The following is a 288,358-nucleotide window of genomic DNA, read 5'->3' as shown; positions in this document are numbered from 1 at the left end:
CTTCCTTGGATTTAGATGGAAAGGAGATATAAGAGTTGGGTGTTGTCAGCATACTGGTAGCACCGAACCTCAAAACTCTGAACAATCCCTCCTAGCAGTTTCATGTAGGGATGTACGAAAGTCACTTACCTTTTCGCGGATGTGATTCACGGTGGGGGGGAGGCGCTCCGTCCCTCCCCCCAGAATCCTCAACGGGGGGGAGGCAATCCAGTCCTCCCCCCCGGAATCCTGCCCGGCTGGCTCTGCTCCGCGGCGGCTCTGCGGAGGAGCCGGCTAGGGCCATCCGTAGCCAGAGTTCCAGCCGCGGACTGACTGCTGCGGACGCAAATGGCTGCTGCCATTGTGGCCGCCATTTGCATCTAGCCAGGCTGCAGTGATAGGCTACGTAAGTATTTATGTAGCCTATCAGGGCAGGCAAAAAAACAACAACAGCATACGCAAATGGCAGCGGCTGCCATTTGCATTCCCTATTTTTCACCATTTTAGCCTATGTAAATATTTATTACATTATTATTTATTTAATATTTATTACAGTGAAAAAAAGGGGAACGCAAATAGCATAGTGGGCGTTATTTACATTCCTTTCCCCCCCCGCTGTTTTAGCCTACGTAAATATTTACGTAAGCTATTACGGGAAAAAAAAAAAGGAACGCAAATAGTACCCACTACACTATTTGCGTTCCCCCTTTTTTTCACCGTAATAAAATGGCGAAAAATAGGGAACGCAAATGGCGGCCACCGTAGCCGCTGCCATTTGCGTACGCTGTTTTGGGGTTTTTTTACTTGCCGTGATAGGCTACGTAAATACTTACGTAGCCTATCATGGCAAACAGCAGACGCAAATGGCAGCCGCAGCAGCCGGTCGAAAGACCAGCCGCTGGAGCCGCTGCCACCAGAACATCCGCCCCAGGTAAGCTTCGTCCTGGGGGGAATCAGCGGGGGCGGGGGGCGGGGGGGAAGCTGTTCTGCCACGGATTTCGGGGGGCCGAATGCCAGTGCATTCGGCCTCACTGAAATCCGTGGCGGAATTCTCCACCATCCCTAGTTTCATGTTTATGTTAAATAGCATGGGGATAAGATGGAACCCTGAGGGGCATCAAAGGCCAATGGCCTGTGGAATTCCCAGCACTACCTTCTGAGATTTCCCCTCAATGGAGAACAGGAGTATAACGGTGCCTTCCAGTCCCATCTCAGGCAGATGGCTCAGAAGGAAGCCATGGTCAATGGTACTGAAAGTGGCTGAAAGGTCCAGCAGAGCCCACAGGGACACACTCCCCCTGTCCAGTTCCTGGTGTAGATTGTTCACCAAGGTGACCAAAGCAGTCTTTGTCCCATAACCAGGCCTAAAAACAGATTGAAATGGATCTAGATAATCCGCCTCATCCAGAAATCCCTGGAGTTGAGAAGCCACCACACACTCCAGCACCTTGCCCAAGAATGGAATACTGGACACCCACCAGAAATTATTCAATACAGTGGGGTTCGGGGAGGGTTTTTTTAAAAAACAAACTTACAACCACCTCTTTTAGCAAGATGGAATCACACCTTTCTATAAAGAGGTGCTCACCACTGCCCTTACCCACTCAGCCAGTTCCCCCCTGGCTGCTTTTATAAGCCAGGAAGGTCAAGTGTCCAGCACATAAATGGTAGGCCTCACCTCTCCAAGGATCTTGTCCACATCCTTGGGCTGTACAAGTTGAAAACCCATTTTACTGGACAAGCAAGAGCCAAAGTTACATTCACCAGACCTGTGTTAACTATGGCATCCAAGTCGGTATAGACACAATCGATTTCATCTGCAAAGTGTTGTGCAATTTAGAAACTAAACCAAGAATTTGGCATAATTCTAACTATGGTACTCTGGTTCCAAATACATATGATGATAGCTTTGCTAAGCTAGAATGTAATACTTAGAATTAAATACTTAGATTCTTACAAGGCTTTTTGTTGTTGTTTATTCGGTCAGTCGCTTCTGACTCTTCGTGACTTCATGGGCCAGCCCACGACAGAGCTTCCTGTCAGCCGTTGCCACCCCCAGCTCCCCCAAGGTCGAGTCCATCACCTCCAGAATATCATCCATCCACCTTGCCCTTGGTCGGCCCCTCTTCCTTTTGCCTTCCACTTTCCCTAGCATCAGCATCTTCTCCAGGGTATCCTGTCTTCTCATGATATGGCCAAAGTACTTCAGTTTTGCCTTTAAGATCATTCCCTCAAGTGAGCAGTCTGGCTTGATTTCCTGGAGTATGGACTGGTTTGATCTTCTTGCAGTCCAAGGCACTCTCAGAATTTTCCTCCAGCACCACAGTTCAAAAGCATCTATCTTCCTTCGCTCAGCCTTCCTTATGGTCCAGCTCTCGCAGCCATAGGTTACTACAGGGAATACCATTGCTTTAACATTGCGGACCTTTGTTGTCAGTGTGATGTCTCTGCTCTTAACTATTTTATCAAGATTTGTCATTGCTGTCCTCCCAAGAAGTAAATGTCTTCTGATTTCCTGGCTGCAGTCAGCGTCTGCAGTAATCTTTGCGCCTAGAAAGACAAAGTCTATCACTGCCTCCATGTTTTCTCCCCGTTATCAGTCAAGCTGGTTGCCATAATCTTGGTTTCTTTGAGGTTTAACTGCAACCCAGCTTTTGCACTTTCTTCTTTCACCTTCGTCATGAGGTTCCTCAGCTCCTCCTCACTTTCAGTCATCAAAGTGGTATCATCTGCATATCTGAGCTTGTTAATGTTTCTTCCAGCAATTTTAACTCTAGCCTTGGCTTCATCAAGCCCAGCATGTCGCATGATGTGTTCTGCATACAGGTTGAATAGGTAGGGTGAGAGTATACAACCCTGCCGTACTCCTTTCCCAATCTTAAACCAGTCTGGTGTTCCCTGGTCTGTTCTTACCGTTGCTACTTGGTCGTTATACAGATTCCTCAGGAGGCAGACAAGATGACTTTGTATCCCCATACCACCAAGAACTTGCCACAATTTGTGATGATCCACACAGTCAAAGGCTTTAGAATAGTCAATAAAACAGAAATAGATGTTTTTCTGGAACTCCCTGGCTTTCTCCATTATCCAGTGGATACTGGCAATTTGGTCTCTAGTTCCTCTGCCTTTTCTAAACCCAGCTTGTACATCTAGCAATTCTCGTTCCATGAATTGCTGGAGTCTACCTTGCAAGATCTTGAGCATTACCTTACTGGCATGTGAAATGAGTGCCACTGTTCGATAGTTTGAACATTCTTTAGTGCTTCCCTTTTTTGGTATGGGGATATAGGTTGATTTTTTCCAATCTGTTGGCCATTCTTGTTTTCCAAATTTGCTGGCATATGGCATGCATCACCTTGACAGCATCATCTTGCAAGATTTTAAACAGTTCAGCTGGGATACCGTCATCTCCTGCTGCCTTGTTATTAGCAATGCTTCTTAAGGCCCATTCAACCTCACTCTTCAGGATGAGCTCTAGCTCACTGACCACACCATCAAATCTATCCCCAATATTATTATCCTTCCTATACAGATCTTCCGTATATTCTTGCCACCTTTTCTTGATCTATTCTGCTTCTGTTAGGTCCTTGCCATCTTTGTTTTTGATCATACCCATTTTTGCCTGGAATTTACCTCCGATGTTTCTAATTTTCTGGAAGAGATCTCTTGTCGTTCCTATTCTATTATCTTCTTCCGCTTCCACGCATTGCTTGTTTAAAAATAATTCCTTATCTCTTCTGGCTAACCTCTGGAATTTGGCATTTAATTGGGCATATCTCCCCCTATCACTGTTGCCTTTTGCTTTCCTTCTTTCTTGGGCTGCTTCCAGTGTCTCAGCAGACAGCCATCTTGCCTTCTTGGTTTTCTTTTTCTTTGGGATGTTTTTTGTTGCCGCCTCCTGAACAATGTTGCGAACTTCTGTCCATAGTTCTTCTGGGACCCTATCTACTAAATCTAGTCCCTTAAATCTATTCTTCACCTCCACTGCGTATTCATTAGGAATATTAGTGAGCTCATATCTAACTGATCTGTGGGTCTTCCCTATTCTCTTTAGTCTGATCCTAAATTGTGCAATAAGAAGTTTGTGATCTGAACTACAATCAGCTCCAGGTCTTGTTTTTATCGACTGCATAGATGTCCACCACCTTTGGCTACAAAGGATGTAGTCAATCTGATTTCGGTGTCAACCGTCTGGTGAAGTCTATGTATAAAGTCGTCTCTTAGGTTGTTGGAAGAGAGTGTTTGTTATGCACAGTGAGTTGTCTTGGCAAAATTCTATCAGCCTATGTCCTGCTTCATTTTGTTCTCCCAGACCATGCTTGCCTGTAATTCCAGGTGTTGTTTGACTACCCACCTTAGCATTCCAGTCTCCTGTAATGAAAATAACATCTTTGTTTGGCGTACTATCCAGTAGGTGCTGCAGATCCTCATAGAACTGATCTACTTCTGCTTCTTCAGCATCTGTGGTTGGGGTGTATATTTGGATCACTGTGATGTTAAATGGCTTACCCTGAATTCGAATTGAGATCATTCTGTCATTTTTTGGATTGTATCCAAGCACTGCTTTAGCCACTTTATGATTAATTATGAAGGCTACTCCATTTCTTCTGTGGTCCTCTTGTCCACAGTAGTAGATCTGGTGGTCATTTGATGTGAAGTGGCCCACTCCAGTCCATTTCAGTTCACTGACATTTTGCTCGTGCACCATCCACCCTGCTGCACGACTGACTCCCTGGCTGAGGTGCTGGAGGTGGTCTCTGATGTGCGTGTACAGTCCCCTAACTTATTGGTGTTGGGGGACTTCAACGTACATTCGGAGGCCATCCTCACAGGAGCACCTCGGGACTTCATGGAGACCATGGCTTCCTGGGAGCTGCACCATATTCTAACTGGGCCCACCCATGTAGCCGGTCATGCACTAGACCTTGTGTTTGTTTCTGGAGAAGCGGGGAGTGATCTGGAAGTCGGGGGTATATCCACCACCCCCTTGTCATGGTCAGATCACTATCTGGTGACGTTGGACTTCTCGGTTCCACAACCCCCGTACAGATTACCCACAAGGGAATATGGCCCATGACAGAAAAAAAGGTTGAAGACTCCTGCCCTAAAGGCAAACACAGCAAGAAAGGATTAACTATCTATTGCAGGGGTAAGCAACCAGGTACCTTCCAGCTGATTTGGGCAACTCCCATGAGCCCCAGTCAACGTGTCCAATATTAAGGGATTATGGGAGCTGTAGTTCAAAACATCAGGTTGCCAACTATTGGAACAGAGATCATCACGTAACAATCATCACTTAGCTGGGCACCTATGATCCTGGGAGGATGTTTTTTGTGTTTGAAGAGAGAAAACGTGTTCTTTGACCATTCCTGGACACCTCTGCTGTTTTCTGGTATGTGATTAGTCATGATGCTCTCTTGGTAATCTTGGGGCCAATTTTTAATTTATAGATTACTGAGGTATCATACTGTAACTGAAAAGAGTTTCTCCATCGCTCATGGCAATTACTGTCATCCTGAAATGTGTTTTACATTTTAACTGTCAAAGTTGTTTATGTGGGTCTGTCATTTCTAATAACGTTGATATGAAACTACCAGTAATGATGTTCCTTTTCCCTTGCTGTGTGTAGCAGCCTTATCATTTCATCTGCAATTCCAAACTTAGTAACACATTATGTTGCTAATTATCTCTATTATTCTATCCTATTAATAACATGATTGACATCTGGATGCTCATCCTAAGTACAATGAGTAAGTGCATTTAAGTTCAGCCTTGAGCAGAAAAATCCTCAAGTTTCCTACATAGGCCACCCACGTTTTAGTCAGGCTAGCCACCCTAGGATGTAAACTTTTCATATGGGCTGGAGCTGATGAGCCTTTCAAGAATAGGCTCATCAGATAGGCATATGGTCAAGGAACACCTAATTACTTTGAATGAGTTCACATCTCCAGGGCCAGAACTGCATCCTAGAGTAATAAAGGAACTGGCAGAAGAACTCTCAGAACCACTGTCTATTCTCTTTGAGAAATCATGGAGGACAGGGGAAGTGCCAGATGACTGGAGGAGGGCTAATGTTGTCCCTATCTTCGAAAAGGGTAAAAAGGGGGAACCTGGGAACTACAGACCAGTCAGTGTGACATCAATCCCTGGGAAAATTCTGGAGCAGATGATAAAGCAATCCACCTGTAAGCACCTTGAAAATGATGCAGTGATGATTACTCGAGGCCAAAATGTATTTGTCAAGAACAAATCCTGCCAGACGAATCTGATCTAATTTTTTGATCAAGTAACCTCCTTTGTGGACTGTGGGAATGCTGTAGACATAATATACCTTGACCTCAGCAAAGCTTTCGACAAAGTGCCCCATGATATCCTGATGAGCTCAAAGTGGGTTAGATGAAACAACAATCCAGTGGATCCACAGTTGGCTACAGAATCGGACTCAGTAAGAAAGAGTGCTTATCAATGGGATCTTCTCAAACTGGGGAGAGGTAACGAGCGGGGTACCACAGGGCTGAGTCCTGGGCCCAGGGCTCTTCAACATTTTTATAAATTACTTGCAGGAGGAGGTGCAGGGAATGCTGATCAAATTTGCAGATGACACAAAATTGGGCAGGATAGCTAATACTTTGGAAGACAGAAACAAAATTCAAAGTGATCTTGATTAGGGATGTAAGAAACACTTACCTTATTCCGCACCGGGGCATCTGCGGTGGGGGGGAGGTGCTCCGTCCCTCCCCCCCGGAATCCTCCCTGGCTGGCTCCGCTCCTCGGCAGCTCTGCAGAGCCGCTGGTCGGGGCTGGCCGCAGCCGGAGTTCTGGCCACAGCCGGGCTGCTGTGGCCGCAAATAGCGGCCGTTGTAGTGGCTGCCATTTGCGTCCTTGCAGGCAGCCATGATAGGCTACTTAAGTATTTACGTAGCCTATCACAGCAAATAGCAGGGATGCAAATGGTGGCCGCTACGCCATTTGCGCCCCTACTCTTTGCCGTGATAGGCTACGTAAGTATTTACATAGCCTATCAAGGTAAAGGTAGCCACGCAAATGGCTATTATGGAGTAGCGGCCGCCATTTGTGTCCCTGCTCTTTGCCGTGATAGGCTACATAAATACTTACGTAGCCTATCATGGCTGCCTGCAAGGATGCAAATGGCGGCCACTACGACGGCCGCCATTTGCGGCCACAGCAGCCCGGCAGCGGCTGGTTGGGAGACCAGCCAGAGCCGCTACCAGAGACGCATCCACCCCAGGTAAGCTCCATCCCAGGGGGATTCCGCAGGGTGGCAGGGGGTGGAAGGCCATTCTGCCACGGATTCCGGGGGGCAGGATTCTTTAGAATTCTGCCACGGACTCCAGTGAGGCCGGATTCTAAAGAATCCGGCCTCACTGGTGTCCGTGGCAGAATTCTCTGACATCCCTAATCTTGATAGACTGGAGCGCTGGGCTGAAAACAACAGAATGAAATTTAATAGGGATAAATGCTAAGTTCTGCAGCTAGGAAAAAGAAACCAAAGGAACAGTTATAAGATGGGGGATACATGGCTCAACAGCACTACAAGCGAGAAGGATCTTGGAATTGTTGTAGATCACAAGCTGAGTATGAGCCAACAATGTGATGTGGCTGGAAAAAAGGGCAAATGCTATTTTGGGCTGCATTCATAGATTTGCATTCATAGATTTGCTATTTGCATTGCCCTTATTTTCGCCGTAGTCTACGTAAATCTTTACGTAGACTACCCGTGCCCAAATAAGGAACGCAAATGGCGGCACCCATGGGCGCCTCCGTTTGCGTACGTGCTTTTTTTTTTTTCCAAAGTCAGCCGTGATAGGCTACGTAAATCTTTACGTAGCCTATCACGGCTGACTTTGAAAATCTAGCCGTGATAGGCTACGTAAATCTTTTTTGTGGAGAAATTCTCCAACATCCCTAGCATAGTTTGTTCTCATTTTCACTGAATAGTAATTTTCAGTACAATTCTGTGAAGGCATGTGTGTTTATGGAGATTTTGTTGGGGAAAAGTGAAAGCTTAATACCTTCATTTTCAAGGTGTTTTTTGGTGAGTCCTGAGGTTGCTCTGTATGAAGATCTAGAACAGAGCCAAAATTTCTGAGAAGACTCTTTTCCCCTCACAAAATGTCCAAGATTTTTCCTTTTCTCACCTCATCCCCTAGAAAAAGAAGGCCGAATTTTTTTTCTTTGCAGAATTGTCTTTGAATATTCTGCCCCATTTTTGGTTGACGGCATTTTCCTCACCTAGTGTTGCTTCAGGGCATTGTGGAGGATGCAAAATGATGGCCAGGCTGCCAACACAATTGCTGCTGCTGCTCCCACTTTCGATAGCAGCAAAACAAACAAACAAACCTCAGGGAAAAGGAAAGAAGCTGTGCTACTGCTGATGGTGAGCCCCACCTCTGAGAAACTGTTGGAGAATCTCTTCTCCCCCTTGAGCAATTCAGTGAAATTATCTCCCCAAATTTTCTGCACAAAAACAGGATGGAGACCTTTAAAAAAAACCATTACAATGACAAACACATTGATTTTAAATCTAATTGTTGACAGTGAGTAGTACATATAATGTTTTCCCCTTTAGGTTACAGAAGAAATATGGGTGAAATCCATTGGCTGTATGGAGGTTTTTGTTATGGTTCTTCCTAAGAACAAATTATGTTTCGTCTCTTTTCCATAATCTGAGGAAAGGCTTTGACAAATATTGCTGTATATGTTCCTGATTTCTGTAAACAATTAAATCATGCCATGTTTTATAAAAATCAGAGGGTAGAGATTTTTGAGATGCCATTTGTGCATGCAAACAAACTTGCCCATCCCTATAGAGAGAGGATGGGTGTTTGAGGCTGCCCTCTCTGTTGATGCATGGGGGTGGGGAGGCCCATATGAACAAATATGGGAGCATGCCCCGGAATCTTATACAATGCCCCAAACTTTTTGGGTAACCAAATCAACATGGAGAGAATTCCTTATTTATTACATTTCTGTTCCGCCCAATAGCCGAAGCTCTCTGGGCAGTTCACAACAATTAAAATGACAAAGTACAGAATAAAAACAGTATAAAATATAAAAGCTTAAAACTACAGTATAAAAATACAACCAGAATAAAACCTAGCAGCAATGCAGCCATTTAAAATACAGTTACAGATTTAAAACAGCAAAGTTAAAAACTATAATGCTAAAATGCTGGGAAAATACAAGGTCTTTACCTGGCGCCTGAAAGAGTATAGAGCAGGCGCCTGGTGAACCTCTCTACTAGGAAGCTCATATTACAGCTGGGGTGCCACAGCAGAAAAGGCCCTCTTCCTGGTAGCCATCTGTCTCACTTTTTGGCAGGGGCTCCTGGAGGACTGCTGAAGATGTTCTTAGGGTCTGGGCAGGTACATATAGGAGGAGGTGATCCTTTAGATAACCTGGCCCCAAGCTGTTTAGGGCTTTGGATGTTAATACCAGCACTGACATGAATGTATTGGACTTGGGTTGTAGTGACACTTACTAAATTAAGTGAATGCACTTCAGAACTACTGAATTGGAGTTCATATTTCTTATCTACTGTAAAGAAAAGGTTTTTAAAAATTATATAAACAACACAAAGACAATTCAGACACTCTGTTCCCAGAACCATATCCAGAGTCAGTGAGTTTGAAAGATCAGTTAGGTGATGTGTGACAAACTATTTCTTTGGTAGTCTATTTTTGTCATGTTCATCTAATGAGGCTCTATTACTGGATGAAACAGAAAACAGCTTCTTATACACTTTTCCTGAAGCTACTGATGGCTGTGTGTGTGTGTGTGTGTATATATATATATATATATATATATATATATATATGGGCTGAGTCTTATTTTACAGGAGTAGCATGGTTTCTGCTCCCACTGAGTCCCACATGGCTCCAGCCCACACTACTCTGGCTATGTTAGAACATCAAGATCATGTGGGAGACATGAACAATGTGGAAACTGTCCATGGCAGTTTTTTTTCACCCCTTCCCAGATAATGGTGATGTTTGTCAGGGAAATAACACATTGTCAGCTCATCTCACATGATTTTGCTCTCCTGACATCACCAGGGGAGCATGGGAAGTTACCACAGAGAAGTGGCAGCCATGCTGTTTCTGTGATGTAATAAAAAATTTTTTTTTGCTGAGAAAGCTATTTTTAGTTAGTTGCTCTTTCTTTTAAAAGCTGAAGTTTCAGTCAAAACAAGAGTTGCTGACTGCTTCCATAAATATGTCTCATACCAGGCTTGCCCTAAAAAGGGGAACATCAGGAATGATATTCCCTGGTCTTCTATATTCTGTACTCCCATGGGAGCCTGCAGTGCCAAGAACTCTTTCATCTACATCATCCTTGAAACAAAGGACCAATGGCTCAGTCTTGCTCTGAAAACCACTGAATCCTTGTTCTGCATCCTCCTATGAATTCTCCTAATGCAGTAATCACCGAAGTGTCCCCTAGGGAGGCTGCATTTTCCCATGATGTACTCCTCTAGCCTTACCTCCTTCCAATTGGCTTCCACTTAGAGGCTCCCCCCCCCCGCCCCAATCTCTGCAAGGCATCAGGTGTGATTGGATTAGACAATTACTCCTGGGACAGACACAAAGCAGAATTGGCTACCGGGGTTGCATTTCTGCATGAGTCCCCAATCTGGGTGTGCCTGCTCCCAATCAGAAGATATACTTAACACTAACTCCCCCTAAAACATAGCGGGTGGCTCTTCTGTAGGTGGGCAGTTCTTATATTTACACACTCTAAAAGTAAGTCTTTTGGGAAGCCAGAGTGAGGGGTAAGTGTGAGGAGGCATCAGGGGGTCACTGTACAATCCCCTAGGTATTCATGGTTGCCTGGCAGCAGTAGCCAGCTACAGTTAGGGGTGGTGAAACAGAAGAAAAGGGAATCAGGGCAGGGGCTTTTTAGATGGAACCAGGACTCTGAGGGAGGAGGAAGAGGTGGGGCTGAAGCTCAGGATAAAAGCCTGAAGGCTAGAAGCTCAGGGGAGGAGTAAAGAGGGGGGCTGGAGTAATGAGGTTCAGGAGGAGGGGCTGAAAAGAGCAACTAGAAGGAACAAAAATGGGAAGGTAAAGAAGGGGATAAGAGCAGCTGGGCTTCCTTGAAGATGAGGACCTAAAGCAGAGGAGGGGCTGCTAGCAAACACAGAGGAGACCTACCTGTGCAGTCAGCAGCCTATAGGAACAGGTGGATGAGAAGAGACTGGCTTCATTCCCCAGCAAGCTCAGAAACAGGTCATCCTGACTCTGCAACTACACAACAACCTCAAGCAGCGGTATGTAAGCAGTCCTTCAGATCCTACCACTATTGCTCTAGGGTTATGGACTCCAAACCCACAGCTACCTGCACTGTACACCTTCAACCTGCTCCAGCAGATACTTACCAGTATTGCCCTGAGTGTCCATCCCAGTCCTGCAGCTACTTACCTCATGCTGTGATCTTGTATCCAGGACCCTGCAGATACTTACAGCTATTGATTGAGACACTCCTGGAACTTCTTACCTCAGGTACAGGGAGGAGATCCTGATCCTGCAGCTACTGATTTGACTTATCCTGTGCTGTAACAGGAATTAATAAAATCTATAATTGCTGCATGCATGTGGCCCCCATAGTAATTTGGGATGGAAAGAGGACAGAGGAATATGTTCCCCTGGGCAGAGAGGGCACATGTTGTGAGAGGAAGTTTCTGAAATTTCTTCTTTAAATGATCCAGTTTTGACTCCTTAGCTTTCTCAAGATTAAGGTGCTTTCTGGCCCCATAAGGAATGGCTTCTATAGACATGCTAGCAGCAATCATCATGTGTGTGTTTTCCTTCTTAAATTTGGCTGCCTTGAATCCTTTCACCATTTTTTTCTGCATACCCCAATAAAATGAGTGTGTGTGTGGGGGTAAGAGATAATGGGAAGACTGAAGCCCTATTACAAGCTTCCTCCATGCATAGACTAAAAGCATGGAGGAGATCTGGGACTGCAGCTGCAAGCCCTCCCTCTGATGTTGTGCACCATCACACCAACACTTGCAACATACTACACCTGTATGCATGTAGTACCTCCGCATACCCTGTGTGTGTGTGTGTCTATCTCCTGGATCCTAAGATTGCCCAAATGATGTGAGGCAGGTGGCTACTAAGGAGAGGGCCTTTTCAGTGGTGGCACCCCAGGGAGGCTTGCCTGGCACCTATGTTGTCCTTTTGGTTCCAGGTGTAGACCTTCTTATTCTCACAGGTCTTTTAGTTCTTCAGTTTTTGTTGTTTTTAAATATGGTATTGTATGTTTTAAATCTTTACACTACTGCTGATTTTTACTGTGGTTCTATACTGTAGTTGTAAACTTTCAAAAGTTGTAGGTTGTTAATTGTAGTTGTAGATTCTTGTTGTGTTTTAAATCTATCACTGTATTTTAAATCTTTGCATTGCTGCTAGGTTTTATCCTGGTTTTTACACTTATTTTATACTGTAGTTTTAAACTTTTAAATTTTTATAATGTATCTTAGGTAGCATTTTATGGTTTTAATTGTTGTGAACTGCCCAGAGAGCTTCCACTATTGGGGGGGGGTATAGAAATGTAAGAAATAAATAAATTTAATTATTTTCTGATTTTAAGTCTATGGTTGTAAGAGCTTTGGCTATTGGGCAGTACAGAAATGTAAAGAATAAATAAATAATAAATAATATATTTTTCATTCTAATTGATTTATATATCACTTGGCATAATATAAAAATAAAATCTCTAAGGGAGCAATCCTACTGGGACAGGCAGCAGCCTCTGAACTCGGAGGCGACCGCCTATCCAATGCAGGGCAGGGAAAGCATAGAGGGGATCGTCCCCTCTGCGCTTCAACTGCCCTGCATTTGATTTGTGGCTAGCTAGACAGCAGATTTCAGCTGTCTAGCTGTGGAAAGGCGGAGCAGGGGAAGCGGCTGCTGGACGACACGGTGGATGTGTTTGCACCAGCATTTCTGCCTTCCCTGCCCAGGAATACCCCCCCCCCCGGAATGTCCCATTTTCACCGCTCTGCACTCCTCTTCTGAGCGCTGACCATGGGGCTGTTCTGAGCTGCCTGCGAGGCAGCGCGGGGCGGGGATCAGTTCTCAGGGAACTGACATATCCTATGGCCGTCTAGCTGCTGATTAGCAGCCATAGGATTGCTCCCTTAGTGGCTTACAAACCAAAGACTAAAGACACATTAAAATACAGCATAATAATTACAAAGACATTTATATGAAACATTTATAAAAACATTAAATGCAAATACTCAAACTGTCCAGCACAATCAGGGTAAAGTACAGGTCTTTAACAGGTGCCTACAACATGCCACACTTTTCACTTTCCAAATACTAGTGCGGGGAGGACATTCCACAGGCTCCCCTTTTAGAGTTGTGCTGAACACGTAGCAGTTGGGGGTGGGTGAGCAGAGAGGTTGATTTCATGGGCAGAATCAGCAGGCATGGTCCTGCTGTCTGTTCACATGTTTAGTCTGTGCATGGAGGCAGCTTTTGAAGAGGGCTTCAGGGGAGGCACTGGCCAGTGGTGATTGGAAAGGCATCTTGCACCCTCAGAGTTCTTATTTCCAGTTTTCCTCCAACAGAGGGTGATGGCAGTAAAACCCCATTCATGAGGAAGGAAGGATTGTATGAAAATGAGTCCAAAACCCAATCCTGTAAAGTGTTTCCTAGCTATCAGAAGTTTGGGGAACACTATCCTAAACATTTTGAAAATTTACTTCTCCTTTAGAGATGCAAGAAAAATTTGTTTCCGTTCATTTTTGATGAGGATTTACCAGTTGGCACCTTCTGGAGTGAACAGGGACTCGGTCACAATCTGTGATTGATGTCCGCACATTTCAGAGCTTGCAATGTAATTTGTGGATCAAAAAAATGTGTTAGATAGCATGTGTACATTTGAAAAGTGCACATAAAAAGTTTGTACTTCTGAAAAATGCTTTAATCAATGGGAAAAGAATGCATGTATTTCAAGAATGCACACAATTGATATGTGCATTTGGGGGGAAATGCATGAAAATACACACAGATTTTCATGCAAAAAGGAAAAAAAACAAAGCTTGTAATCTGATATGGACTCAAGTTGGAACAAGCTTCGAGATGAAATTCAGAGAACTTTGGCGAGGTTGAGTTTTGCTGATTCGCACATCCTTATTTTCCTTACATTACTAACCAGATTTAGTTATTACTTCTGGACCCACCTTCCTTCACCTTTACCAAGTTTCCTGCTTATAATATTCCTTTCTGATTGTGCTTGATCTTGAAATGTAACCCATCTTTTCAATCATGCTTATGTAGTGTGAATCTACTGAATATTTGTACCAGAGTCATTCTTTTTATTGTACTAAGTCTGCTATTAAGTTTCTCCTTTATATCATAAAAATGCCATTAGTCTACACACCCATGGGGAAAGAAAACATATTCAGTTGCTGACTTGTAGTGTTGTAATCAGATCCTGAGGAGTGCAAAATCTCTCACAAAGAGCTATGTACAGAATTATCAAATATGTATGAAACAGAGCTATATGACATTCACAAAAAAATGAAAGAAAAATACTGGTGGATGGGTACCATAATTGAGGGCAGGGTTCAGGAATCAGGATCCAAGACAGGCCTCTGGAATGCCAAATGGAAGCCTGCTCCAAGTCTTCGCAAAGTACAAGTGGCAAGAAATAATTATTAGAAACTGTAAAAGGACTCTTTCTGCCCCCCCCCCCATATCCATCTTCTGAGTTCCATTAGACTATGATCTAAGGGACCACCTGTCTCATTATGAAGCTGCCCAAATATTAAGATCTGCAGGAGAGGCCCTCTTGAGGACACATTACCTGCAGTGGCCCATTGATCAGGCATGCATGAAAGGGCTTTTCCTGTTTTGCTCCCAAATTGTAGAATGCGCTCAAGAACTATGATTGGCTCCCACTCTCTCAGCTTTTAGAAAGGGTGTAAAGACACATATTTTTAATTTAGACTTTTAAAGTATGGAGTGGTTTTAATAATGTCTTATGGTTTTTAGTGTTCTTTTTATTTTGTTAAGGTTTGATCACTTTGTTATTCATTGTCTTGATTACTTTTTAGCAAATAAAGTGGTATACAAATGTTAATAAATAAGATGAAATCAACACAACATATATTCTTAATTCCAAAAGAGTGAGGCTGACCTATATTAGGTGTCCTATCCCAGTCCTAGCAAGGAACCCCCAAGGCAATTAGTCTGGTGGTGGCAGCAGCACAGATCTAGCTCTGAGTGAGCAACTTGCTCCAAGAGGGCTGGAGATGAACTGAGGCCTTTTGAGCCTCTGCCTCAAGTCTACCACCCATGTGCTCCACCACCTTTGTTAGAGACTTGCAGACTAAAAGGCCCAACTCTCCAGCCTAAAGATGGGTGCCTCTCCTTTGCTCTGTGGCTTCTTGCCTGGCATGTTCCCTGCAACATTGGACCAATGAGGTACTCAGTTCATGAGGCCCAGGGGAAGGCACCTATAATGGTCCTGGTTCTGTTCTCCCAGTCCTGGTGTTGTGGGATCTTGTTCAGTGGCTTCTGCCTACCAGCATCAAGGTCAGTGGGATTCTGATCACCGTGCTCAGACTCAGAGCCAGGAACCTTGTCTAGCTTCTAGCCAGTGACACTGCAGCCTCTGACTCAACTGGCTCATGCTACTCCTCCAACTCCAAGGCCAGGGCCATGACGTTAGGTAGTAAGTACAATATCTCAAGAATATCCTCCCCCCCTCCCCATATAAGAGATTTTTTTAAAAATATGATAAGTGGTATATAAATCTGTTTAATAATAATAATCCTGCTCAAGAACTTAGTTCCAGTTCTGAAGCCAGAGTGGGTGGGCACTAGGGATAGACCCTTTTTGGTTGTGTCACCCAGAATCTGGAATACCCTCCTAAGAGAGAGAGGTGCCTGGCCCTATCACTGCTCACTTTTGTACGAGTGCTGAAGATGGTTTTATTTCATTGGGACTTACCAAGATATCTATTTTCATAAGACTATTGGTTGTTTACTATTTTACTATTTTAATGTATTTATTGTGGGACAATGGTTTAGTGTGGCATGTCACCCAGTAAAAAAGGTGAGTGGTGTGGCACTCCTGATGTGTGCATAGTCTGGGACGTCAGCAGTCTGGGACGTGATGTAGGGTGGCCATGTATCCTCGTTTACAGAGGAACATCCTGTATTTGAAGGGCTGCTAGAGGACTGTCCTCTGAAGGCATCCTCTATCCGAAGGGCTGTCCTGTCCACAACTGGTTTACATCATTCTTCACCATCTTTTTCTTCAGGTTCCTGTTTTCTTCAAGTTCAGGTTTCCAATTCATTGCACCCTTCCTTTAGCTATCTGGTCTTTGGGTTCCATACTGATTAGCTTCCCTACCTCCTAGGACCTTTTCCCAGTCTGTCCGTGAAATATATCTTCAGTCTGTCTCTTAAATATATCCCTGTCCCTAAGGTCTATGTAAAGTTTTTATCCCAGTCTGACATAACTGTCTATTTTCTTGACAGCTTTGTTCCTAAGTAGTTTGAATGCTCATGAACAACTTTCTGTCTCACACAGCTCAGCCAGTCAATGTGGCTGGCTTCAACTCTACAAATATAATATAATATTTATGTACCAAACTGGATCCTCATACAACTATGCATACTCAAATTTCAACTTTTGAAGATTTTAGAGCTGTTGAGGAAATATGCCAGCAAGGGAAAAGAGGTAAGGTTTATATAGTCCCTATTTCATATGAAATAAGGGCCATATACGGTCAGGGCCAGAAATATTGGAACAAGGATAACCGTTTTGGCAGTTGTCATCTGTACACCACTACATTGAAGTTCAAAGGAAACACACCCAGATGAGAGCGAAGTCAGGACTTTCAGCTGTAATTCAAGGGGTCTGACAAAAGTGGGGCGCTAGCCATTCAGGAAGTACAGCAAGTGGCATAGACACACACCCATCGTTGGTGGCTCATAAGTAATGGAACAAACCAACATCATTTCAAACTGAAGGATTGCCTTTAATACCTGGATGAAAATCCTTTGCAGCCAGCGACTGCCTGAAGTCTGCAACCCATGGACATGACCAAATGGTGCGTTTCCTCCCTCGAGATGCTTTGCCAGGCCTTTACTGCAGCTGCCTTCAGCTGCTGCTTGTTTGTGGGTCTTTCTGCCTTCAGTCTTGTCTTCAGGAAGTGAAAAGCATGCTCTATTGGGTTGAGATCAGGTGACTGACTTGGCCATTGAAGAACATCCCACTTCTTTGCCTTCAGAAATTCTTCGGTAGCTTTTGCTGTATGTTTTGGGTCATTATCCATCTGCAATATGAAGCGGCGTCCTATCGGTTTGGCAGCATTCGGCTGAAGATGAGCAGAAAGTATAGCCCTATACACTTCAGAATGCATCCTGCTGCTTTTATCAGCAGTCAGGTCATCAAGAAACACCAGTGACCCGGTTCCATTGGCAGCCATACATGCCCATGCCATAACTCTGCCTCCACCATGTTCGACAGACGATGTGGTATGCTTTGGATCATGAGCTGTTCCTTTCCTTCTCTATACTCTTCTCTTCCCATCATTCTGGTACAAGTTAATCTTGGTTTCATCAGTCCAAAGAATCTTATTCCAGAATTGGGCAGGCTTTTTTAGGTGTTTGCTAGCAAAGGCTAATCTGGCCTTTCAGTTCTTGAGCATTACCAGTGGTTTGCACCTTGTTGTGAAGCCTCTGTATTTACATTCATAAAGCTGTGTCTTGACTGTAGATGTTGACAATGACATGCATACCTCCTCAAGCGCGTTCTTGACCTGGCTAGATGTTGTGAAAGGGTTCCTCTTCACCATGAGCAGAATTCTGCGGTCATCCACTTTAGTTGTCTTTCGTGGTCTTCCAGGCCTTTTGCTGTTGCTGAGCTTGCCAGTTAATTCCTTCTTTTTCAGGATGTTCCAAACTGTTGTTTTGGCCACTCCCACTGTTTTTGCTATCTCTCTGATGGGTTTATTTTGTTTCCTCAGCCTAATGATGGCCTCCTTCACTCGCATGGACACCTGTTTGGACCTCATGTTGGGAGTTCCAGTGAACAGCTGCAAATGTAACACTCAGAACCATCTCCAGGCCTTTTATCTGCTTGATTGGTCAAGGGGCACCCAGGAAACAGGCCACCCCTGGCCATGCAGCTGCTTGTCAGCCATTTGTTCCATTACTTATGAGCCACCAGCGATGGGTGTGTGTGTATGCCACGGGCTGTCCTTCCTGAATGGTTAGTGCCCCACTTTTGTCAGACCCCTTGAATTACAGCTGAAAGTCCTGACTTCGCTCCCATCTGGGTGTGTTTCCTTTCAACTTCAATGTGGTAGTGTACAGAGGCCAACTGCCAAAACAGTTATCCTTGTTCCAATATTTCTGGCCCTGACTGTAAATATATATGCCCATAATAATGGACAAATGTCTTCAAAAATTAGGTACAGGACATTTCAGGATACTCTGACAGATTTGGGAGAAATGTGACATGCATATGGCATCAGATCTCTGCTATTTATGGAGTTTTCTATCCTTTCATTAATTGTACTCATCATGGGCCCTTAAACCATTTCGCCTCCTGACTTCATGGCAAGAAATGGTATTCCTTTTGATCATTTTGGCTGGATAATAGCCTTTTGAGGATGTTCATTTGGCCTTCCATTAAAAAAAAATTAAACAGAAGTGAACATCTTACTTTATATTAACAGAGAAGCGACAGCTGTTTTCCAAGAGAAAAAAGAAAGCAGTATCAAGACCATTCCCGTAATAATTGATGTTATTGCTTTCTTGTGCTAGATAAGTGATACGCTTCTAGCTCTGATTACTCCAATCACGCCTCCTTAAATTAACTAAAAATGCTTAATTGGATGAGCATAACAAGCTGTCTCTCTCTCTCTCGCATGCACACACACACACACACACACACTTAAAAAATGAAGGTATGAGGAAGTTGTTGCTATAAATTGTAACTAGACCACTCTGTCTAGGCTATCACACCATCTTACACCAATCTGTTGCCTTTTGACAGGGCTTTCTTTGAGCTCTACCTGCATCTAAGCCCGTAAAAGGCAAATCACAGCCAGTTATTAAAATACCATCTGCCACAGAATAAGGGACAGTAATTACTTTGAATTTTTATTACCCTGCCAGAATATACAAGAAAATGTCTGTATTCTCATTCAAGGGGGAAAAATCAGAAAAAGAAAATATGCTAATAGGTTTGGAAGAGCCATGAACGTAATATAGTTATATAGCACATGTTGGCAATTCCTGCATAAACAACATCATCTGTCACTATTTGGAGTGTTTTAATGACTTGGAAGCAAAATTACTAATAACAGGACACTAGTTATCACAATGAAAGGAAGAAGCACAGCAATTGGGGACTGGGACAAACCCAACATTCCCTCTCCGTTCTAGAAATATCGCTTTAAAAGGACATGCACCTATAGCCACCAAAATCTGCATTGCTACACATCCCAGACTGACCCTCCTCCTTCAGTACCACCCATGACTCAGCATTAAGTTAAATAGGTACATACAGAAATCATGTGGTGGACACATGATCAGGTTACAGATTGTTCAGTTTGAGTTTCCAGTCTGTCTCTGGAAGTTGCCAAGCTCCCAGAGAAATACATTCATTTGTAAAATCCTCCTTTGTCTTCGAGTGGCTGGCAAAGAGTCAAGACAAGACCAAGCCATGCTGCAGAGTCCCAAGTAGGCCTCCTCACTCCCTCACCGCTTTACTGCTTTGGTGAGTTAAAGTTAGATAGTCTTTGTTTCATTTTATTTTAGAAGCAGCTGACTATTTCTGAACTTCTCTATGTTTGGTTCTTGAATGCATGTGCTCAGTTGGAAAGTGGAGTTGATTTAGTTATTTTGATTAGCCTGATGTTGGCTTTACCCAGTTTGAGAGCCAGCGTGGTGTAGAGGTTAGAGTGTTGGATTGGGACTTGGGAGATCCTAGTCCCCAGTCAGCCATGAAGCTCACTGGGTTACTTTGGGCCAGTCACTGACCCTCAGTCTAATCAACATCACAGCATTGCTGTGAGGATAAAATGGGGAGGAGGCGCCTTAGAGGAAAGGCAGGTTATGTAATGAATAAATACCCAGCCTGCCTAGATCATATGGTACATTCTGCTACAGTTTTAAAGAGTCTAAAGGAAGCGCTGGAAAAGCGGCCCATCCTTCTCCATAAATACAAGCCATAAGATTAGATTATAATGTGTGCAGGCTACGAATTATTATTAAGCATGTGAGGGGTGACAGTCTACCTCTGCAAGATGCAACAAAGGGTGTCTTGCCGCCTGTCTTACATCACAAGGTGGAAGAACAAAGTCCTGTTTGTCTCAGGGACATTTTACAATGGGTGTTAATAAGAACCAAGATTATTTTTTAAATACCAATGAGATAAAAGGGGAAAAAAGAAGAAAAAAATACAATACTGTCATGCCTTACATTTTGGGTGCAGTCTAGTGGTTATTAAATTCAGTGGGTTTCTTTCAATTGACTTTAATAAGATAAGAGTGTTCAAAGTGTTCACATTATCAACAGAAACACTTGTGAGGTAGATGGGTTTGATTGTCCCTATATTGCATAAATGGACTGAGATTGATATGGAGGTTTGGTGAAGACCCACTCTGGATCTGGTTCCGAGGATCATGGCTGGGAGCCCTGAACAAAACAATCACCTGCTCCAAAAGGCCTTGTCAGCTGTAATCCCCAAAGCACACCATCAAATAAATGTTTGGAGGATCTTCTCTGGGTCCCACCACCCACAATGGGGCAACGGGTGGCTACCAGAGGAAGAACCTTCTCTGTAGTGGCTGTGGAACGTCCTTTCCAGGGTGACCGGCCTGGCATCTTCACTGTATACGTTTAGATACCAGGTTTAATCTTTACTCTGTTGCTCTGATAATTAACTTTATTGCTGGATCTTTAATATTTTTATGGTTGGTGGCAACATATTCATAAATAATAGGCACTTCCCAGCCTATTGTCCCACATCAGGTGGTAGATGTTGAGTGCATTTTGGATTGTCACACCCCTCTGTTGATTTAAAATCTTCCATTTCTGAATTTTGGAGGCAGAATTTTTATTCCCAGTATAACAATAATTCTCTGTTCATTTGCTTCGAAGGCCAAAGCCATCTGATTCTGCCTTAAAGAATTAAGGAGTTCAGATGCCACCTATGTACAATAGGAGAGCTTATTTGATCCCATAGCCATAATTCAAATTAAAAATGGCCTCCAGTGTCAAAAGAGGAGAATACATAATCTAAGGTCCCATTAAGTTCTACACTTTCCCTCTCAGTAGGCTCTCCATACTGGCTAATTAACACAAAGGTCATTGTTCCCATTTCAGAATACCAACAGATCATTAAAACAGCACATCTCTGATTATGTTGATAGATGTTGGATCTGCGGTTGGGATAGAATTTTCAATTTCTTCACAAAGACTGAAAACAATCTTCATAAATATAACAAGAGGGTAATTTATGGCACAATGTGTTCTCTTCAAAGTATGTTTACTTTCACTCTCTAAAGGACAAAGAGGAAGTATTAAGATATAAATGTAACTAATCAGACAGACTGGATCTGAGTCTGCAATGATATTTTAAAGCTGGGCCTTTTAAACTGTGGCCCAGGGAATGTTGGGGTTCCACAGAGTTTTGTCAGGGATTCCTCAACAAGTAGATCAGTCAAAGTGGACAGCTTGCCTACTGCTGTTGGCCTTACTGTGCAGTGAGCTGTTGAAAGGCAATGTTGTTTAGGTTCTAGGGCAGCCTTTTCCAACCTGATGCTCTCCAGATGTTTTGGACTGCAACTCCCAGCATTCCAGATCATTGGCCATGCTGGCTGGGTTTGATGGGAGGTTACGTCCAAAATATCTCGAGGGCACCAGGTTGTGGTATGGTTACAATTTAGGATGTATGACTCAGCAAAACTCAACAAGATTTTCTGATTTCTATCATTCCGACTTGGGTCTTGCAAGCTTTCGTTGTTTTCCCATGAAAATGCATGTATGCAGTTTCCCAAATGTACACATCAGTGGTGCATATTCTTAAATGCAATAATGCATTCATTTTTCTTCCATTGACTAAAGTGTGTTTGTGTGCATTTCCCAAACGTAGTCATTTTTTCATGCACACTTGTCAAATGTACACATTTTTTGAACACGTTTTTGTTGTTGAGTGAATCACATCGGGAGCTTGGAAATGTGCGGACATCAGACCGCAGATCGTGTTCAAGTCACAGTTCAGGTCTGGGCAGTGCAAATTGGATAAATTCTGGTCAAAACAAACTGAAACTACTTTTCACCCATTCTTTCTCACAGTTCACACAGGGCGATAGTGAGAGCCAACAGGCCTGGCCAGCGTTCTATGTGAATTTTGTGTGCAAATGCCCCAGAATCCTCTATAATGCACAGGAGTTCCATTTCAACAAGTTTACATAGAAAGGTTATGTGCAAACAGAATGTTTGCAAGCTACAGATTTAAAAGAAATGTGAGGGTATTTTGTCTGAAGTATTCTATTCAATGATGTCAGTAGTCTACAGAGAATTATTATTGCTAATTTTGCTGATTTTTAAAAACAAATTATCTTAAAATAACCTACCGATAGTTCATCTAAGCAGGGCCCTTCAAATTTGCCTCAGATTCTGCTTTAGGTTAGACTAAATGGCAATTGTACTTGTCACCCAATAATTTTATGCTCCTACACAGAGTTTTGGAATTGCCACAGCAATATAAAAAGCTAGTTCAGGCATGACACTTAAAGCATTATGTTTAGCATTATGATAATAAGCCTAGCCTCCCCCTGGGCTCACATGCTGCCCCTCCCTCTCCAGCATAGTTACAGGGAGGAGGTAGGAAGCATTTGCTTTATTTTTCGAATAAATGCAGCTTGCTCTGTCATCTAAACCCAGACAAACTGTGGTTAATCTTAACTACAGTTTGTGGAAATAAGCCAATTTCAAGCCATAGTTTATGAAGCTGGCCTGCTTTCACTAGCCATAGGTAAGATTTACCACTGTTTAGAGTTCTGATGACAGTTCTGAACTGTGGCTAAATGTCTGATCTCCTCATAGCCATGGCAGATGCGGAGGGGAGAGAATGTGTTCATTCTTGTAACACTAAACTATGGTTTAGCAATAAATCCAAATGTAGCCATAGACTAAGAGTGCTATCCTCTAAACTCTTATCTGGAAGTAAATCTCATTGAATTCAATGGTAAAGTGAATTTTCGATTTTTCTTATCATTGTCGTTCTATAGTTCCAGTATTTAGCAAGCCTTTGGCTTGCCAGTTAACGATTTATAAATTAATACATTTCAAACAAATGTTATACTCAAAATTGTTTTAAGGTTCAATCTTTTGGTTTTGTTTTAACAAGAATGAGTAAGGGAAACATTGTTCATTTAAAAATAGACTTCTTATAACATTACATCAAAATGTAACATATTGCATAAAATCAAATTTAAAAATTCTTGTCATTAAAAATAGAGCACAGCTAAATATTCTTAGTTCTTAATAGTTTCAGAGGAAATTAGCACTGAGAGGAAAGCAATTTCACTTTTTTAGAGGACATGTATGTGTGGGGCTGGGATTCTGAAAATGCACACTGGGTCATCCTAAGAAAGACTGAAAGGCTACTTGGAAAGGCATTTGAGTACTTATGCATACTTTATAATTTTGAATACGTCAAAATTGGGCAAGAAGCTAGAGCAATGATGACACTTCCTCCTTCCTGGCACTGATGTCCGAATTATCTAACCTCATTTAAAGCCCAGTAGAGAAGAATCCCATGGAGGCGGGGGGTGCCCTTTACTGTCCTTCCTATATAGAAACTAGGTCCATGTGACTGTACTTTGTTATTTTTGTTTCTTTATCAATAACAACATGTACTAGTTGGCTTTGTTCATTAATTACAATGGAAAAGAAGCCAACACACCTTTAGTTAAATTAAGGAAGTCTTGAACCATTTTTCTTGAGTCCAGGAGGCTTAATGACAAAGTGTGAAAGCGCTTGCTGTAAGGTATGTTACACACCTTTATTTTTATACAAGTTATAACACATTTTGTCAACTTCTGTCAAAATATAAAATATGACAGCTTTTTCTCCTCTACATGAATGTGCCCATGGCCTTATGTTCCTACTGCTTCATGTTCCCTATTCCTCAAGCAGTTGGAAGTTCAAGGCATGTATTACAAAGTAATGTTTTGTAAAAGGAGAGAGTAGGGATGTCGTGGGAGTCCGGGAATGGGATGGAGTCCGGACTCCAATCTACAGACCGCCGCGCTTGCCGGACTCGGTGTGCCAGGCAAATGCGGCGGTCCCCACTGGTCTGCCAAGCTGCCATTTTGTATAAAAATTGCAGCTCAGCCTTTTCTGTAAATGCCCATTTACGCAAATGGTGGCCATAAATGGGCCTGTTACACAAGAGTGCAGGTGTAAATGGACCATTTTCACACAACATGTCGGCTTGGCAAGGGATTGGGTGGCCAGTGAGGGTGCAGCGAGGGCAGGCAGTTTCACTTCCAAAGCATCATAAGCAGCAAAGAAAATAAAGCCAAACTTCTTCTACCCCTAAAACCTCTTAGCAACTCTAATAGAATAGGCCAGAGGTCCCAAAACTTTTTGGATCTGTGGGCACATTCAGGAATTTGAGAAACTGCCGTAGGCACCTTCACTAAATGCCTAATCAGTGGATCGCTGCTTTGGCGTCTACGTATGGATCTTAGGTAGCGTCTTAATCAGCAAAAAGATTTGTTTCATGTCTATTGAACACCACAATATCTATTTAATAAGGGATTGTCTAATTTGGCTAATTGCTGGCGGTGCAATGCAGCTAATGCTTCTTTTAAGCATATGTTTCAGCAGTGTCCGGTAGCTGCTTCTTTTGGGGAGGAGGTTATTACACAGATAAATTTTGTACTGGAACAGTCTTTAATATTCAGTGATGTACACACTTGTTTAATTTAATTACCTGCTTCATGGAAATTAACAAGTGGTAAGCATGAATGGATTCTCCATGCCCCTTTGACAGTTAAAAGACTGATATTACAACATAGGAAGGATAAATACTCACCTCCTATAATGCAATGGATTGAGGACCTTACAGTGCTTTCAGTATTGAAGGGATGGCATATAGATGCCACCTTCAAATGAATATTTATTTGAATATTTTGTCCACTTTTGTTGAACCCTATGTATAATTGCTAGAAAATTGTATACAATTCATATGTATTCACTGCTTGGGATATATACAAATCCATGTACAGTATATATGTTAAAAATGGTCTGGGTAGCAGCAAATACTTGCATCTATTATCCAGGTTAGTTTTTCCTACTCATGTTCTTCTTAAGAAGTGTGGAGGCAATGTGTTTGGAATATGACCAAAGGCTGATATTTTGGTATTGTGTAATTAAATGTCTTTCTAAGTGACGAGTGATGCCAAGAGAGTGATATCTCATGAGTGATACTAAGAGAGTCAGTATGCTATTGTGGCTAGGTTTGCAATGGAGAGATCTGAGTTCAAATCTCCATTAAGCTATAAAGCTTGCCAGATAACTTTGGATCAGACACTACCTCTCAGTCTAGCCTTCTTCACAGGATTCTTGTAGGGATAAAATGGTAATGGTGGGCAATGATGTAAAGTGTCCAAGTTCTTCAGAGGATTAAAAAAAAAAAAAAGCCATGTAAAATGGACATTGTAAATCAAACAAATCATGTGATATTTGATATAATCCTCCTTACCATTTGCCAACTCTTAACCTAACCCTGTGAGGTAGATTAGATGACTAAGCTAGTATGAAATTACTTATGGCAAATTCCATGTGCTACTTAAGTAACTTAGTGGTAATGCTCTGTTTGCTATTATGGAGTTATTTATGGTAGTTTGGTTGTTTTTATGGACTCTCTGCCCTATCCTCATTCTGCTGGAAAGAACAGAACAGAGTTTACCCTTCAGAAAAAGGGCTGTTCACTTGGCATGGGATAATGTGTACATTTTAGCTTTTATTTTGCTATGGACATAAGAAGATAAGTGCAGCCCTGCTGGATCAGGCTGAATCTAATCCAGCATCATATTCCCACTGTAGCCGATCAGATGTTCCTGAGAAGCCACAAGTAGGGATGTCAGAGAATTAGGGATGTACGAAAGTCACTTACCTTTTCGAAGGGTGACATTCGTGGTGAGGGGGAGGTGCTTCGTCCCTCCCCCTGAAATTCTGGCCTGGGGGGAGGCGCTCCGTCCCTCCCCCCCGAAATTCTGGCCGGCCGGCTCCGCTCCGCAGGGATACTGCGGAGCCGCTGGCCGGCTCCACCAGCGGCCAGACATCCGGCCGCTGGCTAAAAGGGATGCAAATGCGTTTGCGTCCCTGCAGTCAGCCGTGATAGGCTATGTAAATGTTTACGTAACCTATCACGGCTGATTTAAAAGAAAAAAAATGCGCGTACGCAAATGGCGGCGCCCATGGGCGCCGCCATTTGCGTTCCTTATTTTGGCACATCTTAGTCTACGTAAACATTTATGTAGACTAAGATGGCGAAAATAAGGGGAACGCAAACAGCGTAGACGCTACGCTATTTGCGTTCCCCTTATTTTCGCCGTCTTAGTCTACGTAAATGTTTACATAGACTAAGACGTGCCAAAATAAGGACGCAAATGGCGGCGCCCATGGGCGCCGCCATTTGCGTACGCGCATTTTTTTTCTTTTAAATCAGCCGTGATAGGCTACATAAACATTTACGTAGCCTATCACGGTGTTTTTTAAAAATCTAGCCGTGAGAGGCTACGTAAATCTTTACATAGCCTATCACGTTTTTTTGTTTTTTTTTAACTGGAAATGGCGGCGGCGGCAGTCAGTCGGAAGACTGGCCGCCGCAGCTGCCGCTGCCGAACCTCCACTGGAGATGCCGCCGCCAGGAAGATCCGCCCAAGGTAAGTCCCATCCCGGGGGTGGCGGGGGGGGTGGCAGACCATTCTGCCACCGATTTGGGGGGGCTGAATGCACTGGCATTCGGCCTCCCCAGGATTCGTGGCGGAATTCTCTGACATCCCTACAATTCCGCCACGGATCTCGATGAGGCCAAATACCAATGCATTCAGCCCCCCGAAATCCGTGGCGGAACAGCCTGCTACCCCCCCGCCCCCCGCGGATCCCCCCCAGGATGAGACTTACCAGGGGCGGATGTTCCGGACGGCGGCGGCTCCAGCGGTGGCTTTGGTGGCAGCGGCGGCTGGTCTTCCAAACGGCTGCCGCCGCCACCATTTGCAGTCTGTTCCCCCCCCCATTCGTGATAGGCTATGTAAAGACTTACGTAGCCTATCACGTCTGGGTTTTTAAAAAAACAACACGTATGCAAATGGCGGCTACGGCCACCGCCATTTGCGTTCCTTATTTTTGGCCATCTTAGTCTACGTAAATATTTACGTAGACTAAGACAGCGAAAATAAAGATGAATGCAAATAGCGCCCGCTATGCTATTTGCGTTCCCCCTTATTTTTGCTGTCTTAGTCTACGTAAATATTTACATAGACTAAGATGGCCAAAAATAAGGAATGCAAATGGTGCCGGCTTATGCGTACATATTGAACTAGTGGGACTGAACATAGTGGGACTTACTTCCAAATACATATGCGTGGGATTGCACTGCAAACCACTGTCCCATGAGCACATCTTGTGGCGCTGAATTCCGTGACTGGCCATGTGAATTATTCCCCTACTGTTCCTTGCGTTGCTTTGGGTCTCGGATCACAGCTTCTGAACCTGCTCAGAAAACATGTTAAATGTTGTGTTCACCCCTCCCCACCTTGCTTCACAAGAAAGGGCACCATCGTGTGTGTCGGCATAGTGCAGCCATTTCTGCATATGTATATGTGCATATATATGCATGGCTCACACCCTGCCTGCTACATGCACACTAATGCATCATGGTGGGAAGGGGGTAGGGTGGGGTAAGCTGTATGTTGTCGGGAGTGAACCCATAGGTGTAGCTCTGCAGCCCCTTTCTACCTGCATTGCCTCTTCATATGAGTAATGCGCAAAGAGGGCTAATGTTGGAGGAATCTTTTGAGAATCCTCCCCTTTTCTCTTCTCATCCCAAATACTATGCTCTGCATAAGTACAGGTGATTGCCTCGTCCATTCAGATCCTGTCTATGCAATAAAATGCCTTTAATAATGTTTACCCCTCCGGGTTACTCTTTATTTTGTTCAAATAAAGGAAACTTCTTAAACACCCATATTGACATTTAATACCCTTTTCTATAGCATTTTAATCTGAAAACAAAGCTTGTTAGTCAGATATTTAGTTAACTATAATGTTCATTACATGAACATCAACTTTGCTTCAGGGCTTTTGTCTTGGAATCCTACATTTTCCAAATATTTGTATAGTGGTAAAGAGTGGTATTTTGTTGCCATGGCAACTCAGGCCACTGTACTCTCATTGAGAGACAATAATAGCTCTATTCAGGACCACATTAGCTCTGACCCCCCCCCCCCCCATGCCATTCTGGTTGACCTTTTTTCCAGGGCTCTGAATCATGCAGGAGCCTCCACAGATAGAAAAGTCTCCTCACTGCAGGCATTTGTCCTCAACATATGAAGGGGAACAAGAATGGAGACAGACGGAGGTGGAGCTGACCTGTTTGTTCTCCTCATCACATGTTCTTCGTACCCACAACCAGAAGGCCTGAATAGGGCCTTGTGTTCTAAATTGTGTGTGGGGCCTCTACAGATAGAAAAGGCTCCCCGCTGCAAAGTTTGCCCTTAACACCCGTTTAGTGCTACTATTATATCAGCTAACATTTTCATACTTCTGTGGATATTTCCTGAGGTGTGCATTTCTTGTGCATGTTCCATAACTGGGAACTATTTGTATAACAGGATTTATTTTTGTATTCTGCTTAGTTTTGATGTTCAATGTTACCAATGTCTTCTTTTTTACCAGTGCATTGTTACTCTTAATTTCTGTTCCTTAAATGTATAACTTTTCTAGGATAATGGCAAACAACAGTTCTGGAGTCCCGAAACTGCCTTTAGACTGAGGAATATGTAATGGAAAAGCCCAGTGAATCTTAACTGTGTTTTTCCACTACTTTATGCAAAGCATTTATGTTCTTTACACAAACACAAACACACTCCTATACAGAATAGTGGATATTAATTAATTCAGTTCTGCCACCTCCAGTTTATTTTAAACTAAATTCTGTTCGTGTTTTACTTCACAAAACTGGCATTTCCCAAGTAATGAACTAATCTGGAGTTTTAAGTAATAGAACCACTTTGCTTAGCATCCTGGGGCAGAAATGTGGAGTAAAGTGTCACGCACCAAGGGGAGGGGGGGATTTAGCAAGTTGAGGCACAATAAGGATTCTGTGCAGGTAAAAATGGGGGAAAGCATGAAAAAGAGTTAGGTCAAAAAGGGCCTTGAAAAGTATACAATATTCTATTCGTTGAGGCTAGCCTCTTGTTTCATAAACCAAATTTCTTCTCACTTCAGATTTGCTATGGTCGACATCCTTTAAAAAAATAATAATGAAGGATTTATATCTCAGAATTTCTTGGGGAATTGGGATACATCTTTGTGAACATGATCTCTGCACTGTGCTCTGGTGTGACCATGATCTGTGCACTGAGAATAATTGTATTAAGGACAGCTCAGCCATTCTGTTTCACAAAGTAGCGAGTATAATGAAAAATATCTGAGACCCCCTATGTTTCAATATATTTGATTTTTAAAAAAATATTGTAAACATTCTTCCACCATTTGGGAGAAATAAGAGTGTGAATGATTAATAACACTGGCGAAGTTGAAATCCTTTTGTAGAGTCTCCCCTCCCCCACTCTCTTGAGTCTAGATGCCTCATTGATTAACCATATACAAAAATTGGAATATGATCATGATAGCAATATTTCCCTAGAAGACTGGAAGTGGATATGGAACAATGGCCCAATCTACATAGAGGCATCTTCCAATGCTGATGCAGTTTAAAAATGCATTTTCTTGAATTTGCATCTACTCCTCCCATGGCACATGTAGCCAATTAATGTGGTGTAGACTCAATATAAATCTTGCCTTTGAGAGGCAAACGTAATCTTAAACCACATTAATTTGGCTATGTAGGCAGAATCTTGGGACATCATCAAGTTTCCTTCCTTTGTATTTATATCCATTAAGCTTATACTCAGGTGTGCTAGTGCGAAAGGATGGAGTTTTATTTTTTAAGTAATCCTAAAAGCAACGTGCTGACTTTCTCAGGAGTAAGCCTCATTGAAGAGAATGTGATTTACATTCTGAGCAGACATGTATATCGGCACGTATTTTCATTTTCAGCTAGTTGTTCCTTGACACAAAGGAATAAAAAGGACAAAGAGAATTGGGAAGACATTCCAAACTTTATTTTTTTCAAAGGAGTAGAGAGGGGAAGCAGCATTGCATTCACTTGTCAGTTCACTGGGTAGAGCAGAGGGAGAGGGAGAGGGGGAGGGAAGGAGAGAAGCCGGAAGAAATGTGTGTGGTATTTGCAGATTCTCACCTCTGGAGGAACGCATTAGCAAACACTATTACCCCCACCCCCAATCTTGGTTAGCAGAGAGTGAAGCCAACAAGAATGGGTTAACCTCTCCTCCATGAGAGGAGTTAAGCCATTCCTGGCAGATCCACCCTTCACCAGTGAAGGAATCTTCCATTCTTCCTGGCCGTGCCACTCCTCTTCCCCCTGGCGGGCTACCACAAGTTTAGGACACACTGAGTCCCCAAATGCAGGAAAGTCACAGTAAAGGGAAAATCCGTCACAAAAAGACTTTGCAAAAATGCAGTTTTTATGGCAAGAAAACCTGGGACTGATACAGATTGGGGGTAATGTCATGTGTCATGTCTGTGTGTGAGATGTGGTAGCACTATAGTAAATTTCCTGTGTAGACTGGGCCAATGTCATTACTTGTGCGATGATTAGAACTAATTTGGGAAGTGGGATAAATTTGCACTTCTTAAACAGAAATGATGAATATGCACTTTGTTAGGACAGGATAAGTGATGAGGTGGAATGGTATTCCAGACATCATTATAATATTTGTATCAAGGGGTGTATGAGAATTTTGTTTCTGTTTGCAAATCATGCGAACATGTCCTATTTGCAATCCCAAATATGAACAGGAGTAGGAGTGCTTTTAAAAAAAAAAAGTTGAGAAATGCGTATTTTTTAAAATTGCGCACTTTGAAATGCACCTTATTTTAAAAATACATATTTCCATGCTTAGTCAAGGTTGGACAAGTGTGCGCTTTTGAAAAATATGCACAGAAATGTGCACTTTCCCTTTTTGAAATGTGCACTTTTCCTGTTCAAATAGCCAAATAACAGGTCAAAAATGGGAGGGAGCTTCGAAGTGATTTTTGGAGAATTTAGGCTTGAAAATCGCTGGCTCCTCCATCCCTATTTGTATTCCTTTTGACTATATAATAGCGATGTTGTCCGTACCAAATTCATATCGGAGTGGGCAGTATCAAAAATCATGAGAAATCATGATTTCCAGGGATGCAGCGGCATGATTTGTTGAGAAAGGAGTTGCTACATTTGTAAGAACTACTGGAATCTTATGTTCCTCTGGTTGTGTATGTGGACATTTGGCCATATGGGTACATATGAGCTAGTCCTATCTTTTCTACGTATTTAGGTGTATATTACTCCATCTAATAGGGATCTCAGCTGGTGTGTACTGGCAGGTTTACAGTTAAAGCAGGCCCACTGAGAAAGAAAAGGAAAGGTATCAATATGATCAGCAGAAGTACAAAAAATACTTAGGAAAAAACCCAAGGGCGCAATCTCACCCCCGCCCCCAGCAATAAGGAGTGAACATGCTCAGTGGCCATGGAATGCTAAGGACTTTTCTACATGACACTTTTAACCCACCACTTTACTGAGGCTTCTGCTTCTGGATTCTTTGTGGGATAAAAATCTGATCCTCTACGCATGTTTTTTTTTTCCTTCTATGCCTTTATGTATGTTCTGTTACATAACCTCTAGGTGGCATTGTGATATAGCGGGATTTTGAAACGTTCATTCCACCTTTCCCGAATATGCCAGACTTTCCCCAATTAACACTGCCCCCCCCATGCTAAAATGGTTGTAAAGCATGGGAGAGGTTCTGGAGGATGACATCATATAAAGCACTTACAAACTACCGTGAGTGAAAAATCATGAGTGCACAATAAATGCTTTGTGTGGAAAGGATCTGAGTGTCTGTTGTGAACGGAATGGAAAACTGGGGGGGGGGAGGAATAGAATGGAATATCCTGGAAGAGAGTGTGACTGACCAGGACACTGAACAGAAGCATTTCATACTGCAACATTTGCCGTTGATAAAGTCCATGGGAGAGAAAGTGTGTGTGTGTGTATGGGATTCTTCTTTCTTTTCTCTCCCCCACCCCAACCTTGTGCTCTGAGGAATCCAGGAAATGGTTTGAGGCTGTGCATCAGAAGACAGAGTCTTTTTTGTCAAAGAGGAAATTTTATCTTTATTATTCTGGTCTGCCATTTCTTTTATGCGCCACGATTCATCAGCCAGCTGTTATTTGTACAGCATCCTTCAGCGCCTCAATAGGATGATGGCACTACAATCAGCCTTCATTATCTTCCTGTGCTCTTATATTAGAACCAAGCACAGAGGAAACACTTTGTAATTACTCTAGGCATAGTTCCTACATGTTAGAGATGCCATCGATGGGATTAATGAGTATCGCTTGGAGAGAACAGAAAAGAGAATAGGCAGTGGTAATCGCGCCCTACAGATGGGTTGGAATGCTTGTGGGGAAAAATCCCATCAGCAATTAAGCTTGTTTCTTGTAACAGCAGATGTGCAGCATCTGAGCCTCTTGCTGAATATTGAGCACACTTAAAAGGCACTTGGAGAGAGAAGGAGTGGGAAAATAGATAAGATTTGTTTCAGAGTAGATATGAGTAGGACAGCCCTGGGAGTAACGATTTTAGGAGGGTTCATTGTAATAGCTGTTGAGTGACCACTTTTTGTACACTTGACTTCTGGTGCTCAGACTCAGGGCAGGCAGATTTGTTGGGCAACAGGCTGTGTCAGTGAGGCTGGCTGGAGGCAAGCAATGTAATGGCAAAAAGGGAGGGGTCTGAGAGCTTTTCCCCAGTGACAAGTAATTTAGGCTACACAAAGGGAGGAGCTGACTGTTTCCCCCTAGTGACAAGTAATTTAGGCTGCAATCCTATATACACACTTATCTGGGAACAAGTCCTGTTGAAGTTATTGGGACTTCCTTCTGAGTAGACATGTATAGGATTGTACTATTTATTTCAGTGTATCTGAATTTTGCTTTTCTGTCTGAACATACTCATAGTGGCTAACACAACCCAGTTACAAGAATGTACCAGTTTAAAATAAATGAAGATAACACATTAATATATCATAACAGAACCAGATAACATCATCAGTAAATCGTGGGAAACTTAAAATGCCAGAGGAAATCAAAAGCCTGCTGGAACAAATAGGTCTTAACTAACCATCTGAATGCAACCAACTAGGAAGAAACAGGTCTCAGTTTTGCAGCAAGCCATAGAGAGGGAGATTGTAAGGGGATGCTGCTTGGTTTTTTTTATTCAGAATGTGTGCCTCAAGATGCTTATCTGTATAGTAGGGATGGCGGAGAATTTCTCCCCGAAACTTTGGGGGGCCGAGCGCCAACGTGTTCGGCCCCCCGAACAAGTTTCAGGGAGAAATCCTCCGCACCCCCCCGCACCCCCCCCACGGGATGGGACTTAGCTTCGCCGAATGTCCCTCCCGGCGGCGGGTCCGGCCGGCGGTTCGGTGGGTGTTCGTGCGGGGCGGGAGCGGCAGCCAGTCTTTCGACCGGCTGCCGCCGCCGCCATTCCAATAAAAGAAAAAAAAAATGCCCCCGTGATAGGCTACGTGATGATTAACGTAGCCTATCATGGCTAGATTTGCAAAGTCAGCCGTGATAGGCTACGTAAATCGTCACGTAGCCTATCACAGGAGACTTTAAAAAAAAAAAAAGCTCGTACGGATAATGGGGGCCCCCATAGGGAGCCACCATTCGCGTTCCTTATTTGGTCGCTGTAGTCTACGTAAAGATTTACGTAGACTACAGCGACCAAATAAGGAACGCGAATGGCGACTCCCTATGGGGACCGCCATTAGCGTACGCGCTTTTTTTTTTTTAAAGTCACCCGTGATAGGCTACGTGACGATTAACGTAGCCTATCACGGCTGACTTTGCAAATCTAGCCATGATAGGCTACGTTAATCGTCACGTAGCCTATCACGGGGGCGTTTAAAAAAAAAAAAAAAACTTTCGAGTTCGCGGCCGGGCGAGGCGGTAAGCCTCCTCCCCGGCCTGAATTTCGGCCGGGGCGAGGCAGGAAGCCTCCCCCCCCCCGGCCTGAACTTCGCGGGGGAAGCAGCGAAGCGCCTCCCCCCCGCCACGAACAAGCTTCGACGAAAGGTAAGTGACTTTCGTCCACCCCTACTGTATAGTGATATCAACTCTATATCATCATGCAGAGATAAGCATCATGAGCCACACATTCTGAATTAAAATTAAAATTCTGAATTAAACTTAAAAACACTTCATTTTTAAGTTCAAAAAATTGTAAGGGTAAGTATTCCTACCTTTGGTGGAGTCTATTGCCTATTTTCTTGTTTTTGCTGTTTTGGACGTTCTTCCTCATTTGAAAGAGCCATCCTTAAGCAGTGAATTATGCACAGGTTTATTGCAGGAAATTGAGTAGGAGTGCTCATGAAGTCGAGCAAACCTGTTTGAATCGAGCATCTCCACCTTCAACAGCTCCAAGGGACCAGTTGCTTACCTTGGGATGTGAGAGGGAGTCAGGCAGCCATGGTGGGTGCTCAGGAGGGAGTAAGAGAAACTCCTAGTCCACTGCAGAACATTCCTACTGGGCCTGAAATTATATGTAGCAGCATTCCCTGGCAACAATGCTATTTCTGTCCATTTCCTCCTGAGATACTGGGACATGTAATTCTGTAAATATTTATAAGCCTTCTTTCTGGACTAAGTCCACCAGAGGTGGCAAACAAAATACAAATATAAAAATACAATATAATAATATAACTAGTCCATGGACCTGGCTTTGCACGGGCTGGATTAGACCTTAGTTTGATACAGTGAAGCCTTCAGGCAAACTTACGCTGCTGCCAGAGTTGGACACATGATGCCTGCCTTGGCCCCTGGCACAGCCCCTGTGTGGTGACCCCCTAGCCCCTTGAGGGAGGGGTCTGTCCACTTCATTCCCTTGAGGGGTGGGCGGAGGGGCTGCCCAGCAGAAGACAGGAGGGGGCAGCCGCAGAATGCTTTCCCTCTGACAGCTTCCTCCTGGCTTCAAACTGTATGAACTGCAAAACTGTCTCCTGGTTAAGAAAGTCTGCCGTGTAGTGACTGCATATGGTACTGCAGGCTCCAACCCCACAGACACATTTAAAGTAATTATAATTAATGTGTCTTGTTCTTTGTCTCCTGAAGACTGTCGTGAGCTTCCTTGTCTGTCAGCCATGACTCCCTTCTTCTCTGCTTTTCCTTCTCCCTCCCACCACATCAACTGCCAACGTTCCTCTTCTTCCATTACCTGGGCAACTTGCTCCCTTCCCTCGCCCCCTGCTGTATCTGTATGATACTTTCAGCTCCTTCTGTACTGCTGCCCTTCTTAATGGGATGCGCCCTTGCATTCGTTGGTACCCTAAACAGAATAATCGTGCAACCATTTTGGAAACCTACATATCCACTGTGGTGTACCTGGTCCTGCAGATTTTGAAGAAGGGGTATGATTTTGCCCTTGCAAATTTGTAGGTTGAGTATCTGAAGACAGACAAAATGTCTAAGACCATCCTAGATAAAGGTACAACAAATCCTGAACGTTTCATAATTGGATGTATGATTTTCCCTTCAAAGACATACAAACAAACACTTCCCTTTATATCTATAGATAGATATAACTTTAAAATTCAAAAGTACAGAAGACCAACCATACATTAAAATATAATTCATGGGTGGTCTGTGGATTCCTAATTGTGCAGAAATGCAATGAGTAGGGATGGGCCAACCCACCCCCGCCTGGTATCAGAGGGCATCCACTGAAGCGCCACCCCTGCTCGAGCACCCCCCTGGACCTCGCTCAAGCCCCCACAAGTTCGGCAAGCCACCCGCACTCACCCTGGGTCCCTTCCATGAGCACCTGCCATTTTGCTGAGGTTTTTTTTTTTTTTTTACAGAAAAAAGGAGGTAATTAAAAATGCGCATATTTAAATATGCATACATGAAGGCTGGGAAAGATTGATCTACACAATATTAGAGGCATAATGCCTCTAGATCAAGCTTTGCCGTCCCGCGTGTGAGCATATTTAAATATGCATATTTTTAATTATCTCCTTTTTTTCCATAAAAAAACCACACTTGGCAAAATGGCAGGAACTCGTGGATGGGTCCGGGTCAGTGCAGGGAGTGTCCAGGAGGGGGCGAGCGAGGCCAGGGGCTCGGCAGGTGCAGTCCGAGGGTGCAGGCAGGAGGGAGCCCAATGGACTCCCGGACCCAGTTGGGCGTCCGCACCATCTCTAGCAATGAGCTGCCACCTCATTGTAGATCTGTTGCATTTTTACAGCAGGCGTGATAGTGTTATCCAATAAACAGATGAGACCTACTACGTCTCTCTGTGGTCCCAGTCCAACATTATCCACTATGCCACACTGATTCCTGTTTTTACAGTGAGAATGTTGTGATGGTTGCTAGATGGAACATATGGAGGAGGAGAGAAGGGTGTCAGGCTGTGCCCCTCACCTACCTGCACTTTTGAGAATACACGTGGGGGCTGACTTCCGACTTTCTGACCAATGCACATAAATCAAAGGCAGAGCCAGGGGACTTATCTCAAAAAGCCCCTGGCACAGCCTCTGTTTCTTATTCTATTCTGGTCGTTGCTGCAAACGTCTATGATTTTTTCTCTCTCTCATGTGTTTTAGAACCGTTGATCTGATGTTGCTTGATAAGCATGATCAGCTTGTCTTCTCCATTATGTTGCATTGTGACATGACAGAATTCCCTGGCATCAGAATGCATTAGAGAATTGATACAGAAATGAGCAGGCCCTGAACTGATCTAGACAGGCAACCCTGTGGGGCGCTTTTAATCATTGTGAGGCATGCATGGTAACATTACATTCCTCAACAGCTTAGTACATCAAGTTCAGAAAACTGCCATATGTGTTCAAAAACTTCAATGTATTTTTTAGTCAGCCAGAATGTAATTAGCTGAGTAAATGTTTCCTTAAAGGCTAAAACAACAGTCAGACAGAGTAATCCGTTTCAATAATTGGATTCAAGTGGGTAATGCTTCAACTCAATAGACTTTTTTGTAGAAGAAATGCCCCCAGTATATCCCTGCCTTCATCTAGCTTGTTCATTGCCACAGCACTTGGATAAGAGTTATAAGCCTGATTAAGTTACTGTTCTGCTGGGCTGTCCTATTTAGGTTTGGGGGTAGGTTGTAGTTCAGAATATGTACTTCATTCTAGGTTAACATTTAATAAGGGACAGAATTACCAGGTTTCCAAAAACTTCTGTAGTAGCAGCAGCAGACATTTCTATTTCCCACAGAAATGTTTCAGATGGGGAATTCAGATTCTCTGGACTGGTCTTTGGAAAACTCTGGTTACCTTGGAATTGCATGGAAACATTGCTGTCTTTATCTTTCTGGGATCTCTGAACAAGATAATCTCCGAGTGTCCTTGTCAGAAGTTGTGCACCCTCTGCCAAGGGGGACATGTGCCTTTCTCCTATTCTCATCCCAAATGGACAATGTGACCATGTGAATGCAACAACCATAGATATTTTAAAATCCTTACAGGACAGGATTGTTTGAGGCAGTAGCTGCAGGATCAAGATCACTTCTTGGGAATTATAGTAAGTAGCTGCAGGATAAGGCAAAAAGTATCTGGAGCAATACCAATAAGTGTCTGTAGGGCCAGGATAAGTGTTCATGGAGCAAGGTAAGTGTCTGCAGGATCAGGCTGCATGCCTATAGTGCAATACAGGTAAGTATTGACAGAATCAGGATGAAGGCCTATGGTGCAGGTAAATAGCTTCAGGGCTAGAGCAATAATGTTTGGAGAGCAATAAAGTCAAACAACTGTGCTAGATGTAGATAAGTAGTTGAAAAGTCAGGATGATGTGTTATTGAGCTTGCTGTGGAATTGAGCAAGTCTTTGCTTGTCTGCTTGTTCTTTTGTGTTCTTGATAGGGATTTCGCGAGCATCTGTGTAGGGGGTGGAGTCCAACAGACTCCCCCCTGCTCAGCCCCCTGGATGTGGCTCGCCAAGCCCTTGCCTGCTGAGCTAACTGCCAGGACTTACTGGTCCCGCCTGCAAGTGCCCGCAGCCGTCTGTCCTCGAGTTGCCATTATACGTAAAAATGGCAACTTGCTATTTTCCATAAATTAAATCTTGCGCACAATGGCCGACACTTTCTGGCTGGCCATTGTGCGCAAGATTTTATTGATAAAAAATAGTGAGTTGCCTTTTCTATGGCAGCTGTGGGTGTATGGCTCGGGGGGGGGCACGATCCTTTCTCCCCCTCCCATCCCAGCTTCTGTGAAGGCAGCACCTTGACAGGAGGAGGAGGAGGAGAGGGAAGCCCCTCTTGCTGTCCTCCTGTCAAGCTGCTGCACAGTGTAACTGGCCCAGGATGGGAAGGGGAGAAAGGAGCAGTGCTTTCTCCCCCTCCCATCCCAGCTACCGATATATGACAATATAGAGCCTCTTTTATGCAAGATGGGGCTCTATATTTTTGTATATTTACTGCTGCACACAACGGTGGCTGGAAAGGGCCATTTCCACAACATCAGAGGCCTGTAATGTTGCGGAAATGGCCCTTTCCGGCCACCATTGTGCGCCACAATAAATATAAGAAAATGTAGAGCCCTATCTTCTGTAAAAGATGGCGGCTCACAGGGAGGAGCAGGCAGCTCCTAGACAGCATGCCGAGATCTCCAGGGGCTTGCGCAGGCGGCAGCAGCAGCTGCTCGAGCACCTGCCAAGCATGGACTCCAGTAGTCCCTCCATCCTTAGTTCTTGACTGCTGCTGACTGCACTGGAAGTCTCCTGCGTTTCCTAGCAGCCACCTCTGCTTCAGCTCTTTGGCCTTCTGAGGATCCAGCTACTCTTTTCCCCTTCTTTCGATTCTGCTATTTGTGCCTTCTTAGTTGTTCTTTCCGGCTACTCCTCCTGAGCCTCTTTGCTCCAGCTCTGTCTTCCTTCTCTGAGCTTCAAGCATTCAGGCTTTTATCCTGTGCTTCTGCCCACCTCTTCTTCCCCCCTTGAGCCATTTAAAAGAGCCCCTGCCCTGATTCCCTATTCTTTTGTTTACCCAGTCCTAACTGTCGCTGGGCAACAAAGAATATCTGGGGGATTGTACGGTGACTCCCACTGGCTCCTCGCAGTCCTCTTCACAAACTAGAGGTGGGCCATGCAAACCGATAATTCTCTTCTGTTGTTTTTGACCGCTGTGTCTGTGTTGTGCAAAGTGAGAATCGTGGTGCCGTTGGGGCTCTGAGGGCGTACTGCTCATCTTGGGTCCCTGGCAAAAGCCTAGTCTCACATATCTCCGGAATCATTCAAACTGACCACCTCATTTACTGTTTCTTCAAGAAGTTTTCAGTCACCGGTAAAAAGTCCCTGGCCAAGAGAAATAGATGGCTGCTGTTACTGTTTTTTATGAAATGAGGGGTATAATAAGCATAGCCGCCAGTGAGAGCTACGCAGTAATTTATTTATTTATTTACAACATTTGTGTACCGCTCCACATCTAAACAGATTCCAGAGTTGTGTATAAGAGCTAAAATGAACAAAAGATAAAAAGAAGAATGAAACATGATATTAAAATTATTGTTTTAAAAACAGAGTGCCCATAAAACCCAAGGTTGGTTAACCAAGGAAGGCTTCCTGGAAAAGAGCTGTTTTCAGGAGATGCCTAAAAGAACCCAGCGTTGGTACTTGCCTGACCTCCAGAGGGAGGGAGTTCCATAGGAAGGGATCCACAACACTGAAGGCTGTTCTCCGGGAGGACTCCAGTCAGGCCATAGGTCCACATGGACCCACCAGGAGCATGCCCTCTGATGACCTCAGTGATTGGGCAGGTTGGTAAGGGGGAGGGCGCTGTCTCAGTTATCCTGGTCCCAAATTGGTTAGGGCTTTGTACACTAGTACCAAAACAGCCCTATCAGGCTAGCCAGTATCCCTGTATTGAGGATATGGGGCTGAGGTTGAACAAATAGTAGCTACTGACTGAGTTTATGGCTGAGATGAGATTGGAGCAGAGAGAGAGAGAAGGGATGGACAGACCTATCTCTGTCCAGGGCGGGGGAGCTCGACAAGCTGCCCCACCCTCAGCTCGCATGGCACAGACCCACTCAGCGAGCTTCCTTGCTCGCCCTGCCCACCGAGCCACGCAAGCTGCTCCTCCTCTCCTCTCTAAGGAATTTGGCAGTCAAGCCCTTGTGCAAGATGGGTCCCAGCGCGGCCAGCCCCAAGCGCTCTCCTCTCGAGGAGGCAGGGCAAGAGTGTTGGGGTGCCGTGGCATTCCCAGCCGCTCACCAAGCTCCAGAGCACTTGGCGTCCGGGACTGTCAGCACCCCAGGGTTCGGTGAGCAGGGTCCAGGAGGCCAGACAGGGGGAAGTCCATCAGACTCCACCACCTTTCTGGACTCCTGCACCATCCCTAAGGGAGAGAGTTTGACTGTAGGCTAGAGGGGCAGATGATGGCACATATTTCAGCTTAGAGGTGACCTACAAAATGCAGGGAGAAAAGGGTAGCTTATTGGAAGGGATTTTTAAACCCCCATTGCACAATTGGCATTTTGCAGCTTCTCCCCTTCTCATCAGATGGGCACCCACTGCAAGGCAGAGGATGGCAACTGGAAAGGTAAACGGGGCTGCTGATGGCCTCTTGCTCATGGTTGTACAAAAAGGAGGATCTGCCCCCACTCTCAAGAGTTATTTTGCTGGCAGAGATTGTTATTGAGTAGGCTTGTTATACACATCACACCAGTGGGATGTTCAAATCAGTGATGTGGAAAAAAAAGTTTCTAGCTTTGTTTTGCCAGCCCTTAAATGCCACTGGGCAATCGGTTCAACCTCTGTGTGAGGCTTATCTCTTTTATCTCGACTGTTAAAGAGAAAAGGTCAAGTCCCTTTTCCCAAGTCCTCTTACTCTGGTCCTGTCAGTTTTGCAAGTGTCATCGCTTTGGCCTTTAATATTCCTATGTATTTAGCCTTTTCTGTTGTCTATCTGTCTAAATCTTTTGTTTTTGCTCCAGTATATTTCTTTTTCTTGATATCCGCCTGAAGGAGTCTATAAAGGCTGTTCCAAAAACCATACTTGGTATGCCAAGAGGAAAAATATGATGCCAAAATGTTCATTTGGAGTAGTATCTGTAAGTTATTAATAAGGTTTTTGTTCAAGAATGTAAGGAGATGGTTTAACATGAGATTTGGGGTTATATATTCTGCATGGGACACATTAATTTATATTAACTTCATTCATAATTACACTGGTCTGCCCTGTTACATATTAATTGAAAAAGGCGGCAAAATGATTATCATATTTGCCAAGATGTCTTTTATTTTATTTTTCCTTTGTTATTTAAATAACAGAATCATGCTAGTACTAAACTATATTGCACTTATTGAGTTGGAAGAGTCCCACCATCAGCAGCAACAGTGAGCCGATCTACATTGTGCCCACCATCACAATGAATTTGGTGTCCCGTTGGGTTAAACGCTCTCGTATTAAAACGTGATTATTCACACTCACCCATTTTCCCCGTTGCAGTGCTTCATCGATTGCGCGAGCTTGGTTCACACTTGAGTGTTGTGCTGTTTTCCTGCATGCACTTGTCTGATCTTGGATGCTTGTCTGATCTCAGATCTTCGAAGATCATGCCTGAATTAGGGGGAAAAAATAGTGGAGAAGCCCCGATTCTGCGAGGATAACGCCTTAATTTTTTAAAAAACATCTAGAGCGGGGGATAGAAGGGGGTAAAACTGAATCTCATTTGAAGGGATAGAACAACCCGCTGCTCAGTGCAGGAAGCCTGATTCCCAGGCGGTCTCCCATCCAACTACTGACCGGGGCCAACCCCACTTAGCTTCCGAGATCAGACAAGCGCGCACACATCCAGCCCTTTGCTTGTTGCTGAGGAAACAGGGGCTGCTGAGGAAGCTATGTGATCAGTAGCTGGAAGAAGACATGGGGCCGTCAAGAGCTGTGATTAGACAGGAGGGAAATACAAACACTGCCGTATATGGACAGGCAGGGGAGGGGACTACGAACGGATACGGTGGCGAAGGCAGAAAATCAGAGCACATTAAGGAGAAATACCGGGATATTAGGGTATTGAAAGTGGGAGCACGGAAGTGGGAAATTCTGGTTCCAATTCGAGGCGGGTACTGCATAGTGCGAAAGGCGGGTGGTGAAACCTCATTGGAAGTGAAAAAAGGCGGTAAGTGTAGATCCAGCCAGTGTGTAAGGCCAGGGAAATGGATGTTTTCCATCATGGTTTCTTCAGAGCCTTCATAAGTAGGGATGGCGGAGAATTTCTCCCCAAATCTTCGGGAGGCCGAGCGCCGAGGCATTCAGCCCCCAGAAAGTGTTGGGGAAATTCTCTGCCAGGCCCCCCCCCCCCAGGATGGGGCTTACCTTCAGCGAATGTCCCTCTCGGCGGCGGGTCCTGGTGGCGGTTCAGTGACGTTTCGTGGGGGGCGGGGGTGGCGGCCAGTCTCCTGACCGGCTGCCGCTGCCACCATTACAAAATAAAGTAAGTAAAAAAACAACAACACACGCCCGTGATAGGCTATGTGACAATTTACGTAGCCTATCATGGCTAGATTTCCAAAGTCAGCTGTGATAGGCTATGTAAATCATCACGTAGCCTATCACGGGTGACTTCGGGGGAAAAAAAAAAAAAGCGCGTACGCAAATGGCGGCGGCCCATGGGTGCCGCCGTTTGCATTCCTTATTTTGGCACGTCTAGTCTACGTAAAGATTTACGTAGACTCCGGTGAAAATAAGGGAACGCTATTTGCGTTGCCCTTATTTTCTCCGTAGTCTTCATAAATCTTTACGTAGACTAGACATGCCAAAATAAGGAACGCAAATGGCGGCGCCCATGGGCCGCCACCATTTGTGTACGCGCTTTTTTTTTTGTCCCCAAAGTCACCCGTGATAGGCTACGTGGCGATTAACGTAGCCTATCACGGCTGAGTTTGGAAATCTAGCCGTGATAGGCTATGTAAATTGTTACGTAGCCTATCACGGGTTTTTCGTTTTTTTTTTACTTTTTCTTTTGTGGCCGGGGTGACAGGCGCTTCTTCCCGGCCTGAATTTCGGCCGGGCGAGGCGGGACGCCTCCCCCCCCTCGCCTGAACTTCGGGGGGAGAAGCGAAGCGCCTCCCCCCCACCGCGAATCACCCCTGCGAAAATGTAAGTGACTTTCGTACATCCCTATTCATAAGTCACTACTCCCTTTAAAATGTATTATTTTAAAATGTGTGTTGATGAATTAATTTTTCACTTATGGACAGACATCTTGGAGGTCTGTTGTCCTGCAGAAAGGCAGGATAGATATATTTTAAAGAAGGAAATGATGTAGCATTTTTAATAGTTGTACCATTTCCCTTACTTTAATAATTCTATTCCAGTATACAATAAATGGCTTCCATCTTTCCAGTAAAATAGCTACATTTATCCTACCTGTCCATATTTATTTAAATCAAGTTTCCTGCTTACCGGGGAGCTGCCATTGTGGAGGCGCACGGGTCCGGTGGCGAGAAAGGAAGGGAGCCAGCAGGAGCCTGTGCAGCAGCAGCAGCAGCGCCACCCTGCACCCTGATAGCAATGAGCCAATAGAAAAGCTGATTGGCTCGGCTGGGGTGTGGCTGTGAGGAGCCAAGCTAAATGGGAGCAGTGGCAGGCAGGTCCCTCTCTGGCCCACCTGTCTCACAAAAGAGCGGGGCCTCATGTGTTGGTTGGCTGCCGTTGCCGGCTTCCACACCCACCTACACCTGGTAATAGTAGATCTTGCAATGGACAAAAGTCAAGAGGGCTGGGAAAGAATTTTACCTGCCTTCTAATTGGCAAGAAAGAGGGGCAGGGTTTTTGTCTTCCTCATTGCAAGATTAGTCCGTGTGTCAATAAGTTGATAGGGATGTATGAATCCCTTACCTTGTTCCGGTGGCGGTGTCCGCTGGAGGGGGGCAGGCGCTTTGTCCCTCCCCCTGGAATACTCCCCGGCTGGCTGCGCTCTGCGGCAACTCCGCGGAGCCGCTGGCTGGGGCCGCCTGCAGCCGGACATCCAGCCACTGGGCTGCACAGAGACGCAAATGAAGGCTGCTGTACCTGCCGCCATTTGTGTCTGTGTCTTTTGCCGTGATAGGCTACGTAAATATATACATAGCCTATCACGGCTAAAGACACGGACGCCAATGGTGGCGGCTACGGCGGCCGCCATTTGTGTTCCTTCCTATTGCCGTGATAGGCTACGTATTTATTTACGTAGCCTATCACAGCAAAAGACAGGGGCGGAAATGGTGGCCACTTCACCATGATAGGCTACATAAATATATACGTAGCCCATCACGGCTAAAGACACGGATGCAAATGGCGGTGGCTACGCCATTTGCGTCCCTGCCCTGAGCCGTGATAGGCTACATAAGTATCTACGTAGCCTATCACAGCTTGCCAGGGACGCAAATGGCGGCTGGCATAGCAGCCGCAGCCTGGCAGCGGCTGGAGCTGTCGGAGCTGCTGCCACTGCCAGAGATGCTGCTGCCGCCGCCAGATCCGCCGCCAGGTAGGCTCTGTTTCGTGGGGCTTTCGCAGGGTGGTAGGGCAGGTTGCTCCATTCCACCACAGATTCCGGGGGGCCGAATTCACTGGAAATCGGCCTCCCTGGGATCTGTGGCGGAATTCTCTAACATCCCTATAAGTTGAACTATTTATTTGTGTGCTCTCTTGGTGGAATTGTATGGTTAATGTCGCAACTTTGTGGGGCGTGATAGGCATTGGGCTGGATCAAGTTGGGAGGGAGAGCAGGATTGGGCTCCCTGCTTCCCTGTGGTGGGATCCCCTTAAGGGATCTGGGTGGGTGTGACACCAAGACCAGGCTGGTGTGGTGGCTGCAAGTAGGGATGTACGAAAGTGATTTACCTTTCCACAGATTATGTTGATGGTGGGGGGGAGGCGTTCCGTCCCTCCCCCCAGAATCCTCGCCGGGGGGGAGGCGCTCCATTCCTCCCCGCCCCAGAATCCTGGCCGGCCAGCTGTGCTCCGCAGCGATTCTGCGGAGCCGCCAGCCGGCTCTGCCAGCAGCCGGACATCCGGCCGCTGGCTAGGAGGGATGCAAATGGCGGCGGCCATAGCTGCTGCCGTTTGCATTCCTGCAGTCAGCCGTGATAGGCTACGTAAATGTTTATGTAGCCTATCACGGCTGAGTAAGAAAACAAAACAAAACACGCGCGTACACAAATGGCGGCACCCATGGGCGCCGCCATTTGCGTTCCTTATTTTGGCACGTCTTAGTCTATGTAAACATTTATACAGACTAAGACGGCGAAAATAAGGGGAATGCAAATAGCATAGTGTCTACGCTATTTGCGTTCCCCTTATTTTTGCCGTCTTAGTCTACGTAAATGTTTACGTAGACTAAGACGTGCCAAAATAAGGAACGCAAATGGCGGCACCCATGGCCGCCACCATTTGCGTATGCGCATTTTTTTTTTAAAGTCAGCCGTGATAGGCTACGTAAAGATTTACGTAGCCTATCACGGTGTTTTTTAAAAATCTAGCCATGATAGGCTACGTAAATCTTTACGTAGCCTATCACGTTTTTGTTGTTGTTGTTTGTTTTAACCTGGAAATGGCGGCGGCGGCAGCCAGTCAGAAGACCGGCCGCCGGAGCCGCCGCTGCCGCCAGGAAGATTCGCCCAAGTTATGTCCCATCCCGGGGGGGGGCCCAGGGGGCCATTCCGCCACCGATTTCGGGGGGCCGAATGCGCTGGCATTCGGCCTCCCCGAGATCTGTGGCAGAACGTGCGTACATCCCTAGCTGCAAGCATGCCACATCCAGGGTGGAGGGAAAGGGTTCATGTTTGCTATCTGCGCCATGGTGGGCTTCTGACCCTTCCACTCCCCGCCAACACTCCTGGTAGGTGGGCCAGGAAGGAAAATTGGGCAGCAGTCAGGCTGCTCAATGGCAGGATCCACACCCTATGCCTCTGCCAATCCTATTCAAAAAATTAAAGTTGTGGCCAATTTAATAACCTATTTAAGTGGGTGTCTCTGGTTTGTTCCTTTCATCCACCATATGGACAGAATTAGATGCTGTGCCACACAATTCCATTAAAACATTAACATTATATGCTATTAGGGTTGGCGGAGAATTTCTCCCTGAAACTTTGGGGGGCCGAGCGCCAACGTGTTCGGCCCCCCGAACAAGTTTCGGGGAGAAATTCTCTGCCCCCCCTGCCCCCCGCACCCCTCCCCCGGGACGGGACTTACCTTTGGCGAATGTCCCTCCCGGCGGCGGGTCCGGCCAGCGGTTCGGCGGGTGTTTGTCCGGGGCGGGAGCGGCAGCCGGTCTTTCGACTGGCTGCCGCCGCCGCCATTCCAATAAAAGAAAAACAAACAAAACGCCCCCTGATAGGCTACGTGACGATTCACGTAGCCTATCACGGCTAGATTTGCAAAGTCAGCCGTGATAGGCTACGTAAATCGTCACGTAGCCTATCACGGGTGACTTTAAAAAAAAAAAAAAAGCGCGTACGGATATTATAATGGCGGCCCCCATAGGGAGCCGCCATTCCCGTTCCTTATTTGGTCGCTGTAGTCTACGTAAAGATTTACGTAGACTACAGCGACCAAATAAGGAACGCGAATGGCGGCTCCCTATGGGGGCCGCCATTAGCGTACGTGCTTTTTTTTTTTTTTAAGTCACCCGTGATAGGCTACGTGAGGATTTACGTAGCCTATCACGGCTGACTTTGCAGATCTAGCCGTGATAGGCTACGTTAATCGTCACGTAGCCTATCATGGGGGCGTGTTGTTTTTTTTTTAAAAAACTTTTTAGTTCGCGGCCGGGCGAGGCGAGGCACCTCCTCCCCGGCCTGAATTTCAGCCGGGCAAGGCGGGAAGCCTCCCCCCCCCGGCCTGAACTTCGCGGGGGGAGCAGCGAAGCGCCTCCCCCCCAACGCGAAAAGCTTCGAGGACAGGAAGATACCTTCCCAATCTATTCTTCAAAAGGTCAGACAACCCCTCCTTGCATTGAAAGAACATGTGTGTGGGTTTGTGGGGCTGTGTGGGCTAGCCCCACCACTGATGCATATTACAGCCATGCCCCTGGCAGACATGCTTCTCCGCTGTCTGCATGTTTGGATGGCATGGGAAAGGGCTGTCCACATATACAGACGTACAGACATGGCCCAACCAGGTTCCCTCCTTTAATGGAGGAGCTCTTCATGCATTCATCAATACTCAAGGAGAAACCTTTCCCATGCCATCCAAGCATGCAGATGGTGGGGAAGGTATCAGCCACAGCACACATCATCAGTGGGGAGTGGGGCTAGGTCATGTCACCCCACAATCCCTTCATGCATTCTTTCAAGTCTGGGAGTGGGTGTCTGAACCTTCCTCCTTTCAGTTTTCTCCTTGTTTTTCCACTTCTTTGCCACTATTATATTAAGGGTGCAATTCTATGCAGGTTTAGGCAGAAAACAGTCCTACATCTCCTAGCATTCCCCAGCCAGCCATGTGCATAGGATTGTGCCCTGGGAGTATTTAATAAGTGTCCCACTTAGGTTGCAGTCCTGTGTATACTTACGTAATCATTCATGGGCTGCTTTACCACCAGACAGCCTTCAAAATAGCTTACAGTATTAAACAAAAATCTAATTATCACTAGATTAAAAGATCAAAAGAAAACTGAGAACAAACAGAGCAGCAGAATAATACTGAAAATCCAGCACAACAAAATAAAATGGCCTCCTTCAGTGTAAGCCCAATCTAACTCAGTGGGGCTTAGCTCCTATTATACATGCTTAGCATAGGGCTGTTATTCTGTCTGCCTTAATGCAGTCTCTCGTGTAATTTGGCAGAATAATTTGTGGAGTCAAAATGGTAATGGGGAGAGCAATCCAGCACCCACCAGACAATATCTGGGGGGAGCATAGGATAGTTCGGTTTCCTGGCTCTGAGCTCAGAGACAGGAAACCATGCTCCCCACCCCTTTCCCAGCCCACTCGTAGGTGGTGTGGACAGAACTGTGTTGGCTACCTTGGAGATGGGGGAAAGGGGGCGTTTCTGGGGCGGGGAAGGGAGGAGACTGGAGTGGCTGTGTTACGCCGTTTCCTATGTCTGTCCCAGCCTCCTTCCCTCCTCCTCTGAGGCACTGCTGCTAGACAGGCAAAATCACCTGTCTAGCAGATATGCAGGACTGCTGGAGCGCAGAGCTGATGTTCTCCTCCTGCCCTGCACTGGATACTCAGCAGCCTCCAAATTTGGAGGTTGCAGACTATCTGGATAGGTTAGTGCTCTTAGTTGCTATAATCACTTTAATAATCACGAGCACCTCTTTCTAGAATAGCTACCATAAACACTGCCACAGGCTATGGGAAAAAGGCAACTTTTGCATTATGCCATTACCAATAGTTCCCTATTGTATTAGAGCCAAACGAGATATGCAGACAGGAAGCCTGTTTCTTTAAACTTGGCTCTATGTGGATTACATGTAGGGCATAAGGAGCATGACAGTGAAAGCTGTGCAGCCTTTGCCTGCTTACCTGCCTTCATTCCATCCCCTCCCCAACAAGCACTTTTCATCTCAGTCATGTCTGATACCAGCAGGGTGAAAAGGGCTTGGGAAGTGAGTCCATGGAGGTAGGGATTACAATCAGCAGAAGAAGGGTTCAATTCCCCTCGCCTGCACTCTTCTACTAAATTTGGGCCCAGCTTTAGACAAATGGCTCTGTTGAGTTTGGACCTTTGTAAACATGTTCTTTCTCCTTTCTGGGATTAGGGGTGTTAGAGAATTCTGCCACGGACTGCAGTGAAACTGGATTCTTTAGAATCTGCCCCCCCACCCCGGAGTCCATGGTGGAACAGAGCAATCCCCCCCGCCACCCCGCGAAATGTCCCTGGGACAGACCCTACCTACCTGTCCGGTCCATCTGCCGCCCCGATCTGTGGCCGCCATTTGCCTCCCTACTTTAGCCATGATAGGTTATGTAAGTATTTACATAGCCTATCACAGCAAAGAGCAGGGATGCAAATAGTGTCCTCTATGCCATTAGCCTCCATGCCTTTTGTCGTGATAGGCTATGTAAATATATACGTAGCCTATCACGGCTAATGCAGGGACGCAAATGGCTGCCGCAGCCCGGCAGTGGACGGAAATCCGGCGGGGGCCGGCCCTGTCTGGTGGCTCCGCGGACTTGCCGCAGAGGATTCCGGGGGGATGGATTGATTGCCTGCCCCCCCTCAGCGTACGAACCCACCAGAACAGGGTGAGTAATCCGTACACCCCTATCTGGGATAGGAAATCCGCATCCACTTCAGATGAAGCCAGGATACCGAACTGAAGCAGTAGTCAAACCCTCTCCAGTATGAAGTGGGCCTTTGCTGAGGTGGTCTGAAGCAAAAGGCTGTTCATGGACCTTGGGCTCACTTTTGAGCTTTAGAAGGAAGTTTTCTGGCTAACTGATACATTTCTGAACCTTCTCCAAGCTCTCCATAAAATGAGAACACCAGGGAGAGTGAGGGTGCGTGTGTGGGAGGGGTGTAGTTTTGTGACTGAGAGCACTGGCTCCCAACCAGGGAATTACTTTATCAGGGTCTCCTTTTTACTTCCAGTAATGCTTTTGGAAGGGATGTCGAAGGAATTTATAAGAAGCTGTTGCAAAGTATCCGCTGCATTTTGTGGCTCTGTGTCTGTGGTGGCAGCTGCAGCAGTACTCAGGGCTTCCAAGAATAGCTGGAGAGCCAGCACTAACTGGGAAGATGTTTGTAGCCACTGCTGTCTATTCAAGAGGTAGCTGCTGCTGCTGCTGCTGACACCAATTCCTCTATCAGGTATGTGAATTTACCTAGTCCCCTCAACCTGAGTCAAGCTCCCCCAGCACTTTCTCCCTGGCTGCCAAAGGGCAAGGAACCTGTTTCCTGAAAAAGGGTGCCTGCTAGCAACATATAATAGGGATTATATTACACATATATACACGACCTCCAGGCAGCCAGGGAGTGTAGCTTGCAGGCAGTGGGAGAACTGGTCTTGCCACCTCTGCTGTCTCATCTCCCCCTGCTTAATATAAAGCCACAGAGATGAGCTAGGCTTTTCGCTCTGAAACAAAGAGTGAGAAAGAAACCCCTTTCCTGTCTGAAAGTCACAATACAGCAAATTGCCCACAATGAGGGAGTGGGGGGAATCCTTTTTAAAACAGCCCCATAGTTAAAGGCTCCCCTTGTACTATATAGTGTGCACAAGCACTGTAGCACACACTTGTACGTATATAGTTTCTTAATAAAGTGCCATCCATTCACTCCACCAAGGCTGAAACACTTTGAGCTTCACCACATGAGGCTAAAATCTCACATCCTTACTGGGGCTTCTGCTTCCAGATTCTTTGTGGGATTAAGATCAGCTCCTTTACATGGGCGGACATGTGCTTTAAATTTGGGAATTCCTTTCTTCGCAAGTTCTATATGTTTCATTTTACAGCCACTAGATGGCACTGTGATTATAGCGGAACTGCGCAATTACACACAGCTGATATATTAGATTAACGTTCATTACCAGGTTATCGCCAATCTTTTAAAAAGAGGGATAAAGGTCAGAAAGTGCAGGAGGGGCCTGGAGGTTGATGTCATGTAAAGGACCTGCAAACCTCTGTGAGTGACCAATCACAAGCGTGCAATAAAAGCCTCATGTAGAAATGCTCTATATGTGGCTTTGGTGCCCACTGAGCACAAAAGAAGACAAAAAGCTTTGAACTGTTTCTCATTCACCATAATTCACTAACACCTGCACCTATCCTTCAGGGAACTTACCTAGCAGCACCTTTACAATATACAGTAGGTCATGTTCATACGTATTCCCAAAAACAACAAGGGGGAAAGCAAACCCTCTTTTAAAACCCCCAGACTTTAAAGTCTGCCCTTTTCACAAAAACACCTGCACATATCTGTCTGAAATTTGGCAGGCTTCATCCACTTGAAGGAGGCTACTAAGCCTGCAACTTTCATCCAATTCTGCACAAAAAAAAGCAGGGAGGGAGCTATAGCCATTTGTTGATTTCCCAATTATAGTCAATAGGGAGGGAGACATCCAAAGGTTGGGAAAACTGAAGCGAGGCTCTTCCTCAGATCTAAAGAGACATGGGTCTTGCCCAAAGCAGTCCAAAGTGACGTGCCCCTTATCCAAAGTGATTTTCCCCCTGTACACACCCCTAATATGACACCACTGAGGTCCAAACTAGAGTGTCTGCTGTGTTTACATATAAAGACAATAGTGTCAATTTAAAATTTAGTAGTGTATACTTTGTTTATGTATTTCCACCCAGTGTGATCTGGATTTTAGGCACACATGCAGAAAATCTGCCTACAGTGCATTATGTCTCCAGCATTGATCATAGCATGTCAGAAATCTCTCTCTGCCTCTCTCCCCACTTTCTTCAGTTTTGTTGGTAGGAAATATTATTCAATGAACATTTTATAAATCTTTTCCTGACAATTGTTAAAAACTCTGTGCTTCCTGTTAAGATTGATGTTGCTCTGTGTTGCATTTATTCAGCTGATCAAGTGTTTTCGCTGATAGTGTTCAGCAACTAATCGGCTAGCTGATGAGAATAAAATATGATAATATGATAATAAAGTGATTAGGGAGCATAACTATGGTGGAGGTTTAGAAACACTGAGGCTCTATCTTGCCATCAAAGATACACCTTCTGACTCAGACATTTGTTATGGAAACAAATTTAAATAGGGTCAAACTAGACATGAGGATATGTAAGTTCTGTGATTGGAACTCCTCCCAACACCTTTTTTCTTTTACAAAAATCAGCTATCGGGGACTCTGATCCAGATGAAGACTGTGGCATAGGGTAGGGAGTTTAACCCTTTGCACATATGCTGTTTTCTGGCTGAAAATCTTCCCCAAAGTTATTTGTCAACCAGTGGAAAAATTATGAACACAGGACCAGCCCTACCATTAGGCAGAGTGAGGCAGCTGCTTCAGGCAGTGGATGCTGTGAGATATGGGGTTGGTGGGGGCAGAGGCTCCCAGTTGTTCTTCTCTGTTGGAGGATAAGAATTGCATCTCCCACATGGCCTGCCCCCTCCTGTCCCCACCAAACCAGTCTGCTGCCCTCAGGTGCACTGGAAGATACTGTCCAGTCACCATTATTAAAGAACGATTCAGCTACCAACCCACTCAGTTTAGGTATGTGGAATGTAAGAGGCTACCACCTTTGGCAGAAAAATATGATGGGTTGATCCTATATGTCCATTAGGGATATGCGAAACACTTACCCTGTTCCGGCCGGCAGTCCGCAGTGTGTGTGGGGGAGGCAATCCATCCCTCCCCCCGAGAATCCTTCCTGGCCGGCTCCACTCCGCAGCAAGGCTGCGGAGACGCCAGCCAGGGCCAGCCACAGCCGGACTTCCAGCCACTGCTGGGCTGCGGCCACAAATGGCAGCCGCTATGCCTGCCACCATTTGCGTCCCTGCCAAGCCGTGATAGGCTACATAAGTATCTACTTAGCCTATCATGGCAAAAGGCAGGGACACAAATGGTGGCTGCTACGCCATTTGTGCCCCTGCTCTTTGCCGTAATAGGCTACGTAAGTAATAGGCTTCGTAGTGGCCGCCATTTGTGTCCCTGACTTTTGCCGTGATAGGCTACGTAGATACATAGCTTGGCAGGGATGCAAATGGCGGCTGGCGTAGCGGCTGCCATTTGCGGCCGCAGCCCGGCAGCAGCCGGAAGATGACCTGGAGCTGCCGCCGCTGCCAGGTAGGTCTCTTCCAGGGGGGATTTCGGGGGGGGGGGTAATCCGTTCTGCCACGGACTCTGTGGGGCCGGATTCTAAAGAATCCGGCCTCACTGGAGTCCGTGGCGGAATTCTCCAACATCCCTAATGTCCATATGTTTTACAAAAGGGGGAAAACAGCAGATTTGGTATGGGGCAGTTGATTTTCAGTGAGAAAACAGTACAGGAGGAAATACTTGAACCTCCTTGCGACTGTCATGAGCTGGATCAGTACCCCCTATATCTCCTTTTTTGTGAAATAAAAGATGTCAGATGTTCCAGTCACTGAATCTCAATGTCAAGTCTAATTGAACCCTCTATGACAGAAGAAAACTAGTTATGTATATGATTAGAAACAGTTTTTAAGGATCTACATTCCATTGCTGAATCTTAGCATTGAAAATAGTTAACTGATTGAATTATGAGGCAAACTGAGCTCTAAAATCAGTCTTGCACTAGGTAGCTGCCTCCAGCCTTTCATTGGAGAAATGGCTGTGGGTGAAGTAAAGGAAATCATGGGGCTTTAAGTGATGAATCAGTGGGGGACTAATTTTAATCAGTGAAGGCTATTTTGTTTCTGGTATGTTACTGTAACAGAAAATGAAAAAAGAAACTTAGAGGTGGCTAAATTTGAGTTGAGTCTTCACAGGTATCTTAGATATACTAACATGGTTCATCAGCTCTTAAAGAAAATGCTAACATTCAAAGAAAAGGAAAAAAAACAAATTGAAAGAAAGAAAAGAAAATAATAACAGCACCTTTTGAGTGTCCATACTGCTTCACATATATTCTCAGTCATTCTTATAACAACCCTGTAAGATGTTAGCAATTGTGATTATCATATTGCAGATGAGGTGGTGGGCCTAAGTGATGGCATATGTGTCCCAAAGGTAATCTAGCTGATTTATGGCCGAGGCATGATGCAAAATGATTTTTTTATTGTTACTGGGGATGTTGTTGAAGTAGCTGTGTATAATTGAAGTTAGATTTTAAAATTTATCACATAAGTGCCATTCTTCAGGGTAACATTTATAGGGATGTACGAAACACTTACCTGGCTCCGTTCCGGGGCATCCGCGGTGGGGGGAGGCGCTCCGTCCCTCCCTCTGGAATCCTCCCCAGCCGGCTCTGCTCCGCAGCGACTCCATGGAGCTGCCAGCCAGAGCCAGCCACAGACAGAATTCCAGCCACTGCCAGGCTGCTGTGGCTGCAAATGGCGGCCGTTCTGCCGGCCGCCATTTGCATGGCTGCCAAGCCGTGATAGGCTATGTAAGTATTTATGCAGCCACGCAAATGCTGGCCGCGACGCTATTTGCGTGGCTGCCAAGCAGTGATAGGTTATGTAAATACTTATGTGTCCTATTACGGCAAAGAGCAGGGGCGCAAATGGCGTAGCGGCCGCCATTTGCGCCCCTGCTCTTTGCCGTGATAGGCTATGTAAGTATTTACGTAGCCTATCACGAAGAAAGGCAGCCACACAAATGGCGGCCACTATATGACAGCCGCCATTTGTGGCTGCAGCAGCCCGGCAGTGGCCGGGAGACCAGCCAGAGCCACCGCCAGAGCCACTGGAGCAGCCGCATCCGCCGCCAGGTATGCTCCATCCCAGGGGGATTCCGCAAGGTGGTGGTGGGGGAGGCCATTCCGCCACAGATTCCAGATTCTTTAGAATCCAGCCTCACTGGAGTCCGTGGCGGAATTCTCTGACATCCCTACATTTATATGATGATTTCCAGAAGGGAGCCGTGTTAGTCTGTTGCAGTGAAAACAGTGAAGAGACTTGTGGTACCTTAAAGACTAACACATTTATTCTGGCACAAGATTTTGTGGACTACAGCCCACAAATGCATTTATATGATGGACACTTATTTCATGATCCAGTTATTTCTTTGTTCTAAGCTCCACATGACCTGACTGCATTTTTTTTAAATTGGTTTTAGGCCAGATTGATTTTAAAATGTGGCACCCTTTAGAGAATAATGGAAATGTGTTGGCAAGGTGACAGCAGATGTACAGCATGCTCTGAAGCTGTCAGCCTAGATGCAACAATGTGGTTGCTGCATGTAATAGAAAAAGGTCAAGAGATGCCACAAAGCACTCACCAGAGAATTCAAAAGAAGAGCATAGAATGCTTACGAAGAAATATAAAAGGGATACAAAAGAACTTTAAAAAAATCTTTTGACTCATAACAATAACGTCAATCAAAGTTCATGTCTCATTGATGCTTGACTCTCTCCCACTGAAATCAGTGACACTTAAAAGTGCATACACTTGAGTGGATCATGCCCAGTGACATCCCTTCTTGTAAGGTCAATTAGGACTTCATATGGCAAACATTTTTAAATAGTTTTATTTAACAGAATATTCAAATCCATGACTACCACAGCCCTGCTGGCCACAGTAGGAGATGGGGTAAGGTTTTCCAGAAAACAGGCCCATCAGATGTTTATTATTTGAATCCTCCCACTGTCCTTCATGGAAGCCAGAATGCCAGACCAACTCCAGTCTGACATAGCTGATGGACCTGACTTTGGCACCTCTTTAGAGGGATGAATGGGCTTTGGATCCAATGGATCCAAGGCTGCTGATGACACATCCCTGACCTCACTATTTGGGGGCTTATCACCACTGGAAGAAACACTGCTCGTGGTAGATCTATGCCTTCAAAATCTGTCCCTTGGAGGTTACTCAAAACCACAATAATAAAGCTCAGCTAGAATGTATACTTTTGTTGTTGTTGTTCAGTTGTTAAGTCGTGTCCGACTCTTCATGACCCCATGGACCATAGCATGCCAGGCCTTCTTGTCCTCCGCTCTCTCCCGCAGTGTGCTCAAGTTCATATTCATTGCATCGGTGATGCTATCTAGCCATCTCATCCTCTGCCGTCCCCTTCTGCTTTTGCCTTCAATCCCAGCATCAGGGTCTTTTCCAGGGAATTTTCTCTTCTCATTAGGTGGCCAAAATATTTGAGCTTCAGCTTCAGTATCTGTAGAATGTATACGACAGGTTAGGAAAAGTAGCACCAAGTCCAAGAGGTCACCAGCATGGTTAACGAGCAGCGTCAAGGAAGCTATTAGAGAAAAGAAGTCTTGCTCAAATGAGGAGAACAAAAAGGAGCACAAACTTGCACAGAAGAGATGCAAGCAGACAATAAGAGATGCAAAAAAGCATTTTGAGGAGCATTTGCTAACAACATCAAGGCCAACAATAAATATACATCAGAAGCAGGAAATGAGCTAGGGAGAAAATTGGACTGTTGGATGGCAACAGAGTTTGAGTACTCCTTTGAGTACTAAAGAAGGATGAGGAGATTTCAGAGAAGCTGAATGAATTATTTTAATCAGTCTTCACTGCAGAAGATATAGGGCAGATGCCTATTCCTGAACTGATATTTTCAGGAATTCTGTCAATGGAGTGATGTAAACAGTGGGGTCCCACAGGGATCTGTACTGGGACGAATTCTTTTCAACTTGTTCATAAATGATCTGGAATTAGGAGTGAGAAGTGAAGTGCCCATGTTTGCTGATGACTCCAAATCATTTAGGGTGGTTAAAGCAAAAAGCAATTGCAAAAATTTTAGAATACTCTGTACAGTTCTGGTCACTGCACCCCAAAAAAGGATACTGTAGAGTTGAGAAAAGGGCAATGGAAAGAGTAATCCTGGGCCCCCTAGACAGTGTCTGGGGGATATAGGATTGTTTGATTTCCTGGCTTTGAGGTCAGCAATGTCAGAGCCAGGAAACTGCACTCCCTTCCCTCTCGTAGCCAGCACAGAGAGAACTGAACCAGCTACCTCTTCACACTTGGAAAACAGAGTGTGGAGACAGGTAAAAGGGGGCATTCCCCAGGGTGGGGAGGGGAGGAGACCAGGACATATCCTATGGCTGCCCCAGCCTCCTTCCATCCCTGAAGCCCCCGCTAGATGGGTGAAAATGCCTGTTTAGCTAAAATGCAGAGTGATGGGCATGACACGCCTCCCATTCTGCATTGGATACTTGTAAACCTCCCAGTTTGGAGGGTTACAAGTACCCAGGGTGAATCAGATAGGGTTGCACCCTAAAATGATCAAGGGGGTAGAGCAACTCCCCTTTGAAGAAAGGTTACAACATCTGTGACTATTTAGCTTAGAAAAAAGGCGAGTAATGGGAGACATGACAGAGGTGTATACAATTATGCATGGTGTGGAGGTAGTGGATAGGGAGCCTTTTTTCTCCCTCAGAGAAAACTAGAACCCAGGGTCATCCCATGAAGCTGACTGGTACAAGATTCAGTGCAGTTAAAAGGAAGTACTTCTTTACACAGCACATAATTAAACTATGGAATTAACTAGGGATGGGGGAGAATTTCTCCCCGAAACTTCAGGGGGCCGAGTGCCAACGTGTTCGGCCCCCCGAAGTAGTTTCGGGGAGAAATTCTCTGCACCCCCCCGCCCCCCCCCCGGGACGGGACTTACCTTTCCCGAATGTCCCTCCTGGTGGTGGGTCCCGGCGGCGGTTCGTCAAGTCTTCGACAGGGGCAGAGGCAGCAGCCAGTCTTTTGGCCGGCTGCCGCCGCCGCCATTCCAATAAAAGTAAAAAAAACCAAAACGCCCCCGTGATAGGCTACGTGACGATTAACGTAGCCTATCATGACTAGATTTGCAAAGTCAGCTGTGATAGGCTACGTAAATCGTCACGTAGCCTATCACGGGTGACTTAAAAAAGAAAAAAAGCGCGTACAGCTAATGGTGGCCTCCATAGGGAGCCACCATTCGCGTTCCTTATTTGGTTGCTGTAGTCTACGTAAATCTTTACGTAGACTACGGCGAAAATAAGGGCAACGCAAATAGCCCTCAGAGCTTTCTCTGGGTGTACTGTGGTGGACAGGTCCATCCACCCCACGAATGGAGGAGCACTTCTACTCCAGCTGGTGGATCTGCACGTTAGGCTTGCGCAAAGGATAACTGTTTTAAGAAAGTAAACAGTGAACACATTTTGACATTGTTTCCGTGTTTGTCATTCAAATTCACCACAAAAGTGTCAATTTTTTTCACATCAATTGTGCAATACTACTACACACATCAATTCAGAAGGAAGCCCCATTGAGTTTAGGCCTTAATCCCTACTAGATGTTTTAGAATTGCAGCTTGATGGATATTCTTCATTTGCTCTCACATAATGTGTTATGGTCACCATTAAAGCTATGTCCCCTACTTCAAAAACAACAATTCAGATATTAGTGTGTGTGTGTGTGTGTGTGTGTGTATGAGAGAGAGAGAGAGTTTTTCCAGTTGGAAACTATTGTTATAAGTTGTAAGTAATAAAGCCAGCATTAACTCTAGATCTGAATTTTTCATTGCTTCTTTTAGATATTCCAGTAGGACATTTTGGGGATCATAACAGACATCTGGACTAGAGCAGTCATGCCCTTAAGAATTTTTTCAGATTTTTTTTAAAAAAACTTTAGACAGTTCTAAATTGAAGTAGAGAGACGTATTTGTAAAACATAAAATCAAATACGACATCGACTATGGAGACACAGCCAGTCAAGCATATCCACTTCACGCTTTAAAATACACACTGTATATGTTGTGGATGATAATGAGGAATCAGTTTTGAATGCGTGCTGCAAAAGTGCAAAATGTGCACAAACTGATATAGTATGAACTTAGAACTTTGTGCATTGCTAATCAATAAGCGAATCAAAATGCAATTTTACTTCAATATTCACACTTTCCTGAATTTTGTGATGCAGTTCTAGGGATGTACGAATCCCTTACCTGGCTCTGCGCAGGGGCATCCGCGGTGGGGGGGAGGCGCTCCGTCCCTCCCCCCGGAATCCTGCCCGGCTGGCTCCGCTCCGTGGCCAAGCCGTGGAGCCACCAACCAGCTCCAGCCGCCCGCAGCCGGACATCTGGCCGCTGGGCAGCCCTGCAGGGATGCAAATGGCGGCTGTCGTAGCCGCCGCCATTTGTGTCCCTGTATTGAGCCATGATAGGCTATGTAAATATTTATGTAGCCTATCACAGCAGGGGGGAAAACCCCAGCGTACGCAAACGGCGGTAGCCGCTGCCATTTGCGTACACTGGGTTTTTTTCACCCCTGCCGTGATAGGCTACATAAATACTTGAGTAGCCTATCACGGCCTCTGCAGGGACGCAAATGGCGTCCCTGTTTTAGCCGTGATAGGCTACATAAGTATTTACATAGCCTATCACGGCCAGGAAGAGGAGGAAGCGAATGGTGGCCAGGACAGCCGCCATTCGCAAAGCAGCACGGATGGCAGCAGGTAAGTGCTCCGTTTCACACGCCTTTTGTGGGGTGGGGGCAGTGGGGACTTCGTTCTGCAACAGATTTCAGGGGGCCGAATGCACTGGCATTCGGCCTCACCAAGATCCGTCATGGAATTCTCTGACATCCCTGTGCAGTTCTCCAATCCAAAAATGTGTACAAAAATCAGTTATCGGTATGCTGATGACACCCAAATCTATTTCTCCTTAGCATCTTTATCCAAAGAAGGTATGACTCCTCTGAATGACTGCTTGAAGTCGGTAATTGGCTGGATGAGGGAGAACAAGCTGAAGTTGAATCTGGGCAAGACAGAGGTGCTCATCGTAAAGGGCCCTAATTCAGGTATTGAGGTATGTCAACCAGTTCTGGAGGGGTTGCACTCCCCCTGAAGGAGCAAGTTCGTAGCTTGGGGGTGCTTCTTGACCAAACCCTACTCCTGGCACCCCAGGTGGAGGCAACAGTGAGAAGTGCCTGTTATCAACTTCGGCTGATACACCAGCTGCGCCCATTCCTGGAACATGTGGACCTGGTAACAGTGGTGCACGCGCTGATAACCTCTAGGCTTGATTTCTGCAATGCGCTGTACTTGGGGCTGCCTTTATATTTAGTTTGGAAACTTCAGTTGGTACAAATATGACAGCCAGGTGGACATCCCGTGGAGACCATATTACACCGGTTTTAAAATCTTTGCATCGGCTGCCAATTTGTTTCCGAGCAAAATATAAAGTGCTGGTTCTTACCTTTAAAGTCTTGCATGGTCTAGGTCCAAGGTACCATAGGGAGTGCATTCTCCCCTACATCCCAGTCCACTACCTAAGGCCCTGTGAGGGCTATCTGCTGCGGCTGCCTATTGTGAGATTGGCAGCCACACGCAAGAGGACCTTTTCCTTTGCTGCCCCTCAGCTGTGGAATGACGTGCCGGTTGAAATGCGCCTGCTGACCTCGTTGAAGGTTTTTAAGCAGGCATTAAAGATGCTGTTATTCTGGCAGGCCTTTCCTTTTTAGAACTCTTGTTCTTTCTGCTGACTTTTGTATACTGTTTTAAGCAGTGCTCTTTAAGCTGTGTTTTATTATTGGATTTTTTAAAAAAATTGTTTTTAGTTCAAAGTTGCTTTTAGTTGTCCATATATATTGTCTGTATGTTTTTATGTAAATGGTTTTTAAACTTTGAGATATTGTATTTTAATGTTTTAACTTTTGTAAACCACCCAGAGAGCTTTGGCTATGGGGCGGTATAGAGATAACAACAACAAAACAAAACTGGGCATGGATTTGAAACATCTCTGAACAATTTGAATTTGTAGCCATCCATTAGTGAGTGTACATAACCTGAGCAATGTGCAAAATCTCCTGATGACACTCAATTTGTGCAGATTCTCCATGCCTCTAAGCTCGTGTTCCTGTGATCAATATCTACAATGTGAACTGGTCCTTTGTTAACATCAAGCGCAGTCCCATTAAAATATATAGGACATAAGCTGGGGATTCAGATTAGTTGTAATGATTTTATCTGCAAGAGCAGATAAATGATTGCTATACACATTGCCTTGTAAATTGGCTGTTCATCTGCGGCAGATGATTGATCAGAGTTTTCTTCTTGTCTTCTGACTGGTGCTCAAAATGCCAACAAAGGCTGTGGATTCCAAGCAGCGTGCTTTTGATGACCGACTGCTGTTGAAAGCATGATGGAGAGGAACAGGGGTTGGGGTGGACTAATACCTTCTTTTTTTGGAGTAAAAAACATTCACTCAAGTAACCTGCTTGTACACATCAAATGTATCCTTTAGCTAATTCTGCAGAAAAGTAGCACTCATTTCTTCTGGCTCCTTTACTGCAGTGGTGGCCTCTCTGAACCAAAATGTATCTCCCAGAGGTATAGTACAATTCTCTATGCAGTGAGCACCTGAGATCTGAAAGCCTCAGAGTCAGAAATTCAGTGACAGCAAGAAAAGCACGCCCTAGCAGTTAAAGGTTCCCACTGCTTACCGAATGCAAACCAATGCGGCAATCAGATTCCCATGAGCAATACTAGATGAACATCTGCTCCCCTTAGTTTACAGCCTACATTCTCAAAGACAAAATCTCCCTCTTAAAAAGCCCAAACTGCAGTACTGCAGAACTCAGTCAATTATATCCCTCTGTGTCATTCTAGATGTATGGGATGCACCATGACCTCTGCTTATTGCCACTGTAGCCTGTTAGTATTTTTTAAAAGATCTATCTATCTATCTATCTATCTATCTATCTATCTATCTAAAATTCATGTTCATATTCTATGTACAAGGAGCTCAGGGCAATATATTTGATGCTAATGTTGGACATGGAGAGAGAGATTCGAATTGCCACTCAACCACTAAGTTTGTTAGCTGACATATGACTGTTGCCAATGTTAGTCTGACTTAAGTTTCATTCATTCAGTGTGTTTACTTTAAGTAGAACTGACATTGATTATAATCCCTGGAACAGTCACTCTGGTGTTTCGTGGCACCAAGTCTACCTGTGCCTCTAGTGATGATGCTGGATCCAAGAGCACCCCTAAACTACAAACCTGATCCTTTAGGGAGAGTGTAGCCCCCTCCAGAACAGGTTGAACATCACATAGCTGGGCAGATGAACAACCCACTTACTGCCTTGTAGATCCAAATACAGCTTCACACCCTGGAAAGCACCCATTATTGCATTTAGGCAATGTCCATTTCACTAGTACTGTCCAAGCACACTAGGACCTCAGCTCAGTTACTTGTCCATGAGCAGTCAAGGGAACTTACACTCTGTATACATAGCCTATGAAGGTCTGAGGCCTACAGAGGCAAGGGAAAAAAGATCAGGCTTAGAAGTCTGGAGTTTTCTTTTGGGAGGAGGTAACCCTGAGAGGAGTAGTTTCATTTCTCCAGTTAAGTGTCACTTTCATTTTCACTGAAAGTTTCATTTCTTCAGGTTTGAAGCAGTACTTTAGGTATGGAGGGAGGAGGGTATATAAGGAGAGCAAGTCAGCCAGTAAGAGCAGAGACAGCCAGAGCCTGAAATGAGAGCAGAGTCTGAAGAGTGAGCAGGAAGAAGCAGCCTAGAGAAATCTAAGGACAGCTAGGGTAAAGGAACTTGCATTTTGCAACTTTTATTTTCTTTTAATGCCTTTTGTATCACTCAGCTCTATTGTGTATATTCCTTTAGTTGTGATCTGCTAGCTTTAAATTTTCCAGTAAACTGTTGGGATTGAAACCTGTATCTAGAGTGTCAGTCACCCCACATCTACAGCCTAAACCCCACATTACTGGGAAGGGGAAGTTTAAAAGAAGGAAGGTGTGACTCTTAAGGAGGCAAGAGATCCTTAAGGGGTTGTTCAGGGGGTTCAGGTCATAAGGGGAAGCTTGACATAACCACATTAGCAGGGCTACATATATTGTGGTGGGTGTAAGTAGTGCAGCTGCTAAGGATAGTTGGCTTTAACCTCAGTGGTTTACCATTCCTGTGGCCAAGTTAAGATCAAGGGCATTTTATTAGGGCTCCATGGAGTCCCAAGCCAGGCATTCTCCAACACTTAGCTAGCTTTCCTCCCTTGCCTCCTTCTCCCAGTTCCCTTGCCCCTCCCCATGTTTGTTCTTTTTTCAGATTTTCTTCAGGGGCATAGGAGAGGCTTAACTTTACTGCTAGAATTTCTGAGGAAACTCACTAAGATTTATTTTTATTTTCTTTTTTTTAAATTTATCCTACTGTCTCCTCCTTAGGGAGACGTTCAAAGCAGCTTGCAAAATCCAACAGTCAGAATTAAAATAACAGTAACGCACATAATTAAACTAATAAAATAAGTAACACAACAATAACTAGGAACTTCATTAAAATTATAGATAATACTTAACCACCTAAACAGCAACAGAGTTAAAAGCTTTCTGAATGAGCTTTTAACTGAGCTTCAGCTGATGGGGAAATACTAGGAGAGACAAAAATAATCTTAAATTCTTGGGCCAGGGACTTCCAGACATGAGGTGGTGCCACAGAAAAGACCCTCAGAAGCAGGGCCAGCATCAAGGGCAGGCATAGTCGGGCACCTGCTGACGGCCCACACTCCAGCAGGGGCCCATTGACAACAGTCCCCTGGACTTGTTCCTCCTCTTCACCATTTTATTTATTTATTTAAAACATTTCTATCCCACCCTATGTCATTAAGATCTCAGGGTGGCATACAGATAAAATCAATTTAAACAGTATAAAACAATAAATAATTTAAACACATAAAAACATATTAAACTGTCAAAGAAGCTAAAACCAGTTAAAATCTAGAACATTGCATTGCACCCTGCTTCTTTTCCTGCCTCTTGCTCTGGCCCAGACAACACTGATGGTGAGAAGGGGGAGCAGGAGATGCCACTACTAAATTGCTCCCTGGCTCTCTGCCTGTCAAGCAAGCAAGTGGTAGCCATGATGAGAGAGAAGATGAGGAGGAGTAGCAGCTGGTGACAATGGTGATGAGAAGGGAGGCTCACTGAAAGTGGGGGCCCATTCAGGGTGTCTTGCCCAAGGACCCTCAAAAATGTGGAGCTGGCACTGCTCAGAACGCCTTGTTACATGTTAGAAGGCTGTGTCTGCTGATCTTAAGGGTTGGGAAGATTCACATGGGAGGAGAGGATCCTTCAAGTAGCCAAGTCCCAAGTCATTTAGGGCTTTAAAAGTAATAACCAGTACTATGAATTGCACCCAGAAATGAATTGGTAGCCAGTACAGTTGATCCAATCAAGGGGTCATATGATGAGACCACTTGGCTCTCAATTGGTGCAGCATTCTGCACCAATTGGAGTCCCCAAGCAGTTTTCAAGGGCAACCCCATACGAGTGCATTACAGTTGTCCAGTCATTCTGTAACTCATGCATGTAGCTGTATGGCCAGGTCCACCTGTACCAGGAGTGGGCACAGCTGGCACAACATTCTAAGCTGGGCAAAAGCACTCCTGGCCACAGTCGCCACCTCCTCATCTAGTAGCAAAGCTGGGTCCAGCAGTGCCCAGAAGCTGCAAACCTGATCTTCCAAGTGGAGTGTAGTCCCATCAAGAATAGGTTGACATCATTTCCCTTGACCAATACATCTTCTGACCAATAGTACCTCTGTCTTTTATAGATTAAATTGCAGTTCTTGTTTACCCTCATCACTGACTCCAAAAACTGATTCAGGACCTCAGTGTGGTCCTACCCACAGTGCAATACAACAAAATGTCCCCATCATATTTGGTTGACAGCTATCATGGCCAAGTCTGTGGCAGCTAATTGAGGATATGGTTTGTGTAGAATGAGATGAATGTTTATGAATTATGCTTACACAACAATTCCCAAATTGTGGCCTTGAGAATACCAGTGTGCCATCAGAGAAATAAATTCATGGAACAGGGAAAAGAACCTCAAAAGTCACCCATTCCATAGAGTAGATGGCTTATGTTCATAGCAAAACAAAAGCTAAAATGTACACATTATTCCATGTCATGTGAACAACCCTGTTTCTGAAAGGTAAACTCTGTTCTAGTCTTCTTTACAGCAGAATAAAGATAAGGCAGCGAGACCATGGAAACAACCAAACCACCATAAATAACTCCATATTGGCATAAGTAGCATTCCCATTACGAGTGCAATTTTATGCATGCTTAGATAGAAAAAAGTCCTACAATTCCCAGCATTCCCCAGCCATCGATTGTGCCTTAAGTGTGCCTCCAATTTTAATTCAGATAAAAATCTGCCTCAACTATCAGACGTTTGGCAAACAAACAATGTGCTAATACTAGGTGCATGACAAATAGACTGAGGTTGAAAAATACCTGAAGCCTGCTTTAAAACATTTTTACAGATAGTTTAAAAGCTGCTAAAATAGGTATGTCCCATCTATCACCCAACTGGTGTTTATATTTTCTGTACTCAGTGAAACGTATTTGAATCCCTCGAGTCAGACAGAACATTCTTAATACTCTCTCAAAGAGTGATATTCTTCTCATGAACTTCAAATATATCAAATCAACAACACCAGTCTGAAGGCAGATATCATTCTTGGGGTTGTTTCTGTTTTGCAGTAAAAGCCCACAAGGGATTGTGACTGGATAAATTATACTAACTTGGAGCTGTGTGCTGATGTATTCTTTCCACAGCTACATTTTTCCTGCAAGCACAGGGGTTCCCTCCACCCACAGTTGTTTGTTAAGAGTTCTACATTGCCAGAAAATTGTGGTCAGATTTCCCATTAGATAATTTAAATTCCATGTCCACATTGAGATGTGGGGACTCTATTGTGTGTTTTGTTTGGATGCTCATCAGACCCAGTTGTATAATCTCTGATTGTTCCATATCACCAAAGTGGGAGGCAGGAATTACAGATAACTCAAACAAAAATGTAGCTGTTGGGAACGTCAATGGAAGAAGTAAATAGAAAAAGTTAGGTTCATGCTAGATGTTTGGTAGACTCAGGAAAAATGAAACTTTAGAAGGTAAGTACATATATCCAAAATCATGTATAGCTTTTTGTAGAAAGTCTAGATGAAGAGTCCTTCTTAACACGTGAAATGAATGAATACCATTAGGGATGACTGAACTCATCCCTGTCCACCCAGCATGCTGCTCATCGGACCCTTGCCAGCGGCCCAATCCCGTTTGCTGCGTGTGGCAATTCCTGAGTCCTGATACGTGGCTTGAATAGTCTCTGATGATGTTTAAGAAAATGTGTTCACTCTGCTGCTCCATGATTACATGGTTCTTTTTGTTTGTTTGTTGTTGTTTGTAAAACATGAGAAAAAATTCAATAAAAATATAGATTAAAAAAAAAAAACACGCACACAATTCCCTGCTCCAATGAAAACCAGCAGATTATACCAAGTGGTTCTAGGCTAGTTTCACCCTTTACGGTCACCATTTGTGTAAATGGGGATTTATGAAGACGTCTGAGCCACCATTTTTACGCAAAATGGCGGCTCAGCAAGGGATCAGGCAGTTGCACACCACTCACTGGATGCCTGCGAACCGCCTGATGGCTCGCCACATGGGGCAAGCAGGGTTGGGTAGCCATCAAGGGTCTGGTGAGTGGCGAGCGGCGTGTAACGTGGACAGGGATGAGTTCAGCCATTCCTACTTAGAATAGTGGCACCTAGTATATTGGAATCTCAGAAATGTTTAAAGTGACTTATTCTTCAAGGGGCTGTTTGTGATCTGTTGAATATGATATGATTACACAGTATTTCTGTTCTCATTTGAGATATCTAACACAGTATCAACAGTGAATATTGTCTGGTACAACACAGACAGAGAAGCCCTTTTCTCACAAGTTAACTCAAATGGCGTGTGTCATGGTGCTGTGGCAACTCAGTGGCAATTTCCCACTGAGCTTACAGAGTCAAAAACATATTTTTTATTTTTTATTTTTTTGCAAAAGGATAATGTTTGGTTTGGTGCCAGTTGGTCTTTCAAGCTTTACACAAGTTCATCTATTTTTGCTTTAGGGGCTGGAAATTGCTTTTCATATATTCCTCTAAGAATAACCTGACAACAGTCTAATTTCCGGATACTACTTTGATTGTGTTTTGCCTCACTGCTGCTTGGCGTTATTAAAATCCATTTCAAAAACAGTGACCTAATTGGATTCCATTGTCGTATTATTTTCTCCCTGCTCTGCTCTACCTCCACCCAAAGAATCTTTAGAGCTTCATCCAGATAAGGAACAAAAATCTTAAATTTTGGAGAGCTTATCAATATTAGAAGAGGCTTCAGGAGATTACATTGGAATGGTATGCAAAATATGTTGCTTCTCCTTGTTAGACTGGAGAAAAAGCCAGTGGCACCTCTCCAAAAGGCAGACTGACGTGGCAGGTTTTGGAAGACATTAAAAGCAAAAGAGTGGGAGACAAACAGATCTGACCGATCGGCATGTAATCCACTGGGACATTCTCCTGCGCAAGCTCTGATGTAATGAACAGGACCTGTGCAAGACCGCAGTAGTTTATGTGTAGTTCTTTCCCATTCATTTCAATGGGGCTTGTACAGTAGAATGTCTGGCAAATTGTTTTTCATTCATTTCTATTTTATTTATTTAAAAACATTTCTAGACTTCACCGAGATGCATTCCTGGGCGTTGTACAAGACTTTAAAAAATTCAAAATTACAAGTTCATTACTATAAAAAACCATGATCAGTGGTAGAGATTGCTCTTTTAGTTTTCCATCTCAGGAACCAAAATGTGTTAGGGTGTCCCTGTAAACAGCTTCCTAAGCCTTTATCTTTAAAGTACATTCTTAAGGCACTTCAGCGTGGGAACTTGTTCTGCTTTCTGCTTGGTGCTTTAGCAGGAGACTAGTGAAGACTGAAGTTCCACCCCCTCCCATCCCCAAACACACACACACACACTCCCAAACACACTGACCATGGGAGCACGTGAATGGCAGAAATGGGATAGTCTGCATGGAGATATTTGATCTCTGGAGGAAAAGCTGTGCAATGGGCTCAAGTACACAGAACTCTGTATTGGATAGTGGTTTATGTCGTTACCATTTTCATTGAGACTGAAACCCATTTAGGCTGAAATCCTAAAGTAAATGGTGAAGAAGTAAGCTCCACTGAACACATACCTGAATATGATAGGGATTTTCTGACCTTGCTGTCTGTTGCGGGAACTGCTGGAGCCTGAAGCCGCAGCTGGAGGTTAAAGCTAGAACTTGAAATGCCGCTGGCAGAAGATAGTGCTGTGTTTCCGGATCTACAACTTGTGTCATTTCATTACAATCCTGTCATGGGAATGCTATATCCTGCTCGCGCATTTATACCTCATAGGACACACAATAACATTTGTTGCGGTATTTTGGATAATGTGGAATAAAAAGTAGGAAATAACACTACAGAAGTGGTATATCGAATGTGTAATGTGCCCCAACAGTTATCAGTGCTCTTCAATACAGCTATAAAGCAGTAGTGTAGATCTAGTGGTGAGGCTAAAGTCCGTATGTATGTATGTATGTATGTATGCATTTAAATGTGTATGCCACCTTTCCACCCAAAAATGCCGCTCAAGGCAGCTAACAAAATCTAGATTTTAATTAAAACATAACATAAAAACTAAATTCAAAACACAATAATAAAGGAAATAAACAGCACCAACCAACTAAAATGCCCTTCAGCAACAAACCAGCTTACATTCCAAGGGCCTACCTGCCTCTGGAAGGACAACCAAGGGTCTTTCCCTGCATCTGGAAGGAGAACAAAGAGGGGGCCAACCTAGCCTCCCTTGGCAAGGAGTTCTAGAGCCCAGGACCAGCCACTGAGAAGGCCCTCTCTTGCATCCACATCAAATAGGACTCTGATGGCAGTGGTACTAAGAGAAGGGCCTCCCTTGGGGATCTTAAAACCTGGTCAGGGTCATATGGGGGAAGGCAATTGTGAAGGCAGCATTAAATAGATTATGCTATTTATACCAAGTCGACCAATCTTGTCGTTCCATACTATCTGTCAACTGCAAGGGCCAATGTTACACATGCCTGTTCCTTTCTGTGTCTGACAGTGTGCCTGAGACCTAGGCATGCACAGCCCTCAGAAGCTCACTGTGCTTAGTTTCAGCCTCAGTCCCTGACATAAACAACAGCAATATATAGCACATTATTTGCAAAACTTGTGACAAAGAACATGTAAGTAATAAGCATCTGTGGTACGTTAAATATATCAGTAGCCCGACAGAATATCTTGCCTGCGGAATCAGTGTAAAGCAAAAAACAACAAAATTGACAGCAGCTCTAGTGATTAGTGATAAGAGTGAACGTGATGAACACCATGTGACGATGAAATGCTTGTCAATATATATGACCTCAGTTAGGGCGTTTGTATTTAAGTCCAATTTCCTTATTAGCAGCAGAAGCAGGAATCTTGATGCTGAATGCTTTTAAACCAAGAATTGGACTGTCATTTGGGGGTGGGGGCGGGGGCAGGGGGCTAATGTAAAAATAATGAAAGGTGCACTTATTTTAATAACAGGAAAAATATTCCTGTCACCTTTCGTTAATCAAGGCTCGGTTTATCCGTTAAGATGGTTATTGTATCATTACGGTTTAAGCGGTTGCCTTGTTGCGGAAACTAAGATAGCTTTCACAAACCCGCAGGCTTCTATGAAGAGTGTAGAGTTTGCAAACTTATGCAGATTGACCAAGGCTGGATCTACACTTACTGCCTTTTTTCGCTTCCAATGAGGTTTCACCGCCCGCCTTTCACACTACGCACTACCCACCTTGAATTGGAACCGGAATTTCCCACATCTGTGCTCCCGCTTTCAATACCCTAATATCCCAGTATTTCCTAGGGATGTACGAAAGTTCCGCCACGGATCTCGGGGAGGCTGAATGCCAGCACATTCGGCCCCCCAAAATCGGTGGCGGAACAGCCCCCCGCCCCCCTGCCCCCCCCGGGATGGGACTTACCTTAGGCGGAACTTCCTGGCGGCAGCAGCACTGGAGGCAGTTCGGCGGCGGCGGCGGCTGCGGCGGCCGGTCTTCTGACCGGCTGCTGCTGCCGCCATTTCCAAGTTTAAAAAAAAAAAAGTGATAGACTACGTAAAGATTTACGTAGCCTATCACGGCTAAATTTTAAAAAACACCGTGATAGGCTATGTAAATGTTTACGTAGCCTATCACGGCTGATTAAAAAAGAAGAAGAAAACTGCGCGTACGCAAATGGCAGCACCCATGGGTGCCGCCATTTGCGTTCCTTATTTTGGCACGTCTTAGTCTACATAAACATTTACGTAGACTAAGACGGCGAAAATAAGGGGAACGCAAATAGCGTAGCGTCTACGCTATTTGCATTCCCCTTATTTTCGCTGTCTTAGTCTATGTAAATGTTTATGTAGACTAAGACATGCCAAAATAAGGAACGCAAATGGCGGTGCCCATGGGCGTCGCCATTTGTGTACGCGCGTTTTTTTTTCTTTTAAATCAGCCGTGATAGGCTATGTAAACATTTACATAGCCTATCACGGCTGACTGCAGGGACGCAAATGGCGGTGGCTATGGCCGCCACCATTTGCGTCCCTGCTAGCCAGCGGCCGGATGTCTGGTCGCTGGCGGAGCCGGCCGGCAGCTCCGCAGTATCCCTGCGGAGCGGAGCCGGCCGGCCAGAATTTCGGGGGGGAGGGACGGAGCGCCTCCCCCCCTGGCCAGAATTTCAGGGGGAGGGACAGAGCACCTCCCCCTCACCACGAATGTCACCCTTCGAAAAGGTAAGTAACTTTCGTACATCCCTAATTCTCTGACATCCCTACTTGTGGCTTATCAGGAACATCTGATCGGCTACAGTGGGAATATGATGCTTGATTAGATTCAGCCTGATCCAGCAGGGCTGCACTTATCTTCTTATGTCCATAGCAAAATAAAAGCTAAAATGTACACATTATCCCATGCCAAGTGATAATGTCTACGCTATTTGCATCTATGCTATTTGCGTCCCCCTTATTTTCTACGCTATTTGCGTCTACGCTATTTGCGTCCCCCTTATTTTCGCTACGTCTACGCTATTTGCGTCCCCCTTATTTTCGCCGTAGTCTATGTAAATGTTTACGTAGACTAAGACGTGCCAAAATAAGGTATGCATTTGCGTACGTGCGTTTTGTTTTTAAATCAGCCATGATAGGCTACGTAAACATTTATGTAGCCTATCACGGCTGACTGCAGGGACACAAATGGCGACGGCTACGGCTGCCGCCATTTGTGTCCCTGCTAGCCAGCAGCTAGATGTCCGGCTGGCGGCTTCACAGAATCCCTGTGGAGCGGAGCCGGCTGGCCAGGATTCGCGGGGGGGGGGATGGAGCGCCTCCCCCCCAGCCAGAATTTTGGGGGGAGGGACGGAGCGCCTCCCCCCCAGCATCAGCATAATCCGCGAACAGGTAAGTGACTTTCGTACCTCCCTAGTATTTCCCCTTAATGTGCTCTGATTTTCTGCCTTTGCTACCTTATCTGGTCGTAGTCCCCTCTCCTGCCTGTCCATATACAGCGGTGTTTGTATTTCCCTCCTGTCCAACCACAGCTTTCATAGGGATGTCAGAGAATTCCACGACAGATTCGGCCCCCCGAAATGCATCGCGGAATGAAGCTCCCGCCCCCCAAACCACGAAAGGCACGTGGGACGAAGTCCCCGCTGCCCCCACCCACGAAAGGTGTGCAAAACGGAGCGCTGCTTTGCGAATGGCGGCCATCCTGCAGCCACCATTTGCTTCCTCCTCTTCATAGCCGTGATAGGCTACAGAAATACTTACATAGCCTATCACGGCAGGGGGGAAAAAAAACCCAGCGTACGCAAATGGTGGTGGCTACCGCCATTTCCCTACGCTGGGGTTTTTTTTCCCCCTGCCGTGATAGGCTACGTAAGTATTTACGTAGCCTATCATGGCTCAATACAAGGACGCAAATGGCGGTGGCTACAACAGCCACCATTTGCATCCCTGCAGGGGCAGCAGGGCTGCCCAGCGGCCGGATGTCCAGCTGCGGGTGGCTGGAGCCAGCCGGCGGCTCTGCGGCTTGGTCGCGAAGCACAGCTGGCCGGGCAGGATTCTGGGGGGAGGGATGGAGCGCCTCCCCCCTGTCAAGGATTCCAGGGGGAGGGACGGAGCGCCTCCCCTCCACCGCGGATTGCCGGCGCGGAGCCAGGTAGGGGTTTCGTACATCCCTAGTAGTTGGATGGGCGACCGCCTGGGAATCAGGCTTCCTGCACTGAGCAGGGGGTTGTTCTATCCCATCAAATGAGACTAAGTTTTATCCCCTCCTATCCCCCGCTCCGGATCTTTAAAAAAAAAATTAAGGCGTTATCCTCGCAGAATCGGGGCTTCTCCGTGATGTTTTTTTCCCCTAAGTCAGGCATGATCTTCAAAGATTCGAAGTTGTGAAGCAGGGATAGGAAGGTGTAAAACTTAGTTTCATTTGAAGGGATACAACTACTCCCTGCTCAATGCAGGAAGCCCGATTCCCAGGCGGTTGCCCATCAAACTACTGACCGGGGCCGACCCCACTTAGCATTCGAGATCAGACAAGTGCGCGCAGGAAAACAGCAGGAAAACAGCACAGCGCTCGCGCTCGAGTGTGAACTGAGCTTGCGCATTCGATGAAGCACTGCAACGGGGAAAATGGGTGAGTGTGAATAATCAAGTTTTAATGCAAGAGCATTTAACCCGACGGGACACCGAATTCATTGTGATGGCGGGTGCAATGTAGATCGGCCCCAAAACTGACTTCATGGTCTGTGATTGCATTTATTTTAAATAATGCAAAGCTTTTGTATTGCATTCAGGCAGGCTTACTAGCTTTTCATGAAGTAAATAATGTCCTTTTGTCCGTTTGTTTTGGGCACCAATGTGCCCCTCCCTATTTTTATTTATTTTAAGACTTTTAAATTATTATTTTTTAATTTGGAGGCTGGCATGGTGCAAAGTCATGTCCCAGCCTCCAGCACCACCTTTATCTCTAAGAGTGTCTCTGGGCCACATGTGGGCTCCAGAGGAACTCTTAGAAAAGGAAAATGAGGGTAGCAGGAAGGAGCCTCATCAGTTTGCCTTCTGAGAAATGGGTGTTGGAGCAGAAAAGAGTGGATTCAAAAGAGTGATTTTATGTTTTGGAGCTCAGACCCAACCTTTGCCTTGTACTTATGCTCTTGAGCAAGTTACTTTTAGTCTCACCAGTTTGCCTCCTGGGAAATGGGTGTTTTGTGACTGGCCACATCCTCCATGGTAGCCATTTTGTGAATGGACAGCTCCCACACATGGCAGCCATTTTGTGAGCATGCCCATGGCTCTCTCTCAAAACTCCAAATATGCCCACCAACCTGGGAAGGCTGGGGACCCCTGCTATGGGGGGGGGGGGAAATGGCACATTTCTAGACTTTGTAGTTATGGAGAAACATTTTTAAATGACTGATCCCAGAGGACTGTAAAAGGCTTGTAATTGGACAGGACTGCAGTGTAATTTTGAATGTTCCAGGTTAATGGTATTACTGCTGAATAACCCCAGCTATCATTACAAACACTGGTGACAGCAAGCGGTTTATGAGAGGCACACTGAAAGATATAGAAGAATAAGAATGAGGCCTGCAAAGGCAACAAAAATCTGCAGGCATATTTAAGATACTGCTCTGCTTGCCCTGACTCTCTGACATCAGGGCACCTCAGCCAATCACAGCCAGAGTCTTCACAACCATCACCACAGTTCCTTACTCCACTATGCTATAGATAGCCAGTTACAATATCTCTGCATGTAAGAGAATTGTTCATGCATTAGAACTATAGCACAGTACACTACTGTTGCACTCCTATGCACCGTTACCTGGGATTAAGTCATCAGTTCAACAGGACTTACTTCTGGGGAAAAAATGTGTTGGATTGGGCTGCAAGAGATTCTGTGATAATGGTGAAGCCTTTAGCATTGATTGGGTCAGCAGTCTGGCTGTCACAGAGGGAATGGAGAGCCTAGTACAGCCTTCCCCTCTGGAGGGGAAGGCTGCTCTAGGAGCATTGGCAGAGGTGCTCCCAGGGAGTGCTGTTTGCCATTGCCCTCTCTGAGCCTGCCTGCCATTGGCTGAGCTGCTCTGACGAGAGACAGCCATAGCAGACAAAAAGCCCTAGAAAGGAAGTGTGCAAGAAGAAAGATCATTTCTCCAGTTAGGAATGGAAGGAAGAGGGAGTGGCTCAGAGGATTCATAGGGCCAGGAGCTGCACAGTTGAGGCAGGGTGGATTTCTCCTGTAAACCAGCAAATTACTGGCAGCAGGCTCCTAGTTAGATATAAGTTGCCATGTAATATTTTATTCATGATGTTCTCCCTCATCAGAAAAACGAAGCATGCTGCATATTGGACAAGTGCCTTGGTGGACTGTTTCTTGCATAGTATAATTGAGTACAGATCAGCATGAAATAGCACAAATCAGCTTTTTGTAACATTTTCAGATAGATTTTACTGCCCGAGGCATTTATGTAGTCCAGAGGGCAGCTCATTTGAGTGAGTGAAGATTAGAGCTCTGTTTGTTATGGACTTTCTGTCCCTCTTTTAACTCCCACTCTCTGTACTTCAGTTGCCAAATCATGCTTTATTTTATTTAATGAGGTACCTGAGGTCCCCAGCCTAATCAAGTGCATTGGAATGGCCTCAGAGATGATTTTGTTTGCTTGCTCGCTATGTTTACATCTTGTCTTTCCTCCAAGGAGCTCAAGGCAGCATACATGCTTCTTCCCCCTCCATTTTATCCTCACAAAAATCCTGTGAACTAGATTAGGCTGAGAGAGAGTGATGGGCCCAAGGCTGCTCAGCAAGCTTCACAGATGAGTGTAGATTTTGAACCTCAAGCCTAGTCTAGCATTCTGGCCACTTATCACATTGGCCATATTCTTATCGATACGACATAAAAAGGTGCTTGGGAGAAGACTGTCTCCCTTGCCTCAGCAGTTGATCTGTTTGACCCAGGGCTGGCCCTACTGCTGGGCACAGTGAGGTAGTTGCCTCAGGCAGCAGAAGCTGGGAGGCAGCAGCAAGGTGTTGGAGGACAAACCTGCGCACCATGTGGCCTGCTCTGCACCCCCTAAGTTAGCCTGCTGCCTTTGGGAGCAGAGAGGCATGCTGTCCCACGTCAATGCTGAGGACAGATTCGTCTGTCAGTCCAGTCAGCTTTTGTGCAGGGAGGGGGAGGGCACTACCTTGTTCTTTACTACAGGCGGCAAAATGTCTCGGGCCACCTCTTTTAGGAATAACCTTGTCTAGATGAGTGAAAAGAACTGATTTGTGCAATTTGCAAATTGTAACAGGAGAGAAGCAAATATGGAAAGACTGACATCAGCCAGTGATGACAGACCTTGTAATCAAATTAGTAGAAATGGAAGAATTTGCAAATGAAGTGTGAGCAAGAGAGCAGGGAATGAAGCTATAACTGCACATTCGGTACTTGACCTCATGCTGTTCGATCCTGCTTATTATGCGTTTGAGATTAACGCTGGTCAAATCGGTAGGTCCATCTACTGGATTTTGAATTGGATTTTAAAAGTGTAGCTGCTTTTGGCTATACTAGGAAAAAACCACTCAGAGTCCTGCGGCACTTTGAAGGCTAATGAATTTATTTTGGCAAGAAAATTCAATCGATGTATGAAGTGGACACAGTGAAGGAGATGGATGTTATATGCCCCCTAGGCAGTGATGTGGTGGTAACTTTGGAAGTGCAGGCGCTCATCATGACGGTCCCCACAGCCAGATTCCCAAGGAAAGTCCAAACATTCAGGCAGCTGTGTTGATCCATGTCAACAAACCAGCTTTAGCAGTCTCATCTCCACCAGGAGCAGGTTTTTTTGTAAAGCTATTGGGTTTTAAGTGCCCATTCAAAAATGAGCCACCTCAAAATACTTTGTATTACAGCAGGGAACAATAGATAGTTGCTTGGAAAATTCATTCCCCATTCCCACCCACAGCTAGTGTGAGAATCGCAGCTAAGTGTCAGGATTGATTCTGAGCATATGAAGATAGTTGGCAGTTGAGATTCAGAAGGGGAACAGCCAGAACCGGGGGAGGAAACTTCCCGAGCGAGTTCAGATATGGATAGGAGTGCTTCTCAGGATGCTAACACTCAGATGGCTGGGCCTGAAGCCCCACCCGCCGTGAGAATCCAGGAGGAGGAGGAGGAGCGGGCGGGGTGTGACCTGAGGGATGCTAAGTGGGAAAAGTTAAGAGGCGGAGCTCAGACAGTCAACCCGGTTGGTGATGTGTGAGAGTCGACGTAGGGGAGCATCACTGGAAGGGAGGGGCATCCCTCCCTAAGTTATTCTAGCCAGCAAGTTCTTGTTTCAAACTGCTGGCAACGTCATAGTTCCCATTTGGATCCCCTGCTGTCATTCGTAAATGAAGCAGCTGTATTCCTTTGTAGCCTGAGAGTCTTTGAAGATTTGCATCTGTAATGAACCTGTTGATAGTGAATTAAAGGTGTGAGACTGAAGCCTCTCTTCTTGTGTGTGTGCATGAGGAAGGAGGGGGCCAAGGGAACATGACACTAAGCTCCCAGGGAGCAGGACGTGGCAGATGAAGTCAGCGTCCCTGCTAATGAAAAAGTGTTGGCGCTGTGTCTCTCTGCAAGCCCTGACTCCACTACACCACTGCCCATGGGTTAGGGAAAGTGGACAGAATAGCCTTTTTTAATGCAAGGTGAGTACAAAAAATAAAGGAAGATAAAGTTAGCAATGCGGGAACTGATCTATTGAAATTAACGAGATTCCGTCACTAGACATCAATAGGCTCATAGATGTTGATAGACGCTGGCGCGTCCAGCTTTGAATTTTGATAACTCTGGGTTGCTTGATTCATATATGCTACCTCTGCTCTGAGTTTGTTGTAAAAAGGTGACTTTTTGGAGACTATCTAAGGCCAAACTAAATGTGTCACCAGACATGCGATTGCTAATTGCACAAACAGTTTTTAAAGTATAAATAGCGGGTGCAGGAGGACCAATCTAGATTGGGAACCTGATGGGGTGGGCGGGGGCTTTTGCCCTTCGACATCCACTCCAGTCTCCTTTGAATCACACACATAAACGCTCATGGCTGCTATCTGTTATGGAAGGAAACCTTCCATTGGCATCAATGAGAGCTTTCCTTCCGATGTAAATAGCAGATGTGGGACCCCAGATCCAGATCGGTACCACAGTGGGGAGCAAAGAGTTAAATCCTCCTTCTTCCCCCACCAGGGTTCCTGTCTGGATTTGGCCCTCATGCCTTCTATTAAAAAGAGAAAAAGAGCCCATTCACATGATTGCTAATTGTGCAAATGGTGTCATTTTTAGTTTGGCCCTTATTGAATGCAAGTGCCAGTTTTTGCCCTAGTGGGATACAAGTGTCTTTTATCTAGTAAGTCCCACTCAGTGGGGTCCACACTGAGTATGTGTGGGGCATTTTCTCTCTGTGATTTAATTTTTTTAGACCAGAATAAATGACCATCAATCACACATCCAGTTTATATATATACATACACACACACACACACACACACGCACAGATTTTAAAATGTGAAATGTTTCAGAATAAAATGCTAGCTTCAGTCACTGGTGGTTTTACGCCAACACGTTTCACATCTTAAAATCTGTTTATTAAAAATGATTTAAAAATTTATAAACTAGACGCACAATTGCTGGCTGTCTACTGTGTTTTGGAGTGACATGTCATGCGCACTACATCGCTGATGAGCTGAAATGCAGACCAGGATCGATTAGGGATGGCGGAGAATTCCACCTTGGATTTCAGTGAGGCCGAATGCACTGGCATTTGGCCCCCTGAAATCCGTAGCAGAATGGCCTGCCAGCCCCCCGCCCCCCCACGGATACCCCCGGGGACGAGACTTACCTGGGGCGGATGTTCCAGACGGCGGCGGCTCCGGCGGTGGTGGTGGCTGGTCTTTCGACCGGCTGCCGTGGCCGCCATTTGCATTCTGGTCTTTGCCATCATAGGCTACGTAAGTCTTTACGTAGTCTATCACGGCAAGCCAATATTAATAATAAAAAAACGGCGTACGCAAATGGTGGCGGCTATGGTGGCGCCATTTGTGTTCCTTCTTTTTTGCCGTTTTAGTCTATGTAAATATTTACGTAGACTATTGGGGGAAAAAAAAGAGAACCCAAATAGCGTAGTGGGTGCTATTTGTGTTCCTTTTTTATTCGCCGTTTTAGCCTACGTAAATATTTACGTAGGCTAAAACAGCGAAAAATAAGGAAGGCAAATGGCGGCTGCCGTAGCTGCCGCCATTTGCGTCTGCACCAGCCAGTCCACGGCCAGAAATCCAGCTGCGGACGGCCCTGGCCTGGCCGGCTGCTCCGCAGAGCCGCCGCAGAGCAGAGCCGGCCGTTGGGGATTCCGGGGGGAGGACTGGATCGCCTCCCCCCCTGTCAAGGATTCCGGGGGGAGGGACGGAGTGCCTCCCCCCCCCCGCATGAACACAATCCGCAAAAAGGTAAGTGAGTTTCGTACATCCCTAGGATTGATGCAGGCTCTACAAGACTCGAACTTGGTGGGTTGCATCAACAAGTGACTTGCTGGTGTGGAAACGCTTGTTCTCAGGAACCTTCAATTTTGTTTGGGGCTCATTCCAATTCAGTGTTGTCAAAAGAAGTGAAGACTCCACAGACAGGACTGGCAAATTTGAAATATCCATTTCATTTCACCTGTGGTGAATTAGTAAATTGACGTATGCATTATTTAATGCCAATAAAAAAAATACCGATTGCCTATTGAAGTCCATCACCATTTTCCACGTCTGTGGCTAGAAATTCAATTATTTGTTTGGAAAAAATGAATAATTCAGGTTGTTTTCACATCTGAATAGGCCTACTGATTTCAACTGTATTCCCTCTGTGTTAAACCATGAACCATGCATGCTCTTGAGAACCGTTCAGATGGATGTATCTCAGGGAAGAGTTACCCAACCATGTCATTTCACATTAATGAAAAAACAACATTGTATGTCACCTTAGGATATTTTTAGGAAAGGTGACTAAGACATTTTATAAATAAATAAAGCAAGTGGTACCAGCAACAAAATGTTGCAACATGGAGTTCAGGATCCCAGCCAGCCACACCTTCTTTATTTGTACTTCTGCAAACCTTGGGGTTCCCCCAAAGCTCACTTATACTTCCCTCTTGTGTGGAAGGTGCCATTTGATCAGAAAATTCACTTCTGAGACATTTTGGCTCTATGAACTATGAATGTTATACAGCTACATTGTTATGGTGAGAGGTTTCAGGGATTCCAGCACTTACTCAGGATTCAGTTTCGTTAGGAGATCACTGGAGATTTATGACATTTCTGTAATACAAGATTCATTTACACATATATACAGGGTGAGCATGGGTGGGAAATTTCAGCTGCTTTGGAGGTGGGGGGATTGCATTTACCCATAGTTTTCAGTGTGGGGGAGAGAGTTTCCTTATCTAAGTTTTTGCTGATGACATGGCCAAGAGTGTTTTTTTCTCACACAGTCAGTTGTACCAACTGCAGGGCTCTTTTGCAGTCAGCAAGCTGCATTTCCTCCCAGGACAAGAATGCAATGTGAAGAATGGCTGAAATCAACTCAGTCAAAGAATTTGGCCCAGCTGTACTTAGCTTATCAGTGGACTATTAGCAGATTCCATGAATTTTCTAATTCCCCTTTAAAGCTACCTAAGCTGGTCCAGTATCCAGTGGCAGTGAAAAACATATATAAATAATGCATTGTGTGATTAAATCACTCTGAAAATTGGAAGAGGGGGTTGGAAATCTCTAAAATGAGGAAATAAATAAAATCAACTCCAATTTCATTGGATTAACCCAATTTATAAAGTTCTATCAAGTCTTCCCTTGGCAGTCTTTTTTCTAAATTAAAAACCTCAAACACAGTAGCTTTTCCTCACTGGGACGATAGTCCAAGTCCCTGATGATTTTTGGTTGCCCTTTTCTTCATCTTTCCTAGCTCTATGATATTTTTTCTGAGTTGAGTCAACCTAGAACTGTGTACACAGTTTTCAAAATATGATTGCATCATAGCTCTGTATAACGCATTATGATATCAGCAGTTTTTACATAATTTTACAGGAGGTCCAGACAACATCATATTTGATTTGTAGCGATCCTGTGTTCTCCCATCACTTCTTCCATCTTTTTTCTTACCAGAAAAAAATCCATTAGGAGAGAAAAGGCAGAATAGGAGCACAATGCTTTTCGATTGTTAGCACGATGAACCCTTCACCTCTCGCCCATAGAGGTGAATTCTTTTAAGTGGCCTCTTGCTGCCTTTTTCATCAAAAGAAATTGAAACATATCCTTTTTTCCACCCTGCCCACTGTCTTGATAAGCCAGGAAGGAAATGACAAGATCACAACATTCACATTGCAGGAAATGCAGACAACCTCAGTCATTATCTGCTAGGATGCTTGCTCAGCTGGCAAGCAAGCAAAGTGATAAAAAAATTGCATCTCCTCCCCCATAGTCTTTATGAGCTCTATCTAGCGTGTGCAACAGGATATGAAGACACCATATCTGATGGCTACATGAGCAATGTAGGGATGTCAGAGAATTCCGCCACGGACTGAAATGGGATCGAATTCCCGTCAGTCCGTGCCATGGAATCCTCTGCGGAATGACACCATGAGGTCCTGTGGAGCCAGCAGTCATGCAGCTTTTTTTTGTCGTCCGCAAAGAGTCGCGGAATTTTCGTAAAGAAAAACACAGTGTGGTATATTCCGATAATAAATACCTAAGTTTTTTAAAAAAATGAATTGTGCTCACCGCCTTGTTTAAATTGAAATCCTCCATCTCTGTTTACTTTCAGCCAAAACACTTTCTCTTCCTAGGGGCTTCCCAAAAGAACGCTGTCTTAGGTGTGCCTGATTAACTCTTTGTTTAAAACAACGCTGTTTTAAAGAAAGAAAAAACCTTTTAAAATGACCATGCTGGTCCTGGAATGGCATAGTCATTTTAAAAGGTTTTTTCTTTCTTTAAAACAGCGTTGCTTTAAACAAAGAGTTTATCGCTCAGGCACACCTAAGACAGCCTTCTTTTGGGAAGCCCCTAGAAAGAGGAAGTGTTTTGGCTGAAAGTAAATGGACACAGAGGATTTAATTTTTTTAAAAAAAATATGTAAATATTTATGAAAGATAGCAATTCTTACGCAGACTCACAGAGATGGCTAGGCACCGGAATTACAGTTTTCGGTACGGATTTATCTTCGTAATTTTAGGAGCGGAAAAAAAAGAGGAGAATTCCAGGGGCTTGTGAAAGTCGGAACGCAACACTGGCCACAAACTGCGGAAGTCAAGCGGCACTGAAGGTACACAATTTGTACATCCCTAGAGAAATGAGGTCCTGCCAGAGACTTCTGAATTCCTAAATTTTACCTTTTTTAATTAGTAATTTTTTTAATTTCCCCAACTTTTTATATAACAACAAGAACAAAATACAAATCATAATATCTAAATTAAAAAATCAAGAGAAAAAATGGAGGGAATAGAGTTTTCTTGATTGTAATTGCACAGACCAGGATTTTCAGGTCCTGGTTCAAGAATTAATATGATGTAATAACATAATATATAAGGTTCTGCTAGGTATGATGTCTAAGCAGCTTTCTGTTGGGATGGAGGGGAAAGGAAAGGAACAGCTGACTGAAGATCTGCATTGGCCATCGGGTGTGGGATGGAGGGGGTCCAGGCTGGGGCTACAGGGCCTGGCATTAAAGCTATAAATGTTCTGATATCCCCAATGCCTAGTGGGTTGCTGGTAAAGACCTGGTGGCGGCTCTAGACAACATTCCTAGAGGCTGTGCAGTCAGTTGATGGGCACCCAGCACCCATGAGAAGTCAATAAATATGGACTGACTTTTGGTCATCATCAGCTGTTACAGTGCAGCTCAGGGCCAAGCTATGCATCAGGTTAATTATGTGAATGCAAGTACTGTGCACACTTTTATAATGTAAATAGCAGCCAAGGGGAGGTGGGGAGGAGAGTTTACCCAACGGGTTGTATCCAATGTTAGCCTAACATAAGTCCTATCCATTTTAGTGGGCCTACTCTAAGCAGGATGGACCCTGGATACAACGCTTTTTCTCCATGCCATTGGCCCAACAAAAATGGTATCTCTGACATTTCTTTTTGGACAAGAGAAGTTTCCATTGCCACCCATGGAGGGTTCCCTGGAAATGCAGATAGCTTGGACAGTGATTTTTGTCGGGACCATGGCAAGAAGACAAGGTTCCCTCCTAACAACTCCCTGGCCCTGTTCTGAGGCTGCTCAAACTTCCTGCAAATGCCATTTACATTCCTGTTCCTGCTCCAGGGTTTCGGGAAGGCATATTTTTCCAACCCTACCTGGTGATGCTGGGGACCGAACCTGGGACATTCTGCATGCAATCTAGGAGCTCTACCACAAAGAGAGGGAGTGAAGATTAGGGACACACATTAAAATGGTGATAAGAAAAAAGTATCCAAGTTGACATTTGATAATGTGCCATTGTTGTGCTGTTTAGCAAATGTTGACAAAAGGGAGTGGGGTTGATTTACCTAGAACAGCCTTCCTCACGTGGTGCCTTCTAGATGTGTTGGACTACAGCTCCTAGCATCCCCCAGCCAACCAGGCAATATGGCTAGGGATGCTGGGAGCTGTAATCTAACACATCTGGAGGGTACTAGGTTGAGGAGAGCTGGCCTAGAACAAACCTTGGGCTAGCTCTGGCCTCCCTTATATCAATGGCTGTGAACATTGTCAATGATGTGCTTAGGGCCTGTGTGTTTAGGGCTGCAATTTTTCAAGCTTTGGGGATGATTTACTTAAGAAACAAGTGATAGGCAAGACATTAACAATGCATAAAATGTGAATGTTGATGATTATTATTTTTGTTAGAAACACAGGAAGGAGGAAGGGAAAGGAAGGAGCAAGCAGATATGTAATGCAGATTTTCTTGACCCCAGAGACATATCATAGCTAAGTCAGGCTATTTAATATAATCAAAATGGAATTCAGAGATGAAGGTATCTTGGCATAATTTTTGCTTATGCAAAAGGTACGTTATGTAGCTCAGAGGCTTGCCTATGGGTGGGTGGTGGGGTGGGCAGTGGATTGCTTCTGTAATCCATTAAAGCAAGATACCACAAGACAATGAACCATCTGCAATTAGCTCTCAGAAGCAGACTAATGAGTATCTTAATACATTAGGTCACTAGAAGGATTTTGAAGAGACATTTGCAAATGAGATGACACATTGCCTTACCTCCTTGGTTTCTTCTCACAATTCCCATTCATAACTATAGTCTAGACTGACCAGCCAGAACTCTTTTGAACAGAGCTTCCAAGTTGCCACCATCCATCATTTTATTGGTCCAATAAGTAAAACCACATTCTGAAGGGAATGTGTATTGGAGTCTGAAAAGCCAACCTGACAGATCTCTTACTATCATCCTCATCTCTTGATGCCATGAGACTCTGCCAGACCTCACCCATTACACCCCAGATTCCATCTAACTTCACCCCAGGGTCCATCCAAGGCCACAGTATTTTTTTAAATCAAAAGGTGATGACCTACATTTCATGAGGAAAAGGATGGACAATAGAACTGTCAATACTGTGTCTAGTTCCAGTTGCTGCATCTTGAAAAGGATATTGCAGAACTACAGAAGGTGCTGAAAGGGACAACCAAAATGATCAGGGGGGGTGGAGCAACTCCCTTATGAGGAAAGGTCATGATTTTTAATTTAGAAAAAAAAGTGAGTTAAAGGGGACATGAGCAAATTGGTATGCATGGTATGAAGAAAGTGGACAGAGAGATGGTTCTCCATTTCTCATCAGACTGGAATCCAAAGTCATCCGATGAAGCTGATTGGTGGGAGATTCGGGACAGTCAAAAAGATGTACTTCTTCACACCCCACACAGTTAAGTTATGGAATTCACAGTGATGGACACTAGCTTAGATGTCTTTACAAGGGGGTTGGACAAATTCATGGAAGACAGAGCTATTCATAGCTGCTAGTCAAGTTGGCTAAATGGCTGCTGCCCCCAGGTTTGGAGGCAATATGGTGTAGTGTGGGAACCACTGGGAGCCAGTGGGAGAGTAATGGCAAGAGCGTTGGACTGGAAACTGAGAGATCGGGGTTCTAGTCCCCACTTGGCCATGGAAGCTCACTGGGTGACTTTGGGCCAGTCACAATCTCTCAGCCGAACTTACCTCACAGGGTTGTTGTTGTGAGGATAAAATGGAGAGGAGGATGTTTGGGTAAGCCACCTTGGGTTTCTTGTAGGGATGTACGACAGTCACTTACCTTGAATGAACTTTGATTCGCAGTGGGGGGGAGGCACTCCGTCCCTCCCCCTGAAATTCTGGCGGGGGGAGGCACCCCGTCCCTTCTCCCCAAAATTCTGGCCGGGGGGGAGGCGCCCCATCCCTCCTGCCGCTATTCCTGGCCGGCCGGGTCTGCAAATGGTGGCGGCCATAGCCGCCGCCGTTTGCATCCCTGCAGTCAGCTGTGATAGGCTATGTAAATGTTTACGTAGCCTATCACGGCTGAGTAAAAAACAACAACAACTGCGTGTACGCAAATGGTGGCACCCATGGGTGCCGCCATTTGCGTTCCTTATTTTGGCACATGTAGTCTACGTAAACATTTACGTAGACTATGGCGAAAATAAGGGGAATGCAAATAGCATAGACACTACACTATTTGCGTTCCCCTTATTTTCGCCGTAGTCTACGTAAATGTTTACGTAGACTAGACGTGCCAAAATAAGGAACGCAAATGGCGGCGCCCGTGGGCGCCGCCATTTGCATATGTGCGTTGTTGTTTTTTTAACTCAGCCGTGATAGGCTACGTAAACATTTACATAGCCTATCACGGTATTTTTTTTAAATCTAGCCGTGATAGGCTACGTAAATCTTTACGTAGCCTATCATGTTTTTTTGGTTGTTGTTTTTTTCCACTGGAAATGGCGGTGGTGGCAGCCGGTCAGAAGACCGGCCGCCGCCGCGCCGCCACTGAACCGCCGCCGGAGCTGCTGCCGCCAGAAGGATTCGCCCAAGGTAAGTCCCGTCCCGGGGGGGTGGGGGGGCAGACCATTTCGCCACCAATTTCGGGGGGCCGAATGCACTGGCATTTGGCCTCCCCGAGATTCGTGGCAAAATTCCCTGACATCCCTAGTTTCTTGCAAGAGAAAAAAAGGTGGGATATAAATGCAATAAATAAATAAATATGCTTCTGAATGTCAGTTGCTGGGTAACATAAGTGAGCGGGGACTATTGCTTTCATGTCCTGCTTGTAGGCTTCCCAAGTGACATCTTGTTGGCCATTGTGAGAAAGAAGATGCTGGACTGGATAGGCCTTTGGTCTCATCTAGTAGGGCTTGTCTTATGTCCTTAACCAGTATACAACCCCTGCAGCCAGTGACCTAATGTAGAACAGGAGATACCTCTACCTGTGCAGTTCTCTGTGGAATTGCATACATCCCTCTGTCCCCAGGCCAGCTTTGCTCATGAACCTACACATGCACACTTGAAGGCAGTGCTAATCCTGCTGCTATACTTGGCTGCAATGGGGATCATGAGTGGGGACCCTTTGAACTTCCTAGCTTCAGGAATCCGATACCATGTCAACTCATCTTCTAAGGAATTCCAGCATGTCTGCCACAGAACACATTTCAGAAAACACACACTTGGCTCATGAGGGGCTGCTCTGGACAGGCTTTTTAGGCCTCAATATTTTCCCAGGTAACTGAGTACAACCTAGAACATACCCAATATTCTTCTGTGGCAGATTACTGCAGAAGAAGGTAGGTAGTGATGGGCAAGCTTCCAAGAAACTTGTCAGCCACTACTGATCTTCTCATTGAGAAACCCATGCTGAGTTCTTGAGGAACCCCAAGATTCCTTAGGGAAAAAATGATTCTGCAAAGAGAAACAAAAGAAAACTTCATGCATCACACTTTATGAATCTGATGAAGGGGACTCTAGCCCATGAAAGCTTATGCCATAATATATGCATTAGTTTTGAAGGTGCCACAAGACTGCAACTAACATGGCTACTTCTGTGGAAGTTAGAACAAAGCTGGACTTCTGTGTACTGTTTCTTTTTTCTCTGTCTTCTGTATCTGAGTTGTAGCAAACTTCTTCTTGTACTTCAGCTAACTCCTTATAATTGTGGGGCTCTAACTCAGCACCCTTAATCTCCTCCACCTGCCATTTCAGAACCTACCAAAGCTTCCTACTGTCTTCATTTCTTTTGACAAATCATTTTTCATATTCATCCTCTCAAAACGAAGCTTATTTTCTTGTAGTACTGTTGCAAGTTCCCATCTATTTGAGCCCCTTGTTTTGGCCGTCATACTGCTTTAGCTATTTTCAGAGAATTAATGTCTGCCTTCTTCCCCCCCCCCCACCAAACAATCATTTCTCCCTTGTGTTCTCGAACTACCTATTCACTGGGTTCTGCATTAATAGTACCAACTTTCCTATATTGCATTTCATTTGTGACTCTCCGCTTCATTGCATTCATCTTTGATTGCCCTTTTAGACTTAGATTTGTCTTGTCTGCCTCTCTCCTCCTCCTCCTCCTCGTCTTCTTCATCATCAGTAGTAGTAGTAGTAGTATAGATGGGGAACACTTGACTTTAGGTCAGGGGTGTTGAACCTCTCTCAGCCCACGGGCCAAATTCAGCTTCAGAGAAGCCATCAGGGACTGCATTCCAGTGCTGAGCAGGGATGAAGGCAAAATGGGATGGGCAGGACCACAATACCAAGAATGCCAGCATATTGTGGCTTGAAGCTCTTCCTGCCAGAATGAGAAGAAACTGAGCAAAACCCAGGAAACCACTAAACAATTGGTGGTTGGGAGAAAGGGGCGGGGCCAGAGGAAGGGGTGTGGTCACCTGGGATCTCAGTCGGCCAGATTAGGACATGCTGGATTTGCCCTGAGATTCTGCACCCCTGCTCTAGATGGAATGCAGGAACTGCCCAAATTAGGAGAAGGAAGGGTTGCAGGGAGAGGTGTGGTCACAGGAGAGAGAACAGAGATAGAGAAGTAGACAACCTCATCCTGTGGGCTGTGGCTGGTAGAGCTGCTCCCAAACCTGCTTCAGAGGTAAAGGGAGATTAAGCAGAAAAAGGTATTTGCTTAATTAAAAAGAAGACAATAGGCTGCATCTGCAGCCCAGCTAGGAAAGAGGTGGGGTGGGGGAATGCACACAAAACATATATATTAGGTGAAAGACTGCACAAAACAGCACCCCAGAATTGGAAAGTACTTGGAAAAAATGTGTTCATGTATAACTAGTGTACATTGATGTGTACATTGTGAGAAATGCACACACAAAAAGTACAAATTTCTACATGTATTTTTTTTTTAATTACAAGCTTGTGCAGAAATGGGATGGAAAGAGCTTGACCTCAAAACATTGACAATCTCTGCAAAACAGAGATTGACAGATCCATCCATCCCTATTCTCAGTTTGCCAATATCTTTAGCAAGCAGAATCTCACAGTTCCTCATTCTGGAGACCTCACCTGAAAGGAAGAGCAGAAATGGGGATTCTGGGGATTCTGCTCGTGTACCGCCCACCCCGTTGCACAACTGACTCCCTGGCCGAGGTGCTTGAGGTGGTCTGTGATGTGCATGTACAGTCCCCTAACTTATTGGTGTTGGGGGACTTCAAGGTACATTCAGAGGTTGTCCTCATGGGCGCACCTTGAGACTTCATGGAGACCATGGCTTCCTGAGAGCTGCACCCTATTCCAACTGGGCCCACCCAGGTAGCCAGTCATGCGCTAGACCTTGTGTTTGTTTCTGGAGAAGCGGGGAGTGATCTGGAAGTCAGAGGTATATCCATGGTCAGATCACTATCTGGTGACGTTGGACTTCTTGGTTCCACAATCCCTCCGCAGGGGTGGAGGACCCATTAAAATGGTCCTCCCCAGGCGTCTTATGGATCCAAATGGATTCTTGAACGTGCTTGGGGATTCTCTGGAGCAAGCAAACGGCCACTCGGTCGAGAGCCTGGTGGGTGGGTGGAATGCCGCAATCACTGGGGCATTAGATCGGGTGGCTCTGAAATGCCCTCTCCCCCTGAACAGGGCTCGGACTGCACCATGGTTCAATCCGCGGTTACGAGTTCTGAAACAGGAGGTGAGACGGCTAGAGCGCCGGTGGCATACGTCTCGCTCCAAAGATGATCAGACATGGGCTAGAGCTGTATCTTCAGCCTATCACGTGGCAGTGAAGGCAGCAAAAAAGGAATATTATGCTGCCTCTATCGCGTCTGCAGAGTGCTGTCCCAGGAGGCTGTTCCAAGTGGTCCGGAGCCTGGTCAGTCCAGTTGCTCCGGAACCACTGCAGCATTCTAAGGCCTCCTGTGAGGCCTTGGCAAGGCATTTTGCAGATAAAATTGATTGGATTAGGAGTGTTATTCCATGCACCGTGGATACAGTTAGCGAGCAAGAGGCAGCCTGTGGCAAACCGGTTTTGTGGGATCGGTTCCAGCTTCTTCCTTCTGATGAAGTGGACAAGGTGCTTTCATTTGTAGGCTGACCACCTGCTTACTTGATCCTTGCCCATCTTGGCTCATTATGAGCTGCAGAGAGAGGCTAGGTGAGGGGATCAGGGTGGTGGTGAACACCTCCCTTGAGGAGGGAGTGATGCCATCAGCTCTCAAGGAGGCAGTGATAGGACTGCTCTTTAAAAAGCCCTCCTTGGATCCCCAAGTTCTAAACAACTTTTGCCCACTTTCAAAACTGCCATTTGGGGGCAAGGTGATTGAGCGGGTGGTGGCGATGCAGTTGAAGGCACACTTGGAAGAAGCCGATCTAGATCCATCTCAATCGGGCTTCAGGCCTGGGCATGGGACAGAAACGGCCTTGGTTGCCTTGGTGGATGATATGAGGAGAGCTTTGGATAGGGGTGAATGCTCCTTCCTTGTTCTCCTCGACCTCTCAGCAGCTTTTGATACCATTGACCACAGTATCCTCCTGGACCGCCTGTAGGGGTTGGCCATTGGAGACACCGTATTATGGTGGTTCCAGTCATTCCTCTCTGGCAGGTACCAGAGGATAGCACTGGGAGAAGAGGTGTCAGACCCGTGGCAGCTCACTTGTGGGGTGCCCAGGGTTCCATCCTCTCCTCCATGCTATTTAACATCTATGTGAAAGCCGCTGGGGGCTATCATCAGGAGGTTTGGGGTGTGGTGTCATCAATATGCGGATGACATGCAGCTCTACCTCTCATTTAAATCTTCACCAAGGTTGGCCGTAGAACCCCTGTCCAAATGTCTGGAGACGGTGAGTGGCCAGATGGGGAGGAATAAGCTGAAGCTGAACCCTGACAAGACCGAGGTACTTTTGGTGGGAGACAAGAGGAGGTTGGGGGATGTTGACCTAGTGTTGAATGGGGTACAGCTACCCTTGAAAAACCAGGTCCTCAGCCTGGGGGTCATTTTGGACTCCCAGCTGTCCATGGAGGCTCAGGTGTCAGCTGTGAGCTGGACAGCGCTGTACCAACTCCATCTGATATGGCGGCTGTGCCCTGACCTTCCCGAGCATCTGCTCCCTTCGGTAGTACATGCCCTGGTCTCCTCTCATCTCGACTACTGTAATGCATTCTATGTGGGGTTACCCTTGAAGACGGTTTGGAAGCTGTACCTGGTACAGAACGCAGCAGCTTGCCTGATTAAAGGCAGCTGCTGCCATGATCACAGCACTCAGGTGCTGAAGGAGTTGCACTGGTTACCAGTTGTTTTCCGGGCCAAATTCGAGGTGTTGGTTTTGACCTTTAAAACCCTATATGGTTCCGGCCCAGCCTATCTTAAGGAGTGCCTCCAGCAACACCAGTCAGGCTGCTTAACAAGATCAGCCTCAGATGGCCTTCTCTCTGTCCCATCGACCAGGACAGCTAGGCTGGTGAGGACGAGGCAGAGGACCTTCTCTGTGGTGGCCCCCGCTCTGTGGAACTCCCTCCCTAGGGGACTCCACCATGGCCCCTCTTTAATGAGCTTCCGCCATGCATTAAAAACGTGGTTGTTCAGGCAAGCATTTGGGGTGGGTTAGGGTATTCTTAGAAATATGATGTTTTAATGTAAAATTTTATTGTTTTAAAACTGTTGTATTGCTGTACATCGCCCAGAGTGGCCAAGTGACCGGCCAGATGGGTGATTAAGAAAATAAATAAATAAAATGCCCTGAGGCATTTGAGCGCTTCGCCAGTTTAGACTTTGGGTTTTATCTTATCCTTTTCCATTGTGGTGTGACGGAGAAAGATCCAGTAAAGAATTTACTCTAAATATAGGTGTACAAAGACCTCTTATCTATGGCTTAGTTCTTATCACAAATAGCAGATGAGGTGGTAAATCTGTTTTTGTACTTAAGGCTGCAGTTGAGGTTTCATATGGTGGATTGCTTCCCCCCTGCCCCTCCGCCCCATCTTATACACAAAAAACAAACCTGCAAGAAAAAAGGAGAACTCTTCTCCCTGGCACCTAATTTCTTCTGTGAAGAGATTTGACTCCATCCAGAAGCCGGTTTGCCTTGTCCATTGCAGGTTGCAAGAATTTGGTCTCCCAGTGCTGGCGCTCCACCTGGGGGCATTCTGGGAGCCCTGTGCACCCAGCCAAGAACCCCACGTTGTCTCTTTTTTGCACTGTCACTACGCAATCGTACATACGTCTATTCATAAATCCCAGTGGGTTCATTAAGTCTTACTTCCAGGTATGTGTGTAAAGGACTGCAGCTTCAATTTGTGAACTGCTGTATAATATATGTGCCATTTTGTGACTTTGCAGATGTTTGTAACTATCTGGTTCAGTATTTGAATTTGTTCTGCGGATCATGCTCAGTGCATTATGAAATTGGATACCTTCCCCCCACACACACACACACGCCAGAAGTTCTTCTCCAGCTAGAAGGTTAAATGAGGGCCAGTCTGACTTTAATCAAGTAGGGTTGGATCCAGACTTAGTTAGGACTAACTTAAGTGCCATTGATTTCAGTGGGTCTACTCCAAGCATTGCTAACTCTGAATTCAGTCCCTAGTTGTTCTTGAGCACTGTAGCTAGAACAGAGCCCAGGGACTGGGAGACCTGGCCACACAAGGGTGCAGCAGGTCTATGCAGTGTCTGGGAAACAGGAAGTCAGCAACAGACTCGCATCCTCTTGTCCTTGTGGACAGATAAGAAGGCCTTCTGAGAGAGTTCAGCCTCCCCAGATTTCAGGCTATAAACTATTTTTAAAGGCAGCTTCTTGGGAAACAAAAAGAACGGTCGTCTGGGAATGCAGAGGAGCCTATCACCTCAAGGCTGATATAAAATCTGAGACAATGTGAACACTAATGTTCAGCAGGCCATGCAGCGTGCTTGTCGTGCCCTGGAATGGATTAGGTTACTACTACAAGGCACAGTGTGTGCGGGAGAAAAAGATCTCACAGAGTACACATGTACAAAATTGCTCAAATGCACGCAATCAAGACTGGGAAGAGCTGAGTGATGTCAGATGTCATAAAAAGGAATTGCTTAATGAAATGTCTGCATCCATGTCAACTTCAGGCAGAAAAAGTGAGGTTCAGGACTCGGGGAACTGGACTGGAGGGTGGAAAATAGGGGTGTTTTTTTTAAGGGATGGAAATAAACGGCTATTCCTCTGGTGGTAGAACAGACTGTTATCTCTTTAGATTGCAGGGCGGGAGATCACATTTGTTCATATTCCCCTTTGGAAAATAAAAGCCAAAAATGCTCCTCTTCCTTTTCCCTGTTAATGATAAACTAGCACAGCAGGAAAATGCTGGGTATAAGCTTTACTGCCCAGTGTGGTACTTTTCTACTTGAAGAGAACTGATTTAAGGGGGAGAATATCCAAAACATGGCACCCTCCCCCTTCAGTTTGAAAAAAGAACAACCAAGAACTCAACCACCTCATCCTTCTTCATGTGTCGATGTGATTTGATTTGGCAGCCATTGTTGCCAATATGGCACCTTTCTTATCTTTGCCTTTGCTAGCCCAAACAGAGGGCCAGCACCTTAGCACAACGGAGGTAACTCTTGATGAGGCCTGCAGGGCTTGCATGCATTTTTCGCAAGTGAGAAATGCTCTGACTGAAGGACAGTTGTTTTAGACCTCTCTAGATTCATAAAGCAGACCCAAAGGATTAGGGCCCCCTTCCTCTTCTCCCTCGATATTGATGGAAATCACAGCACAACCAGTTCAACAGAAGACCCATGACTTCTCAAGATAACAAGTGGTGTTTCCTGCCACTTTCTCTTAATATTCACATGGGAGCACCATCAAAGTTATCTGTGCTGTGGTTTGGGATGTCAGAGAAATCCACAATGGAACCAAAGGCGTTTGGATTTTTATGAATCCAACCTGAGGATTCCACAGCGGACTGGCTTCCCTCTGTCAGGTGGACTTGCAGACTTTTTTTTTTTTTACTTTCCAGAATTTTACACAAAGTTTGTCATAGAAAAGTATGCCAAAAAAAATTGTTTAAGCCCCCAAATGCACATTTTCCCCACAGGCTAAAACATGAACATGTGTGTTTGTGGGGGGGACTTTGCACATTTTAGGGATTTGTGCATTTGGGGGGAATGCGCACATTTTTTTACACATGCAAATTTGCACAAATTCAGAAACTAAAAAAAAATAATCTAATTCTGTCGATGGGTGGACAATGGAATGAAAGGCACCTGGCAACTCATGAAACACAGATGGAACAGACTGAACAAAATCCGTACATCTCTAGCTATGGTACAAATGAGCTTTGCGTGTGTTTGTGTGTGGGGCAGATCCTTCTACCCTACTGCAGATGGAGTGCAAATCTGCATAACTAAATAGGGAAATGAAATCCATTTAACTGCCATGGCTTCCCTCCCCCATGGAATCATGGGATCTGCCCTTATTTTCATTAAATGTATGTGGATTCCTGTGAGGGAAGGGCCGTTCGAATCGGCAGGACAATCTGATCAAATCTAGTTGATGCTATTGTTGATATACTACACAATTTGTACGCATGGGTTTTCACCCATCTAGGAATGCGTATGTAGAAGCCCCCTTGCTTGATTGGGATGATTGTGTGAAAATATAACTCGTGCTATCTCCAATGTCCAGAGGTGAGTGTGATCCTTAGTGCACAAGAGAGATATTGGCAGGCTCTAGAAAACCCCAAGGTTGCAGAAGTACAAAAAGTCTTTAGAAGAAAAGGAAAAAACCCTAAAGGTGGGGGGAACCCCAAAACAGCCCCAGTGACAACTGAGCATGCTCAGCGGCCATACTGACTGACTCTGTGCAGGGGTGGGGGATGGAAAACCGGGGTGGAGGGCATGGAATGGCATATCTGGGAAGAGGGCTTGGTTGACTGTAACAGTGAACAGGAGCACTCCACAATGCAATCTTTTGTTGCAGGTCCCACTTGTCAGCTATATAACATCATTCCATAGGACACATGTGCTGCAAACTGAACTCTGAAGTGCTGCACTGTCCACTTGCACACATTTTGATATGTGGCACATTCATGCAGTGACTGAGATCCTGGAACATGTTTACCTCTTGGAGGGGAGAGAGAGAGAGAGAGATCACCTTGAGGTTGCAAAGGGAAGCAGATCAGATTGTTTCTGAGGACATCTCTGCAGCATCCTGCATTTAGAACAGGATCCTGCATTTAAGAATGCCTTCAGGGGCATTCTGCTTCTGTTTTAAATGCAGGATCATAGCGACTCACTTTTTCACCCACTTCCTTTCCCCCCGCCCCTTTCCCCCTCTTGCTCCCTGTATCCGAGTCTTCCATTATCTTTCATTGATCTCGCTCCTCTTCTTGCCGCTTTTCCTCTTTTCACAGAGGAAACTCAAGTGGGACACAACGGGGTAATTTGATGGCTCATTATCTGTGATCTATTTAAAAACGGAACAAAGGGGATTTAGTGCAGGAGATGCCTTGAATCAGTGAATGATCATGGCGTCATGTAAAGAGCCCACAGACTTCTGGGAAGCAGCAATCTCCATCGCAGGATAAGAGCTCCATATGAAGGAGCGCTGAAATGTACAGAGTTGTATGTGCAGCACAAGCCTCAAACTGCAATTTGGATATGTTGCAGCTCCCACCTATTCCGAGCATCTCCCTACAATCTGCTACCCTTTGCAGACACTTCCATCTCCGAATGATTTACATGTCCCTGAATAAAACTTGTTGTGTGAATAAAGATTATACGACTTTAGCCATGAATGAGATTCACCGTTGCGTTGCTTCAGGCAGGGCTATCTATAGCCAGGTGGTAATATGCTGTAATTTGCTCCCCATGGAACAGTGCTGTCATGTGCTCTTGCCAAAGAGATGACTTCTGGGGAAGATTCTTTTCCAGTAGCTCACAAAATACTTGGCTCAGTGATCTTTCATTCTTGTGTAATGAGAACTCCTAGCAGCTTTGCACATGCCTTGCACATGCCTATCAGCGCAGTCCTAGGCATGTCTGCTGAGAAGTAAGTCTCACTGGAATGCCATGGGACTTTCTCACAGGTAAGTGTATACAGGATTACAGCCTAAGCTGCTTATTTCCGCTAGCTGTGGTACTAAATATACAAACTACATGTGGCATGTGCAGGCGCATGGATCATGTATTGGCAAACACAACATGTTCCATACAGAGGCAGATGAACCAAAACTATTCCCTCTATTTCTGATGTTCAGGCTGTGAGTGACATTGCTTATGTAGTCGAAACGGCACTGCTCATGTATAAGACAAAGTATTAGGAGGCATAGAGGACATCCAAGGTTTACAGAAACACAAAAACACCTGGAGGGAGGAACCCTAACCAGGCCATGGGCGGGGGGAGTTAATGCATTGATGCATGCTCAGTGGTTCATGAAATGCTGGCTGACAGAGGGGGAAACCAGAAAACCAGGTGGGGGAAGTCATGGAATGGAGTATCATGTAAGAGGGCATGAGTGCCTGACTAAAACACTGAAAAGGAGCACTCCATGCTGCAACATTTTGTTGCAGGTCCCATTTGTAATCCGCTGAAATGAATGAAAGGAAGGATAGGCTTTTAAAAATAGTGAGCATAGACAGAACACATTTGGAGACCATTACCTCTCTGGGAAGCGTAGCCATGGCTTCTACAGGCAAAACTTGGTGTGTGAGAGGGGTCAACAGAAAGAAGGGGGAGTACTTGACTTTCTCATTTGCTTTTGCAGGATCTCCCCACCCCATTTCATTCCTCCCAGATAGGTCCTGTCATCTTTGTAACAGAAACCTGGGCCTGGAACAGCAGCCAGGAGGAAGCAGCAAGGGAAGGGTTAAGCAGCACCCCTCTCACCATCTTAGACTCCTTCGCAAACCCCCTGCCCCGCCTCAGTGAAGTGGAAGAGGGCCCAGACAAAGATGTTCAAAAATCACAATGAATGATTTTTTTGTTCATTCTTGCCAAGATACCACATCACCAAAGAGCAGACATTAGGATGCCTTAGGTGGCCAGTGTCTTGTACCACCAAGCATAAACAAGTGATGCAAGCTGATTAAACGTGCATTCAGAAATGTCCCCATAAGTGCAATTAAATTGATAAACTGCATTACCTTAGATCAGCCTTCCCCAAACTGGTGCCCTCCAAATGTTTTGGACTTCAACCTCCATCAGCTCCAGCCAGCATAGCCAATGGTCAGGAATGCTGGGAGGTGTAGTCCTAAACATCTGGAAGGCACCAAGTTGAGGAAAGCTGCTTTAGATAGTCCCCTTTTCATTCCAGCTACAGTGCGCAGGGGATTTTTCCTTCTTGTGAGCAAATGGGTGACAAGCCCCTGATTAGACTGGGTCACACTTTTTGTTGGTTTACTTAGTGCTGCTAGTTAGTTATATGGTTCCTTCCCAAACCAGTGTCGTTCCTTTTCTGGGGGCCAGTGCAGTCTGCAGATATGGGAAGGAATCAAGTCATGATTTGGGTTTGTCCAATGTCCATGGATCTTCTTGACAGGCATTAATGGAGTAATGCCATGAGGTAAACAACTCTCGTGCTGTTCCAGAAATATCCGAACTGGACTTTTTTTCTTAGACTTTCAGGAGTATTGTAATGATAAATGCTTGCTCAGGAAGGAGTGCGTGTGTTTCTGGCAAATAGCTCATGGGCAATGTTTATAACTGAAAGTGTGTATTTTACATTATTAGCTGCAGAGACATCTGGAATAGCTTTGTTAGAAAGCCATATAACCAACTATTCTGAACAAATGCGTCTTCCAGAAGTTTCACAGCATGTTGTATACTTGTGGGGAGAAAGTCTCTCTTGATCTCCATCCAGCATAATAACCAAAGCAAGGAGTAGAGCCCTTCAATTTCCCAGCCTTTGGAAATTCTTCCATCTGTGATGTGTAGAATTATAGGCTCATGTTCCTGGAAATTATTCTGCTGGGAACCTTTACCACCTCCCACAATAACTGTATACTTTCTGATGCTTCATTCGTAGTCCTTTTTATTGTGTGGTTTTTTTAAAAAAAATGAGTGGTTTTGCATTTGTAATTGGAGACGAGAACTCCCTTGTAGCTGCTTTCAGCCCTCTCAGTATGGCTTTTCCATCTTATTAAGGCAAAACTTTAAATCAAGGGTTCTCAGTTTGTCATGGTGTGTTTCCAGCTATCGAGAAAAAGAAATCCTTCACCTTCTCCAGCTATCACAAATCCTCCTCACCAAAGGCAGAACAGACTCCAGGGGTGGCTGTCAAAGTTCCCTCTTGTCACCAGCCAAATGAGAAGATGGGAAGATAGGGAAAGCAGTCTCCACCTGTTCAAGTCATGGTCTACTGAAGTGGTCAAAATTCAAGCCATCAGACTCTGCTGTTGGAACACATAAAATGCCAAATGAGATGTGACATTATTCACAGGGGGAGGAAGGGTAATGGGTGCTTTCTTCCCATTGAAAATAGTAGGGGTGCCCCCCAATTCAGATCAGGACCTCAGTGGGTTTAAGCCCCCTCCCCATGACTCTGTCCTGATCTGGCATCACACACACACACACACACACACACACACACCAGGTCTTTGGGCTTTTTTAAAAAAACAGCCAAACAATGGTTAAATATGTGAATATTGATGGAATTATTTTGTAATGATGCCTCCTCTGAGAAAGGCTATTAGCAGAGAAGAAACAAAAAACCCAAAGCAGACTGAGCATTTACCAATCCCACATGCACATACGCCTGCTTAATAAAAGGAGACCACACTCTTCTTCAGTGAAGGAAAGGCAAAACAGTTTTGTTCACAGATGTTCTTGCATATAAAATGCAGGTACAGCATAGAGTTTCAAAAAGGGTTCGTTCAGTACATTTTGTGTTCAGTTACACTGGCAGGAGCAAGAGACCATGCTCCCAGGAATGGTGGAAGTCAGAGAGAGAAAGAGAAAGAGAAGGAAGTGGAGGAACAAAAGGAAGAAATCATAGGAAACCACACTGTAGGCTATAGAGATCCTAGGGCGAGCTGCAAAATTCCCATGAATTAACTAACTGCAACACTGCCACCTTGCAGACAAAGTTGCACTAGTCCTAACAAATACCATCACATCTAGTTTGGACCCAGGATACTCAAAGCACCAGGAAGCATGTTTGCACCAGACAGGTAGAGTGGTAAAGTCAACTTGTTTCAGCAAAAATGGCTGGTGAACCCATCCTTTAGCCCAGGGGTTGTCATGGCAGCAGCTCAGCTGGACTCTCAAGGACCACACTGACATGGTCTGCACTCGCAAAAGCTTTATTCAAGATGGAGTGTTGACATCGCGACGGGTCACTCCTCTACAGCTGAGTGACCCTGAGAGGAGCTTCCAGCTCCCTATTATAGACAGTGGTAAATAACTTATGTCAAATTACATTCTCCTGTGCTCCCCCCACCTTTATTTGCTATTCATCATTGTGGTTTCTCATAGAAAGCAATAATGTGTTACGCTTCTCTACTTGAAGCCTAGACGTAAATTCATAAAGGTCACGATGACACACAGGAAAATGCTAGCTTGACCACAAGCTCTATAGGAAACTGCAGAAACTCACAAACTACATCTTGTTATTGTCTACCTTCTCTCCAAGCAAAAGCCTTTCAATAAGTATTCTGCCTTGCATTCTTGCCCTAATCTTATTATGGCTGCTAACTTAAAATGGAGTCTCTTTGGCCAAAGCTAAATGTCCATTACAGCCATGACAGGGCGCAGAACCTCATGAGCGTGGGCCACAACTGGCCCACCTGGGCAGCCAATCCTGCTCTCCAGGGTTCCCCAGATGGCCTGGCTCCACCACCTCTCCCCCAATGTGGTTTTTTGGCTATTGTGCATCCCCACCCACCTCGATTCAAAATTATTGAAATGCTTCTCCTAAGGCTTAGTTACCCCTTCATGGATCACTGCCTTGTTGTGGCGAAGGGGCTTGCATAACTCAGTGAAGCCATAAGCTATGCCGTGCAGGGCCACCCAAGACAGACAGGTCATGGTGGAGAGTTCTGACAAAATGTGGTCCACTGGAGAAGGAAATGGCAACCCACTCCAGTATTCTTGCCAACAAAACCCCGTGGAACGTATCACAAGGCTAAAAGAGATGACGCCGGAAGATGAGCCCCTCAGGTCGGAAGGTGTCCAATATACTACTGAGGAAGAGCAGAGGGAATTTCCAAGTAGCGCCAGAAAGACTGAAGCGGCTGGGCCAAAGCCGAACGGACACTCAGCTGTGGATGTGTCTGGTGGTGAAAAGAAAGTCCGATGCTGTAAAGAACAATATTGTTTAGGAACCTGGAATGTCAGATCAATGAATCAAGTTAACCTGGAGGTGGTCAAACATGAGATGGCAAGATTGAACATCGACATCTTGGGAATCAGCAAACTAAAATGGATAAGCATGGGCAAATTTAATTCAGGTGACCATTATATCTACTACTGTGGGCAAGAATCCCTTAGAAGAAATAGAGTAGCACTCATAGTCAACAAAAGGGTGGGAAAAGCAGTACTGGGGTACAATCTCAAAAACGATAGAATGATCTCCGTACGAATCCAAGGCAAACCATTCAACATCACAGTAATTCAAGTCTATGCCCAACCACTGATGCCGAAGAAGCTGAGGTTGATCGGTTCTATGAAGACCTACAACACCTTCTAGAACTAACACCAAAAAAAGATGTCCTCTTCATCATAGGGGATTGGAATGCTAAAGTAGGAAGTCAAGAAATCACCGGGATAACAGGCAAGCATGGCCTTGGTGTACAAAATGAAGCAGGACAAAGGCTAATAGAGTTTTGCCAAGAGAACACGCTGATCATAGCAAACACTCTTTTCCAACAGCACAAGAGGCGACTCTACACAGGGACATCACCAGATGGTCAATATCGAAATCAGATTGATTATGTACTTTGCAGCAGAAGATGGAGAAGCTCTTTACAGTCAGTAAAAACAAGACCTGGAGCTGACTGTGGCTCAGATCATGAGCTTCTGATTGCAAAATTTTGGCTTAAATTGAAGAACGTAGGGAAAACCACTAAACCCTTCAGGTATGACCTAAATCATATCCCTTATGAATATACAATGGAGGTGAGAAATAGATTTAAGGGATTAGACCTGATAGACAGAGTGCCTGGGGAACTATGGATGGAGGGTCGTAACATTGTTCAGGAGGCAGCAACTCAATCCATCCCAAAGAAAAAGAAATGCAAGAAAGCAAACTGGGGAGGCTTTACAAGGAGCTGAGGAAAGAAGGGAAGCGAAAAGCAAGGGAGAAAGGGGAAGATATATCCAACTGAATGCAGAGTTCCAGAGAATAGCAAGGAGAGACAAGAAGGCCTTCTTAAATGAACAATGCAAAGAAATCAAGGAAAACAATAGAATGGGAAAGACTAGAGATCTCTTCAAGAAAATCGGAGATCTCAAGGGAATGTTTTGTGCAAAGACGGACACGATAAAGGACAAAGAAGGCAGGGACCTAACAGAAGCAGATGAGATTAAGAAGAGGTGGCAAGAATACACAGAAGAACTATACAGGAAAGATTTGAATGTCCCTGATAGCCATGATAGTGCGGTCACTGAACTTGAGCCGGACATCCTAGAGAGTGAAGTCAAGTGGGCCTTAGGAAGCATTAGTAACAGCAAAGCTAGCGGAGATGACAGTCTTCCAGCTGAGCTATTTAAAATCCTAAAAGATGATACTGTTAAAGTGCTGCACTCAATATGCCAACAAATGTGGAACACTCAACAATGGCCACAAGACTGGAAAAGGTCAGTTTACATTCCAATTCCAAAGAAGGGCAGTGCCAAAGAGTGTTCAAACTACCATACAATTGTGCTCATTTCACATGCCAGCAAGGTTATGCTCAAAGTCCTACAAGCTAGGCTGGGTTTTGAAGAGGCAGAGGAACTAGAGATCAAATCGCCAACTTTCGCTGGATCATGGAGAAAGCAAGAGAATTCCAGAAAAACGTCTATTTCTGCTTCATTGACTACGCTAAAGCCTTTGATTGTGTGGATCACAACAAACTGTGGCAAATTCTTAAAGAGATGGGAGTACCAGACCACCTTACCTGTCTCCTGAGAAACCTGTATGAGGTACAAGAATCAACAGTAAGAACCGGACATGGAACAACCGATTCGTTCAAAATTTGGAAAGGAGTACGACAAGGCTGTATATTGTCGCCCTGCTTATTTAACTTATATGCAGAGTACATCATGAGAACCGCCGGGTTGGATGAATCACTGGTTGGAATTAGGATTGCTGGGAGAATTAGCAACAACCTCAGATACACAGACAATACCACCCTAATGGCAGAAAGCGAAGAGGATTTAAAGAACCTCTTGTTGAGGGTGAAAGAGGAGAGTGCAAAAGCTGGTTTGAAACTCAACATTACAAAAACTAAAATCATGGCATCTGGCCCCATCACTTCCTAGCATATGGAAGGGGAAGAAATGGAAGCAGTGACAGATTTTATTTTCTTGGGCTCCAAGATCACCGCAGACGGTGACTGTAGCCATGAAATTAAAAGATGCTTGCTCCTTGGGAGGAAAGCTATGGCAAACCTAGACAGCATAGTCAGAAGCAGAGACATCACCTTGCTGACAAAGGTCCGTCTAATCAAAGCTATGGTTTTCCCAGTAGCAACGTATGGCTGTGAGAGCTGCACTATAAGGAAGGCTGAGCGCCGAAGAATTGATGCCTTCGAACTGTGGTGCTGGAGAAGACTCTTACGAGTCCCCTGGACTGCAAGGAGGTCAAATCAGTCCATCCTAAAGGAAATCAACCCTGAGTGCTCATTGGAAGGACAGATACTGAAGCTGAAGCTCCAATATTTTGGCCACCTAATGCGAAGAGAAAACTCCCTGGAAAAGACCCTGATGCTGGGAAAGACTGAAGGCAAAAGGAGAAGGGGATGGCGTGCTATGGTCCATGGGGTCACGAAGAGTCAGACACGACTTAACGACTGAACAACAACAACAGAGGCTTAGTTACTGGCAGTAAGAGCTTTGGGGCAAAATCCTATGCATGTTAAGACAGAAAGAAGTCCTACAACTATCAGCATGGCTGGCTGGGTCATGCTAGGAATTGTAGGGCTTTTTTCCTGTCTAAGCACTCATAGGACTATGGCCATAAGCTAAAATGTGCTGGCATTTTTTGTACTTTGGGCGTGCCTCCTTTGCCTTTGGCCTTGCTTGCCCCATTTTACCTGCAGCTCTGCCCACCACTGGAACATGCCCCTCTGAGTTTCTCCAAAATCAAATCCAGCCCTTGGGCTGAAAGTCACCTCTGCTTTAGCCCTGACTGTATTGCTGATTTGCATCTCCCCCATATAGTCGGGGTGGGAGGGGGAATATACAACATGATGCCATTGTGTTCGCATCCCCCCCACAAGTGCCTTCCTTTCTTTCTTTCTTTCTTTCTTTCTTTCTTTCTTTCTTTCTTTCTTTCTTTCCTTTCTTTCTTTCTTTCTTTCTTTCTTTCATTACACATGGACAGGAGATGTGGAAGGGTGGGGTGGGAGAGATGGACATCAGCAGTGCCCACAGCATCTCCACATATGTTGCGGAGATATACACAGTCGTTTGTGATACTCAATCTTGCATTTTTCTTCCTCCTTACTATTTCATAGGTTGGACTCAGACTTAGGGCTTCTCTACATTATGGAAAAATCCCGCAGCCTTACCAGGGCGTTCTCCTTCCATTTCCCTGGTGCGATTAGGATGGGCTCCTTTAGATGGTGAACATGTGACATGGAATTGAAAATGCCCTTTCTCACAGCCTTACTGCAGCTTTCTATATTTTCAAAGAAACAATGCTAGTGGCTGAATTATAGTGCTATGCTGGCGTTACACACTGGCGATATCCCACATTTTTAAAATTATTCCAGTTTATCCACAATCTTTGAAAGTGGGATAAATGGGGAAAAGTGCAGGAGACGTCCTGGAGGTTGACAATGTTTTGTAAAGTACCTGCAAACTTTAAAGAGTGGCCAATCACAAGCATGCAATAAATTGCTCATGTAGTCATGAGCCCTTAGTCATACGTTTTATTTATTTAATGACTTATTGTACTTTTAAACTGCTCAATAACTGAAGTTCTCTGGGTGGTGCACAATACATTAAAAACATACAGTGAAAATATTAAAAAAAAACAAAGAACAGTGCAGAATGGAAACAAGAAAAAACCAGCAGCAAAGGATAAAAGCGTTACTACATCATAAAACTGAATTAAAGCCAACAGCAGAATAGAGTACTAAAAGCACTCAGAAAAGTACTTAGAGAAGACCTGTCGAAATCATGTTCTCTTTGTGAGTTTCCCAGGACCATCTGGTTAGCTGTTGTGTGAAACAGGATGTTGACTAGGTAGACTTTTGAACTGATCCAGTAGAGCTGTTCTTACGTTTTTTTTTCTGTTAACCTGCCAGAATATAACGAAAAGGTTGGAGTAGAGAGCAATTATTATTTATGATGGTTAAAAGTTGCCCTAATGTGATTCTGAGCATGACAAGGGTATGAGTCACCTAGTTGCTTGGCCTGTGTGATTCATATGTATTGGTTACTTAGTTCAGTCATGTATTAATAAAAATTTTTACTTTGGCTCCTGAATGTAAATATTTCTTTTTCTGGCTCAGAAAGCAAATGCAGATGATACAATTACATTTTAATGGAAAGTGAGTATGTGTTGTGTGTGCGCGCGCACGCGCGTGTGCCTGTCTGAGGGGCAGCAATATTTCATTTCTCCTTTTAATAGCATTAAATATAGACAGAAATTTATGACAGCAAAGTCAGATCCCGAGCTCCAACTGCATGCTGGTAACATGAATTAATTTTATTTCCTATTTCAAGAAGAAATAATTGCTTCTGACCTTTTGTGCAGCCTGTTGTGAGATCTCATGAGGAATCAAGTGAAATCTCATGATGGGTTTGAAGTTATACCCTGGCATTCAAGGAGTGAAAGAAATGGTAGAATTTAAGCTCCCTTAAATGATGGCTTTAACCTGTTAAAGGAATCGCCAGGCAAGTGGCTGTTCTTCATTCATTGTCTGTAAAGACAGATCCCAGCAGTAAACCAAACTCAAAGCCGAGCCAAAACAAAATATCATCACCAGATCCCCTTTTTCCAAATTAGAAACAAACACTAGGAGAAACCAATTGCATGATAGGTGATACCGGATAGAGATACAAATGTGTCGTCTTCTGTTCTGCAATTGCCTGTGGATCCTTAAGGAGAGACTTGGATTGCAAGCCACCTCTGAGGGGGGTTGGATTAAAATGAAAGCGCTGCCTTTCAGAATAGAAGTTGAATTCTGCAGCTGATGGGAGAAACCTCTCTATTTCTATCTCACAACATTCTTACATCTTTACTCTCCTTTCTTACCAGTTCCTGACTCACTTATTCTAATATATTTCTTAGCAACCTTCCTCTCTCTTACATAGTTCCTCTGACATCCATCCAACTGTACTGCCCATATGGATGGGTGAATCGATCAAGCTCAAATTTGCTCAGGTTGTTGTTATTCTACTGCTAGGTTTGTACAACCATATGGAAATGTATTCATATTTCCATGCACATTTTCCAAAATATACACTTTTTTTTCAAATGTGCATATTTTTTCAAATGTATGAACCTTTTGCAAGCAATTTTCCATTAAAACATTTTTGTGTGCATCTTTTAAAATAGATGGATTTTTAAAGTTTCAAATGTATATATTTTTGTGCACTTTTCAAATGTATGCATTTTGGCACGCTTTTTTTTTTGTTGCAAATTGCAACACAAACTTTGGAAAAGTACAGATTTCAATATCTTACTGCCTTCCAGTAGACATCCCAAACTTGTATTCCAGTTCAGGACATGTGACTTAGGTAAGTTCTCATTGAAATGCAAACAAAACAAATTTCCAACCTGTCCCCAGCTGCCCATTTGACCTTCTCTACCCACTTGATTGTTTTCTGACTTCATCCTCTTTACTGGTTTCTTTTCCCCATAACACAATGTTTTTCAAATTGCCTACACACAAGGAACCTTCTCCATATTTATTCATCTGCTCAGGAACTCAAGTTTTGGGGTCACAGAATTCTTGTGTGTTGCAGAGGATTCTGGGGTGCTTTAAAGACAGACTTCCCATTTGCACAGGCACCAGCCAGGCCTGTTGGGTTTAGCTAGCCTCTGTCACTCTTTGTTATTTATTATTTTGTTACATTTATATCCCATGTTGTGGCTACACATTGCAGGGGAAGACCTGTAATGGCAGGCCAGTTTGGTAATTGTGGACAATCTTCTTATTGAGGAAGCACTGGTTGAGCTTCTGAGGAACACAGTATGAAAACCACTGTCCTACCATATGAGCTCCTACTTAAAATTCTATTTTAATTCCCCCTCCCATTCCTTGTCTTTCTTCTCTTGTCCTTCAGTCCTTGTGAACTGATTTTCTTTCTATACCAAGGCTGGGGAAACTCCTCCAGAGATTCTCCCCAGGCCACGCAAGCCCTCACTGACTCTGCTCTCGTTATTAGTATTAACATTTACTCTATCCTCCTCTATTCCCAACTACAAACCTAATGGAGAAAACTTTGCCCAAGTTGTGGAAGGAGAATGCTTGGGTGCAAATGTCTCTCTCTCTCTCTCTCTCTCTCTCTCTCTCTCTCACACACACACACACACACACACCCCCCATACTGAACAAAGGTAAGAGTCACATCCATAACTCTTGCCCTCTTGTCCTGCTCACTGCTGGAATGTAGACCCTAACAGGTTTCAACCCAGATAATGTGGACCTCAACAGAACATGTTTCTCCACCCCTGTTTTAAACCCAGAATTAATTTCTTCCACCTCTCATTTTCTGATACTGAGGGATTGCCCCTCCAAATATTCAGATGGCTTTTTCACCCTACTTTCTTAAAAAAAAACCCAACCCTCCTGAAGGTTCCGTTGTTTTCCCTTAACTGATTTATTCCCATCTTTCTTCCTTTTCCTTCCTTGCATATTTCATTCTAATTTAGGATCAGTCCACACTTCAGAGCCTCTGAGACATGCAAAGCTGTGACAATGCAAGCCCAACAGGGTGGAAGAAAGGTGTTTGTCATTGTTTTTTCCCCATTTCCATGTCATTGTTTTTTTAGAAACTATTTCCCTCTCACTGCAACCAATGGGAGGGACATTATTTATGCCAAACCCAGGGCTGGAGTGAACTTTTACTTCTACTGGGGGAAGGTTGTTCAGGGACTGAGAGGGCTTTGGATCTTGTGAACTGATAGCCTCCTTGATCTGCTCATGCCATGCCCCCAATTCTCCCACTTTCCCTGTCTTCCATTGTTGGAACTACGACGGCAGGGAGGTAAGGGCTGCAGATGTTTCCACAGGAGCTGGGAGGAGAGAACAGAGGTCAGATCTCCCCTCCGAGGGTGGACCCCTCTGCCTGCAAACACACGTATGACCTGTGTTTCATAAGATTTTACATAAACAAAATGTGGGTGTCTGAAACCTGAATTTGGAACCAATTTTTGTCACAACGTTCCACAAATGGTTTTTTTTTTGGGGGGGGGGGAATGGTGATATGTTATCAGATGCAGGACTCATTTTGTCCTTCTGTATTCATCATGACAGGACTTCTGTCAGGCAGTGGATAGCAAGTTAGGTTTGTGGGTTGACACTCCCAGTTCTAACACTAGCTTGAAGCTCACAGAATGGCAATGATCAAGCAATGAGCTCTCAGCCTAACCTACTGCACAGGGTAGTTGTTGGAATACATAAGTTTAAAATACTTGACACAACTTCTCTTCATCCATGCAAAGTTTTGATGGTCTTGATTCCAAGGGAAACTAGGATGCAATTGCAAACAGGCAAATATCTAGAGAGACATAGTCTGGGGAATGTTTATTGTTGTTCTTTAGAATGTGTTGCAGCAGATTGAAAAATGTGGCCATAAAACAGAGGAGATTAAGAACCACGTAATCAGTTGAAAGAAGAACAAGTACCAAGGTTGTCAGCTTGTCCTGACAGCTCCAATGCTATCAATCTCAGTGCCTGTTAAGTTTTACAGCAATAAAGAATGAAAGATGCTGCAGTAAAAGAGGAATCAAATGGAAAAGTGTCAACATGAAATCCCGAGGTCTTAAAAAGTGAAGGAGCTGCAATGAAATTTCCAAACCATGATATTCATTCATCAGCTTGAAGATTACTGAAGATGTGCTAACCCAGGACACCATTTTATTTTATTAGATTAAGGGCAGGGCTGCAATCCCATGGGTGTACAGAAAAAGTATTGGATGTGGATGCCAGTCTAGGACTCGGCTTCTACAGAATCTCGTTATTAATTTTTAAAAAGCTTGTTTCTAGCCCCTATGGTTCCAAAGGCATGCTGAAAGAGTATTGCCTGAATAAGGTTTTCAACGGTTGAGCTCTTTGTCATTTTCTCAATTTTCATAATTGTTACATATTGTAGAATTGCACTTTCTCTTTATTCTCTTTGATTGCTGGGGCCCACAATTCAATCTTTTTAACACTGCCCATATTAAGGATGAACACAAATGAGACATTTTAACAGCAGTGGAGGGGTTTTGAAACTAAGATTTCTGACCTATTTTCGTTTTGTGGTGAGTCATGCAGTGCTGAGCATTTTGAGCAGTTTATGCTGTTTCAGGGAACAGCTGACCCTGCTGGGCACTTAGTAGTTAGCACCTGTGATATTAACTGTTTGTAACTGGTTTTATATGGCTTGTGAAGGGGGTGGGCAGGTTTAAAGTGACAGAGATTCCTATATGCCTCTTTTTTCTTCTTAAATTGTAGCTAGGGATGTGTGAGAAATTCATTGCATTAACATTTTTATGGGAGATTGCCCAATTTGCGGTTCCCAGAACCAAATGTGCACTCGAATGCAATTTGCAGTCAGAATCCATACATTTTCCAAGTTTGCACTGCATTTCACCCTTACCTCCAAAGCATTCAAAAACATAAAGGTAAAGGTAAAGGTGTCCCCAACCAGTCATGTCCGACTCTAGGGTATGGTGCTCATCTCCATTTCTAAGCCGAAAAGCCAGTAGTGTCCGAAGACGCTTCTGTGGTCATGTGGCCAGCATGACTGAACACCGAGGTGCATGGAATGCTGTTACCTTTCCCACTGAAGCGGTACCTATTTATCTACTTGCAATTTCTTGCTTTCGAACTGCTAGGTTGGCAGGAGCTGGGACTGAAGACGGGAGCTCACTCCGTCACACGGCACTCGGGTCTCGAACTGCTCTCCTGCCGACCTTCTGGTCTGCAGTTCAGCATCTAAACCACTAAGCCACCACGGCCCTTTCAAAAACATACACTCATTTTAAAAAATGTGTATGGAAAAATGCTTACATTTCAAAAGTGCACAAAAGCATGCTTTAGACTCAATAGATATTTTCCTGCATTGAGCAGGGGGTTGGACTCGATGGCCTTGGAGGCCCCTTCCAACCCTACTCTTCTATGATTCTATGATTCTATATGTGCCTATAAAATAGGAATGTGTGAATCAGCAAAACTCAAGGTCGGTGAGGTTCTTCAAATTCCACATCAAAACTCGTTGCGAACTCTTTTGTATGCTTTTAAATAGATCTCTTCCTTAGGTTGCAATCCTGACAGGGCACTTACTGAGAAGAGAGGAAACCCTATTACACTTAGTGGGGCCTATTTCCAAGAAGCATGCATATGTCCCAGAATGTTAGAAATACATTTTAGCCAAAGGCCATCACAAAAATAGACTTTCCACCAAAAATTCTGCCTGCAAATTCACCAGAATTTACAGGCAGAAAACCCAGTCTGGATTACCTGGGTGCAGCTTCCCATACTGTTTGTTTGAATGCTGTTTCTATAGCTCTGCATGTGGAACATATCACTTTACATTTATTCATTGGAGGACTGACAAGAGGATCTGATATATTCATGGAAGGTATAAATGCAAAACCTGGTATAAACCTAAAAAAACCCCAAGATTATGGCAACCAGCTTGATTGATAACTGGCAAATAGAGGGAGAAAATGTGGAGGCAGTGATAGACTTTGTATTTCTATGAGCAAAGATTACTGCAGATGCTGACTGCAGCCAGGAAATCAGAAGATGTTTACTTCTTGGGAGAAGAGCAATGACAAATCTTGATAAAATAGCTAAGAGCAGAGACATCACACTGACAACAAAGGTCCCCATAGTGAAAGCAATGGTATTCCCTGTAGTAACCTATGGCTGCGAGAACTGGACCATAAGGAAGGCTGAGCGAAGGAAGATAGATGCTTTTGAACTGTGGTGTTGGAGGAAAATTCTGAGAATGCCTTGGACTGCAAGAAGATCAAACCAGTGCATACTCCAGGAAATAAAGCCAGACTGCTCACTTGAGGGAACGATATTAAAGGCAAAACTGAAGTACTTTGGCCACAGAATGAGAAGACAGGATACCCTGGAGAAGATGCTGATGCTAGGGAAAGTGGAAGGCAAAAGGAAGAGGGGCCGACCAAGGGCAAGATGGACGGATCATAGAATCATAGAATCATAGGATCATAGAATCATAGAATCATAGAATAGTAGGGTTGGAAGGGGCCTACAAGGCCATCGAGTCCAACCCCCTGCTCAATGCAGGAATCCAAGTCAGAGCATCCCTGACAAATGGCTGTCCAGCCTCGTCTTGAAGGCCTCCAGTGTGGGATGATATTCTGGAGGTAACGGACTTGACCTTGGGGGAGCTGGGGGTGGCAACGGCCGACAGGAAGCTCTGGCATGGGCTGGTCCATGAAGTCACGAAGAGTCGGAAGCAACTGAATGAATAAACAACAATAAACGCTATGGCTTGGACCCCAATTTAAACACGTGCAATTGGGCTGGTGGAAGCAGACTTCCCAACTCACTTCTCCACACAGGAATTCTGGAAGCTGGGGCTGATGGGAGTTGAAGTCTAAAACATCTGGAAAGCACCAGGCTGGAGAACGCTGGTGATCCATTGTATTCTTCAAGTTTATATATTGTCATCGGAGAGAACTGATACTTTTTCATGTATATATTAAATATTTATTCTGATTGGGTCTATGCCAAGCCTTGCACCCAGCCATGTGGGACCTAGTATTCCATGGCCCTATCCCACATGGCTGTACAATGTGGGTGAATACTGCAACCATTTGGGTAGACAGTATTTTCTACTGCAAAGGTCTTTTCTACCCAGGTAATGTTTCTGGTGAGCTGCTGAACAGATGGGAAAGACTTATTTGATTGGCTCCACTGATATCATTGTGGTATAGATGCTCTTTCTCAAGCCACATGCAACAGCACCATGGGGTGTGGCTCCCATATGTTCATGTGTCTGAATGGGATGCTTTTCATCTTGTGGTGGCCTTTAGCTAAACAATATACCTAAATCAGAATATATGAAAATCCAATTATCAAAATCATTGTATTGTTATATTGTGGTTTTAATGTTCTGTATATTTTAAATTGTTTTATTGTGTGTTGTTTGGATTTAATTTTTGTGAACCGCCCAGAGAGCTTCGGCTATTGGGCGGTATAGAAATGAAATAAATAAATAAATAAATAAATAAAATCAGCACACTTGACCCAAGCCAAACAAAAACAAACTGCATTCTAATATACAGTTAGGTTGTCTTTGGAAGCCTTCCTCCAGAGGCTCCCACCAAAGGATGCTAGGTGGGTGGCTACAAGAGAGAGGGCCTTCTTAGAGGTGGACCCCACTTATAGAATGTCATCCACAAAAAGAGCATTCAATTGTTAACTTTTCATCGTTGAGCAAAGACCTTTTTTCTCTCCAGGCGTTTTAGAGATCTATTTCTAGTTTTTTATGGCTGTTTTATCTATTGCTGTGATGTCTGTTTAGTATTCTTATCTTTTAAATCTTGCATTGCACTTTGTATTTTAACTGTTTGTATTTCAGTATTTTAGTTGTGTCCATCTGTGAGTCTTTTCAGAACCACAAAACTCTTTGTTGTTTTCCCTGTTCAGGACTCGATATCCCTTGAATTACTGTGTCAGCTCTAGGGGTGGACGAAAGTCACTTACCTGTCGTCGAAGGCCGTTCACGGTGGGGGGGAGGCGCTTCGCTGCTCCCCCCGCGAAGTTCAGGCCAGGGGGGAGGCTTCCCGCCTCGCCCAGCTGAAATTCAGGCCGGGGGGGGAGGCTTCCCGCCTCGCCCGGCCGAAATTCAGGCCGGGGAGGAGGCGCCTCGCCTCGCCCAGCCGCGAACGCGAAAGTTAAAAAAAACAAAAAAAAACGCCCCCTGATAGGCTACGTGACGATTCACGTAGCCTATCACGGCTAGATCTGCAAAGTCAGCCGTGATAGGCTACGTGAATCGTCACGTAGCCTATCACGGGTGACTTTGGAAAAAAAAAAAGCGCGTACGCGAATGGCGGCCCCCATAGGGAGCCGCCATTCGCGTTCTTTATTTAGTCGCTGTAGTCTACGTAAATGTTTACGTAGACTACGGCGAAAATAAGGGCAACGCAAATAGCGTTGCCCTTCTTTTCGCCGTAGTCTACGTAAACATTTACGTAGACTACAGCGACCAAATAAGGAATGGGAATGGCGGCTCCCTATGGGGGCCGCCATTATCCGTACACTCTTTTTTTTTTTTTCAAAGTCACCCATGATAGGCTACGTGACGATTCACGTAGCCTATCACGGCTGACTTTGCAAATCTAGCCGTGATAGGCTACGTGAATCGCCATGTAGCCTATCAGGGGGCGTTTTTTTTTTCTTTCATTGTAATGGCGGCGGCGGCAGCCGGTCGAAAGACCGGCTGCTTCTCCCGCCTCGCTCGAACACCCACCGAACCGCCGGCCGGACCAGCCACTGGGAGGGACATTCGGTGAAGGTAAGTCCTGTCCGGGGGGGGGTGCGGGGTGCAGGGGGGGGGCGGAGGATTTCTCCCCGAAACTTGTTCGGGGGGCTGAACACGTTGGCGCTCGGCCCCCCGAAGTTTCAGGGAGAAATTCTCCGCCATCCCTAGTCAGCTCAAGAAAACACAAGGCATATAGTGTCTTGGCCATATGTGTAGGGAACCCCTTTTAACTGGCACTTTGGCATAACATTTATGAGTCTTTTACTTTCACTCTTTGTAAATATGAGTTTCCCTGAGCTTTGTCATATTGAATTTTTGAGGTTTTTAATCACTGCCTTGTTGTGGTGAAGGGGCTTGCATAACTCAGTGAAGCCATAAGCTATGCCGTGCAGGGCCACCCAAGATGGACAGGTCATGGTGGAGAGTTCTGACAAAATGTGGTCCACTGGAGAAGGAAATGGCAACCCACTCCAGTATTCTTGCCAAGAAAACCCCGTGGAATGTTTCACAAGGCTAAAAGATATGACGCCGGAAGATGAGCCCCTCAGGTCGGAAGGTGTCCAATATACTACTGGGGAAGAGCAGAGGGAATTTCCAAGTAGTGCCAGAAAGAGTGAAGCGGCTGGGCCAAAGCCAAAAGGACATTCAGCTGTGGATGTGTCTGGTGGTGAAAAGAAAATCCGGTGACACTGATGCCGAAGAAGCTGAGGTTGATCGGTTCTATGAAGACCTACAACACCTTCTAGAACTAACACCAAAAAAAGATGTCCTCTTCATCATAGGGGATAGGAATGCTAAAGTAGGAAGTCAAGAAATCACCGGGATAACAGGCAAGCATGGCCTTGGTGTACAAAATGAAGCAGGACAAAGGCTAATAGTGTTTTGCCAACAGAACATGCTGATCAAAGCAAACACTCTTTTCCAACAGCACAAGAGGCGACTCTATACATGGACATCACCAGACGGTCAATATCGAAATCAGATTGATTATGTACTTTGCAGCCAAAGATGGAGAAGCTCTATACAGTCAGTAAAAACAAGACCTGGGGTGGACTGTGGCTCAGATCATGAGTTTCTTGTTGCAAAATTTCGGCTTAAATTGAAGACCGTAGGGAAAATCACTAAACTATGGATGGAGGTCCGTAACATTGTTCAGAAGGCAGCAACTCAATCCATCTCAAGAAAAAGAAATGCAAGGAAGCAAAGTGGCTGTCTGATGAGGCTTTATAAGGAGCTGAGGAAAGAAGGGAAGCGAAAAGCAAGGGAGAAAGGGGAAGATATATCCAACTGAATGCAGAGTTCCAGAGAATAGCAAAGAGAGACAAGAAGGCCTTCTTAAATGAACAATGCAAAGAAATTGAGGAAAACAATAGAATGGGAAAGACTAGAGATCTCTTCAAGAAAATCAGAGATCTCAAGGGAATGTTTTGTGCAAAGACGGGCATGATAAAGGACAAAGAAGGCAGAGACCTAACAGAAGCAGATGAGATTAAGAAGAGGTGGAAAGAATACACAGAAGAACTATACAGGAAAGATCTGAATGTCCCTGATAGCCATGATAGTGCGGTCACTGAACTTGAGCCGGACATCCTAGAGAGTGAAGTCAAGTGGGCCTTAGCAAGCATTGTAGGGATGTCAGAGAAATTCTCTCGAAAGTGAAATGGGTCTGAAATCAGCCACATTCAGTTCGCCGAACCCTATCCCAGGACGGGGCGCACTGGTATACCCGACCGTGAGCTCATGTGGCACTTTATTTTTTTTTAATCTGCCGAAAGTTTTACGAAGGTATTTACGAAGGCAACTTCGCAAATTAGGACGAAAGATGGCGAAAGGGATTTCTCAAAACTATTTAATAAGCATGCAGTTTCCTTTCCTGCTACGACGCGGCTTTCTTTCGCTGGGAGGGACAGGGTCACGAAGTGCACGTAGCCTGCCTGCCCTGAGGCTGAGCTGCATAGCCTCATCTTTTGTTTTATACTTTTATTGTCTGTGTGAGGTCAGGTTCAGGTCAGGTGAGGTCATGTGAGCGAGATCCCTCCAGGCCACCCCCCCACCCCACCAGGAAGATAACGTCATTGAGGGGAGGGAACTCATTGACCATTTATCCCCTGGATTCCTGCCTTTATTTCACATAGGACGGTGGTCGTGCAGCCTCACTTGCTCCAAGCTAGACTCCAGAGTCCAGAGACAGAGTAGAACAGGTGCCGCTGCTGCTCCGTCCCAGCTGCTGCAAGGAGGGTGTTTCTTTCTCTGCATCCCCGCGTTCTACGGCACTGCAGTTCAACCTTTTTTCTTTTTTCTTTATTACAGTGAAGGTATGTTTACTTTACCTGAATGTGCCCCTATGCTTAGTGATTTTGGGGTGAGATGGAGGAGCAGGGGGAACTGGGTGGGAAGGCATCCTGCAAGGACTCCATCCCCCATCCTCCTGGGTTTTCCAGGATTAATCCATGTGCCTGCCTATGTATTTCTGAGTGGTTTGGGGTGGGGGGGAACTGGAAGGACTCCATCCCCCATCCTCCTGGGCTTTCCAGGATTCACCCATGTGCCTGCCTATGTATTTCTTTCTGGGGCAGGGGGAGGGGGGAGCTGGAAGGATTCCATCACCCATCCTTCTGGGCTTTCCAGGATTCACCCATGTGCCTGCCTATGTATTTCGTTCTGGGGTGGGGGGAGGGGGGAGCTGGAAGGATTCCATCCCCCATTCTCCTGGGCTTTCCAGGATTCACCCATGTGCCTGCCTATGTATTTCTGGGGCGGGGGGAGGGAGCAGCTGGAAGGATTCCATCCCCCATCCTCCTGGGCTTTCCAGGATTCACCCATGTGCCTGCCTATGTATTTCTTTCTGGGGTGGGGGGAGGGGGGAGCTGGAAGGATTCCATCCCCCATCCTCCTGGGCTTTCCAGGATTCACCCATGTGCCTGCCTATGTATTTCTTTCTGGGGCGGGGGGAGGGGAGATCTGGAAGGATTCCATCCCCCATCCTCCTGGGCTTTCCAGGATTCACCCATGTGCCTGCCTATGTATTTCTTTCTGGGGTGGGGGGAGGGGGGGAGCTGGAAGGACTCCATCCCCCATCCTCCTGGGCATGGATGGACCACATCCTCCATCCTGGGCTTTTCAGCCTAGACTGCTGTACAATATGCCCCTATTTAGTTAGCACTGAATGGCTGGATTGGAGGGTAACTACTTCTGCACTGTACTGTATCTGCAATTGTAGGCTGTTCACATGATTTCAGCTTTGCCACATGCATTTATGTCTCCTTCTGCCCAGAGACATGAACATGGAGAAAAGAGGAACCCGTGGTCAATCCAGCACTCAAAAGAGGCGTGGACGTCCGGCAAGAACATACACCGCTGAGGTTGCATTTCAGCGGTATTTTAATAATGAGATGGAAGTGGAGGAAGCCCAAGGTGTGACCAGCAGCGACAGCGGCCCCAGCCCCAGTCCACCCCGCACCCGTAAGCAGCGCACACCACCAATTTCTGCTACAGAAAGTGACACAGGCACAACCGGCCACAACTCCAGAGGAAGAGGAAGAAAGTTCTTGGATGGTGAGCGGAAGGGCAGTGTCTCCAAACCCAAAGCGGATGAAAATGTTCCCAAGGAGACTCTGCAGCGGCGGGATGAAAGTCAAGATATCTACCTCATTCCAAAGGATGAATCTGGTAAGACTCTGTCACCACAGGTGCTTGTGAATATCTGGATACAAATAAATATCTTTGAATATTTGAATAGTCCCTACATTAGCCTTCTGCAACCTGCAGCCTTCCAGATGTTTTGGGCTACAACTCCCAGCATTATTGACCATTGGTCATGCTGGCTGGGCCTGATGGGAGTTGAAGTCCAAAACCTTTGGAGGGGAGCAGTTGGGGAAGGGATCTTCTTCTTCAACACAACAAAACATACACGACTGTTTTACATTCATTCATATTCATTGCTGTGAACATATTTCATATTATTTAAATGTTACATGGTGCTCCAGTACTAAAGAAAACCCCAAGTCTTTAAAAGAACTGCAATACTTTCTCAAACGATACACCTTTTCGGTGGGAAAACACTTCAGTGTTTTGTGCTTGCTTTGTTTCCAAAGCCATTCATCATAGTTTGCTGTCTTGTTTGGGCTTGATCTCTTTTAACTAGAGCTGCAATGTGAATTGATTAAGCAATTACATTTCTGAGGATGGTTTTTAAAATGTTGCAGAAATCCGAGTCAGAGACTTATTTAGTCCCTTTAGTCTGACCCCCGATATGGCTACTATAAAAAGAGGGCCTGACTAATCAGGCACTGCTCCTGGGGGACCACAAATGCACCCTGGAAAAAGGCAGTGGGATTCGCCAAGTATGTGCTCAGGTCAGGACCAGCCCTATCGTTAGGGAGCAGCAAGGTGTTGTGGCACAGAACTGGGGGTGCTCCTCAGACTGCCTTGCAGCTCCTCAGCCAGCTTGTTGTTCTCTGGTGTGGTGGAAGAGGCTCTCGCATTGTCACTGTTCAAGTAAGATTCAGCTATCGCCCTATGTAGGATGGAGGGGTGCCATTTTACCCTTTGCCTCAGGAAGCAAAACGCGTTGGGCCAGCCCTGTGGGGGATGAGTCCCACACAATGGTATAATAGAGCTGATGAAAGGAGTGGACCTTGCAAGGGAGCCAGATATCTCCTCCCCCATGCTTTTCATGTTTTCACCAGTGAGGGCACATTTAGATAACTCTCGTGGAGTTTCCCAGTCTGTACAGTACCTTTTTTTTGCACCTAATGTGTTTTCTCAGTGCTCGGTAGTGCAGGAGTAGCTTACAACTGCACCTTGTGTCATGTGGATTGATTGCAAGTCCTCCAAGCTATGTTTCATAGATTGCTACAACAACACAGTTTTATTCTCTTGGCTATTACTCATGTGTTAAAGTCGCATTTCTCATGAAACTCTGCTTCTATCTATTTTGAATCTTTACAGAGACGCCCACAACCGTCCTCCCTGCATCAGACAGTGGAAGTGGGACAGGTGAACCAGGTCCACAACTGCCTGCTGATGATCACCTCGTGGGCGGCGGCTCAGGTGATTTTGAAAAAAAGGCCGGAGGACTTAGCGTCATCAGTGATCCGGACAGCAAAGATGATGAGGAGCTCTTCTATATCAATGATGTCCCTGCTGAGACTGGGTCTGACTCTGTTCTCCACTTCCAGCCTTCTGGGTTCTGTGGGAGCAATCCCAAACCTCAGGAACAAACGTCCCCTGCTAAGCACTGGTCAGCACCATCAACAACACCATCAACAACACCATCCACAGATGAGTGGAAACGTGCAGCTGCAGATGCCACCTCATCTGGAACTGAAACCCCCATTCCCCAAAGAAGAAATGGTGGTGGCAGGGTGAGCTCCTATGTGTGGCGCTTCTTCAAATATGCAGAGAACGACCGCTATGTCGTGATGTGCGATATTTGTCGAAGCCGTGTGCGGCTAGGAAAAGAAGGGGGCTGTCCACGAGTGGGCACGTCTGCCATGAGGCGACACATGGAGGTGCATCATCCGCTTCTTGTGCCCAAAGATAGCAACGGGAAGCCACAACCATCCAAAAAGAACAGTACCGCCTTTGCCTCATCTTCCAAAGACCTCACGCAAAGTGGTCTGGGTGGGAAGGGCACAGAAGGCAGCTTCGCTAAGAGGCAGGTCTCACTGGAGAAATGCCTTGCGCTGACACAGAAATTACCCTCTGACAGCGCCCAGGCACGACTGTGGACCCACCTCCTGACAGTGGCCATTGCAGCACCTATGCTTCCCTTCTCCCTGGTGGAAGATGAAGACTTTTTGGCCTTCATTAAGAGCATCTGCCCTCGGTGGGATGTCCCCTCTCGTCACTACATTAGTGGCGTAGCCATTCCAGCCCTGGCTTCTGCAATCAGACGGGTGCTCCAACAGGATTTGAAATGTGCAGTTGGAGGAAGTGTACATTTAAAGAGTGACACATGGACAAGTAACCAAACAAAGTCTTATCTGTGTGTTACCGCGCAATGGGTATCCGTCAGTGCGAGCAGCCGACTGAGTCGTAGAACAGCGACATTGTCCCTCACAATGCTCTCAGGGACACACACAGCGGAAAACATCAGCAGCAGCATCAGTGGTATTGTTCAGTCCTGGTTGGCCCCCTTAAATCTTACAGTGGGCTGTGTAGCAACAGACAATGCCTCAAACTACCTAAAAGCAGCCCGCATTGCACGGCTAAACCACGTTCCGTGCGTTGCGCACTGCTTGAACCTTGTGGTGCGTTCTGGATTGAGCAACGCCTCCCCTAAAATTGGCAAGCTACTTAAGGTGGCCCAATCCATTTGCACCCACTTCAGGCAGTCCTGCTCAGCAATGGAGGCAATCGGCGCCATCCAACGTAGCCGTGGCCTTCCAGAACACAAATTCATTTTGGATGTGTCCACACGCTGGAACAGCACATTGCATATGCTTCAGAGACTCTGTGAGCAGAGACCAGCTATAAATGACTACATCACTGAGAAACAACACCACTCCAAATTTTTTGTCACACCACATCAGTGGCTCTAGATGCAAGACCTGGTGGACATTTTAAAAATTTTCGATGAATGCACAGCGGTACTGAATGCAGACTATGCCACACTGGGCCAAGTGCTACCTGTGCTGAGGATCATAGAGGGGGTGCTGAGAAAACGCCATTCTGAGATTTGTGAGCGCACCAGTGCTGGAGGCAAGCAATTATTCCCCAATCCTGCAGTTAGGCTTGCAGAATTCCTTCTGCAGGAGCTGGGCACCAACAAACACATAACTTCAATCAGGGGGGACATGAAATACGTTGCTGCTGCATTCCTTGAACCACGGTTCAAGGATAGCTCAACAAGTGCGGAGCCTCCAAACGACAACCCTGACTTCCAAAGTTTAAAAAAATATTTGACTGAGAAAGTCATGGAGTGCTTTGAGAGAGATGGGCTGGATGAGAAGGAGCTGGGTGAGGCTAGTAGGACCACTACCTCCCCTGAAGACAATATCTGCAGCAGTAGCACCATCACCAGCAGGAGGGGCAATGATGACGCCACAGCAGCTGCACCACCAACACAACAAACAGAGTCAGACACAGGGGCATCTTGTCTCAAGTTCAGCTTTTACTCCTCAATGGCAGTGGAGCTTGGTGTAAGTGGGCGCAGGCAGGGGGAATGTGCCAAAGCAGCCAGGGAAGCATCAGCCTATGATGTGGCTGTCCAGGAACTTGAAGGTTATTCAAGAGAGAGTTTCTCGGGAACACAGATCAGCCCAGAGAGTGATCCTCTCCTATACTGGGATACAAAACGTGGCGATTGGCCTCATCTGACCAAAGTCGCCATTTGGCATCTATCGTGCCCTCCCTCGAGTGTGGCCTCTGAAAGGCTTTTCTCCACCACTGGCAACATTGTCACCGCCCACCGAAGCAGACTCACGCCACAACATGTCTCCACCCTCGCCTTCATACGCTCCAACAGGGGATGGATTCCCAAGGAGCACCTCCCCCCCCCACCAGCTGTCAGCAGCAGAGTAGAGCAGTCATCAAGTGACGAGAAGGACCCCTGGGATGATGACACTGCTGCTAATGTGAGCCAGAGTTCTGAGGGACAATGAGGCAGAATGATACAATTTGTGAGTGGTCACACTGAGGTGTCCCTCAGAACTTTGTCCAAACCTGCAGTCCCTGTCTGGCCTGGGCAGAGCCCAAAGCACTGGCGATATGTGGCGGAGCTTTATAATACCTCACATGCAGAATCCAGTTGCGCTACCCGACTGTGTGTGGTGGACTATGCAACAGCGTACATCCCTACTACACACACACACACACAGAGTTCTCTATGCATCCCAGTGTACTTCGCTATCGACTGTATATGTGTGTCTTTACCCCTCTGAATGTTAGTATGATTCTGATTCCCCAAATGTATGTATTGTTCTATTTCTCTTGATGTTGATGTGTGCTTTTAATTCATTTAAAATTCTTTCATAAATCACAGAATTGCTTTCAAAGACCTTGTTGTGGTCTCTCCCTGGACTCCCTCAGCTTTTGGGTTTTCCTAAGCACCGAGAGCTCTATGTGAAAAGATCCCTCTGGTATGCGTCCAGTTTACATGTATGTGATATGCACCTACACGTAAAACAAAGCATACTTCATAGAATCGTAGAGCCACAGAATCATAGGGTTGGAAGGGGCCTACAAAGCCATCGAGTCCAACCCCCTGCTCAATGCAGGTATCCAAGTCAGAGCAACCCTGGCAGATGGCTGTCCAGCCTCATCTTGAATGCATTCATTCATAACATCAGGGATGCGGACTGTCCATCTCCCTATGAGGGAAGCTTACAGCAGCTGTTCTTGTTTGGCTGGGATTCTGGGGAGGCATTCTTGTTGTGGTTAACAGTAAGCAAACACAGAGATCATTGTGTACAATCATCTAGATTTAAGAAATTATATCTGTGGATTTGAACCAAGGAATTGTAACCTATTTTTTAGAAAGAACTTTATATACAAACAGAACAGATCAAAACAAAACACAGAAACAATTCAACAACTCAAAAACAACGTTGGGCTGGCTGGCTGTGGCTGCAGGCCTCAGCTCGTAGGAGGAGGATGGCTTTCCCACTCCAGGGCCTCCACCCTTCTTGGAAGGTCGTCACCTGTGTGTAGAAAGAAAGAGAAGAATAAAGCACAATGGTAATATGCATCTTGCAGGCAGAGTTGTTAGCTCAGGTCAGGTGCCATTCTGTAGTACTACTTACAGGTCCTCCTGAGCATCCGGATGTCTCTTATCAGACGCGTCAGGATCACAAGAGGAGGGGCTTCATCTGCGGAAGAAGGGTGGCCTTCCTCCACAGATGCTGCTCCTCTCGCTGCTGGCTCTTCCTCCTCCTCTGTCCTCTCCCTCTCCGCGGCCCTCAGTGCCTCCTCCACCAGCAAGGCACGATGCGCAGCTGTGGGATGTCACAGTAACAGAATGAATGTCTTTATATATGTGGTGAGTGAACAAAACCACAGTCACTGATTGATCTGTCTATCACCATCCCCACTACCATAAGGACCACTGATTCTGTCCTCCCACCACAAGGTCTAATGATGAGGGGATAATTAGGGAGGCAGATTATACAGTACTGACAGTTTTGGTGTGATGGAGACTGTTGGACTTCTGTAAACATGCACAGGATTGCACTTCTAGTCACCCCACTTCTACATTTGCAATGCCATGGTATCTGTTCATTCTAGTGATGCATTGCATAAATGCCACCTTTTTTCCTAGCGCAAGGAACCCAAGGCGGCTCACATTAGCCTCTTCCTCTCCATTAACGCTGACAACAACAACACTGAGGTAGTAGGCTGGGGCTTTCTGACTGGGCCAAAGTCACCCAGCGAGCTTCCATGGCTGAGTGGACTATACCCAGATCTCCAAGGTCTCAGATGAACACTTGCTCATGAGTTGACTTGAGTGCCAATGTCTTGGTTGAAAGTGGGGTGGGTGGGGTGCAAAAATTCAGCAATCACTACATGAAGAAGGAAGATGACACCGAGAGGCTGGCCCTGTTGCTGCTGGGCTGGTGCCAGTCCCCCTGTGTGCACTGCAGAGACCGGCAGCAGCAGCATTTCCCTGGAAATGGACAGTGTGTCAGTGTGTAATATGAGTTGTAGTAGCCAGGCCCGCATAATCCTATGCATGTGGTTGTACAGGGAAAAACAATGCAGTTCCCAGCATCCCTTCTTCAACCAGCCAAAGTGGCCGGAAGATGATGGGACCTTTTTCTGTCCAAGTTCAGCAAGCATAGGATTGCAGGCTAAATGTCAGGATTTGTTTGTTTCTGCATGAGACCACAAAGAGATAGCTTCATTTTCGGTACACATCCTTGTCTTCATATTTAGTTGAGCTTGATGATGGGATAACTATAACTTGCCAGGCATATACCTCTGCAAAAATGGGGGGCGGCCTGCTTGGACCCACACTCTGCAGATGCGCCAGTAGTAGGCGGGGGGGTTGGACAGCGGTGCCCTCTGCTTGGCAGCAGCAATCCCCTCTCTGACGAAGGACTGCTTGAGTGCCTTCCATTTGGACCTCAGTTGTCCAACTGTGCGATGGTGGCCCGCTCGCTCCATCCTCCTCTTTATCTGGGCCCAGTAAAGTTCATTGCGGCAGGAGGAGCTGCCAAACAGCACTGCCACCACCTCGCTGTGCTTAATGTTGATGAGGAGGGCCTTGGTCTCCTCATGGTCCCACCTCCTGCCACGCACTGGTGCAGCCATTTTGCAATTTGCACACAAACACACACACCAAGACAGCCACGTGCACAACCACCACCTAACTACACACACACACAAACCAAACCGGACAAAAACACCACAATGCACAACTACACACACACACACACAGACCAGACAAAACCACAACAATGAACAAACAACAGGAAATCCAATAATAAGCAAGCACCACCACTAACACACCACCACACCACAGAACTCCACCCACAAATCCCCACGCAGACGCAAGCGCAAATGCAGACGACATTCAGGGAGTTAGCAGGAAGTTGACGACAGATTTTGCGGAACCGGAGCTTCAGCCCCGTTTTTTTTTTATTGTGACTGTGAGGCGGTTAGGTTAACAAGACCAGTAAACGCGAGGATCATTAAGCACAAATACACAGAAATTAATAAAATCACAGTCCCTGTCCCTGTCCGAGAAAACAAGACAGCGGGGGAGTGCAAAGAAGGCGGGAAAGTGGGAAACATATTTCGGGCAGCAACGACAAAAAATACATAAATAATTACGAAAATAGAGGAAAAGTTCTGGCCAAGGCAATCCACAATGAGAGTACGGCGGAAGCAACGGGGGGATTCCCCCCTATGGAGGAAATCCGTAAGCAATCACAACATAATATTTACAATTACGTTGTAATTGTTAATCTTTACGTAGACTACGGCGAAAATAAGGGCAACGCAAATAGTGTTGTCCTTATTTTCGCCGTGGTCTACGTAAATCTTTATGTAGACTACAGGGGTCAAATAAGGAACGCAAATGGCGTTGTCCTTATTTTCGCCGTAGTCTACGTAAAGATTTACGTAGACTACAGGGGTCAAATAAGGAATGCAAATGGTGGTGCCCCATGGGCGCCGCCATTTGCGTACGCGCTTTTTTTTTTCAAAGTCACCCGTGATAGGCTACGTAACGATTAACGTAGCCTATCACAGCTGACTTTGCAAATCTAGCCGTGATAGGCTGCGTAAATCGTTACATAGCCTATCACAGGGTCTTTTTTTTTTTTTTTTACTTTCGTAGTTGGCGGCCGGGGAGACAGGGCGCTTCTCCCTGGCTTGAATTTCGGCTGGGCGAGGCAGGAAGCCTCCCCCGCTTCTCCTGAACTTCGTGGGGAGAAGCGAAGCACCTCCCCCCCACCGCAAAAAAAGCTGCGAGACCAGGTAAGTGACTTTTGTACATCCCTAGTAACAACAAAGCTAGCGGAGATGACAGTATTCCAGCTGAGGTATTTAAAATCCTAAAAGATGATGCTGTTAAAGTGCTGCACTCAATATGCCAACAAATTTGGAACACTCAACAGTGGCCACAAGACTGGAAAAGTTCAGTTTACATTCCAATTCCAAAGAAGGGCAATGCCAAAGAGGTTCAAACTACCGTACAATTGCGCTCATTTCACATGCCAGCAAGGTCAAAATCCTACAAGCTAGGCTTCAGCAGTATGTGAACCGAGAACTACCGGAAGTACAAGCTGGGTTTCGAAGAGGCAGAGGTACTAGAGATCAAATTGCCAACATTCGCTGGAACATGGAGAAAGCAAGAGAATTCCAGAAAAATGTCTATTTCTGCTTCATTGACTACGCTAAAGCCTTTGATTGTGTGGATCACAACAAACTCTGGCAAATTCTTAAAGAGATGGGAGTCCAGACCACCTTACCTGTCTCTTGAGAAACCTGTACAAGGGTCAAGAAGCAACAGTAAGAACCAGACATGGAACAACCGATTGGTTCAAAATTGGGAAAGGAGTACGACAAGGCTGCATATTGTCACCCTGCTTATTTAATTTATATGCAGAGTACATCATGAGAACCGCCGGGTTGGATGAATCACAGGTCGGGATTAAGATTGCCAGGAGAATTAGCAACAACCTCAGATACGCAGACGATACCACCCTAATGGCTGAAAGCAAAGAGGATCTAAAGAGCCTCTTGTTGAGGGTGAAAGAGGAAAAAAAACCAGCAAAAGCTGGTTTGAAACTCAACATTAAAAAAACTAAAATCATGACATCTGGCCCCATCCCTTCGTGGCATATAGAAGGGGAAGAAATGGAAGCAGTGACAGATTTTATTTTCTTGGTCTCCAAGATCACTGCAGACGGTGACTGTAGCCATGAAATTAAAAGAAGCTTGCTCCTTGGGAGGAAACTATGGCAAACCTAGACAGCATAGTAAGAAGCAGAGACATCACCTTGCCAACAAAGGTTCATATAATCAAAGCTATGGTTTTCCCAGTAGCAATGTATGGCCGTGAGAGCTGGACTCTAAGGAAGGCTGAGCGCCGAAGAATGGATGCTTTCGAACTGTGGTGCTGGAGAAGACTCTTACAAGTCCCCTGGACTGCAAGGAGGTCAAATCAGTCAATCCTAAAGGAAATCAACCCTGAGTGCTCATTGGAAGGACAGATACTGAAGCTGAAGCTCAAATATTTTGGCCACCTAATGCAAAGAGAAAACTCCCTGGAAAAGACCCTGATGCTGGGAAAGACTGAAGGCAAAAGGAGAAGGGGACGGCAGAGGATGAGATGGCTAGATAGCATCACTGATGCAATGAATATGGACTTGAGCACACTCCGGGAGAGAGCGCAGAACAGGAAGGTCTGGCATGCTATGGTCCATGGGGTCACGAAGAGTCAGACACGACTGAACAACAAACAACAAGCTGTCCAGAGAGTTTCGGCTATTGGGCAGTATAGAAATTGAATGAATGAATGAATGAAATGAATTATATTTACGTCCTTATTCTGAACTGTTTTGCTATAAGGCCCCCTCCCACCTAACCAGCTGCATGAAGGCAAACAGACATTATCTCAGTAAGAGGGATCAACAGTTGCTTCATGGTGCCCTCTCAGAGTTTGCAACTTCAACCCATCAGGCCCTTAGCAGGAGCCCCATTTCTTCCTTGTCCAACTCTATAGCAGACGGTTCAAGAACAATGTCTCAGCCCTGCTTGTCCCTTCATGAGAGCAGGAAATAGCTTATGCTCCTCTGATTCTAGCTGCCATACTCCAAACCAGCTCCAGTGTGACTGAATCTGGCCCCTGACCAGCTGCCAGCTACCTTACAGTGGTGTGTGTGCACGTATGTGTGCTGCACGCATGTGTGTGTGCGTGCACGCACGCGCATGTGTGTACATGTGTGTGCCACACAAAACCAGATGGAAAGCTTCAAAGCTTATTTAACTTTAAAAAAAGTTGGGAGACCTTAGGAACAAGTCCAGAGGCAATGGTTTAACAGCCGGTTTCAAGAGTAATGTGAAAAGCAAACCAGAAAGAAAGAAAGAAAGAAAGAAAGAAAGAAAGAAAAGTCTTATATGTACTTCTGAGGAAGATGTGAACAATCAGCAACTGGGCATTATTGATAAATGTTTTGTCAGGTTGCTCATTTCAAAGATCTGTATTGATTGGGTGAGTGACGTACTGTATAATCATCACTATATTAATTTTCTCCTCTTGCCTTATCAGGGTTCCTGGTTGCATGGAGAGTTCTACTCGTGTTCCAAGTGAATGTGAGTAGAACTCTTGTTCTGGCCTTGGCAATTCAACACAGCAAGGTCTGAACTGAGGGAGGTGGGGCTGACACACCCGAGGGATTGGGAAGGAGCCCAGCGTGCACCGCACAATCCCAGTACACACTCCCAGCTCTCACGTGTTCTCTATAATGTCTGAACAGGCTTCTGTCGTCACTGCTGCTGCCTCCTCCAAAAGCCCAGTAGGGAGGGAGATAAATAATTCCTTCTTCCCCACCCCCAGCTCTTCATGGAGTGAAGAAGGATCCATTCTCTACCCACCCCACCTGGGATTTTGCAGGAGGCAGAAGCCACAAGACACTACTGGCACTTTCTGCAAGAGCACAACTTGCAGGATGGAAGCCACATCTGTGCTCTTCCTTGTTCGACATGAAGAAAAGAATAAATGGTTTTACCCAAGCTGCAGGAGGGAAAATACCCCTCTGTCCCTCTGGAGAACTGAGGAGGAATGAGAGAGTTCCCCACCAGCAGGTTGCATGGATGCTCATTAGATGGGGGAAGGGCACTCACCTATGGCAAGCAGATGAGTGGGTTTATCAAACCCTGGCACTGACCATATGCAATATCCTACAGGTAGGTGGTTCAATATTAGAGTGATACCCATAATGTAAATTAGATCATAAAGCAGAAATAATAAGACTGTGATCTGAATAATCTTCTTGTTGCTATCCTGTTAGCAGCAGCAGCAGTATTTATATTATGTTTCAATATTATTGAACATAGGATGCATTTAATGTGTATTTTATTTTACTATTATTTAATGTGTATTTTATTTATTATTTTATTACTCATAGCTAGATACTTTGAGGCTTCCTTGGGGTGTAGAATGGAATATAAATTTAAGTGCACAGCTGAGGCTAAGTAAGGTACCTTGCCATTACCGGAGGGTGTCACTTAGTGGATGTGGGGCAGGGGTAGGCAATGTGGTGCCCAGAGGCACCAGTGTGCCCCCAGACACCTTCCTTGGCACTCACCAAAGTGGCCTAGTCCTCCCACTTTTTTTTTTTTAAATGAACACATTTTCTTACTGGCGGCTGGGGTCGCATCAAAGCAAAGTGGGGGTCTCTGGCTCCTGCCATATTTATTTCCCACGAATGCCTGTGGGTGACATGATGGGGCTCCGACATTCTAGGAAATGAAGAAAAGAGAGGGAGGGAGGGAGAAAATCTTTGAGTGGTGATCTAGAGTGAAAGAGAAAAAGAGATAGGGGCAAATGAGTTGGGTAGGAGAGAAAAAGAGATTGCCTTCAGTGAAATAGTTTTCTGTTGGTGCTGAAAGTTGTTCAAAGGAGTTGTTTAGTGCAACTAACTCTGTGACTAACTATGCTTCCCATGGCAGCCATTTTGTGGTGCATGTCCACGACAGTTTCTCAGATTGCCACAGGTGTCCACATGCCCCAAAGCATTGCCTACCCCTGATGTAGGGAGTGGCTAGGGCTGCACCAGACTTCATGGACACAATTTAATTCAATGTGTCTTGAAAACATGTTTAATATTTCCTGGATCATCCCCAAACTCTTCCTCCTCCTGCCCTTTTTGGAGCAATTTAAAAATATAACCCAAACAGCAATAATGTCATGCTAGAAGGTTTTAGACAGAACTCAATATGTCCCATGTAGTTATAGTGAAACATTATGACAGCTGTTCTGACAGACTTTAACTATAAATATATTAGTGCCAGGAGGCAGGCCTTCATCATAAAAATAAATAAAGGCTGAAATTCTTTTTACAACTGTATTTTATCCTGAGTTTAAAAAAATATAAAAAATATTTGTTCTATTCATTCCATTTTTCTTTACCAAAGAAGAGGTCTCTATGGCCAGGTGTGATGCTCTCACATTCATATTCACATGAGAAGAATTTTAGGGTATCAGAAAAATAGGTTAGATTTTTCTTTCATCTGTTTCTTAATTCCCCTCTTCTTCACAGTGCACTATCAAATTACAACCCATGGGACGACTAGCTATGCTACATTTCCACTCTGTTGAAACATTCTGTTGTAACTTATTTGCAGTGAAATGTGTTGTTAAAAATTAAAGTTCTTGAAATTCATTTCACTTCCCTTTATTGTAGCCCTCAGCCATACATATATTATAAAATGCCAACTCTTAAAAATAGCATTTATTAAATCAGGCCTGCAGAACTTGTGACACAGTAAGCTGAACCCGAAGAATATTTGCTCAATGAGAACATCTTAGAGCATTACATTTTGAATGATTTTACATTTCATTTTCCATATTCCATAGGCATCTTATGGATCCAAATGTATTCCTGACTGCGCTTGGGGATTCTTTGTAGCATGCAAACGGCCACTTGGTCGAGACCCTGGTGAATGGCTGGAATGCTGCCATCACCAGAGCATTAGACTGGGTGGCTCCGAAACACCCTCTCCCCCTGAACAGAGCTCAAACTGCACCATTGTTCACCCCCTGTTTGCAAGCTCCAAAGAGGGAGGTGAGACAGCTAGAGCATCGGTGGCGGAAATCTCACTCCAAAGGCGAATGGAACATGCGTTAGCGCTGTAGCTTCAGCCTACCACGTGGCGATAAAAGCAGCAAAAAAATATTTTTATGCTGCCTCTATCGCGTCCACAGGGTGCCGTCCCGGGAGGCTGTTCCAAGTGGTCCAGAACCTGGTCAGTCCAGTTGTTCCAGAACCAATGGAGCATTCTAAGGCCTCCTGTGATGAGTTTGCAAAGCACTCTGTGGATAAAATCGACCGGATCAGGAGTGCTATTCCGTGTGCTGTGGATACAGTTCGTGAGCGAGGGGCGGCCAGTGGCAGATTGGTGTGAGATTGGTTCCAGCTTCTTCCTTCTGATGAAGTGGACAAGGTGCATTCATCCTTAAGGCCGACCACCTGCTTACTCTATCCTTGCCCATCTTGGCTCATTATTAGGGATGTACGAAAGTTCCACCACAGATCTCAGGGAAGCTGAATGCCAGCGTATTCGGCCCCCCGAAATCGGTGGTGGAACAGCCCGCCGCCACCCCGCCACCCCCCGGGACAGGACTTACCTGGGGCAGATCTTCCTGGCGGTGGCGGCTCTGGCGGCAGCTCCAGCGGCAGTTCCGGTGGCAGTTTGGCGGCGGCAGCTGCGGCGGCCGGTCTTCCACCGCCGCCATTTCCAGGTTTAAAAAAAAAACAAAATCGTGATAGGCTACGTAAAGATTTACGTAGCCTATCATGGCTAGATTTTTAAAAAACACCATGATAGGCTACGTAAATCTTTACGTAGCCTATCATGGCTGACTTAAAAAACAAACACGCGTACGCAAATGGTGGCGCCCATGGCCGCCGCCATTTGCGTTCCTTATTTTGGCATCTCTTAGTCTATGTAAACATTTACATAGACTAAGACAGCGAAAATAAGGGGAACGCAAATAGCGTAGTGTCTACGCTATTTGCGTTCCCCTTATTTTCGCCGTCTTAGTCTACGTAAATGTTTTCGTAGACTAAGACGTGCCAAAATAAGGAACGCAAATGGCGGCGGCCATGGGCACCGCCATTTGCGTACGCACTTTTTTTGTTTTTTGTTTTACTCAGCCATGATAGGCTACGTAAAGATTTACGTATCACGGCTGACTGCAGGGACGTCTACGGCCGCCGCCATTTGCGTCCCTGATAGCCAGCGGCCGGATGTCCGGCTGCTGGCGGAGCTGGCCAGCGGCTCCACAGAATCGCTGCGGAGCACAACCGGCCAGCCAGGATTCCGGGGGGAGGGATGGAACGCCTCCCCCCTCACCATCAGCATAATCCCCGAAAGGTAAGTGATTTTTGTACATCCCTACTCATTATGAGCTGCAGACTCAGGGAGGAGATCAAGGCAGTGGTGAATGCCTCCCTCGAGGAGGGAGTGATGCCATCCGCCGTCAAGGAGGCGGTGATAAGACCACTGTTAAAGAAGCCCTCCTTAGATCCCCAAGACTTGAACAACTTTCGCCCAGTCTCGAATCTGCTGTTTTTGGGCAACGTGATTGAGCAGGTGGTGGCGTTGCAGTTGCAGGCACACTTTATCTGGATCCATTTCAGTTGGGCTTCAGGCATGGGCATGGGCCTTGGTTGACTTGGTGGATGATATGAGGAGGACTCTGGATAGGGGCGAATGCTCCTTCTTTATTCTCCTTGATCTCCTTGATATCCTCCAGGACTGTCTAGAGGGGTTGGGCATAGGGGACACCATATTACAGTGGTTCTGTTCCTTCCTCTCTGGCAGGTACCAGATGGTAGCTCTGGGGGAGGAGACTTCAGACCTGTGGCTGCTCCTGTGGGGTGCTACAGGGTTCTATTCTCTCCCTGATGTTATTTAACATCTGTGTGAAGCTGCTGGGGGCTATCATCAGGAGGTTTGGGGTGCAGTGTCATCAATCTGCAGATGACACACAACTCTACCTCTCATTTAAATCCTCACCAAGCGTGGCTGTAGAAACCCTGTCCAAGTATAGGAGTTGGTGAGTGGCTGGATGGGAAGAAATAAGCCGAAACTGACCCCTGACAAAACCAAAGTACTTTTGGTGGGAGACAAGGGGAGGTTGGGGGATGCTGGCCTGCTATTGAACGGGGTGCAGCTGCCCCTGAAGGACCAAGTCCATAGCCTGGGGGTCATTCTAGACTCCCAACTGTCCAGGTGTCAGCTGTGAGCCAGGCGATGCTGTACCAACTCCATCTGATATGATGGCTGTGCCCCTAACTCCCTAACCATCTGCTCCCATTAGTAGTTCATGCTCTGGTCTCTTCCTGCCTAGACTACTGTAATGCACTCTATGTGGGGTTACCCTTGAAGACGGCTTGGAAGTTGCAGCTGGTGCAGAACGTGGCGGCCTGCCTGATTAAAGGCAGCCCTCAGGTGCTGAAGGAGTTTCACTGGTTACCAATTGTTTTCCAGTCCAAATTCAAGGTGTTGGTATTGACCTTTAAAACCCTATATGGTTCCGGCAGGAGTGCTTCCAGCAACACTAGGGATGCCACTCAATGAGACCAGCCTCGGAAGGCCTTGTGTCTGTCCCATCAGCCAGGACAGCTAGGCTGGTGAGGACTAGGGAGAGGGCCTTTTCTGTGGTGGCCCCCACCTTGTGGAATTCCCTCCCTAGTGACCTCAGCCATGCCCCCTTTTTTATGAGCTTCCACCGGGCTTTAAAAATTTGGCTGTTCAGGTGGGAATTTGGGGTGGGGTGTTTTTTTAGAAAGCAATGTTGATTTGTTTAGTTGACTATGTTGTATTTTGTGTTGTTATTTGTACTGTACAAATAACTAGAGTGGCCAGGTAGCCAGTCAGATGGGTGGCTAATAAATCCAATAAATAAATAAATAAATAAATTTCCATCAACTTCTAAAAAGTGGACTCACAGAAATTTACAGGGGACACTACTCCTGTCCCCCCCCCCATGCATCTTGCAGTTTTTCAAATCGCAGGAAGAGCCCCTGCAATCTTCCATGAGCCCCCATCTCAGACCATCCACTGCCGATATGAGTAGGCCACTCACGCAGGGTTTGCCTAAGCATCCAGCATCTTCAGCACCCCAGGTAAGCACACCACTGACAACTGCCCTGGGCCCCCTTTTAAAACGTTGTTTACCTTTCCCCTCCAAAGCACTGGCACTGAATGGCTTTGAGCCACCATCTTGGTTCCCCCACAGTGTTCTGGATGTTGGGTTGTTCTGGGGCAGTGTGTGGAAGAAATATGGGCAGTGTTATGAAAAACCATGGCTGCTGCCAAAAGACATCAGGGGCCCTGTATATTTCCCTCACAATGCCACAGAATGACTCAAGTTCCAGGGAATTCCCCCCTCCCTTCTTCCCATCCTGGTGCCCTCTCCCTCATTCAGCCTCCCCCACTTTTTCATTCCCCCCCCCATTTTAGTATCCCTGTGTGTGTGCGAGAGAGGGGGGGGAGGGAGGGATATGTTAAGAAGGCATATACTTCTGCATACCCAGTAATTCAAATCTCTGTTTTGTTTTTGTGTGGCCTTGGTTTGCTTCCAAATGAATCAGGCTGGGACCACCCACTTTGCTATTAGAGGGAATGACACTGTTGGCATTTTTTGACAGCACAGTATCCTGAAATGTGCACAAGAACAAAAATAAAGAATGTAGATCAATCTTTGTCAAAACAAAGCACTTAATGCTTCTTGGAAAATCAATGGAGGGATCCCTAGAGAAAAGTAAAACTGAAATCCTTGTGAAGGAAATATGTAACAATAAAATGAGGAGTTAATCATCAAGCTTTGGATATGCAACAGACAGGGAAGGGTTATATTTTAATCATTCAGGCCCCCCCTTTTTTAACTTTCTGCAATTAGTATATCAGCTGTTGAAGATCATGTAGAGTTGATTAGAAAACAGAGGAGGCATGGGGTGAAAAATTAAAATTCAGAAACTGGTGATTTGCACAGCTTGAAAGATTTAAGATACCTTTCATAAGTAGGTGCATATAATATGTTCCCCTCAAGTAACACAGTTCTGGTTTCAAGATACCAGACTGAATTAAGGGCAGAGGTTCTGTGGAAACTGCCAGTGAGTGACTTACCTACACAACATGAACACACACACACGGACACAGACACCAAGCAACAGCTATTCCATGTCCGAACCCGGAACTCTGGCTTGTTGAGGGACAAACAACTCCGAATTTTAACCCAACAACAAACCCTAAACAACCCAGAGTTCTGGGTTCCAACATCACATCAGACAACCCAGGAACACTCCAAAGAACCCTAAACACAAATCTCAAATTTATCTCACTACTGTATATATTTTCTAAATTCATACACAATGAAATGAGATGGGTTGTCTAAATTAATGAAAGAGGAAAATACTCTGGCACCCTAATCTTAAACATATTGCTTTTGATCCACAACAGAAAAGCTAATAAAGGTTGTGGAATTTCATCGAAAAAGCAAAATAGACTATGATATAAAGTAAAACACCAGAAATTGAATTTTAATAGTAGGGATAGGAAAATCTTTCTGGTTGCAGTCTGGGAAAAGTCTGTGGGAAGCACATTTTTTGACTATCTGGTAGACCTAGATGGATCTGCTCATCGATCTCCTGGAAGTGTGCTAGGCCTCTAAGCATGGTTGTGTGTTGATAGTGTCAAAGCACACACTAGTGACTAGAACAGGGATGGGGATTTAATGGCCCTCCAGATGTTGTCAGACTGCAACTCCCATCATACCTCACCTGGCTAGGGCTGACGGAGAGGGGCTCTGGCAACCACCCGCTGCATCTGGTGAGCACCTACCTGGCCCATGTGTCTGCCTGCCTGCCTGCTGCTCCTCAGTTTGTTTGCAAGCAGAGTAGTTTCCACCTGCAGCTCGAAGGAGTGTGACCCAGCAAGAGGCTACTTAGCTGCAGTGGCTGAAGGGCATTGCCTGTTTGGTGCCCGTTCAGTGCCAGTGAGGGCAAGCATATACACATGATTTAAGGACAGAGGGGAAGTGCGCCACTTTGTGAGTCCCATGCTTGTCAGCTATGGCTGATGGGAGTCGCAGTCCAACAATATCGGAATGGCCACACATTCCCCATCCCTGGCCTAGAGGCCTCTAGGAAGGCTGTGGCCCATGTGGGAGGAATGGGACAGGTCTACACTGAGGGAATGATGGCTGTGCTGTAGTTCCTGTAGTATCATTTAGGGCAGGGAAGTAGAACCGCGTTCAGCCCAAGGGCCAAATTCCATTTTGGAGATGCTCTTGAGAGCCACAGTGCTGTGCAAGGCCAAAGGCGCAGGGCCAAAAATACCAACATATCGTAACTTAATGCTGTTACCACCAGTAACTAAGGAGAGACTTTTCAACCTTTTGGAAAGGGTAAAACACTCAACAGAAGGCAGGAAGCCACCAAATGATCGGTGGGAAAGGGATGGGGCCTGGGGAAGTGGGTGTGACTACCTGGAGAACCCAGTAGAGCCAGATTTGGCTCCCTAGTGGGACAGATTTGGCCCTCAGGTCTGAGGTTCTGCACTCTTGATTTAGGGAGTGGGAGTGACAGGCAAATCATGATCACTGCTGAATGCTTCTATCAGTGGCAGGCATTGCACAGCACCATGGAAACTGCAGTCAAGTATGGATCTGCCTAGTCCCTCAAATCTGCTACCAAATTCTGATTGTGTGTGAATTCAGTGTATTGCTTAGTACTGATTCAATTTCCATTCGGTGGTGGCGCAGAGGGAATGGGTGGATTGTTTATGAGCATATAATGTCATGATGTAAAAAGCTTACATAGGGCTTGTGTGTGGGCACAACTCCCCTCCTACCCATCTGTTGTCTACATTATGGGTGATTCTTGGGGAAGAGGTGAATAATAAAAAGACGCGATCTGAGAATGTGCTACAGCCTGCAAAATATCTTTACTTGCCAGCTCAATCACCACAGCCTTTTCCCCCTACGCACAGGGTCAAGGAATAGGATTTCTGGGCTAGATGGCATGGTGTCTCAGCTGGCTTCAGCCCCAATGTCTCTTTTTAGAAGTCAGTGCCATAGAACTGTATGAAGGGGCACGGGAAAAGTTGTTCAAAAAAGGTATTATTTGTCAATGTACTTGACCTCTCTCAAGTCCTAATGATATACGAAGCAACTGAAATATTTCTATCAAGTAATTAGCACAGAGATAGCATCACCGATGCAATGAATATAAACTTGAGCACACTCCGGGACTGGGAGAGAGCGGAGGACAGGAAGGCCTGGCGTGCTATGGTCCATGGGGTCACGAAGAGTCGGACATGACTTAACGACTGAACAACAACAAGTAGCACAGAGCAGAGCTAATATAAAGTAATACAACAAAACTTTTAAAATGTTTTTTCCCCCACACTGCATTGTTGGCAACGCTGGCAAGAGGTGGTTCTAATCCTATGTGTGCTGATGCTTTAAAAAAATGCTTCCATATTTTTGTAAAGATATGAAGGGTTTTTTGTTTGTTTTTTAAGGCAGTGAAATTAAATGCCCTTCTTTTCTACTGATGCAGCCACCATGGAATTACGTACCCTACAGGTATGCAACCGACAACTGTCCAATTATTCAGAGTGAAAAGAGCTTGTATGCATTGCCGAACCATGTGCCTTGTGAGATAAAAGAACCCTCATCAGGATGTTTCTTTTTTTAAAGCCGAAAACACACTTAGAAATACACCTGAAAGATGTTGCTCGCAGAAGCATCTTAATTTCTTATCTTGGTACAGCTCCATTTCATTTTATCCTTCTTATTACCAGAGACATCATACTAATCATTACCATTAGACTGCATGCAATTGTCTTATGGGTCAAAGAGAAACCCTCCACTTTTAGGTTAATTAGAGCATCATTCCCAAGCAGAATACCTACGCATTCAAGGCCAGCCCCACCATTAGGCAATGTGAGGCGGCTCTCTCGGGCAGCAGATGCTGAGGTATGCATGGGAGGCCGTGGAGGCATTCCTGCTAGCCGATCCCTTCTGTCGGAAGGCAGAGCTGTGTGCGCCATATTTCCTGGGCCCCTTAAGCTGGCTGGCTTCCTTCAGGTGCAGTGGAGGATGTATCTGGGCACCAGCAGTGTTAAGAGTCAGCTACCACTCCAGTCAGCTTCTGTATGTGGAAAAGGGGTGGAGGTGCCATCTTGTCCTTTGCCTCAGACAGCAAAATGTTTTGGGACAGCTGTGATACTACTTGGTTGGTTCCAGTTCTACTTTAGCAATAACCACCTGCCAGAAATCTAAACTAGTAAACTGTTTTCTCCTTTCCATGGCTGCTGACATTAGACAGGATGAATACAATGTCCGCCTTTGGAAAGTTAGTATTGGATTTGGATTGGAATATCCTACTTGCTGAGCTTATTGACTGTATAGCTTGAAACCTTTCTGCATAATCAATGTATTGAGCAATAAATGTGCATTTGTGTCTCATTTGTCATCTTCAGCCCTCCGTCCTCCCTCGAGAAAGCTCTTCTGTTGTAAGAATACCACATCTTCCAAGCATTCAGGCAGCAACATTTTATACCGTATGAGTATCCAGTCACTGCATAACGCTGACAAGTTTTTTTGCATCTGCTGGAAGCTCAGTCGGGACCTTTCAACAGCCTGTCGAGCTTCCTTGTCTCAGACAAATGCAGGGGATACGGTGATGAAGTTGACAGTGTCCGCAAAAGCTTTTGCCATAATAAATGTGTTAGTTGTTAAGGTGCCACAGGACTCTTTCTCATTCTTACAGCCCTGTGATCATTTTGGCGGGGGAAGGGGCTGGGCACACTCAACTCTCTTGCCTGACAGCTCCAGAGAGCTGGGAGGTTGGTCAGTAGGTCCTTGAGACACTTCCCAGCTGCTCTCCAGAAGCAGACTGGCCTGTCAGCTCCCTGAAACCATTGCACAAGGGGACCCAGGCTGATATGTCTTGAGAGCTCTCAAGACTTTACGACGTGCAAAAATCAGGGCTTTCTATCAGCTGAGGTGAAACTTCCCCTTGTGATGCAGCTAAGTAATTTTAGATCCTGGACTGAATGGTCTTACACCCCTCTCCCCTTTAGTCAGCCCTGTTGTATTACTTCACTTGTGAAGCACACAAGTAACATTCTTTTCTCCTCTCCCCTACTGCCATTCCATGCTTTACAACTGCTTCTACATTCCTGACATGTTAGGGTGAAACTACACATTCTGCTAATCATGTAGCTATGCGCAATAGTTTTACTGGCTTTTGTGTAAGGGTGCATGGTCCTGATTTGGATCAGGACTGTGACACTCTTGGAGGGGGTGTTAAACATCCCCCCAGTTTACCCCCCTCCCCAATTCCACGCCCTCCACAAGGATGGGTGAAAAACACCTACACACCCAGGCCATGTAACTGTCAGCCCTTAGACATATTGATCTGGTTTGCACTTAATGCTAACCCATGATTTATTTAACCTATGGTTAACCCATGCTTTGTCTGGCAGATGAACAGACAAACCATGATTTGTTTTCTCAATCCCTCAGTTGTTTGTTTCCCTCCTCCTTTGCCTGCTGCCTCCCTGTCTCTAGGGATGGATGAAAGTCCCTTAACTGGTCCCACAGCTTTTTTCGGTGGGGGGGGAGGCGCTCTGTTTCTTCCCCCAAAATTCTTGGTGGGTGGGGAGGCACCCCGTCCCTCCCCAGTGAAATTCTGGCCGGGGGGGAGGCGCCCCATTCCTCCCCGCTGAAATTCTGGCCGGAGGGGAGCACCCCGCCTCTCTGGCTGCGAAAGAAAAAAGTAAAGTAAAAAAAAAAAAAAAGTGATAGGCTACGTAAAGATTTACGTAGCCTATTACGGCTGACTTTGAAAATCTAGCCGTGATAGGCTATGTAAATCTTTACGTAGCCTATCACTTTTTTTTTTTTTTACTTTGTAATGGTGGCGGCGGCAGCCGGTCAGAAGACCGGCCGCTGCCGCCGCCAAAACACCACCGGCACCTGCCGCCGAGAGGGACATTCGCACGAGGTAAGTCCCATCCTGGGGGGGGCGGGGGGCGGAGAATTTCCCCACCAATTTCGGGGGGCCGAATGCGTTGGCATTCGGCCTCCCGGAGATTCGTGGAGAAATTCTCCGACATCCCTACCTGTCTCCCAAATGCCTTTGTGGCGCTGTAGTACTGACATGTAGAGTGGCTGGGCTTTTTTACCACTCTTTCCTGCTGCCTCTGTAGCCTGGCGAAACAACCCATGGTTCTGGGTTTGTACGCAACAACCACCCATGGTTTAAACAACCCAGACTTCACAACCCATCAACAAACCATGGGTTGTCCGTGGTAAATGAATCATGGTTTGTTAGCGCACCTGGGTTTGTACATCATGACAATCCTGAATACAACAACCCATAACATGGATTAGCATTATGTGCAAACCCATCCTTTCCATTGCTTACTGTATATACACCAGGCATGGGAACATGTGGCCCTCCAGTTGCTGTTGGACTTCAACTCCCATCAGCCTCAGCCAGCCTGGAGATCACACTTTTCCCCACTCCTGGAGTACACAATCATGTCTGCTGAATAAGTGGGAATAGATTAATAATTGGTGTGAAATTCTTACCCATTTGCTTAGCTCTGTTTGCTAGACAAAAGAAAATGTTTAGCTCTTTAGCCTTCCTAAGCACTGTAATAGGAGTACATTTGTAGACAATTTGGGTGGTGGGGGAGAAATGTCACAAAGACAAAACTCCCGTTATTACATGGATGCTGTTTTGTATGCTGCTTTCTCTTTGCGATAGAGGCTTTCCAACTTTCTTAGATATACTTCCAGCACTGCTGCAAAGGACTTTTCATTCCCATCCACCACCACCTCCAACAATTTCTGTATTATAATTATATAGAAAAATGCCAAGTGGATGGTGCGCTGTCAAAATGCTCATTCTACCCAAGTAAACAATCCTTTTGCCAAACTAGCCAGCAGCAAAAAGAACAAGGTTGTAAACAAGTACATTTATGATGCTGGGAAGGGACAGCAAAAAACAAAAAAGTGAATCTAAATGTAGAAATGTTCAGTGCTTTAAGAAATACCAAACTTGTCATAACTCAGAAAGGTCTCCAAAGTCTTAGCAATTACCAGCTGTACTGCCAGCCCTTGGCACTTTTGATGAACCTGCCTGAGAGCTTACCATAAATGCTCATCTTCCCTGAAAGCAATCAGGATTGACCACTGAGGGTTGTTCTTTTGCTGTCTCAGGACCCTTTCTCACCTGACCTTTGTATGGGGTGATAGATACTGCAGCCCTGGCTTATTCTCGCACTGCAAAGGTAATGCCAGAAGCGTCCTCAGGCCATGTGGGAAGAGCTCTTGCTGTGATCTGATTGGACCCTGAGAGGGTTGTGTTTTTTTCTGGAGAAAAGGCTCTGTGGAGGTGGAAGGTTTGGAGGTTTCCCCAGTATCAATTGATGATGGATGGACCCTCCGTACTCCCAGCCCAAGACATGACTGGCTACGTTGATTATCTCTTCTAGATATGTCCGTCATTTGTCTTAAATGTCAAAAATATTATTGATAATGAGGATGTGAATTATTCATTTACCTATTACTCATTTGGCTTTTCCTGAAATAGCACATTCCTGGTCTGGAGTAAGTCTGTATGAGAAAGTATGCTTAATCAACCTCCGGGCATTTCTGGATTAGTATTTTTTAACATGCTCATTGCTCTAGGGAAAGAATAATGATATTCTGCATAAACATGGGAAGAAACTGGAAGAGAGTTTCCCACTGACTGAAAGAAACTCAATGTATATGGTTTATTGGCTGTTGTATATATATATTGTTTGTTTTGGATTGCAGCTATCCTTGAGGTTCAGGATAGAGTAAGATATGGTTAGAATTAAAACATACGTGTTCTAAAAATATAAAATATGGGACATCCAGATAACTCCTCTGCTCTAAACAATAACATCCAAAGGGTCAACCATACAGCCCATATCAACCTCTTGCCCCCAGTTTTTCTGGAAAAAAGGCCATATCCATGTTACGGCATATCCACATTACAGACTTAAATTAATGAACAGCAGTTCCTTCTTCTCAAGGAATTCTGAGCACTATGGTTTGTCTTGATGCACCTCCTTGAATATGGGATGATAAAATAAGATTTCAACAGCAGTTTTATATTCTAGAAAATAATAAATTATACAATCTGTTATACTTTTTCTGGTTTAGATCAGTTTCACTTTGATACCTCTGGTTCTTCCTAAGAACCCTTAAAAAAACTTATACTAATCTGGATAACTTTTCCACACTGTCTCCAACTTTTAACTAGGGATGGCAGATAATTCTGCCACGGATCTCGGTGAGGCCGAATGCCAGTGCATTTGGCCCCCCGAAATCCATGGCGGAACGAAGCCCCCACCCCCCAACCCACGAAAGGCGTGCAGAACGGAGCCCCCAACCCACGAAAGGTGCACAAAATGGAGCACTTACCTGCTGCCATCCACGCTGACTTGCGAATGGTGGCTGCCCTGCGGCCGCCATTCACTTCCTAATCATAGCCGTGATAGGCTACGTAAATACTTACATAGCCTATCACGGCTAACGCAGGGACGCCTTTTAAGTATTTACTTTTAAGTATTTACGTAGCCTATCACGGCAAGCAAAAAAACAACAACAACGCGTATGCAAATGGCGGTGGCTAGGGCGGCCGCCATTTGCGTTCCCTATTTTTTGCCGTTTTATCCTACATAAATATTTATGTAGGCTATTACGGCAAAAAAAAGGGGGATGCTAATAGCATAGTGGGCACTATTTGCGTTCACCTTTTCCCCCCGCCGTAATAGCCTACGTAAATATTTACGTAAAATAAAAAGGCGAAAAATAGGGAACACAAATGGCAGCCGCCATAGCCGCCGCCATTTGCGTATGCTGTTTTTTTTTGGGGGGGGGGGCCTGCCGTGATAGGCTACATAAATACTTACGTAGCCTATCATGGTAGTCTGACTGGATGCAAATGGCAGCCACTACGGCAGCCGCCATTTGCGTCCACAGCAGCCCGTACGTAAAATAAAACGGCAAAAAATAGGGAATGCAAATGGTGGCCACCGTAGCCGCCATTTGTGTATGCTTTTTCTTTTTTTTTTTGCCTGCCGTGATAGGCTACATAAATACTTACGTAGCCTATCATGGCAGCCTGGCTGGACGCAAATGGCAGCCGCTATGGCAGCCACCATTTGCATCCACAGCAGCCCGTCTGCAGCCGGAACTCCGGCTGCGGCCGGCCCTGGCCGGCTGCTCCGTGGAGCCGCCATGGAGCGGAGCCGGCCAGGCAGGATTCCAGGGGGGAAGGACCGAATCGCCTCCCCCCCCGTCGAGGATTCCGGGGGAGGGACGGAGCGCCTCCCCCCCACCGTGAATCATATCCGCGAAAAGGTAAGTGACTTTCGTACATCCCTACTTTTAACATGGCACATTCAGTACTCAACATTCTGGAACAAGCCTTTGAAGCCTGCGTGAATAACTCCCAGAACTAGTGCAATAAAGTTCTTTCCCTGGAAACCAAAAACTGAAAAACTCCTTAGCGCAGAGAAGAAATAAAACAATGAAGACCCTTATTCTAGACCAGGGGCATGTTTCCATGCTATCGACTTCACTTTGTTTGCAACTTTGTTGCGATGTTTTCCCAATCACATCTCCTTTTCCAGTTTTCACAGTGCTTGAAGACCCGGCTTATCATCGCTGTAGCCTGGAGCTCTGTGCTGTTTCTTACCCATGAGTGAAGCATTTACCATCCCCTGGACCCAGCTAATCAATCCATCCCTGCTAGATTATATTAACCAAGATGGGCAAAGGTCAAGCTTAGATGTGATGGGATGGACTGATTCAAGCATCTTGTCCACATCATCAGGCTGCAACAACTGAAATTGATCCCAGGAAGCACAACTGGATGGAGCACTGGACACCTACCCAGGGTCTGTGATAACTGTGGCATCAAGTTCTGAGCGAATACGAGCGACTTTCTCCTCAAAGTGCCTAGCAAATTTATTATAGCAAATGACCAAGGGTTCTAATCCCAATTTCTGTGAGCCTGAGCCAGATCCCAACAGGCTCTTCACCACTAAAGATTTCAACCAGTTCTCAGAGCATGGTTCAAAATATAGTATTTGCCCTGACAAATATGTCTGCATAATATTGGGGCTTATGACACTGCCTAGGTACACTAGTTGTAACAGTCATAGAAGCATAGAGCTGGGAAGCGATCTCGATGTCCATCTAGTCCAACCCCCTGTCGTTGCAGGAAATCCACTACTACAGCATCCTTGATAGGTGGCCATCCAAACTCTGCTTAAAAAATGAAGGAGAGCCCACAAACCTCCAAGGCAGTCTCTGCCACTGTCAGACAGCTTGTACCTTAAGGAAGTTCTTCCTAACATTTAGTCAAAATCCTATTTCTTGTCATTTGAACCCATTTGGACCCACTGGAGTAACAGACAACAAATGTGCTCCATCATCTTTCCCGCCTCCCAGCTGAGCAGAGCAGAGGAAGCTGCTCCAGCTGGTCTTGGGATTATAGAAGCAAGCAAGCTCCCAGAGAGCAAGCGATCAGAGCGAGCAAACAGGGGGAGCAAACAGGAGTTGGCCAGGGGAGCTGTAGTTGCAGAGGAGACAAAGGCAAAGAGTGGGACTCTGTTTTTAACCTGAAGTGAGTAGAGGACCAGGCACAGGCTACTCTAGAACAACCAGAAAGCTAGACACAAAAAGGGAAAAGAGACTATGGAAGGACAAGACTCTCCAGTGGTGGTGACCTGCAAAGTGTGTGCCATGTTTGTTTTCTTGCCTGAGAACAACATGGCCTACACGTGCAACAAGTGCAAGTTGATCACACTGCTGGAAGAAAAAGTAAGAGGATGGGGGAAAGAGTGTCGACCTTCCAGGGAATAAGAGAACACAAAGAGTTCTTGGACAGAACAGTGGAACTACAGCAGCAAAGCGAAGTACAGGAGTTAGAAGAGCAACAGCAAGGTGAGGCAGAAAAGGAAACTGCTGAGGTGAGGAAAAATGAAGTAGAGGATACTCCTTGGAAAAGGGTGACAGGAGCAGAAGAACTAGAAGACACTGAGCACCAGTGGAGGCAATGGAACTAGGGAACTGTTTCCAGGTACTTGAGGATGAGACTGGAGGACAGCCTGCAGAGGAAGAATTACAGGGGAACCTGCATGAGAGCAAGCAAGAGGCTGAAGGTCAGCCAAGCAGAAGTGATGAAACCAAAGCCTACAACAACGAGAAGAGTACTAGTAGTGGGAGACTCCTTGCTGCGTGGGATCGAAACCCAAGTATGTAGCGAAGACCCATGGACTCACCAGGTATGCTGTCTCCCGGGAGAACAGATTAGAGATGTGACTGAAAGGTTGCCTTCATTCATAAAGCCCACTGACAGGTATCCCTTTCTTCTCATCCATGTGGAAACAAATGATACCGCCAAGTGGAGCTACGAAGAAATCGCGTCAGACTTTGAAGCTTTGGGAAGGAAACTCAAGAACTTTGGGGCCCGGATAGTTTTCTCATCCATCCTTCCAGTAGTTAGAAGAGGGATAGAAAGGGAAAGAAAAATACTCCGGGTAAATGACTGGCTATGAAGGTGGTGCCAACGAGAGAGATTTGGATTCTGGGACTATGGGCTATACTTCCTGGAAGATGGACTGTTGGCAAGGGATGGGTTGCACCTCACAAAGGCTGGGAAAAATGTGTTTGGCCACAGCATGAAGAATTTTATCAGGAGGGCTTTAAACTGAATCCTACAGGGAAGGGAGATGTAAAGTTGGGGGTAACAATGGACGAAGGCTCATGCTCCACAATGGAGAGAACAGCTCTAATAGCACCCAATAATAGTCTTCACAAACATGTAGGAAGAAAGCCAGACCATGAAGCACATGGTCTTTGATGTCTATATACTAATGCCCAGAGTATGGGAAACAAACAGAATGAACTTGAACTCTTAATACAGGAGGGAAATTATGACTTGATAGGTATAACTGAGAGTTGGTGGGATGACATGACTGGAATATAGCAATTGAAGGATATAACTTGTTCAAAATAGGGTTGGCGGAGAATTTCTCCCCGAAACTTCGGGGGGGCCGAGCGCCAACGTGTTCAGCCCCCCGAACAAGTTTCGGGGAGAAATTCTCCGCACCCCCCCGCCCCCCGCACCGCCCCCGGGATGGGACTTACCTTTGGCTAATGTCTCTCCCGGCAGCGGGTCCGGCCGGCGGTTCGGCGGATGTTCGTCCGGGGCGGGAGCAGCAGCCGGTCTTTCAACCGGCTGCCGCCGCTGCCATTCCAATAAAAGAAAAAAAAACGCCCCCGTGATAGGCTACATGACGATTAACGTAGCCTATCATGGCTAGATTTGCAAAGTCAGCCGTGATAGGCTACGTAAATCGTCACGTAGCCTATCACGGGTGACTTAAAAAAAAAAAAAAAGCGCGTACGGATAATGGCGGCCCCCATAGGGAGCCGCCATTCCCGTTCCTTATTTGGTCTCTGTAGTCTACGTAAATCTTTACGTAGACTACAGCGAAAATAAGGGCAACGCTTAACATTTGCCTTAAATAAACATATACAAGTTAATACTGGTCTCTGAACTCAGATAAGTACTGGCTTGATTGGATCTTGGAATTGTTGTAGATCACAAGCTGAATATCAGCCAACAATGGGATGTGGCTGCAAAAAAGGCCAATGCTATTTTGGGCTGCATTCATAGAAGCATAGCTTCCAAATCCCGGGAAGTACCAGTTCCCCTCTACTCAGCACTGGTTAGGCCTCATCTGGACTACCAGTCCAGTTCTGGGCACCACATTTTAAGAAGGATGCAGACAAACTGGAGAAGGTTCAGAGGAGGGCAACAAAGATGATCAGGGGACTGGAAACAAAGCCCTATGAAGAGAGACTGAAAGAACTGGGCATGTTTAGCCTTGAGAAGAGAAGACTGAGGGGAGATATGATAGCGCTCTTCAAGTACTTGAAACGTTGTCACAGAGAGGAAGGCCAGGATCTCTTCTCGATCATCCCAGAGTGCAAGACACGGAATAATGGGCTCAAGTTACAGGAAGCCAGATCCTGGCTGAACATCAGGAAAAACTTACTGACTGTGAGAGCAATATAACAATGGAACCAGTTACCTAGGGAGGTAGTGGGCTCTCCCACACTGGAGACATTCAAGATGAGGCTGGACAGCCATCTGTTGGGGATGCTCTGACTTGGATTCCTGCATTGAGCAGGGGGTTGGACTTGATGGTCTTGTAGGCCCCTTCCAACCCTACTATTCTATGATTCTATTATTTGAAAATAGTTATCATATTGCTTCTTAATAGTCTCTTCTCCAGAAACACTGAATTCCTTCAACCTTTCCTCATGGGATTTGGTCTCGAGCCCCTCACCATCTTTGTCACCCCCTCTGGACACATTCCAGTTTTTCCAGATCTAGACGCAGTACCCAAGGAGAGGTCTGACCAAAGCAGAATAGGGGATACAATTGCTTCTCACAATCTGAACCCTAGCTGCAGCACTTTGGAGTGGGAGGGAAGGAGCTGGGGTGAGCACAGGAAGCTGGGTAAGTCTCCTCCCTGCCGCTGTGACCACCCCCTTTTCCCTGTCTCTGCACTCAGGTTTCCGCATGCAGAGAGATAGCTGATGTGGTTCTCTCCGCCCTGTCTATAAGGGGGCAGGACGGGGAGTGCAGTTTACCAGGTCTGAGGTTAGAGCCCTGTCTCCTACCTCATAGCCAGTAAACTGAACAATCCTATGGCCCCCCAGACATGTCTTAGGGCCATAGGATTGCTCTCTCCACTCAGTAAAATTAGTTCAGTTTATAATTCAGTTTAACTAGGTTGTGTTGATAAGACAATCTGGAATAACCCCTCTGAACACTCTTGATAAATGGCAATAGCAATATTTGACCAGTCTTTTGGAAGCTTTGAAATAATTCCAAGTCATCAATAAATGCAGCCATTCCTTCTTTGCTGAATAAAGGCACATATTGTTAATGTTTTACATTTCATATTATTGTTATTGTCCATTTATAACTGCTCTGGAATGCAAAGTACTTATGAACCATCTGACTAAACATGGCATAGTTTGTTCCAGACCACAATACAACTATAATAAAAGATGGAAGTAGAAGGAACAAGACAGGTTTTTATTAGGTTGGATCCAGAAATTGATTTCAATGAGTCTACTCAAAGTATGACTAAATCCAGTTCTAGCCTATGTACATTAGAAAGTAGTAGCAATTTACTTTATAATGATTGAGAGACACTGTAGTGTAGTGGTTATAGTGTGGACTACGGCTGGAAAGACCCAGGGCCAAATCCCCACTGAGCCATGAAGTTCACTGGGTGACCTTGGGCTAGTGGCTATTTCTCAGTCTAATCTATTTCACAGGGTTATGAAGATAAAGTGGGGGGAGAGTACTTCATACACTGTCCTGAGCTCCTTGGTGGAAGGGCAGGATATAAACATAGTAGTAGTACTAGTATTAATTATTATTATCATTTACAAACCAGGTCCTATACAATTAAAAGAATTAAAAGCAGAGTTAACATTAAAAATCCTGCTCACAGAAGGTAAGGGAAAGAGAAGAGACCCCCCTCCTCTGCAAAGGCAGACAAGATGTGCTATACCAAGCCAGAGCAAAATGAAAAAAACAAACGAACTATAAAACAAGTGCATCTTGAGATTTGCCTTTAAAATAGAAACATATTGTATGAAGTGGAATAAATAGTCAAGGAAAATGGGCAGAGACAAGATACTGTATTGTGTAGGTAGAGGGAATTACCGTAAGTCTCAGCAGGCCTGAAATACAACCGTCCTTTTATTTATTACACACAGAACTTAGCAGAAGCTCTACCCACTGTTGCTACTCCTAACTCTACAGGAGCTGCCAAGTAAGTTGCGCAGTGCTGTGATTGTTGCAGCAGCTGTTTGTGATGGTGCTAAGACTACTTCAGGCCACTTCAAGTAAGAATCTACCACAACTAAGATGTTTTTTCCTTGAAATGGTCCTGCAAAATCAATATGGATTCTTGACCAAGGCTTCTTGGTCCCTTCCCATGGAAAGATAGGTGCCCTTGTTGGATTGTGCCTAGTGGTTTGACTCTACTGCGCTCATTTACAGTTTTTTCAATATCTGAGTCGATACCTAGCCACCAGACATAGCTTCTGGCCAATGCTTTTATACAAACGATCCCTCTATGAGCTGTATGCAGCGTGGTCAAGATGGTTTGACAACCTTTATCTGGAACAACAACACGGTTTCCCCATAGCAGAGATCTCTTTCTGACAGCAATGGCTTAAATTCCTCTGGCAGTTCCTCATCTGGCCATCTCCTCCATACTCAGTTTACAACACAAGCAGTACAGGATCTCTAGCAGTCAGCCTAGCAATTTGATCAGCCTGAAGAGGTGGGTCAGGAAGGGCTTTGAGCATCAAGACTTCCAGAGGAGGAGGTACAACAAGATCTGGAATTTGAAGTGGTAACTAGGGATGTATGAAAGTGACTTAACTTTCACGGATGTTGATGGTGGGGGGGGGAGGCGTTCCGTCCCTCCTCCTGGAATCCTGGCTGGGGGGGAGGCGCTCCGTTCCTCTCCCCGGAATCCTCGAACGGCCAGCTGTGCTCTGCAGCAGCTCCGCAGAGCAGCCGGCCAGGCCCGGCCAGGTCAGAGCCGTCCGCAGCCGGATTTCCAGCCGCGGAGGGCTCTGGGTAAAAACAACAACAACAACAACAAAACAACCGCGTACGCAAATGGCGGCGGCTACAGCCGCCGCCATTTGCGTTCCTTCTTTTTGGCCATCTTAATCTACATAAATATTTATGTAGACTATGAAGGCGAAAATCAAGGGGAACACAAATAGCGTAGTAGGCGCTATTTGCGTCCCTTTTTCATTCACCATTTTAGCCTACGTAAAGATTTAAAAACAGCGAAAACAGCGAATCAAAAGGGGACACAAATAGCGCCCGCTACGCTATTTGCATTCCCCTTGATTTTCACCATCATAGTCTACGTAAATATTTACGTAGATTAAGATGGTAAAAAGAAGGAACGCAAATGGCGGCGGCCATAGCCGCCGCCATTTGCGTACGTGTTGTTGTTGTTTTTAAACCCACCCCCAACCATGATAGGCTACGTAAAGATTTACATAGCCTATCACATCTTTTTTTTTTTTTTCACAAGCCTGGAAATGGCGGCGGTGGTGGCAGCCGGTCGGAAGACCACCCGCCGCCGGAGCCGCTGCCAGAGCCGCCGCCGGAGCCGCCGCCACCCGGAAGATCTGCCCCACGTAAGTCTCGTCCCAGGGGGGGATCCATGGGGACCATTCCGCCACAGATTTCAGGGGGCCGAATGCACTGGCATTAGGCCTCACCAAAATCCATGGCGGAATTCTCTGACATCCCTAGTGGTAACTGACTCAATCCACAGGCATTAGCTATTGCCTTTCCTGGATTGTAGACAAGTGTATAATCATAAGCACTGACCAGAATGCTCCAGCGCTGCATGCGAGGTGATAGCATGTAGGCTTACCAGGAGAGAAGATTCCTAAAAGATGCTTGTGGTCCGCGCGTATTTCAAAAGTTCCACACCACAACTAGAGATAGTTGCGGAAATTTTGACTCCTGCAATAACAGCAAAGGCTTCTCTCTCAATATGTGCAGAGGTCCTTTCAGTGGGTGACATAGTCCTTGAATAATAAGCTATTGGTGCCTCTATACCATCTGGAAATTTGTGGCTTAGCACACCACCAACCCTCTAAGAAGAAGCATCAGTCATAAGGATTAGCGGGGGGCAGGGGTGTTCATCATAATGTACAAGCACAGACTTTGAACTCAACAAGGGTTTGACATTCTGGAAAGCATTCTCATGCTGGCTGGTCCATTTCCATGGAACTTCTTTTCCCAACAAGCGATGCAGTCACTCAATCACTCAGCAATGTGCCTTTTGTAGGAGCACATTGTAGAAATTGAGAAGTCCCAAGAAGGCTTGCAGTTCCTGCTTTGTTTTTGGAACAGGTGCATCATGAATTGCATGTATCTTTTCGTCAGTGGGGTGAATGCCAGAAGCATCAATATGAAAGCCCAAAAATGTTATGCTGGAGGTTCCAATTTCACATTTCTCCTTTTTTACATTAATGCCGGATGTGTCAAAATGCTGTAGAACTTATTGAAGTCATTCAGCAAGTTCTTCCTCTGTTGATTCCATGAAGAAGACATCATCAAAATATAGTACAATACCTGGAATTCCAGAAAGTAGGTTTTCCATGACTTGTTGGAACAGTCAAGAGGCCACAGAAATTCCAAATTGCAGACACTTTACTCAGAATGCCCCTCAATGAGTGATTATTGTTTGGGCATCTGCTGTAGAATCATCGACGACCAACTGTTGATATGCTTGGGCCAGATCAAGTTTTGCAAAGACCTTCGCTCCACCAAGAACAGCAAGGAGTTGATTGACAGCAGGCACTGGGTATGGACGATGCTTAAGTGCCTTATTCACAGTGCATTTGTAATTCCCACACAGTCTCATTAGGCTTCCCAATAGGCTTTAATACCAGCACAGTGGGCATAGCCCACTGGGTCTGTCTGACTGGTTCTAGTACACCTTGCTTGATGAGATGTTCATGCTCTTCTTCAATTTTTTTCCTGCAGTGCAGAAGGCACATTTCTGGCTTTCACTCACATTGGTGCAATAGATGGAGTGACATTGGCTTCTCTTTGTATTCTCCCAGTTCTTCAGAAAATACCCTTGGAAATTTATTAACAATTGCTGCAAGCCGACCTGTAGTAAGGGCGTGAATTCCTTGAACACTAATCCCTATTGATGAGAACCAGTTTCTTCCCAATATGTTTTTCCTCTACCCCTCCACAATTATAAGTGGAAGCTTCCCTTGGAAAGAACCATAGTGCACATCTACTGTGCAGCATCCAAGGATATCGACCTTCTTTGCATTGTAATCATGCAGAATGCATGATGGACTTGACGACTTTGGGGCAAGGGTCCCAGAAAATATGTGCTTAAAGGTGTCTCTGTTAATTATGGATACCCTAGACCCCGAATCCACTTCCATTTCGCACTTCCAGCCATTGATTAATAGTGTTGCATACAACACAGAATCATGAGGTTCTTTGCCACAAACTTTCAGAATTTGATATAGCTGTTGAGTTTCATCACCTTGTGGATAATCAACCCCATGAGAGGCTAGGTGGAGTGACTCTTTGCTATAGTTCCCTGGCCTTGTGCTGACAGATTTTGAATGGCAGACTCGCTCAAGGTGACCCTCCTTCTTGCAAAATCTGTACTCATCATCCTTGAATCTGCACAGAGAGCACTGATGTGGTCCTCCACAGCCTGAGCAGGAACAGGTAAGCCAGAGCCTATCTGCAGATTTTGTGGAGGGCGCATTTCTTGTGTTCTGTTGACCTTGCTGCCCAGAATTCTCAGCCCGCTTGCTCCTGATGGCATTTACATCATCTGCATCTCTCTTGACTTCTGTGACATATAGTGATGCAGTCTCAGTCTAGATGCAGTCTAATGCCTTTTCTTGAGCCATTGCAAATGTCAAGTTTGGCTCGGACAGGAGGTGTTGTTGTAGTACTTCATCTTAAACCCCACAGACAAGGCGATCTCTCAACATTAGGGATGTACGAAAGTCACTTGCCTTTTCGAAGGGTGACATTCGTGGTGGGGGGAGGCGCTCCGTCCCTCCCCCCGAAATTCTCCCCGGCTGGCTCCGCTCCGCAGCAACTCTGCGGAGCCGTCGGCCAGGGCCGCCCGCAGCCGGACATAAATATTTACATAGCCTATAATGGCAAAAAAAAAGGAGAACGCAAATGGCAGCTGCCGTAGCTGCTGCCATTTGCGTTCCCTTTTTTTGTTTTTTGCTGTGATAGGCTACGTAAATACTTACGTAGCCTATCACGGCCTCCACAGGAATGCAAATGGCGCGCCTTTTGCAGGGTGGGGTGGGGCTTCATTCCGCCACAGATTTCGGGGGGCCGAATGTACTGGCATTCGGCCTCACCGAGATCCGTGGTGGAATTCTCTGATATCCCTACTCAACATATCCTCTAGAAAATCCCCAAAGTCGCAGTGTTGAGAAAGATGACGCATTTCAGCAAAATACGTGGCAATGCCCTTTCCAGGTTGCTGCATTCGTTTGTGAAATTTAAATCTCTGTACAATAACTGAAGGATTTGGTGAGAAACGTATCTTCAATAATCCTAAAAGTTCATCAAATGTCTTAGTTTTGGGTGAGGCAGGAGCAGTGAGGGATCTTATTATGGGAAATGTCTGTGGCCCACAGTCAAGAGTCAAGCTCACTTATTTGCTTCAAGATAGAATGAAAGCTGTTCTGCATAAGAATCCCAGGAAGCAGGTTGCCTAACATCAAACTCTTTGATATGTCCAAAAGCAGCCATTTTGATTTTAATTCTCTGTTTAAAACACACCCACCCACACAGGAGTTGCTGAAGTTCTCAGGTAGCCCTAGCTGACTGCTTACCAGTTACCTGTATTCATTGGATTCACAGTCCTTGCTGCCTGTATAGCTCTCACTATCCCATCCTCGTTGCCGCAAGTTGTTGTATAGGTAGAAGAAATGACTGTAAGACTCAGCAGGCCTCAAACACAACTGTCCTTTTATTTATCACACACAGAACTACAGAACTTAGGAGAAGCTCCACCCACTACTACTCCCAAGTCCACAGGGGCTGCCAAGGTTCAAAACAATAACTAACCTACAGTATCCCCCCCCCCGCCCCGAATACATAACAGACTGTGTTCTAGGCTTAAGAACAAATAGGCATCCTAGATACAGAGGGACCTAACAAGAACAACATGAATGAACAGGAGAGAGATGGAGGCAATAGAATTAAGATATTTGAATAGAAAAAGAACTGACGTATGGCATGAATAGGGCTGTCAGTGCAAAGAAGATGGAGAAACACAGACAAATTTCTGGGCAAGAAAATTCAGATATGCACTGCAGCAGAATATTACATAGATACAAGAGGTTTTAGAGCAGAATGAGGGAGGCCAATAAGAAGACCATTTCAGTAGAGCCTGGAGAAGAGAACAAAAGCTTTGAGCTGCATGGGCAAAGAGAAAAGCCTGAATTCTGGAAATATTAAGAATTGCAAATGACAAGATCTGGCAAGTATGAAAGTGTACAGAAAATAAAAAGAGCCAAAAATCATGAGCAATTTGAAAAGACACCAGCAAAAAAAAAAAAAAAAAAAAGATAAACAGAAGGAAGAGAACAGGCAACAGAAAACCAAAAATTTAGTCTTGAACAAATTCCAGAAAATTAGTAGTTATCCACCAAGAGCGAATACAAAGACAAAAAGCTTGGTAGTAACAGATGGAGAAAGATCTGGAACAAAAAAGTAAAGCTGTAGATCAATGTAACAGTGTAACTTATTCATTTATTTTTAAATAAAAGCTTACTAGCATCTAAAAGAAGCAAGTGAAGAGTGAAAAGTAATAGTTCTAATAAAAATCTCCATGGAACTCTGAAAGGCTCAGAAAATGAAGACGAAAAGGAGCCATTAACAAAGACCAGATAAGAGCAATTCAGATAGATAAATAGGGGCTCAAGAAAAATCAGAGCCACACAAACCAAGAGAGTTTAAAGAAGAAGGATAAACAAAGTAATGAATCAATGGTAAGCCGAATGATGGAACTCCATTGGCAAGTTGGAGGCAAAGCAGCCCAACAATACTGGGGGGGGGGGAATCATACAATGTTTGGGTCAGTCTTCCACCACTCAGTGTTCCAGATAGTCTTCAATCATGATGATGCATGTATTAGGAGAAACGTGTACAAAAATGTGCACAAACTTTCATGCAGACTTTAAAAAAAATCTGAGTTCAAACAAACCACATTTAAGATTGGAAAAATGAGAAACTGAGAGAAGTTGAAACTGGAAGATCAGTCCATGTCTACTAAGATTGCACTGTTATTAAAATATTGGCAAATAACTTACATTCAGTATTGAGTTGCTCTTACCTGTGGAAATGATGGATAATTACCTGCTCCAGATATTCAAAACTGAAGACTTCGAGAATTAAAAAGTCTTTAATTTGTAAGCAAGACACATACTGGCAAATCCTGTGATAGAACAGCAGAGGTTTCTCTTTAAAGAAAATGTATGCTACATATAGATTAAATGAGGCTCTGTGGGAAAATTAATAGCATTCTGAATTAATTATAACTCAAAAGAGCAAGAATAACTCTCTGGTAAGCAAACAGATGAACTGAGGGAGGGCCTAATTAGAAGCACTTTACTGCTCACAGGGAAAAATAAATTTCAGAACACCAACCCACAAGCTTACATTCATTCCATCTATTATTCATTTCCTAAAGACTCCTGTATTCTGCGTGGAGAGGAAAGATGGCGGTTCTTGACTAGAGCTGGCAACTGGCAGTCCAGAAGCAGAATCTGGCACATGGAAGGCAGCCAGGTGGTGCTAGGAGTCCTGCCTACCTTTTTCTGCTACCAACATCGTTTAAAGCATGGCAGCAACCATTAATTTTCCATCTGTACTGTACTGTACTTGGCCAGCTAGGCTATTAATTATTAAGTGGAAAAGGGAGGGGGAAACTAGTGATAGGTTATCTCACCTTGACTTGATTTGGGATCAAACCAGTAATTATGAGTGAGTGTTCAGCGGGGAGAAAATATCAGTTTCCCGGTCGTCATCTCCCAACTCATAAGGCCAGGCATGTGTGCTGATGAGGCCATGGTGTGGAATCTTCTATTCCACTGTTGCTCTTAGCAGCTTTTGTATGGGCACTAGATCATGGGCAATTAGCACTGAATTTTCCAGAATGAGTGGCTGATACACAAACAATTATGCAACAAGAAGGGAAGGAAAAACATTTATTTTGGGGAAGAGAAAGCACACATCCTCAGGCACAGAAGTTCTTTGGAAATTTTGGGGTGTCAGAGACACACTGTGGAGTTTCGTAGATAACTAACCCATGTGGAGGGGGACATGGGGGAAACAGAAAAGATCTGCACATCCCAAGTCCAGGGCTGAAAAGTCAAACTCTACTGATCGAGCCCAACACTCACTCAGCATTAAGACAGGATACCCTTTGCTAAGGTATCTCTGATATACTCCTGCACAATCTTCCTTCCTTCGGAAGAAATGGGAATCTATGACCAACCCAGATAATCAACTGGATCCAGATTTAGGCCTTTGTAACTGGGCTGGTAGGGATAGATTTCTCTGACCTCTCCTGGCTAGGGATGTACGAAAATCACTTACCTTTCGGGGATTATGCTAATGGTTGGGGGGGAGGCATTCCGCCCCTCCCGCCGGAATCCTCGCCGGGGGGGGGAGGCGCTCCATTCCTCCCCCCCCCCGGAATCCTGGCCAGCCAGCTCCGCTCTGCAGGGATTCTGCGGAGCCGCCGGCCAGCTCCGCCAGCGGCCGGACATTCAGCCACTGGCTAGCAGGGACGCGAATGGCGGCGGCCGTAGCCGCCGCCGTTTGAGCCCCTGCAGTCAGCCGTGATAGGCTACGTAAATGTTTACGTAGCCTATCACAGCTGATTTAAAAGAAAAAAAATGGGCGTACGCAAATGGCAGCGCCCATGGGCGCCGCCATTTGTGTTCCTTATTTTGGCACGTCTTAGTCTATGTAAACATTTACGTAGACTAAGACGGCGAAAATAAGGGGAATGCAAATAGCGTAGTGTCTACGCTATTTGCGTTCCCCTTATTTTCGCCGTCTTAGTCTACGTAAATCTTGACGTAGACTAAGACATGCCAAAATAAGGAACACAAATGGTGGTGCCCATGGGTGCCACCATTTGCGTACACGCGTTTTGTTTTGTTTTCTTTTAAATCAACTGTGATAGGCTACGTAAACATTTACGTAGCCTATCATGGTGTTTTTTAAAAATCTAGCCATGATAGGCTACGTAAATCTTTACGTAGCCTATCACATTTTTTGTTTTTTGTTTTTTTAACTGGAAATGGTGGCGGCGGCAGCCAGTCAGAAGACCGGCTGCCTCCGCCGCTGAACCACCGCCGGAGCTGCCACCAGAGCCGCCGCCGGAGCCACCACCACCAGGAAGATCCGCCCAAGGTAAGTCCCGTCCCGGGGGGGGCGGGGGGGCAGACTGTTCCAACACCGATTTCGGGGGGCTGAATGTGCTGGCATTCGGCCTCCCTGAGATCCGTGGCGGAATTCTCTGACATCCCTACTCCTGGCCATGGCAGCCCTGCAGCCCCCTGAAAATGCCATACCAAGGGATGCCCCCCTCACTGAATGGGGTGAGCTATGGTGTGGATGGAAAAGGGGATCCCTGAAAATCAGGCACCTTCTGTGAGTGGAGCACATCCAACTAATTTAATTGCTAAGCAGCTCTTACTATTAAGATGTTTTTCCTAACCTTCGTATAATTTTGACTGTCCTATCCTCAGTGGACATAATGAGCCATGATTATTCCCCAAGTTCCAACACATTCATAGACATACTCTTTTAGAGCTTTGAAAACTTCCTTAGTTATTTCCCTCAGTAAAATAGCAATACGTTCATTTTCAGCAGTGACTGAGAGGAAACAAAAACAATTCTGTCTGTTGCGAGAGACCTCATAATAATAAGACCCGTGAGATGAAATGAATAACCTCCTGGGCTTTAGGAAAATTACTCTGAAAGTGCAGGGGTTCTGGTGAGGCCAGATCTTACTCAGAGGTCACAGTATTCACTCCTGATTTTCATTATTCTGTGACTGGTAATTAATCTCAATCATAAATTCTCCCCCTTTTTCCACAGGAGTCATTTCTGTTTTGGAATGATAATCCAAATCATGACTGGATTAATGAACGATGGCTCATTGGCTTAAATTATGGGCACAGAATGTTTGGGATCAATCCATTTTTAAAAAAATACTTCTTGGCCGGACAGTAACATGTATATTTGCTGCTTCTAAAATGTCTCTCGCTAGTAAACGCCGGTGCCCATCTGTTAAAGTGGCACACTTCCCAACCATGAGTCCATACCACTCTTGTCTTACAGCAGCAATGGGCTTATTCAACAAGCTGGTATGACAATACAGGCGCTTAGCGTTTCTCCAAGCAAGTCCTTCATGCCAAACTGAAAACATTTAACCATCTTGAGCCTAAAATGGCGCCCATCTGTGTCAAAGGGGTAGATCACAGTCATGCCCTGCTCACCGGCAGGCAGGAAGTATAGCTCAATAGTTAGAAACAGGCCCTGGGGCAAGACGCCCCCAATGGCCCCCCTCCCTCAGTTAGTCTACCATTTCGCCACCATTGTCACCAGCGGCTATGGCTCCTCCTCCTCTTTCTCAGCACCGCTGCTGCTCGCTTTCTTGACAGGCAAAGGGCCAGCAGGCAGGGGCGTCTCCTGCTCCTCCTTCTCACCACCACCATTGTCTCGTCCAGAGCGAAAAGCAGGAGAACAAGCAGGCTGCAATGGTGAAGAGCAGGAGCAAATCCAGAAGGCTCTTGTTAGAGGGCCCCTCCTGGGATGCGAGTCCTCAGCAGGTGCCCAACCAGCGCTGGCCCTGTGAGGGGGGGAGAGGCGTGGCACTGCCAGCTCTCCCTTTAATATACAGAACAACCCAGAAGGGCAATCTTAGGGCCAGAACTAGTGCTGTGCCAACTAGGGATGTACGAAAGGCACTTACCTTTCGCGGATTATGTTGATGGTGGGGGGGGAGGCACTCCGTCCTCCCCCCAGAATCCTGCACGGGGGGGAGGCGCTCCGTTCCTCCCCCCCCGGAATCCTGGCCGGCCGGCTGTGCTCCACAGGGATTCTGCAGAGCTGCCAGCCAGCTCCACCAGCCGCCGGACATCCGGCCGCTGGCTAGCAGGGACGCAAATGGCGGTGGCCGTAGCCGCCGCCGTTTGCATCCCTGCAGTCAGCCATGATAGGCTACGTAAATGTTTACGTAGCCTATCACGGCTGATTTAAAAGAAAAAAATGCGCATACGCAAATGGCGGCAACCACGGCCGCCGCCATTTGCGTTCCTTATTTTGGCACGTCTTAGTCTACGTCAACATTTACGTAGACTAAGACAGCGAAAATAAGGGGAACGCAAATAGCGTAGCGTCTACACTATTTGCGTTCCCCTTATTTTCGCTGTCTTAGTCTACATAAATCTTGACGAAGACTAAGACGTGCCAAAATAAGGAACGCAAATGGCGGCGGCCGTGGCTGCCGCCATTTGCGTATGCACGTTGTTGTTTTTTTTTAAGTCAGCCGTGATAGGCTACGTAAACATTTACGTAGCCTATCATGTTTTTTTTTTTTTTTTAACTTAGCCGTGATAGGCTACATAAATCTTTACGTAGCCTATCACATTTTTTTTTTTTTAACTGGCAGCAGCGCCATTTTTTTAAATGGCAGTGGCGGCAGCCGGTCAGAAGACCAGCAGCCGCCGCCGCCGAACCACCACCGGAGCCGCCGCCGCCAGGAAGATCCGCCCTAGGTAAGTCTCGTCCCGGTGGGGGCGGGGGGGCAGACCGTTCCGCCACCAATTTCGTGGCGGAATTCTCTGACATCCCTAGTGCCAACCCTCCCTACTTTTGCGACATCCTTCCCTTCCTGTAAAAGAGGCATTGGGCACCTGTGTTCTGCCTGTTTCACAGGGAAGGGAAGAGTTTCAAATAATTTTCTCATTGGGAAATGGGGAAAGCATTCCATTTACCTTCAAAAGTGTAGGAGTTGGCTGTGGGGTCTTTGTTCTTTCCCCCCTTTTTTGACTTTTAAAAGGCCGCAGGAACTGTCACATGGCTCTTCGTTACAGAATAAGATTTGTCTGACCACCCTTGAGGCAGAAAACAATTGCAGGCTTTAAACAAGACCTTTACTTAGCCTTAACAGGCATCCTCTTCTTACAGCTAAATCAGGCAAAGTAAGGTGAGCAAACGTGAAAAGCACACCAACACCCTACATGCATTTAGTGGGTCCCATCGTTTCTCCCTCCCTACACACAGTGGGTCTGAACTAGAGCTGTGCACAAATGGCCTCTCAAAATTCTCCACCCTTTTTGTGGGCAGAGAAATGGGGGGGGGGAGGAATTTCACCGAATTTCTCCAGTGGGAGAAATTCTCAACCGTTTCTCGCAGGTAGGGCTCACCATTGGCAGAGGTTGTAGCACAACTTTTTTCCTAAGGTTTTTTGTGTGTGTGCTCCTCCCACTGCAAGCAGCAACAGCACCAACTGTGTTGGTAGGCTGGCCCCCAGTTTGCATCCACCACAATGCAGGGGGAATTGTCATGTCTGTCTCCAGAGAAGAGGTGGCTCTAATGCTGGGCCAAAATTTCCTGAAAGTTTTCTTCCCCTGTGAAAGAGGCTTCCATTTTTCTGCCTCATTCTCAGGGTGTTTTTAAATTTATTTTTGTGTTGTTTTTGAGCTCACCTAATTACTGCAAGGCAGCCCACAGTACTGTGTTTGTATTTTCTTTCTGTTACACCTCTCCATTACTCTTCAGCCAGGCTGCCTGCACTTCCTGATCTGAAGAAGCCCTATGGGAGGAATTACCTCATGATGTCTTCCCCTGGGCTTTAACTGAAGTGTGGGAAGCCGAGGAGGCTACATACAGGCTGTTGGAGAGATGACTGTGGAATGAAAAACAGGACACTTGGGCACATTGCTTGGCTAACTCCTATGTAAGGAAAGCAAAAGAACCCCCAACCCATGAGAATTTCTCTGAAATTTTCTTCATCATTGAATTTATTTTCAGAATCAATTTCTTTTCTCTCAGATTAAAGGAGAATGGTCGAAAAAAAAATGTGGGAGAAATTTTCGGCACAGCACTAGTTTGAGCCAATGGCTGTGCTTATTCAAACACTCTTCTCAGGAGCTTTCGGCCTGTTAGCGCTTCCTGGAATACTCAGGAGACCATGTTACATCACATGGTCTCCTGGGCATTCAGGAAATGCTGCTAAGCTGAAAGCCTCTGGGCAAAGAACCTAGGGGTGGACGAAAGTCCCTTACCTGTCGTCGAAGGACGTTCGCGGTGGGGGGGAGGCGCTTCGCTGCTCCCCCCACGAAGTTCAGGCCGGGGGGGAGAGGCTTCCCGCCTCGCCCCGGCCGAAATTCAGGCCATTGCCTGAATAGCGTTGCCCTTATTTTCGCTGTAGTCTACGTAAACATTTACGTAGACTACAGCGACCAAATAAGGAACGGGAATGGCAGCTCTCTATGGGGGCCACTATTATCTGTACGCGCTTTTTTTTTTTTTTAAAGTCACCCGTGATAGGCTACGTGACGATTGACGTAGCCTATCACGGCTGACTTTGCAAATCTAGCCGTGATAGGCTACGTGAATCGTCACGTAGCCTATCAGGGGGCGTTGTTTTTTTTCTTTGATTGCAATGGCGGCGGCGGCAGCCGGTCAAAAGACTGGCTGCCGCTCCCGCCCCGCTCGAACACCCGCCGAACCGCCGGCCGGACCCGCCACCGGGAGGGACATTCGGTGAAGGTAAGTCCCGTCCCGGGGGGGGGGTGCGGGGGCGGGGGGGTTCGGAGGATTTCTCCCCAAAACTTGTTCAGGGGGCCGAACACGTTGGCGCTCGGCCCCCTGAAGTTTCGGGGATAAATTCTCCGCCATCCCTAAAAGAACCATGGGACACTGCAAGCAAGAGCAAGGCTTTTGGGGCTTTAGAAGAGTCCTGTTCTTGCGTGCAGCACCACTGGTCTCTTCGCACAGAGGCTTTCAGCTGGGCAGCATTCCTGAATGTGCAGAAGACCATGAGACAAAGCACAGGGCATTTTTAAAGAAAAAAAACAGAAAAAGGAACAAAGACTTCCTTGGCCACCTCTTACACATAAACCGGTAAAGGGAACCCCTGTGCTCCCCCTAATGAGAACATCCTTCAAAATTCTCCCTGTCTCCAGCCACTTTTGATGGAGTCTTCACTCCCACAGATCTTAAAAGCCCAACAGTAGGATCCCAATCTGGGCCAGGAGCTCTGTTCCTACTCTAGAGTAAAAAAAATTTAAACAGACATAGCTGCTAGTCATGGCTGTTTTGGCCCTTTGTGTCCTTTGTAATATAGGACTGGATGCAGACTTAAGTAATACTTAGTTAATGGGACTTCAGTTGCTCAAGTCTCATTGAGTTCAGTGGGTCTACTCTAAGCGTGACTAAGTCTGGATCCAACCCAATATATATAATAAGATCCTACAAAGAGAGTTTAAGTGAGGAGTTGGAGATCATGAAAAGTTCTTTCAACTTTTGCTGGGATCCAAAGGGTTTTTTCCCAACATGCCCAAGGACTAATGGTGGCTGTTTGCTTGTTTGTTTGACTTTTTGTCTTTGAAGATAAGACCCTTGTGCCATACCACAAGCTCCTTTGCCTTCAGAGGCAGCCTGCCATTGGGCGTGCTGTATGTAAGTCCAAAGCCTCCCTTGGGCATATGAAAGGGAGTTGCATGGTTTTTTGGAACCCAGCCACAGCAATTAATTAGGCCAAAGAAGAGAGAAGATTAGAATGGCTGAAATACAATGACGAGCAATAGAACCTGCAAGTTCACCACACTGATCCTCACGGTGAGCTTTGCAATTATAATTAAGAACACACCAAGCAAGTTATATGTTGGGTAATTTCGTGAATTATGACAAACTGCCCCTTCATGAATCACTGCCTTGTTGTGGCGAAGGGGCTTGCGTAACTCAGTGAAGCCATAAGCTATGCCGTGCAGGGCCACCCAAGACGGACAGGTCATGGCAGAGAGTTCTGACAAAATGTGGTCCACTGCAGAAGGAAATGGCAACCCACTCCAGTATTCTTGCCAAAAAAAACCCATGGAACGTATCACAAGGCTAAAAGATATGACGCTGGAAGATGAGCCCCTCAGGTCGGAAGGTGTCCAATATACTACTGGGGAAGAGCAGAGGGTATTTCAAAGTAGCGCCAGAAAGAGTGAAGCAGCTGGGCCAAAGCCGAAAGGACACTCAGCTGTGGATGTGTCTGGTGGTGAAAAGAAAATCCGATGCTGTAAGAACAATATTGTTTAGGAACCTGGAATGTCAGATCAATGAATCAAGGTAAGCTGGAGGTGGTCAAACATGAGATGGCAAGATTGAACATCGACATCTTGGGAATCAGTGAACTAAAATGGACAGGCATGGGCGAATTTAATTCAGGTGACCATCATATCTACTATTGTGGGGAAGAATCCCTTAGAAGAAATGGAGTAGCACTCATAGTCAACAAAAGGGTGGGAAAAGCAGTACTAGGGTACAATCTTAAAAATGATAGAATGATCTCAGTACGAATCCAAGGCAAACCATTCAACATCACAGTAATTCAAGTCTATGCCGCAACCACTGATGCCGAAGAAGCTGAGGTTGATCGGTTCTATGAAGACCTACAACACCTTCTAGAACTAACACCAAAAAAAGATGTCCTGTTCATCATAGGGGATTGGAATGCGAAAGTAGGAAGTCAAGAAATCACTGGGATAACAGGCAGGCATGGCCTTGGTGTACAAAATGAAGCAGGACAAAAGCTAATAGAGTTTTGCCAAGAGAACACGCTGATCATAGCAAACACTTTTCCAACAGCACAAGAGACGACTCTACACTAGGGTTGGCGGAGAATTTCTCCCCGAAACTTCGGGGGGGCGAGCGCCAACATGTTCAGCCCCCCGAACAAGTTTCGGGGAGAAATCCTCCGCACCCCCCCGCACCCCCCCCCGGACCGGACTCACCTCCGTCGAATGTCCCTCCCGGCGGCGGGTCCGGCCAGCGGTTCGGCGGGTGTTCGAGCGGGGCGGGAGCGGCAGCCGGTCTTTCGACCGGCTGCCACCACCGCCATTGCAATGAAAGAAAAGAAACGCCCCCTGATAGGCTACGTGACGATTCACGTAGCCTATCACGGCTAGATTTGCAAAATGGCGCCGCCATTTGCATTCCTTATTTGGGCACGGGTAGCCTACGTAAAGATTTACATAGACTACGGCGAAAATAAGGGCAACGCAAATAGCGTTGCCCTTATTTTCGCCGTAGTCTACGTAAACATTAACGTAGACTACAGCGACTAAATAAGGAACGTGAATGGCGGCTCCCTATGGGGGCCGCCATTATCCGTACACACTTTTTTTTTTTTTTTAAGTCACCCGTGATAGGCTACGTGACGATTCACGTAGCCTATCACGGCTGACTTTGCAGATCTAGGCGTGATAGGCTACGTGAATTGTCACGTAGCCTATCAGGGGGCTTTTTTTTTTTTTTTTAACTTTCGCGTTCGCGGCCGGGCGAGGCGGGAAGCCTCCTACCCGGCCTGAATTTCGGCCGGGGAGAGACGGGAAGCCTCCCCACCAGCCTAAATTTCGGCCGGGCCGAGGCGGGAAGCCTCCCCCCCCGGCCTGAACTTCGCGGGGGGACCAGCGAAGCGCCTCCCCCCCACCGCGAACGTCCTTCGAGGACAGGTAAGTGACTTTCGTCCACCCCTACTCTACACATGGACATCACCAGATGGTCAATATCGAAATCAGATTGATTATGTCCTTTGCAGCCAAAGGTGGAGAAGCTCTATACAGTCAGTAAAAACAAGACCTGGGGTGGACTGTGGCTCAGATCATGAGTTTCTTGTTGCAAAATTTCGGCTTAAATTGAAGAACGTCGGGAAAACCACTAAACCGTTCAGGTATGACCTAAGTCATATCTCTGATGAATATACAGTGGAGGTGAGGAATAGATTTCAGGGATTAGACCTGATAGACAGAGTGCCTGAGGAACTATGGATGGAGGTTCGTAACATTGTTCAGGAGGCAGCAACTCAATGCATCCCAAAGAAAAAGAAATGCAAGAAAGCCAAGTGGCTGTCTGATGAGGCTTTACAAGTAGCTGAGGAAAGAAGGGAAGCGAAAAGCAAGGGAGAAAGGGGAAGATATATCCAAGTGAATGCAGAGTTCCAGAGAATAGCAAGGAGAGACAAGAAGGCCTTCTTAAATGAACAATGCAAAGAAATCGAGGAAAACAACAGAATGGGAAAACTAGAGATCTCTTCAAGAAAATCGGAGATCTCAAGGGAACGTTTTGTGCAAAGACGGGCATGATAAAGGACAAAGAAGGCAGGGACCTAACAGAAGCAGATGAGATTAAGACGAGGTGGAAAGAATACACAGAAGAACTATACAGGAAAGATCTTAATGTCCCTGATAGCCATGATAGTGTGGTCACGGAACTTGAGCCGGACATCCTCGAGAGTGAAGTCAAGTGGGCCTTAGGAAGCATTACTAACAACCAAGCTAGCGGAGATGACAGTCTTCCAGCTGAGCTATTTAAAATCCTAAAAGATGATGCTGTTAAAGTGCTGCATTCAATATGCCAACAAATTTGGCACACTCAACAATGGCCACAAGACTGGAAAAGGTCAGTTTACATTCCAATTCCAAAGAAGGGCAACACCAAAGAGTGTTTAAACTACCGCACAATTGCGCTCATTTCACATGCCAGCAAGGTGATGCTCAAAATCCTACAAGCTAGGCTTCAGCAGTATGTGAACCGAGAACTAGTGGAAGTACACGCTGGGTTTCGAAGAGGCAGACGAACTAGACATCAAATCGGCAACATTCGCTGGATCATGGAGAAAGCAAGAGAATTCCAGAAAAACGTCTATTTCTGCTTCATTGACTACACTAAAGCCTTTGATTGTGTGGATCACAACAAACTCTGGCAAATTCTTAAAGTGATGGGAGTACCAGACCACCTTACCTGTCTCCTGAGAAACCTGTACGAGGGTCAAGAAGCAACAGTAAGAACCAGACATGGAACAACCGAGTGGTTCAAAATTGGGAAAGGAGTACGACAAGGCTGCATATTGTCACCCTGCTTATTTCACTTATATGCAGATAGGGATGGCGGAGAATTTCTCCCCGAAACTTCGGGGGGCCGAGCGCCAACGTGTTCGGCCCCCCAAACAAGTTTCGGGGAGAAATTCTCCACCCCCCCACCCCCCGCACCCCCCCCCCCGGGACGGGACTTACCTTTCCCGAATGTCCCTCCCGGCGGCGGGTCCGGCCGGTGGTTTGTCGGGTCTTCGTCCGGGGCGGGAGCGGCAGCCGGTCTTTCGACCAGCTGCCGCCGCCACCGTTCCAATGAAAGAAAAAAAATGCCCCCGTGATAGGCTACGTGACGATTAACGTAGCCTATTACGGCTAGATTTGCAAAGTCAGCCATGATAGGCTACATAAATCGTCACATAGCCTATCACGGGTGACTTTAAAAAAAAAAAGCGTGTACGGATAATGGCGGCCCCCATAGGGAGCCGCCATTCCCGTTCCTTATTTGGTCGCTGTAGTCTACGTAAAGATTACGTAGACTACGGCGAAAATAAGGGCAACGCAAATAGCGTTGCCCTTATTTTCGCCGTAGTCTATGTAAAGCTTTACGTAGACTACAGCGACCAAATAAGGAACGCGAATGGCGGCTCCCTATGGGGGCCGCCATTTGCGTCGCACTTTTTTTTTTTTTAAGTCACCCGTGATAGGCTACGTGACGATTGATGTAGCCTATCATGGCTGACTTTGCAGATCTAGCCGTGATAGGCTACGTTAATCGTCACGTAGCCTATCACGGCGGCATTTTTTTTTTTTAACTTTTAATTTCGCGGCCGGGCGATGCGAGGCGCCTCCTCCCCGGCCTGAATTTCGGCCGGGCAAGGCGGGAAGCCTCCCCCCCAGGCCTGAACTTCGCGGGGAGAGCAGCGAAGCGCCTCCCCCCCACCGTGAAAAGCTGCGAGACCAGGTAAGTGACTTTCGTGCACCCCTATATGCAGAGTACATCATGAGAAATGCCGGGTTCGATGAATCAGAGGTCGGAATTAAGATTGCTGGGAGAATTATCAACAACCTCTGATATGCAGACGATACCACCCTAATGGCAGAAAGAGAAGAGGATCTAAAGAGCCTCTTGTTGAGGGTGAAAGAGGAGAGTGCAAAAGCTGGTTTGAAACTCAACATTAAAAAAATGAAGATCATGGCATCTGGCCCCATCACTTCCTGGCATATGGAAGGGGAAGAAATGGAAGCAGTGACAGATTTTACTTTCTTGGGCTCCAAGATCACCGCAGACGGTGACTGTAGCCATGAAATTAAAAGACGCTCCTTGGGAGGAAAGCTATGGCAAACCTAGACAGCATAGTAAGAAGCAGAGACATCTAGACATCTAGGCAAACCTAGACAGCATAGTAAGAAGCAGAGACATAGTAAGAAGCAGAGACATCAGAGAAGCAGAGACATTGCAGACAAAGGTCCGTCTAATCAAAGCTATGGTTTTCCCAGTAGTAATGTATGGCTGTGAGAGCTGGACTATAAGGAAGGCTGAGTGCTGAAGAATTGATGCTTTCAAACTGTGGTGCTGGAGAAGACTCTTACGAGTCCCCTGGACTGCAAGGAGGTCAGATCAATCAGTCCTAAAGGAAATCAACCCTGAGTGCTCATTGGAAGGACAGATACTGAAGCTGAAGCTCAAATATTTTGGCCACCTAATGCGAAGAGAAAACTCTCTGGAAAAGACCCTGATGCTGGGAAAGACTGAAGGCAAAAGGAGAAGGGGACGGCAGAGGATGGGATGGCTAGATAGCATCACCGATGCAATGAATATGAACTTGAGCACGCTCCGGGAGAGAGCGCAGGACAGGAAGGCCTGGCGTGCTATGGTCCATGGGGTCACGAAGAGTCGGACACGACTGAACGACTGAACAACAACAACAAATGACAAACTGCAGATTATAAGTAACAGTTCCATCTGAGAATAGCTCACTGTAGTGCCACAAATGCAGTGCCACAAATGTCCCTTGTGAGCATTATGTTAATGAAACTAAACAGTCCTTGAGAGCCTCAGATTAACTTTCATGAGAAAATTATGAGGGATGACAGCAGGAGGATTGGGTGGAACGTTTGGTCTTATTGTGACTACTCCACTCTGATTCCTTCCTGAAAATTCAAGCTATGCAACACAATTTAAACCAAAGAGAATTCAATTTCACAACCAGGATTTGGAAAACAGTAGGCTGCAGAGGCGTGGGTGTTGCTTTAGGGTATTGGGTGGTGGTGGTTTGCAAATGAGCATATGTGAAACTACCTTATACTGAGTCAGATCTTTGGCCCCTCTAGCTGAGCATTATGTACACCAGGGGTAGGAACGTGTGCCCTTCCAGATTGCGCTGGACTACAACTCCCATAATCTCTGTCCATTGGTCATACCGGCTGGGGCTGATGGGAGGTGGAGTTGACAATATCTGCAGGGCAGCAGGTTCCCTATCCCTGACCTACACGGACTGGCAATGGCTCTTCAGGGGCTTAGAGAGGGGTCATCTCGAGTCTTATTGGAGATGCCACAGGTTGAACCTGGGACCTCCTGCAGGCAAAGCATGTGCTCTGCCAACCATCTATGGACATGTAAAAATATGTAAGGTACAGTCCTTTCTTTCCCCAACAGCCCAGCAAGCAGGGCTTGCCCAGATTTGGGATCTCTCATAGCTTAAGTAAGAATCATGATCCTAGACCAGCAAACCTGCACTTCAGTATCATATTCCTAGCAAGCTGTAAGCAGGATTAAGTATCCAATATTGTAGTGGTGTGGCATTTGATAGGATTAGGACATCATCACTTTCTTGAGCTATGATGCAAGAGGGTTAAATTTAATTTAATGCAAATGTATTTATATTAATTTATTATTTTTAAGTGCCTGTACAAATACAAAGAATTTAACCAGCCACTGAAAATAATACAGGCTGGATCTACACTTACCGCCTCTTCTCGCTTCCAAATCGGTCTCACCGCCTGCCTTTCACACTATGCAGTACACGCCTCGTATTGGACTCAGAGTTTCCGGGGTCCGCGCCCCCGCTTTCAACACCCTGTTATCCCAGGATTTCCCCCTAATGTGCTCCAATTTTCCACCTTCGCCACCGTATATGGTCATTGTCCCCTCCCATGCACGGCCATATACAGCGGTGTTTGTATTTCCCTGCTGGCCAATCAGAGCACACCACTCCCCCAGGCTGTGTTCCAGCCATCGATTGTGTCTCTCCTTGAGCAGTCGGCATCCATGAGCAAACAGGTAGCCCCCCCAGTGCCCCTGCCCTTGCCTTTTTTAAAAAAACCAGGATAACTTCTTTGAAGATTCGAAGAATCATAGTTTGGGGCTTGTGGATATTGCTACAGCCTGCCCGTCTGCTCGGATCTTACGGTAAGCACTTAAAGAACACTCCCCACCTTTCATGTCCACCACTCCCCCAGGTATTCTCCCGGTATTGCTCACGTCCATTCCTGAGCGGCCGGCGGCCGTGAGCCAACTCGTGTCCCCCCCACGCCCCTGCCCTAGGCTTTTTTTTTTTTTAAAGGGGACCATCTTCGAATCTTCGAAGCATCGAAGTTTGGGGCTTGGCGGTATTGGTGCAGCCTCCCTCTCTCGCTGGATCATGTGGTGGGCACGTGAAAACCGCCCCCCACCTTTCGTCCATGCATTGCATTCTGCCCTGTGTATTCCCCCACACACTCTGCTCTTCCACCCATGGCACCATCGATCGGCACCCACCGTGCCCCCCATCGTCTGGACACCACTCCCCTCTTCGCTGCCCCCCCCCACCGGATGTGTATCGCAGCGCCTTGAGCTGCTCCCTCCACAGCAGCACTGAAAATTTTTCTTTGGGAGACTTCCACGCTGCTCTCGTCACCACGAATTCCGTCCCTTCTCCAGGAGTGCCCCCGTGTACTGCGTGAGGTGGCCACGTCCCCCCCACCAATCCCTTCCCCAGAGTTTTCGTGGTGTTATTCCCCTCCACACTAGGTGTGTCTTTCCCCCCAACCTCCCCGAGACAGTCGAGGCACGCCCATGGTTGTGAAAACAACACGTCCTGAGACTGCTGGACTGGCATTACGAGGATTATGCGCTGGGTGGCTGATTGGCCTTCCTGGGACACGTGACGTGTATGGGTGCACAGTCCCGTGGTATGGCATTTGCCCTGGAGCGTGAGTTAGGGCGGTTTCCCCTGCTTCTCTTCCCCCAGAAAAGGCTGCAAAGCCTGCCTGCTCCTCTTTCCTTTTTTCCCTGCTTCGGCGACGTGCTCTGTCTCACTTTCTCGGGCAAACATGTGAGCATCCACCCGGTTATGTGGTGGGGCACCCCCTGCACGGAAGGTGCTCTAAATCAGGGCCATGACATGCAGCTACCCTGTAATACCCGCCATGGACTGTGACTGCTAGGTGGGCCAGCCCCCGCCCTGCAATTTACTTCCGTGTGTTCCTTTCTTAGACTCTTACTGTGAGGGCCCCTGGGCGACCCTCAATGGCAGGGAGATCCCACTGCCACCGCTGGAAATCCCGAACAGTACAGTTCTTGGAAAAATCTACTGCATTGGGCCACCCTTCCTTCCCCCATCCGTGTCAACAGAGGATGGCTTCCACTAGCAAGGGAAGAAGGGTGTCGTGGAGGCGCGCGGAGATAGTGGACTTGCTGGACATTTGGGGGGAGCAGAAGATCCAGGAGCAGCTTTGTAGCAGCCACAGGAACCTGGACTTTTTCGAGGAGATCTCCAGGCAGATGACTGAGCAGGGCCACACCCATAGCGCCCCTGAGTGCAGGGGGGAAACAAAGTCAATGCGCCAGGAGTACAGGAGGGTGGTTAACCATAACTTCCGTTCAGGGAACAATGCGGCCACCTGTCTATATTACGCGGAGCTCCACAGCATTCTCTGGGAGGATGCCACTATTCACCCCAAGTGTGTGGTTGGGAGTCTGCAGATTGCTCGTGGCACAGCGCGCGTGGAGACCCTGGAGATGGACCCCCGGGAAGGAGAAACATTGGAGATGCCAGAGGGATCACAGGAAGAGGAGGATCGCCTTCCCTTGGAGGTGCGTGACGTGGGTAGGTGCTGTGGCCCGGGTCAGTGTCTGGGGGTGGTGTGCGTGGAGCATTGGCTGTCCTCCGGGGGCATGGCTACATACTCTGCCCCGCATGGTCCTGGTGTAGCCCCACACATGTAGCCCCGCCACCTACAACCACAGGCTGCCCCATTGGCTAACTGGGCCCGGGCTCACCCGCATACTCGACAATAATCCCTGGTTATGGGTTGGGGCGATGTTGGGGGGCACATGTGGAGCGGTCCAGGCACAAGAAGGATGGGGGTATCGGGTTCCTTAAAGAAGGACATGCCCAAGGACACAGCGGGCAACCAGAGACACACTTTTCACAGGTCTTCTCAGCCAGGAGCAGGAAGGAGCCCCTCCCATGAAGAGTTTGCCGGGGAACCCAGGTGGACCGGTGAGTTGGGGGGGTGCACCAAAGCTTTCCGTGCACCGGCTGGTCAGTGTGGGGGGATGGGGGGTGTCCATGCTCCGCTGCCCTGGCTCCTTGAGCGGTTCCTGTAGAGTGATCAGGGGGCCCACCCACCGCAGCAAACGGTGCTACGTCAAAGCACCTTGCTGCATGCTGTGCCTAGCCAGCTTGGGTGCCTGGGTGGGCAGCTCCCAAACTTGCTTTAATGACAGCCCTGGGTTGCTCTGCTGTCCCCATCTGGGTGCCTAAAAGCCCCACCTCAAAACCACACCGCCTGGGGAAGATGTTCCTGGGTGGATCCTGGTTGAGGGGCAGCCAGCGTGTGTTTCAAGGTGGGTTTTCTTTTTGCTTGGCTGAGATCCGCCTCGCTTTTCCAGGTGTGGGGCAGAGCGCACGTGCTCAAAGGGGAAGCGGGAGCACTACAGATGAGCTTGAGGACATAGGTAGGTAAGGGGAGTAGCATGCTCCCACGTGTTTGGTCCCCGTGAGGGCGATCTGAAGCATGCGTGCAACATGTGCACCACCTGGACACCCTCAGACTGGCTCTCCAGGGCAACTCCCCCACGGGCCAACAAGCCCATTCTCCCATAGGGTTGAGCCCTGGCCAAGGTCTACCGCTGGTGGTCACATATCAGCATCGGCCAGCCCTCCACATCCAGACCTCCCTGACACGCCCTCAGGGACAACGCTGGGGCCGATTGTGGTGTTCCCTCCCTGCCATGCAGGGAGGGAAGTTCGCGGGTACTGTGATATTGTTAAGGGTCTATACCTGCCCAGGGCCCTAAGCATGGGTATTATCCCACCCCGGTCTCCACCCAGAAATTACATTTCTGAAAAAATCCACACCTCCCACATTCCCAGGCTTTACCTGGGGCAGTGATGGCCGTTAGTGGGAGACAACCATGGTTCCCGGCGATGGGCATTTCACACGTGGACCCCGTGCGCAGCTATTGCTCTATGCTGGCCACCAGAGGCTGTTCTGCACTGCATGCTTAAACCCTGTCAACTCTCTCTAACAGAGCATCTAGTGACGAACAGGCAGGCCACGTTATCCCCGCTACGTGCCTGTCACAAATAAGAAATAGAAGGAGCCGTAGAGTGGCCAACGACATCACAGAACACATCATGCATCACACCACGGAGGAGAATGACCGCATCCTCGCGGTCATGGAAGGGGATGCAGCAGTGTTTAGGGAGTATGTAAGAAGATCCTCTCTGGACGAGGAGGCTGCAAGCAGGGATAGGAGGGCACTCTTCACCTCCGTAGATGCCCATACGGACATTCTCTGGGCAATGCTGGCAAAGATGCCCGATCATGGCTCAGGGCGGGAAGCTTCTCCCAGCCCCAGGTCCGCCTTGACCACCGGAGGAGGATGGCACTGCCCCCCCTGGAGCCGCCGCCGGCGTAACTTGCCGCCCGGCCAGCACTCTCTGCAGTGTTGGAAAAGAGAGGTTTGGGCTAAGGACAAGGGTGGCCCAAAGGGTTGGGGGGGTGCCCCAACCAAGCTCACGCACAGGCCTGGTGGCATTCCCACCCGCCACACAACAATCTCCCCACCAGTTGCCCCACGGGTGCATGCATGGGGAAACGTGTGTGTGTGCAAGGGCGTTGGCACACCGCCACGCTTGAGCGAGCACACAGTTTCCTTGGCTTGTGCTGCCGCAGCTGCCCAGAAATGTGGCACTGAGGTGAGGAATGCTGTGCTCCTGTCCAGAGGGGCCCTTGAGAGGGGCAATCCTGGGTATTGTCCTCGCATGCCCAGGCCACAGCCCATCACCTGCCCACAGCCTTCCCAGCCCACCCTGGGCAAAGCACCACCCCCCAGTGGGGACAGTGCAGTGGGGGGGCCATTTCGGGCTGTTGCGTATTGGGGTGTGCCGCATGTTCAGCATGGGCAAGGGGGTGCCACTGTGGCACATGTGGGTGAGGGGGACCTACTAGCACCATGCATGGCCAGAGTGGCCAGCGGGGCTTAACCCCAGGCATCATCACCCTGCTTGGGCCCCTCACCAGCCCTCCCCCTGGGAGGGCCACCCCCCACCCCTCCCCAGACACCACCACGCAACACACTCCACAGGTGCAGCATCAAAGACACAGTGACAACAGATGCATCCCACTCGTGCCCCCATCTCCCCACACACTTGCCTGGACAAGCCCCGTCAAGCACAAAGCACACAGCACCCGCCATGAGGGTTGCATGATGCGCTCCCGACACACACACACACACACACACACACGTCCAGGAGGACGGCGATCACCATGAACCAGGGAGTACCTCTCAAAAACCATGCAGACAAGAACCCATCCCCCAATGTGAACCTCGCCTATACCGTGCTATACTGAGCACAGCTGTGATTCTTCGAAGATGCAAACCCAACCTAATAAAAACTAACACATTAGATGGGTCTTCGATTCTTTGAAGATTCGAAGCATTGAAGATGTTCCCCCCAAAACCACGCCCCCTCACCCGCCCCTAAGCCACACTCACTGCATCCATATCACCAAGGGTCACCATTCTCCACAGGAGAGCATGCTCCAGAGCAAGGCACACCTCCACAAAGATCCCTGAGACCGTGGATTTCCCCACCCCGAACTGCTCCGCCGCACTCTTGTACAAGGCATGGTTGGCGAGCTTCCAAATGGCGATGGCCACCCTCTTCTCCACAGGGATTGCTCTGCGCAGTTGTGTTGAGCATCTGGCTGAGAGTGGGGCCACCTCGCCAACCACCTGAAAGAAGGTGCAACGAGGCATCCTGAAGTGCTTGATCCAGTGCTCGTCATTCCACACCTGCAGAACAAGCCTCTCCCACCAGTCCTGGCTGCTTGGGCGCACCCAATACCTCCGGAAAACCCGAGGCATGGGGAGAAGAGCCACATTGTGTGCCACGGTCAACGTGCTTCAAAACATCCTCGAACACAAGTTCTGACAGCAATGGTGGTAACAGCACAGTACCTGGAGACGAGACCTCCACCACTCGGACAACAGCCTCTCCAGAGCGATCAGTGCCTGGAGAGTACATATCAGGGCATTCGCAGAGAGAAACAGCAGCCTGTATAACATTGCCCGTTCTGGACCCATGGCTCCAGCCAGATTCGGACACCAAAGAAGATAGAATGTGTCCAGAAAGAGCTAACAGGGGATCAATGGGGCGCGGTGGCACAGGCGCGGTGAGGTTTACAGCGAATGGCTGAGGAAGGACACAGGGGAGGTGAGGCAAGGCGAGTTGATGGGAGGGTGGGTAGTTTATTGGCAGAGGCAGGAGGAGTTGCCGCTCCTCCAACCAGGGCGGCCCTGCTTTGGAGCTGGGGAACTGTGAGGCGCTGGAGTGTGAACCAAGCTCCCGCATTCGAGGAGGGAGTGGAGCGGAGAAAATGGGTGTGTGAGGAGAATCACGTAAAAATGTGAGAGCGTTTAACCTGATGGGACACCGAATTCAGCACGGTGGTGGGCGCAATGTAGATAGGTCCACAGTGTTGTGGAAGGGCATTATAACATCTGGACACCACCACAGAGAAGGCCCTGTCTTTTGTAGATAAACACCCTTCTCTTGTGGAGAAGGGTCTCCTCTGATTATCTTAATGCATGGGCAGGTTGATATGGGATGAGATGCTCCTTCAGACAAAGGCCCAACCATCACCCTCCTCAAATCCTCCAGCTAAAAATGCTTAAAACTAAGAATTTCTCTCGCCCTTTTAGCAAAACACAAAATCTCCTTAAAAGAGAAAAAAGCTACTTGCCTTCTAGCAGAACTGCAAGAATGTCAGGAACAAATTTTGGGGAAAATTTCCTGTGGAAAAAACAGAACAGCTTATTTAAAAAACAATATACTAGAGGTTTGAAATTAAACAATATGCCCCCCACACACACACACACACACAATGCTATTTGGTCTGTTGGCTTGATGCTAAAAGCATGGTCATGCCCAGATCTTCAAGATTTTTAAAATTTTATTTGTTAAAGGAGAGAAAGAGAAGTATACTTAACTTTTAGGAGAAAATGTGACCGCCTGTCCAGGGAAAAAAGGAAGTACCTGGCTTTGCACTTTTCTTTTATTCTCCAAATCCTGTTGTGTGATCTGGGGCCGCGATTGGATACAGCCAGGGATTCTCCATTTCCAAGGATGTTTTGTGTTATCCACCCACAGAGAAATTATGCAAGAGCTTAATTAGCACCACACCTTCCTCTTCCTCAGCCATTTCTGAGCACATGGTTTTCAGGGGCCCAAAACTAGCTTTATGCATACTCTCAGTTCTATATTATTTGCTTTTTTACAAGATAAATGAAGTGTATGTCTACCTTACAAGTTTGCTGTAAAGGATGTATTTTGCTTCAAACCTGAAACGTTGCTAACCCTTGCAATCTTTGTTCTATACTTTTAACAAAATGCTTACTTTTCTCCATGGAAAATAAAATCTGCTACACTTTCAATAATATAACTTTGATGATCTATGGGGTGGCCTCTACAGTTAAAAACTGTTAAGAACCCTATTTTAAGTACCACCGGAAACTACAAGTGTACTTTTACAAAATTCTTGTTAAGGGCTAAAACAGTATATTTCCCCTACGTATAAATGTACCAGGGGCTGGGGGCTGCAAGCACTTTCTACATATATCTTTAATAGTTACTTCCATACATAGCAACTTAAAGGCTGTTACTGTGAAATTTTCTGTCTCTCAGGAATTAGGGAATCCCACACTCGCCAAGGATAGGAGTTTGGATCAATACTTTTATCAGTCTGCTAACAGCTGGCTTACAAAGAAAAACAGACAAAGGATTTTTACAAAATCTTAGTGGTGTTTAAAAACATGTCTACTTTGAGGGGCTGGTGTAACCCTCGCAACATTTATTTTCTGATTTGTACAAAATGTATAATTTTGCCTTCCTTACAGAGTTGTTGTAAAAGTTTCCTTTTGTTTCAGAACTGTTGTAACCTTGGTTTTTCTGCTTTTTACAAAATGCTTATTTCTTTTCTCAGTGGGGAAAATAAAAGGCAGCTACACTTTGAATAATATAACCCTGGAGATCTGTGGGGTTACTTCTAGAGTTAAAAACAGAAGGTGCCCCACTTTAAGTACCGATGGAGACTGCAGGCCTACTTTACAAGGCTGCTGTTAACAGCTACAACTAGCAGTACAATTTTCCCCTACATATAAATAGATGGGATGCAAACAGTCTAATTTTTTTAAATTAAAATTTCACTTTTGTTTCCTATGTACGTAGCAGCTTAAAAGGCTGCTATTGCAAAATATTCTGTCTCTCAAGAATTAGGGAACCCCACGTTCTCCAAGATCAGATGCTTATATTAATATATTTTACCAAGCTGCTAACAGCAAATGTGAGAATGTATTTACATTTAGAAGTCTAGACCGTCGACCCCTACTCTTTTCTAAAGGGCAGCCCCTGTTTTTTGGCTCCCCATGTAGGATTTTTACAAAATCTAAGTGGCACTTAAAGAATTATTTACTTTTTAAACACCCTTGAAGGTTTTACTTGCAACCCCTGTGATTTCTATGTTTAATGATTCTTTCAAAATGATCCTTAAAAAACAACAACCCCGCTTACTTTTCCCCTTCAATTCTACACCCCCCTTTTTTGGTATCTAGTTCCATTTTGGGAATTAGTGATAAAAGTTGATTCTTTCAAAATGATTCTTAAGGAAGGAAGGAAGGAAGGAAGGAAAGTTTTCCCCCTATACCTTTTGGAATAGACAGGGGGTGATTACAGCACAGGATGTTTGTAATAGGCTTTGCTTGGCAACCTTTAATTTTGTCTACCTTACAGAGTTGTTGCAACCCTTGTGATTCTTACAAAAATGCTTACTTTCAACTTTACCACCATATCCACCTCCCAGGCACCCAATACAGTTGATAGGCTTAAGGCATGGCTACTGGAGATACCTTTGTTTACTGAATGTAGCAGGATCTTCTCTATTTTATGTATATATAAAAGCCTGCAAACCCCACCCAACCCTGACTTGCTAATCGGAGTCTCCAAGCACCAGTTGCATTGTTCTACACAGTACAATTTTCCCCGACATATAAATAGATGGGCTGCAAGCCATCTATTTTTATTAATTAAAATGTCACTTTTGTTTCCTATGTACATAACAGCTATTGCAAAGTCTTCTGTCAGGAATTAGGGAACTCCACAATCTCCAGGATTGGATGCTTGGATTACTAAATTTACCATACTGCTAACAGCTAGTTTACAAGCAAAACAGGCAATGAGGCAAAGCACATTTAAAATGAGAATTTATTTTAGTCTCCCTACCCCAACTCTTGCTAAACAGCACCTCTTGATTCTGCCCTCCTCCAGATTTTTTATTATTTTTTTCATTTTATAAAATCTTAGTTGTGTTTAAAGCATGTCTACTTTGGGGGGCTGTTGTAACCCCTGTGACTTTCATTTTTATGGATTTTACAAAATATTTAATTTTGTCTTCCTTACAGAGTTGTTGTAAAAGGATCCTTTTGTTTCAGATCTGAAATATTGCAACCTTTTTTTCCTGCTTTTTATAAAATGCTTACTTCTTTTCACAGTGGGGAAAATAAAAGTCTGCTACACTTTGAATAATATAACTCTGATCACAGAGTAGTAGTCATAGAATAGTAGGGTTGGAAGGGGCCTGCGGATGATCTGCGGGGTTGGCTTCTACATCTCAAATGGGGAATTAATGATACAAAGTCACTTTAAAGGGGTGAGCATAGTTTTGGGGAAACCCTTGCAGCATTTTAAATGTGTGTAGGGTGAAGGACCAGATTGCAGGTAGTAGGTTTTTAGTATAAAAACAAGTGCTCTGCAGAAAGAACATAAAACTTTCTAACAACAAAGGGGAACGTAGTTGTTGGATCCTGCTATTCTGTGGACTCTTTTGCTTATCTGCATCTGTCTTCTACATCTCAGTGTGGAGGTTAACGATAGAAAGTCACTTTACAGGGGTGAGCATAGTTTTTGGGAAACTGAACCCTTGCAGCATTTTAAATGTGCCTAGGGTGAAGGACCAGATTGCAGGTAAGCTTATAGTAGATTTTAAATATAAAAACAAGTGCTCTGCAGGAAGGAAGGAAGGAAGGAAGGAGTGCTGCTTTGCAAGACTAACACAAAACTCTCTAATAAAAGTGTGAGGGGTAGTAGTTGGATCCTGACAGTTCTGTGCACTCCTTTGCTTATCTGCGTCTGTCTTCTACATCTCAGTGTAGGGATTAACGATACAAAGTCACTTTACAGGGGTGAGCATAGTTTTGGGGAAAACTTAACAGCTTTCTAAGTAGGTCCAGGATGTTGGGGCAGATTGCAGGTAAGCTTGTAGTAGATTTTAAATATAAAAACAAGTGTTCTGCAGAAAGAAAGAAAGAAAGAAAGAAAGAAAGAAAGAAAGAAAGAAAGAAAAGGGTGGGGTGCTGCTAGACAACTTAATATAAAATGCTCTTTTTTTTACTGGGAAATCTCTTTTTCTGTCTCCATAAGGCTTGCCCATTAGTAGCTCTATGAAAACTGCAATTATAACTTTTGTGGCAGTACATCTATATAGATGTAAAGTTCCTTTCTTCCTTAAAGTTTTATTGACCTGTTTATTGCAGATGGCCTTCACTGTTTTAACAGGCTGCTTACAGCCTCCTCAAATTTTCCAGGAATTCTGTAAAAATGTCTACAGGTATGTTCTCTGCCACGGCTGCATCTTTTCTTCTTACATTCACAGGAGCTATAGCAGGCTCTCCTTTTCTAGTTCTTTTTAAAAGTATGTAGGCATTACTCGGCTTACAGCCTTTCTGGGGTTCAATATTCAAGGGTGAATATGGTGTGTCCATGTTCTCTATGCAGGAAACATGTCTGGACAAGTTAAATGGCTACACTGATCAAATCTGGCTGCACCTCTTCTGACTGGCTAATGGGGTAGGATGTTTCTGCTAAAACCTCTTCCTATTGGTTCGTTGTGATGGGGTGAGTTCTTAGAGGGGTCACATGACCCCTCTGGGCCAATCCAGGGAGGGGTTTGGAAATGGCCCTTTGGGCCATTTCTGCACCCATACCTGTTAGGGCTCTAAAACCTCATCCGATTGGTCCACGGTGGCATGACGAGTTTGTAGAGGAGTCACATGACCCCCGTCAGGTGACCCTGAAGGTGATATGTCCTGACCAGTTAATCATTCCTTCTAGGGCAGGACTTCCAGAGGTGGGACTTCTGGCTAGGATGGGACTTCCAGTCTCCAGAGGGGGCGGGGCACCTGTCACTTTTGAAAAAGGGGCGTGGTTAAGAATTTGATGTGGGCACCCCCCTTTCACTACTTGCACAGTTCAAAACCCATGGAGTTGAGCAACAATCCACCAGTGCTACTTTCTGAAACCAATCCCTCAGTTATGAGTGGACTGTGGGCCCTAATCCCAACCCACAGGTGGCAGGGGCAAGAAATTGCCCTCAATCATATCTTCATATGAATCAATCATATCTTCATCCTGAGTGTTCTCCTTGCTGGATCAGGATGGCTAGTTTCAGGCATTGTTTTATGCTGACATCCTGGATGGTATCCACTGAATGTTGCTAGAGCACTTCTCATCCTCCTGGCAATACATACCTCCCCACTCTCCCACCCACTGGCAGCTGTATCAGATTTGATGAGGAGCAGCTCTACATCATACAAGAGTTACTCATATGGTTAAGTTAATTATATTAGCCAACCAGCCAAAATGTTATTGATTCAAGCAGTAAAAATGTTTCTGTCAAGTAAATGGAAGTGGGACTGGTGCACATAATAATCCCTGCTGCGATCTCTGATTAGAAATTAGAGATAAACAGCAGAGGTTCTTCTCCCTCCGTCCTCCCCAAACCCCTGGGAGCCTCTAAGGGGCAGACCCTGGGGAAGGGGAGGTGCATGGGGAGCTGAGGGGGTGGGGCCTGTGGAGGGAGCGAAACTCTCCATGGGAATTCTGGATGGGAATTCTTTGTGGGCTGGATTAGGGGTGTGTGCTAGAGTTCCCAATCCCTGCTTTAGGCAGTGGGGACATATGTCCATTAATGCACTCATTCATGCATTCATTTGAAAAATGTGCACAAAAATATGTAAAAAAAATAATTCTATTAAAAAAAAAATCACACGGAACCAGCACTGAACATATTTGAAGGCAGGAAAAGGAGGAAGTCTGTGGAAATGGACTTGACAGATCCACCCATCTGTGAAAGAGAGTGCACAGATGTGCCTGGCCCTGAATGCAAAACACCCCCGTTTTTTTGCTCGTATTTAGCTTGATGTCGAGCATGACTAGTCCAAGGAGGAGATGGAGTCCATAGAATATTCTCCTGACCATTATAACATTCTAAAACTCATTTTTATAAGTTGTTTTAAAAGGTTGTTTCCTTTCCTGTCCCTTGTGAGACTTTGGGGATATGGCATGTTAAGTGTCTAAAAGAAATAATAGAACCTGAGCCAGTGATGGGGATCCTTTGTCCAGATTTATTTCTTTCCTCCTAAATAGGGGCTTTTCCTATACTTTTACCTCTAGGGTCTACCATAGTCATACATTTCCAGTCACCATGGTTCTCATTAGGTAACCTCTGTGAAATATCTCATAATGTTTTTCTCCTCCAATACAGTACAGAAGGGGATGCAATTCTGTCCAGCTTCCTCTGAACTTAAAAAAAAAAAGCAGTAGGGTGAAGCCATTTGGTTCCTATTACAAGCTTTGTTGAACTGGTCAGAAATATTTGAGCAGTCAGCCACCTGCGGCTTCCTGAATACATCCAGTTGTTCAAAACTGCACATTTGCTAGTTTTCTAGAGTCCTCTCCCACAAGTTTCCTAGTGAAATGGCTAAAGACCAGACCAATCAAAATGATGATTTTAGGCTGCAATCCTATGCATGTTTAAACAAAAAAAAGTCCTAAAACTTCCAACATGCCCCAGCTAGGGTATGCTGGGAGTTGTAAGCCTTTCTTCCTTCTAAACATGCATAGGATTGTGCCCTTAATCTCATTCATAAGAGGCTATTTCATAGGCAGTAAGTATTTCAAGGGAACAAAGGTGGGGAGGTACAGGTAGACAGGACCTGGGTTTTTAATACAATGGCAACGTTCAAGTTTGAACAAAACACAGTCAAATCTTCTCACTCACACCATCATTTTTTATTTTTATTTTACTGCTCCATCATGCTTTGAGTAAAGTTCTTCTTAGTAACTTTTAAAGTTGGAGAACTCATATAGCCCAGGATGTCCATGGATGAGAGAATGGAGACAGTCCAGTTCAAATCTTGCTTTGCAAAAAACTCCTTAGTCGGCCTTAGGCTCCGTATTTCAGCCTCAACCTATCATCTGTAAAATGGAGTTCTTACCTTGTTTGCCAGTTTGTTGTGTGACTGAGTGAGGTAAGTTTGTAATGCCTTTGTAATATTAGAAGTCCATAGAATGTATTAGTGGTAACAGCTTGATATCCAAGGTGGATTTGTTCTTTTCTATCAAGTATCCATCTTGTCAAGGAATGGGATAACACCAAAACACTGTCATGTCCTATAGAAGACTACACCCGTGGCCCATTTTTGTTTAGGAATCATGTTTTGTTATAAAGGAAAGATGCATACCGGCATGTGTCTTGTTACTAGGAAACAAAAGCATAATCCTTCCAATATAAACCACCTTAAGGTGAAGTGAGGCCGTACCATCAGCCCGAACGCTGATTCTGCCTGGTTTACCAGCCCCAATATCGACACATGGAGCATGGACATCATGCAGTGTTCCATCTTCTTCTCTGCAGAGCCATCCATGCTCAACACATAGACCTCTGGGATGGGCACGCCATGTGACACTGGGCACAGGGACAGCAGCACAACCCACACAGAAACCTCTCATGCATTCACCACATGATGTAGGGGGCTGTAAAGAGGCCAGACCAGCTCCATCTTTCATATCCTCCCACCGGCAGACAAAGCTGTTTTTATTCCAACAGACTAAAGCTAACTTGCTTATTGAAGTGGGGTTTAACTGGTGAATGCTGTTTATCTCTTTTTTTATTGATGCATTTATAATTGATTTTCTTTTATGTTTTAATTAACATTTTCTATTTCATCTTGAATGTTATTGTTATTAGCCGCCTTGAGCACTACTGGTTCTGTAAAAAGTGGGATAGAAATTTAATAAATAAACAGACTATGTCATTAGTTGTACGTGTATATATATTAGGGGTGTGTGTGTTTGTGTGTAGTTGTTACATTATTATTTTTTGAAGAACATGTCATCTGGGTAGCATGACTCTGAATGATGAGTTTGGGACAGGGATAGATGGGCGCCCCACAGCTCAGGCCCTTTGGGCACCTACCAAGTTGCTGATGCAGCTCACACGCCCCTGGACCTGCACTGAAGCTCCCCCCGCTAGAACAAGCCACCCACACTCACCCTGGACCCATTTGTGAGTGCCACGAGTGCCATTTTGTGAAAGAAGATGGTGATCGTGAATATACACACATCTGGACTTTCACAAAATTGTCCTGTGAATGGCCGATACACACAAGACTACAGGTGAAAATGGGGCATTTACACCCGTAATCTTGTGTACATTGGCCATCCACAGCGCCATTTTGCATAAGACCAGGTGTGCACATATTTGCCATTGCCATTTTCTTTTGCAAAATGGTACTCACAGTGCTTGCGGATGGGTCCAGGGTGAGTGCACAGGGTGGACGTGAGCAAGGGCAGGGGCTTGGAGGAGGCAGCTCAGGGTGTGGCCTGGGGAAGTCCACCAGACTCCTGGACCCAATTGGGTGCCCGTGCCATCCCTAGTTTCAGAATACGTAGTGCCCAGCTACCTTTTTACGTAGCTTCACTTTCTTGCCATATCTGTTTGTTAGATTTAAGAGACCAATCTAAAGTAGCAAAGAAAATTGGCTTCCTTCCTACAAGTCAGTGGCTTTTCTAAGACTAGAATTCAACAGTTTCTCATTCCCAGCCGCCACGTAACAGAAAGCTGAGAGCACTCATTTTTAACAACTTTCTGTCATTTTGCTTCATCTTAAATTATGCTGCTCTTATGCATAATCTCCTCCCCCACCTACAAAAAAAATTTTTTTTTCAAATGCTGTACTTTCTTTGGAATTTCTTTGCTCAACTTAAAATAGATTTTATTAACTTAACTATATATTTCCAAATGTATAATTATAGTGCTTTTATAATTGTAGGGTTTATCAGATGTGGAATTTGAAATAATTCCATGACCAGCAAGCTTGATGAGGTATTGGGAATCAAGTGGGTTGATGAGAAAGCTAAAGCAATGGTTTAAAAACAAAAAAAGGATGCTGCTATGGTTGTGTTTAATTTTTCATTGTGAAATAGAAAGTGTGTAAGTCATAAGCTGGGGGGAACATTAGGGTGGCCATGGGTAGTATCCAATGTTACTCCTACTTCAAGTAGACCCATTGAAATGAATGGCACTTAAATTAGTCACGACTAACTTAAGTCCCATTCATTTTAGAGGGTGTACTCGAAGTCAGACTAACATTGAATACTACCTCATGTGTCCTACTTTTTTGTATTTATTTATTTATTACATTTATATCCCGCCTTTTTTCCTCCTTAAGGAACCCAAGGCGGCATTCCCTACTTTACAGAGGACAGTCCTCTATTTGAAGGCATCCTCTGTTTGAAGGGCTGCCCCATCCAAGTCTGGTTTGAAGACAAAGAACCATAAGAAGGGAGAGCAGTGGAGGCCTTGAACTTGCCCATCAACAATTAGCATCTGGACAGCAGACTGGGCAGGCATGCAGTTCACCATGTTACAGTCTTCCCCACTATGGTGAGATGCATAATATTTCTATTTAAATTAGAATTGCATCCATCCATATTATCATAGGCACATTTTATGAAAATTAGTGTCCTCTTTTTTGGCAGTGCATAAGCGACCACCCTGGGGATCTTCCTACACATTTGGTGATATTGTCCTAAGGCAGAGCCTCTCCAGCTTGTGATCAGTCTGTTTATTTATTTATTTATTTATTAATCAATTAATCAATCAATTGCCCATCTGGCTGGTCATCCAGCCACTCTGGGCGATGTACAACAATAAAAACAGTTCAAAACAATAAAATTCAACATTAAAAACATCACATTTCTAAAATTACCCTAACCCACCCGAAATGCCTGCCTGAACAACCATGTTTTTAATGTGTGGCGGAAGCTCATTAAAGAGGGGGCATGGCAAAGTTCCCTAGGGAGGGAATTCCACAGAGTGGGGGCCACCACAGAGAAGGCCCTCTCCTTCGTCCCCACCAGCCTAATGGTCCTGGCTGATGGGACAGAGAGAAGGCCATCCAAGGCTGATCTTGTTGAGCGGCCTGTCTGGTGTTGCTGGAGGTGCTCCTTCAGATAGGCTGCGCTATGTCCAGCTGCTTGGCATTCAGCAATCATCTACTGTAGTCTGCCAGATGCTTGACTAGCCTCCTGCTTTTGTTCTTGTTTCTTCTACTCCCAACCAAGAAGGAAACAAAAATTTTATCTTTAGCCCCTGGCCACAGCCAGAGTCTGGGAGGCCAACACTATATATGGCTGGTGCTCTGTGTTAAGCTCCAGGAGCCACAGGGCCTGGTGGCAATCATGAAATTTGGGGTGGCGAGAGGAAATGTTTTTGAAGTTATTAATGATGCCCATGCTACTGGAGCTCATGGTTCTGTTTTATGGTCACATAAACAATTATGGTGGAAGAGGCCAAGTTTGTCTTCAGTTTGTTAGCTGCTCAGTAACTAGTTATAATTAGTGCTGTGCCGAAAATTTATCCTATTTTTTTTCCGACCATTCTCATTCAATTTGATAGAAGAGAAATTGCTTTCACAAAGAAATTCAATGGTGAAGAAATTTTGGAGCAATTCTCATGGGTTAGATTTGGGTTTCTTGGGATTACCTTACTTAGGAGGTGGCCAAGGAGTGAGCACAAGTGTCCTGTTTTTCACAGTATGATCACCTCTCTGGCAGCCTTTAACCTCCTCAGCTTCCTGTACTTCAGTGAAAGTCCAGTTTAAGGCACCATGAGGTAATTCCTCCCATGGGGCTTTTTCAGATCAGGATGTGCAGGCAGCCTAGGAGGCTAGCTGTGATTAAGTAAGATCAAAAAACACCACAAAAATACAATATATAATATCCTGAATGAGGCAGAACAATGGAAGCCTCTTTCATGGGAGGAGAAAACTTTCAGGAACTTGGAGAACAGATTTTGGCACAACACTAGCACCACCTCATCTCTGGAGCTGGACACAACAATGCCCCCACCTGCATTTTGGTGGATACAAACTGGCGTCTGGCCTGCCAGGACGGTTGATACTGTTGCAGCATGAACCCCCCCTTATGAAAAAAGAAAGAAGCTGTCCTACCAGCCCTGCCAATGGGGAGCCCTACCTGGGAGAAACCGTGGAGAATTTCTCCTTCCCCTGGAGAAATCCAGTGAAATTGGGCCTATCTACATTGCGCCCACCATTGCAATGAATTCGGTGTCCCATTGGGTTAAATGCTCTCGCATTAAAATGTGATTATTCACACTCACCCATTTTCCCTGTTGCAGTGCTTCATTGAATGCACGGGCTCGATTCACACTCGAGTGATCTGTGCTGTTTTCCTGCACGCGCTTGTCTGATCTCAGATGCTAAGCAGGGTCGGCCCCGGTCAGTAGTTGGATGGGCGACCACCTGGGAATCAGGCTTCCTGCAATGAGCAGGGGGTTGTTGTATCCCTTCAAATGAGACTAAGTTTTACCCCCTCCTTTCCCCTGCTCCGGATGGTTTTTTTTTAAATTAAGGCGTTATCCTCGCAGAATCTGGGCTTCTCTGTGATGTTTTTTTTCCTAATTCAGGCATGATCTTCAAAGATTCGAGACTTCGAATTTGGTGAGTACCTTGGTGAGTAGAGCTGTGCGCTCAAAGACTCCCTCCCTGCTGAGTCGTGCCTTCCTCACAGATGCCGGGGCAGGGCAAGTTGGCAAGGGCCTGCTCCTCCTTCCTCCCTTGTTTCAATGCACAAGCAACACTTCTGAATGGAGCTTAAGAGTGATTAACTACAAAACAGGCTGTTTGAGTTATCAGAATTGGCTGTCAGATAATTTCACTCATCCAGGGTTGGCTAATTTTACCTGAAGCCACACAGTAAAGCAGATGGAATGGAATGTTTAAGTCAGCCATGCCTATAAGGAATCTCTTCAACTTCACACGCCAGAGCCATCTTTGCTTTGTCTATCATCGCTAGTCTTACTTTACTCACTGGAATCAGTGGAAACATGTGGAAACACTAAGTGGCTGAAAAACATGAAAAAAGAAGCCATAAAGAGCTATGAGAGTGCTTCAGATGTGTATGGTTCAGGATCAAGCATGATGTAACTATTTCCCATGTTAGCTGCTATTTTAAATGTTGCAGATGGCACAAAATATATAGTTTGAATGACTGCAGAGTGCTTGGAAGGAAGGATGGAAATCTCTTAAGAGCAATGAAACGCTTTTATCTACCCATCCTCTTCAGTTCTTTTAAACAAAAACATTACACTATTCCCACAGGGTTGGCAATGATCCAGTAAAGAGGAACTGGGTATGCAGTTGATGGATATGGAATGATTCATTGCATGTATTCCAGCACAGCTTTGCTACTGGAACCTTAAATGTTTTTCTGGATCACAGCCATTCTGTGTATCCATATGTATTTTGTAAATGTATAATTGAATGAGTTTAATACATGGTAAAGTATATTTAAAATGTATACTCCACAACCAGAAGGACATGCAGGAAATGGGAGAACACATTCCACATGTGGCTAATGGCCCAATGACACGTTGTGTTAATGATGTGATTAGCAATACATGTGATTAGCAATCACGACGTCATGGGTTTTAAAACACTAAATACCAGGAGTTGGATCCAGATTTGGGAATATGAAACTGGGCTGGCAGAAGTGAACTTCCTCACCCCCTCCTCCCCACGGCAGCCCCTCCACCCCTCTAAAAATGCTACAGAGAGGGTCGGGGCACCCCGCTGAATAGGGTGAGCTGTGGTGCGGGAGGGAGGGGGATCCTCGGAAACCAGGCAGAAGCATCTTTCATGAGCCATTCACAGAAGGCATGTCCTGGATCCAACCCCAGACTTGGTCACTGGGGGGTGGGGGTGGCATTATTCTCAAGAATGCAGCATGCAGGGAGTTTAAGTTTAAACCTTCCCTCCCGAGCCACAATATCAATGAAGATCCTCCCCCAATGTGGCAATTAGCATTAGGAAAAGAACTCCCATTGGTGCCAATGGAAATTTTCTTTGTAATGCAAACTGGGGGAAATTGAACTCCCCCCACCTCGTCCGTGATATTATCATTTTTTAAAAAAAACTCTGATGTGTTTGCTAATCACACCATTATTATAGTGGGTAATTAGGCCCTGAGGTGGAGTACCTGGGTCTCTCTCTTAAGTCTTTGGTGTTCCATTGACCTCATTTACTATACTGTTCCTAGGTTACCATTATTCCACTTTTTAAAAAAACACACAATATGAACATTAGATAGGAAAAGAACAGAATCTGCCTGGATAGTAGGTTGATACTATTTATTGGTTCTATAGCACTTTTAGCCTTCAAATTCACAGGCAGGGTCTATTGGGTCACTTTACTATTCAACACCATGATTCAATAGATTCCATAACCCTTCCCTATTCCAACACCTCCAATAGGCACACAACCTTGGGGCTGATTTGAAAATGGCATGTTTAATAACAGCACTGGCTGTGAGCATGACTCACCCCTTTGCTTACCCACTAGCAACGCATGATAGATGAAAGTTTGCAAGCTGGACACTGAGCAGTCCTTTTTCATCTCCCAGTGTAGTAGGACGCTTCCCACCCGTTCCCTCCCTGGACTTATCTTTAGATTTCCCCCCATACTTTCTTCCCTGCTGTGGTGAGCAGGTTTCCAAGTGTACCACACAACATGTAAGCAGGCTACAGGACCAGAAAGAGAATGCCAGGAGGAAGAGGAGAAGTTCTGGCTGGCTTCACTCCTACTATAGCAGGAGGTGCAAAGGTATGTATCCAGTGTCTGGTGGTGAGATGTCAGTGAATGTGATAATGTACAAACCACGCTGACATATTAGTTTCATCTATAGTCAGATCTCCCCTTCATGGAACACTGCCTTGTTGTGGCGAAGGGGCTTGCGTAACTCAGTGAAGCCAAAAGCTATGCCGTGCAGGGCCACCCAAGACGGACAGGTCATGGCAGAGAGTTCTGACAAAAGGTGGTCCACTGGAGAAGAAATGGCAACTCACTCCAGTATTCTTGCCAAGAAAACCCCATGGAACGTATCACAAGGCTAAAAGAGATGACGCCGGATGATGAGCCCCTCAAGTCGGAAGGTGTCTACTACTGGGGAAGAGCAGAGGGAATTTCCAAGTAGTGCCAGAAAGAGTGAAGCGGCTGGGCCAAAGCCGAAAGGACACTCAGCTGTGGATGCGTCTGGTGGTGAAAAGAAAGTCCGATGCTGTAAAGAACAATATTATTTAGGAACCTGGAATGTAAGATCAATGAATCAAGGTAAGCTGGAGGTGGTCAAACATGAGATGGCAAGATTGAACATCGACATCTTGGGAATCAGTGAACTAAAATGGACAAGCACGGGCAAATTTAATTCAGGTGACTATCATATCTACTACTGTGGGCAAGAATCCCTTAGAAGAAATGGAGTAGCACTCATAGTCAACAAAAGGGTGGGAAAAGCAGTACTGGGGTACAATCTCAAAAACGATAGAATGATCTCAGTACAAATCCAAGGCAAACCATTCAACGTCACAGTAATTCAAGTCTATGCCCCAACCACTGATGCCGAAGAAGCTGAGGTTGATCAGTTCTATGAAGACCTACAACACCTTCTAGAACTAACACCAAAAAAAAGATGGCCTTTTCATCATAGGGGATTGGAATGCCAAAGTAGGAAGTCAAGAAATAACGGGGATAACAGGCAAGCATGGCCTTGGTGTACAAAATGAAGCAGGACAAAGGCTAATAGAGTTTTGCCAAGAGAACATGCTGATCATAGCAAACACTCTTTTCCAACAGCACAAGAGGCGACTCTACACATGGACATCACCAGATGGTCAATATCAAAATCAGATTGATTATGTCCTTTGCAGCCAAATAAAGATGGAGAAGCTCTATACAGTCAGTAAAAACAAGACCTGGAGCTGACTGTGGCTCAGATCATGAGCTTCTTATTGCAAAATTTCGACTTAAATTGAAGAACGTAGGGAAAACCACTAAACCATTCAGGTATGACCTAAATCATATCCCTTATGAATATACAGTGGAGGTGGGGAATAAATTTAAGGGATTAGACCTGATAGACAGAGTGCCTGAGGAACTATGGACGGAGGTCCGTAACATTGTTCAGGAGGCAGCAACGAAATCTATCCCAAAGAAAAAGAAATGCAAGAAAGCAAAGTGGCTGCCTGATGAGGCTTTACAAGGAACTGAGGAAAGAAGGGAAGTGAAAAGCAAGGGAGAAAGGGGAAGATATATCCAACTGAATGCAGATTTCCAGAGAATAGCAAGGAGAGACAATAAGGCCTTCTTAAATGAACAATGAAAAGAAATCGAGGAAAACAATAGAATGGGAAAGACTAGAGATCTCTTCAAGAAAATCGGAGATCTCAAGGGAACGTTTTGTGCAAAGATGGGCATGATAAAGAACAAAGAAGGCAGGGACCTAACAGAAGCAGATGAGATTAAGAAGAGGTGGAAAGAATACACAGAAGAACTATACAGGAAAGATCTGAATGTCCCTGATAGCCATGATAGTGCAGTCACTGAACTTGAGCCGGACATCCTAGAGAGTGAAGTCAAGTGGGCCTCAGGAAGCATTACTAACAACAAAGCTAGCAGAGATTCAGTATTCCAGCTGAGCTATTTAAAATCCTAAAAGATGATGCTGTTAAAGTGCTGCACTCAATATGCCAACAAATTTGGAACACTCAACAGTGGCCACAAGACTGGAAAAGGTCAGTTTACATTCCAATTCCAAAGAAGGGCAATGCCAAAGAGTTTTGAAACTACCATACAATTGCGCTCATTTCACATGCCAGCAAGGTGATGCTCAAAATTCTACAAGCTAGGCTTCAGCAGTATGTGAACTGAGAACTACCAGAAGTACAAGCTGGGTTTCGAAGACAGGCAGAGGAACTAGAGATCAAATCGCCAACATTCACTGGATCATGGAGAAAGCAAGAGAATTCCAGAAAAACATCTATTTCTGCTTCATTGACTACGCTAAAGCCTTTGATTGTGTGGATCACAACAAACTGTGGCAAATTCTCAAAGAGATGGGAGTACCAGACCACCTTACCTGTCTCCTGAGAAACCTGTACGAGGGTCAAGAAGCAACAGTAAGAACCAGACATGGAACAACTGATTGGTTCAAAATTGGGAAAGGAGTACGACAAGGCTGCATATTGTCGCCCTGCTTATTTAACTTATATGCAGAGTACATCATGAGAAACACCAGGTTGGATGAATCACAGGTCGGAATTAAGATTGCTGGGAGAATTATCAACAACCTCAGATACGCAGACGATACCACCCTAATGGCAGAAAGCGAAGAGGATCTAAAGAGCCTCTTGTTGAGGGTGAAAGAGGAGAGTGCAAAAGCTGGTTTGAAACTCAACATTAAAAAAACGAAGACCATGGCATCTGGCCCCATCACTTCCTGGCATATGGAAGGGGAAGAAATGGAAGCTGTGACAGATGTTATTTTCTTGGGCTCCAAGATCACCGCAGACAGTGACTGTAGCCATGAAATTAAAAGACGCTTGCTCCTTGGGAGGAAAGCTATGGCAAACCTAGACAGCATAGTAAGAAGCAGAGACATCACCTTGCCGACAAAGGTCCATCTAATCAAAGCTATGGTTTTCCCAGTAGTAACGTATGGCTGTGAGAGGTGGACTATATGGAAGGCTGAGCGCCAAAGAATCGATGTTTTCGAACTGTGGTGCTGGAGAAGACTCTTACGAGTCCCCTGGACTGCAAGGAGGTAAAATCAGTCAATCCTAAAGGAAATCAACCCTGAGTGCTCATTGGAAGGACAGATACTGAAGCTGAAGCTCAAATATTTTGGCCAACTAATGTGAAGAGAAAACTCCCTGGAAAAGACCCTGATGCTGGGAAAGATTGAAAGCAAAAGGAGAAGGGGACAGCAGAAGATGAGATGGCTAGATAGCATCACCGATGAAACGAATATGAACTTGAGCACGCTCCGGGAGAGAGCGGAGGACAGGAAGGCCTGGCGTGCTATGGTCCATGGGGTCACGAAGAGTCGGACATGACTGAATGACTGAACAACAACAAATAGTCAGATCTATGTCCAAACATGAACAGGACACAGATCTGATGTATCAGTTATCTGTATGTTACATTATATTAATAGAGGAACCAATGAGTGCCACATCTCATAGTCTCATTAATAAAATCATGTCCAACCCAGCTTCACACACAGGTAACCAGATACAGTAGAGGAAAACATTCCAGAACCTAGGGATGTATGAAAGTCACTTACCTTTAACGAAATTTGATTCCGAAAATCTGGCCGGGGGGGGGGGAGGCGCTCCGTCCCTCCACCCCCGAATCCTGGCCGGCCAGGCCGCAAATGGCGGCGGCCGTAGCCACCGCCGTTTGCATCCCTGCAGTCAGCCGTGATAGACTACGTAAATACGTAGCCTATCACGGCTGAGTAAAAAAAAAAAAGCGCGTACGCAAATGGCGGCACCCATGGGCGCCACCATTTGCATTCCTTATTTTGGCACGTCTAGTCTACATAAACATTTACGTAGACTACGGCGAAAATAAGGGGAACGCAAATAGCGTAGCGTCTATGCGCGGTTCCGTACGCGTGGTTTTTTGTTTTTACTCAGCCGTGATAGGCTACGTAAACATTTACGTAGCCTATCACGGTATTTTTTTAAAATCTAGCCGTGATAGGCTATGTAAATCTTTATGTAGCCTATCACGTTTTGTTGTTGTTGTTTTTTTTAACTGGAAATGGCGGTGGCAGCAGCCGGTCGGAAGACCGGCCACTACCGCCGCCGCCGCTGCCAGGAGGATTTGCCCAAGGTAAGTCCCATCCTGGGGGGGGCGAGGGGGGCAGACCGTTTTGCCACGAATTTCGGGGGGCCAAATGCGCTGGCATTCGGCCTCCCCGAGAGTCGTGGCGAAATTCTCTGACATCCCTACCAGAACCTTTAGTAGTTGTGTGGAAGTGAATTTTGTAGGATGCCACTTCTCTCAGCCCTTCAGGATTATGACATGACCAGCGCTGTAGTGGTAAATGTTGAAGTGCATGTGCTCATCATGACAGTCCCCATAGCCACACCCCCAGGGAGAGTCTAAAAATGCAGGCACCTGTGTTGATCCATATCAACAAACCAGTTCTAGCAGTTTTCATCTCTACCAGGAGCAGGGGTTTTGCTAAGTTCATGGGTCTTAATTGCCCATTCAAGACCATGCCACCCCAAAATGCTTTCCATAACAACAGGAAAGGATATATATGGTTGCTGAGGAAATTATTAACTCCCCCCTTCCAAACTACTGTGTGGACTGCAGCTATGTTCAAGGGGAACCGGGAACTCTGAGGGGGCTGGCAGATGACTTCAGCATCCCTGCTAATCAAAAAGTGCTGGCGCTGCACCCCTGAACGCCCTTGCTCCACTACACCACTGGGCATGACAAGCTGAACCCGCTGAAATTCCCTCTTCTGCACAACTCATTAACAGAGCATAATAGCCCTGTCTCCATTGGCATCTGGTCATCATATATTCGTATTTCCCACACAGTTTGCTGTGGCATGCGTGTGTAACATACAAGCCACCATGTTGGATGTATCCACCACTCTCTGTCACTTGGCAGCAGCAGTCCTTTCTCTCCCAACATATGGGAGGGGCCTCACACCGAGAAGCAAACCTAAGGATGCGCCAAGATCCCCTGATACAGCTGGGGCTACAGCGACAGGCACAGTGGAATCCCTGAAACATGGCCCATTGCCAGGAAGCACAACAGTCCCATCCTGAACGTTGACTCAAATCACCGGGCAATGGGCAAGTTGGCTTCCAACTTCAATCCAAAAAGGAAATGGTGCCTCCGGTAGCAAAAGACTGACCCACCTGGGCATGAATCTGTCACGTTCAGTTTCTTATTATTCTGACCCTCAGTTCATTCCATCACCTTTCCACATCAGTTCGCAACTATTATTTTTAAGCGCACATGGAAATGTGTATACATTTTCATACACATTTCACTGACTTCATGCATTTTTGTACACATTTTTGCCTAATATAAGCATTTTGGTACACACACTGTTACCAAATATTCCCCTTTTTTGCAAGCAGTTTTCCCTTACATAATGCTTTTTTATACATGTTTTTTATTAATATACAGAGAGCCAGTGTGGTGTAGTAGTTAGAGTGTGGGACTGGGACTGGGGAAGGTCTAGTTAGGGATGCTGGAGAAATTCGAGATGGACTAAAATGAGCTCAGATTTCTACGAATCCAACCTGCAGAATCCTCTCCGTAGCGACCCCCTCAGTCCATGCAGAGTCCGTGGACTTTCGGATTATTGTTTTTTACTTTCCTGTATTTTACACATATTTATTCATAGGAAAACACGCACATTTCTGCTGAGGAAATGTGGAATGGAATGGGAGACAATACACTAAATGTTACGTACTAAGGCACATTATGTAAATTGTTACAAAACCACTTACGTAATTATCTGAGTGTTTTTCCGCATGACAAAAAAATAATAATTCACATACATCTGTGAGTGGACGACAGACCAACAGGCGTCTGACGATCCATGAAAAACGGAGCAGATTTTACACAGTCTGTAATAATCCCTAGTTCCAGTATCCAGTTAACCATGAAGTTCATTGGGTGACTTTGGTCCAGTCACTGACTCTCATCCTAACGTACCTCACAGGGTTGTTGTGAGGATAAAAGGGTGAGGAGGGGGACCATGTAAGCTGCCTTGGGCTCCTTGGAGGAAAAAGCAGGATATAAATGTAACAAGTAACAAAATAATTACTGAGTGTACTTCTCCATAATATACACAGTTCTGTACACATTTTTTGTTTGGAAAACTGCAGCACAAAATCTGGAGAAGTGCAGATACTGAAGAATAACTGTATAATGGTCTGCATATTGATTTGGGAAATGCAAATTTGGTAAATTCATATCAAAATGCAAACTGAATGAAATTCTCCCCTATCCCTAGCCTTTTAAGGCCAAAGGCCTCCACTTAGAAGCCATGGTGTCTAGGTGCAGGGAGACTTCGAACTTTGTGGTCTGTAGATGTGGCTGCCTGATGACCCCAAAACAGCAGGAGAGCCCTGTTCCACTTGGTGATGCATGCTAGTTTTTCCATTTTGGGGAGGCAGCCCTAGATCAACAAACACAGAAATGTCTGGTGCCAGAATCAGGGGCTGCTTTGCTTGTTCAGTCCCCCTCTACGTTTTCTTTAGAGCCGCCCACTAGTTTCAGATCACACACATACACAACTTGTTCATGAGTCGCTTCATGTGACTTGAATAAGCACGATTGTGGGGCAAATAAGTCGCAAACTGCATCCACGAGAACATCCACTCGTTTTAAATAGAAGGTTTTCTTTGACACCACTCTGCTGCAAGTGTTCAGTGTTAGTAAAATAGGAAGCTAAACTAATCTCCAGACACTGCATTTTTATCTATAGTACTTCCACATGTCTGTACTGTTTCCAGTAACCAAAGCATTGGTCTGGATGATGGATGAAGCAAATTTATGGGAGGCAAATACATCAGAAAGCAGCGGGGGCCAGGGTGGGGGGAAGAAGGGGCTGGAAAGCAAAGTATAGAAGCTAAACAGATGCTTCTGACTCTTTACTTCTCCTATTTTTCTCCCCTTTAGTAAAATAATATAAATTAAACAGATTCACTATATACTGCAAACGGTTGCCATGTGAGCCCTGGACACTTACTTCAAGATTTAGGAGTGGAGCCAACTGTCTGAGTTCCTCAAAAAATAACAGATGTGTCTTCCCTTCCAACTCTCCTGCTAATGGCCTTTCGACTGGAGTGAGGAGCTACAGTTCAAAAACTCAGTTGGTATCCCACAACTTTCCATGGTAAAGCAGTTCTTTTAGCCATATCTTGAAGCAATGTTGTGTGAATGGACAGGGAAAAGAGCCGAATTCATCGGCTGTTTGAGTGCAGCGATGATTAAATAACCCATCCGTTTTTAAATGTTGTTAATGTGGGTAATTCCTAATAACAGCACTTATTAACAGCCCAAATCACTTCTTCTGCACCGATTCTTTAAGGGTAGTTCAAGCGTGTGCAAACCTGCTGTCCCATCTTTCCGACTGCCCTATAATTCAGTCTTACTAGCCCCACATGGCCACACTGCAGACCGGGGCTGGAAATGCAAGGGTTTGCACCTGGGACCTCTTCAATGCAAATTATATGTTCTTCCACAAAGGTGGGCAGAAGGTAGATCAGGACCTACTGGTGATTTGAACTGTGTCGGCAAGGATTTCTGATTCCCCGTGGTTCACCAGCGTGAACAAAACATGTCTCCAAAATGACTCCACAACAAAATGCGTGGAAAGATTGTGAGCTCAGTTTATGTCTGGTCCTCAAAAGAAATTGCTGGATTCAATGTTCTTTCATTCTATGTCCTTTGGACCTGGCTCCAGGTGGTGCATCTCAGGGTTCTCATTAAAAACCAAGTAGATGCTGCAAGCCTGAGCTCAGCCCTCTCTTGTTTGACCACTTAGCTATGGACCTTCCCCTGAGACTTCCCAGCTCACACGTTTAGCTTCTACACTACACCAGCTTTCCACTACATCAGCACATCTTCCTTTTTATTCTTCACGTAGAAGGTTCTCCAGTCCATTGGGGCTTTCAATCCTTCCCCTTTGATTCATATACCACCCACTGTGTCACTTGCCCCCTCCCTTTTTTTCTTTTCCCATGCTACCTTTTTTTGTGTCACACACACTGGCCGTGTTCAGGTGTAACAATAAGCTGGAATTGCTGAGAACTATGGCTTATTATTCAGAAATTGCATGCTCATGTACACTGTCCAATCACCCCTTCTTGGCTTTTTCCACCAGCGGGAGCAGCTAAATTAACCAGATATTAACAAGGAAGCAAACCCAAAATCTGGTTTCTCACTTCCCTTAAAAAAACAAAACAAAAACAAAACCAGGAATAAGAAATCGATTTCAAACTCTGGCTTCAGACTCTGGTTTGTTGTGGGAGTGACGGGCCAGGAATCAAGGTTTGGGCATAATGGGAAGCTTTTAGTTTAGCCACTCCCACTGGTGGGAGGAGCTAAGTGGGACAGTTGGGCAGCATGCATGAGCTTTCAGCTCAAGAATGATAGGCCATGATTTTCAGCAATGTTGACTTCTCAGACCTCTGAACACAGCCAGTGTGTGACGCAAAGAAGGGAAGCATAGGCAGGGGTGCAGCTGGACGAGAGGGGGCCCCCAGGCAAGTTGTTTCTCAGGAAGGGGAGCCTGATGCTTCCAGATCTGCAACCCAGCCTTCCCACTGCCCCGCCTCCAACCAGCCCTCCCTGCCTCTTTTGTTTTGCTTTGTTAAGTGGGCAGCAGTAGCGGAGGTTTCTTCTCCTACTAGCCCAGCCCTAGGTTTTTGTAGCAGTGAGCCGAACCACTCAGACACTGCCTTGGGGGGGGGAGGGGTCACAGCCAATGAGGGCACAGGAGCAGCGAAGGGGCAGTCTTTCCAACACTCCTTTGCCCTCATTGTTTGCTTTACCCAAAGGCAACATCTGATTGGTTCAGACTGCTGCTACTCAAAATCTAAGTTTAAAAAAATAACAAACATTAAATGGTGTGGCGCAGTGCAGCTGCTGCTGCATTTCCTGTTACTAGTTGGGCCAGGCCGGGCCGGCTAAGCTAGAAGGGGAGGGAGGGAGGCAGCACAAGTTTAAGGAGTTCTTTGGGGGCCCTTTGGACCCCAGGCTATGGGCCCACACCCCGTGCTCTAGCCCTAGCCATGCCACTGAGCATAGGACGGGAAAGATGAAAATGGGAGTGAATGACACAGAGGATGGTAACGAGTCAAAAGGAGAAGGACTGAAAGCGTGCTGCTCATGAACCACAAACCAGAATTCTCAGCCATTCTGGCGGATCATTGCAGCCAAACCTGGGCCACTGCCCCTGCTTCATTTTGCCTCAGCGAGTGATGCAGAATGAAAAACGGCACGGAAGGGCAAAGAGACGCCTCAGGTGTGCGGCGGGGAATCCGGAAAGCAGCCTGAGAGCATGACAAGAGAGGTTATGAAGTAGGGATGGATGAAAGTCCCTTACCTGTTCTCGAAGCTTGCTTCGCGGTGGGGGGGAGGCGCTTCGGTTCTCCCCCCGTTCAGGCAAGGGGGGGGAGGTGCCCCACCTTGCCCGGCCGAAATTCAGGCTGGGGGGGGAGGCGGCCCATCCCTCGCTGGCGAAATTCAGGCCGGGTAGGAGCGCCCCGTCTACCCGGCCACGAAAAAAAAAGTAAAAAAACAAAACACAAACACCCGTGATAGGCTACGTAACGATTTATGTAGCCTATCATGGCTAGATTTCCAAAGTCAGCCGTGATAGGCTACGTAAATCGTCACGTAGCCTATCACGGGTGACTTTGAAAAAAAAAAAGTGCGTACACAAATGGTGGCGGCCCATGGGCGCCGCCATTTGCGTTCCTTATTTTGGCACGTCTAGTCTACGTAAAGATTTACGTAGACTACGGCGAAAATAAGGGAACACTATTTGCGTTGCCCTTATTTTCGCCGTAGTCTACGTAAATCTTTACGTAGACTAGACGTGCCAAAATAAGGAACGCAAATGGCAGCGCCCATGGGCCGCCGCCATTTGCGTACGCACTTTTTTTTTTCCCAAAGTCACCCGTGATAGGCTACGTAACGATTACGTAGCCTATCACGGCTAGATTTCCAAAGTCAGCCGTGATAGGCTACGTAATCGTTACGTAGCCTATCACGGCTAGATTTCCAAAGTCAGCCGTGATAGGCTACGTAATCGTTACGTAGCCTATCACGGGTGTGTGTTGTTTTTTTTTACTTTACTTTTTTTTTTTGTAATGGCGGCGGCGGCAGCTGGTCAGGAGACCGGCCACCGCCCCCGCCCCCGATGAAACGCCGCTGAAACGCCGCCAGGACCCGCCGCTGGGAGGGACATTCACAGGAGGTAAGTCCCATCCCGGGGGGGGGGGGCGGTAGGCCGGCGGAGAATTTCCCCACCAATTTCAGGGGGCCGAATGCGTTGGCATTCGGCCTCCCAAAGATTCAGGGAGAAATTCTCCGCCATCCCTATTATGAAGACAGAGGAACCCTTGGAGGGCTTCGCATTGTCCCCATCTTACATTTCTTAGCCAGCTGGCAAGTAGCATTGCCTCTGGTGAGAAATGAATACCGGAATACCTGGCAGGAAAGAGAGGGAATCCTTTCGCCTGGTCTAGCTACTGCCAATCACATTATCTCCCTTTCATTCAATGTCTCTCTCAAATATTCAGTCTTCTGCAATCAATTTCAGCCTAATAGTGTCATCCCCGTCTTTTGTCTCCATTTCCCTTTGCTAATCCAGCCACCACAGTCCAGGCTGTCTCCAGAACACGCTTCTGCATTCCACTTCCCCCCTGCCCCACCCCAATTTTTTAATTCAACTTCCCTGTTCTCTTTCTCTTTCCTTTCTAATTCTTTCAGCATGTCAGCCTGTAACATGTTCCTCTTTCAAATTCCTTCACTTCCTTGTATTTCTTTCCCTATATACGTTTCTTTCCTCTTTTAACTTTTTCCGCTGACAAGTTAAACCATATACATTCCTTCATGAAAATATTGTCTTTTATTCTCCAAAGACATGTTCGTTATTTATGCAATCTCTCTCTCACATTTTTCTGAGACGATGTTTATTCATTACTTTTGGCCTCTATTCCTATTTATCTTATTTTCAGATGACGCGTCGTCGCAGGAGTACTTCCTCCATATGAAGAGGAGCAGGTGATGCCTGGATGAAGCCGTCGAAGATCTAGCAGCAGTGTTTCCCAAACACAGCCCCACAGATCTTCTTGGATTACAATTCCCATAATCCCTGGCCAGCACACTCAATGGGCAAGGATGATGGCTGTCGTAGTGCAACAACATCTGGGGACCCAAGGTTGGGAAAGGCTGTTGTGACTAGTCCAGCATTGCTTCCAAGAGCACTCATTCAGATATTTTTGGATGCTGATGTAGATGATGGTTGGACCCTGTTGTGTGGCACACAGACATATCTTGCCTCTGAATGTACATGTAAAACATCAAAATGTATTATGTAGATCAGAGGCAGGCAGCTTGGTGATCTTCAGAAACTAAGGAACAAGAACTCCTGTAATCCCTGACCATTGGCAATGTTAGCTAGAGCCAAAGGGAGTTGCAGTCCAACAACATCCAGAGGGTACCAGCTTGCCCACCCCGTGATGCCGATGCTAATCACCATTATTGTTTCCCTTACTTCCCTAACAGGGCATATTTTTGGCAACGCCTCTCCTGCTGACCTAAATGCACAAGGGAGGAAAGGGAGAGAGAGTTAGAATCTGAGCTGTGCTGGACTCAGGCCATGAAAACCTTTAGGCCAAACTTTTGCAAGTGTTCCAACTGAACCAGGGGTAGGCAACCTTCCCGAGCCCATGGGCATACTTGTTATTTTGGGGTGGGGGAAAAGAAAGCGCATCTGTCCTCCGGCCATATGGGTCCACAGGCATTTAATTTGGGGATTTCTTTTCTTGTTCCCTTCTTGGATTCCCACCCTTCTTGCCCCCCCCAACTCCAGTTTGGATTCCCACTTTTCTTACCCTCCCTGCCTTGGATCCCCATTTTTCTTGTCCTCCTTGCTTGGATTCCCACTTTTCTTGTTTCCCCACATTTGGATTATATTAATATTATTATTATTATTATTACTACTACTACTACTACTACTACTACTATTATTATTATTATTATTATTATTATTAACATTTTTATACCACCCCATAGCCAAAGCTCTCTGGACAGTTTGCAGAATTTAAAGTGGCAGTTTAAAGTGGATTCCCACTCCACCCCCGGCTTGGTTTCCTACTTTTCTTGCCACCTGGCTTGGATTCCCACTTTTCTTGCCCTCCCTGCCTTGGATCCCCACTTTTCTTGTCCCCCTTGCTTGGATTCCCACTTTACTTGCCCCTCCCCATGCTTGGATTCCCACTTTTCTTGTTTCCCCACATTTGGATTATATTACTACTACTACTACTACTGGGGTACATTTTTATACCACCCCATAGCCAAACCTCTCTGGACAGTTTGCAGAATTTAAAGCGGCAGTTTGAAGTGGATTCCCACTCCCCCCCCCCAGCTTGGTTTCCTACTTTTCTTGCCACCTGGCTTGGATTCCCACTTTTCTTGCCCCTCCCCCTTGTGTGAATTCCCATTTTATTCCCCCCCCCCTTGGATTCCTAGTTTTCTTGTCCCCCCAGGTTGGATTCCCACTTTTCTTGCCCCTCCCTACTTGCTTTGATTCCCACTTTTCTTGCCCGCCCCCGGAATCCTGGTTTTCTTGCCCCCCCCCCCAGCTTGGATCCCACTTTTCTTGCCCTGATGAGTCTAGGGATGTACGAAAGGCACTTACCTTTCGCGGATTATGTTGATGTGGGGGGAGGCGCTCCGTTCCTCCCCCCCCCCCCGGAATCCTGGCCGGCCGGCTGTGCTCCGCAGGCATTCTGCGGAGCCACCAGCCGGCTCCGCCAGCAGCTGGACATCCGGCCGCTGGCTAGCAGGGACGCAAACGGCGGCGGCCATAGCCGCCGCTGTTTGTGTCCCTGCAGTCAGCCGTGATAGGCTACGTAAACTTTTACGTAGCCTATCACGGCTGACTTAAAAACAAACAAACGTGTGTACGCAAATGGCGGCAGCCACAGCCGCCGCCATTTGCATTCCTTATTTTGGCACGTCTTAGTCTACGTCAAGATTTACGTAGACTAAGACGGCAAAAATAAGGGGAACGTAAATAGCATAGCGGATGCTACGCTATTTGCGTTCCCCTTATTTTCACCATCTTAGTCTACGTAAATCTTGACGTAGACTAAGACGTGCCAAAATAAGGAACGCAAATGGCGGCGGCCGTGGCCGCCGCCATTTGCGTATGCGCGTTGTTGTTGTTGTTTTTTAAGTCAGCCATGATAGGCTATGTAAACATTTACGTAGCCTATCACGTGTTTTTTTTAAACTTAGCCATGATAGGCTACGTAAACCTTTACGTAGCCTATCACGTTTTGTTTTGTTTTTTAACTGGAAATAGCGGCGACCGCCGCCGGAGCTGCCACCGGAGCCACCAGAGCGGCCGCCAGGAAGATCCGCCCCAGGTAAGTCTTGTCCCAGGGGGGGAGGGGGGCAAACCATTCCACCACCAATTTCAGGGGGCCCAATGCGCTGGCATTCGGCCTCCCCGAGATCCGTGGCGGAATTCTCTGACATCCCCAGATGAGTCATAAAGTTTCCTTCGGTGGCATCTGTTGTCCAGTTGGATTCCTTTTAGCTGGTAAATCTCCAAGATGGGGCCAGGGTATCTGGAGTTATGAGGGCTACCCACCTGTTTATTTGATCCTTGCCCTTAAATTGGCAAGGCGGGACTGGCCTTATGGGTAAGGGAAGTAGTTATAGGCTAGTCTGAAATGTACCATTCCTTTTCAAGGTGATTGAGAAGGTGGTGGCACTGCAACTCCAGACACATCAGGAAGATATTGATTATCTGGACCCATTTTAATCGGGCTTTTGGCAGGATATAGACTGCTTTGGTCACCTTTATGGATGACCTACACTGGGAACAGGATGCAGGGGCCTATTGGTTTTCTTGGCTCTCTCATTGGCTTTTGATACCCTTGACAATGGTATCGTTCTGGACCATCTGGCAGGGTTGGGTCTTGGAGGCACTATATTGCAGTGGGTCTGACCCTTTCTTTCCATTGTGTTCAGAAGTTGAGGAACTCCTGTGCCCTAGAGAGTTCTATCTTATCCCTTATGTTATTTAATATACAATGACACTGACAGGAGAGGTCATCTGGAGATTTGAAATGAGGTAACATCACGCTGTAAGTAACTATGAAGGACTGTTGATTTCACACCAACAACCCTGCAAGGTAGACCAGGCCCAACTTGGCGACAAGTTCCCCCAAAGTTGACCTGGTAGCTCCCTTCCCAGGCCAATAGGCACTGTATTTAGTACTGAAGTTATACAGGACACATCACACCAACTGGAAGTTGGATAAAAAGTTTATTAGGGGAAAGGCACAAAGAGGAAGAAATGGGGAGAGGTGGTAGGTTGTACAGGGAATTACAAGCAAGGTACAAAACCAGAAACGCCAAGCACCAAGGCACCCAGAGCAAAACAATAAAGCTAGCTAGTCTAACCTATACATACCAAAGTATGGGCCTTCCAGGCTAGCCATCGACCAGCAGCACACCCTAGCACCGTCAGGGCCAAGAAGAGACACCCACCCTTTCCTTAGCCCTCTTTTTATTGCCCAGCTCTAGCAACTCAGGACAGATTTCATAGAATCATAGGATTGGAAGGGGCCTACAAGACCATCGAGTCCAACCCCCTGCTCAATGCAAGAAGCCTGATTCCCAGGCAGTCTCCCATCCAAGTACTAACCAGGGCTGACCCTGCTTAGCTTCCGAGATCGGGCGCATCCAGCCCCATGTACCACAGGTACACCCAATCCAAGCCCAGTCCCAGGACACCTCACTCAACCCTCCAAAGAGGCTGAATCTTCCCACCAGGCACGGCTGTTATAATTTTCCCAGTTAGCCGGAGCAGAGCATGGCCTTGAGCTGCAGGGCTGAGAAATGGGCAAAAAACAATCAACCTCCAGGTGGCTGCTTCATACGTGACTAGCCAAGCGACCCTCATGGCTCCCACTACTACTATCCCATTCTTGACAGTAACTAAATAAATAACTAAAACATGCTGATGACCCACAGCTTTACTGCTGTTTGTTGTCCAACCCCAAAGAAGCGGCCAGACAAGACAGAGATGCTGTTGATCAACAGAAAGCCTGACTCAGCGACTGGGATTCAACCTGTTCTGGACGGGCATGTTCTGGGACTGAACCTGTTCTGAACAGTCAGATTCATAGCTTGGGAGTGTTCCTTCATCCTACACTGATCCTGTATTTTGAGGTGGCAGCAGCAGCAAAGAGTGTGTTCTCACCACTATGTTTAGTGCACCAGGTGCAACCATTCCTGAATCAGGCTGATCTATCCATCCCTTGCTTATAAGTCATGCTTAGACTATTGCAAAAGTGCATTATGTATGGCTATCCTTGAAAAGTGCCTAGGAGCTTCAGTTGGTGCAAAATGTGGCAGCTAGGCTGCTAACTGGTGTCTGGCACCATGATCATATCACCCCTGTACTGTAAGATCGGTACTGGTTGTCAGTTGTTTTCTGGGCTCAATTCATGGCGTTGTTTTTAATTTTTAAAGCTTTAAACCATTTAGAACCTAGCTGTCTGAAGGAGTGCCCCCCCCATTATGAACCTTTCTGATCATGAAGGTCGGCAGGAGAGGCCGTTTTGAGGACACCCCCAGTTGCAGAGGCCCATATATCTGGCCGACATAAAAGGGCTTTCTTTTGCATCACTCCCAAATTATGGAACATTCTCCCTTCATAGCCAAGATTGGTCTCAACTCTCTTGGCTTTTCAGAAAGGAGTTAGGACACATCTCTTTAAATTGGCCTTTGAAATTGTGAGTAGTGTTGTTTTTTAATGTTGCTTCAATGATGTTTTTTAATATTTTTGGTTTGTTCTTATATTATATTGCTTTTATTTTAATTGTTGTACACCACCTGTGACATTTGTGGAAAGGCAGTGTATAAATATTATAAATAAACACATATTAAGCTGTATCTATAAATACAAGTATAAAACCTGTAATAAACATAGGTTAATTTTATATGTTTTATTATAATATTTTTATGTTGATGAAATATTTTCATAGTTATTCTTTATCATGCTTTTGTGTTATTTTCCTGTTTTTGTCATTGAAAATGGTATATAATATTTGCAATGAGAGCCAAAAAAAATGACAACAACATACATTTCATATCACTTATTTTATAGGCAATATAATTAGCAAGGCTGTACAACTTTCTGTTTGATAAATGAGCGTATGCTGACTCCAATTCATTTACTGTTATGCCAGTAATTGGGATACTTGCCTTGCTGTTGGAAAACCTTCTCAAACTGACATCCTAATTATGGTCCCAGCCCAGTAATTCACAGTTTTGCAAGAACAAATTCCTTCATCATATCATCAAATGTAGGTGTTCTACATTTGAATAGACTAAACTCATGAGAAGTAACCTAAAATCAGCATTCAACATCGTGTGGAGAGGCTCCATGTCGGGATGTATGAGAATTTAATGTGACCCTGCCCTCTTTGCGCCCTCAGACATGAGCGTAAGCATGAGAACTAGGGATATCCATCACTGGGGAATATATTTCTTTTTGGTCTTGGTGGAGTTCCGGGGCATGCCCAGCTTGATTTGCATTTGTGGGCTGAGCCGTGGCGTTTTCACCAAACTCCGGGAACTTGTGTGTGTGTGTGTGTGTGGGGGGGGACCATAATTTGTGCAAATGGAGATTTGTGCAAATTGCTGGTGAAATTTCCATAATTTGCTCAAATTGTGGCTAGAATTTGGGAAAGTTACATACATTTGTGCAAATTTTGGCCATAATTTGCACAAATTAAAAAACACAGAAACTCTGCAATCTGGTCTGACCTGCTGTATACACGGTCAGGCTCTGCAGCGGAAAATGGACTGAAGACTGGGGAACCAAACCAAGGAATGCTCCACCCCCCAAACAGATTCCTTCAATATCCCTAGTGAGGGTGTGTTCACCCAAGATGTCCACAAATTACCGAACATGCACTCATGTTCGGTTCGTGCAACCTTTCCCATTTGATTTGCATAAACTCAAAAATGTGTGCACATTTTTAAATCGGCCCTGCTTTAGTCTATGGGGAAAATCTGCACAAATTTTGCACAAATTTGGGGGCAACTTTCACATTCAACCGCTGTTCGTTTTGTGCCTTTTTCCTGTTCACGCAAAATGAGCAGCAATTGCAAACTCGAATGTAAATTGGGCTTGAAATGGCAAGCTGATATTTGGAGAATCGTGGTGAGCTCGAACATCTCTTATTCGCCCATCCTGACCTCTATGGATGCAAGAGACTCTGCTCTTCAGAAAGTCACCCCCCATGAAACACGCAAGGAAGGGAATGGAGCTAGTGTGGTTCCCCTCCTGACTCGTTTGGTCTACTCAGATGTAGAACTCCTGAATAGCAGCTTAACTGATTTCCCAGATGAGTGAAGCCTGCATTCTGGTTACTTATTAATGGACATGGCAAACACATGTTAACGTGATATTACTTTTGAGCAGTTGCATGTGAAAAATCTGTCCACTGTCATGATTACAGGAGGCAAGCCTTCCTGCCATAATTGCAAAGAATAGTACATACACAAATTGCATAGACCCTCTTCTTAATGTTACATCTTAAGTGGCTTCAGATGTGAGGCAGTGTTATTTTTCTCTTGTGTAAAACCCTTGCATGAGGAAAAATAGGCTGCATCCAGAGAACTTGCTTCATACATGTTTAATTGTGCACATAACTTGTGCATTCATGGCTGGAATTGCATACTATGTGTACTGCCCCCTCATAGCTTTCTGGATAGTTGCCTTGAGGTTAAGATGGCACATGTTTTTATGTGTCTAGTTTTAGTATAAATTTTGTTCTGTTTGTCGTTACTTACACCTGGAAGATGTTGTGACACCAGAACAAGAATGTTTGGTGCTCACTGAAAGAGATTTGATGAAGGAAGTGTACAGACACTGGTCAGTGGCCAAGGAGGAACACAGCTAGCAAATGTGATGGTTGTTGTTACACTCATTAGCAAAAGTATATGGTTAGCCTTTTGAAGGGAGGAAAGTAGGTGCCAGGATTCCCTCTTGATCTCTCCCAGCTTTGTGAGTCCCCAGGAAGTTGCATACCTCTGCCTTTCCCAGCCTGGTGCCCTCTTGATGTGTGAGACTACAATCCATCATCCCAAACCAGCATGGCCATTGGCTGGGGAATGACACAAGTTGTAGCCCCACATATCCAGAAGGTACCAGGTTGGGAAAGGCTGAATTAGTTCTTCAAATGGGATGCAGATCAGACAGTGTAGCTCATTAGAATATTTATCTTTAATGGGTTAACCTGCTTGTATTTCCTCCCAAATAGAAATAGTCAGCTAGAATATTCTTTTTTAAAAACATACCACCACAATGATTTGTATGGATTTGCACAACCAACAGGTAAATAACTGAAGAACTACATTTTTAAAGAGAAAAGAATAAATATGTGTTGTTCCAAACATTCATCTCATACGTCCAGACTATTTTTAAAAAGTTAATTCTGTCTTCTGGAAGGAGCATAATGGCTCTCTCTCTCTCCCTCCCTCTCTCTCTCTTTCCAAAAGAGAGAGACAAGAGTGTATGTGCCACCTGCCCTTTCTGTCCATGAGAGAGAAAGAGAGAAAATGCTTTTAAAACTTGGCAAAGGTAACTGTCCCCAAAACACTTCAGGATACATTATCTTCCCCATTTTGGCAGCTAAAATGACCTGAATGTTTTGGTCCACCCTGAATATAGGGGTATATATGGGTTTTGTTCAGTCAAGGACTTCTGCCCATGTAAGCCCTTTTAGACTTCACCCTTAAGGAGTAAATCAATATAAGCAGAGTTATTTAAAAGAAATTATTGCAGTTAACACAGCTGTGAATGACCTCCTCTATTTTCAAGACTTTAAAAAAAAAATCCTATTTCTGCCCAAAATGATATACCTTTCAATAGTAATAATACTGTTTCCATCTTTTTGAATCCCAGAGAAGGCCTGCTAGAACTATAAAGTTGAAGAAGTTATTATTTGGGTAATTGCAACATATATAAAAATAGACGATAATGTATGTGGGCAAAACATTTTGCATGACTTTGCTGGCTTACAGCTTCAAAAAAACAGATTATAATAATAATAATTATAGTCCTTACCTAGCTTTGTCTAACACTTTCCCCTAATATGTAGATACCAGACAGTTTCATAAAAACAGAGTGGATAGCGATTAAGCAAAGAGAAAACACATAACGAACACAGCACAGTTTTAAAGCATCTCAGCACCCCAAATGTAAAAGAGGGAGTCTACCAGACAATGGGTTGGTGGTTGTTGTTGTTGTTGTTCAGTCGGTCAGTCGTGTCCGACTCTTCGTGACCCCATGGACCACAGCACGCCAGGCCTTCCTGTCCTCCGCTTTCTCCCAGAGCGTGCTCAAATCCATATTTATTGCATCGGTGATGCTATCTGGTTGGATCTCAACTTAAATATACTTAGAGTAGACCCACTGAAATCACTGGGACTTCAGTTAGCCATGATGACTAACTAAAATCCCACTGATTTCAGTGGGTCTACTCTATCTATCCCTAAATCTGGATCCAACCCAATAGGTTCATTCATTCAGTTAAAAAGTGCCAGTCCGTAAGTGTTCAGAAACAGACTTCCATGTCTCTCTCTAGCATGATAGAGAAGCATGTGTACCATTGCATGCTGCGCACTCAGTTCTTCCCCAGGCCAGATCAATGCCTAGGCCTACAGATACATGGCTCTGTCAAATGCGTTTCAAACTGATAAGCTTTTTGAGAGAGGAAGCAGAAGTATGAATTTATATATTTTTATTTTAAATTATTATTAGGCCTCTTTTAGGTAGAAAGGTTAAGTGTGAATTTATTCCCACTCTCTGCCACTCACACCTCCCCACCAATCAACTGGGAAGTCCCATTAGGATAAAGTAACATGTTCAAGATATGTTAATCTATCTATAAACATGACTCATGTTTATAAGGAAATCATTAACTTGGCTTATTGTTCTGTCAGCAAAGCAGTGGGTTTGATTTTCAAAACAATGAACAAAACAGCAATAGGGAGACACCTGGGAAAATGCAACCTTTTCTTGATCCAGGACCTGGCTTTCTTTACTGAAAAACAAAAGCACACAGTATTTTCCAGGAAGAATCCCAAAAATACATTTCATGAATTCAGCGAGACCTGGTTTGCATGAGTACCACAGTCCACCATGGTTTAAGCCATGCAGTTGAGGCTCAGGCTGGTGCATGCCAGGACAACAAACCATGGCTTCTTGTGTCATCCAAACCTGGCAGGGGTGGGTTGTGTGAGGGTTAAACAAACTTTCCCTAGCCCATGGCCTGTATTAGGGTTATGTGAGGGTTGCTTAACCCTCGCACAACACATCCCTGCTGGGTTCAGATGTCATGGCAAGCTGCGGTCATGGCTTCAATATTCAGAATGGCCACTTGCATGTGCCGCAGGCAGCCCACTGTGGCTGAAATAAGCCAGGCTGGGCAGCTTGAATGGGCAAACCAGCCCTGAGTGAGTGATGAATTTGTTTGTTTTTAAATTGCTGTTGGTTTGTTTTGCTTAAAACATCTTTTTCTCCCCTGGCAACCTACACCTTGCTATTAGAGATTTGTTCAAATTTGATTAGCTCGAAGCACCTTCCTCAGCAAGGAAGAACAAGATGAGAGAGATTATTAGACTTGTATTTGGGAAATGGTTGTTTTAAATTAACTTTACAACCCTTAGTCTAACTTGGAATAAAGCACACATGACAACTGAAAGCCTAAACATATTACTGTGTGAAGACCAATCCTATCTGTCTAAATCTATCTAACATTATTTCTAGGCCGCTTTTAAGGTCTCTCTCAATACGGTGTACAAGATGAAAACCACAGTTTCAATAAAAGCCATAAAAACAGAAGTTGCCAATTAAAATCAGTAAAATCCAAACTTACCAATATAAACCAACAGCCCAGACTTAAGGGAAGACCGGCGAAAGGAAGTGGCTCTTCAGAGAAGACCTGCAAATGAGGGGCCTGATGAACCGCTGATGGACGTTCATTCCAGAAGCGTGGTGCTCCCAGCCTAACCATCCTTGGTGGCAGGCAGGTGAGAAGGGCCTCTGTTGATGACCTCACAGTGCAGGCAGGATGGTACAGGAGAAGTCAGTTCTGTTAGGAATGAAACTGAGCGTGTGGAGATATCTAGCAGCTCAGATTCAGAATGGGAACAGCCAGAACAGGGGGAGGATCCCTCCCTAGTGAGCTCAGGTACGGCAAGGCCTTCTTCCCAAGACCTTGGCGCACAGATGGCTCAGCCTGAATGCCCTCCCCCTTTCCTCCTTCATGAGAATCCAGGTTTCGAGGGAGGAGGAGGAGACTGAGGGGCATGGCTTGGGAGTGGTAGGGTCCGTCGCAGAGCGAAGTGGGAAAAGTTAGAGGTGGAGCTCAGGTTCATATGCTTGAAAGCCTATGTAGGAGGGAGCTGCCGTAAGGGGGGGCATCCCTCTGAAGCTAGTCTGGCCGAGAAGTTCTTGTTCAGACTGCTGGCAACTTCTCTAACTTCCACTTCGGCCCCTCTATTTATACTGGTAATTGTGTGGATTAGCTGTTTTCAGTCTGAGAGTTTCCTAGAATTTGCATTTGTAAGGAAGCTGGTCATTAACTAATAAAGTAGTGAGCCTGAAGCCTGGTCTCCTGGAGTGTGTTGACTGCGAAGGGGGAGGACAAGGAACACGTTCTTCGAGTAGCTGGGCCTAAGCCATTTAAGGCTTTAAAAATTAAAACCCACATTTTAAATTGGGCACAGAATGAACTGGCAACCAGTGCAGCTGGCACAGTATCGGTGTCACATGAGCGGACCACTAGGCGTATTTACCCAGAAATGTCCCACTGAGTTCAGTGATGCTTAGACTGGAAACAGACAGTGCAGGGGCTGCCCAAAGCAGCCACCCTGTGTCTCTTCCTCCTCTGTAAGATGCAGTACAACAAAATGTGTGATATGACCTCATCGTGTTTCAGGTTTCCCTACCCCCACCCCCACCATGAAATGGAGAAGGGGTGGGAAAATTCAGAGCACAATGATGTCATGTCTCACACTTCTACTTATTACTGTGGGGGACTTCAAAGGCAGCCACATGTTCCTCGTATCATCCAGTTCCCATGTCAGTGCACGTAGATTCTAGCCTGGTTTGGAACTAAATTCCATTTGGAAGACTTAATGGAGTTTTACTACTAAGGCTGAGGATCAGATAGATCACCCTCTGGGCAGGTTTTAGTCAACATGGGCTTCTTCGGTTTGGGTGGGGTGTGGGGTGGGGAGGTCTTTCGCTTCAGTCTGTGGATGAATCATCCAACACCATCTGTTTCGGTTTGGTTTACATTTTGCTGCAGTTCTCTGTTTGGGACACTTTGTGGCCTACTTGTGTGAAATAATCTACAGCCGCCTTCCCCAACCTGGTGCCTGCCAGATGTGTTGGGCTGCACTCCCATCATTCCCCGCCAGCATGGCCAATCGGGCCTTTTCAACACTCGAGAAAGCCTATCTCAAGTGCTGAAAAGGGAAACCCCCCTCTTCTCTCAGATGAGTGATGGGAGGTAAGAGATCGTTTCCTCTGTCAGCACTAGAGAAACCCCCACCTTCCTTCTGGGACATCTTTCCCACTCCTTCGAATGGCCAAAAAATGTATTTTCAGCCCGGTTCCAATCTAGCTTGGCAGTGTCTACTCTGCTTGGCAACAGCTCTCCAGGCTCTCGGGCAGATATCTTCTACATCACCTTCTGCCTGTTCCTTTTTGTACAGGAGATGCCAGGGATTGAATCTCATATCCTCTGCGCACAAAGCATGTGCTCAACCACGTTTTGCTTCCTGAGGCAAAGGACAAGATGGTGACCTCTCTCATTCCATGTACAAAAGCTGAACTGGCAGCTGAATCTTTCTTCAACACTGATGATGGGACAGCATCCTCCACCACACCTGAAGGCAGCAGGCTAGCTTAGGGGGCACAGGACAGACCGCTTGGCACACAGCTCTCTCCTCCAACACCTTGCTGCTGCCTCCCAGCTTCTGCTGCCTGAGGCAACTACCTCACCCTGCCTTATGGTAGGGCTGGCGCTGCTTTCTCAAAACCTGCCCTCCTGTGCCTCTGGCAATGGGTAGCCCAATCCTTATTGGAAGGGATCCTGCGTGGCGTTTCAATTTGTCTCTCTGTGCAGTGCATGCAGTTACATCCTCTCCCATTCCCAGAGATCCTTGACCTCCATATACAAGCCTTCCTTCCTTATACACACACACACACACTTGCCTGTTATGATGGTGGGCATATTGTTCCATGTGTGAGTCTCTCTGGGTGACAAAGAGAATCCCATATTTCTATCACTTTCAAGCATAAGCAAGGAAGAAAGGCTAGATAGGATGAGACAGGCTTGATTCTCAATTGCTGGGACTACGAGGGGCAGGGATAGGATGTTGTTGTTGTTCAGTTGTTAAGTCGTGTCCGACTCTTCGTGACCCCATGGACCATAGCACTCCAGGCCTTCCTGTCTTCCACTCTCTCCCGGAGCATGCTCAAGTTCATATTCATTGCATCAGTGATGCTATCTAGCCATCGCATCCTCTGCCGTCCCCTTCTCCTTTTGCTTTCAATCTTTCCCAACATCAGGGTCTTTTCCAGGGAGTTTTCCCTCCGCATTAGGTGGCCAAAATATTTGAGGTTCAGCTTCAGTATCTGTCCTTCCAATGAGCATTCAGGGTTGATTTCCTTTAGGATTGACTGATTTGACCTCCTTGCAGTCCAGGGGACTCGTAAGACTCTTTTCCAGCACCACAATTCGAAAGCATCAATTCTTTGGCGCTCAGCCTTCATTATAGTCCAGCTCTCACAGCCATACGTTACTACTGGGAAAACCATAGCTTTGATTATACGAACCTTTGTCGGCAAGGTGATGTCTCTGCTTCTTACTATGCTGTCTAGGTTTGCCATAGTTTTCCTCCCAAGGAGCAAGCGTCTTTTAATTTCATGGCTACAGTCACCGTCTGCAGTGATCTTGGAGCTCAAGAAAATAACGTCTGTCACTGCTTCCATTTCTTCCCCTTCTATATGCCAGGAAGGGATGGGGCCAGATGCCATGATCTTAGTTTTTTTAACGTTGAGTTTCAAACCAGCTTTTGCACTCTCCACTTTCACCCTCAACAAGAGGCTCTTGAGATCCTCTTCGCTTTCTGCCATTAGGGTGGTATCGTCTGCATATCGGAGGTTGTTGATAATTCTCCCAGCAATCTTAATTCCAACCTGTGATTCATCCAACCTGGAGGGATAGGATAGTCGGATGCAAAAGGGGACAAGGCCCTGGCACCTATAATAACTGTGTACAAGAGGATATGTTAGTCGGTGTAGCTTGTCATGCAAGCTCCACCTGTTTAACTGTTCCCTTGACTTTCTCCCAGATAAGTGGATGTCTGCCATTCCTTCTGATGGGGAAAAAAAGAAAACACTGCAGTTAATGGCAAAGCTTGCCCTCCCCCTTGCTGTTGGGTGGCCGGAACCCTCTCTAACAGAGATCCATGCTGAGGGAATGTATGTAATGTGTCCCAGTGCCTTGCACCACCCCAGGTAGTTGTTGTAATCTACACAATCACACCCCAGCCATCATAATAAAGGCTCACCTGGCGCCTATGTTATAGTCTTTTCAGCACCAGGTGAAGACCTTTTTTCTTCTCCCAGGCATTTTAAAAACTGTTTTTAGTGCTTTGAGTACTCCATTCTGCTGTTGGTTTTAATTTGTTTTAATTTATTTATTATTTATTTATTATTAAATTTATTAATCGCCCATCTGGCTGGTCACCCAGCCACTCTGGGTGATGTACAACATACAATAAAACAGTTTAAAACAATAAAATTCACAATAAAAACATTTTCTAAAATACCCTAACCCACCCCAAATGCCTGCCTGAACAACCACGTTTTTAATGCACGACGGAAGCTCATTAAAGAGGGGGCATGACGGAGTTCCCTAGGGAGGGAGTTCCACAGAGTGGGGGCCACCACAGAAAAGGCCCTCTCCCTTGTCCCCACCAGTCTAGCTGTCCTGGCTGATGGGACAGAGAGAAGGCCATCCGAGGCTGATCTTGTTAAATGGCCTGTCTGGTGCTGCTGGAGGCGCTCCTTAAGATAGGCTGGGCCGGAACCATATAGGGTTTTAAAGGTCAAAACCAACACCTTGAATTTGGCCCGGAAAACAACTGGTAACCAGTGCAACTCCTTCAGCACTGGACTGATGTGATCTCGCCAGCAGCTGCCTTTAATCAGGCAAACCGTCACGTTCTGTACCAGCTGCAGCTTCCGAACCATCTTCAAGGGTAACCCCACGTAGAGCACATTACAGTAGTCTAAACGAGAGGAGACCAGGGCATGTACTACCGATGGGAGCAGATGGTCGGGAAGGAAGGGGCGCAGCCGCCGTATCAGATGGAGTTGATACAGCGCTGTCTGGCTCACAGCTGACACCTGAGCCTCCATGGACAGCTGGGAGTCCAAAATGACCCCCAGGCTGCGGACCTGGTCTTTCAAGGGTAGCCGTACCCCATTCAGCACCAGGTCAACATCCCCCAGCCTCCTCTTGTCTCCCATCAAAAGTACCTCAGTCTTGTCAGGCTTCAACTTCAGCTTATTCCTCCCCATCCAGCCACTCACCATCTCCAGACATTTGGACAGGGATTCTACGGCCAACCTTGGTGAAGATTTGAATGAGAGGTAGAGCTGCGTGTCATCCGCATATTGATGACACTGCACTCCAAACCTCCTGATGATAGCCCCCAACGGCTTCACATAGATGTTAAATAGCATCGGAGAGAGGATGGAACCCTGTGGCACCCCACAAGTGAGTGGCCACGGGTCTGAAACCTCCTCTTCCAGTGCTACCCTCTGGTACCTGCCGGAGAGGAAGGACCGGAACCACCACAATACGGTGTCTCCAATGCCCAACCCCTCCAGGCGGTCCAGGAGGATACCGTGGTCAACGGTATCAAAAGCCGCTGAGAGATCGAGGAGAACAAGGAAGGAGCATTCACCCCTATCCAGAGCCCTCCTCATACCATCTACCAAGGTGACCAAGACCGTTTCTGTCCCATGCCCAAGCCTGAAGCCCGACTGAAATGGGTCTAGATAATCAGTTTCTTCCAAGTGTGCCTTCAACTGCATTGCCACCACCCGCTCAATCACCTTGCCCAAAAATGGCAGATTCAAGACTGGGCGAAAGTTGTTCAGAACTTGAGGATCCAAGGAGGGCTTCTTTAAGAGCGGTCTTATCACTGCCTCCTTGAGGGCTGATGGCATAACTCCAGCACTTTTTCTGTGCTGGAATGGTTTTGTCCTTCACTGCTGGTTTTATTCTCCACTGTTTTTATTCCTTGTTTTAATGTTTCTGTTTTATTTCATTTTTAATGTATTGTACACTGCCCAGAGAACTTCAGGAATATAAATAAACAAACAAACAAACAAACAAATAAATAAAGTACATTTTCCTTGGTTTCATCATCTATCACATTAGTATTCTGTTTCTCCTCCAAGAAGCTCAGGGCACATGAGGTTTTCTCCATTTTATCCTAGCAACAAACCTAACCCTGGTTAGGTTGAGAAATATTGATTGGCCCAATGTCATACAGTGAGCTTTGTGGCTGAGCAAGGGTTTGAATCCATGTATCTTTGGCCCAAGGCCAACAGTCTATCTGGTGAACCAACTCAGGTCTCCTTAGAAGTGCTGCCTTGTTGATTCCTGGCTGTGGCAGAATTGTTTTATTTTCTTTTTTTAGCTACTATAAAAATGTTACTTCTTAGCAAAGCTCATTTAGTATGGGGATAGAAGATAAATGTCTTATCAGACAACAAAACAATTTCTTGTTCTTTCATTCTTTGGAGATTGTTATTATTATTTTTAAAAAATGGGATGGCCTTTAATCTTTAACAAACGACTTACTCTTAATTCTCCAGGAAACCAGTTTAGGCCTCGGAAGCAATAAATATGTGAACATTCAAATAAGTCTCCCTGTGTAAGACTTCATTACCTGTGAGTTTGGGATGTCTTTTTAAAAGTCAGTTGCACACTCCGTGATTTCTCTATATTTTTTTAAGGATCAAGGGCTTAAAACAAAGCCTGGAGAGACAAAATAAGAAGCCACAACATTATTTCCCAGTAAACATTGTAGTCCGTGATGCAGAAAAGAGCATCAACAAGAACAGATTTTTGTATTTAAGAAAGGTACTGAAACATGTCACCTCTTGCCAGACTACATTACCCTGTGAATAAACCACACGAAAAGCTAAAGGACAGCTATGCAAATACTCTTGGGAAGTGCTGCAGTTATTTCCGAAGACTTACCAAAACAATAGTTCTGTACAAAGCCTCTTCTTGCTCATTGGGATTTTTACGGCTTCCGTTAAGGAGCAAATGTGGCCTTGTGCATAGTGTGGGGTATTGGGGTCTAATCCCAGCTCCACCATAGGATCACTAGAGATCCTTAAGTAACAGTGCAATCCTATGCATGTCTACTCAGAAATAAGTTCTATTAAGTCCAATTAGACCTACTCCCAGGTAAGCATGAGTAGGATTAAACTGAAGCCTCTACATCTTTGCCTCAATTTCCCATCTGTAAAATGGGAATGATGGTGATTTGCTTTTCAGAATTCTTGTGGAAATGAGAGAGCTAAGACTTGCAGAAATCTTTAAACACTAAAGATGCTACAGGAAAGTAGCAAGTAGAACCCCCCACACACGCTTTTTAAATCAAGGATTCATTCATTCATCTTTCCAAATGCTTATTTTTGTTAAGGTTGTGAATAGAAGCAATTAAACCATTCTTCTCCCCTTTCCCCATCATCTCTCCCTCTCTCTCTCCCTCTCCCTCTCCCTCTCTCTCTCCATATAGTAAAGTGAACACTATCTCCTTGGTTGCATTCACAGATGTCATGGCCGCATAAATATTTTGTCTTTCTTCATCTCCCCTACCCCAATGAAATCTTCAGGTAATATATACTAAGGAATATATATCATGTGTGTGGGTGTGTGTGTAACATGAGGGAAGGAGACACTTTTTCCCCTCAAAAATGAAGTGGCAGTGGACTTGGGCTGGGGTTGGAAATGAGAAGCTGGGGGCTGTACACACGCAGTAGCCCTTTCTCCACACTGAGAAAGGAAGTGTGCCCTTGTTTCCACTGCCGTTGTACCTGGTGGATTGGGGAATGTTTGCCGGGGGTGGGGGAAAATATTTATTTAATTTGATGCCAGTTTTGTATCATGTGCAATTTCCCTACTTATCAGTGCACATTAATGTCCCCTCCACCCCAAAGCTAAAATAAAAGAAGCCAGAGTTCCAGAGCTTGGGATGTGCCCTAACGTGGGATACACCCAGGTCTGAAGGACCAGGGGGAAGGGACATTTTCTATTATGATGTAGATGAGAGGTGTGGAACCTCCCGCCCGAGAGCCTAACCTAGCCCTCCTGGGGTCCCCAGCTGGCCACATCCCCTTTCCCTACCCCCTTTTGGTGTTCCTGGCATTTGCTCAGTATTTTCCCCATTCTAAAAGGTTAAAAGCCTCTCCCAAGGCTTGGTTGCTGGCAGTAAAACCGTTAAGCTAAAATACGCTGGTTTTTTAGCAATGTGGCCCCTGGGAGCTTCCCTGCTTCTCCCTCAGACTAAAAGCGGTCCAACCACCCTGATGTACTTAATAAGGAATCCTTCGTATCAATGACATCACTTCATTTTTAGTTTGATAGATGAATGGTAATAGTTTTCACAATGTTTGCACAACCACAGGAAAGGGAGTTTAGAGAACATCACATAGAAGGCCATATTTATTATTTCTAATCTTCAAAACATTTCTTAGCTTTCTTATTAGCTATAGTCTAGGCTGCATTATTATGAGAGCTGAGACAGGTCTTGGTCCAAGCGATTTATTACGGCTCCGAACAAAGTTGTCCCTTTCCAATAACATCATAGAGCTGGACAGAAGTAAACCTTTATCTACTCTGCGGGCTTTCACCCACTTATTCATATATGAACATGTGATCAATGCATCTACAGGGAAATTCTAGCCTCAGATACAAAGATGGTGCTAAGAACGTTATAATTCTTGGTGTTGCTCTCTTCGATACTATGGCTTCCTGTGCAGTATCACTGAGACTTGTGACATTTTATTTTGATTCAGTTTTGTTGAATTGCTCTCTATTGTTAGACAACAAACTGTAATTATAGATTTGTCCCTGCCAGTCACACTGGCGGATTGCACAGTAACATAAGCATTGCAAAAAAACACCATTACCTGCTACCTGTGCCTTCAAACCTCTGTTAGCTATTATCTGAATTCTTGTGATGTTATGGAATGTTCATAAGGAGAAAGGCCATGGGATGCTGAAAATCAATGCAGCTTCTGTTACGGAAGTGCAAGGTCAGTTTTGCTTTGGCTGTGTCCTATGGGACGGGTGACTGGAAGCCAGACTGGGGCTGGGGGGAGTATACATACAAGACCTACATGCACCAAACTTAGGAGCAATCTTTGGCTTCATATGCCCTCCTCCACCCAGCTGTGTATGGCTCCTTCAGAGTAAACTGAGGCCTACATGCATAAACGCCTACCCAAGAAGGTGCCGTTCATGTCAGCCTACTAACATGTAAGCCTTAGTCCATCTTGAAGGCCTGCAGTGTATAGGAACCAGGGCTGGCCCAAAACATGTTGCTGCCTGAGGCAAAGGACAAGATGGTCCTCCCCCTTCCACATGCAGAACTTGAATGGACTCGCATTTAAATATTACTTCAACACTGGTGATGAGACAGAGTTCTCCATGGCACCTGACTGCTGCAAGCTAGCTCAGGACTGCATGGCAGGCTGTGTGGCACACATGTGTGGCACACACGTCCAGCAGAGGGAAAAAGTTGGGGGACTCAGTAGACATGGCTTGGAGTGCTGCCACTGCCCCCCTCCACACACCCCACTATATGCTGGCTGGGTGGCCACTTCACTCTGCTTCATCTTAAGGCTGGCACTGATAAGACCTATTCACAGGCCCATATGTGGACCAGAACACAGTATTCAAAGCCTCCATTTTTACTTCTTAAAATGTTTTTAAGAAGCAGAAATTTCTCCAAATTCTAAGAAATTCAATGTGTCCAAATTGAAGTATGTCTCTTACTTAGTGAAATATAATTATTCCAACATCAAAGAATGATGGATGTGCAGTGAGGTTTGGTCTACTTTGTTATTGTGTATATGCTTCTTTCTCCCGTTAATGAAAGAAAAACAATTGGCTTAAAACATAAAAGCGCAAATTTGGGATGCATCCAAAAGAGAAAAAAATGACAACATTATTTTTGATCCTCTACTTTAGTTGTTACTTGTATTCACAAGGGTGAGTTCATCCAAAGGTTTTCTCTTGATTATGTAATTAATTCCACTACATAGCAAGCATCTCTACACCAGCCTAAAATCCCACATTTACAATGGAGCTTTCTGCTTCCGTTTTAAATGCAGGATCATGACGGACTCCTTTACATGCACCTCCTTCCCCCACCCCCTTTCATCCTCCTTTTCCCCCTTTTCTGAGTCTTCCATATGTTTCATTACACAGCTTCTAGATGGCGCTGTGGTCTAGCTCCTCTTATTGTGGCTTTTCCTCTTTTCACAGAGGGAACTGAAGCCGAAATCAAATGTGGTAATTTGGTAGCTCATTATCTCTAATCTTTTAGAAAATGGAATAAAGGTCATTTGGTGTGGGAGACGCCTTAGAGGTTGACAACATCATTTAAAGGGCCTGCAAACTTCCATGAGTAACGAATCTCAATAGCAGAATAAAAGCTCCATGTGAAGAAGAAGCCCATGTCTCTCTCTCATAGAAAGGGGTCTTTGCACTGAAAGTATTAAAATAAATGGAACTTTGCACTTTCTTAAAACGTGTGGCTTCTTAGAAACACTTACCAGTTGTTTGGTGGTGTTGTCTTGTGTACAGGAAAGTTGTCTATCAAGAGCAGAGTGGAGAACCTCAAGCCTGGCGACCAAATCTGGCCCTCTGAGACTCCCAATCTGGCCCTCCAGTGTTCCCAAGATGGTCACTCCCCCTTCCCCTGGCCCCACCCCCTTCTCCCCAACCACCGATTGGTGGTTTCCCATCTTTTGTGCAGCTTTTTCCCCATTCGAAAAGATTGCAATGTTTCTCCTAAGGCTTATTTACTAGCAGTAAGAGCTTTAAGCTAAAATATGCAGGTATTTTAGGTAGTTTAGCCACACCCTTTTTGCCCTCATGCCATGCCCACCACTGGAATCCAGCCCTCCAGAGCTCCTCTGAAATGGAATTTGCCTCTTGGGCTGAAAGAGGCTCAGTACCCCTGATCAAGAGGCTTTCATCGATCAAATGAAAAAAAAGCTTTAAACTCCTTTGGTTGTTTGAGATGTATTGGTGAATCACAGTGCAAGAAATCTCAGTGCAGTCAAAAAGGCAATATAGGGTTGCCACCAAATTTCATCAGAAGAGGAATACAAAGTGAAATTGGAAGTTCTTCATGTGAAATAGTTGAGGAATATCAAGGCAAGCAAAATGTCTATATGTATGTGTGTGTGTGTGTGTGTGTGTGTGTGTATACATATATATATATATATATACATATATATACATATACACACTGTATGTAAATTCTTCCATTAGATTTCACAAACTCCTACCAAGCACCAATTGAAAACAATCTATTTACAGAGTGAGAGGGAAAGGAAACATTACTCATTTATTTACGCTTCCTGTTAGCACTCCTGAAGGCATTGTTTGTGTGGGGGGAGGACAGTAAAAATGAAAGCACTTATATTTTTGTTGCACAGGAAATACTTTAACCCCTGCCAGATTTATCTCTCTCTCAACATGCTCCTCATTCAGCCCCACAATTCCACCCAAAAGGTATTCTTTGTTTTTAGGGGGATTGGGATCTGTGAATAGCAAAAACAAGAGAGGTCTGAAAATATGGTGGCATAGCAAAGAGAGCTGTCAGCCACAGATTTATAATGTCTGAGCATGTGCAGAATGCATTCCTTTTAAGAGCTAATAGCAGCAAACACCAGCAAATCTGGGTGACCAGCCAGATGGGTGATTAATAAATTTAATAAATTTAATAAATAAATCTCAAGCTAGGGGGCAAGCTAATTATCCATGTGCCAAAACTCATATGTTTATAATATTATCAGTAGCATTCAGGGATCCCCCCACCCCTGAAAATAATGGACTCAGTGGCTGTCTGAAAAGAAGCTGAAGATGGTACAACATTTGAGATGACTCACTCTAAGGTAGGGATGTCAGAGAATTTTGTCACGAATCTCGGGGAGGCCAAATGACGGGACTTACTTTGGGCGAATCCTCCTGGCGGCGGCGGCTCCAGCGGCGGTTCGGTGGTGGTGCGGCGGCAGCAGTGGCGGCGCTGCTGCTGCCGCCATTTCCAGTAAAAATAGAACAACAAAACGTGATAGGCTACATAAAGATTTACGTAGCCTATCACGGCTAGATTTTTAAAAATACCGTGATAGGCTACGTAAATGTTTACGTAGCCTATCACGGCTGAGTAAAAAAAAAAGTGCGTATGCAGCGTAGACACTACGGTATTTGCATTCCCCTTATTTTCGCCGTAGTCTACGTAAATGTTTACATAGACTAGACGTGCCAAAATAAGGAACGCAAATGGTGGCACCCATGGGCGCCGCCATCTGCATACGCACTTTTTTTTTTTACTCAGCCGTGATAGGCTACGTAAACATTTACGTAGGCTAGCTGACTGCAGGGACACAAACGGCGGCGGCTACAGCTGCCACCATTTGCAGGCCCGGCCAGCCAGGATTCAGGGGTGGAGGGACGGAGCGCCTCCCCCCCGGGCAGAATTTCAGGGGGGAGGGACGGAGCGCCTCCCCGCCAGGCCAGAATTTTGGGGGGGAGGGATGGAGCTCCTCCGTCCCACCACGAATCAAATTTTGTTAAAGGTAAGTGACTTTCGTACATCCCTACTCTAAGGATTTCTTCACCAGTACAACAGGTCTGTGGACCAGCCAATATATTGTGTTTTCCTCAGTCCAATAAAAATATCTCTACTTAAGAGGACATTAACATATCTGAAATCATAGCCATTACGAATCATAGTTATCGTAATCCTAAAATTGCTTCTTAAACTTCAGCATTTTCTTTGGACTGCTTGCACTCTTGTACACCTTTGAACGTTCCACAGTTCCTGACATTTCATTTTTTAAACAGCCATATGATTAGGTTATCTTGGAGAAATCATTGCTAAAGTGGATCTCGAACTAATGATGCCTCTTTAACAGTGGCAATAATTCCTGAATGGTTTAACTGAATATGGTTCGTTGAATGGCTTAAATGAATATTGTATTTATGGCCAAATTAATTTGTTCAGTTATAGCTTTCAATAATTTTGAGAGGGTTAACTTTATTGAAAAATGGACACAACCTGTTTCCATGATGATGCAGCTGCCCTTGCACAAAGAGATTGGCACAGAGCTCAGTACAGTCCGGTCTCCCCACCCCCCACCCCACCCCACCCCCATGCCCGGTACGTGACCATAGGCCTGCTAAATGCCAGGCCATTGCCAGGAACAGGAAGGCTATGCACTGGCTGGGAGTTAGGAGATTTACAGTCCAACTGGAGGGCACCAGAACAAGAAAGTCTGTCCTAGCTTTATGTATTAGAATGACACTTGTAATAGAATTCACTTTTTCCCCTTAGCAATAAAAATATGCCAAAACATTTCACAGCATCCCAAAACTGAGGTATTTTAGGGGGGAGCGGGGGCTGTATTTATCTCCAGAATGTCAATGACAGTACTGCAAGATCCAAAGGGATTATGATCTCATTGGTTTTTCCATTTGTACTTGAATTCCTACCGCCCAATTCAGCCTGTGCTATTTTCTGCAGAGCGCCATGGTTGTTTATATTTCTGTGAACACTGTACAAATGATGAGATTACATAAGCTGCTACTCCTCCGCTTAAATACATTTCCAAAAGGCAGCTGCACAGCCACTTATACCATGGGATACAATACCCTAATTAAGTAAGTAGCAGAGGAAGGTGCTAGAAATGAGATGTCACCTATTCTCAGGGCCGCTGCCAGCTTCAGGTTTGATTGAACTGACAGAACAATTCAGTATGTTTCCTTTCTGTATTTAAGAAATACTTTTTGACACACCACTAGTTTTTTTTCCTAGTGGTGAGTATTGCTTGTCAAAAGCAAAAATATAAAAAAAAGAAAAAAAAGCAAGCAGTCACTATGCTGATATAGTCTAGCAGGCATTTAGAGACCAGGTAACAAGCATGAATGCTTCGCTGGCAGGGAGAAGGTGGTAAATGAGACCGCCAGCAGGGTTTGTGATGTGTCTGGTTTGGATGGGCAGATCAGAGACATGTCTCCGGACGTGTAGCAAGGAAGGTGGAAGCAAGTGAGGTGGAAGCCAGAAACACAGATGTAGCAAGGTAGGTGGAAGCCAGAAACCTCAACAATGTCAAACCCTCAGAGTTTGATCATTTGCAGGGTAGGACAAGATAATTGAAGAAGGGTTCCCATAAGAACATAACAATTGCCTTGCTGGACAACATTCTGACCTGGTTCAAATGTTAACAACAAGCCATGGTTTTCTGTTGGGTTAATCACTGGGTTGTTGTTGTTCAGTCATTCAGTCATGTCCGACTCTTCATGACCCCATGGACCATAGCATGCCAGGCCTTCCTGTCCTGCGCTCTCTCCCGGAGCGTGCTCAAGTCCATATTCATTGCATCAGTGATGCTATCTAGCCATCTCACCCTCTGCCGTCTCCTTCTCCTTTTGCCTTCAGTCTTTCCCAGCATCAGGGTCTTTTCCAGGGAGTTTTCTCTTCGCGTTAGGTGGCCAAAATATTTGAGCTTCAGCTTCAGTATCTGTCCTTCCAATGAGCACTCAGGGTTGATTTCCTTTAGGATGGACTGATTTGACCTCCTTGCAGTCCAGGGGGCTCGTAAGAGTCTTCTCCAGCACCACAGTTCGAAAGCATCCATTCTTCAGCGCTCAGCCTTCCTTAGAGTCCAGCTCTCACAGCCATACGTTACTACTGGGAAAACCATAGCTTTGATTAGACTGACCTTTGACGGTAAGGAGATGTCTCTGCTTCTTACTATGCTGTCTAGGTTTGCCATAGCTTTCCTCCCAAGAAGCAAGCGTCTTTTAATTTCATGGCTACAGTCACCGTCTGCAGTGATCTTGGAGCCCAAGAAAATAAAATTTGTCACTGCTTCCATTTCTTCCCCTTCCAGATGCCATGATCTTCGTTTTTTTAATGCTGAGTTTCAAACTAGGGATGTACGAAAGGGACTTACCTGGTCCTGCAGCTTGCTTCGCGGTGGGGGGGAGGCGCTTCGGTTCTCCCTCCGAAGTTCAGGCCGGGGGGGGGGAGGCGCCCCGCCTCGCCCGGCCGAAATTCAGGCCGGGGGGGAGGCGCCCCGCCTCGCCTGGCCGAAATTCAGGCCGGGGAGAAGCGTCCCGTCTCCCTGGCCGCGAAATAAAAAGTAAAAAAAAAAACCCCACACCCGTGATAGGCTACGTAACAATTAACGTAGCCTATCCCGGCTAGATTTCCAAAGTCAGCCGTGATAGGCTACGTTAATCGTTACGTAGCCTATCACGGGTGACTTTGGGGGAAAAAAAAAAGTGCGTACGCAAATGGCGGCTCCCATGGGCGCCGCCATTTCCGTTCCTTATTTGGTCCCGGTAGTCTACGTAAAGATTTACGTAGACTACGGCGAAAATAAGGGCAACGCTATTTGCGTTGCCCTTATTTTCGCCATAGTCTACGTAAATCTTTACGTAAACTACCGGGACCAAATAAGGAACGGAAATGGCGGCGCCCATGGGCACCGCCATTTGCGTACGCGCTTTTTTTTTTCCAAAGTCACCCGTGATAGGCTACGTAACGATTTACGTAGCCTATCATGGCTGACTTTGGAAATCTAGCCGTGATAGGCTACCTTAATCGTTACGTAGCCTATCACGGGTCTGTGGGGTTTTTTTTACTTTATTTTGTAATGGCGGCGGCGGCAGCCGGTCGGAAGACCAGCTGCCGCCCCCGCCCCCGACGAAACGCCGCCGAACTCCCGCCGGGACCTGTTGCTGAGAGGGACATTCGAGGGAGGTAAATCCCATCCCGGGGGGGCGGGGGGGCGGAGAATTTCACCAACAATTTCGGGGGGCCGAATGTGCGGGCATTCGGCCTCCCCGAGATTCGTGGAGAAATTCTCAGCCATCCCTATTTCAAACCAGCTTTTGCACTCTCCTCTTTCACCCTCAACAAGAGGCTCTTTAGATCCTCTTCGTTTTCTGCCATTAGGGTGGTATCATCTGTGTATCGGAGGTTGTTGATAATTCTCGCGGCAATCTTAATTCCGACCTGTGATTCATCCAACCCGGCGGTTCTCATGATGTACTCTGCATATAAGTTAAATAAGCAGGGTGACAATATGCAGCCTTGTTGTACTCCTTTCCCAATTTTGAACCAATCGGTTGTTCCATGTCTGGTTCTTACTGTTGCTTCTTGACCCTCATACAGGTTTCTCAGGAGACAGGTAAGGTGGTCTGGTACCCCCATCTCTTTCAGAATTTGCCACACTTTGTTGTGATCCACACAATCAAAGGCTTTAGTGTAGTTAATGAAGCAGAAATAGACGTTTTTCTGGAATTCTCTTGCTTTCTCCATGATCCAGCGAATGTTGCCGATTTGATCTCTAGTTCCTCTGCCTCTTCGAAACCCAGCTTGTACTTCCGGTAGTTCTCGATTTGCATACTAGGGATGTTGGAGAATTTCTCCACGAATCTCCGGGGGGCTGAATGCCAACGCATTCAGCCTCCCAAAATTGGTGGAGAAACAGTCTGCCACCCCCCCCCCGCCACCCCCTGGGATGGGACTTACCTTTGGCAAATGTCCCTCGCAACAGCGGCTCCCGGCGGCGGTTCGGCGGCGTTGTGGCGGCAGCCGGTCTTCTGACCGGCTGCCTCCGCCACCATTTCCAAGTGAAAAAAACAAAACAAAAACCCAACAAACGTGATAGGTTACATAAAGATTTACATAGCCTATCACGGCTAGATTTTCAAAAAACACCGTGATAGGCAACGTAAATCCTTACGTAGCCTATCACGGCTTACTTTGGGGGGGGGAAGCACGTACGCAAATGGCGGCGCCCATGGGCGCCATTTGCGCACGCGCTTTTTTTTCTTTCAAAGTCAGCCGTGATAGGCTACGTAAGGATTTACGTAGCCTATCACGGTGTTTTTTGAAAATCTAGCCGTGATAGGCTACGTAAATCTTTATGTAGCCTATCACGTTTTTTGTTTTTTGTTTACTTTACTTTTTTCTTTCTCGGCCGGAGAGGCGGGGCGCTCCCCCCCCCGGCCAGAATTTCAGGGGGAGAAGCAGAGCGCCTCCCCCCCCCAAAAAACAGCTGCAGGACCAGGTAAGGGACTTTCGTCCATCCCTATCGCATACTGCTGAAGCCTAGCTTGTAGGATTTTGAGCATAACCTTGCTGCATGTGAAATGAGCGCAATTGTACAGTAGTTTGAACACTCTTTGGCGTTGCCCTTCTTTGGAATTGGAATGTAAACTGACCTTTTCCAGTCTTGTGGCCACTGTTGAGTGTTTTGGATTCGGACATCATGCCAGTCTGGGATTGCTGAGCTGATCATGGGTTGTGGATGGTGGAGTAAGGTGGAAGAGTTGGGTTGTCCTGATAGGTTGTCATTACCTGCGAACAGCCTTGTTGGTTGTGTCCAGATGAGGCTTTTATTTTGCAATTGCTCTGCCTCAGTCACATTTTATATCCAGATCACGTTGTCTTCCCTTCGTAACGCTGTTGAGTTTTCCCACCACTTTCCCTATCTTTTTTCGTACTGTGGAAAATCCATCAAGGAATAAAAGGCAGAATAGATGTACAGTGCCTTTTGACTAGCAATGTTAGGAACCCTCAGTCGGGAAGCATCCTGTTTCCAAAAGCAATCTACCAGAAGCCTCAGAGAAATCATTATCATTAATCATCTTACTAAGAGAGCAATTCTATGGTCCCTGGGAGAATGTTCGAGGAACCATAGGATATTTTCACTAATTTGTCTAATCCCTGAAGCAGAAGCTTGATGATCCAGCATTTCACCTATGGTGACAAAATGCCTCCAGCAAGTCCTCAGCAAAATTCGTCTCCAGGTCTGCAAACACCATAACATTAAAGAGTGTAGAAAACAAATTGCAAAGATGAATGCTGACCTTCTTTTGGCTTTGCGTAAGGTTTGCAGTTCCTAATTTGAAAAGGAATTCATCCAGAGCCCTTAACCACTTGATTAGGTCAAATCCAAGCTCTGAACCACAGCAAAAGTGACATATTTCAGGAGACATAATGTTCAGTCCAAACGTACAGGACCAAATCATCAGAAACAGCTGGCCTGGGGGATTGGTTAGCCATGCTCATTAAGAGTACACTGTTCTGCAGAAAGCAGTCTCCTGTTATAATAGGTGAACATGTGCACTGCCAATGAGATTTGGTGTAAAATTGGGAGTTGAAAATAATTACATCCAGCATCTGCAGTCATTTATCACATGCAGAAAATTGCCTGTCGTGCAGGATGCTAAGAGAAACAAGGGAGAACAATTTTTTAAATGTAGTAATAAAAATTCTAATAGACATTGTAAAACTTTCAAAGCTTGCAGCCTAAGCCCTTTAAACTGAGACCTTCATGAAACTTACTCTGGAGAAGACTATGGGAGTTGGGAGGCGGGGATGGAGGTGGACAGAAAATCAAGACCAGGCCTCGAGCTCCTGCGTCATGATCAGCATCCCCAGGCTCATGCTCAAAGCACTCCTCCACCACATGATCCTGTGCTCCTCCTCTCCCTCCCCCTCCTTATTATTGCTATCACTTGCTTGCTAGCCAGTGAGCAAGTCAGCGGTGGCATCTACTGCTCTTAACGATGGTCAAAACGAAGAGCAAGTCCAGGGGAGTTAAACCTTTTTTCTCTTAGCGCCCTGCACAACAGACCGTTTTCTGCATGTCATAGATGACTGCAGATGCTGGATGTAATTATTACCAGTGCGCCTCTCCTGGGATGTGAGCCCTTGGGAGATGCCCGAGCATGCCTCCCCTCGACTTCAGCCCTGATCCCACCCATCTTAAGCACATAGCACATGCTCAGATCTGTCCCAGCAAAGTTCATGAGGCTTAAAAGCAGTAAACCTTGGCTGCATTAGGCCCATAGTTTGTCCAAAGGACCTCATCTGCTCATGGCATATTCCCTATTGAATTGTCTTCATATGGTCCAAGGCAACAACCAATAATGCAGGGGTGACCATGTTTTTTGGTCCTGGACTACATGTAGTCTTCCAAGTCTCCAAATAAAATATTCTGGTGACATTTTGCTGAAAAGTAAGTTACTAGACCTCATGATTCCAGAGGTAAGTTTTCAAATGTGAGGGCAAAAGTTTGATGTGAGCTTCAAAGTGGATCAAAATCAAATTGCCTTCCCTTCCCCACCCCAGCTAAATAGCAAAGGCTATTGCCTGTCATATGAACTTGAGCACACTCCAGGAGAGAGTGGAGGACAGGAAGGCCTGGCATGCTATGGCCCAAGGGGTCACGAGGAGCCGGACACAACTTAACGACTGAACAACAACAAATTGCCTGTCATGTACAGTACTTTAAAGAAACTAGCATTTGCCTCACATTTCCCCTCCATCTTAAATTACAGTCTCATTTTAGTTAGCTGTCAGAATACTTTCAATAAAAATCAAAGCTGTATGCCATCTGAAAAGTCATAAACTGTCTTTTTAATGGTATTATTATTATTATTATCTTCATTTCTCTACTGCCCAATAGCCAAAGCTCTCTGGGCAGTTAACAACAATTCACAACTAAAATACAGCATAAAAAGTAGGTAGAAAACATTTAAATGGAATATAGGCAAGTATGAATTCCAAAGCTGCCATAACAATGGTATAATTATGCTGGAAGAAGCAAAGTTCTAATCAGAATGATCTTATATGAAAGCATGGTTCTACTCTAAGTTAGGGGTTGTTGTTTGTTTGTTTCATCCATTCATTTTTCTCAGCCCTCAATTTGTAAACAGTTTTAATGAGAACAAGACTTTATAATGTTTATATGACATTGATAGTGTGACTTGTGTGTACCTGTAGTGGGGGAGAGATTAGCATATTCTAACTCTCTGATTAGAATCAAGGTGAAATGGAGAGGATGGAAATGAGGATGACAGAGAAGGGAGTTTAAGGGGGCTTACAAGTAGTGCTGGTGGTGGTCTCCCTGGCAGCCACTGGCTGGCAGAAGCCATTATTTTCACTGGAATGTCCTTGAAAATAATGCCATATGATCATATTCCCAGAGCATTTGGCCCACATGGCAAATCATTACCACCACAGCAAAACTGGTGACAGCAGAAGAAGAAGAAGAGGAAGAGGAAGAAGAAACTGGCAAAAATGTAAGCCAGTCCCTCTCCTTTCACTCTCCCCCACTAAAATTCAAGCCAAAAGTTATCCATGGAGAGATTTTGTCTCGGTCTTACTTAATAATTCTCTGCCATGGATTCATTGACTATTCTTCAGCTGGGATCCTATTTTTGTGCCTCAGTGTTCCTCATCTGTCAAATGGGACCAATATCCTTTGAACTTTGTACATTCAATACAGTGTACATATAAATATGATGTGTATTTGATTTTGCTTGCATTCTATGGATAACTTTGCTGCTTTTACAAACAGCCATCTGCTTGCATAGACTTTGAGTTTCTGCTTGTAGCTTATTGTCTGCCTTGGGTCAGCCCCACCACTATATACCAGACCATAATTCTGTACTCCCAAACTCTGCCACAAGCCCCACCCACTCATGGACAGGAGTGCCCCAATTTTTAGCTATGAAATGTTGAAAGTTATAACATAAAATTGGGTGGTGCTACATGTTTCTGCTACCTACCTGGCATTTCCTTGAACTGTTTCCTTCTGCTTCACCCATGCAACGTTTTGGTTCCTAATCGGCCACCGTCATCATCGTCGTCATTATAATTATTTATTACATTTCTATACTGCCCAATAGCCAAAGCTCTCTGGGCGGTTTACAAAGATTAAAAACATTAAAAAATACAGTATTTGTTCTTGTTGTTGTTGCTCAGTCGTTCAGTCGTGTCCGACTCTTTGTGACCCCATGGACCATAGCACGCCAGGCCTTCCTGTCCTGCGCTCTCTCCCGGAGCGTGCTCAAGTCCATAAAAATACAGTATACAGAGATTTAAAGCATTTACATAAAAACACACAGAGATAATATCCACAAGAGAACATATATCTAAAACAACTTCAAACAAGCACTCTCAAGCAAACAACCATAACCATAAGACAATCCAGGATCAATTAAAACATCGTATGCTGCTAAATGCCTGGGAGAAGAGAAAGGACTTGACCTGGGGCCAAAAAGATAACGATGTCAGCACCAGGCAGGCCTCATTGCAGCTACTTACAAAGAAATCTGCGGCCCAGACCTTCCCTTGGCCTCAAATACTCCCTTGCATGGATGGAATGAGTAAAGAGTTGACTTTGTTAGTGATGGATAGCTTCACTGTAAACTGTGGGCCAGGATGGCTAAAATTAGTGGCCCATCAACCACTAATTACTAAGGACAGGAAGGAAGCCAGAATGACAGAATCAGCTTTCATGTTGAGGCTGGTAGCATTTTGTGTAGTGTGTATGGACCCTTATGAGAACAGGACAGACTGGATGAGTCCATTTGATTACAGCTATTAAAGTTATGGTTCCACTAAGTCCCAAATGACTGGGCATCTCTACACCAGCCTAAAATCCTGCATTTAAAACAGGGCTTTCTGCTTCTGTTTTAAATGCAGGATCACAACGGACTCTCTTTACATGTGCTTCTTTTTCCCTCCGCCCCCCCCATCTGAGTCTTCCATTATCTGTCATTGATCTCCCTCCTCTTCTTGCTGCTGCAACTCTTTTGACAGAAGAAATTGAAGCGGAACACAAGGGGGTAATTTGATAGCTCATTATCTGCGATCTATTTAAAAATGGAACAAAGGGCATTTAGTGCAGGAGGGTCAATGGCAGGGTCACGGCATCATGTAAACAGCCCGCAAACTTCCATGAAGGAGCAATCTCAATCTCAGGATAAAAGCCCAGTGTGAAGGAGCCTTTCATCTTCTTTGCACTCTGGAGCAAACAATGTATATAATCTGCAAACAGAATAGCTGGGACCAGGAGACAGACACAAGCAAAATCAGCATGAACTGGTATAAAATAATTAAGTAAACATTCATTACATTCCTGAAGGTATTTAATATAGTGGCTCGACAAGACAGTGCGCCTATATCTGCCGATCCTTCTACAGTTTCATCCTGTGAATCCGGCACATTCCAGTCACAGAAACAGGTGATGAAATTGAAAAGTCGGTGGCAATTCAGATGTGACCAACCTGGATGCCTTGAAAGAATGAAATGAGAATGCGTTTCTGTTAGCTCTCAGGCTTTCTTTTCCTATTAGCCACTTTCTAAAATAAATTAATGCAATATATTTTTCAACATCAGCAAATCTGACAGAATAATCTAGTGCAAACTTCCCCGGCCTGGTGCTCTTCAGCAGTGTTGGACTACAACTCCCATCAACCTCAGCCAACATGGCTGATCTAACTGAAATCTCCCAGCTTATCTCTTACCCGCCACCTTACTCCATTTCTCCCTTCCTTCTTCCACCTCCCCTCTCATACCTTCTGCAGAATCCATACTCTATGCTCTTTGTGCAGTGGTGTTAGGAGAAAAAGAGAAAGGAAAGACTGAAGTAAGGAGATAGAACATCTGGGAATGAGGAGAGGGGATCCTACTGAATGACCCAAGCTGCGCTGTGATGGGGAAGAGGGAAATCCCGAAAATTAAGTGGAGGCACCTTCTGTGAGTTGCCCTTCCATCCTCAGAAGACAAATCTTGGATTCAACCCATAGGAATTGTTTTTAAATTTACATCTCTGCATATCCATTATGCAATTTTTATGCAAATCTGTTCCCCTTTTCATGGTGATGCATTTCATCATTTTGTCGATGCATAAGTGGCCACCCTAGTTTTAAATGTATTTCTTTCCAATTTGTTTTTAGTTTCCATTGAAGATTGAGACATAAATTATCTAAAGAAAGAAATGCTTGCCAAACCCAGATAGTTTGAGGATTGTTTGCACATTTTAAATCCTAAGAAATGTATTATTTCTATTCGAATAGATCTATATGTAGACAAAGATGGTAGCTGCAGATTCTTTTAAAGCGGCCTTCCCCAGCCTGGTACCCTCTGGATGTTTTGGACCAACTCCCATCATTCTGAGCCAGCATGGCCATTGGCTATGCTGGTTGGGAATGATGGAAGTTGCAGTCCAGTACATCTGGAGGGCACCAGGTTGGGGAAAGCTGCTTTAAAGAATATATTGAGTCAGTCCATCTAGTTCGGTCCTGCCCTCTTTGTTGCGCAACAACTTTCCAAGGACTTTCTCAGCCCTGCATCCTTCATTCCATTTAGCTGGCACTGCCGGCAATGGAATCTGGGACTTTCTGTATGCAAAGCACACTCTCAGCCACAGAGCAATAGATCCCCCCCTGCGCTGGGCAGAGCTGCACCTTCTCCCATAAGCATTGCCTACAGAGTACAGAATTGCGCTTTGAAAGTGAGTGATTTGTGCCAGCTCTTGCTTCCTATAAGACATGCATTCCTCTTTTAGTGGAACATTTTCTAACTGGGTCCATCTTCCAACTTTTGATGAAGTGATATTATTATTGTTATTATGGTTGTTATTATTAATCATCATTATAATCATCACTTGGTATTTATACATTGCTTTACAGCTTTCAAATTGCATATATTATTTCAAGCTGCCTTTCAGCACTGCGAAAAGCTGATCTTGGAGTTGGAGAGTGCCTGACCTGAATACCGTATAACAGAATGGAGCAGTGCTGTGTCAAAAATCTCCCCTCACCTTCACATGACCTTCATGTCCTTGTAAGGGTGTGGGGAAAATATCAGGGGCTTTCAGGTGGAGGGAATTTGCTTGGCTTTCAGGGGACACTTACAGTTTTACAACATGGCAAGGGGGGGCTTTCTCGCCACCCCCTCTCCCTTTCTTTAACATTTAAGATCCAAGCTGCCACCTCAAGCATTGGATAGGCCGAGCTTGGCAGCTTGGCTGCCATTTGAAAATGGAGCTGAGAGGGAACAATAATGTATAATCACCCCACTTCTCTTCTAGAGTATAAAGGTGAGGAGAGATGTGACATTTAAGAACAGTGGAGGTGGTTTAATAATGCTGTCTCTCCCCTCTAAATAGAGATACAATTTTTTTCTGTTCTACCGTAAACCCTACAGGTTTCAGCATGGTTTTATATGAACCAGGGAAAAGCCAGCTGTGGTGAATACCTATTGGCCAGCAACTGCGACAATATGAACACACACATATGTGCTGCTTTAAAAAAAATTAAAAGCCAGACAGTCTTGTGCACAAGGCAGGGGGCACTGAAGGCTGGCACACTCCCTTGGCACTGGAAGCAACTTGCCAGTCCTAGCTTTAACTTGCTAATATCAATGAATGAAACACAACTTGCAAAATGGTTTCATGTTACATTGGTGGCACTCCAGTTGTGGAATACTTACCCAGTATCTAGCACCTACATTGTTGTTTTTTAGGTACCAGATTAAGATATTTTTAAATGGGATATGAAACTGAAATTTATCCAGGAAATGAAACATGAATTAGGAAAGGAAGAAAAATGTCTCTACCCACGGTGAAGGTTTGAGGCCTACAGAGGCAAACAAAAAGGTTAGGCCTAGAGGCCTGGGGTTTTTTTTGCTGCTGCTGCTGCTTATTGTTGGGAGGAGTTATCCCTGAGAGGAGTAGTTTCATTTTCCCTGTTAAATTTCGTTTTATTTCCCCAGTTAAGTTTCGTTTCTTCAGGGTTGAAACAGTACTTTTGGTTTTGAGGGAAGAGGGTATATAAACAGAGTGAGAGAGCCAGTAAAAATAGACTCAGGGAGACCAGAGCCTGAAGAGGGAGCAGGAAGCAGCAGCCTAGAGAAGTCTAAGCACAGTTAGGATAAAGCAACATTTACGGTGCGTCTTGCAACTTTTATTTTCTCTTAATGCCTTTTGTATCACTCAGCTGTATTGTGTAAATACCTTTTGTTGTGATTTGCTTGCTTTAATTTACTAGTAAACTGCTGTGGTTAAACCCTGTGTCTAGAATGTCAATCACCCCATGTCTACAGCCTAAACCCCACATTATTGGAAAGGGGAAGGTAAAAGAAGGAAGGTGGGACTCTTAAGGAGGCAAGAGATCCTTAAGGAGTTGCACAGGGGGGCCAGGTCATAAGGGGAAACCTGACAGGGACCCTAGGGGTGTGCACAAGATGTAAGAAGAAACAAGATATAGAAGGGGTGGAGTACTTACAAGCTACCTAGTCTCTAAAGCAAAAGTGGGCAATGCCCATGATTATTTTGTTTTTAAAGTGCATTAATTAATTTTAATTAATTTAAATATGTCCATGTAGTTGAAGCCTGTAGTAACCTCTTCAGCCACTGGGGCAGACTTTCCTAACAAGCACATAACTTTGCAGTTAGGGATGTCAGAGAATTCCGCGATGGATCTCGGTGAGGCCAAATGCCAGTGCGTTCGGCCCCCCGAAATCCATCGTGGAACGGCCTGCCACCCCCCCACCCCCCGCGGAACCCCCCGAGACTTACCTGGGGCGAGACTTACCTGGGGCAGATGTTTCGGACGGCGGCGGCTCCAGCAGTGGCTTTGGCAGTGGCGGCGGCTGGTCTTCTGACCGGCTGCCACTGCCGCCATTTGCAGTCTGTGTTTTTGTTTTTGTTTCCCCATAGACATGATAGGCTACGTAAAGACTTAGGTAGACTATCACGTCTGGGTAAAAAAACAACAACAAACAAACGCGTCCGCAAATGGCGGCGGCTACGGCCGCCGCCATTTGCATTCCTTATTTTTCGCTGTCTTAGTCTACGTAAATATTTACGTAGACTAAGACGAAGACCAGAAAGGGGAATGCAAATAGCGCCCAGTACATTATTTGCGTTCCCCTTTCTTGTCTTCGTCTTAGTCCACGTAAATATTTATGTAGACTAAGACGGCGAAAAATAAGGAACGCAAATGGCGGTGGCCATAGCCACTGCCATTTGCGTATGCGTTTTTGTGTGTGTGTTTTTACCCAGAGCCCTCCGCTTCTGGAAATCTGGCTGCGAAAGGCCCTGTCCTGGGCCTGGCCAGCTGCTCCGCGGAGCCGCCGCAGAGCACAGCTGGCAATCGAGGATTCCAGGGGGGAGGACCGGATCGCCTCCCCACCCGTCAAGGATTCCGGGGGGAGGGACGGAACACCCCCCCCACCATGAACAGAATCCGCAAAAAGGTAAGTGACTTTCGTACATCCCTATTTGCAGTCCAAACGGTTGGAAGGCACATTAGGAGGCCAAGGGACAAAGAGAGATGACTGCCCCTCCACCCTGCTGTGGGACAGCTTCCCTCAGGGGAATAGAGTAGACAGACCCCCTCCTCAGGGGGGCTATGGGAGTGCACCATGGCATGGGTTGTGCCCAGGGGTTCCATTGGGCATCTTTCACTCAAATACGGCAAGCACAACGTGCCCAGCTCTGACAGATGTGTAAGCTCTCTTGAAGGCTGCACTGTATCAGACTAAGGACTATTCCAACCCATGCAAAGCCAGGTCTGTTCGCTGGTAAATAAATAAAAGAACCCACTGGGATTGCATTTAAGACCTGTTTTCACCTTCAATCTGACTAATGGGAATTTTGATACCGTCACCAGCAGAGTAAGGTTTGCCCCCCGCCCCACTTGAGGCATTTGAGGATAGTACAATATGTGTTCTTTTTTTTTTTTTTAACTGAACCAGTATTCCAGTCTACAGACAAAATTACTTTCCCCCTATTTAAATCATGTGATGCTTTTTGCAGCTTCAGGATCTCTCTTATAAATCACCAGGAGAACATTCATCGGCTGTGTCTGTGCAGGGCACAGAGAGTTATAAGGTAGTCTCATGCTGCTGAAGATATTGCACCCTTGAGGAAAAACAAAGTTGTTAAGTTTAAAAATGAAACGTTCCTTTCAAGCATGTGGCAATTCGTTGTAAACAAGTGGCGACACTTAAAATAGTCGGCTATCTCAGGACTACATTATCCCAAAGCATCTAATTTCAAAACCCCATCAAAAAACAATAAAGTGCATGGACCATTTATTGTTTAGTGAGTATCTTTCTTTTCCATCTTGGCAACATCATAAATCTTTTTTTACAGACCCACCTAATACACTTAAAGTTAAATAATAAATGGTAGGAAAATGGGAGAGAAATTAAGAGATATTTGAGATGGAGAAAATATACATATTGGGGGTGACAACAGATGCAGAGTGGGTGAGAGATATCAAAAGGCAGTTGCAAAGTGTTAGATGTAAGGGATCTGTTGTGTCCCTGCATACTGCAACATCAACCTATAAAGAATGTTCTGATGATGAATGTGGACTCCCAGTCCCATTATCAGAGTGAGGGCTTGGGAGAATTCCTGGTATATGGTTTAAGGTGCTTTGAAATGGAGGGCTCCTATCAAAAGGCATTGTGCCACTACAATGGCTTTTCTTCCTTAATGTCCTGGTAAGAAAAAAGATGGGGAAGGTGGTGGGAAAACATGGGAGGGCTACAAATAGAAAATGAAAACATCTGGACCCTTCTAAGATTCCGTGAATGAGGCAGTGCGATTTTACAATAAAGGCCTCTTCTGGATGCACCCTTAGTTACAAACTGTCTGAAAGTATATACAGGCAGGGATAACACAGAGATGGGAGTTGCAAGGGAAGGAAGAAAAATGAGAAGGGAAGAATATATATATATATATATATATATATGTGTGTGTGTGTGTGTGTGTGTGTATATATATATATATATATATATAGAGAGAGAGAGAGAGAGAGAGAGAGAGAGAGAGAGAGAGAGAGAGAGTCTGGCAGTGGATTTCAGTTCTGCTAGGAAGAAACAAGACGTAGAAGAGTGGAGTACTTACGAGCTACCTAGCCTTTAAAGCAAGAGTGGGCAATGTCCAGGAGTCTCAGGGCTGCATTGCTCCCCACCCCCTCAGACCCCACCACCAAAATTCAGTAGTGTGGCAAGAGTGATAGGAAAAAAGACTCCTTTTAAAGGGGCTATTTTGCTTTAAAATAGATCCTTTTTGCTGCCACTGCTACCACACCACCAAATTTCAGTGGTAAACACAGCTTTTCACTTTTAAATGATGTCTTGTTTCATGTCTCTGCTGCTGTGCCACCAAATTTTGGCAGTGGGGCATTTGGGGGCTGCAAAAAAAGCTGGGAGGGGGGGAGACATGGTCCATGGGCCAGATGTTGCCCATGGCCAAACTAGTTCAGTGGAGCCAATATCAGGTTAGACTGAAAGGGGCTTAGTGGATGGACAATGGGATTTCCAAGCATTTGGACAGTAGGACAACAACTGATCTTACAATACGTGGAGGAAAACAGTATTTAGGAAACAAAATAACGATCACAGAATTTGAGGAAAGCAGCTCTCACAGCAAGTCATATTCTTGTTCAAGAGTATCTTAAAGTAGATCTTAGACTATATTTTAAATAATCTCAATGTCCTTGCTTGCATAATAACAATTATATCATGTTATATCTGTCCGATACACTTTATCTCCAACATTCACCAGAATATCAACTGTTTATCAACATTGGACATTTCCACTGCAAGTGTTTATATGGGAGGTTTTATCTTCAGTTTTAAGTACATCATATGAATATCAAGTGGCGAAGCAATAGAATACACACATGGCATGAAGATCCCGGAGATCAAACGCTCCTTTACTAGAGCCTAAATCAATATTTTTTTTAAACCCAGTGAACTGAGCAGCCAAGGGGGTGCTCTAAAGTCACATGATGCAGTCACATGGCTAAAGCTAAATAGTGTTGTCTCTAAGCTGTGTCCAAACTGGAAGCTACCTAGGAATCACAGGTGGAAGTCACTTTAAAGTCTTGTGGGGGGGGGGAGAGGGTACAAGTATTAGGGGTGCCATTTAGAGAGTGAATAAGCAGGCCCACTGACCCACCCCACGTTTCAGACCCCGTCTGATTATTGCTCCTTGATCTCTGGCCAGCTTACTGATTCAATACATTGGATACAAAGAAAAAATGGAATGAAGGCACCAATCCAGAGGCAGAAGGTGGGCATAACATACTGTTTATTTGGCCCTGTGCATTTTGAAGAAAACCTTGTGTAAAGCACAACACTCTGCACTCTCCAAACACTCTTTCAGAAATTTATTCCAAATGTAGGCCCGGCTTGTACAATCAAACAATTAAGTTTGTTATCCATGGGTTGTTTGTGACCACACGGGAGTGAGTGAATGTACTGGCTTTTGACCACTCATCCACTTCTGCTTAGTTGTTCTCCGTGATGTCAGAACCCAGAACTCTGGGTTACTGAGGGAGAAACAACCCATGGTTTGTTGTTGGGTTACAACTCTGAGTTGTTTCTCCCTCAGCAACCCAGAGTTCTGGATCTGGCCATCATGGAGAACCCAGGAATGGGGTGTTCTTGGGTTGCTTAGCAAACTGGAGGCAGGGGAGCTGTTGGAAGCCCATACACTCACTGACTCCTGTGTGTGCCAAAAGAATCCATGGTTAACAAACTGTGGGTTACTTAGTCGTCTGAAGCAGGTCACAGAGTGCTGTTTTACAGCATGCTTGATAAAGACTTTTGTTGGTCCAACAGAAGGTTTTCTCCCCCTTTTGTCTCTATACATTGGATCAGTTTTCCCAACCTGGTACCCTCCAATAAACAATTAAAAATTGTTAATATAAACAATGTAAACCAATTAACAATTAAACAATTGTTAATATAAATAATTAAATAGGTCACAGTATGCAAAAATTGCTTTACTTTCCCAGCTCCCGCTGCCGCCGAGTAACTGTTTGAAATGAACTGATTACATTTTTATAGTTACTATGAGCTACCAAAAACAAAAGAAAAAAGAAAAAACAACCATAACCATAACCATAACAAATGCTCTTAAAATTTAATCTGAAATACGTCCAGAAAGCCATAGCTCAGTGGTAGAGCCTGTGCTTTGCATGCAGAAGATCCCAGGTTTGATTCCCAACATCTCTAGGTAGGGCTGGGAAAGATTCTGGACTGAAATGCCAGACAGCCATACTGCCAGTGGGTGTTGACAAAATCCAGCGAAATGGACAATGGCCTGAGTCAATATCAGGCAGCTTCCAAGAGAAGATCTGTGGGGAGAATCATTTCCTCCCTACGAAAATCTCTTTAACCCCCATCCCTCGAACTCTGAAATGATGCCCTCGAGCTGTGAAACATGCCAATATAAACGGTGCCACCTGGAAACAGCAGCAGTCATGTCTACTTAGATCACAGATCCTTTCATAAGCCACCCCAAACAACAGTCCATCAATATCTGAGTCACTATCCAGATGAGGCACCATTTTTGTAACAAGGTGATTTTAGCTGACATGCTGTGGCTAGAAGTCATATTGACACTCAATCCCCGTTAGCTTTAACAGAGTTAGTCTTATTTTACTTTTGGGCCCTCCTCCTATGTTTTCCACATATAGCAAAGGTTGCATGAGTGTTTTTATTTTCTTCAGAGAGTGTCACAATGTGTGCAGCAGATGCCTGATCTGTGTATGCACTGGGGGCGGATAGGGCGGAGAACTACCATTCATTCCTTGTGATAAACACGTATTCTCCTGAACAGATAGCATTTCCATGTAATGACATTGATCTCTGAAGCATCCTTTCTCTCAAAATTCTTTACAGAATTACAGTGAATATGAATCCCACCACCCCCTTGAGACACTCTAGGGAGGGCCAGCAGGAGTGGGGGGATTTCAGTCTGTCTACAAAGTGCACTCAGTGGCTGCCCATAGCAGACATTCCCCAAAGTTAAACGGATTGTCTGGCACTGTCTCACTAGGGAATGTGCCCTGTGCCCGCCTCTCCTTAGGTTTTGAATTAGGTGATGACTTGTCAATTGCCTGAAAAGAGAACATGCAGCCTCAAAAAAGAGGACAAAAGAGGACACCAACTTGCATGACATTTGCATAAGCCGATGTATATGTATAGATACAAGTTTAGAAATTATTATTATAGTTTAAATAGAAATGCAGTCCATCTCACCCCAGTGGGGAAGACTGTGACCAGGTGACCTGTTTGCCTGGCTCAGTCCGCTGTCGAGCTGCTGTTGATGGCCAACCTCAGGCCCAGCTCTTCCTTCAGATAGTTCTTTATCTTTATGCTGGACTTGGCTTGGAAAGCCGTTCAGATAAAGGATGCCTTCAGAATAGAGGACAGTCCGTTGTCAGCCCTTTATTTAAAAGAGGACACATGATCACCCTAATTTTTTGTCAGGAATTTCCTGTTGGTTAGAAGAGTGATGCTGGGAAGCAAAGACTGGTGGGTACACCTCAGCATTAATGCATGTGCTCCCAGCACAGTCTTAGGGATGTTGGGAACTATGGGAGCTACATTTCCCATGCTTCCCAATGTATTTGGTCACTGCTACATATGCTTGCTGTGCTGATATTTGAGGCCTGCATTTACTGGGAGCTCTCTCTCACCTCAGTAAATTTGAAATGGATGGGAGAACTCGCAAGAGGGGTGTGTGTGTGTGTGTGTGTGTGTGTGTGCGCGCGTGCGCAAAATGGGTCAATTGCAGATCAGCCCAGATTCTGGAGAAACCTGTTGTTGTTGTTCAGTCGTTCAGTCGTGTCCGACTCTTCGTGACCCCATGGACCATAGCACGCCAGGCCTTCCTGTCCTGTGCTCTCTCCCGGAGCGTGCTCAAGTTCATATTCATTGCATCCGTGATGCTATCTAGCCATCTCATCCTCTGCCGTCCCCTTCTCCTTTTGCCTTCAGTCTTTCCCAGCATCAGGGTCTTTTCCAGGGAGTTTTCTCTTCGCATTAGGTGGCCAAAATATTGGAGCTTCAGCTTCAGTATCTGTCCTTCCAATGAGCACTCAGGGTTGATTTCCTTTAGGATGGACTGATTTGACCTCCTTGCAGTCCAGGGGACTCGTAAGAGTCTTCTGCAGCACCACAGTTCGAAAGCATCCATTCTTCGGCGCTCAGCCTTCCTTATAGTCCAGCTCTCACAGCCATACATTACTACTGGGAAAACCATAGCTTCGATTAGACGGACCTTTGTCAGCAAGGTGATGTCTCTGCTTCTTACTATGCTGTCTAGGTTGGCCATAGCTTTCCTCCCAAGGAGCAAGCGTCTTTTAATTTCATGGCTACAGTCACCGTCTGCGGTGATCTTGGAGCCCAAGAAAGTAAAATCTGTCACTGCTTCCATTTCTTCCCCTTCTATATGCCAGGAAGTGATGGGGCCAGATGCCATGATCTTCGTTTTTTTAATGTTGAGTTTCAAACCAGCTTTTGCACTCTCCTCTTTCACCCTCAACAAGAGGCTCTTTAGATCCTCTTCGCTTTCTGCCATTAGGGTGGTATCGTCTGCATATCGGAGGTTGTTGATAATTCTCCCAGCAATCTTAATTCCGACCTCTGATTCATCCAACCCGGCATTTCTCATGATGTACTCTGCATATAAGTTAAATAAGCAGGGTGACAATATGCAGCCTTGTCGTACTCCTTTCCCAATTTTGAACCAATCGGTTGTTCCATGTCTGGTTCTTACTGTTGCTTCCTGACCCTCGTACAGGTTTCTCAGGAGACAGGTAAGGTGGTCTGGTACTCCCATCACTTTAAGAATTTGCCACAGTTTGTTGTGATCCACACAATCAAAGGCTTTAGCGTAGTCAATGAAGCAGAAATAGACGTTTTTCTGGAATTCTCTTGCTTTCTCCATGATGTAGCGAATGTTGACGATTTGATCTCTAGTTCCTCTGCCTCTTCGAAACCCAGCTTGTACTTCCGGTAGTTCTCGGTTCGCATACTGCTGAAGCCTAGCTTGTAGGATTTTGAGCATCACCTTGCTGGCATGTGAAATGAGCGCAATTGTGCGGTAGTTTGAACACTCTTTGGCGTTGCCCTTCTTTGGAATTGGAATGTAAACTGACCTTTTCCAGTCTTGTGGCCACTGTTGAGTGTTCCAGATTTGTTGGCATATTGAATGCAGCAATTTAACAGCATCATCTTTTAGGATTTTAAATAGCTCAGCTGGAAGACTGTCATCTCCGCTAGCTTTGTTGTTACTAATGCTTCCTAAGGCCCACTTGACTTCACTCTCTAGGATGTCCGGCTCAAGTTCAGTGACCGCACTCTCATGGCTATCAGGGACATTCAGATCTTCCCTGTATAGTTCTTCTGTGTATTCTTGCCACCTCTTCTTAATCTCATCTGCTTCTGTTAGGTCCCTGCCTTCTTTGTCCTTTATCATGCCCGTCTTTGCACAAAACGTTCCCTTGAGATCTCCAGTATTCTTGAAGAGATCTCTAGTCTTTCCCATTCTGTTGTTTTCCTCGATTTCTTTGCATTGTTCATTTAAGAAGGCCTTCTTGTCTCTCCTTGCTATTCTCTGGAACTCTGCATTCAGTTGGGTATATCTTCCCCTTTCTCCCTTGCTTTTCGCTTCCCTTCTTTCGTGAGCTACTTGTAAAGCCTCCTCAGACAGCCACTTTGCTTTCTTGCATTTCTTTTTCTTTGGGATGGATTTCGTTGCTGCCTCCTGAACAATGTTACGGACCTCCGTCCATAGTTCCTCAGGCACTCTGTCTATCAGGTCTAATCCCTGAAATCTATTCCTCACCTCCACTGTATATTCATCAGGGATATGACTTAGGTCATACCTGAACAGTTTAGTGGTTTTCCCGACGTTCTTCAATTTAAGCCGAAATTTTGCAAGAAGCAGCTCATGATCTGAGCCACAGTCAGCTCCAGGTCTTGTTTTTACTGACTGTATGGAGCTTCTCCATCTTTGGCTGCAAAGGACATAATCAATCTGATTTCGATATTGACCATCTGGTGACGTCCATGTGTAGAGTCGCCTCTTGTGCTGTTGGAAAAGAGTGTTTGCTATGATCAGCATGTTCTCTTGGCAAAACTCTATTAGCTTTTGTCCTGCTTCATTTTGTACACCAAGGCCATGCCTGCCTGTTATCCCGGTGATTTCTTGACTTCCTACTTTAGCATTCCAATCCCCTATGATGAAGAGGACATCTTTTTTTGGTGTTAGTTCTAGAAGGTGTTGTAGGTCTTCATAGAACCGATCAACCTCAACTTCTTCGGCCTCAGTGGTTGGGGCATAGACTTGAATTACTGTGATGTTGAATGGTTTGCCTTGGATTCCTACTGAGATCATTCTATCATTTTTAAGATTGTACCCCAGTACTGCTTTTCCCACCCTTTTGTTGACTATGAGTGCTACTCCATTTCTTCTAAGGGATTCTTGCCCACAATAGTAGATATGATGGTCACCTGAATTAAATTCGCCCATGCCTGTCCATTTTAGTTCGCTGATTCCCAAGATGTCGATGTTCAATCTTGCCATCTCATGTTTGACCACCTCCAGCTTACCTTGATTCATTGACCTTACATTCCAGGTTCCTAAACAATATTGTTCTTTACAGCATCGGATTTTCTTTTCACCACCAGACACATCCACAGCTGAGTGTCCTTTCGGCTTTGGCCCAGCCGCTTCACTCTTTCTGGCGCTACTTGGAAATACCCTCTGCTCTTCCCCAGTAGCATATTGGACACCTTCCGACCTGAGGGGCTCATCTTCCGGCGTCATCTCTTTTAGCCTTGTGATATGTTCCATGGGGTTTTCTTGGCAAGAATACTGGAGTGGGTTGCCATTTCCTTCTCCAGTGGACCACATTTTGTCAGAACTCTCTGCCATGACCTGTCCGTCTTGGGTGGCCCTGCACGGCATAGCTTATGGCTTCACTGAGTTACGCAAGCCCCTTCGCCACAACAAGGCAGTGATCCATGAAGGGGGGAGAAACCTGACCCCATTCCAAAATGGATCCAGAAGGGCTTGGCCTATGAAACCTGAACCCCTCCAATTTCAATATGTCCCATCACTACGACCATCATTCTAAAATTAGAGGCATAGCTAGAATAAATCCTCTAGTCAATTGTTACTGCTGAGAGAGGCCACAAAAAGTACCAGAGTATGATTTGTTCTCATTTTACTCACATTTTTCCTCTCCTTTCTGTCCTACAATGGCTCCCATTTCTTTCACTGTAAAGAATTCCTCTTAAATTTCTCCTTCTAGCTTATAGATGTCTACATTCTGTTGCTCCTCTCTATGTTATGTCGATTCTCTCTCTCTCTCCCTCCCTCGTTACATTTCAGAAGCACATTTGATTTTCAGAAATGAAAAATTCCACTTTTTTCCTCACTTGCAGCATTATCCCTTTTCTGAGAAATGCTCTGCCTAAGGTTATCTGTGCAGCTTCACTGGCTTCAGTTCTTAAACAGTGTGCAAAGATTTACTTGTGCTCCATTTTTTTTCTCTCTGTACATCATAAGCCTGACAACGAGGTCCGCCTTGACTTTTATTTATTGTGTTACATTGATTCTGAAACTGCTTTAGGCATATTGGCCCTGATCCAGCTCTAGTCACACATAAACAAGATGTTAATACAGGACCAGTTGCACTAGAATCAAGATAGGATGTGCATCTGTGCATTCAGACACACGCCCTTGTCAAAGCAATGCCATGTGGACAGACTATATCTTCATTTGGATACATATTTTGGTGCACATCTGAATGAGCATCCAAAACTCACTGTATGCCCATGGTTCTCAAGTGATATGCACATGTAAGACTGTTTATGCATGAGGATCACCTTAGTTGGACTGGGGTGAAGATGATGATTACAGTTCCCAGAATCTCTGATGAAATCACATTTAAGATATTGATCAGTTCACATGATCTGTGGCAGGCAGCGTGGCTTAAATAAGCTACATTGACGTGTGGTGCATGCCAGCTACCAAATGCGGTTCACTGTAAGCAAGTGTAAAGTGATGCACGTTGGGGCAAAAAATCCCAACTTCAAGTATAGCCTGATGGGAGCTGAGCTAGCAGTGACTGACCAGGAAAGAGATCTTGGGGTTGTGGTGGACAGCTCAGTGAAGATGTCAGCCCAGTGTGCGGCTGCTGTAAAAAAAGCAAACTCCACGTTAGGCATAATTAGAAAAGGAATTGAAAATAAAACTACCAATTTATACTGCCCCTATGCAAATCTATGGTGTGACCACATTTGGAAGACTGTGTACAGTTCTAGTCACCACACCTAAAAAAAAGATATTGTAGAACTGGAAAAAGTCAAGTGTAGAAAAGGGCAATTAAAATTATCAAGGGGCTGGAGCATCTTCCCTCTGAGGGAAGGTTACAGCAGCTGGGATTGTTTAGCTTGGAAAAAAGGAGGGTAAGGGGAGACATGATAGAGGTCTACAAAATTATGCATGGTGTGGAGAATGTGGATAGGGAGACATTTTTCTCCCTGTCTCAATGTATTAGAACCCAGGGTCATCCCATGAAGCTGACTGGTGGGAGATTCAGGGCAGACAAAAGGAAGTAGTTCCTCACACAGCACATAGTTAAACTATGGAATTCGCTACCACAGGATGTAGTGATGGCCACCAATTGGGATGGCTTTAAAAGGGGGTTAGACAAATTCCTGAAGGAAAAGGCTTTCAATGGCTACTAGGCCTGAGGGCTCTGTGCTACCTCCAGTACCAGAGGCAGTATGCCTATGTACAGTTGCTGGGGAACATGGGTGGGAGGGTGCTGTTGTGCTAATGTCCTGCTTGTGGGTTCCTGGTCGATAGCTGGTTGGCCACTGTGTGAACAGAATGCTAGACTAGATAGACCCTTGGCCTGATCCAGCACGGCCCTTCTTATGTTCTTATGCTCTTAAAGTGTGGCAAGCGGTCTCTATGGCTTATCGTGTCATACGAACCCAAGCAGGGTGACTTGTTACTGTGGTTAACAAGCGACCCAGAACCCATGGGCTGTTCTTCATGCAAACTGGTCCATTGTTTCTAATATACAGTCCTCTAGAGAGCTATCACACAGAGCCAATGAGAACAAGTGGCTTTGGGTGTGATTCTGCAGAAGAAAATGTGATATGTAAACAAATAAATGATGGCTGCAATTTTTGTTTTGCTCTGTTATGTAAATAAAGGTTTTAAGGAGGAGCCAAACATAAGAAGTGTTGGGAATATTGCAACCTCATCTGCAAGTTACTGGAAGGATTCATGCGAATTTTGTTCATGGGAATTAGTTCATGGGACTAATTAGTTCATGGGTCTACTGGAATTAGTTCATGGGAATTCTGACCACAGCTTGCTTCAGGATCTCTATCGCCTACAATGTGGTTTTCTGTGATCATTTTTTTTCTTTTTGCTCTTCTTTTTCTTTTTCCTTCTCTTTCTCTGACTTCTACTGTTGCTGGGAGCATGTGTGTTTGCTCTCTCGCTCGTAACGGAACACAAAATGGACTGAGCAAACTCTTTTGAAACTGTATATTATGCCTGCATTGTTCATGCAAGAATATTTGTGAGTCAAACTGCTTTCTTTTCTTCACTAAAGAAGGGTGTGGTCTCTCTTTCTTGTTCTACAGTAGCCTGTGTGCATGTGGGACTGGTAAATGGTCATTGTGTTTTGCCTTTTTCTCTCTCTGCTAATTGCCTTTCTAACAGGATGCACCATTACTAAATAATCCCATCCAGAAGATCACCACAGGGAGGGAGGAATCACTCCCTGACACTCAAGGTTTTGCTAGTTGTATCAAAAATCTGTTTGCTTCCGTCAAACTTCCTAGGAAATATCCTAGCAGATTTCAGTTGGGTCTAGACAGGAAGCTCCACAATTGCTTCAGAATTGTTGCTTTGGGTGGCAACTCTCATAAAGTGCTAGGTAAGAGCTAGAGCAGGGCTAGATCTACACTAGTGCTTTCATTGGTATTGAAGAGCACTGTTCACTGTTGGGGCACATTACACATTTTGTATACTGCCTTTCTAGTGTTATTCCCTGCTTTTTATTCCATATTATCCAACATACCACAACAGATGTCATTCTTTGTGCTATGAGGTATAAACACGCAAGAGGGATATAACGTCACCACAATGGGATCATAATGATGTGTAGATCTGGCCCAGATGAGACAAAAGAGGGATTTAAAAAAACTGCGTAGCCAATGTGGGGTGCTCTATCCAGATTAGAACCCTGGTGTGGGGGCTATGGGGGCTTTAACCATTTGCTCCTGCTGTGATTCTGACCTGGATTGGGCCCACTGCAGCTGCTATTTGCATTGGGAGGAAAGCTTCCATCAGCACAAATGGAGCAACTTTATTTTCATATGATCTCTGATGCACTGCTTTATCCTAGATCGAGTGACTAAGCTGCAGTCTAATAACTGTAGATCTTCTTCTTTGCGTAAGAGCAATGTTGGAGTATAATAAGCAGGAGTATCATTACAACAATGAATAAGAACTATTATTGAAGGACAAATGACCATTCTGACATACATGACCCTTATTTGCCCTTGGAGTCATCAAGGCCTTCAGACAATCATTAAATCATCTTATTCTATTGCCCTGAAGAAAAGCATGAGATTTTGACGGGAATTGCCAGACACATTATTGCTCCTGTTTGTGATGACATTTGCTGCGATCACTTTGAGGAAATTAATAATGTGGGTAATAAAATCCTTAGCAACATAAGATTTATGGCTGAAATGTTGGCATATTCTTCAACTGATGAGAAACCACAATGATTCATGCTGAGATTAGCTGCTTATACATTCTTCCAAGTGAGATGAACAACATATAGCAAAGTAATTACATGCCTCTAATTATCTTCAATCGTTATCAGGAACATTTAATCTATGGGTAGCTTGAAATGAACACCAAAATTAATCTGTTGGAAATGCCTCCTTAAATCTAAGTCAAAAATATCATTTTCAAATCGGTTTCGTACACTTTGGCCTGTTCACTTAAAAGCTGGGGGAAGCTGAAAATATATTCAGCTTACCCCATACTGTTCAGTGAATTCATCTTTCTAGAGAAACAAGCTTTCCCTTTCAAGCCTGATCTTCAAAAGGAGTGCGAGAGGAGAACTGCACCTTATAAAAAACATAGGGCTGTTGCTGAAAATGGCAGCCTCGTGTTGACTTCTCTCCTTCAGAACATATATTAAAACTAACTTACCTGTATCTTCCTGATGCAACCATACTGTGCTTGTTCCCATCCCCAAGGGCAAAGGGTGGTTATTGATTTGTTTATTTAAAACACTGCCATCATCCAATAGATTCCAAGGTGGTGCACAGCAAATATCAAGCATAATTTATATCATAAAACACTAGAATATACAATAGAACCATTACATTTCATAATACAAATGAGGCAGAAACTAAGTCATTCAGCAGGCTATGGCATTTCTCAAATTAAAATGCCTGGGGAAATTTAAAAAAATCTTTTAAACCCGGTGCTGAAATTATTGCAGTGTAGGCACCAGGAACACCTCTTCAGGCAGGGCATTCCAGAACTGGGGTGCCAGCACCAAAAAGGCTCTCATTTCTGTTGCAATCATGATTGAGAATCAGAACAAAGCTATCATGGGCCATGGGAATATGAACAAATCTACGTCCCACTGATCCTTAGAGACAGGGATTACATTTCTTCCTAGGACTTGCTTCTGAATTTCTTATTGATGCTTTGCTTTAGAATTTAAAGCATTGCATCAACAAGAAGCCTGCCAGCACTATCCCCACTTTGGATTTAGGGGGTGTGGCTCAGTGACAGAACACTTGTTTTGCATGCAGAAGGTCCCAGGTTCGATCCCTGGCATCTCCTGGTAGGGTTGGAAAAACTTCTGCCTGAAACCCTGGAGAGCTGCTGCCAGTATTAACAGTACTAGGCTGGATGGACCCTTGGGCTGACTCAGTATAAAGAAGCTCCCTATGTTCAGGGAGGGGTAGCTCAACGACTGAGCATATCCAGAACGATGCAGAATGGGGCTGGGGAAACACAAACCTTGATGTCAGGATACAGGTATGTTTCACTACATGTTACAGAGAGGAGAATTGGACATGGGACAGCCATTTTGGGGTGGCGGTACATGTTTATCATAGCATGCAGGTCTGCCCTGAGAGAATCCATCCACTGACCTGCTGAATATGTGTGTGTAGGTATCAGTGGAGGCTGGTGGCTCTGATTTTGGTGGGGCTGTGAATCCATTCTGGGTTTCAGTCAGAACCAGCCAGAAATCTAATAGAGCTATCCAAGGTGGTGAACCTATCCCCTTCCATATTTGGTAACAATTATGTTTTAACCTCACTGATTGGTTATTACAAAGTGGTCTAGCTCCTTCTAAACCCCTTACTTAGATTTAGTAGATGCCTCCCATCTACTAACACCCTTGTTGACGTCTTTGTTTATTCCAAAGAAACTCGAAAAGTCCCCAACTTCCTCTGAAGCATCCTGTCTCTATACCCTGCAGTTGGCAACTTGTCTAAAATGGTTCATCAACCACAAGCTTTTCCTTGACAACTTATCTCTTTAGCAAAGTCAAATAACTCTGCTACCCAAACATCACTTCCCAAAATTCACGCTGGCTCAGACTAGGCCCACCGAACCAATCTTTGACTCTCTTAACTATGCTTCCTATACCGATCTATACTATCTTATGTGATCTATGCCATTCTTATATGTAAGCAAACCTTGTAACGGGTTAATATGGCCTTCTACCTTAAATAAGTTCAGTTACAGTGCCTCTTAAGGTTCTTACACCTGTTTGATTGTGGTTTTGTGGGGTTGACGGTGTATGTGTTTTATTGGTTATACCCCACTTGGGGTTGTTTTATAATGAAAAGCAGATGATGCATTTCATTCATCCATAAATAAATAAACAATAGGGGTCATAGCTCAGTGGTTGAACACATGCTTTGCATACAGAAGGTCTCAGATGCAATCCCCGGCATTTTGCCCCCTTTCTGTGTCCCCTACCCCACCCTCAATATCTTTTTTTCTGGTGCCACCACTGCCAAACTGACTGATGTCAAGGGGGGGGGGAAGGATGGTTCTACTTCAGCATTTGATCATTGGGCTCAATATCCCATCTCTAATGAATCTATGAAAGGAAAACTAGTCAGAACATTTAGAGGGCAGAGAATCTTTCTAAACCTCTACGGGTCGGCGACATGTCTAATGTGCCAGTGCTAAACAAATGTCATGGGTCAGAGTATAAATATTTTTAGAGAGGTTATATATGTATCATATACATCATGAGAAATTCTGGGTTGGATGAATCACAGGTCGGAATTAAGACTGCCGGGAGAATTATCAACAACCTCAGATACGCAGACGATACCACCCTAATGGCAGAAAGCGAAGAGGATCTCAAGAGCCTCTTGTTGAGGGTGAAAGAGGAGAGTGCAAAAGCTGGTTTGAAACTCAACATTAAAAAAACGAAGATCATGGCATCTGGCCCCATCCCTTCCTGGCATATAGAAGGGGAAGAAATGGAAGCAGTGACAGATTTTATTTTCTTGGGCTCCCAGATCACCGCAGACGGTGACTGTAGCCATGAAATTAAAAGACACTTGCTCCTTGGGAGGAAAGCTATGGCAAACCTAGACAGCATAGTAAGAAGCAGAGACATCACCTTGCCAACAAAAGTCCGTATAATCAAAGCTATAGTTTTCCCAGTAGCAACGTATGGCTGTGAGAGCTGAACTATAAGGAAAGCTGAGTGCTGAAGAATCGATGCTTTCGAACTGTGGTGCTGGAGAAGACTCTTACGAGTCCCCTGGACTGCAAGGAGGTCAAATCAGTCCATCCTAAAGGAAATCAACCCTGAGTGCTCATTGGAAGGACAGATACTGAAGCTGAAGCTCAAATATTTTGGCCACCTAATGCGGAGAGAAAACTCCCTGGAAAAGACCCTGATGCTGGGAAAGATTGAAGGCAAAAGGAGAAGGGGATGGCAGAGGGTGAGATGGCTAGATAGCATCACCGATGCAACGAATATGAACTTGAGCACGCTCCGCGAAAGAGCGGAGGACAGGAAGGCCTGGCGTGCTTTGGTCCATGGGGTCATGAGGAGTCGGACACGACTGAACGACTGAACAACAACAACATATGTATCATACCCTCACCTCCAGATGGAGTTTGTGGACAAGGTAGGCAATAGTCTCAATAACAGAGTTCAGCACTAAAACTGGGGAACAGAAAAGGCTTTATGACAACTGATTTTGATTTCATTTTCATAATCATAGAATCACAATTGGAAGGGAGCTTGAATGCCATCTAATCTGCCCCCCTGCTCAATGCAGGGTGTGGATGCAGAATGCAATACAGTGTCACTGACAAATGGCTGTCCAACCTCTACTTAAATAACCCCAGGAGCCTGGGGGGAGGAGGACCAGCCAGCAGCTGCACAAGGTGGATCCTGAGCCTGCTTCTGCCCCCGCCAACAGGCACTTAAGGCGGGGCTGCCGGAGGCAGTGCCTCGACGCTAAGTGCGCACTTAGCATCGCACTTGGAGTCGCGTAGGATCTGAAGACCCACCCACCTGCCTCTCCAGAGACACCAGCAGCCACAGATACCAGCAGCAAATAGCAGCAGCAGCAGAGGGCAGCAGCTTTAAAGACGAGGGGGAAAGGGGCAAACGTGGACTTTATCTGCTCCTTCTTAGCTGCTGTTCTCTTTTATCTCTTTTATCTTTTATATTCTTTTACACTGTTGAATCATTTTATACTCTAACATTTTAATATGTGCCTGGGAGGACTATTGGGCAACTCAGGGGGTCGGGGAGGTGCCACTATAACTGTGGTCATGGGCAGGGGGAGGTATGACTTTGGGGGATTAACAGGCCAGCTCAGGAGAAGAGGGGCTAGCCACCTTACAGCTGTCCCCTCTTCTGGTTCTTCCCCCAACCTGATGGTTCCTGGCAGCCTTACCAGTCTGCCCTCAGGTCTGGTGGTGCTGCTGCTGAATGGCAGGTCAGCCCAAAATAAAATCTCCCTCCTCCATGATTTGATTGTGGATGAGGGGGCTGACCTGGCATGTATTACTGAGACCTGGGTGGGGGAACTGGGAGGGGTCACTCTCTCCCAGCTGTGCCCTCCTGGGTACTCGGTGCAGCACCAACACCGACTTGAGGGTCGGGGAGGGGGGGTTGCCGTGGTCTATAGGAATTCAATCTCCCTCCTCAGGCTTCCTGCTCATTCGAGTGCAGATCTTGAGTGTTTGTACCTTGTGTTGGGTACCCGGGACAGATTAGGGATTCTGTTGGTGTACCGCCCACCCCGCTGCCCATCAGACTCCCTGCCTGAGCTGACGAAGGTGGTCTTGGACTTGGTGTTGAGGACACCTAGGATGATGGTCCTGGGGGATCTCAACTTCCATGCCGAGGCCGCTGTATCCGGGGTGGCTCAGGACTTCATGGCCGCCATGACAACCATGGGGCTGTCCCAACATGTCATTGGCCCAACGCATATAAAAGGACACATGCTTGATCTGGTTTTCTCGACTGGGCAGGAGGATGGTGATCTGAAAGTGGAGGAATTAACATCTGTCCCTTTGTTATGGACAGATCACTTCCTGCTGAGGTTTAGACTCCTGGCAGCCTTCCCCCTCTGCAAGGGTGGGGGACCTATTAAAATGGTCTGCCCCCGGAGATTAATGGATTCCGATGGATTCCAGAGGGCTCTGGGGGATTTTCCTGCTGGTATGGCTGGTGCTCCTATCGAAGCCCAGGTCGCTCTGTGGAATGCAGAGATGACTCGGGTGGTTGACACGATCACGCCCAAGCGCCCTCTCCCTCTGAGCAGAGCCCGGCCAGCTCCTTGGTATACACCTGAGCTGAGGGCAATGAAGCAAGAGGGGAGACGGCTAGAACGCAGGTGGAGGAAAACTCGTGCTGAGTCTGACTGAACACAGGTAAGAGCCCACTATCGAGCCTACTCTGTGGCGGTGAGGGTGGCAAAGAGGCAGTTCTTTTCCACCAGCATTGCATCTTCTCAGTGTTGCCCAGCGGAGCTTTTCCGAGTGGTTCATGGCCTGTTACATTCTGGGCCAGGGAGAGAGACGGTGGAACCCTCGGTAGCACGCTGTGACGAGTTTGCAGGGCACTTTGAGGATAAAGTCGCTCAGATTCGTCATGAATTGGACACCACCATTAATGTAGTTCCATTGGTAGAGGCGTTCAGAGCACCGTCTGGTCCAGTTTTATTGGATGAGTTTCAGTTACTGAGGCCTGAGGATACGGACAAGGTGCTTGGCCAAGTCCGATCGACCACTTGTGTGCTTGACCCTTGCCCTTCATGGCTTATTAAATCAAACAAGGAGGGGATGTCCGGCTGGGTCCAGGAGGCTGTAAATTCCTCCTTGAGAGAGGGAGTGGTGCCTGCAGCTTTAAAAGAGGCGGTAATTAGACCACTCCTGAAAAAGCCTAACCTGGACCCAGAGGATGTTAACAATTATAGGCCAGTGGCCATCATCCCCTTCCTGGGCAAGGTGCTTGAGCGGGTGGTTGTAGGACAGCTCCAGGCACTGTTGAATGAAATGGATTATCTAGATCCATTTTAATCGGGCTTCAGGCCTGGTTTTGGAGCGGAAACTGCCTTGGTCGCCCTGTGGGATGACCTCTGCCGGGACAGGGACAGGGGGAGTGCGACCCTGTTGATTCTCCTAGACCTCTCAGCGGCTTTCGATACCATCGACCATGGTATCCTTCTGGATAGGTTGTCTGAGTTAGGAGTTGGAGGCACTGCACTACAGTGGTTCCGCTCCTATTTGGATAGCTGATTCCAGAAGGTGGTGCTGGGGGATTATTGCTCTGTGCCATGGCAATTGTGCCATGGGGTTCCACAGGGCTCTATTTTATCCCCCATGCTGTTTAACATCTACATGAAACCGCTGGGGGAGGTTATCCGGAGGTGTGGGCTGAGGTGCCATCAATATGCAGATGACACCCAGCTCTACCTCTCTTTCTCATCAAAACCACGTGAGGCAGTGGCTGTTCTGAATCAGTGCCTGGGCACGGAAATGGACTGGATGAGGCCCAATAAACTGAAACTCAATCCAGACAAGATGGAGGTACTGTTAGTGGGTGGTTCGTCTGCCCGGCTAGGTGATATTCAACCTGTTCTGGAGGGGGTTGCACTCCCCCTAAAGGATCAGGTTCATAGTTTGGGGGTGCTCTTGGATCCAGAACTGTCACTTGAGGCACAGGTGAACTCAGTGGCACAGAGCACTTTTTATCAGCTTAGGCTGGTATACCAACTACGCTCTTATCTGGACAGAGATAGCCTAGCTACAGTTATCCATGCTCTGATAACTTCTCGTCTGGATTACTGCAATGCGTTATACGTGGGGCTGCCTTTGAAAACGGCCCGGAAACTTCAGCTGGTCCAAAATAGGGCAGCAAGATTGTTAACGGGGACTGGCCTGCGAGCTCATATTACGCCAGTACTTTTCCAGCTGCACCGGCTGCCAGTCCATTTCCGGGCCCGATTCAAAGTGCTGGTGTTAACATTCAAAGCCCTTAACGGCTTGGGGCCAGGTTACCTGAAGGATCGCCTCCTCCCATTTGTGCCTGCCTGGACCATAAGATCATTGTCAGCGGCCCTTCTACGTGAGCCCCTGCCAAAGGAAGTGAGGCGGGTGGCTACTAGGAGGAGGGCTTTTTCTGCTGTGGCACCCCGGCTCTGGAATGAGCTCCCTAGTGAGGTTCGCCTGGCACCTACATTGTATTCCTTTCGGCGCCAGGTGAAGACCTTTTTATTTTCCCAGGCATTTTAGCATTTTAGCTTTCTAAATTTTAGCTTTGCTGTTTTAAATCTGTATTTTAAACTCCTGCACTGCTGCTAGGTTTTATTGTGGTTGTATTGTTATATTGTGGTTTTAATGTTCTATATATTTTTAATTGTTTCATTGTGTGTTGTTTGGTTTTAATTTTTGTGAACCGCCCAGAGAGCTTCGGCTATTGGGCAGTATAGAAATGAAATAAATAAATAAAAAATAAAAATAACTCCAGCAAAGGAGAGACCACCGCTTCGTAAGAAGTAGGCAGTTTGAAACGGTTGTGTCTCTTTTTCTATTGCTCTTGAACATTACCATGTTAGCTATCAGTTTCAGTTGGCAGGAATCAAACAAAGTACAACATACAGATTTATAACATATAATAAAGTGACTTCCTATTATAATATTAACAAGTGGGACCTGGAAGAAAATGTTGCAGTGTATCCTCACCTAACAAGAGCACTCCAGTGCAGGGTTTAACCAGACATTCACTCCAAGCAGGGAATTCCATTCCACTTCACCCTCCACATTTTCTTTCTTTTCTTTCCTCAACTCAATGTTCCATGCTACTATGCAGTCCTCAGTTAGTTGTTGTTGTTGTTGTTTCTTTTGGGTGGTGGGACTTTGCCCCCTTAGCTTGTGTGTCTGTGTCTGCATGTACATGTACACACACATGCACACACTGTGTGTGTCTCTCTGGGGCCCTATTTTGGCTCCATTTCTGTCACCACTCACCACCTGGGTTCACAATTAGAGGGAATTACAGTGTCGTCTTTATGTCTGTGGGACTATGGTCCTGCCTTATATAGGAAAAGCTGCTGTGCATGGTGTTTCACCACCATGAAGCACTGGGATGGATAGACCTGCTGTACAGTTAGCCTGTTTCTCTCCTGTGGTTTTCAGACCCTTATTTCTCTCTGTGTGTCAGTTCCCAGGAACGGAGACCTCTCACTGTCTCTGGCCAAGTTTCACCAGGAAAATAATTGTCTTAGGGCATAGCTGGCTGGGGAATGCTGAGGAATGCTGGGAGTTGTAGGGCTTTTTCTGTCTAAACATGTATAGGATTGCACCCTTAATTGCATACTGGTAAGCTACCCAGAGGTGCATACACTCGGGCCTTGAACCCTTCTCCAAGCACAGACCATGCAGCACTGACTCCTGTGACTGGCAGGCAGCGTGAAGCCGCTAGAATGGCCAAATTGGCCGTTTGTTATTGTCTGTTCAACAGAGAAATTCCTTCTGCACACCAGGCACCCAGAGCTGGATAATACATCTTCCAGGTCTAGACTTGGGTTTGGCAACCCACGACCTTGGTCTGGCTGTAATTAGGACTCTTAAATACAGTTTCATGCAAAACTGTATTTAAGAGACTTGTAAAGTCTGTTCCATCCCCTCAACACCATGGTTACTCTTCCATCTGTTCTCTGTAGGACTGGATGAGACCAGTTGTTCTCTAGACTATAGCCCTCCACTCTTCTGACTCTTTGCCAGCGCCAAGCTTAGTTTCTAAATGCTGGTGATCCTCCACGGCTTAGGATTCAGAATATTAATATTAATGTCAATTCTAAATGCAGGAAAAATCCAGAAGGCATGTTTGGCTCAGATGAGAAATGACCTTTAAGTTTTCCTTGAAGTAAACAAGCTTAATTGGATGTAGAGGTTTGTTACAATAACAATAGGTAGAAAAACCTGCTGTTAACCTTGGGCTGAGCTCACTTTAATCTCTCTGAGGTAAACAAGGTTTTGTCACTGTTGCTATTATTGTTAACTATCATTCATTTCCCTCCTGTTGGATTTAAAGCTTTGGAAGATATTAAGCTGAGGGCTGTGATGCAGTTCCAGGGCCTTCTAGAAAGCTGCTAAAGCTCAGAGATTTGGGTTTTTTGTTTTTTTGGTCAGATTGACATGTTTAATACATTGGTCAGAGCCTATGTTCAAACATACAGCTGTTATGAGGAGCTACTTTAGGCCTATTCACCTCTTCAGGAAATTCTGAATTTAACATGTGGTGGATACGGGACTATGTGCCAGCCCCACCCCACCTCCATGGATCAATCCTGTCTACATTTACATGGGATAAACTCCATTGAACATAATGGATTTTACTTCTGAGTAAACATGTATAGGATTGACCTGTGTGAACATCCCTACATACATAGTCACGATACACACAATCTTATCCCTCAAAAATCAGGGGTAAATATTCTATATATTGGGTGTAGGTTTCTATGCATGTTTGCTAGATTTAGATGTTATATTAAATAAGGATTTTGTTCATATTTAATATAAGAACTGGCAGGGGTGAAGTGACATAGGGTCCCATGCATGGTTTTGCACAGTTTGCCAAATGTGGATTCAGTCTTTTGTTAACTATCCTAATAAAGGCTTATTGGTAGCTAAAGAACAGTTAGAATGAACCCAGTTTGGATTACTTGTTTAAAATATTGATAAACTGCCTTTCCAGGATGTGCAAGGTTCAAAAGTGTTACAATACTTCATATTAGGGATTCGTCCTCTGAGGCAGAGCTAGAGACAGACAATACCAAGGAACCACCCATGTCAGGAGATCTGGGGGAGCCTGGGCCCTCAGAGGAGATTACCACGGGTCCATCCCTGCAGGAGGAGGGACGGTCCACCTCTGAGGCAGAGCCTGGGCAACCACCTAGCCCCCGAGAGCATTGCTGCCTCAAGAGGCAGGCCAATAGGGCTCCTCTGAAAAGGAGTGCTTGATTACAAAGAGGACTCCTTGGGAGCAAGGCCCTCCTTCTGAGTAGGACCTTTGCCAGAGGACCTGTAATGCTATGCAGCTGAGCCTGGGTGGGGCTCAGAAAGTTCTGGCTATATAAGCCTTCAGTTTTAGCCTAACCAGTGTTGGAACAGCATAGTTCTTCCAGCTTCTTTGATGTGTTTTTTTGGACTACCCCCTGTGATTGATGCTTGGTGTTACTGACTTTTGGACTCCCCACTGCCTCTGGATTGTGTAATGTATTGGACTGATTGAGTGTATTTTGCTATTTGCTTGTTGTTTGGCTGTAGCCTGATCCCTCTTATCTGCCTGCCTGCCTGTTTGTTGACCTCTGCCTGTTATTTGGACCACCCCTGTCTTCTTAGCCTAAACCCCATTGGATGGATACCTGTATGCTGGCATGTTTGCTGGCTTCATTGCATTGCTTTGGTATTAGCCCTGCCCTGAGAGTCTGTTACAGTCAAAGCAGGACATGAAACTACTTGCAGTTCTTCACAAACATTTGATGGCTTCATACAGGGTTCTTAAGCATTTGCTTATACTGCAGGGGGAAAAGTTTATATTGCCCCAATTTGATCAATTGTCCTTAGGCATGTCATTGCGTGGCTAATCTGACTGGCTGTGCAGCCAGTGTAATCAGATCTTTCCTACATGCTCCCTGAATGGCTGGGATCACCCACATGACTAATCCAGGAAAGAGAAAGCAGAAGCATCCAAGTAAGGGGGGAAAGTAAAAAGTAGTGACAAAGCAGGCGCAACTAAGGGTAACTCCCTGTTTTGCTGAGATAAATTGCAGAATATTTACCCCAGCAAAAAAACTACTTTCAATCTGAAAATCAAAGCAGCCTATTTGGTGCAGCCCTAGTCCATACTAAAAATGCACCTAAAATAAGAATAAGTGGCTTCTATTTAAAACTATCCTTCCATTTGATAACAAACTATTTTATATTTGTGATTTCTAGGTTGCTTTCTTTCTCTTTGATGTAGGACACTAATGTGAGCACTGGGAACTTTATTTCTTTGCTTACATGGCCACAGTTCTCCCTTCCACAGACAATCTCCCAGCTGTTGTTGAACATTGCAAATGTGAGAGCTGTCACAGGATGACAGGAGGTGAAACAGAAGGTATAAATAGATAGTAGGAGGCAGAGTGGGAAAACCTCTCTAACCCTTATACTACTGGGGGAAAGAGATAATTTCCATTTGCCCCATGCTTTTGTCAGGTTGAGCCAACCTTTGTCCTCCATTGATGTAGCTATCCCATAATGCAGCATTAATGAATTCCTCCTGTCTGGTCTGCAGTTTCCTTTCAGGAAAACAGGAAATACCATTCCAAAAAGTAAGGTTACAATCTTGGGCATGGTTAAAAAGACTGAAACCTGCAAGAACTGGTAGCTGGGGCTATGTGCAACTGCTAGTACGTGCATATGCATTTTTAATAGATGTCTTAAGCAAAGAAAGAATAAATACATCTGAAAAGCCCACCTGTGATGGACATAGGCTTGCATGACACTGATTGATGGATAACAACAGGCTGCACCACACATTATTCATTAAACATTTTTAAACCACCCTTTATCCTCATGGATATGCAATGTACACATATAAAGAAAACAGCAAAAACAAATAATTTGCAGCTTTTGTTTAGTAAATTGTACATTGTCTTAGACTTCCTCTGATATTTCAAGAGCATGCCTATGTTGATGTTTTGATATATGCCCATTTAAGTGTAATCAGTTGTTTAACCAATTAGAAAGCAGATTATCAGTCAACTAAGAATTCTTTCAGCAGTTGACAGTGCTGGTCTGATGCAGTTGAGGGCAGATTGGCACATGTTCTGCTTGTGGCTGGGACTTTTGTTCAATCCCCTGATTATGCTACATTTGCAGTAAAGGAGTCATCTGTACTATTTATCACAAGCACAATTTTACACACCGCCAGAAATGTGGCTTGAATGAATATTTGCAAAATTCAGATGATTCGGAAACCTGTTGCGACACACGGTGCTTCCAGATGGAGGGCTCCTACCATCACCAATCGGATGGCATTGTGTAGCGATTCCACCTTTTTTTACTTAATGGCTTTTCTGCAGTAAGGAAACAAGTAGTGAGAAAACATGGGAGGGCTAGGAATGGAAGATGACATCATGTGCAACCCCCCTAAAATTCTATGAATGAAATAGGGCAGTGTATAAAATAAAGACAATATGAGCCTCATCTTGAAGCACCTAGAGTCAAGGAAAGCGAGCATCTCTCCGTAAGTAGACTGGATAGGTCTAGTTCCACATCACCATTTTGGGCTGGGTGCAATGGTCACTGTCAGCAAAAGGAGAAGTAAGGAATGACAGAGCACTCCGCTAACAGGAAGCAGACATGGTGGGCAACAATGGGTTAACTCAGATGTCCAGGTCCCAAACAATTTTGTTTCTAGTTCCTTTTTAGTGAGATTTTTTGTTTCTTCCTCTTTAAAATGGTGCAGCAGCATTTATAAACTTAATTTCAAGGGTTGCCTCCTGAGCCTCCAAAATAGTTTTGGTGTAGGCATTGTGAAACCACTGCTGGCTGCATGAGCATTAGCTTAGCACTTGCTGAACTTTGAATGGCAAGAAATATGCCTCAGGGAACATAACAGGGCCCTTAGACAGACCAAGAAGGAAGGACTACAGGCCCAGTGACAAAGCATTTGATTTTCATGCAGAAGGTTCAAGGTGGAGCTGAGAAAAAATTCTTAACTGAAACCCCAGAGACCAGCTGCCAGTCAATGTACACTTGGTGCTCCTCAGATGTTTTGGACTACCACTCCCATCATTTCTAGCCATTGGCCATGTTGGCTGGGACTGATAAGACTTGTAGTCCAAAAGATCTGGAGGGTACCACATTGGGGAAGGCTGATGCAGAGACTATACTGAGCTAGATGGACCCAGTGATATGACTCAGTATTTATTTTAGGGTATTTATATAGCTTTGTTGTGAGTGTCCTACTGTGGGGTTTCTGTGTGTGTGTGTGTGTGTGTGTGTGTGTGTGTATAGTACATATGAATGCACAGAACACTTTCAAGTGCAACCAGCATGGATTCTCCAGGCAGAATCCAACAGGGCGCTTATGTCCCTGCCAATTCTTTTCCACCTTGCCAATTGTGTTGTGCAAGGACCTCTCACTGCTTGCATAATGGCACTTTTTAGCAGCAACCCAAAATGAGAGGAAATACTCATTTCTGGAGGGAGGCAAGTCAATGGAACTTGTATAAGGGAGCTCTGCTGCCCTGCTTCCTTCCAGAAACAAGTGTTTCCCTTAAGTAGAGCTAAATCTCCCTCGCGTAAGCGGTGGGTCCAGCTTGCGCAACGGAATCAGCAGTGCAGAGAAGAATGGGCTGGGGCATAAACACCCTGTTGGATTCTGCCCTCTATTTTTTTTTTTTTTACATGGTTACAGGGCTCTTATTTAATCAGGACTATTTGCACAGCTTTGTCACATGATCTTGGTCACATGGATACAACTGGTGTTCCAATTCAGCATCAGTGCTTTCTGACATTCTTATGGAGACACAGAGCCTGGTCAGATGTCATTTCACTCATTTTCCTGAGTGAAAGTCAACACTGCAATAGCAGAAGCCGGCTTGAGGTGTCACACACACCCTCTCTGCTTTTCCTTACCATACATGGACTGTAAAGTTCATGGCGCTACACCTAGTCGCACCATGTGTAACTATTATTGAGGCCAAGGAGATCCCACGTTCAGACAAACCTGGCACAACCCAGTTTGCATTATAGGCCTTAGCTGTGGCACTGGCAAGCTATTGCTGTTCATGAGGTGGAAGCCACAAAACATGACACTGAGAGGGCTCAGTGGAGGCTGGTGACTCCTATTTCAGTGAATCCGCTCTGGGCTTCACTCAGAACCAGGCAGAACTCTAAAGTGGCTATCCAAAGTGGTGAGTCATATCCCAAAATGGGTTCAGCACCTTGGATAGCTCCTTCAGAGATCTGACTGGTTCTGAGTGAATGCCAGAGAGGATTCACTGCCCCACTGAAATAGGAGCCCCCACCTCCACTGAAAGGGCTTGCTCTTGAGAAAAACCACATTGTGCACCACTTGTCTCTTGCCTGATCGTCTTTGGGTGGTAACTAGTTACAAGCAAGACAGTCATTTTTTCCTCCTCCAGCTTCACAGTAATTACCCATTTAGTTAGGTTGCTCTCTCCATTCTAGATTTAACTAAAGACAGTTTCCTTTCTGATGGTTTGACATGACCCTGCAGATACGTTTTATCTCTGTAATGTTTCATTTTGTGTGCTATTTGTCAGTCAAAGAAGAAATAGAAAACAGCAAACACGTGGTCTGATCCTATGCATACTTGGAAATAAGTCTCGCTGTGTCCCATTGGGCTTACTCCCTAGAGACTTATTTCCAAGTATGCATAGGATCATTATATGTATGCATATAATGATTAATGCAAAACAAACTATGTGTATACATTGGATCTTTCTAATCTCCAACAGCACAACAGTAAAACAATGTGTCGGTTTCAGAGATTGGAATCATTCAGACTTCCATTAACTCCAGAGAGCTCAGAAATATCCCTTTTGTTTCACAACATTAGTTTTTCAATTTGTTCGTTCTCTCTCTCTCTCTCTCTCTCTCTCTCTCTGTGCCATATTGATACTTTCACTTAGCAGTAACTAATGGGGAGCTAAAACCTGAATCGGTTCTGAAACAGCTGTCTTCCAGTCTTGGGAACTGAAATTCTTTTGAGCATTACAGAGCAAAAATGACAATATCATGCAGGGATACACCTCCTCCACTTCTCCCTGCTACTCTGAAGCTGAAAACTGAGCTGGCCACAATTCCCTGTCCAGTGAGTTGAAGCTGCTCTTCTGCTGGGCAAACAGTCCTGAGTTAATTCTCTTCAACCTGGAGTGTACAGCTGCTTTTTTCTTAAGTCCAATTACTAAGTACATTAAATTAGTTCTTTCTTTGCTGGGTGGAGCAGAGTAGATTATGGAAAACAGCCAGTTTCAGAACAGAGGAACAAGGATTATGACAGCCTTCCCAACCAGGCACCCTTCAGATGTTTTGGACTACAAGTTCCATAATTCCAGCCAGGATTATGGGAGTTGTAGTTCAACACACCTGAAGGACACCAGGTTAGGGAAAGCTGGATTATGAGCATACTATCCATATGAAAATTAAAAAGGTACTTAGCAAGGGGAAGAATTGGACAGAAGATTCCAGGGCAGGGGCAGGCAACCCAGTATCCACATATCTTGGACTACATCTCCCATCATCCCTGACCATTAGCCATGCTGGCTGGAGCTGATGGGACCTGTAGTCCAGCACATCTGAGGGCACCAGGTTGCCTACCCCTGCTCTAGGGCAATATGTCTGTTTGCCACTAGTTCTTCATGTCCACCAGCATTAAAACACATACACAAATCCCATAAAACCATACACAAAACTGTAGCAACTGTGGACAGCCCACACTGTATTCTTACTTTGACGTGACTTTTTATCCCAATTTTGTGATGGATAGGTACAGAGCCCTATCCTACACGGGTCTTGGTAATACAGAACAATGGGGCAGCTGGCAGTGGGTTGAATCTATTCCCAGGATGGAGTTTTTCACTTCAAGATTTGGCTCGCTGATATTTTCTATGAACTTTGAAAATTTTCAAAATTACATTATTAGACGTTTCTACAGTATTTTATTTGTGCTATATAGAATTCTGTGCTACCAAGCAGCATTTTGTATTGTACCACACTGGACATTTCTATCAGTATAGCGAGATCTTCAGTCTATTTATTTTTAACTCTTGAGTCTTACTGGTTGGAGGCAGTGGGTGAAATGCAATATGTCTTGGGCAAAACCACAGGAGTCAGCTGTTGAGACTTCTGCACTCTTTACGGCAGATTGTTCTCATCTTTGACATTGTTCCTGACCAGGGCCATCTATTAAAACTCCTGTTGCCTAGTATTGTGCAAAATCCACAGGAAGAATTTAGTTATTTTCATTTTTCTGACCATAAGAAGCAATAGAAAATCCATTTGCCAGCAGAAATTCACCCAGTTCTGTGTGCACCTCTATATGTTCACTGTTTCCTCCATTATTTGGTGTAATCTAGATTGTAGATGTTACACATGTGATTTTGCTCACATATATGCACTGCATCAAAGTTGTTATGGTTGTCCTTCCACATGTACTTTTTTGCGGGAGAGCCTGAATAAGCTGGGAGCTGTTCATGTTGCGTTGCATGCATATTTGGTCTTAGCATTAAAGGAGCTATTGGAGGATTTAGTGAGATTGCAGGAAATTATTTGGTATGTTGTAAAAGAGTTATAGGGTAGATATTGCAAGAATACATAGCACTTATTCTAGCATTAGTAACCAGCATTACAAGTAGCAAGCATTACTACCTTTATATTCCATTATGAGTAACCAGCATTAATGCTGGTTAGTGTGAAAGGAACTGTGAGCCAGAATGTGGCTTGGGGGCAGGGGGGGAGTGAAACAGAGGAGGCGGGTGTCCCTACAATGGTTGTTGTGGGTGAGGGATGGGGTGGTATGATGGGGAGGGGATGTCATTGGAGTGGTGGAAGACTTAGATGGCTACGAGCCATCCCACAGGTTCCTGGTGTCCTGGCACCTATATCTTCTGGCCTGGTTGTGCTGTTGGTGAATGCCAGGTCATTTCATAAGAACTTACTCATCCATGATATCATGGATGAGGGAGCTGACCTGGCATGCATTACCAAGATCTGGGTGGATATGCTGGGCAGTATAGACCTGAACAAGCTTTACCCACCTGGTTATTCTGTGCAGCACTAGGCTGAGGGGTTAGGGTTGGGAGAGTCACCATGATCTGTAAAAGTTCCATGTTGCTCACCAGAAAACCCCTCTGCCCTGGGATGGGCTATGAGGGCCTGTACCTTGTGTTGGGCCAGAGACCAATTGGGGATGCTAATCATCCACCCTGCTGCCCAATGGCCTCCCTCACTGAGCTGGCTGGAACAGTCTCAGGTGTGGTTTTGGAGAACCCTAGGACTCTGGCCCTGGGAGACTTCAATATCCATGGTGAGGTTGTCTTAACAGGACTGGCCTGTAACTTCATAGCCTCTGCAGAAACATGGGGCTGTCTCAGTTTGTTATTGCCTGCCTGACACGCTATACCCTGGATCTAGCCTTCACCTCAGGATGTGAGGGGATGGTCTGGATATTAGGGGAGGAGGTGGAAATCACCCCATTCTCATGGTCAGACCACTTTCTGCTGAAGTTTGTCTCACAATGACAGTCTCCCCCTGTAGAAGTGGGGGACCCATTAAGATGGTCCACCTCCCAGAGACGTATGGAATCCAATGCATTCCTGATTGTTCTGGAGGATTTTCCAGTAGCCGAAGCCAGCAATGTTGATACTGTGCCTGTTGAGGTATCTAATGCCTTGTCTCGTCCTGTTTTGTGGGATCAGTTTCATTTTTTGAAGCCTGAGGATACAGACAAGACACTTGCCTCTGTGCAACCCCCACATATGCGCTCTCAACATTTGCCCATCATGGCTTCTTTGAGCTAGCTGCTGGGAACTGACCAGCTGGAGCAGACAAATGGTTGCATGATAGTGTGGTCCCCATGTCCTTGAAGGAGGTAGTGGCGTAACCACTCCTGGAAAAAACCCTCCCTGGACCCAGAGATTTACAGTAACTATTGTCTGGACACAAATACCCCCTTTGGGGGCAAGGTGCTGGGGAAAATGGTGATGTCCTAGCTGCAAGCACTCTTGGATGAAACTGATTGCCTTGATCTATTCCAGTCTAAGTTCAGGCTGAATTTTAGGTCAGAATTGGCTTTGATAGCCCTGATGGGAGACTTCCTTCAGGAGAGGGGCATGCCAGTCAGTGTTGACAATACTAGGCTAAATGGATCAGAGGCCTGATGCAGTATAAGGCAGCTTCCTATGTCTCTAACCCTGTTACGACTTCTTGACCTCTCAATGGCTTTTGATACCATTGACCACAGTATCCTCCTGGACTGGCTCCATGAGTTGGGAGTTGGGGGCACCAATTATAACTTTGCTATGTTATCTGTATATTATTAATACCTGCCTTGAGCACTATTTTTTAGTAGAAAGGGAAGGTATAATTCAAACAAAAAACAAACAAATAAATAAGATGGAATAGCTGCACAAAGTCATAGCACTAGGAGCTGTCCATAGGGAAGCACCCATAAAATCTTAGCATACTGCTTCTGATGTCAAATATAGATAGTTTTGAAAGGATTTGATGCATATTTAGATTTATTTTCCAGCTGATGGGAAAAACTAACATTGCCACATAGTACAGTGAAGGGGGGGGGGGTTCGAATGAACTTTCACCCCTTGGACCTCTCAGTCTTAAAAGTCTCATTATGTGTATTTTGTAATGCACCTTGGTGCTAACATGAGTTTGATTCATTTATAGTACAATCCTAAATATGTTTATTCAGAAGTAAGCCCCATTAGGATGAATGGGACTTATTCTCAAGTAGGTTTGCTGACGAAATGGTTTAAGATTTAAAATTGCATTTGACACTCCAAGACTTAATTAATTTGGATTCTGGATAGTATGCATTAATAATCCACAGATGCCAAATTATTATTTTTTGCCATTACTTAGATGACTAGTCATCATAAGAACATTGTATTTTCAGTTTATAGTTCCTTATGAGAAGCCTAGCAAAGTGTATTAGTTTAAAATGCACTAAATTTTTGCTTGCAAAGAAATCTCCCGGATTCCCAACTGATTGCATGTGGGGAGTGGGTGGTCTTTTGTTTTCCAGCTATGACTCTAATGAAAGCTGAAACCCCAAAATAGCTTTCTCATTTGAAAGGCCTTGTCACTTTGTCATTGTCAGACATCCATAAGGTTTGGATTAATCTCGCCAGTCTGGAACACTTTTTTATTGTCAGGCAAATCAAGCATCGTGTCAGCTGCAGTTTCTCTGACCCCCAGTTTGCTTTCCATTGTGCGATGGCATGAAGAAGATGGTGGCAGGGGGCAGTATGCAGTGGAGGGTGGTGGCCCCGATTTCAGTGGGGCTGTGTGAATCCATTCTGGGTTTCAGTCAGAACCAACAAGAGCTCTGAAAGAGCTATCCAAGGTGCTGAATGCTATCCCTTGGACAGCTCCTTTAGAGTTCTGCAGTATGCAGTACTGTCACACGGCTACCACAAGCCAATGCTAGTGCAACATCCTCAGCACTTGCTTGGCAAAGGGAAAAAGCAGCGATTCACTGCATTTGGCAGTGAGCCATGCCACCGAAATTTGGTGGCAAATCGCTTCTTTTTCGCTGTGCCTAGTGAGCACCAATGACATTGCACCAGCGCTGGCTTATGCTCATGCAATATGACATCACTGGAGACTGCCCAGAGCTTCCTTTCTTCTCTGTCGGGGTCTGTGAACCTTGGAAATGGATTTCTGTGGGGTTTTCAAAATGGATATTCCCATTTCTGTCTCAGAAGTAGACATTTAGGAAAAAAAAACTTTTGTACATTATCATTGTCCCCACAGAAGCAGGTATGTCAGAGAGAAACTATCCTGGGCACCACCACAAAATGGCTGTTATGGGAGGTGTGGCAAAGGACAGGTAACTGAGTATAAGGCAGAGGTGGGGTCAGAGCGCCAACACACTAAACAACTCCTTTGAACCCACAGTTTTCAGCACCAACAGAAACATATTTCACATCAAAAAAAATGTTAACAAGTGGGAGAGGCGAGGCAGCTTGGTAGGCACCAAGAAAGGTCTCCAGGAATGCACTGGTGCCTGTAGGCACCACATCGCCTGCCCCTAATATAGCATGCATACTTCCCCTCCAAAAAGAGTAAATAGATCTAACTACAACTGGGCCAGCGGCTAGATGATCAATGCTGGCATCTCATCAAGGATCATCAGAAGTGCTGATCGTAACCTCTGTTACAAAGTTTAACAACTAGCAATGGAAGTGCAAGAGGGTGGGAGCAGAGCTTTGGCTCCCATTTAGATGTGTTCCAAAGAGAATGGCAGTGAAGCCTTTAGTCCAGTTGTTCACTCTGTCCCGTTCACACAACCATCCCCTCCTTTTGCGCACACTTTGGCCACATCACCCCCAGTGCACTCACACACGGCTCCATGCATTTCATTCACACAGCACAGTGTCAAACTCACATCTCATGCTAATATCACACCAGTGCCCAAGCATCAGTTCACCAGACAGGGTTCAAACTGGTAACATGGGCCTGCTTCTCCCCTCCCCTCTCCTCCCCTCCCCCCCACACATAGCCTTACCTGCTTTGGAAATTAGATGATCCATCGGTGCCCTTTAGCTTCTTTTATTTTCCTTCCAGTTTTGGCTGCCTGATTTGTAATTACAGCCAGAAATGGCAGTATGGTATGCCACATGTATTAATTACAGTCAGTGACCAACTGTTTAGCCCAGAGGCAGGGAACTGTTTTTCTGCCAAGGACTGCATTCCCTCATGGGCAATGTTTTAGGGCGTGTATGCCTGTGGTGGGCATGTCCGGAACCAGCCCACATGCCCCACATTCTGTCTTAAGTATCATCAAAGAAAGTGTGGGCTGGTGATGATCTTGAGAGTGTGTGTGTATATGTGTGTGTGGGGGGGGGGTATGGGGGTGATCTTAATTTAAGATAATCACTGCTCCCTCTCTCACACATCCACACCCATCTATCCACCAAGATCAACACACACACACACACACATACATACCATCCATCCACACACCAGTCCACCCACCCACATACTTTCATGAGCCTTCCCTACTTTCTTGGGCATGCTGATCTTCTCTTGCCCTTTCCCCCAGCCACTCTCTCTTGGGAGCGTTTTCTTCCCCATACTCCTCTGCTGCTTCCTCCATTCTTGTGACCTGCCCCTTTGCTCCTTCTCTCCTTTGTTCCAGTGTTCTCTTCCAGTCCTATCCTCTATCCACTTCCTTGCTTTGCCCCCTGCCTTTGTCTATCTGTCTCTCCACCGTCCACCATCTTCCTCCACTCTCTTCTCTGCTTCTGGCTTTCTTGCTCTTGGTTTCTACCTTTCCTCCATCTTTATCCACTCCTCCTCCTCCTCTCTGCCTACTGCTTCTCCATGACTCAGCATAGCCAGCTGCCCTGCCCAGCTTTCTTTGTACTTCTCTCACCCCACCCCCCATTCCATCATTTCAGCTTTCCTGCCCCCTTCCTGCCCTCCTCCTCCTCCTCCTCCTCCTCTTCCCAGGCTCCCCAGACCCACAGCTCACTGCAAAAGCCACCTTGGCTTTCATCCCACTCCATCTCTCCAGCTGCAGAGGAAGGCAGGGATAATCTCACAATAGGGGCAGGGGGAATTCAGGAGAAGGTGGGAGGAGCAGTGAGGGAAGACTGTGGTGTCGATTGCTGTGGAGCAAGAGGGGCCCATCAGGAGGTGGCGGCGCAGGGCCAAGGAAATGATGGAACTGAGAAGAGGGGTCAGGCCCTGGGGGCAGAGCCAAGCAGACTAGATGGAAAGCCCCATGGCTGGCAGTTCTCCATCCCTGCTTAGACAGTGTTCACTTACCCTGAGAGACAGGTCTGCACTATGTTGTTCTTCTACACCAGGGATGGGCAACTTGTAGTCCTCCAGATGTTTTGGCCTACAACTCCATTGGCTATGCTGGTAGGGCTGATGGGAGTTGCAGGCCAAAACATCTGAAAGGCCACAAGATTCCCACTCCTGTTACGTACTCTGGAGATCAGAGGCCTGATTTATAGGGCTGTACATAGCTTTGGTGCTGGATCAAATTGGGGTGCTTCAGGGGTGTGTCGATCAGATTAGCACCAAGGTGGTCCGAAGTGAAGCAGGACGTGAAGCAGGCCCCTGTCTGCCTTGGAGATCTGGAGCTATTCTGATGCCTTCAGAAGCCCAGACAGCCTGTCTCTAAATATATCAACATGTGAAAGCTCAGGGAGTGCGAGAGGAGGAGGAGGGAAGGGGAGAGGAGAGGAGGAGGGAGGGAGCTTTGGTGAATGGCAACTCTAGTTGCCAAATTAGGGTTGAACTTAACCCAACAGTCTCCAGTCACTGACAGTGGTGGTCATGGTAGTGGTGGGAGGAAATACTGTATATATTGGAGAGATCAACCTGCGTTTGTTTCATTGTGAGAGAGAGTGCTGTTAGAGGTGGTGGTTAGAGAGAGCTGTTAGAATTGGTTGGTTGGCTAGATCTGTGTGGTGTGCAGTCAAGCAAACAGTGTGTGGCAAAGCAATACACACAAGTCCACATTTCAAAATACAGTGGGCGAAGCACTACACATTAACAACATATAGGCCGTGGTTTAACACATGCTTTGATAATTTTACATCCTGCTGACAGAGAGTATACTTTTATTTCACCAGTTCACCATAACTGCTTTAAATTAGACAATTTTTTGATTTCTACATCTTTAGTATGTCAAATTAAAGATTGCAAGACTGACACATTGGTGGTGTCAGATCATGTCCCAGTATGTTTGGAACTGCAATTCTCTGACACTCCTAGGGCCCCTGGTCTTTGGCATCGTAATGTTTCTCTTCTCAGTGATGAGAAGCTGAATTAACAGAGTATTCTAATACTAATGAGGGCATGGTGGGTTCATGTGCTATTGAGTGGGAAGCCAGTAAAGCTTTTATAAGGGGCCGAATTATTTCTTATGCTTCTTATCAAAAGAAACTTTAAAAGACTCAACAGATATTTTTAAACAAGAAGCTGAAATCTCTTATAACTCAGTTTGCCACTTCCCCCACAGCACAACTTTATCAAGAGCTACAGAATACTAAGCATGAGCTGAATAATATTCTTTCACAGCAGGCAGAATTTGCTCTGACCTGTCTACAACAGATATATTGGGAAAATGGTGAACGTCCTAGTAAGATCCTTGCACGTTGTCTTAAACAGCATCAACATCAAAATGTAATTTCAGCTATTAAAGATGAGAGTACCAAAGTATATACCTCTCCTACAGACATACACTCACAATTTTTAAAGTTTTATTCTTATCTTTATACAATAACAAGGTACCAGAGCAAGATATGGAAGTTTTTTTTTCTCAGATCAATCTTCCACATTTAGATTTTTCACAATAACAGTTCCTTTTAGCTCCTCTGCGTTTAGAGGAAATTATGAATACAATAATGAAAATGAACACTGGGAAATCACCCAGTCCAGATGGATTCCCAGTTGAGTAGTATAAAACATTTTCCAGTTTTTCAGCCCTGAAGTTGTATTGCCTCTATAACCATATTTTTGAGGCAGACTCCCTTTCTTCATCATTAAATGACAACTTATATTACCGTGATTCCTAAGCCAGGCAAGGATCATACTTATTGTGCTAACTGTCCACCTATATCATTAATTAATGTAGATATCAAAATATTAACAGCAATCTTGGCCAATAGATTGCAACAAGTTATGGCTGCATTGGTTAGACCTGACCAGGTGGGATTTATTAAAAAAACAGACAGGGGGTTGATAATCTTAGATTAGTCATTGATCTAGTTGCTTTAAACTTTGAAAGAACTGACCAGGTGGCTATCATTTCCTTGGATGCAGAAAAGGCCTTTGACAAAATTCATTGGAAATTTATTTTTACCACATCGACTAATTGTGGTTTTCCTATAGAATTTTTGAAATGGGTTAAAATCTTATACTCAGCTCCAAGAGCGAAAGTAATGACTAATGGTTTATTTCTGGCTTTTTTTACTTGGGCGGGGGCACCAGTCAAGGCTGTCCACTTTCCCCATTGGTATTCAACTTATGTTTGGAACCCCTGGTGTGTGCTGTTAGACAAAATTGGAATATTCTCTGGTGTAGGCTTCTTGGAAGTGCAAATAATAACCCCTCTCCTCTTTCCTATTCAGCTTCACAGTGGATGACTTCAGGCTCTCTTTGGCTGAATGGAATACACATTACATGGGAAAACAGGCTGGCAGGCAGGCACTGCTATGTTTTCAACACAAACTCCCAGAGCAAAGAGCTATAACTTTTCACTGGTTGCACAGAAGTGCATGAAATCTGGGCAATGGGCAGCCCCCATGCCAAGACCCCGAGGATGTCTCATATAGGGCTTGCTTTGCCACACAGTGTACTATTAAATATAAATAATATATTAGGGCTGTGCATTGCTTTGGTGCTGAAGCTGAATACCAAAGCAAATTGGGGTGCTTTGGGGGTGCCTCAGTGAGATCCGAAGTGGATCAGAACAGCATCGAGGTGCTCCGAAGTGGGTCACTGCCGAAGCACCTCAGTCTGCCTTGGAGATTCAGAGAGTGACACACAACTCTCTATCTTTCAAACTACAAGTCCTACAAATGCTCTTTTTTCCTATTTTTTAAGAGGAGGGCTTGTGCTGGTAGCTCACTGTTCAGAAAGTTGCCAGGATTGGCTCTAGCAACACTCACAGAAGCTGGATACCCCATACACATATAGGGAGGGAAGTAAGCATGATCTACAATTTAGTTTCCATTTTTTCCCCTTCATGGTAATGGGCTTCAAGACAAACTGGATTCCCTTGGACCTCTGGGTCTAGGTAAAGGGTCCCCTTCCCCTCTGTGCTTGGGGCCCTGAACCACACACAAAGCTGTGCACACATAAGCACAAAGCATGTACTGGGATTGGGCCATGCATGCTGGCCCCGCCTCCTTCATCTCCAAGTGTACTCCCCCCTCCCACAGTTCAGACATTGCATGATCAGGAATGCTGATAAGGCCGAGAGTTCTCCTTGGGTTCAGGTGAATGCAAGTAGCACTCCTGTTGAGACCTTGCCAGCAAGGCCTGAACTGAGGGAGGCTGGGCCAGAACACCCAGAGACATAGGAGGTGGGGCCAGCATGAACAGCCCTGTCCCAGTATACGCTTTGAGCCCTCGTGCTTTCTCGTGAATGCCTGAACAGGGCTAGCATCTTCTCTTTATTCTTCATGCCCACCACCCACAGATATACTCGGATCACCACCATTGCAGTTCTGCAGTTACCAAGTTTTCAAAACCTGCTAGCCGCTGCTAAGACTGCTGGTATTTTATAGCTATGAAGGTAGCATGCAGCTCTCAACAAGACACTTCATTTAAATCTCACATAGTGTGCCCAGCTTCTTTGAACTGTCTGATGGGGATGTTGCTTCTCTCACATTTATTTGTGTGATAAATGTGACTTCAGTTTCCAAAGCAGCTCATAATGATAGAATTCATAAAACAGCACTACCTCATCCTTGCCCCCCCCCAATTTCTAACAAAATCATAAAAGTACTTTAAGCGATGAAAACGTGGCCCAGCCCTCCCTGAACTCAAAGTTTCCTGGCTTTTCCACTTTCCATGCTGGCTATTTTCCATTGGTGGAAGTTGCAAAATGTTCTCAGAAGCCAAATGTGATGTTGGCAAGTCTCAACTGTAATTTTGTTTTCCTGTGGAAGAGCAGTTCCTTCATAAAATATTTTTCTGCAAACTGCCAGGGTTTAGAGTTTGTATGAAGTTCTGAATCAGCGAAATTTTCCCAGGAAAAGTTCTTAATTGGCTCAATTATAGTTACTGACAAGTTTGGAAGTAGACTGTACAGTGCCTTGCATAAGTATTCACCCCCTTTGACTTTTCCACATTTTGTTGTGTTACAACCTAAAAATTTAATTAGGATTTCTTGTCACTGATCTACACAAAATAGTCCATAATGTCAAAGTGTGTGTGTGGGGGGGGGATCTACATATTTTACAAAATGAATTACAAATAAAAAAACAAAAGTCTGGATTGCGTAAGTATTCACTCCCTTTGCTGTGACACTCCTAAATAAGCTCTGGTGCAACCAACTGCCTTCAGAAGCCACATAATTAGTTGAATGGAGTCCACTTGTGGGCAATTCAAGTGTCACATGAGCTCAGATTAACACCTGTTTCTGGAAGGCCCCAGAGTTTGTTGGAGAGCTTATCTAAACAAACAGCATCATGAAGACCATGGAGCTATCAAAAGAAGTCTGGGATAAAGTTCTGGAGAAGCACCAATCAGGATTCAGTTATTAAAAAAAATAAGGAGGGCATTAGTCAGGGAAGGAGGGCATTAGTCAGGGAAGCAACCAAGAGGCCAATGGTAACTCTGAAGGAGCTGGAGAGATCCACAGCTGAGATGGAGAAACTGTCCATGGGACAACTATTACCTGGACGCTCCACAAAGCTGGGCTTTATGGAAGAGTGGTGAGAAGAAAGCCATTGCTGTAAAAAACCCCGATATCAAATCCTGTTTGGATTTTGCCAAAAGGCATGTGGGAAACACAGCAAACATGGGGGGAAATGTTCTCTCGTCTGATAAGACCAAAACTGAACTTTTTTGGCCTTACAGCAAAGCACTATGTGTAGCACAAAGCCAACGGTGCTCATTGCCCTGAGAACACCATCCCTACAGTGAAGCATGGTGGTAGCAGCATCATGTTGTGAGGGTGCTTTTCATTGGCAGGGACTGGGAAACTGGTTAGGATTGAGGGCAAGATGGATGGAGCCAAATACAGGGCAATTCTAGAGGAAAACCTGTTTTGGCCTGCAAGGGACCTGGGACTGGGGTGGAGGTTCACCTTCCAGCAGAACAATGACCCTAAACACACAAAGTTACACTGGAGTGGTTTAAAAGCAAGAACCTGAATGTCTTAGAATGGCCCAAAATCCAGGCCTCAATCCAATCGAGAATTTGTGGCAAGACTTGAAAATTGCTGTTCACCAACAGTCCCCATCCAACCTGACAGAGCTCGAGCAGTTTTGCTAAAAGAATGGGCAAACATTGCAAGATCCAGATGCACAAAGCTGGTAGCGACTTACCCCAAAAGACTCACAGCTGTAATTGCTGCCAAAGGTGCTTCTACCAAGTATTGACTCGGGGTGAATGCTTATGCAACCAACAAATGCCAGTTTGCTTTTGTTTAATTAACTTCTGCACACAATAAAAACATTTTGCACCTTCAAAGTGTTAAGTATGTTGTGCAAATCAAATGGTACAAATGCCAATTCAATCCATTTTAATTCCAGGTTGTAACACAACAAAATGTGGAAAACTCAAAGGGAGGTGAATACTTATGCAAGGTACTGTACATACAAAATGAATTATAATTCTAGTGCTAATTGCTTGTGCGAAAATAATATCTAAGCACTTTTCACCATAAAAATGTTTATAAATTGTACTAGACACCCTATAGCTTATAGCTCTTATAGCTCTCTTTTGTTTTTATTGTATAACATACAATAAAAACAAAAAACAAAAATCCAAAATCCATCTAAAAACAGCAACAGTATAATAAAACGATCAATTAAAAGCAGCAGGGACTAAAATAGAGGTTGTAGAAGAAAAAGTAACAATATCAGAGATAAAATCATTTAAACACAGCATAGCGGCAAAAATATAGAGGATTAAAAAGGCTGAGAGAATAAAAAGGGGTTTGCCTGACGCTGGATAAGACTCTCTGGGGAGGATTTTGATAAGGGGGGGGCTACTACTGAAAAGGGAGCTATCCACCATAGCTCAGCATGCAAGGGCACTCGGAGCAGAGCTTCTCATGATGATCTCACACCTTGAGTAGGAATATACAGGAAGAGGTGCTCCTTCAGGTTTGAAATGTCTTTGCATGTGGATCCAACTATAAAGCAAAATCCTTTGACAAAGCTTTTCCAAGAAGACATTTTTGTTTTCTTGGCTATATCCCAAATGTCTGTTGTGCCCATTATTTCATCAGCAGCCATTATTTCATCTTCAGTCATGGCCTCAGAAACCTTGAGTTTCAAATTTGTGGATTATTTGCCTCCTTGTCCTAAGTTGTCAAGGCACATGCTATATCACAAGGCAGAATATTTTCAGAAATGGTGCAAGACTTCTTAAAATTTAAGACAGCTTTTAGTGGCTAAGCTTAAGCGTGCTTGAGGTGAGTTAGTATTCAATTTGTTTAGATCTACTTCTTTTATAATTGGCTTTCTTCAAAATTGTTGTTACTCACCTTGACTCTTCAGCACAGATCACATTACTGCCATAATCTTATATAAGAATACGTCAGTGTAACGTTTATTACTAGAGACCTACCACACCAATTTGGCTCATTTTAAAAAACAACAACACCTGAAGCTTGAGCAATGTAGAGTTGCAGAAAATTTTGAAGTTTGAAAAAGGTCAAAGCTTGAGGATGGACACCAGCTTCTTTTGAAGGAAACCAACTGTTTACATATGATGTAAAACTGCAGAAGCCCAGAGTCTCTAACCACAGTAATTATTTTAAATAAAAGTATTTCTTTTTCTTTGTTAACTCTCGGTAGCAGTGAGCTGATGCAATCGGATGCTTTATTGTGCAACCAATGACAAAACATTTTGATGCTTGGGTGCCCTCATTTACCATGTCTCACCAAAGGCAGCGTCTGATTGCTTCAGCTCACTGCTTTAAAAACCTTTAAAATGTTGTCCTACACTTCCTTTTAGCAGTGGATTAGCAGGAGGAGGAGGAACTGCCCCCACTGCCCACAGTGCTGCTTGTCAGCGGGTTATTTGGGGACTTTCCTGGACCTATGCCCCATGGTCTGGACCTGGTGGCGCCACTGTATTATCTAATGTTAATTGGTTGCATTTCCTGCTTTTGTGTGTTTGCCGCAGCATTAAGACATTGTTTTGGAGAAGATGCACAAGCTAAGTTCCAAGAGTTAGATTCTACATATCTCAGACACTCACAGTCTGCTTTTCTAGTGTCATGAGAGTGTGCAAAATAGGGAGTACAGCTGCTTTGTGTTTCCTGCTTCACTTTGCCACATCTCTTGATCTCTTTTCATTTGATTACTGTACACTTACAGCAGCTGAAAGTGCAAACCGACTCCACTGAAATGTATTGCATTTAAAGTAATTTAAAGATAGACAGAAAGTCCAATCTGTGATGGCCTATTCATGTGCAAATCATCAGACACTTTGGGCACAAGTCTTTGCAGAAAAGTGGGGAATAAATGTACTAAATAATAAGTGATGGACATGCACATATGAACCAACACTAGGACGGGTTAACGTCTATCTGGAAGAGCCTTCAGGTTACATCATGATCTGTGCTTCAGTGAAAAGAGCTGCCTCCTTAAGCATTTAGAAAATGGAAATGTCATCTATTCAGAAATCTCTGCTGAGGCCAGGTACAGTACAATACCCTGAACTGTGACACTTCCATCTCTTTGTATTGCTTTGTATTATGCTTCTTGGAAGAGGGCAAAAGGAAGCATGGATTATTTAAATAATGATCATTTTATATCTCAGAATGAAGCCCCCTACTAGCTGAAAGTGCTCCAGTGACTTCAAAAATACTGCAGCCCATCTGCTTAGCAACACTCGGGTTGCTGCGCATGCATCAAATCAGTATTCAACGATCTGCTCTGTACTGACTCCTTGATGAATCCTGAGTACAGTTCAAAGTAAAAAACAAAAACCTTTCTCCTCTCTACCCATGACATCTAGTGAAACAAAACGCACAAAGTCGTCATCATCTGAGATTTCCTATTCCTCTTAATTAGTTGCCACTTTCAAGGGGTGGGGGGAAACGCAGAGCACAACGGCATCAAGTCATGCAAGTTGGAGAACGAAACATGGGGCTGTAGATTTTAATCGGAGCCATGTGTTCTCCGCACCACAGGTGGGCAACATGAGGCCCGCGGGTTGCAGGCATTCCCTGGTGCAGCCCTCGAAGTGCCCCCTCCCCAGCCACCTCTGCACTGCGAAAAAGTAAATTCACAGTGATGGCACACACAAAAAAGAATCATTGATTTGCCACAGAAAATAGGCAGCAAACATACAGAATGCTAAAACTGCCAAATGTAGCTTGTTTTCAAGCTAAATTTGGCAACTGTAGCATTCTGTAGTGCCTTGCCACTGAAAATCGGCAGCAAAGGGGGGTTGCACCACTGGCAGCGGGACTGTAGCATGTAGTGGGGATGTGGCGGGGGCGGCATCCAGGGAATAAAAATGGTTCCTGGACCTCCTAAAATTGCCTGCCCCTGCTCCACACCAATGAGTTCTAGCCTGTATATACCAGCAAGAAAAATCCAACTTTCACTCCTAGAGGTCCTGTACAAATAAACCATTATTTTCACTTTCTACACATAGAACATAAAGGAGAGTTGTGTCATTTTTTTTCAACCAAGGAGAACAAAGAAATGCAGACAAGTCTTAAACCACAAGGTTAGTATAATGTTCCACAATATTTGCAGCAAAAAACAGTCATCCTGTTAACCATTTTTTTCAGATTTACATTAGCTGCTAATTATTACCTTAAAAATGCTAACGTTACACAGGTCATTGTAATTCAGTGATGTGCCTGGCAGAAAAAAATGTATGGTTCTTTTGCCAAGAATGAAAACAAACCCAAAATACCTTCCAAAATTTCAGTTAAGGAGCTGATAAAAAATATGGGAACATGTACCTTTTCTCAGGCGATTGCTTTCTGTCATTAACATTATATAAATTAACAAGTACGAAGCATATTTTATACCCAGACTGTTACATAATATAGTATAAGTATTTGTGCAAATACAATCAACATAACCTTTGGAGGAGCTAGGGAATTTTTTTAAAGAAAGAGCTTACATTGGATAGCAACCACCAGGGGGCCTTTATAACACATAATTCATTGTACATATATAAAAAGTGGGAGAAAGCTCCTTGCCATCTCCACACCCAAGAGCTGCTCTGCTTTCAGACTGAGGTGGACTGGAAAGCCTTGCCCAATAGGAGTTAATCCTTCCACAGAATGTCAGATTAGGGATGTACGAAAGTCACTTACCTTTTCGTGGATGTGATTCGCAGTGGGGGGGGAGGCGCTCCGTCCCTCCCCCCGGAATCCTCGATGGGGGGAGGCGATCCAGTCCTCCCCCCTGGAATCCTGCCTCGTTGGCTCCGCTCCACAGTGGCTCCATGGAGCAGCCAACCAGGGCCGTCCGCAGCCAGACTGCTGTGGATGCAAATGGCGGCCGCCATTTGCGTCCAGCCAGGCTGCTGTGATAGGCTATGTAAGTATTTACGTAGCCTATCACAGCAGGCCAAAAAAAACCCAACAGCATATGCAAATGGCAGCGGCTATGGCAGAAGCCATTTGCGTTCCCTATTTTTCGCCATTTTAGCCTACGTAAATATTTACGTAAGCTATTACGGTGGAAAAAGGAACGCAAATAGCACCCACTACGCTATTTGCGTTCCCCTTTTTTTCACCGTAATAGCTTACGTAAATATTTACGTAGGCTAAAATAGCGAAAAAAAGGGAACGCAAATGGCGGCCGCTGCCATTTGCGTATGCTGTTGTTGTTGTTTTTGCTTGCCGTGATAGGCTACGTAACTACTTACGTAGCCTATCATGGCAAACAGCAGACGCAAATGGCGGCTGCAGCAGCTGGTTGAAAGACCAGCTGCCTCCAGAGGCGGCGGCGGCAGAACATCCGCCCCAGGTAAGCTTGGTCCCGGGGGGGAATCCACGGGGGGTGGGAGGCCATTCCGCCACGGGTTTCGGGGGGCTGAATGCCAGTGTGTTCGGCCTCACTGAAATCCGTGGTGGAATTCTCCGCCATCCCTATGTCAGATATATTTAAAACAACAACAACCCAATAACATATAGAAAATATCATGCACCTTGAGGAGTTAAAGGCAGCGTTTTGGCAATTATTCCTCACTTCTGTGTGTTTGCAGCTATTCCTCACTTCTGTATATTTACAACAAAAAGCGGAGCAAACAAAACTATTTCATCAGGGGGGAAAGCCTTCTCTGATTCATTGATAGGAGCTCATAGGAGCCAGAAATATTGAGAAAGAGGTAGCTTGAGTAATAATTGATGTTTGCCATTTAATAACAATGTTTCGATAAGGGCTGGCTCACCACAGTTCCCCGAGCAATAGGAAATGCAGGGAAAACCTTTTTCCAGGACTTGTTTCCTTATAAAATAAGAGGGTGCTGGAGTCTAATTATATCTTTATCATCTCTGTTTACAGTATAGATGCACAGCGTACTGGAAGAAAGCAGACTCTCAGAGCAGGCAGCACAACTGCTAATCCTGAATTAGGTTCCAAAAGAGCAACTGCACCCAAAGTCAAATTTCAACAAAATTGTTTATCTGCCCCCCACTTCCACTAGGTGAAATAAGCTGCAATATTCTCAAATTTGGAGAGATTTCCAGCCATTAAGAAGAACTAAGTTCTTCTGCAAAAACCATACTGATAGGCCCCTTCACAATAATCTAGACAGTTCAAACTTGAAACAGTAACCATGCCTATCAACAATAAATTGCATTTTAGACTGAGGATTGCAGAACACTTTACAAGCAGTCAATTTTCCTTCAAGAGTTGGAGGAATCCTTAATCCCAGAACTTGCAATGCGAAAAATAAGGAGCAACTACAAATAGTCTTTTCTCCCTTAGAAGACAGGGTAGAAACATGGTATGTATAAATAAATAATTTGGTGTCATCAGTAAACTTGGCCACCTCCCTGCTTACCCCTAACACCAGATCATTTATGAACAAGTTAAAAAGCACCCATTGTGAGAACTGTCCATTTATTCCTGCCCTCTGCTTCCTGTTCTTTAACCAGTCACTGATCCATACGAGGAGCTCTCCTCTTATTGCCTGCCTGCATATTTCTTTAAGAGTCTTTGGTAAAGGACTTTATCAAAAGCCTCTTGAAGTCCTCATAAACAATCTCTATCAGATTCCCCCTATCCACATGCTTGTTGACATTCTCAAAGAACTCTAAAAGGTTAGTGAGACAGGGTTTACCTTTGTAGAAGCCATGTTTACGCTTCAGGAAGACTGGTCCTTTTGTGTCAGGGATGGGGAACGTGTGGCCCTTCAGACGTTTTTGAACTGTAACTCCCATCATCCCTCACCATTGTATGATGGGAGTCGCAATCCACCAACATCCGGAGAGCAACACACTCCCTACCCTTATGTGCTTGATAATTTTATCTTTAATACAGCTTTCCACCAGTTTACCTGGAATAGACAGTATGCTGACCGAGCTGTAATTGCTTAGATCCCTCTTTAGACATTGTCATTGCACTGAGCACTCTGCTACAGAGGCTGATCTAAGGGACATGTTACCTATTCTTGTTGGAAAAGCAGTCATTTTACATTTGAGTTCCTTAAGAACTCTCAGATGGATTCCATGTGGACCCTGTGATTTCTTTGCTTTCAGTTTTTCAATATGGTCTAGAACCTCATTCATGGGACCTCAGTGCTGTAGCAGGCAACCAAAGATGTGTACAAAAATACAGAAATGCAAGATGTGTTCAGTGTGTGGATAGGGCAGGTGGAGGAGGGTTCCATAGATGGCAGGACATGTCCTTTTGGTCTCCTGTGCAATAGGTGATAATGATCTCTGGAGCCTCATCACTTCCTGCAGAAATGATGCTCAGAATGCCATTTCCCATCAGGTGGGCCTCTACCATTGTCTGTGGAGCTATCCCTTGCCCACTGCCCAGTCCCCATCTCCAAGTAAGTCTTGCTGTCCTTGGGGAAGACAGAAGGAGGGCTGGCTCTGCACCTTTCAAGTGTTAAGTTGGACATTTAGAGAATCCTCTTGAGAGAACCAAAGTGTTCAGTATGACTGCTTGAAGGCCACCCTGGATTTTGGGAGCGAGCAGAAGGCTGCTTCCAACCCTAATAGAGTGGTTCTTCTCCTGTTTCCATGCTGTGCTCCTGCCCTGCATATGGTAGTTTTAATTCAGAGTCAGAAGTGTAGTACAGGGCTGCATACAGAATCCTGGATTCCATCAGTGTAACAGGAAAATTGGAAATGTTAATGGAAAAAGCTAGACAAATTAAGGGAAGATCTTTTCACCTTGGTGTCATCAGGCCGTGATCATACAGGCTTACACCTTCGCAGAAGGCCTTACAACTGGCGATAGACAGGGAGGTGATCCTCTTTATTATCGGGACCCCCAACACCTCTGGGATTTGGAAGCGAAAAGTACCACTTTGCAATGCCTCTGCTTCTACCTGTCAGAGAGAGAAGTTAGATCACTTTTCTGCCCAATGATATTTATCCTGTGGGGTGCCACAGGAGATCCCATTTTGCCCGGTTTCTAACATGAAACCACAGGGAAAATTGTCCAGATATGTGGAATGAGGTATATTGATGTTTATTTATCCTATTTATCCTTTTCAATAGCATCAGGTGAAGCAGTGGGCAGGTGCCTAGGCTCTGTGATGAACTATCTAAGAGAGAATAAACAGAAGACAAAATGGAGATGTTGATGGCGGCAGTTCCAATTGATCTAGGAGTTTACATACGCTCTGTTCTGGATAAGGGTACACTCCCCCTAAAGGGTCAGGTACATAGTTGCGGGGTGTTTCTGCACTCAGCATTGTCCTTGGAACCAGCTGAAGCCAGGACTGCTGAAATTGGCTTTCCAGTTATGCTGAAAGGTTGATCAGGCTACCCCAACACACACCTTGCTAACTTCCAAGTTGGGCTATTGTAACACTGTAAGGGGCTGCCTGTAAATACTGTTCAGAAGAATCATCAGTGACTTCAAAATGTGGCATCTCACTTATTACTGGAAATTAGCTCTTGAAAGCATAGGAAACATGTGCTATGAAATCTACATCAGCTCCCAATTGTCTCAAAGCATAAAAACAAAATATAAATGTCACCCCCACCACAGACCAAATTCAGAAATTTCAAGAGTATCAATTGTGCAAAGCAATACACAGTTGTGTCCTTTCAAATTCATTAACTTTAAAAATACATATATCTACTTGAATAATAAACAAAATCAGAGCATGTTCCATCTCAAACGTGTTTTTTTTATTATTCAGTCCTGACTGAGCAGCAAGAACTACAGAGCATTTGGTGAGAGTGGGGGGAGGTATTAAAATGCAAGCTTGAACAATGAATGCATTGTGTAATCATTCGCATACATAACTGAAGTAATGACTACAATGATTAATGAAGAAATTGTGTTGATGAGATTATCTGATGTCATGCTATAAATCACTTTATATTTTCTTTGCGATGTTAGTATAATTCAGGTGTACATGATGTAATTCATATGGCTGCATGAAAATAAAGATAATTCCAGTTGCTATTTTAAACAATCTTTTTGACTAATAGGTTCAGATACATTCAGTTGTGCATATAAAGTAGTTAAATCAGATCTGTTTTACAGTGTTTCTGAGAGTGACAATCCATAGTGATAATTTAAGCTGGTCTGCAAGCTTTAATAGGTTTGATTTGCAGATGAAGACTGCCATTTTATAACTATGCAATCCTATACCCACTTACCTGACAGTAAGCACCATTTGACTAGACACATAGGATTGCACTATAAGCTACTAAAGTTTTAGTTGTTTAATGGGGGGGGGGGTTGTAACTGCAGAGGCTGAGAAGGGCACATGTTTATTTTTTGAACCTCATTTGGTTCCCGTGTGTTACAGTGGCGGGGAATGAAAAAGAAAATGGCTTTCCTTTGAAGAAAAGGTAGTCATTTTGTTTATTAAGGGTGCAATCCTATTGGAATAGTTGGCCGCCTCCAAACTTGGAGGTGGCCAACTATCCAATGCAGGGCAGGTAAAGCACAGAGAGGATCCTCTCCTCTGCACTTTGCCCGCCCTGCACCCTGCATTTGTGGCTAGACAGCTGTTTTTGGCTGTCTAGCTGGGGACACCAGAGCAGGAGGGGGGAGGCTGGATGACACATAGCAAGCATCATAAATGATGCTTCCATGGTCCCCACCCTCGGGAACACTCCTTTTTTGCCCACTTCTTGTGTACATGGTGATGGGGGAGGGATGGGGAGTGCAGTTTCTGGGAACCGAGCTCAGAGAAACTGAAAAATCCTACGGCTGTCTAGACACTGTTCATAGGATTGTTCTCTAAGGTGTAAGGGTTGGATCCAGACTTAGTCATGCTTAGAGCAGACCCACTGAAATAAAAGGGGCTTAAGCTAGTCATGACTAACTTATACCAATGGGTCCTCTCTAAACAGGACTAAATTTGGATCCAACCCTAAGCTCCCACACTGTCTTCGAAATCCTAAAAAGGTATATATTGAATTATTGGCAATATGACAATTTATTTAAATTTAACCAGTTATTAGATTCAAACAAAGTTGATTAATAAGCTAAAACTCTTTGATCAATAGGCGGCCCTAAATTTAAGCTGATGCACCTATCTCATAGCTAAATGTTATAAACCCAGGATATTTAAGCAAAGATTATATTTCCTATCCAAAACAAAATTAATTCTCTATCGCTGAGTTAACCATTTTGCTAAGCACCCTGTAGAACAAGTCACTCAGAATTTTGTAGATATGAAAGCACCCAGTATGGACAGTGAGATGGACTAACCTGATCCCTGCATCACTTCTTCAAAAGTTCAGAAGATTGTGGACATTCCCCTGCTACATGATGGAAAACAATTGGCCGCTGTCTATTATCTTTGAGAAATCCTGGAGGATGGGTGAAGTGCCAGATGACTGGAGGAGGGCTAATGTTGTCCCTATCTTCAAAAAGGGTAAAAAAGAGGAACCAGGGAATTACAGACCAGTCAAACTGACATCAATCCTTGGGAAAATTCTGATTATAAAGCAATCATTCTGTAAGGACCTTGAAAACAATGCAGTGATTACTCAAGGCCAACATGGATTTGTCAAGAACAAATCCTGCCAGACGAATCTGATCTCATTTTTTGATCAGGTAACTTCCCTTGTGGACTGTGGGAATGCTGTGGAGATAATATATCTCCACTTCAGCAAAGCTTCCAACAAAGTGCCCCATGATATCCTGATTAGTAAACTAGCTCAAAGTGGGCTAGATGAAACAACGATCCAGTGGATCCACAGTTGGCTACAGAATCGGACTTAAAGAGTGCTTATCAATGGGATCTTCTCAAATTGGGGAAAGGTAATGAGCAGGGTACCACAGGGCTGAGTCCTGGGCCCAGTGCTCTTCAACATTTTTATTAATGACTTGGAGGAGGAGGCGCAGGGAATGCTGATCAAATTTGCAGATGACACAAAATTGGGTGGGATGGCTAATACCCTGAAAGACAGAAACAAAATTCAAAGTGATCTTGACAAACTGGAGTGCTGGGCAGAAAAGAACAGAATGAAATTTAATAAGGATAAATGCCAAGTTCTGCACCTAGGAAAAAGAAACCAAATGCAGTTACAAGATGGGGGATACTTGGCTCAATAATACTACAAGCGAGATGGATCTTACAATTGTTGGCGATCACAAGCTGAATATGAGCCAACAATGTGATGTGGCTGCAAAAAAGGCCAATGCTATTTTGGGCTGCATTAATAGAAGTATAGCTTCCAAATCATGTGAAATACTAGTTCCCCTCTACTCAGCACTGGTTAGGCCTCATCTGGAATACTGTGTTCAGTTCTGGGCACCACACTTTAAGAAGGATGCAGACAAACTAGAAAAGTTTCAGAGGAGAGTAATGAAGATGATCTGGGGACTGGAAACAAAGCCCTATGAGAGACTGAAAGAACTGTGTATGTTTAGCCTTGAGAAGAGAAGACTGAGGGGAGATATGATAGTGCTGTTCAAGTACCTGAAAGGTTGTCACAGAGAGGAAGGCCAGGATCTCTTCTCCATCATCCCAGAGTGCAGGACACAGAATAATGGGCTCAGGTTACAGGAAGCCAGATTCCAGCTAAACATCAGGAAAAATGTCCTGACTGTTAGAGCAATATGACAATGGAACCAATTACCCAGGGAGGTGGTGGGCTCTCCCACACTGGAGGCATTCAAGACAAGGCTGGACAGCCATCTGTCAGGGATGCTCTGACTTGGATTCCTGCATTGAGCAGGGGGTTGGACTCAATGGCCTTGTAGGCCCCTTCCAACCCTGCTATTCTATGATTCTATGTTCCGATTTGTGGAAGGTTTTAAAGTGAACTGTACTTTTACCATAAACATAGAGGTCCTGGGAAAAAGCTCATGAGTTCTCAAGAAGCCCATCTGCCAACAAGGTTGTTGTTCTTTATTTCATCTTTTAAAAATATAAAGTAACAAGGAAAGAAAAAAGCTTATATTAATCAAAAAGGGGGGATTAAAATCTATTTTCTCAAAAGTGATTGTGGCTGCAATGGCATGGTCCCTGGGAGGATGTACCATGTGTCCTAGGATACAGCAGTTCTCTCTTGCCAAGGTTGGAGAGGGAGGCCAATTCTCAGAGAAAGAGGTTCACGCTCACCTCCTGTTGCAATCATGGAAACCTCTGTACCCTTTGGCCTTACCAACGCTGGTGTTCCTGATGGGATTATTTAGTAATGATGCCTCCTGTTAGGACGGCAATTAGCAGAGAAAAACAAAAAGGTGAAACCGAATGAGCATTTACTAGTCCCACATGAATAGAAGGCTACCTTAGGGCACAATCCTATGGCCGCTAGACACCGTCTAGACAGCCATAGGATTTTTTTGGTTTCTGGGAACCAAGCTCAGAGCCAGTGCTCCGAGCTTGGTTCCCAGAAACCTGGCTCCCCTCCCCCTCCCCCTCTTCCTCATAGGAAGCACAGTTCGTCCCTGGCTCCAAGCTCGTAAGAGCAACGTGGAGTGGGTAAAAAGGGGACGTTCCTGGGGATGGGAAGGGGACTGTGGAAGTGCCATTTCAATGCTTCCTATGCGCCTTCCAGCCTCTCCCCCTCCCCCTCTGAGGCACCCCAGATAGACAGCCGAAATCAACCATCTAGCCGCAAATGCACGGGAGGAGGAGATCTGCTCTGCTCTTTCCCCACCCTGCATCGCATTGACGGCCACCTCAAGGTATGGAGGTGGCCAACTATCCCCATTCGATTACGCCCTTAGTGAAAGGAGACCACACCCTTCTTTAATGAAGAAAAGGTTAAATGGTTTTACTCACAAATATTCTTGCATTAAAAAATGCAGGTACAGCATAGAGTTTCAAAAAGAAGTTTGTTCAGTTTATTCTGTGTTCCATTACAGAGGCAGGAGGGAGCAAACACAAGTGCTCCCAGCAATGGTGGAGGTGGGGGTGGGGGAGAGGATCAAAAGGAAGAAATCACAGGCAACCATTCTGTAGGCTATAGAGATCCTAAGGTGAGCTGTGGCCAAAATTCCCATTAACTAACTGCAGCACTGCCCCCTTCCAGTAACTTGTAGACAAGGGTGCAATATTCTCAACAGGTCCCACCTCAGAAAGGGTGAAAAGGGTGTGTTCTGGGGACAGATCAGAGGAAAGCTTAGATCTGCAGGATCCAAAACCCTCCCATTCCCCCAACATGCAAACCAACCACAAAATTATGCTTGCCCTGGAGCTGGATCATTAAGTGCCAAAGACAGATTCTGATAACTGCTGTCATATTTTCAAGCAGAGAACTGCAATTACTTCTCTGTCCCAGGATGTCTCTGTGCAGCTTGAGAGCTTTCAGACCAAACACCATCCAAAATAATTAGTCTGCAAGGAACTACCTCCACATCTTAAGACTGTAACATTGGCATCCACTTCACCCTGTCTCAGAAACACCTCTAGATAGATGTCTCAGAAACATCTCTAGATAGATCGATAGATAAGATAAGATAATCTTACCAGAAGAGTTTTGTGGAACTCAAGAAATTTACTACCTATTTTGTGAATTTTGGCTGCTCCTAATCCAAAATCCTGATTGGAATTACATACAAAGAAAGTTTGAAGAGCCCACTTCACAAACTGTCCACTAGATGGCTTTGCTATTTCAGGGCCCCCTAGGCTGCTACGCTTCATAGGGATGTATAAGAATTCTGTTTGGGGGGTGAAAACTCGACACATTTGATAGCTTCGGCCCTGTGGATTTTGTTTTGGTTCCCACCCCCCACCCCCACCGGTGTCAACTTGATCTGGGGGCGGGGGCAGAATCTTGAAATTTGCACAAATGGTGTCATAATTTTTTTTAAAAAAAAAAAATTGGCGATCTTGCGCAAGTGCACACAATCGCAAGTCTGCCTGTCCGCTATGTAACCCTGAGGCATATTCCCCTCTTGTAAAAATCCTGGTCAGTTTCATCCTCTTCACACTACTTTGTTTAGCCCAGCAGAGCTACATTCCCTACTTGTCAATTTCAGTGAAGAGAGGGGGGGGGTTGACAACTTCTTTGACAACGATGAAATATGGCTCTGCTGAGCAAAAGGAAATAGTGCATAGAGAGGATGAAACTGACAAGGATATTGACAAGAGAGCAATATGTCTCTGTGGGGCTACATAGCAGACAGGCTATATTTCTAGGAAGTATGGGGAGGACAGGGCTGGCCCAAGACATGTTGCTGCTGCCCGAGGTGGAGCACCAAATGATATCCCACCCCATCCCCATCCCATCAAGGTGCATAGTATCAAAGACAGCCAAGTTATTTCGGCACCTGAGGCAGAATAGCCCAATATTTATTCACCCATCCATTCAGTTTATAACCCACCTATATACAAAATACTCTAGGAGCATACAAAGTTAAAAACGATTTAACAAGAAACCCAACAATAAAAATAATACAGCAGAAAAACAGTATATAGCAATTAAAGAAGAATGAGAGTTCTACAAAGGGAAGGTAGCTCTCCCCATCCCTGGCAGCAGCACCAGCACCAACACCTTGCTGCCCTTTCATGACACCCAAAATCAGTTGCTTGAGGTGCCCCCCTCACTACCTAACAGTAGGGCAAGCCCATGGGAACCTCCTCCCATGTGATTCCAGGCTTCCAATGTCACCTTTGTAGTGCAAGAAGGAACGGCTCTGCAGTGACGCCCATCTCCATGGGGAGACAAGACAGGGACCATTTAGAGAGTGAAAATATCTTGGTGGGAGAATGACATGAAGTCCCTCCGCTCTCCCTCTGTCCATACACACGCGCACGTGTGCACACACTAGTCTGTGGATCCCTGTGATACCCTGACAGCAATGCATTGGGCAGGGAGTGACTGCTTATATGCATTCATTTCTAACCACACCATGGTTACAGTACAATGTACACTGTACTTGGGCTTTGGACCAGCCTGAGTCCAGCATAACTAAGGGGGCAATCCAATGGGGATAGACGGCCGCCTCCGAGCTCAGAGGCGACCGTCTATCCAATGCAGGGCGGGAGGAGTGTGGAGGGGATCATCTCTTCCGCACTCCAGCTGGCCTGCATTCATGGCCAGATGGCCAGTTTTGGCTGTCTCACCGCAGGATGCTGAAGCGCAGGGTGGGGAGGCCAGATGACACATAGGAATGGCACTTCCAAACTCCCCACCCCCAGGAACACCCCTTCCCCCCTGCTCCGTGCTGCTCTTCTGAGCACGGAGTGCAGGGACAATCCGCACTGCCTACGAGGCAGCGGGGGAGAGGTGGGGAGGCAGTTCCCCAGGAACTGCCCTCGGAGTACGGGATCCAAGGTCGGTTCCTGGGAGCCAACCAATCCTATGGCCATCTAGCCACTGTCTAGTGGCCATAGGATTGCACCCTGAAGGCATTTTAAATGCAGACTGCAATAGTATCTTCCTATCCTTTTTTCGTAAGTGTCTCTGTAAGCTCTGTCTTAATACAAAGCTATTTTTACCCATCTTCCTGCTCTCAAACAGGTGGCCACATAAAGCCAATTTAGTTCTTGAGAAACAGGATTACAGATCAGGGCAGATGTCGAATGCAATTCTTCTTTTCTGGTTTCTTTTCCCTGTTGCACTGAGAGAGCAGCCCCAGAACAGGAAGAAGGGCTTGGCTCATACATTGTTTGCACACACTCAGACTTCGCAAGGAGTGCTGAACTCTCACCAAACAGAAAGAAACACTCTGAGACCCAGAAGTCATATAATATTGTATTGTCACTATGGATATATGAACCAATCACTCCCAAAATTCCAATTCTGTAACAGAAAGCCCACATTTTGGGTTCAGAATTTATGACAATTCAGATACATTTCTAAAAGTTGCTTTCCATAGGCAAATTCTAAGAGAGTGTTCTCTGTACCACTGCAAAATTAGAAGACCCTTAAGAATGAAAATTAAATATAGTATTAAGTGACGCTCATCTAAACAGGACTCCTTTTCCTAGAAAGGTCCTTGGCCAAGCTAGACGTTCTTTTGATACAGATAATCAGAGTACAGTGATTTGCACAACATTTGCATATGCTAATCTATACGGATAGATGCAAAATTAGACATAATTATTATAATTGAAATAGAAATACAGTAAATGTCACCATAATGTGGAAGATTGTGACCAGGGCAGTGTCTCCATGAGCGATTTACTCCAAGCTGGCTGCATTTGGCAGTTGTTAGGGATACATGATGTCGTGGCCATCCAGCAGCCACCCCAGAGCTTATCAGGGAAAAAACGGATTTCCTGAGACTGCGTAAAAGTTCGATTCTTTTCCTTAAGTCAGGTTCTCGTCAGTATAGTGTTGCGTGCCCCAACCTCCGCATTGACCTCAGCTATGCTAGCTTTGCCCAGGGGTGTGCCTTTCACCGTGACCTCGGTCAAGGGGTGTTTCCTGTGTGTTTCTCGTCCGTGTGTTTCCCAGCACAAACCAATTAGTGTCTACTCAGAATAACTCCCATTGTGGTCAATGAGACTTGTCCCCTGAATGCTCACATCAGAATTTACAGAGATTTCCCCCTGCCGCCGCCGCCACAATTGAAATAGCACATTTTAAAACACTAATTCCATGAAGACTGTAAAGCACTTTCTCAAAGCTCTGATTCCCCATTGTTTGGTTTATTGCTATTTGGAAGTAACTACTTCCACCTTCGATCATCCCGATCCTGCACAGCATCAGGTTAGAAAGGGGGCTGATTTCCCATCCGTTTCCCCTCCCTGTCTTTTCCCAGCACAAATATGTGTGTGTCTACTCGAGAGTAACTCCCATTATGGTCAATGAGGCTTGTTCCTGAACTGCACACTCCCAAGATTCTCACGAATCAAAATAATGCATTTAGAGACCCTTAATGTCAAAGCTTTGAAGCTTTGATCAATCACAGCAGGGCAGCTAGAACGCTGTGTTCCTTTCATGATTGTCTGGGGAGCAGGGAGAGAGAGAGAAAGAGAGTGATTGTGGATACAGGGGAGGAAACCTCCCAGGATTTTATCAAAGGAGAAAGGGGGAGAGCCTGGAGGGCCTTCTTGGTGACAATGTAATGTTTGGTGGCAACGCAAGTGAGGGCTTTCTTGGTGACCACTCCCTGGCTGTGGAACTCCCTGGTGGGAATTCCATAGGTTCCCTCGCTGTCTGCTGTCCTTCTGTCAGCAGGCAAAAGACCACCTTATTCAAGTGGACCTTTGGTGTGTAAGTGGATCTGTTGGGTTAGAGGATGTTTTTATTCTGTTATTGTTGTGTTTTTGTTTTTAATTGTGTTTAATGTATTTGTTTTATTGTTGTTGTTATTTATTTATTTATTTAATCACATTTATAGTCCACCTTTTTTCCTCTTGCAAGGAACCCAAGGCAGCTTACATTATCCTCCTTCTCCTCTCCATTTTATCCTCACAACAACAACCCTGTGAGGTAGGTTGGGCTGAGAGTCAGTGACTGGCCCAAAGTCACCCTTTGAGCTTCCATGGCGGAGTGGGGACTAGAACACAGATCTCCCGACTCCTAGTCCAACACTCTTGCCACTACACCACTGGCTTTTATCAAGTTTTATTAGTGCTTATAAGCCACCTTGAGGGCCATTTTGGTAGAAAAGCAGGTTACAAGTCGAATGAATGAATGAATGAATGAACAAACAAACAAACAAACATTGATATTAAATTGAGGAGGAGGAAAACCGAGTACAAGTGCTGCTTTTTGGACATTGAAATACTTTTATTTTTAAAAAGCAGCATTGTTTCTGTTGAATGGTAAGGGTGTAGACTGGCTTGATTACTTTGTTTTTGTTCCTTAGATAATATAAAAATCCAATCAATAAACACACATGTAATCTATTTAAAAGCCAAGGGATGGATCCAGACTTAGTCATACTCTGAGTAGATCCACTGAAATCAATGGAACTTAAGTTAGTCATGACTGATTTCAGTCCCATTGATTTCAATGCTTCTGTTCAAAGAATGACTAAGTCTAGATCCAACCTGAAGGAAAGAAGAGAAGCAGGACAGGAAGGCCTGGCGTGCTATGGTCCATGGGGTCACGAAGAGTCGAACACGACTGAACAACAACAACAACAGATTGAAGAATTAAGGTTGCAATCCTATGCATGTTTAGACAGAAAAAAAAGTCCTACAATTCCCACCATTCCCCATACTGGCTGGGGAATGCTGGGAGTTGTAGGACTTTTTTCTGTCTAAACATGCATAGGATTGCACCCTAAGAGATTCTTCAAGAGAGAATCAAGTTTTGCTTTTGTCTTAATGGAGAAATTGAAGAAGGTTTAAAGTCAGGTGGAAAACACTGGTCGCTAAAGAAAGAATGAAAAGCAAAGAACTAGAGCAACCTGTTTAAGAACGGAAGTATGGAATCGAGTACACTACTAGTAATTTTTGATGACAAGAATTAACACAAAGATCTGTCAAAGAAATGGAGGGACACAGAACAGAGGAAGAAAAGACTTGCAGTGACTGAAGTCAAAGGAAGCAGAAATACAAGCAAAGCAAACGGCCTCTGGTTAATCATGAAAGAACTGGACAGAAACCTGAGGAGGACTGAGACCTGGAGGTAAGGAAGTAGCATCAGTTTAACTGAAAATGAGAAAGCATCACTTTTGAAAAGAGCATTTAGCAGAAGAGGTCAGCATAACGTTGTAATAAAGAAAGTCATAACGTGGTCAAGACACCAAAGACATTCAGCAACTGGAATATATGAACGAAGAGGTAAGCCAGGGCCGGCTTTCAGTAAATATAACAAACTGCGCACAGGGAACCAAACATTAAGATTTCATAAAAATTTCAAAAGATATATTATTCAGCTGGACAAAATTATTTTTCACATTGAACAACTGATTCTACTATGAGAGAGATCTAGAATGGTTGTTGCTTTGTGGCCTTATACTAGTAGTGATAATAATTTTTTAAAAAGAAAACACAGAGACATTTGGAGCAGCTCTCAAAAAAATAAGTTACCAGGAATGACAAGAAACTAAATTACCTTTTGGTATAACTAATGCCATTGTTTTTGCCAGTTAGGCTACAATCTGCCAAGAGACAGTTTTACCCAAGAACAATGTTCTTGT

This window comes from Heloderma suspectum, chromosome 3 (genome assembly GCF_057233095.1).
Source record: "Heloderma suspectum isolate Gila_16-S chromosome 3, 16-S_ref, whole genome shotgun sequence".
Taxonomy (NCBI): Eukaryota; Metazoa; Chordata; class Lepidosauria; order Squamata; family Helodermatidae; genus Heloderma; species Heloderma suspectum.
Note: the sequence above shows the minus strand (reverse complement) of the source record.